The sequence below is a fragment of the Euwallacea fornicatus genome, chromosome 2 (genome assembly GCF_040115645.1).
Source record: "Euwallacea fornicatus isolate EFF26 chromosome 2, ASM4011564v1, whole genome shotgun sequence".
NCBI classification, from domain to species: Eukaryota; Metazoa; Arthropoda; class Insecta; order Coleoptera; family Curculionidae; genus Euwallacea; species Euwallacea fornicatus.
In genome coordinates this window covers 16,017-259,809 of record NC_089542.1, presented here as the reverse complement: position 1 = coordinate 259,809, position 243,793 = coordinate 16,017, and the positions used below count along the sequence as shown (strand labels likewise).

Genomic DNA, 243,793 nt, shown 5'->3' with positions numbered 1-243,793 from the left:
CAGTACCCACTAAGCCATCGCATACACCGTCGACATCGTGAAGTGAAACCGTTAAAACTTAATAAATTATTGACAGGTAAGTTTGGATATTTTGAATTTAAATTCACAGGAACATAATTCCTGTCGGGCATTTTCGTGGTCACAAGGATTGATAAACGGCTGATCGGATGAGGCAGGACGGTGCAGCTATCAAAACATTTTTGGGAGAACTCGAGGACATTTAATCGATTTTGCATATCCTTGTTACTAATAGTACTGCACGTGATCCCTCATGGGGTCTGCGTAGGTTTCAAACAAACCAACGTGGAACAATCGATCCAATAGATCTCTTTCTTCCATGGCTCCAGTAAAGGGAGTAAAATCTCTCCATAGTAGGGAGAAATTACATTGAAACGATCGCAACACATTTATTAGCTTTCAGCACAATGGTACTACCTCGTTTATTATCGATCGGTACTACCTAAATTGTAATTTCTTATGATAAACTGGACTTATACTCTTGCCGATACGCCAATACTCAGTGATCATATGCTGGCAGTTTCACTTCATTGCTTAGGCACTGCACATTTACCGTGCACATTCCCAGCCTGATGGGTATGTCAAATAAGGAATCGCTTAGACCTCAGGTCCTTTAAACTTACTTCTTGTTTCGTGTCTAGTTGATTGAACCTCTTGACAGCCACATCCTCAAGCTAAGCAGAAGGCTTATTGAGGTCACTTCAAAGTAGTACACCGGCATCCGTTTTGAACGAGGTGTTCGCAGAATCTTTATGGGTTTTCAGGACTCAACGACAAACGCGTGTCTATCGAACTTTCTCTGCATGTATTTGTCCCTCTGGGTGGCTTCAGTGCTCTGCTTCGCTCTTTCCACCTAGAGCCGCGGCGTCTTCGTTGCAGAAAAGAAGGATTCGAAAACAACTTGTCCAAGGTTTTTAGGTTCCTGAGAGTTTTCAGGTTCTCTCTAGAATATTTTTTCATTTTCCCGATGCACGTCGGGATCTGGAGGAGCTGTAGGCCTTTTTTAATATAGTTCTTTGATCGTGAACTGATAAAAGGCTTAACGATCGCTTTTTAGCGATCCTGCCTACAATAAGGCTGTTTGCTTTCGACGAGGATCTAGATGCAATGGATATAGCATTACCACCTACAGTTTTCTCCGCCCTTTTTTGACAAAATAGGCACCAATTCATAGCGGTGAAATTGACGGAGGTCACCTCATCATGATATAGTACGTCTCACATATGCGCCGGTTGTGCTAGTATATGAGTCACCGTTAGGGCCAAAACGTACTTATAAAAAATAACACAATTTAACAATAATTTTCAAATATATTAAACGCAATGTTCTAGGTGACTACAGACTCTTTTTAAATGACGCATGTGCGTGCCACTAAGGACTTTTCGGTAAATATTCCATGTTCAACGCTATTTTCTAAAAGTTATAATTGCAATTTTAGCGAAACTCCCATTGCCGTAATTATATATGGTTTAATGGAGAGATTTTCAATCTCCTATTGTGCTCAGAAAACATTAAAAAATGAGCTGCGTCACTGATGCCTTCCAGCGAAATTCAACACCAAATTTTCTCTAACGTACCAAGTGGACTAAGCATTTTTGATCTTGAATTCGAAAATATCGAGCTGATTGATATCGTTGCCATATTCCATCGAAGTATCCACAGAAAAATAATTTCTTAACTGCTTCCTGTGCTACAAACGGAATTTTTAACTGAAACTTTCAATCTTATTAAAGAAGATCTTAAACGAATAAAGCCAGTCATTGAGGTACTTCAATAAGGTTTAAATTCATTGAAGTTATTTTATTTCCATTAACCATAAATATTTAACGTAATTTCCATTAGTGGAGTTGCTTTCGGTTTCGAACAAGAATTTTCAATTTCTCAAAATTTCATTAAAAAAAAAACTTCAAAATCTTGGTCACGCCGCTGGTCTCCCTAAATAAAATTTAATATTTATTTCTAATTATTGATAAGACCGGTGTAGTGTCTCACCCAATATCTAAGGGTATAACTATCCAAGCGTTAAATTAGATTGTCCCTATTAGTGGAACATTTCCAAATTGGTCACATGAGATTTCAATATATCGCCACCACCTCTGATGCCCGTCAATACACGAGATTCAATATTTACTCCCCAGTGTGTACATTGCCCTGATGCTTTCATTTTTGGCGACATCGCGCACTCTAAGACAACTCTCGTTGACCTCTCGCTCTCCCGTTTAAAATTAGAAATTTTAAAGCGAAACTTGAAAATCTTCCTGGAGAATTGGAAGTAGGCAACTTCAAAGAATTTGCTTCGCCACTGATGCTCTAAAGCTCTAATGGATGCCATTGGCACCCTCGCTCTAAATAAGTTTCGTGTTTATCGGTATTTTTCACAATTTCCAAAGGTACAACTTCCTTTAATTTTAGAAATAAAAAATATTTAAGTAAACTTTAAAAATCTCTTCAGACAGTTCACATAAATCTCTTACCGTAAAAATGCGAATAACGGAGAAAATCTCCTTATTTTTTCCCGAAAACTTTTAAAATTTGGCTGCGCCACTGACTTATTATATAAATTGAGACACCAATATATCAAACAATGTACCTAATTTTTAACCCAAATCCACTAGCGTACGTGCCTTTGCTTTTAAATTGTGAATTTTCGCATAAAAAATGAAAACCATGCAAAAATGGCTTTCGCCACCAGTTTGTTAATGGGTGCATTCAGTGAAAGGCAACACTGTGCCGTTCGATTGCTGCATCTGCATTTTACCGTGTGCAGTTAGAGCGGTAAAAGATATTATGTTGGAAAACTGAAATTTCGAATCTGCCATTTTCACAAAACCGAATTTTGAGCTTCTTATCGTATTAAATCTGTCAGATTAAAATCGTCGTTAAAAAAGGAAAATTAGTCGGAGAGTTCAAACGTGAGTGCTGCAGCGCTGGAGCTGACTGAATATGCCAAATTTAGGGGAGAAAATTTTTTAAACGTTCGAAACTTTGCTTTCAATATCTCGAGATCGACTAGAGAAACAATTCAAAAAATCAAAAAGTAATAAGTCTTTTTCTTCCTAATGTTTTAGAAAAAATTATTTTATCATGTTATGAGATCTCATGCAATATTCGAGATATGGGGGAATTTGGTCTCGATTTTTGATGGGAGAATGAACGAAACTGTGACCAAATGGGCTGAGCACAGGAAATGCTACATCCTGGATCGAAGATATTCCATAATCATGGGGGACTGCAGCCTTCGATCATTTAGCTTCAATTCATAGGAAAAAATTCTCAACACAAAAGAATATAAAATAAGAAATCAAGTGGAATCAAACGTGTGAAATAATTCAGTAGAGGCCATTAAGGGATGAATTTTTAATTGGGAGTTTGTTGAAACTGGCGGCTTGCGTGACTATATATACATCGTTAATCCGCAAGAGCTGGACAAATAAGATATTGTAAAAGCAAATAAGGATAAGTGAAGTTTATTCCATACATGGATCAGACCACGTGCAATAACCCACGAATTGCATTTTCCTGGAAATGCAATTTCCGAAAAATGAAAGACAATCTAAGGGTTAATTCGGGGATGGTTATGTGTTTTCTGATGAGGAATATCAAAGATCGTTAAAATACTTCAAGTCATGAAAACCAAAGAACTCAATAGAAGACAAAGGGAGCGGCGTTTGAAGGGCTTGGCCCAAATATGAATCGCTCCGTTAACTTTAGGATTGTTCTTTGCCTAACAGGAAGCACAATTCCTTTACCCCTCATTAGCAGCAATACTAAGACGTAGTTTAAAATGCTTTCTCCGCATTAAGAACAAAGATTTTCCTCTATTTGGTTTCTAGTAAATATGTCTCGGTATTTATATAGGCAATTACAGTCAATTATATCGTCAGGAAAAATACAAATTGAAAAGGAAACGTTTCCTCGAGTGCTGCAGTAATGGTCGCCCTTAAAATCCAAATCACGAAATGCCCTTTAAACGGGATAAAAAAATACAGGTTTTTAACACACAAAATCAGCATTTTTACCCGCTGCCGCCATCTTTCGACCAGTAGACACAATTCCTCCCGTTGTCAGGCCACAGGTTTCTTGTCCCGTCCTGCTTTGTCCACGATTAAGGACTGGACTAGCGCCGGCACGAGCTAAGCCGGATTTAAATACATAATTCGGAGTAATTGATTCAAATTACAGGAATTTTCATTAATTATACAGTAATGCAATCGGTATGTATTAAATCATATTTAAGTGAAGAGGAAATCAACCAAGCTAATCATCAAAGAATTGCCCTTTTTGTTTGAGTTATTATAAAGCAATTATCTTGAATTGTTAAACAATTTAACGGAAGTCTGATTTTACTGATTTTAACCGGTTGATTGTGTGATTAATTAAAGGATTGTCGTTGAAATGCATGTGGTTTAATCCTGATTATCTATGTACGGCCTCTCCTGTTGATGTACTACATAGAAAAGCAAATGAAGATCCGAGAATGCGTAATGAATTAAATGTTTTATTCAGTTCTAGTTTTATTTTTGAAGAATCGTTCTAAATACTCAGCGTCGTCCGTTCCTGATCTTAACAGCACGCAGGCGCTGGTTTGCTTCGTCGAGTTTACAAAATTCTAGTAACAGACCATTTCCATGATTTAGCGGTCTTCTGCCTTTTGGAAACGCCATTATTTTTCGAGAATTTCAAAAACTAAACAGTTTTCTGCAAATTTGTGACATTCAACAAAGGAATTGACGACAATCTTGCTGGCGCACAAGCCCCGGTTTGGTCATTTTTCAAAATTTTCCTCTACAACCTCCTTTAAATGTCCTATATTTTATCACACCATTTTCCAGCGTCGTTTAAAACAAAATTTTTGTTGAAATTTTGCATTTTCAGTAGATTACTGCAAAACTAATTTCAGTGGCGGGCGGGTTTTCTGAAAATGGTACAAAGTTTTAAAGAAAATCTCAACAGATAATTTTCTCTGAATATCTTGTTGCGTTTGATCGTTTGATCTGGTTTGCACAAGGCAGCGTTGAATAAGTTAAAACACAAAATTTTCTGCGAATTTCTAACACCCAGTAGAATATTCCTTGGCGTGCAAGCTCCAGTTCGGTATATACAAATTTCAAAATTATTTTCCACATGAACATCTCTTTAAGTCACGGTAATATCAACCAAAAATTGAAAATGGAATCGCCTGATGGACGATATTCCGAATATCCTTAGAGATGCAAGTCTTCTGCAGAATCCTCGTTTGACGGAAAAGAGGTGGGAGTATCAAAAATCGCAAAAATATTCGAGTTATCAGCCCTGATACGAGAGTGAGCTGGTTTTTTCATGTCGCACTATGGTGCAGTTGGCGTCAGGTATTAACTGGCTCGAAACAAATATTTTCAATGAATTTTCCACACCCAAAAACTTCGGTGGATGCAATTGCAGATCCAAAATTGCCAGATTTATTCCTAATTTAGAAGAAAAAATATAATTTAACATCCTGGAGAATGAAAACAGGCAATTTTCGTATAAGGTAAGTTCAGGTAAATCGCTCTATTTTTTTATCCGTTAGCACTCAGCACTTGTGTGCATCAAAGCGTCTGGGACGCATTGCTAAAAACCTACTAGGTTTTGTATACAATTCTGATTCTAACTCAGCTAACCAGTTCCACATGCGAAGATTTCGCCATGAAGTGTAAATATTTGAGTGATTGAAAACGTGTCTGTTCCAAGGCAGTAATGGAAAGCACCCTCGGAAATCTTGGAATTACACAAATCGTAGTAATTTCTGGATAAAAAGTTAAGTTTTCTTCCATACATTTATTTGATATTTTACCCATATCACTCGACTTCATGTAGTATAATCATCTGTGTAGGTGACTAATGAGTCAGCTACTGCCAGACACGAAGGACATATCGTCACCAGACGAGGTGCTCCATGAGTACCGAAATCAAACCGGTGCTTTCCAAGATATTTCATTTTTAACGTGATGCAAAACTTTACTCTTCTTACACGGGTATCTTACCGGGAAATCAATAAGTTCACTTGCAATTACCCAATCAAACGTTCTAACACAAAACATCTCCATTTTCATAGAAACACAACCGCATAGGGTTCTTTTACCCAGAGTTGGCATTCTCTAAATAACTAATGACCCTTATAAAAGAGTTGTTGGCATCAATTCCCCCTCTTTAGCCGCCGGACTTGGGGGCACAAAAACAAGAAATTCACACAAATCCCACGATTCTCGGTATACCTAAAAATACAGCTGAGAAAATGGTCAAAGTTGCCTTTCAGACACGCGATGTCCGAGCTAGATTGTTTCAAAATGTATGAACCAGCCACGATAGTCACGAAACGCTCATGCGGACAAAAAAAATCTCAATGCAACAGGATTTTATTTAAAAAGGTCCATTGAGGTTCATTTACAAGCTCAGAAATTTATGTCTTTTTAATGTAATTGGCAAGTCGTAAACATCCTCTCCCCGTTTCCTCCCGAAGGAGTCGATGGGCCGGCTCCGGTCAAAAAAGAAGCAAATGAGAGCTTCTTTTTTGAAAAAAGGAACAGTGCGGAAGATAAAGTCTTAGAAGAAGAAAGAAAAACGATTTTCAATTTAATCGAAAGGCAAAAAACATCCTTCCTCCCTTTCTCCCGTCCAAGGCGACGGGGCCGGTCCGGTCGTGAAAGGTGAAATGGAAAATATCTTCCTTGGAAGAAGAAATAGTTTTAAAGTTGAAGATTTTAAAGAATAAATAGGAAAAAAAAACAGTTTCCAGTATCACCCTGATTATTTTATCTTCGACGTAGCTGCTGAAACATCAATTTCCTCAATGATGTTCTTAACTCCTATAAGTCATGGTTTCTGAATTTAAATCCGTTATAAAGCCCAGAGAGAGAAAGGACGTTTCTTCAGTTACACCCAGTACGTCTACTGGGACTGCATCTTGCACCAGAGTACCATGTGGGTGTATTGGGGCGTGGGCAAGTCGGACCAATGGGAATAAGAATAAGCCGTCGATATATGAATAAATGGCCTAAAAGAATAGGGTAGAAAGCCTTTTTGTTGCAGCCCACGTGTACACTCGTAGATCTTTCAGTAACTGCAAATTATGTTTTTTTTTTGCTGTTTGTGTTTAAAATACGTATTTTAATGTACGTGAAAAATGGTAGATTGTGATACGTGGGCTCGAGGGTGCTTGGGGCGACGGTAGTTCAGTTGAGAACTGTTTAGAATAGTTAATATATCGATTTAATGCGTAGTGCTGAAGTTAAAAATATATACTTACTTCTACCTAATTTTAATGAAAATGAGTAAAGAGGTAGAAATGAAGCAAAATCATTTTCGATTCAACATCGTTTATTTCCCGTTATTCATTAAGCACTAAATCTATAACAATAGTTCAGGTTAGAATGTCACATAATGGTCAATCTCTTGATTACATCTCAACACAGTATACTTATTATACGTAAATATATACTTGGAATTTTCGAAATTTCTTCTTAGACGATTCACTGGCGATTTCTGTGATGGAATTATTAACGCCTTATGCGTCAGAGCTGCATTTCACTAACCTACGCCAATTTGTCAAGAATGCCCAGTATTAGGAAGTTTCAGTCGGCCAGTTAAATCTGGATTTCGAGTTTTTTTCTAATTTTAAATATTCCCATTTTGAGGCGCAATTGAACTAATTTTATGAAAGATCGCTGAACGTGCACCTGCAAGTGTCGAAAAACTTCAATTTAGTAAAACCTTTTTGGCCTAGGAGAAACACGAGAAGATAGATAATTTGAAATCACATGACCCTAACATAATATTCCATGTGAGGATACTTGCGAATAAAAAACGAGAAATTTTGGTATGCCAGTGAAGACTTGCTAACTATAGCTATGAAAACGGAAGTGTCGGAAGCTCAATTTGACTAGCCAGTGGTTTAGCCAACATGGTTGAAGGCAAGACTTTAGCCTGGTGCTTGGATTTTTCTAAATGAGGAAAAAATCGTGACCTTTTTGGAATTCCACTCAACTTTTTGGTCGCCCTTTTTTAGCGGAAACATTACTGAACACAATTCTTCCATTTAACGTTCCAATTCACTGATTCATTGTTCCGTTTACTTGAGCGAGTTAAGGAAAAAATTATGGCATGATACTTGTCACAAAGAACGAGCTACTTGAAGCTTCTTACATATTCCTGAACAGGTCAACTTAATGAAGAATTTGGATATTGAAAATGCCAATAATCCCGAAATTTCTATATTGATCAGTAATTTTTAGCGTACTTACATGCGTCGTATTCGGATAATGTTTTAGAGAATGGCCCCTTTCTGATATATTTTCACATTAAATTCAAGATATTGTGTATTCAGAGACGAAACTGGAACTCTTAGACTCTAAAATTTCTGAAGCGTTTCTATTATTCAACATTCTATCATCTGTGTAAGTTCGGCAAATTAATAACATGAATTCCTTAAAGCTCCTAATATATATTCTCTGTGTTCTCCTTGAGACTCCTAACACGTTCTCATTCATATTGACGTTCATATTCAAAACATAACGGATTTAAAGAAGAACCTAGAAACTTCGAGTGCCAAAATTCATAAAGAAAAATCTATTAGGTCCATTTGAGCGAATTAGCTCGGTGGATTAGGTCATAAAGAATTGTCTCCTTAAAGCTCTTCATACCATGGTATCCGTGGTGAACCTCCGTAAAGTCATGGTCGCATTCAAGGAAAACTCCGGACATTTAAAATTGCAGCTTTTCGTTGTTCTGCCGTTGTGAATGAGTTTTACTTTGATTACGCATTAGAGGCTGCTAGTAGCCTGATAGACTTGACATACTACCTAATGATATCCCGATATACGGGGTGTTTCCTAAGTACAAGTAGTTATTGCAGGCAGTTATTTTAAGGCAAGATTTTTTCCCATACATGTAAGGTCTAAATACACCCCTCACTCCTTCTCCAAGTCACCGGAATTAAACCCAAGAGATTTCTTCGTTTAGGAATACTCAAGGTCCTTGGGATATTGTACACCCATAAGGGCTGAGGATGAATTTAAAAATCGGATTGTGTACGAATGTGAAACAATTAAGGGCAAAGCGGGTATTTTTGCAAAAATTCGCAGGTCGTTACTCAGGCAAAGTCGAGCCTGTATCAGTGCCGTTCGTGCGTATTCTCGACATTTGCTCTAGACGCGACCATTTATTTTTTTCCGAAAATTATTAGATTTAGTGTAAAAAACTAAAGGTGAGGAATTTTTAAAAGTGAACGTGCTTTCCATTGAACGTTTTTTTTTAATGAAAAAATTAAAAACTGTAAATATTTGGACGAAAAATATCTTTGTGGTCATTTATTTAATTGTTTCTAGACAAAATGGAAATCTAATAAAATGTGGAAGAGAGTCCGTCCCTGGACAACACATCGTTGCAGATTTGGCTTTCGTGGTTCTTTTGCATTTTGAGAAAAAAAAAACATACATTTTTCCACTTATGTTTAAGTGAACATTGCAAGGTGAGGGATGGGTTCAGACCATACATCTATAGAAAAAAATCTTGTTTTTTGCTTTAAAATGACCCCCTGGAATAAATACGTGTACTTAGAAAACACCCTGTATGTGTATCTTTAGTCGGATGTAAGAGATTGGGAGTTTAGAGGGCAACCTGGAGCTGAGAACAGTTCAACTATTCTTAAAGTTCTAATCTTGAAAATTTTCTACTGTTTTAAAAATCGACGTGAGTTTGCAGAAGTCCTACTATATCTTGCAGAAAGATTATCGAAATTCCTAACATATTTTCAGTGGATTTAGAGTTTTATTTAACATGAAAATTCAACGCTCATTCTTGATGGACTTCACAATTTCGTATAATTAGAAAATAACCCAGAAACTTTAAACTCCTGAAAATTCTCTATTCGTTGTGATTTCCCATTCCTCTGTCCTCTTGAATGATTTTGTGGTACTACATTACGCATTATGATTATTTCTTAAATAATTGTCCTCTTAAAGCTGCTGATATACTTTTGACTGAGATGAAGAATCGCGAGGAATGCAGAACTCTCAAAGGAAATATTCATAGAAGTTTTCAATTATTCTGTCCGACAAGCAAATCAGCTAGTACCGCTTGATGATTTAAGCGAAAGCGAATTCCATGACGTAAGAAACCAAAGCTTATCACATCCCAGTGTGGTGATGCTGGCAAGGTTCATATTCTGGATTCAAAACAGACATTCAAGTAATATGCCACAGGCAAACATCAGGTTGGAACAAAACGTTAATGGTCCAGGTCCAGTCACGAGTTGATAGTTCCGCTCTCCTCCGAGGTGTTCGGCGTCCACGGATCAGGTCCATCGATCAGTCTCCATGTCGCACCTGCATGACCCTGAAACAACAATGATAATTTTTTTAACTGAAAACATCTTTCTACGCACTCATACGGCCCCGTTGCATGGAAATTTCCCCTGCAAAGTTTCAGTTTTTAGGTCTTTCCAGGTTTCAGCCATAGGCTTCGAACATTACTCAATTTGACCAGGAATGCATTCCCATTTCAATTAAAAAAAAAACTTACTATGGAGATGGTTTATGGATTTATGTATGGGCGCATCAAAGCACGCCATTAGTCTGACAAACGATAACCTATAGGTGATTTGTAATGGCTGCTCATCCCTATACAATGGAAATAAATCATTGAGCGGTTAGTATCAAATTATACACCGAAAGTTGACGTTTCATAACAGATATATCGCGTACAATGCTCAACTTGATATAATAAATCATTGACCAGACCGATTTTCCTTCAACCTGTAGTTAGACCATCACACATGATGTAGTGTTGTATCAAACAGGAATTATTGGCATAGTTTCACAGAAATCAGGATCATAACATTCATAAAAGTTTCAAGCTCGAGACGTAAGGGATACATAAAGGAAATTTATGAGGTTAATAAGAAAAAGAAATCCATCAGAGGATTAATGGACGGCTCGGATTTGATGTTTTATAAAGGAGGCAACGTGGATTAGATGAAGGACTTAGTTTTAATTGGAAAAACCAAAAAGCTCTTAAGGGCTAATCGATACTCGATTAATTTCGAACGATGAAAAGTACGAAAGAAACCTCCCTAAAATGAGAATCTTTAAACAATTTTAAAAACGTCTGATTGAGCAAGAGAGGATTCGGCGTGGAAAACGCGCGTTCAGGACATGAAGTCTCACTTCACCCCCTTTATGGACAGCTTCAATTGGAAGAGCCGACGCTTTGTAAAAACTGCGCAATTTTCAAAAAATAGCCAAATCGAATTCTCCAATTCTCTTAATAAAACTTACAATCGACGGATGAACTCTAGTTTGAGTCAGTTCAGTTCAATTCTTCACTTAAAAAACGTCAAAAATCTCCTCAATTAAATCTGGAGTTTTCTTGAAAAAAAGAACTCAAACATCGGTATTGGGGTGTGATTAGAGGAATGATTAGAGAAAGATGAACGAAGAGCTCGCACACCCGAATGATTGTGAAATTTCCGTTTTGTCTTGTCCCTAGAGATCAGATAAAGATGCAGTTTGCACCTGACATGCTTCGAACAAAAAAATAAAATAGCCGATAGGGATTTGCAAAAATTCCTCTTCTTTTGGTTTCCATCAAAGAGTCTCCCTCATCGTTCACAAAGTGCACAGTTCGCGGTTTCTTCTTCATTTTTCGAGAATTATACTCTAAATCGCCCTCGAAATTGACAATAATCGTTGGGTTTAACCATGAAATTTGTTACTCTCTAAAGAATACTTTATTGCCGACAGGAATCGGATGTTTTAAGCTAAAATTCTGGTAATTTTGCTAGTTTTCTTTACGGGAGGTCTGAATTTGAAATTTTCAGAAAAACAAAATTATGATTATTACGTATCTCAACTTTACTGATTTTTAACGCGTAAACAACCAAACTAAACGAATTCTGGCTATTTGTTGATCCAAAGAGTGGACGTAAAAGTTTCCTGGAAATTGCAAAAAACAAGAATATTCTATCTTCGCGCATAAAGGCTCCTCTACCTCCGATTTCCCCTGTGAGCGGAAATTCTATGGATTTTTCGTTTAATTCGAACTGGGCGTAAATTTGAAAATTTTTAAGACACAAAAAACCATTCGTTTCTTATTTTTAAAAATCGTTTGAAGCCCAACAATGTGAGTATTCTCAGTTCCGGAAAAGCGAGCTTAAAAAGTCCTTTGCAATTCGCAATCCTTATTAACGTCCTTTGTCGGACTCACTCAAATTTGCACCTATTGAAAAAGAAAAGCCCAGAATTGTGTATTAAATTTAACGATTTTTTTAATATATTTGATAATTAACTATTACTTGAAGAAGAAGAAGATTAATAATTCTTTGAAAACATAATAGGAAGCTATGGTCAACTACAGGTCCAAAAACGTGGCGTTCGGTATCCCCCGTAAGCTGCAGTTCTGTTGGAAGTCAAATGTCCTCACATCGAACATGAAATCCAGGTCTGATCTGAAGTCTCAATTAGTTGCAATCTAGCTAGTCACATTGAATTCAACTCGTCGAAGTAAACTCATTAAAATCTATATTTGTTCAAATGATCGCATCATGACGCGAACCCAACGCCTCATCAAGGCAATCATACCACGAGCTATAGTTTTCAAATAAAAAAATCAAGTTGGGGCCAACCGTAAAGGAGCAAAGCGCTACAAACTGCTACCATGGACCTCTCGTTCATTTGCAATTTCCCTACTCCCATTGGAGTCTTTTTCAGATCATATTACGGTATCGAGAGGTGAATTAAAGCTGACGCCTCATCAACATGATCATGCGACGAGGTTTGTTTTTTTTACACATTAAAATAAGTCATTATTGTACCATTAGGCTCGTTAGGAAGGTAGTCTTAATGCTGCGAAGAACTGCACACATACCGCGGTATGCTAATATTGAATTTATTCACGTCTTTGGGGATTTTTTCGTTTTTTTTTTTTTTTTTTTTTTTTTTAAAGCAAAATCCCCTAACAGACAGCACATAATGCCGAATGTGATTTGACGGCGCCAAAGAGGTTTTAAGGCAAGCCGGATCCCGACCAACACGAATTTGGGGCCCAAATGATAGAGCGCAAAAGGGACCTACCTAGCCAGAGGCCGAAAGGAGGCGAATCGACTTCAGACAGCTAATTATTACTTACGTTTTTGGCCTCTACAGACGTAGGTAAGGCTTATTATATATTTTTTATGCCGGAAACAGTGGGCAACGTATTTTTTAATGCGACTGACTCTTATTGTTTTTAGAACTGCCCCACGCCCCCGACTTTGACCGACACGCAAGGACAAAAGTTTGTTATATACGAACGATGGGATCTGGGAGATGGGCAGATAATGGGGGTTATTAGCTTATTTTCTTGACCTTTTCGAAGTGAAAATACCAGTATGCAACGTGGCTGGTTCACAGTTATCGAACTAATAAGGGATGAGTTTCTCCACAACATAAGTATCCGAAGAGTGTCGTGCCTCCCCAAAGGAAAATATACCAACTCGGTGTCGTCCTATTCTTCATGTTCCTTTTACATCTCCTTTGGAATTTTATGTAGATTTTACGGCCCGATTCTTCGAAAGCCGGGAGGAACCACACCGGTGATTCCCCCTTAAAATTACGGATTTCCATGCACCCGGAGAATGTCGTATGCCAATTCCATTTTTCCATCCTACTGCATTTCTTCAATAATTTTGTCAATTTTTTACTTTTGTTCTTTATGGTGGCTATGGAAGAAATTTGACCGAAATAATAGAAGTCCAATACCTATAATAAGCTCGTTGCGTGAAAACTCTTTTGTGTGGGGAATTCCAAGTGTTCAATGCAATTCCTTGAAAATCAGAGGGGAATCGCTTCCGTTCTTGCACCGAGGTTCGTAGAAAACAGGGAGAGTTTCCACGAACGTGGATAATAGTAACTTTGAGAATCATCAAATTCCGAAGACCTTTTTAAATCTTTTCTAAGGAAATTTTCACTTCTCGCTGAAACCTAGAACAAAATTGGGTGAAAATGGCCGACGAAGAACCCATTTTTTTTATTTCGGGAAAATACGCTGCACGCCCATGTTCTTTGGCACAGTTTCATTTAGATTTCCTTAGCATGTATAGAGATAAATTTAATGTGATTGTCTGAAAATCAAAAGTATGCTCGTGCCTGGTCCAAATCAGCATAAACCGCCTTTTGAGCTTGGATGAAGACTATAAGGTGTGTCATACGCCTCTTATTTCCGATCCAAATCTATAGAAAACACGAAAGATTTCGACGAAAAAGAATCCTTTTTATAGATACTTATTTAATTACAAGTAAAGTCTTTCTACGCCACTGTTCTCGCGCGTGATTTTTCAAAGATACATTCGACGTGGTTCTTGCAAAGCCAGTGTCATCTGTGTTCTTAGTGCAAGCCTAAAGAAGAACATGAGGACTTTCGAAGAAGGACATTTTCGGAAATGTTGAATTACAAGAGAAGAAGTTCTATACCTACACCAATGTCCGTTGGGACATATTTATTTGAAAACCAGAGGCGTCCTTATCCGTGGTCCAGACTTCAAATAAGAAACTTGAAAACTTAGGATGAACAATTTTAGGATATTTTATGTGCAGTTTTCCAAAATTTCACCTTCATTGATACCATTAATTTTTGTTATTATTTGGATGAGGGATAGGGCTCCCCAAGCCGGTGTCCCCAAGCCCAATTCACGGTGTAAACTGTTAATAATGAACTATTGTAGAAAATATTAAATCCACCCACGAATACGAGGGTTTTTGCCGGAATTTGTAAACCAAAGACGTCCAAATTCTTGGTCGAAACATGGTAGAGAAAATGGGAATCTCAGAGGAAGACCAACAATTTTCGTATCCTATTACTTCTGATCTCTCTATGTCAATATCCTCGTGTAGAATTTCACGTCTATCTTATGAGTGGAGGTAGAGATAGAATTATTATTTGGAAACCTGAGAGGTCCTTATTCCTGGTCCAAATTTAACGGGAAAATGATAACCTTAGACAAATAAGGACCATAATTTTCGAATCATTTCAAGTCAAATGAAACGAGCTGTTTTCCAATATCTTTTTGCACAATTTCAAATTTTCCTGCGTCTCATGTGAATTTACAGATACATTCAATATGATGTTATGAAATCAGAAACGTTCTTATTCCTGGTCCAATCTTCGTAATCAAAAATTTACGAAAAGACGAAGAACAACAACTTGTTGGTTCACTAAGGAAGCACTTTCTACGTCTACGTCTTTTGCGCATTTTCGTGAAGAAAACAAGAGAAATCTTCACAGAAGAATGTGAGTTTTGAGAAATTTCTAGTGCCATAAAAGAACCCACGCCAATGCTTTTTTGTCCAACATCACCGCAATATTTTATGTGTGATCAGAGAACATTTCCAAGCGATTTTATGTTAGACACAGGCGTGCCCGTTACTAATACGAAAGGAACTTGTCAATGACAGTATTTGCAAGACAGCGACGTCGCTAGTGCCGCAGGGAACTAGATAGAAAACCAAAGTTTGAAAAAAAAGACAATAATTTTGACAAATTTATAATTTTTTCAAAATATGCTCCTCGGCGAGGCTCTTTATGTCCATACTGTATCAATCTTTCATATTTCACAAAATTTCCGAATTTTTCTAAGCGATTCAATATACGACAGAGGCGGTTTTTTACCGATATATACTCGGTGGAAAACAAGAAAGACCTGCAAAAAAGAATTTTGAGAAATTTCTTATGTTGAAAAGAGTAACCTACGCCAATGCTCTTGTGACCGAACGCACGTTAATAATTCATATGTAATTACAGAATACTTGCGTGAATTCATGCGATTTTAAGTAATTTTATGCGGCAGAGAAATGTCCTTATCACTGCTACAAACTTGGCAAAGACTGAGAAACTTTTACTGAGGAACAGGAACTTCGAGAAATTTCTATTAAAAGACGCTCCACGCATGTGCTCTTCGGGTCAATATTGCGCGTTTTTTTTGTAATTACTGAATTACCAATACCCAAAAACACGTGATACTATGTAAAACGGATTAAAAATATCTTTAATAAAGCTCAATAATACGGAACAAAATTATCTGTATCTAAAATAATGCTCCTATGTCTCTGCCTTTTGGTTATTACTCGAAGCATGATTTTATGAAAGACAGGGGCGTCCTTATTACTGACCAGGTATAAGCTTGACAGAAAAACACAAGCATTTTCACACATCTTAAATTTTCAAAACTCACTCTACGCATATTCTCATTCACTCAATGTTCCGTAATCCCTGTGCGTGTAACTATCGCAGACAGAAGCGGAACATCGCTCAGTATCTTCTGTGCGTAACTACGAACATACCTTATGCAGGACCGTTAAAGATCAGTAAAATTTGCTCGAAATCCAATTGTTTAATTATCTACATATATTCAGGAATTTATTTTTGAAAATATTCAAGTAAATTTTGAGGCAGAGTGGCCCTGCGCAATAAAGTGTTGGTAGGTGGGTACCTACCTGCTACCTACACAGCCAAATCTATACCAAAAAGACAACTTCACGTTGGTTGATTATTTCCATAATAAACATATTAAACTTCAAGTACCAGGAATCGGCAGATATTCCTGACTGATACAAGTGGAGACTAAAGCCATAAATATTCATTATCACCACCGACAGATCTGATCTACGTAGGAGAAGGCCGGAATTATAAAATCTAAAAGATGGCCATTATAAATTAACCTAAATATAAATTACTTATGGCTCGCAGCGACCGATCCTAAGGCTCGGCAGTAGCATTTTAGATAACTGGTTATTAACACTGTGGATAATTTTAGGTTGCTCTTTCCCCTATTGCTGTTCACTGTCTCCTGGTGAAGATCATGTTTAGAATTTTTTCACGTGCGGAAAAAGAAAAGCTGCTTCCATCATGAGATGCCTTAAGTTAAGTAATTTTAACAGACAGTTGCTGCAACACCTCTTCTCCGCGCACTCATTTTTGTCACTTTGAAGCTCGGCGAACCCACCTTTGGTTAACTTAGAAGACACTTAACTGGTATTTCAATGATCACTTTTGGCATTAATTTTCTTCTTAGAAAATGAAAGCGGAGGATTTTATTCCGGTTCCTCGTAAGGTCGCGAACACACTAACGCAGACAGCATAGCATGCTTCCCAGCGTAATTTGCGACGAAATAAGGGGAAAATTATTAAAATTACAAAATTACATTGCCCAGTTAAATAACAGTGGTTATTTATGGCTGTGGTATGCCAATTCTCCACTAATGATCGTATGATCAAAAAAGATCACCTGAATTACAGGGCAAGGCATGGTAGTTTGCTTTCAGTTCGAACTTTAAGGGTTTTTAGGTCGGTTATTATAGTTCGAAAAGGTGATTTTTTGGTATCCATACTATTAAAATGTGTAGATGCTTTTAAAGCCAGAATTCTCAATGGCCTGCTAATTTGACAGGGAATTGTCGTGCAATCACAAACGCGACCTCACATTTTCGACTGCAGTAAAGTATCTTCCTGACATCTACCCACTCACAAGTTGGCTCTAAACATGTTACCGTAAAATTTTAAATTGAAAAAAACTTTCGTAGGTACCCTGACCGGTGTTTTGGCGACCGGATTATTTGGAATTCATGCCTGAGGGGGACCCCTACCCACTAAAAACCTCCCCTCTTCACCCTAGATGCCCTCGAAACCGTGTTGTCACCATTACTTCGGGACACTCGCCAACGCACACATTCATTTCCGTTCTGTCCAACCTACCTTCCCCTTCTCTCTTCTATCGCTCTTCTTCCCCATGATCCCCTCCACCATCACTCTAAACAACCTGAACTAACCATTTTTTTGTATAGAAAAAAGGAGAAAATGCATTTACGCATTCCAGACAGTGGTTGGTCTGACGTAGTGTGACTTAGATATGTGAGCCTGAACTGAGGCAATTTTGCCCGATACCCGCTAAAACACCTTACCTTCTATTTATTACGCCCTCCCTCCACCGGAACCGAAGACAACCCTTATTTGCGGGAGGAGGAATGGTTTCCCATTTCGTCATTTCTTGGGAATACCCTCAGTCCAAACATTTTTCACGTGTTTTCATTCCCGATCTTCTTTCTTCTTTCCTCCATTTCCTTCAGTCCCATGATGTCCCCGAGTATTCTCATCACAGCCATCTAGAGATCCTTACTCCTCGGCAGTAAATAATTTGCCCCTTTGAGTCTTCGTTGAAAAAATAAAATCTTATGCACCCAATCATTGTGTGCTCTGGATCACCCCTGCCATCACAGAACCAACATCTCTCGTCGTCGCATGGTCTGTCCTACGCAGACATCTGCTGCAGACTCCATGTCCAGTTAGTGCCTTAGTCAAATAATAATCTCCATACTAATAGCCATTGTGACACATCACTGTAGTGTTTTTCGGCTTTGCTGTATGGATCAAATTCTATGGGCCCAGGGACGCCATCGATTTTTTCGATATTTACATATAAAAGAATTCTGTGGGATTCCAAAAACTAGGCGCAATCACCTGTCTTTTGTCCATTATTGGTAAATATAAGTATCGTTTATTGTATGTTGTATAGAAAATTGTTAACATGACTCTTTGAAAGCGGATGCTTCCTAATTCCTCGTCTTATTGTAGCAAAAAATATGAGAAACCCTCGGCAAAGAACGGGGAAGTTTTTACTGTTTTCAGAGATCCGAAATTAATGTCTACCTTGAGGGTAAAATTATAAAATATTTATATGTGATTTTTCTGGCAGTTTAAAGATAAATGACGAATTTTTAGGCGATATATTTAGGTTGTTCCAATGGGAAAATTGGTTCAATACCAGATGATATTGCCATCATATCTTGACTATTTTTACATTTGCTGGGTATGTGTTTTTACGGGTGCTAGCAAATACCAAGACCATCGTTCGTTGATCGTTCGCGCGATTTTTCTTATTGTTTCTAAATCCTTAAGTTACTCAGAAAGTAATAATATGCATTCTGTACACAATGCCTTTTTCCAAATCTAACATTAATCTTTTGTGGATATTATAGAAACATTACGGCTACATACAGCTCCTTTATCTGGTCTAATGACAAAAGGGTTAATCGAACGGCAGCTAACCTACATTTAACAAGCTATAAAGAAGTTACCGAATTTTGCACAACGGTTGATTCATTTGTCCACTACAAGGAAATGGAAAAGCGTTCACGTAAATAAGATCTTACATCTGTGGAGATCGAAAACCGCTCGGTTCGAAGACAAAGTTATCTGGTTTGTAATGGAAAAATAATATTATTGCTATAATGTTATGCGTTGGTGGTTATTTAAATCTGCCTGCCGATATTCGAATAGCGAGCAGTTTTTCAATTCTGCCTTAACTTTCTTTCTTAGGTCAGTAATGTTAAATAGAGGCAAATAATCGTCCACCATATTTTCCAGAAACATGTAACTTTAATTTCCATTATAAGGTAAATGCATAAAGTTCTTTACTCGTACGAAATGGACAAATACTTTTAATAAAACATCTAACTTTACCTCTATTAGAACCATTTGTTTACGAAAAGGAAATTTAAAAAAGATCTTCCTCCTGAAGATAAATCTAATGTAACTCTATTTAGAGCTACACTAAGAGAGCGAGAGTAATCTGCGCTTTAATGGGATAGCAATGTTACGCTTATAATTTAACATGTTTGTCACCATTTAATTTTGGCTGCCGATATTCAATCGACAAACAGTTGTTTATAAAAGACCAATCGTGGAACAGTTGCGCTCATTATCAGAAAATAAATTCTGCCTTAACCTCTCCTCGATCGAATCTTCCCCTTTATGTGGACCAATAAGTCCAACTGGCACTACTCGAGTTCAAAGAACAAATCCCGCGTTATTCTCTTACAAAATTTTTTAGAGAATCGTCAAGTTTAGCTGTTGCACAGAGAAATATACCGTCCACCTCAACATCCAGAAACATGTAAGTTTCATATACATAATAATATAAATGTACAAGTATCTCTACTTATACTTTTATGAACAAATTCTTTAACCTTCATACATATTTAATATGAAACAGCGAGCCTTTTGGTTTCTCTTTACGTGGTTTTGTGGTTATACTTACACCGTAATTCCTTCCCTGTAATTGAACATATTAGCATTTGTCTCTTCCCTTAAGCCATTTAATTCATCTTCGCTTTCAAACAACCAGTATTTACGTTGCGAACTTCAAGACTAACGTCAAAGGATAGACCTCGGAATTAAAAAAAAAAAAAAAACGAAGGGACATCTATACCAATCTCCTCGCTCGAATAGTTGTGAAGAGTCCTTTTTGGTGCATGCACCAATGTAAAATTTTAGAATAAAATATATCGTAGAATTATCTACGACCACGCTCATTAAAGCAAATTTGTACGGAGTGTTTCCCGAGTCTGGCGATTCAAACGATATGTAATTCTTAATAATGTCAATGTCGTTTCTTTCATTGAGCAATTACGTGTCTTACTGACGATGGTGCGCCACACGTATTTATTTAAACAACTCACAGGATTGCATAATACTTTATTGCAAAATTATAAACCTACGCCACTTCGGGAGAGACTGGAATGCTCATATTCAAAGCTGAGTCGTTTCTTTGCTGGTTCTGGGTTGATATTGTGTAATATAAATCATCATCCTCATCTAACATTGCTTGCATCTTCTTCTTATATCTAAAATAAATTTATGATGTAGAAAATGCTTTTACAAATGAGGTGAAATAGCCAACATATCGCTATCAGGATTGTTCTCAGGGTTCCTGCACTTATCCAGCTTCTTATCCAAAATCTTAATGTAACTTTTATCGGGAGCACTATCAGCTGTTTTCTCCATAGATCTAATTGCTAAAAATTCTTGACATTTTTCCACAAATTGACACAAAAAACTCAATCATTGTCACCTCTAACAGCATCTATCAACACCTCCAACTTATCCCTTCCACCATTCCCAAATAATACTTCTGTCACATAAGAATCTAAGTTCTCTTGCAACTTGGAAGCCGCGTGAAGAATGGCGGCTAGTGCTACTTGACTAGGGGAATACAGAAGAATTGAATCTGTTAATAATGCTCTTTCAAGAAACTGTTCAGTGCCTTGACGCAAACGCTCAGGATCATGCAGGGACCCTCTAGACTGGAATAACAGTGATTATCCAAAAAACTATATATTTGAAGCCATAACAAAATACCTTAATATCAATAAGCAATCCTTCCACAGGTCTGAAAGGATTATGGACTGCTAGATGAAAGTTTAATTGCTCCATTAACAAAAGTTCATTATTTAGAATAATATCCGTAGCTTTTTCCCTATCTCCTTTAATATTAGCAACAAATTGTTGAATTGATACATTAAATTCTTCGACTTTACAAGACAAATAAACACATGTTACCCTTGAAAAAAAATTTAATATTTCAGTTTCTATTCTTCCCAATGAAAGCAAAGATTTACATAATTTCCTTAGGATGAAAATTCATAACGGAGTTTGTTATGTAAAATCTTTTGAAATAATGGAATGCTGTTCCCATGACGCATCTAGGCATGGTGGGTTGAAATCTTTTACAAAAATCTCTTAAATTCAGTTGGAATTTTTTCACCATTACTCGCTCTTCCTCTGGGGTAAGGAAGAAATTCGTTTTAGAAGCCTCCTGAAATTTGGGTTTTGTGGAATAAAAGTATTTAAAAATTCAATATAAAGTAGGCCATTGATAATCACAATCCGTCATTCACATTTACATAAGTACTAGAATTAAACAATTAATATACATACTTAGAATAATTCTATTCTAGGAAAAATTGCATATCTTAGAGCCAACTTATTGAAATGCTGGTAAGTTTAGCAGAAGGATAATGTCTTGAATACGCGGTAGCAATAACAGAATCTATTTCTATTAAGTACAACTTTATTCTCCTGCAAAATTTGCCGACACTTCAACCCTATAGGTTTTAGACTTAGTAATGCTAAACAGAATAAAAAATCATTCACCATATAGTCCAGAAACATATAAATTTGAGGCACATCACAACGTTAATGTATCAATGTCGTTATTTATACGTAATAGAAAAATACTTTGAACTTGGCATATAATTAATATGTAATAATGAGCCCTTAGGGCTTTTCTTTACACGATTTGGTCGCCATACTTACACCATAACTCCTTCCCTGCAATTGAATGTATTTAGCATTTGCTGTTTCTCTTAAGCTATTTAATTCATCTTCACTCTCAAACATCCAGTGTTTACGTTGTGAACTTGAAGGAAACATGTTAAAACTATAACAAAGTTATCTGAAACGATGAATCGTTACAAAGGAACACTTTTTAAATTGATTGTTTCCGTTAACGATTTAATGAATCTGCGGTTGAAATATATTAATACCAACTTTAACTAATTAACTAACGAATTTTTGGTGAATAATTGACATTAATTTAAGTTAGTTTAAACTGCTTTTAAATTTGAACAAATATAAATACATTTCCTAACCTCAATCTTAAACACAAACGTCAAAGGCGGATTAAGAGTTTTGTGCTCAACACCTAGGTTTGCAGTTTTTTTTTCAGATCGATAGAATATCCTTTAGGCGCTTTACCATCGCTACCAGTACCTAATCTTTTATTTTTAGTAGTAGTAATGATGTATGAAACGCAAGAAATAAACCTCCTAATACAGTTCTCAAATTATTATTACGTGGAGTTCATATTTTGAAATAGGTAGAAAGGGGCAGTGTGATCAAAACTTTTCGTGTGATACAGGAGAATAATTCCACCGGAAAAAAAAATTCCTTGTAGTTTTTTACATCGGCGACAAAGAATTAATCTTTTTTCGCACATCCTGTATAGCCGTTTGCTTTCCGTAGTCTTGTCACTCACTCACAAAACCCATCATTTTGTTCAACACACTCTGCTGACACTGAAGTGCAGAACAAACACTCTTCTATCTGTAAATGTGACACATTTATGATTATTTATTTTTCTGTATTTCATTTAATTTAAAACATATGGAAGCGAAAAGCTAAATAAATTTTTAATGTCTGAAGTTAAACAATAAATTCAGGAGTTATTTTTCGACTCTAGCCATCAATACCTCCACATATAATTTCGATTTAGATAGATATTAACACAAAGCACCATGCTGAACGCTTCAGGTGCCCCTTCCGGATGGCAGCACCCTAAAGAGCTCTTAAAATTACAAAAATTGAAGTTCAAGAAGCGAGCTTTACAAGATCGGATAAACGGTAGTAAAAGGACAAACCCTTCCCACCAACTGCCCGCTCAGGATTCTATGACATTTGAAAATGTCTTGAATTTGAGGAAACGAAAAAACCCTTTTGCTGTGGACGAGGCTCAAGTGAAGAAAGGGAAAATTAGTGAGGAAATACTAAGTGAAAGTACTGATCCAACCTTATTTAAATTGCTTAATAGCAGCACTTCTTCTCATCAAGAAGAACCTGTTACTACAAGCTTCAGTAATATTTTATCCACCTTAAGCAATCAGAGCATCTCTAAAGGCGAAGAAACTGCAACTGAAGAGAAATTTAAAGAATCGACATATTGCCCTGTTGATTGGACGTTGAAGCGTAAAGTCAGGCTAATATCACTGAAACCATTTCCATGGAGTCAAAAGCTGAAAATCAGTGAAGAGTCCTCGGGTATTACTAGCTTCACTCGCTGCCTTGACATGGAGAAATGTGACATCTCCCTAGATGTCTCCCCAAATGCACAATTCCATCAATGTTCCCTTTATTGGCAGCATCCATACTTGCCATGGCTTACTCTGTTCCCAAGAAGCATATCAAAGAGTGATTTTAACGGAATGAATATAGGAGGCAACTCTGTAATAAAAAATAAACTCTATGAGTCATGGACTGACAGTTTTACATCTCTTTATCACTTAATAAAAACAAGACAATGCCCATACTTTTATGTTTGTGCAAACAGCTTTACAGCCTTGTTTCGTGCAGCTGGCATCTCTGGTTATGCTGATATTAATGTGATGGTGAGCCCTACTACAAGAGGGTTTCGGAGTTTGCTTGCAGAAGAGGGTATTGATTTTTCCATGCCTTTGAAGTCTGGAGGGCAATTTAAGGCTGTAGTGACTAGAAATGGTGCAGAAGAAGATGGCCCTGAACAGAGTCATTTGGTTAGTTTTTCGCCTGTTATTAGTATTCATGTGGTATACTTAGTTGTAAGTAGCTCAATTGTGAAAAATACTCTATATTGGTATTCCCTCAGGCCCAATTTATTTAACTCTTTCCTTCTACACAATGAAATTTTATATATGATTAAAGTCAATGAAAATTGCCTTATATCCCTAGAATCACCATCATGACGACCCAGAACTTGAGGAGGACTTGTTCAGCGATTTAGGAATTAATGCTGAAGACATAAAGCATATTATGTATACCCAGGTATGGTTGTAAAATTATCCTCTTGATTGATTTTCTATTCATCATTTTTTGGGCAACAAAACTTTATCATGCAGAATAGAATTGAGCATATCACAGAATGCCAAGTAGACCGAACTGACCAAAGTTTGATTTTAATCAAAGGAATGGAAGTTAATGCATTTTTTAACTTCCTATTAAACTGCAAAAGCACTATACCGTCAACTGGCCCTTTAGCAGGGGTTCCTCCAACCCTACTCTCTCCAGTGGCATTTTGCGGAGCGACCCTCAACGCCCTTAAAGTGAGGGAAAATAAAATGCATTCCGAGGGAAACGATTACTTTTCGATAGAATTAACCGGCCCAGTTTTGCCTAATACCGTCCATAATATCTTCAATATCAACAGCCATGAGCATAGCGTCACAATGACCTTTAGTGATGTTGAGAGTACCAGGAGCTTCAGCGAAGGTGATAAGGTCTATCCAAAAAAAGAAAATGTCCAAGAGAGAGGATCTGCGATTTTCGGGAAAGAGAATCTTAAAGATTGCGGTCTTAGTCTTAAAGTTTTGAATAGCTTTTGTTCTAGAGATGCAGTGAGTAATTTAGAGTGTTTAAAATATTCCGGTGAAACGGGAAAATTCACGTGGAGTTGAAGTCTATGATAGAAAGGATTTGATTGGAATGAATGTGGATATTTATTAAAAAGTATGAGAGGGATCAATAAAATAATTAATTGTCGTCTTTGTGGTGTTTATTGTTGTCTGTCTGTTTTATCACCTCGTAAAATTACCATGGCGGTCTATTTGAACAATTTGGTATTCAGTCATGACTATAACTTTTCTATTATTCTGGTAGAACTTATTATTGCCCCGCCCACTATGCCCAATTACTCCCTGAAACGGGCGTATCACAATCGCTCAAGTCAGGACCAGATTAAGTTTGTGTAATTGAAAAGGTTTATAACAGTGCGGAACCTGTCTGAGTTACTGTGTACCTTTACCTACTACTTTCACGTTACTGTAGTATTTTAAAAAATTAAGAATAGAACATTGATACGTCGCTTGAAAAAGGAATAATCGCTTAACTATGAAATCTTGAGAAAAAGTATGAAATTTTGGATTAGGTGACGACAGAACAAAATGTCCAGATTTAATATGACGTTTGCAAATGTAAAACATCTGTGAAAATCGGTTATTAGGAAGGAGCATTTTTCCTTTCATATAGAAGTTGAACATGCAAAGAAAAATGGAAAGTTCTTTAAAAGGGTTCATATCTAATCCCATGCTATGGAAAGCAGAGCTCCAAAATTTAAAAAGTCAGACTTGCGTTTGATTGGTTATGGCGGCAATAGGAGGAACAGAAAATATCTTTTGAGTGGCTGGAAGAGCGCGTTCTATTTTAAAAAAATGGAGAGTTGATAATGGAATTTAATATTTCAGAAGACTTCTCTTTACAGAAATAACGGTTAGCCAGCTAGTAAAGGACAATATACTTATTGCAACGATATTTTACGATTACCTACTAAATTTTAGCTATTTTCAAATTGTCTCTCAAAATTTTGTAAATGCACAATAGGAGAGCAGTCCGATCTCATTTCTGTCGCACTTTGACACGCCAGGTAGTTCTGCACGCATGCTCTTTGAGGAGTAAACCTTAGTTGCGCCGTCGTACTCGAATAGTGATGCGCAGGAACAGCTGAGGATGGTCCTGCCTGGTTTGGATAGTTAAAGAACCTGAAAGAAACAAAAACATGTTTGTTGGTATCAAAACATTAAAAGGTTCTCACCACAGTCTGTCTCCGACAAATATTGGTCTTGGAGTGAGGATGCCTAAGGAACTGTAGTATTGCTGCGCTAGGAATTCGAGGTCGTTGGTGTATTTTCTTTTCCATTTGGTTCTTCTGTTTTGGAACCATATTTTAATCTGAAGTATGCGGAAAAAATATATTTTTTTTGATTTGATCGATGAAATAGTGCCTACCTGGGTTTCAGTTAATTTAAGGGTTTTCGAGAGCTGGCACCTTTTAGCAACCGAAAGATACTTGTTTTTCTCGAACTCGGCTTCCAAAGATTTGATCTGCGAGGCGGTAAACGCCGTTCTGGGCCTCTTTTTCCGGTCGTCCTCAGCTTTGTAACTTGCAATTGCATCTAGAATTTAAAGCAGCATATACAGAAGACTCTGAGAATTTTTCACCGCCGTTTTCTGCCGCTTTTGCGTAATCAAGTAATTAATTTCACGTTTCACCCGAAAATGCGCAAGGTTATAAGCTCATTAGAGTAGAAGAAACTGAATAGTCTTCGGATGGGAAAATAGCGGTATTAAGTAAAACTGGCTCTATCGATTTCAGATAGCGCCACACGAGCAACGTAACGAACAAGTATTGGAGCAGAGGAGTTTTGTGATAACGGTTATTGGCTAGAAAATCGTGGGCAGTGCTCGGGATAAGTAATCTCTCGAGTACTTAAGCGGTTTTACTGATTTTTTTCGGGCACCGTGAGATGGCACCTCACGAACAAATGCTTTACTTGAAAGGTCTATCTGTGGATGGTTTTTGATTGTAAAATCGGTCGGAGACTTCTGCTATCGGGTACAAATTTAAACTAAATGCCGTTGCCGTGAGCGTAAAGGCAGGGGTGTCGGGCAATTTTTCTCCACTAATTGGTTCCCGGATATTGTTTATTAAGCGAAGATATATGGCGTCTTGTAAAGTCTTTATCGCGACGACGATGTGTCTCAAATATTACACCAAACAGTTGTTTTTAATTTACCGTGGCAAAATTTATGTTGGAAATGTCGGGTGGGAAGTGCAGACACGTTTAGAAGACGGTAATTTGCGCCGCGGACGAAATTAGATTTTAAACTGTCTAATGATCCAGAAAGCGATGAAAATGATTAAAAAAGAGACCTCTCGCGTCTCCTTTCGAAATAAATTAGAATGTCACTGGATCTTAATTATTAATGAGACGCAAAGTGTGATGGTTGTGCAATTAAAAGTTCCGGAATGCTTTTAATGTGCGTTTATGGTCGGGAAACGTAAGTGGGCGAGTTAGGATCCAATATCGTTAATAATAATTAAGGAAATTTGCAGATAAATCCCATAAATTCTTACAACGTCTGACTGTTCCAGTTAATTTGGGCACACGTGTTCCCACGAGAACAACTTTAATTTTGGCCGTGGCTAAGAGCTAGAAGAGCCGGTCAAAAGTGTCTGAGACAAACCGACTCGTGACAGAAACCCAGAATGCGGCGACGTCAATAAATCAAAATCGACTGTCCGCTGTTCACAGATCTTAGATCGTCAGTCGCCTACATTTTCACAGATTACTCGAATCCATATGCAGGGTGATGCCTTATTTCAATACCATATTTACTTAATATAATTGCAGGCAAAACTACTTAATATGACGCACGTATGGATTCAATCATATACTTTTTACGGCGTGCTGTCACTAAATCTGCACAGGTCGCGCCTGTGCAGAAAAAGTTAACACTTGTTTTGAATACCTAAATGGGCAACAGATTTCCTTGGTTAACGGCAACTAAATGCATTTAAATTGAGAATATTATAATCCAGAGAAGGGTCACGATTAATTGGGAATATTTAACGGGTGGTTGCGATAATGACGTATCTGGAAATCGGTACGAAAAATGAGGAATAAATCGTGGATAACGATTCAAAGCGATTGTAATGGTTATTTGCGTGTGGGGGGTTGAAAGAAGACCACGCTCACCGGCGAAATTTTCATGCGGCCAAGAGCGTAATGCTCCTTTCGGCCTGCGATACGTGCAACATTAGGCATTAACGATATTTTTTTAATCTTCTACATATAAGCAAAATGTTATTTCACCAGGGGCTTTATGTTTTCTTTGCGTTGCGTTGCAAAGGGCGAAGCGCGTCGCTGCAACTTTACCGCCCGTTGCCCTGAGCGACGGGGCGTCAAAATGTAACAATGCCGGCTCGGCACAACTACTTTTTTCTGCCGTGCAAACTAGCACGTAAACGAAGAAATTTCGCTGCCCTTCTAATAAAGAAAGTTCCAAATTTCAAATTTGATGATATTGTGCAGGTCGATGCACCGCATGTCTGGGAAACTTGAGAAAATTGATAGCATTTTTACGATTCTGGCAATAACCGGGAATTCTCGTGAAAAGTAGCAATCGGTACGTTTTTCGGCCTCGGTTCGGATTTACTATGGTGTGGCGCTTAACATCCGCTTAAAATTTGGCATTCATCTTAAACATGGTAAACTGTTCACACATTTGTCGACTACCGTATTAAAGCTTTAAGACATCAATCAACCTCATAACGCTTTATTTACCACTGAGGAATTTGGCAACTTGGCGCCGTTCTGTGCCTAAATTCCAACGCTTTGACACCACATCAGAGCGGTTCCTTTGAGAACCTAAATTGTCGCGCCTCATTAGGTGCAACGTCAACTCATCGTTAAGCGCTAAATACGAAATTTTATCTGAAGCATAATGTTCTTCACTGATCATCGACGTTTCTTCTAATGCTTTTTAGTCTAAGGGTGAGAACGTGGTGAGGCACCGAAACTCGCCGGGCGCCTCGGCTTTCGTCTCTCCGAGAATCGAACGTCGCCGCCGATTAACATGACGAAGAAGTCCGCACCGCCGCTTGTTGTAGTTCATCTGTTGGATTTCTTACGGACAGAGAGCTACCGAAAATGTTGTCTGATTCAGACAGCGATAGCTCATAGTCAAATATCTTGGTTTAGTGGCTGTCGTGAATTGTGCTGCGTTTACATTAGACTAGGTCTAGTCCCCCAAGTGACACCACACGTTCCGTTCCTCTACCCTCAATGTGCATTTGGTCCTTCCGACAGACCGAGAATACGGGGTATAAGTAACGTGGGCTGTTGCACAGAGAGGGGGAGCGCGAGAACCAACTGCAGAACAAGTTTCAAACATCGCTCGAAAACGAAATGTTTGTTTCCTTTGAGGAACCAGACCAAATTTGACCTCTGGTTCCGCAACAAAACGTAATAGCCATCATACCAACGCATTTGGCGAGACAGTATCGCCACCCGAATCGGCCAACATTTTTACGACCTCTAAGAAACTAGACGAATCAGCTACGATAAACCGCGATGGTCAGGTCTTGGCGATGTAAATCCTGAAATGAACGTCGGGCTGCGGTGCTTCACCACGTTTTTATCATAGGAATTGCATCGATAGGTCGGATGCAACTTTGACATCCAAATTTACTCGAATAGAAGAAGCAACGAGCACAAATTTGGATATCTCAAGAACGCGTTTTGAGTTTAAGTGCTGCAAAAAAAAATGTTTCTCACGGTTCGTCGTTAGTCCCTTCCAATGGTGTTTCGACTGAAGGATTGTATCGGTCAGTTCGGTGCAACTTTGAAGTCTAAATTCGCTCGAATAGAAGCAACAAACATAAATTTGAAAATCTCAAGAACGCGTTTTGAGAGTGTGCTGTCTACGGATTTATTCCTGGCTCTTATGCATGTTTCTCCGGCCATACATCAACGCCTAATTGACAGGAAGTATTTTAGAAGACAAAGTGACACTAAATGCTGCCTAATTACCGGGAGTCAGGATTGCTGGCTTTTCTTTACATTTGTTTTGATGTTATTTAAAATCTATTTGCAATTATTCGTTTTTGTCGACACCTTAGGTCTCATTACTGGAAATAGCTACACATAGTTTGCTCGAATGCGAGCGTGTCGATGTAAATTTTCTAATATGCAAACAAGCGATTTTCGAGAGCACCGAGTTAAGTATAGAGCCTCCGAAGCCGAGGAACAGAAGGACATGTTAACGTTGCACTGAAGTAAAGATTACAACATACGTATATTGTGACATGCTTAATGCCCATGTTTTAGAAACATGTCAACGAAGGCCCAATTTCCTGTCTCCTCGTTAAATATGCTGAAAATATTTATAAATTATCCCAGCTCTTCACCTTTCGGGTAGGCCTACTAAATTTCCTGACGGCCATTATGCATGTGAACATTTTATCGGGCCTATCCCGACAGTGTGTGCCTCAAGGTAGAAATACTATCAAACGTGAATGATGAAGTCATCAGTCACGATCGAACTTACAATCGAAACGTTCACTGTAATTACACGCCAGTTGTGAAGTTTTGAGATTTCTTGTTATTAGATTTCAAAGGACTTTTGCAATATGCTCATAAAAATCTCCGGTCGCTGCCGCAGCTCTAAAATTAGCCTCAATGCCCAACAATCTTTCCCTTTGCCCTCTTTCGTGCGATTCGTTTTGAAGAACATAGATTTCCTAACGTTCCCTCAAACTTTTCATCTGTTTCATCTATCAACATTATCAGATCCGGTGTCCTTTTCAATTTTTCGATGCGAACGCAAACTTTTATCAAGTTTCCTCCAGTCCACAGTTTTTTTCTTTCTTTTTAGGATTTTTATGCTCACTAAAATTCCTAGCGGACGTCATGTGTATGTAAATTTTATTAGGTCTATTCCGGAAAATACACATATCGCCAAAAGTCATGAACCCCGTGTATAAACAAGGTTTATACAGGGGGTTTATTTATTTAGTTGTGTTCTATAATGGACAAAGGCTTGCTATTTTGAAAACAAGAAATAATAACAAACACGAAGATGGAGACGTCGGGCAAATGGATTTCTATTTGCAAATGTGGTCGGTTCTTTTGTATGTTTGGCGAAGGAACCTTAAAACTTTTTGTATTATAATGCCAGGACATGAAATTGGCGAGTTTAATAGGGCAAGGACAGTTGGACATTCGAATCATCAAATTTCTGAAATGTTGGGCATTCCGCGGTATTCGGTTGCGCGAATTGTCCATAGGTACCAACAAGCACCAACCGTTGAATGAAGACCACATAGCGGGTGCCCGCGAAGTCCGAACGAAAAAGACCGATATTTGGTGCAATATACGCGGGGGCACCGAAACGCTACGGCTCCACCCCTTCGGGAGCATTTTCAAAGTATATTCCGCAATGCCGTATCAACCTCTATGGTTCGCAGAAGACTCCATAGACTAAATCTACGTGCAAGACAACCATTAAGCGTGCTCAGGCTTCTTCCACGACACAGTGCGGTGGGCGAAGGAACAACTGGGTTGGCATAGGCGATGGGCATTATTCTCCGAAGAAACCAGAGTTGGATTGGTAAGCGATGACGACCGGCAAAGGGTATGGAGAGCATCAGATCGTCAAGAACGATTAAATGATCCACTGGAACTTGCTCCGTACAATGGCGGGACAATGACGTTCTGCGGTGGAACAACATTCGATCGTCGCACATCATTAATTCCTTTAAATCAAAACGTGACGGGACAAGTTTATATGGAAAGTGTCATCGGGCCAATTGTGAATCCTATGCGCGACGAACTGGGGACGAAGTTCATTTTAATGGAAGGCGGTATCGTGCAAGGAGAGTCCAAAAGAAAATTGAGCAGAAACAAGACACTCGAGTGAACTGACCAGCGGACATCCCAAACGTGAATCCCATTGAAAACATGTGGGATTTTGTGGCTCGCAGTCGAATTCATCCACCACGAAGTGTTGACGAGTTAGCTGCAGCGGCACAAAAAGAATGGACCAACATCCTTCGGGTGGTTGTGAATACGTTGACTGTTTCAACGTATAGACGCCTCAATACGTCACTCAATAAATGAGGTGGATATGCCGATTATTAAATTGTTTTCTAGTTTCATCAGAAGTGTTTTATGAAATTTTATTGTTAATAAAGTATCTTTAGAAAATGAGTAATTTGAGAAAATTATTTTTCCATAGGTTTATATTTTTCTAAAAAATTTTATAAAAAGGAAAAAATTAAAAAATATATAATATATTTACATTTAAAAACAAAATAAACAATATTAACCAGCGTAGTTGTATAATAATTGGGCGGTCCAAAACTTTTGCCGGGTTGTGTAACATATGTATGAGGTATTGGAAAATGTTGTTTTTAATACTAATGGATTATGTTTGATGAGTCCATTATTCACGCTTGAACTCGTCATTAACTCTTTAATTTATCATTAACTCTGGAACTGCACATTCGCGCTCAACATTTGCTCGCATATGACCATTAATACGCTTTATCATCTGCTTACGAACAAACGTTCGAATTACCATACTCTGTTAAAGGATTTAACAAAGAATTTTTACCGGATTTTCACAAACTTGAGGTTTTGCGCACAGTTCTCGTATTATAGCTTTCCAGCAATATTTAAGGCTTTCTAGCGACGTTCAAGCTACTTGACGTTTTTCCTGAATTTAGATGTTTTACGTTGTTTTTCAAGTACTTTTCGTAAGTTCTTCCTAATTGATTGTCTAATCTTGAACCGATTTTTTACTTTCCTGACACCATCGACCGATTTTATTGTTTAAACTCGATTATTACTTGAGTTTCAAGAGGCTCTAAAGAGGGAATCGTAATCTTGTGATATTAAAAACATTTTTACAAGTAATTAGAGAAATTACTTGGCATTTTGAAGATTTTCTGCGCAATTTTACGGCACATTGGCGGAATTATTCTTATTTTCAAGATTGGAGATTTTTCGAATTTTGCACGAATTGTTTATCAGCAACATGACTTTGTGAATGCAAGCAATTTTAATTTTTTTTCGCCTCAAATAAACGGAATTTTTACGGATCGTCAGTTAATTTTCAATTTTTAACCCGAATTTAAAAGATAGTCTCGAGTATTTCTTTGGATCTTTACGCGGGCGGTAGCTCTACAGAGATTTGCCGGATCACTTTTCTTACTCTCGCAAACTTTTTTTCCAATTTTTTATGATCGAAAAAGGTAATTCTTTATCACTTCATTGAAGCGTTTTTATGCTGAGCCTCAAAGATCCTTCACGCATAGATGAAAGGATCGCTCACATTCCAATATGACAATTTCCAAATACGTTCATTCTAAAATACAAAAAGGGGTTGGAATATCCAGTGTCAGGAACCTCAGTTTGTCTACCCTAATTGAAGGATTTTCTTTTTGTTTTTGGTACATTCGGCGACACTGGCCACAATTTGACAACTTCCTTCACATAACAAGCCGCTGCGCTAGCTTTCATACAATAGCAAATCGCCCTGTTGCCACATTAATTAGAAGGTCCTAAATTTCACGAATGAGCACATTTTTACAAATTTCCCCTCAGTTATACAAAAACTTCTTACCGTGTAAGTAGTCTTTCCCATAAGTTCTTTCCAAGAATGCCTCCTCATTCTGAACGTGACTCAAGCTGTCTGATCTGGGCAAACCGTGATGATCAGTACCACTAGTACCCTGTGAACCCTCCTCTTCTAGTTGATTTAAAGCACTACAAGTTCTATTATTGCCCTGCTCTTCGTTCTTGCTATCACCAGTGGAAAGCAACGAGTCAATCAAAAAATTCTTTGACTTCTTAGAACAACTCTTCAATTTCCCCGCACATTCCGGCGAAAAACGCGCACATTCACCCTCTCCCTGACTGCTCATAATCCAGGGATAAAATCTTTCCCAATTGAACAACCCCCGGCCAATTAATACGACCCGAAATGCATCTCAAGAACACTAAACATCTTAATATAAACAAGTTAACACGCTAAATGCCCACATGTGGTGCTCAGGCCAATGGAATTAGAGAGGCGTGGTTTCGTTAATGGTTAACAGGAGATGATTAATTTGAGGACTAATATCCGTGGTTACTATTTATAACTCGTTTAACAGCTATAAATTAGAGTTTCGGTTAAAATAGCCAATGGGAGAATTAACCAGCAGCCAATTATCTTGAAATTGTAGATGCAATTTATTAAGTATTTAAAAGAGACGGATAAATATGGATTTTTAAAAACGAACCCATGCAGATCAAAATTAACGGCAACGTTTTAAATTCATGTCGATTACATACGAGAAGTAACGAATAGTAACGAATGGTAATCCGAAGCTGCTCGTAAGTTACAGTCACGTCGATGGGTAACGGAGTCGTCTGGAAGCTACCGGATCTACATATTAAATTTTTATTCAGAATTATTCGATTGTGATCGGAACGTCGATGATTCGCGAACCGACCCGAAAACAGAGGAACCACGTTTTTGTTTACATTCATTAAGATAACAAAAACTCTAACAATAAAAGTTTTAAATGTATTTTCTGGTCTTATTAAATAAGTTTCCGTCACTGGTTTATGATTGTCCCAGTTGCAACATTTACCGTTTATGCATGTTCAATGTTCAGAATATATGATTCATAGTGAAATTCATTGCCATATGTACATGATCTATTTTTGAGTACCCAAAATTAAATTTTTTTCAGTCTTTCGTGCATGGTTTCCCCAGCTTTTCAATACCTTCACTGCACCTTACACGGCACTATTTTTTGAGCTACCAATATAACTTTTTATCCGAAGTTACCCAAATAAAATGTTATCTTTTTTTCATCGGTCTTTTATTCGGGATTTTACTCCCTCGAAGCGTTCTTTTAAGCACGTTGCGACAAATCCTCACGAGAGGTAATAATTTCTTCGTTTTTTCACTCTTTTTTTTTATGTTTTATTCAGTGATTTTTTTAAATCTAAATAAATAAATAAAGTATTCGTGTCGAAAATCGATAAATTGTGGACATTTCTAGCAAGTCTTCCTTGAATTTTCATTCGTGAACAAATCCTCAAAAAAGTTGCAAATTTTTCCTATTTTTCAATTTTTCTTCAATGTTTCGTCCATTTTCCAACGATTTCGTTCATTCAGACCTATCTTATCTCTGTTAAGATGCTCTTCTAAGGAGTTCAAAAACAAAGATTACTGGGTGTTTCGTTGGTCTCGCATATTAAGATTAAATCAAAAAATGGGCACTTTCCAGGTCAGTTCCAATTAATACCAACCAATGGGAAAGGTGAGCTCGGTTCAACTGAAAGTACTAAACGTGTGAAGCGACTCTTTTATTAAATATTTTTCTGCTCCAATGATGATTTTGATCATTTTTAAGTAATGCGCAATTTTCAACGTGCTCATCATTCTTCAAGCTTCTTTAGGATTCAAAAACGCTTTCTCTACTCTACTGGTTTTTAGCCCTATAACTAAATACTTACATATTTTATTTATAACAGCTGGGAAATTATTCATAATGAGATTCATTGGGACACAAAGTTTATTTAGTTTAAAAAAAAAATCAATTTTTTTTCTTTTTTTAACTCCTTCAGACGTACCCTTTTTTGTCCCAAAATGAGACGACTATACGTCATTGATTCTACGCAACTGTTAGCTCTGTCAAAGGTGGTCAATATCTAGATTCGTTAAGAATTTTTTTTTTTTTTTGAGAACTACTTAGCACCTTTAATCACTACATCATAACGAATATTTCTATTCGTTAAAAGTGCATTTCACGTTGGTGTCAAACAAATAAATAATAATGAAATAAACTATTTTGAATATCTCTCGAAAAATATAGATAGTTAACTAAATTTCGAGAATGGGATGTAGTATTTCTCGAAGGAGACTCTTGAGGGCGGCCAAATAATTCTATACTATTCTGTGGAGCATAAACCAGAGATTCTTCGGCAAATGTTGATTGGTAATTGCGTTCCCTACGGCCCTGAAGGTTCAATCAACGGACGGGAGTAGTAGTGCGGAAAACGGCACTCTGAGTTTACTGCTATAGAATAACAATGAGGATGAAACATGTAATGCTAAAAGCGGTTTTGGAAACTATATTTCCAATATCTCTTTACTATTTATTAGGGAATAGTTGAAAAAAACAAGATTGGTATAAGTTTAATTTAGACGTACATATACACTAGCGATAGTCTATTTCGATAAAAATGATTTATGGATTTCTTGAGAACGGGAAATATTAGCCGTTCGCATTTTTGGTCTTTTGAACCAGGCAGTGTGAAAGAAAAAAGATCAACGGTACACGTAAAAGTGGCGTTTAAAGGAAAATAGGGACAATTCGTTAAAAACGAATTTGGAAATATTTTTGGTACTCTGAGGGAGACGAATTTTTGCGAAACCCTAACAAATTTAGACACTTTAAACGTTTTTCTTATTTTAAAAATTGACTGCAGCGTTTAAAAAATCGCGATTATGATCCGAAAATCTTCGAAATTCTAACAGGATGTTGAAAGTTCGTAGCATTAGCAACTAGTTCTACAGACACCCAAAAAAGACAAGTACCTAATTCAAGAACCCCTTGCATTTTATCGTCATAAAACTTGTCCATTCTACTTCTCCAAACATATTAGATTTCTCATTCGAATATTACAGCCGTTTCTGCATCGCCAAATTCTAAACTGTTTCAAATAAGTAGATAATTGTCATTCACCATTATGTCCATAAAGCGACTAGAGCCACTAATTCTCTCGAGTAGTTTATACTACTTTTGCATGTTGCCAAAAGTTGAATATCTAGCTCAGGGACACCTTAAATTTGTTTTGACAATGAACTTGTTTATTCTACTTTTCCGAATCTATCAACTTTCTGTTTTGAGCACTAAATTAATTTTTACATCTCTAAATTGTAAATTGTTCGAAAAAAGCAGATTTATTACATTCACCATTACGTTCACAAAGCGGCCAGAAACTTCTAATCCGGAAAAAGATATTTTTAAATCTTCATTGTTCAAAAACACAAATAAGAGACGAAATGTTTAAAAATTCTTAATTTAATTTATCAGATCACATACAATAATAATAATGACCATAAGTAGCAATTAGGAACTGGACACATTTACATTTATCTTCAACAACTCTAGTCATGATGAGGTAGCAATAAAGAACTACATTTTACTTCGTGTGTAATATTAGTCATAACTTCACTATATACGTATGTTTGAGATCATTATATTATTCCCTACTGTCTAAATTTATTTACAATGTACAGTATTTACACGTTAGGTATGCACTTTATTGTTATGTAATGTGGAAGATGTACATTATTTACAATAAGAGATAAATAATTAAAAACACATGGTAAAATTAACAACACTTGTTGGATTCTATAAATTAGGTAATAAATAAAGTTGTCCAAAAATGCCAATATTAAATTTCAATCACTCTTGAAGGACTCGTCAATACTAAAACAACTCAATCAATTAATTTGCCTTGTGTAAGAAACTCTATAGAAAACTTTACCAAATAAATAATTTCGTATATTTCAATCTCATTTGAACTTATTGTAGAAAGTAGTTACCCAACATAAGGCCGATACAAAAGTTCATCTTCAGGTGTGATACTACTAGTTTCACTACTCTGTTGCCTAACTACTGCATTGTTTGGACTATCACTAGGTTCGGTATTGACTATTGAAGAACTAGGTTTTTGGCTATTTTGCGAGGAGCTATTCACAGGCTTGTTGAGGTCGTGTTCCTTAGCCGATTTCGCATCCAGTTGCGCCTTTTTGCTCCTCTTCCATTTCATTCTTCTGTTTTGAAACCATATTTTAACCTGGAAAAAACCGAACGTGTTGTAATTTGTTGTTGCACGGGTAGCATTAAAATACCCACAAAAGGAAAAAAAACAGTGCTATACTGTTTTCCTTTAGCACGGTGCTATAAAGTCAAGAGTAAGTAGCGACATGTAGGGATCTCGGAAACGGTATGAGATTTATGGTCGGTTAAATTGTTTGGAAAAAATCGAAGTATCCACAGGAAGTCATGTAAAAGTTTGTAGTAATAGATCTAGATGTAGGAATATGCATCTAGAGGGGAAATTCGTGTTTTTTAAATTGAGTGTTTCAAAATTTGATTTAATACCGTTCGTCGCATACCAAATCTCCACAAAGAGCGGAGATTTAGCATTCCAAGCAACATCCCTCTAAAACCCTTGGAATTGTTCTAATTCGTCATTATCAACCCGAAGGACTGATTTCAATTCATTATTTTATAACTAGAAAACTGGCAGACCAAATTATTTTCGGTTACGGGGCACTATTTTGGAACTTTATTCCCTAATAGAATTGTCCGATGATATAGCGAGCTGTTCATACCTGAGTTTCTGTCAGCATTAGGTTGGTGGCCACCTCAAACCTCTTGGGCCTGGATAGGTATTTGTTCTGCCTAAACTGTTTCTCCAGTTCGAGGAGCTGTTGGGACGTAAACGCTGTTCTTGGTCGTCTGGTTTTACCTAACAAAGCATGGCTACCCGGTGCACAACCTAAAACAAGTAATTTCTTTTTATCGTAAAAAGTTATTTTTTATAATATGGAATGTTTGCTAAACATGCGACGGGACGACAAACATGTATTTATATATAGGAATTTATTGTCTTAAAACTTATATTAATACAACATTCCCTTGTGAAATTGCACTCATTTCAGCCGGGAGGCTGAAAGTGTTCTTCTACCTTACATGAACTTATCTATGAATTTTTGCAAGTTCTTTTGTAAGGAAGCCATCGCTCGTATTTGTGACATTATCTGTTGCATTTTTTTCTGATATCTGAAATTTCCATCTAAGCAACTTTTGAGACAATTGTATTCTTTCCTGTAAAATCCCCAGTAAGTTTGTCTATCGATGATAAATTCTCATTTCAATTTCCATTTCGAGAGGATGTAAGAGAAAGAATTTTCCTAAAAAATCTCGTTCCTTAGATCTACTGAGTATTCTCTAAGCCTCTTTGCGAGAAAGTATCCCATCCTGGAGAGTTATTTTCATTGCTATTTCGTCAGATCTTCTAACGAAATTTTCGTCAGAGACTTTATATACCGAATTATGTTGTGAAATAAAACCCTTAGTTAGATTTAAAATTTGAAATGTCTTTATCAATTTCGAAAAAATTCAATTATCGGGAATATTCTTAAAGTTTTTTCATGAAAAAAAATGTCCTGAAACAAAATTTGTTTGGTATTAGTCAGATTTCAGAATGGAACGTTTTATGGAAAAATAGGTTTTCCAAAAATGTTCCCGAAATTCCTTTTTCCAATTTCGAGAATTGAAAATTAATCATTTAAATCGAGAATCGAAAACGATTATGGAGCTACAATATTTTGTCTTGCAGGAGCAGTGTGCGGTCGTGCAATTAAGCTGAGGTTCACATACTTAAATGACCATTTTGCTGCCTATACGAACGTGGCATGATATCATATGGTGGTTGTCGCGTGATTACTATTAATCTCGACCAACTCTTTAATTGGACGCCATCGAGAAATTTAGGCTGTTTCTCGGATTAATCAACAATTAATGGCCCGACAGAGGCTTATTTTATTATTATTAGGGCCGTCTAATCTTTTCCTGATTGCGAGCCCGTTCGTGGGTAATCAATAGTCCTGATTTATTGCTTTGAAATTCGCTGCTCCAGTGTGGAAATCGGAAAGTCCGAAGTTTCAACTGCTTCCAGTACAAATTGCCTAATGATTGCAATGATTCTTAGAAACACTCTTCTAAATTAAACTAATTCGCTTGGATGCGATCTAGCCGTGACAACTCATCGACGAGGAGGATTAAGCGTAGGGGAAATTAAGAGAAAACCTCTTTTCTACTCATGTGAAAAATCTCCCTCTACAATTTATATAATAAACAATTTATCGGTAATAGCAATAATCGTCATTATGAGTAATGTAATTAGCGAAAGAAAAATCGAAGTATCAATAAAGCAATTACGCTTATTGGCTCAGAGTTTAGCGAAATTGCCCAATTTAACAGATGATTAAATACAAGTGCAATTTGTTATCAAAACATGGTCCAAATGCATCAGACGCGAAACATTTTAAGGGTAAAGTGAAATCCTCTTTTGCCACCCCTCTTATTTCATTCTTTATGGGCCTTACTTCTTCTGTGAGGGTTAAATTAGGGTGTCGTTAAATGTATTACGATATTAAATTATCATGACAATGGCACAATCAGGGGTGCTGGTGATAAATACAGTGCAAACATACGGACCTTTTGGCCACAGGTTTTATACGCGCAATATGCTGACAAATTAGAAAAGACGACGAGGACGATGGGTATTTACGTAAACAATCGAGTAATGTTTTTGTCCTGAATATTCAGCAGAACGGTGGTTTTGTTTATGGAAAATTTTTAGTGAATTTTCACATCTGCGAAAATGCAACGATGCAAGGCAATGCTACCCCTTCACGGGTGTGAGCGTGAAACTACAGACATATCGCGATTATTAGCACAAAAGGCATGATTGCCCTGTAGTGCTACCTTGTCACCTATGCTCGCTTGCTGTCACGTGCAAGCTAAGGAGAAATCGAACGAACAATCGTCGAAAGTCTCGGAATCAAATTCCGTCACTAATTACGTCATTAGGCACATTATGCGCGTTAGATTAGACTACGTCTAGTGATCACACGGCAGTCGAGATGTTGACCTGAGATGATGACCCGAGAATAAGATAGCTCGTGGCTTCTTCCACGAAATTCCCGATCCATAAGCATTCCTCCAAAGTAAACAAAGCTCTCACTCGAAACTTATATAATATTCCAGGACAGTAAAATCCCAGTAAGCAGGAGGGCACAAGGGGGAAAACTTTGCTGTAAATCAGATCAAAAGTGATGCGGATGTTTTAAATCCCTCCAGTGAATCGGGCGATTACTTTTTGATATATAGCGATATGCGAGGAGCTCACTGCGTATAAATCGGCAATATTAGGGTCTGCTCAATAGGGCTCAAGGAACGATTCTCGGCTAATCGGGATCACTTTTATTAAATTTTATTGGAACCCTATGATTGTTAGGTATATTTATTTCTTTGTTTTTTCATTTTATCGCCTATTCCAGTCGGTTATTGGAACGATATCCATTTCGATTTCCATGGCGTTGCCCACCAGAGGCGATTCATCATACGACGTTATCTCGGTGCCGGGTTAGGGAGAAACTCCGTCGAGCAACCATCGGTCGAACGTTTTCGAACGAATGTCAAAACCGCCAGTTTTTCTTTGGTTTTCAATTATAGAAAAATGCTCTAAATTTCGCCGTTACACGAATCCTACAGAGACTTCGGCAATGTAAAAGTTCGAGCTCTAAACTTAGAGGCAATTATATGATTCAGAAAACAGACACTTCCGTTCTAATCGACTAATCGAAATGTGATTTGGAACATCGATTGTCTCGAGATGACGAGTAAAAATAATAAATGCGATGTAGAGCACCAAGTCGAAGGAGGATGATCTAATGGTCATGATGTGTATGCAAATGAAGCGATTTCAGTGACGCTAGATCGAAATTTCGAGTTGGAACCGATGAACGAGAATTCGATTTAGAGCATGAATTGTTTTCGATGGCTCTAACTTTATCGTTTCAAATACAACGCACGCAATGCGTTATTATACACAGCTCGTCGTAAAAATTGCGCCTGTTTTAATGATTTTTTAAAAATACAATGACAGCACTATACAAAATAAATCGTGAAGCTTGCGAGTAGACCGAAGTCCAGAAAGTCTCTAAAATTCTAATAATATGTGTAACCACCTTGAAAGTTTACGTCCTCAGAAACTCATCTGAGGATGCTTCTAAGAAAATGGTCAATTTCCTCTTGAGGTAACGCATTCCAGACAACTTGGATTGAACTTCGTAACTCTGCTAAAGTAAATCATGGGTTCTCCACCATAGTGACTCTTTGTGCATTGTCCTGCTGAAAAAGCACGTTTCCAATGCGTTGAACGTGTGACGTAGTTATTGGTTCTAACACTTCCTACATACAGGATGTTTCTTAACTACGTGTAAAAAATTTAAAGGCGTAATCCTCGACTGATTTTGAGTCAAAAATGTCTAATGAACATATGTCCGCAAATGCCTTGTTTCCAAGATACAGGGTGTTGACTGAAAGACGTTGGAAAAGGTTTGGTGGTATTTACTAACTTGTTTATTGTTAGTTTTTTTTTGCTACTTCCACTACCATATATAGTCAGTGTTATTTTGGTGTTTTACTCTCTAAAGTGAAAGAATTTAGTAAATTTTTTACACGTAGTTAGGAAACACCCTGTATAACGCACGGCATTATATGTAAAATCTAATCAATTGCACTACTAATACAACCAAATGCACAATCCAATTTTAGTTGAGTTTGATGCATTAATCAATTAAAAATGCATTAAATATGCATTAAATTAATTAATCCAGGTGTTGCAACATTTATTATAGGTAGAATACTTGTTTTAATCCCTAGAGGAATAATCTAACTTGGACCTATTTCACGTTCGATGTAAAAATCCAAAGCATTCAAGGAAATGGCGATTTAGAACGGCGCTTGCTCTGGGGGTCTTGAATTTGTGTCGTATCATTTTAGATAGAACATGTAATTCGTACATTTACATACATACATTTGGACTGCTGATTAATACTCTAAATTGCGCTTGTTTCATGCTCTATTTAAAAATTTAAATCTTTTTAACGATATCGAGATTGGAAATACAAAACAGAAAGGTGATTTAGAACAACAATCACACGGGCATCTGTAAATACCTAATTTTAATCCAACATGCGATGCATTTTTGCATATTTTGAACTCGTGAGAATTTGTTTGTGGGGATATATAGTATCTATTCCGTTTACATTTGGCTCCGATGCGCCACTAGGATTTAGACATAATAGCGTTATTATTAGTCAAAAGTCCCCGTGTGTGTTAATACATTTTGGGTCCTAGAGAAATGTTCTAAACCATTGAGCTTGATGTTCTATGTGTGACAAAATCTAATAGTTGTTGAGTCCGATGATTGACAACGCGAGTTCTCACTACGCATCTAAAACTGACTTGAACATTTTTTAAATATAGAACAGTGCTCTAAATTCTGTTAGCTTTATATGCAATTTAAAAATGGGCCTACCGGCAGACATTCCGCCGTAATGATCTGGTTCAAATTGAATGCGCCGTGCGTGTCCGGATTTAGAACCTTAGAGAAATGCTCTAAATTTTATTTTCTATATTAAAAAGTGCCAAGAGAGATGAGAAAACAGCTGTGTCGCTTTGAGAGGAATACTTTGCGCTTTTTAACATATTCCGAACTCCCGAGGAAAGTTCTAAATTTTGTGAGCTCCATACGGGCCCTCATCAATCAACAGGACCAAACACGTAAACGTGTTGTAAAAAACCACCCCGTATATTTTAACATATATCGAACCCTAAGCAAACGGTCCAAATTTTGTTAGTTTCACAGTTTCGTGTGATATATCAAAATGTAAATCTATCTGGCACTGAAGTTGAAATGGCCTGGATATTTTAACATATTTGGATTCGATAAATTTAAAGTTCCTCAGTTTCCATGCTCTAAGTTTATCAAAATATAATACTTCCTGAGACCGAGGGCTGGAATTGGGAGTTTTCGTTGCTCAAACATAGATGTGCACGTAACTGTTGTTTTCGATAGAGATGTTAACTTTAATATGTTTTAAACCTAAAGAAATGTTCTAAATCATTCAGCTATGTGTTCTATGTTAGAACGTATTGATTCGGGAAAGCAACAGACCGAAGGTTGGAAATGCGAGTTCTCGTAGAGCACGCCCAGATGTGGACGTAACAGTGTTGATCTAATTCTGATACTCCGCATATTTGAACACATTTCAAACTCTGCACAAACGTTTCCATTTTTTCAGTTCAGGTTCTGTTCCACAATATGAAACGTTCCGAACCACGGAGGTGGGAAGTAACAATTGTCGTAAAGTGAAATGAGAATTCTCAATTTAGAGCGTGAATCGGTTTGGGCTGCCAGAGATGGCGCTTTAGATTTGACACGCATCGTCCAACGACAGATGGCACCAGCACCTTCCCGTCGGACATCTTCTCGTCGCATTGTCTTTTTGAGGAAAAAGAACCCTGAACACGAGCTAATTAATTAGTTGCCCTGCCGTAGCAGGACAAAAAGAGAAAGAGTGGAATAATCGCGGCTTTATGAAGGGTGTTCGCCTTCGACCTACGCAAATTGGAGGGGAGGATTCGGAATCCATCCCCCTTCAGAGAGGGCCGACCTATGCGGTTTCGGGGATTTTTCACGGCTAATTTGTATCCCGTTGAATGCCACATGTGTTATTTGCTTCGGCGATACGTTACATGTTAGTTAAGTTTTATTGCAGGGCTGCGATGTTGATTCTATAAATTTGCAATCTGTCGCTTTTCCATTCAACCATTCAACGCCTAAACGGCTCCTTATTGTGCCGGCGATGATGAATATGCAGCTTATTTTGATTGCTCGCAATTAACCACCCTTTGAGCTGCACGACCCTTCGGAAAGGGATATTTTGTAACTGTGCGAAAAGTTAATTTCTCGGTCATCAAGTGGTAATTAATTATTATTAGACAGACGCGGTTGATTCTTTGCAATGTGGACTCTTCTGTAATATTCATCCGAAATCAAACAAATATGATTAGAAAGCACATTTGTAATCTTATACAAATAATAATATAAATCAAAATTAATAAATATCTACAATTGATATTACTTATCTGAAGGTAATCTGTGCTTCGTTATATTAAATTAAATCCGAGTATAAATCCCTATTTAATGAATTGGGTTACAGAATTAAATGTTGTGTTCCTGAGCATAATCGCTATTTCTAAATTATTATCTGAATCTGATACAGATGGTCAATTAATCCGAATATTATTAGCCAAATCAAAACTGACGTTTTCCCATTGTTTGTAAATGGGAATTAAGCTGAAATAATGAAAATCGATTTGAGCGATAAATTATTTCGATTGAAGATGGAGAACGGCATTCAAATATGGGGTGTCGGACGGACGAACGTGCATATGATAAATGAAAAAATGAAATTTTGAATTGAAATGGGAAGAAAGTAGTTAGATGGTGTCCGAGAAATGGACGTTCGAGACCGCTCTTTCGCCATAAATCCTCTGCCAATTAAAAAAAAAACTGCAGCAGCGTCTACGATATAAAATCAAGGGGCGTTCGGGTCAACTCGAAGTGGGCGTTTAAAAATGTTGGAAACAGGTTATAGAAATAAAGCTCCCTTTTAGCTTTATGTCATATACAGGGTGTCCGGAAATTAGAGGCGCATATTTCGGGGGGTAACTGTACGACAAAAAATATGCAAGAAGCCTCATATCGGCGAATGGGCCCTAAGGAAGTTGACCCTTTTACAAAGTGAACTCCAAAGATGGTTTTTCGTTGATGTAGTCGAAACGTTTGAAGTAATGAAATTTTGACTATCAACTCAGACTTTTATGGTAAATCAGAGAATTCAAACGAAATAAAAAAAAAAAATTCTGACGCATGTTACACAGGGCCGGCTCGGGGCATTTTGGGCCCTAACTTTTTGCTTGTACCCTCAAAAATCATGATTTGGAATATTTACCTTCCGGACACCCCGTATATTCTAATTCAAGACCACTCGGAAAGCAACCCTAGGCAACACTAACATACCATGTTCACTTTGCCTAAAAGTAACCCATTTAACTTGACAAAAAGGGACCCTAAAGCCGTCAATACCACGCTCAGGTTTCGCACGTGGTACGTGTTCTCCTTGTAAAACGCAAATATGATAAATCTGAAGATTGGTCTAAATTGTGCCATTAATTAGGTCAGTGTCGCCTTGTGGGGTTTACGTGTCCATAACTCAACAAAAAAAAAAAAAATGTGCAATGCTAAACATGAAATTCATTGGCGTGACATGTCGCGAAAGAATTTAAGATTATTTCGAATATTTCGCAGTTTCTCCCATGAATTTATTTTCCAAGATTTCTGTCTGTTGCAGTGTTGCGTCTATCCTGATTTACCTTTGAATATCAAATATTTAAAGAGGACATTATCCATCTTAGAACTACGCAACACTCATTGGGGTAGTATGGTCCAAAGGTATTTGGGATTTTTCGAACGTCCTTTCGGACACAGATTGTTCTTGTTCATACTTCTTGTCTTGCACGTATTGCATGCAATCCCAACTTAATTTGAAAGTATAAATAGTTACAAGGAGTGTTGCCCGCTACAAACCTACGTCAAAGTCAATGGTGTAGCGCGGTTTTATCAATAATTAGTATTTTTTGAAAAATTGTTTAATTTCTCCTGTGCATTTCGATTCGCGAGATTCTCCTCTTGCAGGTGTTGCATTTTCCCATCCACTTTGAAAACGTCGATATTGGAAAAAACGATGCGTTTACGAGTTACATCAAAGGCAACGACAGTAAGATTCACAGCGTCGTCTCTTGAGGAGTCCACCCAAATAAACATTAAAAAAATATGATATTTCGGAGTTTTTGATGTGATATTCAATCCCGAAAATTACCAAAAAAAAAAAAAAAAAAATCTCATTCTTTTTGCGGATTGCTTGACCCTGGCCATCATACAAAAAGTGCTTCGCTACTGGCTCCTTTTAGCTGATATCTAGAATGTGATAATTTTTGTGATAAACCCGGCTTCAAAACTCCCACATATCCCATGATAACTTTTGATAACGAAAAAGCCGGAGCAGAGAGAGCATAACTGGCGGGCATACAGCGAAATTTAAATGGGATCCGAGGTCCAATTTCACGGTTGCATGGATTAGTGTTTGGACTGACTGTTCCCTGCGCATTATATGTGATAATTAAATGCAAATTGTAGCTCATCTAAGCGGCCTTGCTGAAAACAGCCAACTCTTGATGAACTGTAATTGGATTATGCCTAACAATGAACATCAGCGAATTGCGAATGAGCTTTCTCCTGCTCTTTTAGCGTCGTTCTCGGCCCGCTCACGAAACGATTTTGTTAATCGTGTCTTAGCTCCAGTTTTCGTATACATTCGGGTCCGAGCAACGCTTTTCTTTCGCTCAGTTTTAGTTTACCAAATCAACTTTTTCTTCTATACAGGGCGACCAGCGAAACTCTGAATAAAATGGCGAAGGCGCCGCCCAATTACCCTTTTAAGATGGCATTTTATAGGGTTTTTTTACAATTCCACAAAAGTTTACATCCCAATAAAACAGCTCTCAAGCTATTGAGTTTATTGCTGCCGGCCTATTTCTTATAATCAAATTATCAAAATTTATTGTCTGCTGTTTGCCTTTTGAATCGGCTGTTTAAGAGGATGGAGGGCAATCAGTCGAAATGGTTTATTTCACGCAGTTTTTGCCCCGTGTGTAAATTGGGTTCCATTCTATTTCATTAGTGGATTAACAGTAGCCCCGAATGGGCCGAAAGCCCTGCAGGCCGAGGGAAGGGAAAACGAGGCGAAATGCGTCATCTTATTGACAAAACAAACAATCTGACTGACGAGCTGCTGTGAAACGTCACGAGAACGGTAAATTCGGCATGTAAACACATTCTAACATGATCAACGCTACATTAGATCAGACAAGTTTGTACTGGAAGCACTATCTGGAATAGAATTTTGCTCTATTAGGTTAAAGTGGGGAAACTGGAATTATCTTGGTTCTGCTAGAATTTCCGTTCATATCTGGGGTTAATTGTGGCAGGCGCAGGCAAAGAAATAATTTAAGGCGTTACCTAAGAGCCAATAGATCGAAGTACTGGCAACTTAATCTGAAAGATATTTCACGCGGATAACGGGAACTACTCTGTGCATTTACCTCAAGCAAGTTATCCTCTAGATAAAATAAATGTTTCGGGGCGATACACAAAACAGCATTTATTGGTGAAATATCACGGTTTAAACTAAGGCACATAATACATCGTTATAAATGACATACAGGGTGTCCCCGTTAATGTATCGCAGTTGTTACTACTTTTTCATTCGGACTGTCCCCGAAACTATGGTACAAACGAGTAGAGAGTACCAAAGAGTAAAAATATAGCAATTGGGAAAACTTGCCTTATGCAACAGTTTCTAATTAACTTCCCATTGCTCGTGGGGAGTTTTAGCTGCTGTCAAATAGGGATTTGTATACTAAAGACTTTAAAAAACCCAAAAGAAATTACTCTGATAGATTCGTGGTGGCCGCAGATATTCACTACCCCGAACAATCGATGAAAACGATGAAAACAGCGAAGTGGGAAATTCACATTTAAGAACTCCCTTATATGTATGGGACAATCAGTGGGAGCACCGTCTTCTATGTATCGCACACATTGATTTTAGGCTAGAAGAATGTCCTCCAAAATTTGACGTGATTTCTCAAGGATCTGAAAACCGTTCCCCATTCAGATTTGCTGTTGACTTGATGTTTTTCCCATTAAATAAAGATTTTTTCATGTCTTTAAAGGAGCTACTTGTCCAATTAAATATACCTTTCTTTGTAAATGTTTTTTCGTGCGTGAGCAATACGTTGCAAAGAGCAAAGGATCACGATGTCATTTCTGGAGTAACAAGTAGACGAAATCAATTTTCAGTTGAAACTCCCTTGGTGATGAGTTTTGAACGGGCGTGAAGTGATATGGAAACAGCTTCTCTTTCCGTAGATGTATAGAAATTGACAATTTTCTAATCACCTTTAGAGGTAAGTCTGGTGACAGTCTCCGAATCCTCCGGTATTCGCCCGAAGATTTCCTCTTCTTAATTCACAGTGGGAAAGTTCGTTCTTCCATTATCGACTTACTGCTGCTCTATCCATATCGACGATTGCACGAACGAACCAGTGGCACCCAGCTTATCGCAAAGTCGCTTGGAAGTTGGATGATCTGAGCGCCCATTATTTAGATACGTTTCCGGGCAACTTTCAGCAGTGCGAGTTCTAAAATTTTATGAAAAATTAAACGAAGACGATCATCGCGAACCTCAGAACCAGGTCGAATCCGTCATCATTTCCTTCTACATTTTTTGAGGTGGACCTTTCTTAGGTCTTGACACGTTGCGATTCCCCGGAGAAACCGCAAAGATGAAATGCCTAACCTTTTAATCCCAAACGGCCGTACAGGGAACTGACGAAATTCAAAATGCGTATACGCAAATGAGCACACTTAAAACAATGCTTCCTCGTCATTAGCCGACGACAATAAGACACAAAAACAAATTCATATATATTCCGGCAACGCTCCAATTCCAAACTTTCCCTGGAAATGGCAGTATTACTTTCCGCCATTAAAACCATCCCAGAGCTCCCTCGCAGAATTAAAGGTATCCTGGCAACATTGGCTAATTCCGTCCGCCCCTTGCTCGTTCCCGACTTTGCAATTAACTAACTTGATTTGGGAGATCCCTTTTCGAGGATCTGTTCACAATGTGTTGTCAATGTTTTGTTTCTCCGCATCCCGGTGCTTTAGACTGGAATACGAATGCCTTTGTTGTTTAAAGAACCATTTTCCTCTTTTCTTCTTAGAATATCCCGTATTTATGGTATACTTCACAACCCTCTCCTGATAATCACCCTTTTAATTAGCGGTGAAGCAGCCCTTTTACGCTCCATTAACGATTTCCCAGGATAATTAACTCACATCGAGGTAATGCGGCAATTTAGGAAAGCCGTCCGTCTCTAGGCGCAGAGTAAATTACAACGACGAGATGATAGATGGCGGCACCGTATTTTTTCTTAATAACCAAGATCCGGCAACCTTCCTATAACCCGTAAACAAAATTCATGTATTCTTGCGAGTAATGAAGGTTAAGAGTTTCGCAAGTTTTGTTCTTTAACATACCCTTAAAGCCAGACGGACGAGGGATGTTGCCCCCTTCCCGTTTTAGTTTAACTGGTGGTACATGCTTCATTTTTGAAGACCTTTTAGCTGTCGCTGAGACACGGAGGAAGGGGGGAGTGAGTCTAAGACGCGCCCTCAGTTCGATTTATCTACAGCAAAATCACATCTGACACCGAGATCACATCCCTTGAATAATACCGAGACACTTTATCTGTGGACCCAAGTTCCGCTAGCTGTGTAGCCGGAGTTGTTGTAATTTAAGAGGCCATTATTGTTCTTCGTGGTAGGGCCTGTTATTGACAGAGAAATTTCAACAGAAGAGAAATATAGTCACAGAAAGTACCCACGAACCTTCACGCGTAATATACACTGGTGAGCATATAATTCGGGTCACTTCGAAATTTTTAAATATAAATGTATCGAAAGAGAAGTAATATTTTTCGCTGGCATACCGGCATTGCTTCATGAAATTTCGGATCATTGGAAAAATGTTTACGGTTCTGCATGGTTCTACCATGAAAAAAAAAAGATTGATAAAATACCTTCAATAACTATGCATCCTCTTTATCAGTTCCATTCAATTGTTGTTCACTTTAGGCGAATTGGTTAAAGGTGTTCTCTTTAACTTCAAGTTGCGCTAACAGCAGAAAGGCAAAGAGAGGGGGAAATACGCGATATTAACGTCATTATGAGTTTTTTTTCGGTAGCACAACATTGTGTTCAAAAATGTTACAGTGCTTGGGTAATGGACACCCTGTACAATACATCGGTTATTTGGGTACGGGATCGTGTTTTTTTTACCATTTACCCTTAACAAGGTTAAAGAACCTCAGAATCGATAAAGGCTATCCTTTTTTATTTTTTTGGAAGTTAGGAAGGCAAAAATTTCGAAAATACTGAAGTGACCCGAATTTTATGCTCGCCAGTATATAAAAGCATCGCCATGCGATTTGATGTTAAATATACAAACGATTCGTAAAAACTTGCAGGGCCCTAGATGTTTCTTCAGCAAGAACAGTGGAGTCTTGCATTGCAGTCGAGTCCAAGATCGGTTCGAATTAGTCAGAAATCCGGTTATATGTAGAGCCAGGGTTAATTCAGGTTAGTTCAGATTAAGCAGCGACTCTCCAAAGTTTCAAAGGATCTGAAGTTTCTCCTCGGAGGGCCACAGGGAGCAATACACAAGACTAAATTCCAACACACAGAGTCACCAAATATATTTATGAACCCCCACCAGGATATTACGGAGAAATATTGTAACACGATTTTATTCAAAGTTTACATCTTATGGAAAAACTTGCAGGGTGAAGTGCACCGAAATAAATTTATATGGATTGCCTTCAGGTGCATTTCCACATCGGAAACAGTTAAATAAGGTGATATTTTTGGGGAAAAAATTTCCATATCGATTTCCCCATATTAAGAATCGTGCGAAAATTTGCGCAACGAGAGAGATGAAGAATATACTTGAAGTTGAAAACACTGAAATTGTTGTCTTTGAACGCGTGTTACTTGCGTTTGAACTGTAATAATGTAATGCTCGAAAAAGCTAAAAAAAAATCGCAAGGGGTTAGCACCAGAAGTCGTGCAGGCCACGGAACCGGTCCGTAGTACTTACGACACTTTTGGTTTTAATGGTACTATTAAGAGTCGATAATCCATTCAAACAAATGTCTCAACTTCCATAACACCGCGTTCTTGCATATGAATAGGTAAACTCAAGGTAGCATGACCAATAAGAAATTTACCTATTATTCCTTCCAAGTATTAAATAAATCTCAAGAGGGGGCAATGAAAACAATATTTGTCGCCGACAATTAAATTGCTATTTGATTGTGAACCTTTAAGGACAGTTTTTGCCGTCGAAGGCAATACACATAATAAATTAATACATAGGTCCAGAAAGCGTGAAGGCCAAGAAACCACACGGTACATTACACCTACACCATTTTTTCAAATTTTATATCGACTATTTGAGATGAAAGCAACCTATATACATATATATATATATATATATATATATATATAGGTATATATAAATTATATTTTTTACAAACAAATTCCCGGTTAGAACAATAGAACATCGCGTATGGTCAGCAGTTCAATTATTATTTCGTTGTAAGTTTTTGAAGACAGTTCGAACGACCTCGACTAATCCGGTTACATTTCTGTTTATCTTCTATAATACATTTATACAATTTTTGCCACTTCTGTTCAACCATAGCTACAAAATCATAGATAAAAATTAAAAAAAATAGATAAGAATTGCTCACATTTTCATTATAATAGACCTAAGAGTAAACCCATATTTTGGATGACTCCATAGAAAAATATCACAAAAGATCAAGTCCGGCGAGCGGTCAGGACAGGGAACCATCCATTAAAATGTCTGTGCCATTTTGCAACTTTTACAAGTATGGTTAAATGCTTAAAGAAAAAATTGAATTGGGCGTAAGGAACAGAATTGGAAAAGTAACTTACGATTCTTTCCTGAATGCGGTATCCCATCTCCAAAGCCATATATAATATAATACAGTTTTTAACGTTTCTGTTTCATATCTATTAAAATATTTCTGTGTATTCCAATATCTTTGTTCTTACTACTGCAACAAAAGGACAATGTTCCATTGTGTTGCGTGATTTCATTTAAAACGGCAAACATCAAAGAATAAACTGGAAGTTGCTGACACAAACAAGAATTGCGACTTGTTGCCACAATGGAAACACCTTAGTCACCGTTCCAGTTGCTAAAATCTCGATGTATTTCTGTACACAAATTAACGAAAAAACAATCCGTAAAAAAGTGTTCTTATTATTCCTTTGATAAAAAGCGGTTTGGGTGAACACCCAGTGGGGACATGGAAACACTTGCCGCCGGCAATTAAACTATTCCTCCCCAAGTAAAAATCCTTTTACAAGTGAACCGACAGAGAATTCACTATAGTAACAATTGGTTTCTACCACTCCAAGAGAAATATTAACCCCCAAGTTGGAAGATATGCCATTTTTCTTCGCAAACGTCCCCTTCAGTTGTAGCCGAAATTCTATATTTTGCTTTGATCTTCCGAGAAATGGAAAATTAAAATTCCACGAACTGCCACCGAATTCTACTAATATCCGATTTAAATTTCAATAAAATGAAAAATACCACCAAATTAACTTAATAAAGATCCGAATTTAGTATCTATTCTCAAACCAAATTGGCCATAATAATAGATAACAAAGAGTGTGAAATAAATGGAAATATGAAGAGATCATCTATCGGAGAACAACTTGGACACCCTTTGTCTTCGAAACGGTCCGTTGTCTGGGACCCTTGTATTAATCAGAATATCTCCTGTCGAAATACTTCTACATCGTCCCTGTATTTCTACTTTGGCGCTATGTGTTTCAATTCAAAAATACGTTCAGTACGTCTCTCTATTTACTAGTATACCGGTACAGAGTAAGGGTAAAAACATAATGAAGCATCGTCCCTCGCCGGACACCCCAACGTTCTCGACGAATTTTCATGTTATAACGAACCTCTGCAGCATTCAGTATGCACTAAATAATTGACCTATCACAGCCATTAAAATCCAGCAATTCCCGAATTTCCATAATATCTTCCATTTGATTTTTTATTACTGGTTCTTCCGTGAATTAGCGTCAAAATTTTTCTGAAAACCCGCAGCATTTTTTTTTAATCTCGAACTTCATATGAATTTGGTTAATTTAAAGTCATATAAAGGACAACTTTGTCTTTGTTTTTTTCATAATTTTAAATTCGGTATAGGTACGCCCCTGATTTATTCAAATTGATTTTCAGAACTAGAAATATATATATATTTTTTAATATTTACTTCGAATATTCAAAATTTAGTAAAAGAAAATCAAGTTTCATGTCAAGCAAAACTCGATTTTTTTAAATGTTTATTTCCTTCCTCAGTACAACCCTTATTTTTTCATGGAAGTAATACAAAGTTTGTAGGATATAGGAAAGTTAGTGACGTTTTTCGTTTTTACACATATAAGTCTCTGGGAATTTTCACAATTTTGTATGATATACAATTTTTCCTTGGCGTTTTAACTTTCTTAATCCCTTTTGATACTACTCTAATTCTTTTGATATTGCTGTTCCTTACTTGAAAATTATGTCTTGCACGCACCCATTTTTGTTAGTTTAAAATGGACGTTTTTAAAATTATACAGAACCCTTATAATGCTCAATATGCATTAACTCATTAACGGGTTTTCAGACCCAGTAATTTTCCAAAATTGTTTTTTATTTAAATTTGTTTTGGTTCTTGGCTTTAAAACGCATCTAGCCCGCTGCTATTGGCCAGGTAAATAAAAACGCAAAATGTTCATATTATAGATCATAACTTCCTCGTTACTCAAACAAGCATTGCGCTATAAATCATTGGCGCATCATCGCCTTTTAAAATTCCGCAATATTTCGAACTTTTTTACATACATTTCGTTGGTTGATTGCTTCTTAACTGAAAAAAATTGTGATGTTTACGCCCTGATTGCTAGAAATCGCTAAAAATTTCGTCTTACAGTCGGTGGCAAATCTAGGGGGAGGGGGGGCAAATGGGACCGTAGCCAAAGTACCGAATACTGCTCGAAAACATTTGCCGCCGGCCGTTAAGTTATTATTTCGCTGTAATATTATCGTTTTAAGAAATCAATTATAGGTTTTGTGGTTAAAAATCGAATAAATCGAAAAGAGCAAAGGATATTTATGACGTTTCATGTTGCACGATCTGAAATTAGGTGTTCGCCAGACTTTAACTTTAATCGACTCTCTCATAAATCACACGATGCGATCACTTTCCGGCAATTCAGAAGCAACATAAAGACTTACCGGCTAAATCCTGCAGCCTTGGATAAAACATCCCCGTCCTCGCCAACCACTCCATTTGAATCTGATGAAACTGATTATGGGGATTCACCGGAATGTGCACTTTCTGCATCAAACTACCTTCTAAGCTCTGGAAAGCGGAGCTTTGAGGGGTTGTCTGATACGTGTACAGAGCGTTCGAATTCAAATAACTATTGTGGTTTAACAGTCCGGGTCGGGGGACGAAGGCCGTGGTGGTAACTTCTTCGCAGCCAGGCGAAATCGGGGGACTTTGACTTCTTGTGGAGTTGGAGGAGTTGCTCCTCGCCTCTGATGGACTCGTGGCCCTTTCCTCGTTCCGAGACAACAAAGCGTCAATGCAAAAGGATCCTTTTGGTTCGTGATGGATTTTTGTGGTGTCCAGTCTTTTCGTGTCTTGATGGAACTCTGCGGAGGGATGGTGCATGGCTGTTGGCACTGAAACTACTTTAAACGACCGCTTCAATCTCCCGTGATTGTCAGTAAAGATCAATTTATCAGTTATACGAGACTTAACGGCAGCTCAGTGGCAGATAGACTAAACGATTTGAAATGTATTATCCTAATAATATGAGACATTACATGAACATTAGACGATACATTACACACTCTCCAGCACTGCGCGCTGACACTTAGACCCCATTGGGTGGCGGCGCTCTGGCCCCGCCCTCAACCCCTATGTTAGGAGGTCGTCGCCTAGCAACCGGTGACTTGTAGCAAACGATTCTCGACCTTCCGACCTAGGCATTTTGTGATTAAAGTTTCATAAGGTGATTCGGAATCTCCGTCGAAAGCTAAACCTCGTTAATTCTTAGTGGTTTCTCACTTTGTTCCAATTCAGTAGATTTTAGGACTTCTAATGGATTACTAATTGGATTCGATTGTTTCATTTGTAAAGAGCATTTGGCAAACAACAGAGGAGTCTAATTAATTTTGTTTATTGCTGTTGGGAGTGGTTGCTAATGCCTGAGGTCGTAAGTGTGAAATATTGCGTTTGCATAAGGATCACGGCCAAGTATTCACTTGTTATGAACCTATGCTTACCGTTAATAACAGCTATGTGTTTGTCAGTTGTTTTAACAAACGCTGCAGGTTACGTTCGGATCAACGGTGCTCATATGGCGGAACGAGATCAAATATTTTAGAAATAAGATTCCTTTTTCTCGAACTATCTCCTGTTTACAGTCGTAGATTCTTTATTGAAAATTGCAAATGTGATGCGAGTTAACTAAAGTATGCCTAAGAAACTATTTAAGTTTTTAAAAATCTTGCAGGTAAAAACGTTTTTAGTTCCTAAAATTTATGTTCACAATTTATTTTTCTATTATATCTCCGGCAAATATATTAAATATTTTAGATAACTGCAGAGAAATAAATCGGACGGAATTAGATCTGAAGAACGTACAGGCCGAGGAACCAATCTGTTAAGCTCCGCCCAGTTTATCAAACATAAACACTTCAAACTGTCATGAAGAAAAATGCATAGAGATTATTAACTTTATTTTTAAGTAAATCGAAGTTTGGTGAGGTTAAGATTGCGTTTTTGAATAGAAGCTATATCGGTTTGGCAGTCAACGTTTGGATCTCCAAATAATATTAACAAAAAACTGATGTATTTTGATAGAATTAAAAAAAGATTAAAGCTATAAGTGCAAAGCACATCAAAATGAAATGTTTGTTTACATAATATCAAACACAGAATATCATAACTTATTTACTTATGATGTAGTATGTTTGATATGATGTAGGCAAACTAAATTTTGTCGGTTTTACACTTGGATTTTTTTCTTTAAGTTATGTGATAATGGATTAGAAACTGAAAAACCAATGTAGTTTTTGCCGAAAAATCTGATCCCAACTCCATAAAGCGATTTACCCATTGATCTTGAAGGATTAATGCTACAAGTTGCTATTGTCTTATGTTTGTTTATTCTGAATGGTTATACATTTTTCCTTCGCAATTGTCGCTAATAATTTTTCATTGAAAACTCAAATGTAATCTCACGATTTGACAGAATATCGTCGATATACAGTGTGGTCATCATCTATATTGTCGTACGAGTAACTATTTTTATTAAAAAACGTATAGCTCCGATGAAAAAGATGACGGATGTAAGCCCTCTTTTTAACCATCGCAATCTATTCGTGAAGACCTGTTAAGTGACGCATCACGTGGCCTCTATCCCATTTTAATTTATTTATCAAAATGACACCGATCTGTCATTGATATATAGAATATTATCAATGGATTTAGGCAGAATCAAACAAAAAAAAATGCGATTTTTTTCTGTAAATACTGTAAACTTTGGCATTCGTAATACGTCCTCCGCGCTCACCCAACTTATGTCTGTCGGACTTCTCTATATCAGTTTTAGGAGTGAAAGGTGCTTGTAATTAAATCAGAAATATTTCTTACGTATCCGATAATATGTACTATTAAAGGACTTCTCCGGACGCAATATTAAGGATGTTCTCGCTATACTTAGAAACTCTCAACATCGTGATTTCCTCAGGAATTTGAAACCAGCAAGTGGGGAAAAATGTAAAATTCCTTGAACATATACTAATTAAAGGTCGATAATGCATTGGCGCATTTTAATGAATTCACTCACATTACCGCAGGCAGCAGCAGCAGCAGCAGCAGCAGCAGCGGTGAAGAAGACTTTGGCTAAATTTGTTTAGTTTACATTAGGCCTTGCCATTTCTTCGCCGACAAAGAGCTAACTAACCATTCTTCGGCTTAATGAGAACGATTGTTAATTTGGAATCAATTACTTAATTGCGCATTAATTATACATATTCTTTGTAAACATCGGGAGAGAATTTAAAGCGGACAGTGTTTGCACAAAACGTAAAACTCACTCGGCTAATTATATGTCAATATGACTTTATAGCTGAAGCACCAGCGTATTTTGTTATTTAAATACGTTTAAAATCCAATCAATTAACTGACGTATTGACTTTTAAAGAAGCTAAATGCTGTCTTAGCGCATTCCCCGTATTTACGTACGTGTCCAAGAGCCTAGATTTATTAATTGTTTGCTCTATTGGTTCTGAATCCTGATGTTTGGATACCGTCAAAGTTCATAGATAAAAGGTAGTCGCATTGTTGTTACAGTGTTTCGTTTAGATAGCCGAAGCTGGTGTTTACTCGCGCATATCATTACCCAGCAGACGACAGGTTCTATATGGTTCTCTTAAGTACAAACAAAATTTCCATGTATTTATTTTTTTCTTGTTCTTCGCTTGTATGTGCCAGAACTCCTTGTCGATACTCTTGAGACATCTACAAATGCAAAATATTTGAACACTAATTATATCGAGCACCCTGTAGCGGTTTACCAACGCAAATTGAAACATTTCGTGAGTCTTTCGAAGTTGCTCAAAAACCACATATATATATATATATATGATATCACTTAACGATTACTATACAAATAAGAGCAGAATAACTGAAGAACTGCTGCAATTTCGGGTAAAATGGAAACACAGCTGTCACAACCCATGACCGTTCTGAATCCTCTTTGCCTCAGAAGACAATCCCGGTTCTTTTTCCCTTCAACCACTCCACATTTCCGAATGAAAACTTTTTTCCTCGCGTGCTATTAATAATTATTTACGTATCAGACGTAAGTGCTTTTGCCACAAAGGCAGAAAGATTAAATGCTTCATTGCCTATTTCATCAGAAATAAAGATTATTTTTAAATAGACGCAATGAGGTCCGTCACAGTATTTAGATCTTGGAAAATGTGAGATATCTAGAGGTCGTTAAGTGGGCAAACTTTTAAGCAATCTTGTAACAAATGTATTGTACAGGGTGTCTCCAAAAAGGTGCGGAAAAAATGCTTCCACAAATTCCTAAAGCTAAAATATGATGATCTAACCCAACTTACCTCAGTCCAGAAGTGGATGATTTCTGAGATACAGAGTGGCGAAAGTTCAATTTAATTTTTTACGACGTATTGATCTTTGCACACACGAAAATGGAGGTCGTTTTGAACATTCGTTAAAAGCGTTTATTATTAATTAACTTTTCCTTGATAAAACTTTTATCAACTGTTTTTACTAGAAAATAATATTAACAACACGTTTACTTTTTTTCGTAATTTTTTGTGTTACTCTTGTGGCAACGCAATACAATGACGAGTTTGAGTAAGAAATCAAGTTAATTTTCGCTTCAAATCGTGTTCAATTATTACAATTAATTTAGACCTGTTCATACACGAAATGAACTTTTTACATCCAGATATGCCGCAAACGGTTGCTCAAATAACTCTTGCCAGGTGTACCCTTTTTAGGTAAAAGACCTTGGAGAACAATATATTTTACTTAAAAATTTTAGAATTTATTAAATTAAAAACTGACTTCAAATTGAACTTTTGACACTTTGTATCTCCGAAATCATCCACTTTTGGACTGAGGTAAGTTGAGTTAGATCATCATATTTTAGCCCCAGGAACTTGTGGTAGTATTTTTTCCGCACCTTTCATAGACACCCTGTATATTCGGTTAAGAAATTACTTTAATATTTACCGTTTTTCGGACAAGTTGTAGTATTCTTTAAAAAAAAATGAAAAAACTGAGTTAAAAAAATGAAAAATAAAACGAGTTAAGATATTGATGTCTCGACAATTTCGCGGAGAAGACAACTACCAGGGAGCTGCAGAAATTAATCAAAGTCCTCTGAATTCGTCCCTTATATGGTAATGATCTATCGGTAGTTGCTAAAAGACCTTTACGTTTTCATGAAGTCACATATCCAGTCAATGTCATGTTATCGTTCTTACAGAATTTATATCTCCAGTAAAGCATCTGGACGCTGATACACATTAACAAGATTTAAAATGATTGAAAAAAATATAACATAAACATATCCACTGAAACGGGGCAAAAAACCTAGGGCAAAGGTCTGTTTCTAAGTTTTTTATCTTTGCTTTTTCCATGTTTATTTCTTAACTTTATATTCTGTTTCGACCGAGCAGAACTTCATTCTTAAAGCCGGTTCTACAATGCCCTGCCAAAACTGAATATGAGATACCTCGAAATCGACGACAGCCATCAGTCAAAGTGGCGTCTTTAGAACCGAATTATCAAAGTGCTATTAACTTTAGCTACACGCTAATCTCCATAGAAATGCTCAAATTATATTATTATTCCAAAATAATATTATAAGTTCCAGAGAATTTCTGCCCAGTTGAGAATGACGGAGTCAGGCGTTGAAAACTCCTCGTGACGTCAGAGGCTTTTAAATGGAGAAGATTTTGTGTCTCCTGTCGGTGTCGTTTCTGGAGGTTTCTTACTAGAAGAGTGGGTATCTCCAGTTCAATTACCTTGAAAAATTCTATCTTCGTTCCATGCTCAACGAAAGCAAACTTTGATAGATCTGTCAAAATAATCACGTAGATGACGCAGATGACATGAACATAATAATTTTGTGTGCAATTTTGTTGTCACCTGTCACACCTCACGTCAGCTTGCACCCACAAATTCCGTTTTTTCGACACATTCAAATACAGATTTCGATTCGATTTTCCTCCTGCCGCCGCTCTTCTCTACGCTATATTTCTGCACAATCAGTAATGTTATCAATAAACAATAAATTAGAGGAAACCCGTACTCTATACACAGAGTTAATTAGTCCATCAAAATTATTTTAATGTGACAGATGGAGGGGTGCAATTGTCAACAGAACATCATATGCCACTGCAAACAAGGAGGGCTCCAAACAAAATATTAGACAAGGACACATTGCAAAGTGATTGAGTACTTGTTTAGACTACTTAATAATTTATCAATCAGTGATAAAATACTGTTGCGAGTGGTGTTTATCTTCTAATCATCGTGTAAAGTTATGAAACACGTAGTTTCCTATTCCAAAAGTTCTGGTACAGAGGAAAACTTGAACACAACGGGATTTCTAGATACAAATATCGAGTGACATATTTCTATAAACTCATGAATTCGTGGTCGTCATGGAAATTACCTCCTGGGGTTTCGATCTATTGGATCCCAAGCCGCTGGCAAATCTTCGATCTCGCTTGAACTGATATGTTTGGGCCGAAGTGTAGAAATGAACCTGAATCGAATTAATTCTGATTTGATAACGGTACGAAGATATTTTATTCGTTTGTGACAGATTTACCAGAATTGGAAAATAAATAAAGCGCGTTTAATCCTCGACAAATTGACAGTTATTGTTAAAAGATTACCGTTAATGTCTAAATATTTTCTTCGGTGTAATTACAATCAATTACAAGATATTTACCGAGATAAAATTATGTTTTTCCCTTATCAGTATTAAGTTATTAATAATGTTTTAAGGATTACCGGTATTTGATTGATGGTTTATTTTAAAATTCAATCTAATCGCGTAAATAGAAATTAATAATTTTTTAAGTAAATATACGCTTACGCAATCAGAAATCTAAAAGGACGTGAGGATTTCGTTGACATAATTATATCTCTCTGTACACATAGTTAATCGGTGTATAGATTTGAAAATCTGGTCGAAATTTTGCTTGTACAGATTTCATATCCAACGTGGGCAAAGCTGGCTCAACGTTATAAACAACATTTTTTCCGTCAATTCGTCGCAAAGATACCTAGATAACGTGCATATCACACGATCACTTCACAGTAAGCCCCTAAACGAATTTGGATTCCAAAATTACTGCCACATATCTGTGCTCTATGGACTTGCTGCACTCGACACAGAGGAGAAATCACTCGAAGTCCTCTTCGGACTACTTATTTCAGTGCGTATCTATTCATTTAAATGACGGCAATTTTCACCCCGACATGATAGGGCGATGTCTGGTAGCAATAAATCGGGGGGTCGCGGAGGTCATACTACGAAACGAGTGGTATAGGAATAAAATTTTCAATTTGGACTTTCCTGAGATAATATCCTTTGTTGGCTTATCCACATCAAAACTAAAATGTATATCAATATGACGTAAGCAGTACTACTGACGATAAATTTATTTTTCTAAGTTGTCAAAAAAAATCTTGAGTCGAAATGGAAAGGAGCCGTTTGTTTTTCCAAAGGATGGACAGCGAGAGCGGTCGAATTTCATATATCAATGATAACGAGTGCTGGTACGTGTTCATCTTGCTCTTCTCTAAGCAGCTTCGGATCTTCCTTTTGCTCTTGGCGATGTGTTAGCTTCTAGTTACTAGCATGAAATATTCATGGTCCCGTACATAAGAAGAACTCACTTACAATTCAACACGAGAAATTTCTCAGCACTTCTGGCCCGAATTATTGTGAACTCGGGGTTTGAATGATTCTAACATGTCCGTCTTCAATGTAAACTCTATTTATTAACTCGACAAATGAACATAACTACAATTCTCTCTATACACGATAAACTAATTGATGGATTAACTAACAGTCCACTAATATATTAAACACTTTGATATCGCTTATTAAAACGGCCTCGTTCTCATAGCTGTACTAGTGTTAAACTAACTCACTACTTAACAACGGTCTCTCTATGTAGTTAAAGATTCATGACTAGAAGATTTCCTAATTTTCTTTGAAACATGCAATCATTAACATAAACAAACATGCCGAATTGTACGACGTACGTACAAAAGAGCAAGAAAGAAAGAATTTTCTTCGTTTTTGCTATCTTCGTTGGCCGCTCGTCGTAACAATACGTAGAAAGTTAAATTGGTCAGAGAAGTCCATTTTTCTACCGTTGGTTGTCGCTGATCGTTCGTTTTGAAGCATTTTAATTTCGTGAAAGAGGAAATTATATTTTTTTTACAAAAATTCCAAAAACTATTACGTATTTGAAGAGCTTTGAAACTGGAACTCTGGAAAAAATTTTTATTTTGAAATTCGATAGAACCTAGGAAATCGCGACACTGGGCATAAATGCACACAGCTCTAAGGAATTTTTCCCAGTTTTCATCTGTGTTTAAAGGTTATTAGGTAATATTGAAATTAACGAAGCAATTTTGGGAACCTTAAAATGCGCGGTTCGATATTTTTCTAAAAATCTTGAGTGTTTCAAAATTCTCTACGCTCTGACATTATTCAACATTTCTCAAACCTTTGAAAGTCTCGAAAAGTTTCAGAATGACATGATATTTTTCTCGAGAACTTTCTCATGTAATAACAAAATGGCTGCTAAAGTTACACAAATTCAGAACTCGATTCATCAACCATACACAAAATGCAATTTTCTTGTGATGTCTTCATCGGATCGTAGGAAAGATCACGTTTGAAGCTCTTTAGAAAATTTCCTTTTATGTAACTCATGCCACATTGTAGACCTCCCCCGTTCCGCAACAACCCACTCGTTGCGTAAAACTATGCATATCCGAACTAGATACGTAAACAGCTATCATTACTTTAAATTAAATCACACTTTGAAAAGAGTTAAAACTTCAAAAATATACGATTTTGATGCTGTTAAAGTGATATGATTTTTTTTACGCTTGATGACTTTATGCCTCACTGCAGCTCTGGGTTAGATTACCGGAATGAGGTGTAATGGGCCCTAATTCCCTCTGATGCAAATTTTCTGTAAGGAATTGCTTCATGTAGAATTGAATCTTTATTATCAATTTGTGACTCGAAATGAGGCAGTAAAGAAATTGTCCTTTAATTCACACTTTCGCGAATACAAAATTATGGAGTCCTTTAATCACTTTCGAGGTGTTTAAGCTAAGAAACTTGTGTCATGCGTGATCATTTTGGTATTTCTTATGAATAATTATGCTTTATATTTGCAACTTTCTTTATTTGCTCATATACATTTTTGGTAGTTCTGCAGTTCGCACAACCTTACTTTAGCTTTCGATTTAATATGAAGAACTGCACATAAAACAAAACTCCCACAAATACAGAAATCAAGATCACCAGGGTGACTTTCAACGCGATCAAAGTTGAGGAACTTTTGCCATACCTGCTGAACTCCTTCTCAAGATCCCCATCAACGTGTTTAAGTTCGCTCTGCGAAAGTGCAGGACATTTGATGTGGAAATCTAATCTGTAGAGGATATTTTCCTGTTTAAAATACTGTTCAATCCTCCTGCTCTCCTTACAGTCTAAATTGTTGCCACTGAGCCATACTTTGCTTATGCTAGGCAACCGCCTCAGGAATCCAACGAAGTCGAACTCTTGCAACGCATTATAAGAAAAATCGATGGTGTGCACTTGGGGTAAGATTTGTCTTCCACTTATAATTGCGCTTTCTATACGATTATTAGACACATTGATGAGCTTCAATGAAGGCAGGCCTGAGAATACCCCTAAAGGGAACTTAGTTATATTATTTTCAGCCAATTGCAATTCTCGCAGATTGAAAAGGCCTATGAAAAGCTTTGGGAAGACTGACGTCAACGAGTTTCGAGACAAGTCCAGATTTTCGAGATTCTTCAAGTCGTTGAATTGACCTTCTTTTAAAATGGAGTAGCCCAGCATGTTCCTCGAGAGATTTAGCATTCTCAAGGAGTTGGGTGGCCCGATGTTGATATTAAAAAAATAAAGGCTGTTCATGGACAAGTCCAATGTCACCAGACTTTTCAGACCAGTTAATTCTGTGCGTGTGATCATGGTTAATAAATTATTAGATAAAGTTAAGAACTTCAGTTGTCCTAAATTGGCCACAGACCCGTTTAATTCGCTGAGCTTGTTATTGCTCAAATCCAGGTTCTCTAAGTTAGCCAACCCATAAAAAGTGTCCTTATTCAACATTTTTAAATCATTGTTATTCAAATACAACTCTCTAAGCAGTACCAAGTCTTGGAACACCATATCTGGCAAAGGTCCCGTTAAAGCTCTATCGAGAAATATTTGCTTAACCTTCCTGGTTCCGTGGAATGCTCCGGGGTCTACGTGGAAAATTGAGTTGTTGGTGAGATGTAACTCCTCCATAAACACCAATCCAGTAAATGCACTCACAGCTATGGTCTTGATGTTGCTATTTTCCAGAACAAGGGCCTTTATCCTGTTCCCATTTATGTCGAAAGTGCCTCTAGTGATGTTGGAAAGATTGCAGGTGACGCAGACCAATGTTTCATCCAAATGATCGAAGCGGTATGGGGTTTCTCTGAATAGATTCGCAGTGGCATTGATGCAGACTGCAGTGAGGGAACCTCGATACCCGTACTTGCACACTGGGGTTAAAACAGCTTCGTCCTGAGAAGATATTTGGAGGAGGAAGAAGAATTGTACGCTCCGAATGAGAATCTTTCTCTGAAAGGGAAAAAAGTTGTTTAAGTAATTGAGAACTTGGAGAAATGCAGCTATGAGATAAGTTTGTCTTAGCTCTCAATAAAAGTTGATTGAGAAATTTGGAAAGAAGAATGGATTTTTTTCAAAAAATTCTTGATATTGCTCAGAGAATTTGGATAATTGTTTTTAAAAATTTTCGAAATTAGGGATTTCGAATATATGTACATATATTGAATTGAAAAAAATTAATGCAAATCTGAGAAATTTGTGAAACTCTCCTGATTTTCGAAAGTTCCTATATACTCTCCAATACAATTTGACACAAATAGAAATTCTTCGGCCTGAATGTTCTTTCCTAATTTCCTAAAGATAATCTCGATTATTCTTAGGAAATTTTGAGAGTCCTGGAACATCCCCACCCTTGCCGTCGCAGTACCCGTCGCCCCTACTGTGCCCACGGAACTACTTTTAGTCTGAAGAGACAATCTAGAGCTTGTGGTGCTGCAAGATAGGCAAGAGAGGCAGCTTTAAAAATCCGAACATCCCCCGTCCTCTCTTTGCCATTTAATTGACTTGAAGTCTTCGTTGACTTCCAGAAAAAGGAGTATTGGTTCCTAACTTTGAAGACGGATTCGTTATCCCAACAAGGGGGGAACCTCATCGATTGCTCAAGTTAATTTCCGTTGAAATTGATGATGATCTTTTTGGATTCATGAGATATAGGATCAAGTTAGTGCCTATATGTGAGATTTTGAAAATGCTGTGTGGAGATACCTAAAACTGTAGGGTTCGTTGCACTCCGTTCCAAAAATAGTTGGTACCTATTTTTTGTCAATTTTCAAATTTCAAACTTCGATACATCAGGAAGGCCTGGAGCAGTTACCTTAAGAAGTAAACAAACAGACGTTCCAGATTTCTTTTATGTTTCTTGTGATATGGAGATCACATTAGTGTCAATTTTCGCGATTTTCAAACTGCTGTAAAAGGGCCTCTAAAATGGTTATTCAAGGCTCCGGAACCTTCAATAGAGGTATCCAACATTACTGTAGGATCTATATCACTCCATTGAACCCGGTACTTCTGAAAATTACGGGGGGATCTCGATTCTTCTACACTTTTTCCAATTCAATTTAGGCTTTTGAAGGATCTGCGACGGGTGTTTGTCGTCGATATCTCAATTTTTCTAGATCGCCCGTCCAAAACCTGGTCGTGTAGGGACTCACATTAAAGGAATTTTTCTATACTGAATCTACACAGTGGGGCAGTATATTTTAAAATTAAACAACACGTTTTATGAAAAGTTTAATTTCGCTTTTTGATCGAACGAAACAAGTTAAAAAAAATTTTAATCATCTTAAATCGAAATTTCACTCTAAAAAGGGTTAAATATTACAAATTATTTTCCTTCTTACAAATCAAAGATTGGCAATGATAAAAACGCATATGTATTTACACAATTTCTAAACTTCAAAATAAATTATTTCTCCATCATGGTAAACTTCAATGGTAGAACCTAAACTCTACTCCTAACTTCATGGCTCTATGATACGCTCAAGCCCATCATCTTCTTGCTCATTATCGGCCTCAATGAGGTTCATAGTGGACTCTACGCGCGTCGGAAAGCTGATTTGCAACCCCTTGTAAAATAGGAATTGCACATAGAATAAAACCCCTATTGCCATTAACACTAAGGACATTATAACGAACATTATAATATCTGAGACTGTCAATGAGTCATCCTGTATATACGAATCAGTCAAGAACCGTTGATGTGACTTGACGACAGAAGTGTTCATACATACGAACGATCCAACCACGTTGTCCACGAGAACGTACTTGAAGTTGTCCTCGGCAAAGTCTCTGTTCATCTCCTTCTCAAGGGAACACGGCAACACATTGTCCTCCAATTTGAGGTAGGAGAGACTAGGCAATCGTGCAGTTAGTGCCATGTAGTCTAGGTTATTCAAGAAGTTGTGGGACAAATCCAGAGTGTTCAAATTTTGCACAGAGAAAACTCCAGTTATGGCTACCTGCTCAATTAAATTATAAGAGCAGTTGAGAAACTGCAGTTGCGAGAAACCGCTCAACTGTCCAGTTGCCACTATCTTCAACTTGTTGTTCTGCAAATGAAGAAACCTCAAAGAGTACAACGCCTGAAAGGAGGATTTATTTATTTTAGATATGTTGTTATGGCTCAAGTCGAGTAATTCTAAGCGGTTGAGGTAGCCGTAGGTGAACCAGAGGGTGTTGATCTTATTGTAGGACAAATCAAGTTGTCTAAGCACGTTTTCCGGATTGAGGTGGATTGAAAAGTTATCATCCAGTAAGTTTTCTGATAAATCTAACTCCTCAAGATTGGAAAGATTGTGAAACTCGAAGCCGGTAACTTTCTGGATCTTATTATGCTTCAAGCTCAGAGTGTTTAATTTGGTCAAGTTGTACAAGCTGATATTGATAACGTCGATGAAATTGTAGCTCAAGTCCAGATATTTCAAGTTCTGAAGTCCACTAAATGCTTTTTCATCTATAATTTTAATCTGATTTCTGTTCAAATTCAGCTGTGATAGATTTTCTAGTTCTTTGAATTCAGAATCCAATAAGGTGATTATTTCATTGTATGATAAATCAATCGTGCAGATCTTCTTGGTGCCGGTGAAGGTACCTGAGAAATTTAAATCAGTAAACAAAAACAACTCAAAAAACTCATACCTGGATGAATAGCTTTGATCTTATTGCTAGACAAATTCAATTCCAACAGAAAAATAAGGCCCATGAAAGCCTTAGGTCTGAGACTCTCAATTTGACTGTTCTTTAGGTCCAGATAAATGATATGATTTCCGGATAAATCGAATGTGTTGCTATCGATAATAGTCAAGATGCAGTTGACGCACTTCAGAGTTTCATCCAGATGATCAAACTTATACAGGGTGGTCTTAAAGTATTTGGGCGTGGCATTGTAACAGGTGGCGGTTAACGAGCCTCTTTCTCCATAGGTGCATTTCATTAAGTCATGAGATGCCAGTACGGACGAACTATCTGCTCGGGAGTGGTGAGAAAGTATTAACAGCCATATTGGGACCTAAAAAGTGACCATAGTGAGTTAGAGGGATTAACGGAGGCCTCCGTCCATGGAGCGTATCATCACAGACTCATTCAACTTACCGTCTCTGGACTTCCACTTAACAAAAGAGGAAAAATGTTTCCGTTAGATTTAACAGTTCTACTGAATCAGAAATTCACCCACAGTTTCTCCTTTATCACATTGGACTTAACTTGAACTTGAAGTGGCACAAAGAAAAGTCTTTTCGTATTGTCACATCAACAATAATTGCTTTTAGTTTAACATCTATGGTTATATGCTCCGTGGACAAGGCCCTGCATTATACATGGGAGTAAATTAACACATTTAGATCTTTTGTTTCCTGAGCGGTATGAAGTACGGTGTAGAAGCTAAAAGCTAAAACTCACTCTATAGTGAGTGTCCGAAGGAAAACTAAATCATTTTTAGATAGTCGAAAATTTCCACAAAAATAGCCTCAGAGGCCCGTGAAAATTATTCTTTACTTATTTGACCCAATTAACTGTTTTAGCAAATTTAGTAGAATTAAGATATTAGGAATATTGTTCAGGTCATTTTGATTTCGATTTTTCAATGGTTCTTCTAGAAACAGGAGATTTCAACATAATCATACTAAATTCAGTAGAATTTTGAATCGAGTCAGTAGATTTGCAACTTCTAATCTCTGATTAGTGGTAGAATTCCAACCTGTATAAGTAGGTTCTTATCTCTGATATTTAGTGAGTCTCAGGAAGATTTCAGCCGCTAATTTTGTCAACGATACTCTTTTTCTATTTCACTTAAACTTTCTCGAAAACAAATCAAATAAATAGATTTTAAAAATTTATTTTCTCTTTGGTCCTGAGATATTTTTAGCAAATTTTAATTCCTATCTAACACAGTGAAAATTTATGCAAAATCTAAACCGATTCAGTAGTTTTCTCCAGATTTCTCTAGATTTTCAGGTTTTTGTCTCCAAAAATTCCGGTAGAATCAACAAGGTATTTTAGGGGAACTTTAAGTTTTGACATTAACATCCTGAGCAACAGTTTCAATAGCAACCTTCACTAAATGAATACATTTTTTCAAGTGCATCTCTGTTAGTACATGCACAGAGACTCACAAACGAACTTTCAAACGATATATCAATTTCAGTAGAATTCACAACCGAATAAGAAAATTGATTGCACCAAACGCGGATACGTGCCAGTAGAATTCCGAATTTAGACTTTTAAGTAGATTTGTCAGATTCTCTTTTCATATTATTCAGTAATTTTTTAGAGAAAATTTTATAGGATTTCTAACCAAATGAACAGTTTTCTGATTCCATTCCTTCTTTTCTAAGAAAGGATTTTAATCAAATTTAACTAGATAGAAACGTTAAATAATCTCAATTTCATCTTGATTCCACATATTTTCTACTTTAGTAGATCACAGTGTGATGAAGATAAATTATAAAGACTAACAGAATCAGGTCAGTAGGCTTCGTGGGTGGAACGATAGTGATTACATTTATATTAAAGCGGAATTAAAAAGTAGAGTACAGGGATTTTTAATACGTGAGAGGTTTTATCTCTGTCTAAAGCTAGTTCAACCCCCCAACGGTCATGTTTTAACCAATAGTCAAGATGGTCAGAACACTTCTCTCCGGATGCTTCTTTAAACTTTCTACCAGTGAAACTGTCGATTCTCACGGGTTTAAAGAGAACATTTCCACTAAATGATATTTGGCATAAATAAACTGCAGGTCAGTGGTCAAGCCACCACAAATAACAATTTTTATTATTTATACTGTAAGCTGGAATTAATAATCTACTTATCTTATACCATTCTATTTTACGCAATAGAAAGTATATACGTATTAACAAAATGAGATCCAATGTAACATACTTAGTCATTATTTAGATAATTTTAATGGATTCTTTATGTAGAATTGAATTTTAGGTTGTTATAACTCAAAGACCTGAAAATGGGCATTACACGGTTTTGTAGACTCAAAATTGTCTTTTTTTTTTTTTTATTCTGAAATGAAATTTTTGCTTCAAGTTCTAAATAGGAAATCAAATTTTTGGCAAATTTTGTTCTCTCTTTTCGAAATATTGTATTTTGAGTTCGACAAGTTTCAATGAAGTTTTGGCTCATTCCTGCTCACGGGTGTGCGCTGCGAGTGCTTTACCGAGAAGCGAATTTTCTAGATGTGGAAAAACTGAAAATTATCTAATTTAATCGCATCGTCATCGGAAAAGTTTGCCCTAACACCAGAAAATGGTCTAAAATTGTGGCTGAACATTTTACCGGTCAACTAAACCCAAGTTATTTTAGTCAACAAAGAATTGATTTGCTTATTTAGGCCGGGGCTTTTAAGCTCATGCTAACTTTGCCTGCAATATAACATCCGTAGAAAGGACGAAATCGGAACACGGCATTGGTCAATTTCTCCATTCCTATTGGAAGCATCTTACTGTCAAAGATTCCAGGAGCTTGAAAGACCGGGTCTATAATTTAACGCTAAGGTGAAGGTCAGTTTATAAATGAGCGGTGTAGACCAACAGACACGTGTTAAATAAGCCTTAGCACTAGTTGTTTAAATTTTAATGTCTATCTCTTTCACCATCCCTAATTCTAGTTGTTGCATTTTATAATTAAATAAATTTACAAGAAAACTGTAATCCAAAACAAACAAACCCTCATGTTTAAACAATAGTGATAACGATAGAAAATGACTAGAACTGAAGGAAAATATTTAATCAAATTTCTCGCCTTTGTTGTTAACTCACGGAACTATTTTCTCTTCGGACTAATTTTCAGACGTCCTAAAGGCAGAATTCTCAAGTATTTGTTAAACTCTACATGTAAGATAGATTCAACTTAATGCAACATTAAAGATAGAGTGTTCAACAGCTCCTCAGCTTATGCCACTGACAATGACCTTCGACAAATTAGATTCATACACAGTTTCAACACATGAAATCTAGAGATTAAATTTTAAACTCGGTTTAACCAACAATCACGTAATCGCCTCTTAAGGATTTTTCCTCGCCATTGATCCAAGGGCGAGGAAAAGTTGTGTTCCAGTTCTGGTATATGTGTTTTCAATTATGTCATCTTTATATTAGAACTAATGCTGAAATTGTCCAAATTCCATTCTTTTCTTCACTAACTGCAGGATAAACGCGATAAGGAAAATTTGTCGGAACTCACCCAAAAGCAGTTAAAAGTCATTTTCCCAGTCAATCTTCGAAGAAGCAAACCTAACACTATTCTTATAAAATGCACTACAGTCCTTCCACACACACTCTCCAAGTGATTGAGCAAACTGATTACGAAGAAATAAATTAAAATAAACTAATTAACGCTATCGCATTATATTATTTACAGTTTTAGCTGAAAGAGAGCGGCCGCTGTCCGATGTCATCATATGGAATAAACCAGCCTTATCAGTAAGTACCAGTTAGTTCGGTTCTCCATGAGGTACACGAACATTACAAAATATACAGGGTGGATTATCCAATAGCCACAAGTTTTAATTTCTCAATAGATCTTCTTGCAATCACCGTGATCGAAATTTGAATTTTGACTTCTTATTCTTTATATAAAATGGTAGACGAACATAATGTTCGGATAAGCATATAATGACAGCCATTATTCCCGACAGAGAACTCTCCTGCAGCGCATCGTATGTAAATTCAATACTATATTCTGTCTATGATTCTGTCACCAATTCCTTAAACAAATTCATGAGAAATATATGTATATGCAGGGTAGTTCTAGCTTGACAAGAGGTGCGAGAAGCGTTGTTTCCTTTGGCAACCGCGTATATGTTACTGTTCATTTTTGGCCAGGAAAGTAAAACTACTTTTTTTCAAATTAAAAAAAAATGTATTTCCTTTTTGAGTCACACGCACTGATCTAGGATATTACATTTTCAAATACTTCGTCGCTCTGCTCATGCTCATCATCCGGATGGATAAGATTCATATTAGATTCTAAACGAGTAGGAAAACTGATGCGAACTCCCTTGTAAAACAGAAATTGCACGTAAAACAAAACTCCAATTGCCGCTATCATCAGAGACAGTATAACAAACAAGACAACATCGGAGGCCTTCGTGGAATCATCGAATATATGCGGGTCATTCAAGAACCTATGGGGCGACTTTAGCACCGAAATATTTGTGCATTTAAACTCAACAGTGCTATTGTCGGTCAAAACAAATTTAAAGTTATCCTCAATAAAGTCTCTTTTCATCTCTTCTTCCAAAGAGCAAGGTAACATGTTGCCCTCAAGGTTCAACTGGGACAAGCTTGGCAATCTGGAAATGAGCAACGTGTAATCCAAGTTAGTTAAGTTGTTGTGTGACAAAATTAAAATTTGCAGGTTTTGCAGGGAATAAACCCCGGTTATGGATACCTGCTCTATGCTGTTTCTTGATAAAGTTAGGAGTGTAAGTTGCGAGAAACCGACCCATTGGCCAGTGTTAAACTCCTTTAACTTATTATGATCCAGCAATAGCGCCCTTAAGTTGTGCATAGTGCCGAGCGACATTCTTCTGATAAAAGATATATTATTGTAGCTTAGATCCAGTATTTCCAAACTATCGAGGTTTTCATGGGAGAACCACAAAGTGCTGATGTTGGTGTAGGATAAATCCAACAAGCGCAGCATGTTTCCTGGTTTCAAATTAATAGAGAATTCGTTGTTTAGATTATTGTCCGAAAGCACCAACTTCGTGAGCTTGGTCAAGGATTGAAACTCCTGCCCCATAAATTTGTGGATATTGTTATGTCTCAAGTTCAAATTCTCCAGACTAGTCAAGTTGTCTAGGCTGTTGTTTATAGAGATGATGTAGTTGTAACTTAAGTCCAAGTTCTTTAGGTTTTCAAGACCATCAAAGGCCTTTTCTTCAATTGTCCCAATCGAGTTTCTCGACAAAATTAGTTCATTTAAATTTGAAAGTTCGGCTAATCCGGAATTGAGCAACACACTTATTTGATTTTTTGCGAGGTCCAGCTTGTGGATCTTCTTGGTGCCGTTGAATGTACCTGCAAGGAAACGAAACCGTTACAACTAAATAGTTTCGTGTTGTATGTGAGATTAACTTGAAAATAACTAAGGATCTCGAAGAACTGTAAGGATTTTTAATTATTTTAAATTAAGAAATAATTTTTTACTCCTGGAATTGCCACTAGCAAGACTCGCCACGCTATCGGTCGGAACCTGTAAGCGAATGTAAAAAATTTGCTTTTGCACTGAGTGCTGGAATTAGGCAGTCTGACACCCAGAGGAAATTTTTTTGTACCCCCCCCCCCCTCCTCATAGAAAAGCAAAGAGAGTCGGTCGCGCTTCCTATTCTGCCGCCTCGAGCCGTCGCACAACGTGGAAGGGCGGATCCACATTCTCAGTTTACACTTGAGAATTAACGCGATCTCAAATCTATGGCAAATTCGAGAACCAGAAACTTTAAGAATTATTGACCTAAACTGCACGATTGAATTTGCCATCTTTAAGCATACATACGCGCAGGTTCATTAGAAATCTTAATAAACTGGCCAAATTAAGATAGTTAGACGATTTTCAAGAATTCTAATGAAAAATGTCTTGAATACTTCGATGTCACTCCAGAGTCCCGCTTCCGCCACCATGGTTTTAATCCCGGTTTAAAAGGTCGAATTAGAGGAATTTCACGGTTCACGTTGTTTCCGAAGAAAGTTAAATGATTCTCTAACATTGCCATGACAAAACTTCTTAAGCACTTTATTTAATTATTTAAACATTTCTTCATTTATCATTCAAAGTACGAATGGCGACGAGAGCTCCACATTAGTTTCAAGTATGTATAATCATTTTGAATACCCACCATTCAGAATTGCCTTTATTTTATTTTCTGCCAGATCTAGCTCTTCCATGAAAATGAGACCCATAAATGCCTTCCTATTTAACTCCTCAATATGACTGTTTCTTAAGTCCAAACGTCTTATCTGATTCCCGGCCAAGTCAAATGTGTTGGATTCTATAACATTCAAGGTGCAGTTGACGCACTTCAGCGTTTCGTCCAAGTGGTCAAATTTATACATGGTGTTCTTGAAGTATTTAGGCGTAGCGTTGTAACAAATGGCGGTCAACGAGCCTCTTTCTCCATAGGAACATTTCATGAAGTCTGAAAGTGATGAGGAGGAGTACTGCCCAAGTGAAGACAACTTTATGTTCGTATCAAATCCGATTCTAGAATGGTAAATGGATCTCTTTGGAGGGTAAGATTGAATTCTCCTTAACTCTACAAAGGCAGTCAGCAATAGGGGAACCTGAAAAGTTTTGTTGTTGAGTTGGGGGGATCTTCTTAAATTCCACAGTTTAGTGATAAAAAGTGGGTTGGAACACGATGAAACTGGACAAAATCTCCCAATTTTTTAAACGAAATTCATTGAAATTGTGTTAGGCAGATGCGAATTGAAATTTCACAAAACTCAACAAAATCAACGTAAAATTCTTGCAAATATCAGTAAAATTTAAAAGAGCAACACGTCGATTCAACATCACAACTAGGCCTTTTACTGGCGTCTCTTTGATTATAAGTGAATTACTACAATTAAAATTACTCAAGTTTTAAATTCATAGTGAAATCTCATCAACTACCTGATTGATCTGAACTCTAATTGAAACTAATAATATTTAAATTTGATCTCATATTCAGCTTTAAAGTCTGGGCAATAATGATGGCGATGGCGGCACACATATTACAACGATTCGCTAAAGAAGCTTTTCAATACTCACCCAAAAAGACAGTTTTAAGAGACTTTTCATGGTCAAAAATCAACAACCACCACTCGATTTCCCACAGCACTGTCCAACTATTCCAACAATTATTGAGAAATAATTTAAATACATTCATATACTTATCGCTAATTATAAGTATTGTTATGTACAACATTATCGGAACTGGCTGCTATTGGATGATATCACGGAATTGAGAAGTCTTATCTGAAATTGCGGACTAAATATTGAGAAGTGTTTGGATCTTGGAAGGGTCTCTAGAGAGCGAAGGGACGCCCTGGAAGGTGAAAAGAAGACTTTTTCGGTCTGCAAATCTGGAGAATTTTCGTGAAGGGATTTTCCCACCCTGGTGTAATTATTGCGAAAAATTTTAATCTGACGTAGGACGAGATAAGTATATAAAATAACAACTTTATTGGTTTGTGTTTTGACTTAAAAGCGTTGATGGGCGGTAAATAGATTTCAAAAGATTGCGATTTCAAAGAATGCATTAACATTGAGTGTATTTGGGGAAATTTATTGAAGTTGAATTTGCGAAACTTCTCTCCCCCTTATTGTTAAAACTCCTCCTTTTTCATTTATAAACGAGCCGCCTATTTCGCAACGTCCGTTCAATTATCGCCATCAAATCTAATTAAGTGGAAAAGTTGAGAACAGCGGGAAATTCGCCATTTCTGGTTGGAGAGAAATAACGCTCGTCCCCAGCGGCCATTTATCTATTTCTCCCACTCCGTACTACACTTTTAATTAACAGAGCTAAATCGTTTAATGCATCCCCAGACATTACTTTAATCTGGTGCTAATTATAACATTCCCTCCTATGTGTATACCCTTGATATACCGCCCGCTCCCCATCCCCTTTAACTGCAGTCATTATATCCCTGCGAATGTTGCAAATTACCTACCTTAATTTGTATATTTCGGAGGGGATGGCTATAAAGGGTACTGGGTAACTAATTCCACAACTTAACACTAAGTTTTAATTAGGTTTTTTGAACCTTACCTAAAGTTTCCGTACCTGCTTTACAGAGGTACAGAACTTACAGCTCTGGTGAAGCCAGTGAAGTTCCTAATTTTCTTCACCATTTTCAGTAAATAATTTTTTTTCGTTGCTCATATAAATTACGAGTTTAGGCGAGGATCGTTCAATATTGTTTTTGTCCTTAATCGTATCTTCATAGAAGCTGATGCCTATCAACTTTTAATTCGAGTTTTTGACCCTTTAAAGTTGTGGGCCTCATTATTATGGATTAATGTGGTTTGCTAACCGTATCAGTATTTTTAATGCCGATTTCAAAGTTAAGTATTTAAATATATATAAAACAATAATAAAAAAATACATTTTTCAATTCACTCGGAAATGATCCATTTAATCAGTATGGCCCAAGAGCATCTTTTTTTACCCACTAATACTTAGAGACTGCAAAACAATATTGCTGGTCCTTCACGAAATGTAAAAAATAGGCGTCATTCCAGTCGATCCTTGGCGAATTAAACCAGACAAATTCACTTGAAAGGCACCTTTCGAAGAAGTCTCAAATAAAATCGGTCGAATTCAAAAGAATCTATATTTGTTCAGATTTTCTGGAACGCCCTAATTAGAAAAGCAAAAATCTAGAATGGGTCTTACGAGCTGCGCGTTTCTGTCGACGATTTCTGGACAATATGGCGAACGAACAAATCATATCGAACGTTAATTATCACAAAAAGGTCAGTCACCTTCGGGGTTTGATCTCATCAGCTCAAAGGGCAACGACGTTTGATCTGATCAGATCAAAGGGCAACGACGATAGAACCCGTATGAGACCTATATTCGCATTTCTGTGGCTTATAAACAAATCCAGTTGCTGGTTTCTTAGACCTTAAGCTATGGAACAAAAACAATTTAATTTACTGCTAACGTTTTTTGCCTGGAGGTCGGTCCCCAGAGGGAAATGGAAATATGTCACATTATTAAATACAATTAAAATTAAAAATGTAAAATAAAAAACTCTAATTAATTGTCATTGAAATTGCATTCTCTTTACTGAAGTATCGAAAAGATGTAAATTCTACAGAAGAATTGAAGCCTAGATAAATGTACTTGTTTGTTTTTATTGGGTCTCCTTCGCACCGACTCACTCACGAATTTCAGTGACCTTCTTTTTGTATGTTAAATGGAAAACATGGATTTATTAAGTTATACAATGATGTAATCGAAGTTTTCTTTTATAATATTCCTATTTCAATTGAAGTGCCGATAGCTGAACATCACTTTTTATATGTTCTTTATCTATTGCAGGTATTTAATCACGGATTTTGACAAATTCTCTAAATTAAGGCGCTATTCTGCGAATTATGTTTTATAATCAGCCTATAAAACCATAAATTTATAATTATTATTTAAAATAGTAACTCAAGAACGTGAAGAATGGCAATACCTATGGAGTAGTAAGAACAAGAAAGGGTACGGACGCTGCAAAAAACACACGCCGTGCAAAATACGGAAAATATCGTTTTTTGATTTCGGCACCAACCGTCAAGGGCGGCATCCTCGATTTTGCTTCGTGAAGATGAACTAAACGCAAATCGTCCCTGGTATAATTTGCCGTTTCAGCGATCAACCTCTGCTGCTAGACAAGTCCTACTTCAGGGTTAAAGTTATAGAAAATTGAAGGTATTGAATGCAAAATCACGAATAATTTGTCGCTTACCGTTGTGCACTCTACATATGTTTGATAGTCTGATCGCGCCCCATGCTTCGGGTCTTAGCGCTAGTTTTGACGATACCGTCAAATTTCGAGAACTTAAAATTAGCTGTGAAATTGTTTTAATGGCGCCGATAAGGAGTTGAGTAAATTTAAAAAATATAAAATTCAATGTTCTTTTACCCAATTGTAGTTACTTATTAACATGTTTTTTTTTTTCATAAAGAATCGAATTCGCTTCATACGACGTTATATTCTCACTTAACGAAATGAAAGATTTAAGATGAATACTGCGACTTTAAGCTCGGGAAGCGAAGCCTCTCAGAGCGTTGTGGACTTGCCAGCTGCTAGTGCTGAGTGCTATATCTGTGTGTAGTAGTGGTGTGCTTAATCCATGTTTCGTAAATTTATTCGTGTAAAGTGTAAATATGTTTTTCATTGTAAAAAAAAAGTCGTTCGTGATGTACATCACGGCCCACCTCATGGTAATGGCTACAGAAAATAGAAGCAGGTGCTAAGGCAGATACTTATGTCAAGCAAGAGAAACGCAACCGAAGCTATTTAAACTGATACTTGCTGAGACCATACTTTAAAGAAAGTGATTCTTGAGAAGGTGACCTATATCTCATGACAGAAAATCATTTTCATATTTAGCTAATTTTAATTAATAAGATTCTAAGAATAATTCCTATAAATTTTCTACTTTCATCACATATCTCTACTTCAAATTATAGAATTTAAAAGAAAAAATTTATGTATCATAAAACGAGCAAGAACGATGGCAAAAAGACAAAATTCGATATTTAAATTATTCCACATAACTTTCCAAATTCTTCCTATACGTTTAATTTCCCGTTTTTCGTACCCCCATTATGCTCCATTCTCCGTAGTGGCACGAAATGTTTCGGTCTGATTTTTCTTAGCAAGTTGACTGCAAATAAAGTACTGACAATGCTTGATAGATGGCGCCACATTTTATAATCACTAAACGAAGAGTAATCCCTGTATTAAAATTGACAGAGAAGATGAGCGAAGTCATACTTACCTGGCGTAGGGGTTACCGTGATCATCAAGGCGGTTCCCCCAGGGTGAGGCTCTCCCATTGCACCACGGCTGAGCTGACCCTTGCGATTATCCCTAATGCGGATAACTCGGGCGCGTAATTTTTTGGTAATCGGGACTGCGTACGCGCTGCTCCCGGATTAATAAAATTTGAAGGAATTTATATCCGCACCGTGAAACTTTTGAGCAATTGTCAGCTTTCACATGGGTGACTGTTGTTTTCTCCACTATAGAAGTCGGTTAAACATACGTCCACTAATATTTCGATAATTTTTTTAAAATTACTTCGCCACTACACCTTATGGTTTGTAACGAGTAATTTGGAAATTTTAATTTTGTTTTCGCTGAAAACTTGTTCGTAAAATTTTCGTCTCTTGGATTTTTCTCTTTACTGCGTGTGATGACCTCAAACGTTTTATCATTTATTGATCAATTATCATTTAAGATTTAATTTTTAACAATTAACAAACTAAAGTAAATCCTGTCACTGAATGGAGTGTTCTCTTTTGATATCAATGAGTGCTTTTAAATCCCTGAATTTGTTGAATTGACGAGCGTAATTCGCCTAAAAGGTTTCTCCTAAAAAAGCGTTTTCTCTTAGCTTAACAGTTGATTAGATATCATGTTTATATGTATGAGATTTGTAGAGGGGTGCCGGAATAAGTTTATTGTGATGCTTCCAACTAAATGAGAATTTTATAGAAAAGTTTTTCTATCTAACCTCGTGATTCGGTAAAAAAAAGATTAAATTATTTTTTTAAATTTTATATTAGTTATCTAGTTGCTTTAACTTTCACTTTCATATCCATATATAAAGGACACTTTTCTCCAGCAATATAATTTATCATAAATGTACCTAAATAACAACTTTCGTCTTTTAACCGAAAGATATGTATTCCTTTAAATGAAGTATTCATAAAAGGTGTTACACCATAGTATATGTTATTATTTAAGGTGGTGATTCTAAGCAAAAAATTGTCCGTAAATATTCCATTACCTAACTACAAGATGTAAAATTTTCAAAAATTTGTCGCATTGCTTCAAAATGTTTTCAATTTTGTCTACGTTTAGGGTAACAAAAGATTATATGGTGCTGAAAATTTAAGCGGTGTTATTTTTTCCTAGGTATTCCCTTAGAAACCCTTAAATCTAAACGCCCTGTGTTTGTAACGAATCATTTGTGAACTTATTTTACAATCATTAAACATCTCAAGACAATCATTTTGTCTACATAATTTACACGACATTGGCGAATTTTCTTATTCACATAATGATGTAGTAAAAGACAAGGATAGTATCTGATAACCGATGAGTGATGCATTGGTGAAAAAGGAAACGAATCGTTCTAAAAAAGTGAGGTTATATGCTTCCCGCATGTTTTTTTTGTTGATAAAGCAAGTTAATTTAAAACGTTTAAGGCCCTTTTTATTTAACAATGAGCACTAAACCACTATTTCGTGACTTAACTGGAGAAGACCCAGATCCTGAAGTCACCGTTGTGGAATCTTTATGCATGAATTGCCAACAAAACGTTAGTAAACTATTCTACGGTCTCAACTTTCCTCCAAAAAATTACCTTTTTTTTGCCTTTCAGGGCTTAACCAGGCTCTTACTTACTAGGATTCCATATTTTAAAGATGTGGTAGTAATGTCATTCTCTTGTGATCATTGTGGCTATCAGAATAATGAAATTCAACCAAGCAATGTTATTCCTGACCGAGGAATAAGGATAAAATTACTTATTAAAGATAAGCAAACCTTGAACCGACAACTTGTAAAAAGTGATCACACTAGGATAGAAATTCCTGAAGTTAATTTTGAAATTCCCTCTCAAAGTCAAAAAGGAGGTGAGTGTTTACTTATTGAAAATAATGGAACAGAAACTAAAGTAAAAACTTTTTTTTATTTTTTCATGTCCATTTTCAGAAATAACATTTTACATATATATTACGTTTGTATTTATTTTATTTATACTTAGTTAAATAATAAATTACACAAATGATATTCCTTGGAAACATTTTTATTTTAATCATATTTTTATTTTTAATTCCTTCACACATGATTGTTATCAACTGAAACTAGTAAATTTACAACAAAACAGATTTAGTTGCACATTTCTAGTTTGTAATTTTTTAAATTGAAACTTTTTTTAACAGAAAATAAATATTTTAATGAGTTAAATGGAAATTAATGTTTCAGAAGTTACCACAGTGGAGGGTATCATTAATAGAGCTATTTCTGGATTGGAACAAGATCAGCCTGCGAGAAGAGAGCAGCACTTGGAAGTTGCCAAACAAATTGATACATTTATAAGCTCTTTAGAAGAGCTTAAAAACGTGGAAAAGCCCTTTAACATAGTGAGTATTCAAGACTTGCTGCATGTGTTTTTCTACTAAATTTACACTCAGAATTTAACTGTAAATTCTGAACTATACCATCAATTTGCATTAGATATTAGAAGATATATCCGGCAATAGTTTCATTGAAAACCCCAATGCTCCAAAAACAGATCCGGATTGCTCTTATGAGTATTTCAAACGCACTACAGAACAGGATCATGAACTAGGTTTGTTTACACATGAAGAAGTCACAGATGAGAAGAAGGAAGAAAAAACTTTGCTTCATTTGATCAAAGAAGGTGAGTTTACGCTTGAGGATATTGAAGGAGAAGTTCTTCAATTTGACACGAATTGTCCAAGCTGTGGTACGCCCTGTCAGACAAACATGAAAATGACCAGTATCCTTTCATAATTTTTCTTACTGCTAACTGAAATTTTTATTTGGCAAATACATTATTTCCTTATTAACACCTAGATATTCCACATTTTAAAGAAGTGATAATAATGGCGACAACATGCGATACCTGTGGGAATAGAACCAATGAAGTGAAGTCTGGGGCTGGTATTGAGCCCCAAGGGGTTCACATTGAGGTCGATGTTCGAAACAAAACGGACCTTACTAGAGATGTTTTGAAGGTGTATTAATGAATACTTATTTAAAGATTGATTGTTTAAAGTAATATGGCGTTTAGTCTGAAACTTGCGATTTGGAAATACCTCAACTAGAGCTAACAGTAGGCCCTCATGCTTTGGGCGGGCGATTTACCACAGTGGAGGGCCTTATTTTGGCAATAAAGGATCAGCTAAACGATCCAACTACTTCACATATTTTCGGAGATTCCAAAGACCAAATGGCTTTAGTACAATTCGAACATTTTCTAACTAAACTAGATGAAGTTCTTGAAAATAAAATCAACATCACGATTGTTCTAGATGATCCTTGTGGGAATAGCTATATTCAGGTGAGCTTCTTGGAATGGTAGGCATTTGTTGTAGTATCCAAATCATTAATTGCATGTAGTTTTGCGTAAACGCCAAATATTTTAAATTCGATTTATAACTTATTAATCTATTGATAGGATTGGGAGTGAGAAAATAATTAATTTTCAGAGTATGAAAGATGAAGATGAGCCAGACGAACAACTAAGAATAACTCATTATGAAAGGACTTTTGAACAAAATGAAGATCTAGGGCTCAATGATATGAAAACTGAAAATTATGGAGAGGAAAAAACTGCAAATTCCACTTAGAACTATGGATATTGTTTGCCATTTTATATTTTCCAAATCCTGGGGTTTTAAAGTAATAACCTTATTTTCGAATAAACGATTGTTATTAAATGTTTTTTTCATTTTCTATTGCCGCCATTTCTCAATGTTAAACGGTCCGTTGTTAACACCACATATTTATTTTGGTTTTATGCGATAAGCTATTAAATATTTCGGTGAATAATTTAGTTACCTAGTGGTTTCACAAAGGCTTCATTTTCGACATAACTAAACATTGATAAATTCATATCATCTGTTGACATCTAAAAATGTTAATAAGTTGTAATATTGAGCAGTAGTATTTGTAATTATAAAAAACTACTTGAATGCTCGATTTCACCATTTTAGTTTCCAAAATTTCATTTTCTGTCGACGTCAGTTTGCATAACATATTTAGATGCATTCTATTTACTCATTATTTGAGATATGTATGAATGAAAGCAACCATTTTTAGCAAATTCTCTTTAATTACTTCACATTATTAAAGAAATAAAAACCCTTTTTTTCAACTACAAATAAAGCTAGTATTAAGTAACATTATTATTTTTTAATACACTGGATCTGGAGTCTGCGTCATTAGAATTCCATATCGAGTTTTAATTATAATTCTTTGTTTAGAATACTGGTCTTCAGGGGAAAATCTTGCTAGAAATTGAAATAAAACGCAATGTTTATGGTAAGCAAATAAGCAAAATTATATGCTATTTCAAATAATTAAAAATCAAGGGGTGCCCTAAGATTTTTTGGCCCCTGGATAAGAAACGGATATTTACAGTAAATAAATTAGTTATACCAGTGAACAAAAGCAAAACAATTTTTTAATAAGCAGAAACTGAGGTTAAAGTAACATATATATTTTGGACACCTTACCAGGATGTGCTGATTGAGTAGGATTTCCATATGGATCCATTTTCTGGAAAATAAAAGATGATATTTTAGATTATTGCTGTATCCTTTCAAAGAATATAACAATGTAGTTTGATATACATCCTAAACATAACTAAAAGGGTTACCATGAATTCACAAATTTGAAGTGAATATCTTAAAAATTGTAGGAATCATATAAATAAATTTGAAAAAGTGCAATGTTCTCAAACTGGAATTAAAAAACTAAGAATTTTCAGAGCCATATTCTTATGACTTTTTTTCATCATATCAGTGATTTCGTCACTTAAATTTTGATTCATCCTCCAGCTTAAAAGTCCAGAATTCCCTTATTATATTGAGAATTAATTACAAATTTGAAGTATGACGCAGAGTGTTTTGTTTAAAATAAGAAAATTGCCAATTGCCTCAATTTTTTGGAAGATGCTGTATATTCAAATATATACAACTGAATATATGTTCTTATTCGGTATTGTAAAAACTAGAAGATTAAAGAATTTTATCACATGTTTCATCACCGATGGGCTGTAAGATTGTTTGATGTAAACAGAAATTAGAAATTGATAAAGTATAGACACGCTGTGAAAACTGATTTGTTGTGTGTTTGTAAACTCCTGGACTAAGCCACTTTACTCACTTACCTTTAGAGTGTATATTCTTTTGCCGCTTTCATCTAAGTAATACATTAAATACATTTTGGTTTAATTTTTATTTAATTTTACGGTGAAAGAGAGTTTTTTGTGTTCCGTAAACCATCAAACACACAGGTTCAGAGACAAGTTAGGTTAAGAACATTAGTTAAGAAGGGTATCTGGGCTTGAACACTTGTCTACATTATTTGCTAATGTTTACCTACCCAATCATAAACACTAATATTGCACGTTGCACAACGCGATTAAACTTGGCTATTATGTATTTGCGACAGCATATCTAAGATAAATTTCGCATGCAAATATGATCAAAATCATGTAAAATTTGAAGAGAAAATTAAAAGGGCAAAAAAAGAACATCAATTTCCAGTTTTGAGTGAGAGCGTCGAGTGTAATTGGAGTCAAACGAACACTAGCAGCACACGTACATTTCCAATTATGACTTTCAAAAGTGTCAACTGAATATCCCAATGTCAACCGTCATCCAATTGAGTTTACATTTTCCGAAATATTTTTGCCTTGCTGGAAACCAAAAGATGAGATTTCGTCGGTTTTTGTAATCTGTTTCGTAGTTTGCGGTGAACTTGAACTTTTTATCACTCGGTTGTTGTTATTTATGAAACGGCTGATGTAAATCTTTCCGATTCCGTGCGTATTTCACCGTATAGCTGCTTCTTTACCAAGGAAGACTACGAGACGCTTTGACGCGAACTAGACAGTGTTTGCTCAACAGGACCGGATAGTTTGGGTTCTAGCGAAATTCCATGTTTCACATCCTATTCAGTTCTAGAAGTTAATTACCGCCGGGAGTTTTTATTGTTTGTTTATTATTGTTGCGAATTTTCCACTGGGGCTTCATAAAGAACATCCTGAGCAATGGTGAGCACTGTTGAATGCAAATTCCTCTTTGATCTAGTTTCTAAGTGCATAAAAAAAGCTCTTTCCACATTTTATGTCTTTACTTATAGGATAACAAAACTAATGCTGACAAAGGACATAAGGGAGAAGCTGATTCTGAGGTGAGTTCTAGATCTTTTATGTGAAGAAAGCTCAATCTAAGAACCCTGTTAATTAACAGATTTAAGAGTACCAATCAGTTGCCTCAAAATTTTCCAGGCTGCACTAATCTTCGACCTTGATATATTTGTGGCATGTAAATAATAGTGTACTCAATTAATGCTGTCAATTGAGGTTGTAGTGCCACAATTTGTTAGTTTGCATATGCAATTAAGTGAGAAAATTGATAGGCTCAAAAAATTGGAATAAAAACAATTTTTAGTTTTACTTATGTCTAACTAATGTGTTATTTGGACAAGGAGATTGATAATTTACTCTCATATATTGGTTACTTTCATGTTATGAAGTTTGTTCTTTGACTTTGACAGTTGCAGATAAATATCTGGGTGGATAGCTCTGCTGGGATTTTATATGATTTGCCATTATGGTAGTGTGAAGTTATGTAGATACAGCTTAAATTTTAAAGTAAAACATTGTAAATGAACCATAGAAAGATGTCGCTAGATATTGCTGTCAAATGTCATTAGCCATATCAGTTACAGGGCCTGCATTACCTATGTATAAATTCTCTTCCAAATTTCTCATCCAAAATGTGTATTTATAAGAATTAACACCACATCAGAACCTATAATTAAAATAGGGTTAACTTGAAACTAAAACTCATAACTAAGCACCTACTTAAAGCAATGATATCAGATTTTAGCACTTACTTTTATTCTAATTATTGCTGACAATCACCCATTTTTTGGGACATGTACCTAATTGTCTTCCTCAATATTTTTGGGTTATGTGAAAATACTGTACTTATGGTCACATTTTTGTTGAAACTGCTAGAATAGACTGTTAGAAATGTTTTGGGTCTTATTCAAGTTGAAACTCCCATTGAAAAAGGTTTATAGTTGTATTGTTAAAATTTTCATTTCTTTATTTGTTTCTGGTTTAGATACGATTTTCTTCTCTCAATAAAAGTATCTCAGTGTTCTACGTATTCATCACAAGAACAGTAAAATTCATTTAGTGTCACTTTTATATCAATACAGATGGGTAGGTATTTCTGGAGATACCTCGCGACTGAAAATGTTTTAAAACACCACCGGACAGATGCAAGATAAAAGTGGAATTTATGGAGGTGTTATGATAATTTTCTCAATAATATTCCAAAATTAAGACGACCAACTATCTACATTAAAATAATGGATAATAGTTTATTCGAAAAATATACTTATTTTAAAACAATTCCAACACATCAATCATATCAAATTGACGATACAAAGCACATGCATATATCTCTTGTCGCACGCTTCAATTTTGAAAGGGGAAATCTCTTAAAATCTCGTTTAATTTGCTGCCAAAAAAGCGCCAAATAGCTGCTTTGAAAATGGTGTAATTTTGGTTTTCAGTGAAAGTATTGGTGACTGCGCCATATTTACTCAAATCTGGGTAGGCGAATTCACTGAAGTTTACATTATAAAGCATATTAGCCTAGGACCTATTTTTATGCGCATTATTTTCAATCGATTTATTATAGAACAAACGTGCGGCTACGGAAGAAGATTGATTTAATTGTTAAAAGAAGCTATAAGCGCAATTATATATAATTTTTCACACTTCTCTCTCTCTCAAATTCTCAATTTTCTTGACCTTTAAAGTCCAAATTTTAGCCTTGATTATAAATATAGCAAGTTGACACTAATTTTAGCCCAACATTGTTTTTTTACAGTTATATAAATTTCCGAACAACAGGTCTTACGAGGCGACTCTGTTTACGTTTTTGTACCACTTTTCTTTTTTCTTTCTTTCTTTTTTTTTTTTTTTTTTTTTTTTTTTTTTGAGTGGGCGATAATACATTTTTGGCAGCCTGAGGTGTTTTTGTTGTGGATTGTGCCATTTCCAGTGCAGTTTATAGCTACCGCTGTTATTAACACGTATTTTGTCCACTTCACATCGCACCAGTCACCATCAAAGATTGTGAATTAAATCTAAGTATTTTTTAGTGGTTGTGGTGCTGAAGCGAGAAAAAAATTACTATATTGTGTCGGTTTTGTGGGTGGAAAGTTTGTGGAAATGGAATAAAACGCATTAGTGATATTTAAATGGAGAATTTTGGCACTGCCTACACAATTTTAGCCACTGTGGTCTGAAACAATTTTTCAAAGTTCTACAGTGAATTTTGCAAAATCACATGAACGTGGCACTATTAGAATCTGTCTTCAAATATACCTCAAAATGGATATAAGCAGCATTTTTAGAAGAAGAAAGAAAAGCGTATTTGAACACGTAGGTCTGCTAGAAAGCAACTTTCAGGGGCTTTAGTCCATATCACATTTTCCCTATCTCTCCATCCCTATTTTGTTTATGTATACATTTGCTAAATATTCAAATTTGATTTATGTTGAGTTCAACTAATCTCACTTAATATAACTTGATGAAGAAAAATTTTAAAGGCAGCTCAGACTCATTCATTGGATGTTTGAATTCTTGATTTGTTTGTTCTGGGCTAATTGATAGGTAGTGTCCTCAGTATTTGAAAAGAATTTATAAGGTGAACACCACTTTTATCATCAATTAGGATCTCAAACTTTTATAAGGTTTGTAAGTATGTCAAAAATTGCACGTTCCTGCATTTACTTTATAAAATTTATACTCTTGAAGGTTTCTGAAATTTTCACAAATTAAGTTTAATTTTTTCAGTAGTGTTCAAATAGAAACAATTTATGAAACATCTTGTTGAGTGAAAACAAGCTTTTTTTATTTAAGACGTATTTGGCATTTTCACTTTATTTTTTTATCCTGAACATTCAATACACAGTAACATTTTATTTTGCTTAACTATATAAAAGTTTTCCACTTTTTTAGACCTTTAAAAATTTTAACACTCTACCGGGCACACCATTATAACAGCACATGAGTAAATTAATTCACTCTATTTGTGCTTAAAGTAGATCATTTTAACTTTTCTCTGAGCTGCAGTTGGTCGATTTCAAATCGAAGTGTCAGATCTCACAGATAGAATCGTTCGATCACATCCGTATCCGTTCACTTAACCGGAATGGTTTATATTGCCGTTCAGCAAGGTACTTCCGTCTATATCAATTGAAGTTTATGCTATTTCTTTTCGGCTTGTGTTAAATGCATTCACCGTACTCACTCCTTCGTCGAACTTCAAGAGGAGTTAAGGTCAAACGCGGCTTGAATTAACACTTTTGCATAAGGAACTATCAATTTGAGTGGCGCTTGTGAGTTGTGGTGAGGGAGAATTCGAGGGATAGTAATTTCCTAGAGGAAATAAGAGTAAACGTCATTATCTGACACACTAAGCGTATTCAAATTGCAATTATTTTCTAACTAACAAATCTTATCATATCATTAATTTAAATCGACGTCGTCCTCTCTCTCGAATCATACTGTATATGTATTGAATAACAAAGGTGGACACCTAGGATAACCAAACCGGACTAAGATAAAGTTTTACGATGCGGAGATTGAACTCATTTGACACTCCAAAATTGATTTTTTACTGATCCGTTTACAATTAATAAAACTGTCAAAGAGAATATGAGATTGCCCCTTGGTCGTCAGACAATAAAAATGGATGATGTCAGGATTGACATCCACGCGCAAACGACATTGTTCCTTCGACTCATGAAACCGATCGCAATAGAGATAGAAGTGGCGGATTGACAATGGATAAATTGAGCCCTAATCCATGGCGGCGAAATCGGACGAAGTGACATCTACTTCATATCTATGCGATAATTGCAGCGACGCATAACGAATCTCTGGCGAGAAGCTGACGTCAGAAATGCACTATACCATATCCGGGAATTGTTAGCTGCGTTCAGCCCCTTGTAGATCGCTTAATTTGTCATTTAAATTGTATACATGAACTGTCGCCAACACACCAGAGAAAAAACAACCACGGTAAAACGGTAATATATAAGTCATAAGCGAATTGCTATGCGAATGCGAATATGTAGTTATAACCGTTCTGTATTAATAAAAACATTTTTCCTTGTAAACAGTGTAGTTTTCGGTAATCGTTACGTCAGCACCCGCAATTTTTTAAGAAATGAAATGTACTTGTTCCAGTCCAAAAACAATTTGCACCAAGGACCCCCACCACCGACCCCGCTGAACAAGACCAAATTGACAGCTGGTGCCATCCAAGGGCCTCTTATCAAGAAAGATAAACGGCACTCTAGCTCCAGATTCAACATTACCAAGAATAGGGAACTGGAACCACTTCCTCCTTTAAAAGGTATGTTTCCTCATGTATTCATTCAAGAAGTGTATACGTAGTAATAAAATGCCACAACACCATAAGAAATATAAAAAATGAGTATTTTTGAAGTCCCAATTAATCTCTTTAAAGCAGAATAATCACGAATTAATCCAAATTATTTATAATTCATTGGGCTCAGTAGTCGTCGTCGATGTCCATGAAATTTATCGCACAAATTCGTTTTATGGACGAGTTTTAGTGTTTTCTAAATTTTAATAATCTATTTAATAAACTAGAATAAACGTATATATGATTTAAAAAAACGTAAGAACAAATAAATAATTAATACAGTAAAATCCGTTTATAACGAAAATCAGGGTATAACAATCAAATGTTGATCAATTGTTTGAAATTACATGCAAATGAACATCAAAATACTCGGATAACACTTCGCTTGTAACGACAAAATCGGTTATAACGATTGAAATTCTTCAAACTGTGTGGCTACTTTTCTTCGGTTATAACGACTGTCCAATAACAAGATCGACAAAGTTTGACCAATACTGTAACGGAAAATTCGGTGAATACCTGAGTGCTGCTAAGGGATTTCCCCAATTTCATATTGTATGCATGTACTCCTGAAGCTGCAGACGAAAGCAATTTAATTCATTTGCCTCGATTTGTTTTCGAACAATTTCAGGTACATTCTGAGCTCAAGGCATCATAAGATGGCATCATCTTCAGCGCTCAAATTAAAAAGAAAGTTTTTCAATTGAAGAAAAGGGAGCTTTGGTAAGTCCATTAGAAAATGGAGAAGGCAATGCTCCATTAGCATCGAGGTTCAGAGAGTCACAATCCATAATTTCGACAATGTGAAAAAATAAAGATAAAGTTAAGAAAGCACATAATAGGGACGCTCTGAAAACAAAGAAAATTAGCAGCTTTCGTCATGGTGATTTGGATAAGTGCCTATTGGAATAGTTTAAAAATCAGCGCAGTGAAAACGTGCCTATAACCGGTCCTATTCTAAAGCCAAAAGCAAATGAGTTTGGAAGTTGGAACTTTATTGAACAAAGAAGACTATTAATGTTCCCAAGGATGGACAAAAAGATTGCAAGCCTGCAATAACATCGTATTTCGAAAAATATCCGGAGAAACAGGAAGCGTCAATGAAGTTGTTCCGGAATCATGGCTTTTAAATGTTTTTCAAGAAATTAGAAACTAGTACGATAATGAAGTCTTTATTGCTGATGAAACGGCCTTTTTTTTTATAAAATGACTAACGACAAACCGTTAAGATTCAAAGAAGAAACTTGTTCTCAAAGGAAAATGTTCAGAGAAAGGATCACCATAATAGTTATGGCAAATAATGACTGGAAATGAGAAATGAAAATTGGTTATTATAAAAATTTAAGAATTTTTATTTTGGAAAATGTAAATGCTCGAAATAAAGTAAAACAACTCATTTTTTTAAGGTTTTATGATTTTATATATAATACACATGTAAGTTGTGTGTTAAATAAAGTAGGTAGGTTAGTATTGTATGAAAAACGTATTAAAGGCAGCACTTTTATCCATACGACTTTAATAAAATTTATTTTCGGATATAATCACCAATGGCTATAACGACCTTATAGCCAAGGTCCTTCCAATGTCGTTATAACTGGATTTCACTGTATTTAGTAATAATAAGACAGAATTTATACCTTGCGTGACGTACGTGACAATCTTTTATAACTGTCACTTGTTACAAAATGTCCAAGTTACAGTTATTTGTGACTGTCATGATGTGGTAGGTATTTAGTTTCAGTTTATTCCATAGAAACTCGACCATGGAAATATATAGTTATTAAAATCATCACGCAAGACGATAGAGAGCGTGTAACTGAAATAGGACATACGAAAACGAAATTTAAATATTAATTTCATATCCGGTTACATCCCCGAATTCGACGGAAAAAATGTTAAATATTGTAATGAAGAAAATAAGAAAATGGAAAATTAATTTGGGACGGCCGGTTTGCAGAGAGAATGATGAAAAGCCTAATTCGTCTCTTTTAAGGTCAGTTTTCTGAAGACAAATCGAGATTTAAAAAAAAAACTAATTATAGGGATTTAATATTTTGTCCAGCTGTGCCAAAGAAAATCAGATAATTTAAAGTGATTACAAGGGTTGTCCTTTACAGCAATATTGGGTACCTATAAATAAAACTTTCAGGACATATTTACATCCACCCCTGGTAATCATGAATCCATCAAACGTCTATTTATAGACCTTTAAAGCGCCGGGGAAATGCGGCCTTGTCCAAAGGCAAACAGGTGACGCATGCCCCTTTGTAGTCGTTGGGGAATTGCGAGGAGTTGCCATATGGGGCCGAAACCAAGGGATAAAGCTAGAACCACTCATTTGAGTACCTTTTGAGCGCTTTTGGAAGTAGAATTCAAGAAGTAACTTCCGATTGAACTGAGGCTTTAATCTCAAAGTTTTCTGTAAACCTTTTTGGGTTTCGTAAGTTGTAGGAATTCGAGAAAGTTGCAGGATTATTTCGGGATATTTGGAAAGAATTTGGCTTGGCAACATTGCCTACAATAATCCATATATCCTCCCTTTAGTTTTTCACGATTGCTTCAACTTTTCCCTTATATTTTTGTATTAAAGTCATCGAAGTGTTGCCTAAGTTTGGGTAGTGTGTGGTAGGAACTTCAGTATTGGCAATATGGATTTATGGATGTAACGTCGTTTTTCTCTCTCGTGCAGACTTCCAGTGGTCGATGCAAAAACTTGGTAACTATCCCCTTATTGGGGGTATCTTTTCTGCTACTTTACCGCCCGGACAAATTGATTCTAAAACATTTCTAATGCATGTTTACATTCACTGTGGTTTTCTTTTCTGCTGCGCCAAATACAAACTAGTCCGCGATTAATATTTGACGGACAAATAGATAAAAATCATGCAATGGTAATTCTAATTATTGCTAACATTGCTAATAACACGGCCATTTGTCCAGCCGACGTATTTATAGGTTCCGTTAATTGAGCTTACTTGTTTAGCAATTGGAATTCGTTGATTCGAGACAGCGACAGGCACGATACTCGTTTTTTGTTAAGACATAATGAAGTTTTTAATAGATTTAAATGGTTTCTTATGTCAGACTAGAGGTCAGTTTGGGGATATTTCCAATTCAAGGGATCAAAAATGGATCAATTGGAAGAAATTAGTGTTAGCCCTGATAATTCACTGCAAAATTTTCAAAAATAAGATGTGATTTTTTTTTTATTTAGCGTCGTTGATCTTATTTCAATATTTCAAGCAATTTTATTACCGACCCGTTTTTTACTTTTTTCCCATACCTTTTTCTACCCTCATTTGCTTGATTTTCAAATAAGTTCTGTAGATTCAACATCAAGTACTTAATAGGAAATTAATCCAAATCGACGACTTTTGCCGTCGGCAACAGTCGGTGGCGCAACAAAGCCCTTGCCGATCTACTAATAGTGGACAAACTTCAGCTCCCTTAATGGCTTTGAATACCTCCCTAGTACATATCTGACATTTAATGAATGAATGTCCCATTAACGATCATATTTCTTGACCAGCCGCAAGGACGAAATGAGAAATATATATCAATAATTTCTGAGCGTTTCGAGAATTCGCGTGGTACGTTCTAGAATTGTAAATTTATTTGAAAATTTCACATTTACCTGTATTGGTCAATAAGATCCTTCATTTTTGTGGCATTACCGCGGCAAAAATTAAACATTTTTATTAACAAAAGTTTTAACACTTTATTGTCGCTCGATGAGTAATTCGAGCTCTTGTGCTCAATAAATGAAAATACTTAAACACCATATTAATTTAAATAAATCAAGGATGCATTAGCGTAATGATTATATTGTATTGCATTGGTTTCACCATTAAGTGGAAATCGCAAGAAAGTTCCTTATTTCTCAAGCTAATTTTCTTTCAATTTTTTGTATGCACGTACTTCTTCTAGGTTATGTCACAGAGATGTATCCACTTATTCTCTTTAAACAATGATATATTAAATGTTTCTCTTCAATTATCCTAAAATAATAGTCACAAAAATATAATTCATTACAACATCTACTATCCCATACGACAAATAATACGTAAGTATAATAGTATTACGCCATGAAAGTCAAAATAGCAATAAGAGACAAGCTACTATAATGAGAAAATAATAATAATAACCTTGTACGGCAGTACAAGATTGCAGATAAGGATTTTATATTCAAATTTAAAAAAATATAGATAAGTTATGTACTCCTCTGCTTTATATGCTTACCTCACGTACTATCTTTCCAACAAATTTTTGTTCTTTTTAAATTGTTTATAAATCAACTAAATATTGTTTCTACTACAGGAAAACAATTAGAACATTTCTAATAGAATTCCACAATTACACTCACAAAACATACAAATGAAACTATAATCTAGAAGTAAAGCCCTGTTTCTCCTGAGACAATGAAAAACTTATCTTGCTGTAAAGACACAATTTTGTAATAACCCAAACTTTTACATATCTATAGCTACATATATTTACTAATACCAGTAGGTATCCTGTGTTTTTCTATTATTTCTATGCATATATAAACAATTTTTTGTTTTGAAAGAAAGCAAATAAAGCAATCCATCTATATTATTACAATATACCACCTTTTTGCTATTACTTTAGGTTCTTTAGAGTCACAAGTCAAGCTAAATTATCTACCAAAAACGAGACTTTCGTAAAAGTTAGATGTGTAGATCAATGAATAATGAGCAATAATCATAAAATTTTCAATAGAAGTTTCTGTTGAAGTTTAGATATGACATTTTCGTGATCCCTCACTCATCACAGATCTATTGAGGGCCTTAAGTACAACCTAAGTAGTGTAACCTTCTTTGTTCATTCATAATTGAATTTACTTTATAACAAATGTGTGTTACCTATTTAAGAAAGAAACTAGTGTGTAACATAAAAAAATGCAATCAAATCTTTTATGCTTTCCATCGATGACTCGCTACTAGATTCGCTACCCATAAATTGAGTTGCACAAATTTGCTCCAACCTTCTTGTGTCCCGTTCATTTAATACTTCCTATTAATGTTTGCTTTCAAGCCCTCGTCTTACCTCTTTATAATATTTCGGTCATCTTCCAACCTATTTCAAAGTCAATCATTAGAATAAATATTATTATAAAAAATAGGGGTTTATTTATTTTGTTCTTGCTCCTCTACAAATCTATAATCTGAATCATTTATTGTAGATAACCAATCTGACCCTCAGTAGTTATTTATTTAAAAAAATTAATAGTCGGCTGTGGAGAACGAGTGACGTACTTAACTGTCAAACAAATGCCACAAACATCAACATCGATATTAGAACTTATTTGTACGTAATACAAATTAAATTATTAATCATGATAATTATGGAAAATTTAAGAGTAAGAGAAAAAACAGAAATTGTTCGTCTTGTCGGCGACAACGTGCGCTCGGCAGCAGAAGCTGCGACAGAATGCAGAATTCAACATCAGACATCCAGATAGACCAGTAAGTCGAAGTAACGAGGCAAAATGGACGTCGTGGACTTTTTCTAAATAACAACCAAATTTTGCAATATTTTAACGACAATCCCCGAAATAGTATTAGAATGGCTAGTTTGGACCTTAATATAGCCAGAGAAAATAAAAGAATATGTAAGTAAGTACCTAGTGTGCATTTTTAATTCTTCTACAAACTCGTTATTACTCAAAATTTTTCATTAAAATTTTGTACAAACCCGTTTCGAGGGGTGGTCAATCCAGTGGCGTGCACAGATTTTTTTCTAAAAAAATCACTAATATGATTTATTAAAATTTTGTTCCTAGAAATTGTCATAGTAGGCCTTGAAATTCATGTCAACTAGACCATTTTTGATGAAAATCTACAATTCAAGTTCTATAATTAAAAAAAAATCCGGGCTAAATCGCACAATTAATAAACGTTTTACAGACCGATCCCAAAACAGATGGGTCACACGGTATATGCTGAAAATTAAACTTGGTAAACCTCCCCAGTGGAAAATTAGAACTTTCGATAAATGTCAGAAGCATACTGGAGATTCTCGAAATCGTTGTCATGTGTACATATAAGTATCTCATTGTTTCTGTCTTTAATTCGTCGATATCACCGTTAGAAGTCAAATAACACAGTGATTTTTTCAATTTTATTTAATTTAATAGAAACATAATCTTTTTTATGGCATTGATAAGCAATTTTTAGTTAGGCTTTGATTCGTGTGCATCCCCAAGGCAAATTATAAACTCACCACCAGCGTTACCAGAACCAAGTTTCAATATTAATAACTTTCGTAAAAATTAATTTGCAATTTTCCCCCTTCAATAGAAATGAATGAAATTTCTTTATGTTTAGTAAGCCTACAGCCGGATTAAAGCGCCGCTGCTATGCGCCGCTGTTGCTGAATGAAAAATGGTGCATTCTTCTGCATACCAGCAGGTACAAATATTGTTTATACTCTAACCGTCTATAATAACACGTTATGTAGTCGCTGTGGAGGTGTTCAAATAAATGAGCTCATCATAAACGGCGGCTATTTTTAGAAATAACGTAAAACACTTGCAAAAATTGTCGAATTTTTTATGATCAGTTTCACTATCAAAATCAGTTTATTATAAAATAAGCGTTAATATAAAATGGAAATGATCTTCTTTTGCGTACGAAACGACAGTGGTAGAACTACCGCACACCCCTAAATTTTTGATTGCCTATGACATTTCCATCTCGGTTCAAAAATAGCTCGAAAGCAAAACATTTTTAATCCGATGATAACTGTTTATTCTCCACATAATAGCCTGGTTTCCAAAATTTTTAATATTGGTTAACATTGTTTTCCTGCAAATTTTCGCACTTCTCTCTCGACATAACGTGTTTATGTTTGAATATATTGAAGACGATAAATCAATCGTCTTTCTGCGGTGTCAAGCATCAGCCTAATATTATCTTCAATAAAAGATAACAATTATTTATTATCGAGAAGTCGTCAGAAAAATGCAAAAGTTATATAAACTTTAATTTTGTAAGAGCTGGCAAACTTTTCAAACCGTCACTCAATCTCCCGGAGGTATCCCCAAGTCGCCTTCATTCCACAGCGGTCTCGACCTCCTAGTGGCCTCAGCCAGTGTGGATTCGTTGAAGGCCTACGCCCTGGAAAGCCAGGACATGGCTGATTCGCCTGGATTCGGTCAGAAAGGCAAAAGTTACTACGGTTGGTGCTTTTTGCTGCTTTTAATTAGTTCGAAACTAATTTTTTTTCCTTAAAAAATCTTGTCTGCAAATTCTGGAAGGTGTCACTGGGAATGTCGATAGTAGCGCCAAGGAGGGAGTGCAAAATGGTATTGACAGGAGTATTACATTTGGAATAAGTGGGTTCAAGGGAGTAATTCTGGAGCGCCCTTCGCCAATTTGTCAATTAGCACTTCTAAAAGGTAATTTATTAGTAGTCAATTCAATTTGTCAGCTAAAGTCCTCAAAATTTTAAAGGAAAACCGATAAAACGGATCCTGAAAGAAGTTTTTTGTTTATTGAAGTATTTAAATGTTGTGGCATTTTATTACACATTTATGAATTTCGTACTGATTTAATTATTATTTGTTTCTTGATTTGCGCAGAGGCTGCACCTGCTGATCGTGAAGGGGTATTTATACAAAAATTAAGACAGTGCTGCGTCTTGTTCGACTTTGCCTCGGATCCGCTCTCCGATTTGAAGTGGAAGGAGGTGAAGAGAACTGCATTGATCGAGATGGTAGAGTTCGTCACTCAAAATAAGGGCGTTATCACTGAGAACGTTTATCCGGAGGCTGTTAATATGGTAAGTTGCTCAAAAGGATTATGAAAATAGCAGCCATTTTTCTGTGGCACTCCCCGCCGTACCGTTATTAACGTCACCAGGCCGAGGAGACGACGACACATAAGCCCCTTCAAAGAACCTGAGACCATATCTTCTGTATTTGATGAAGAAAAATTCTATGGCCGAGGCGAAGGCTCCTTGTATTCAACGCTCAAACGTCTTTGAGAGATAAAAAAAAAACAACTAGGTTTGCCGCCCTATCCTTGCTATTGCTACATTATTTATTATGTATTAGGTTAGCATTAAATACTGATAGTTACATAAATTTATTTGACATAAGGCCATATTGGTGTTCAGTCTCTTCGACGCCACTGAGGAGGGGAACGAACTAAACCCTTAATTATTCATATATTCATGACTTTCTTATCAACTTTTTTATAAATCAAAATTTTTCTCTTCCAGTTCGCTGTCAATCTCTTTAGAACACTTCCACCTTCCTCGAATCCGAATGGAGCGGAATTCGACCCTGAAGAAGATGAACCCACACTGGAGGCAGCCTGGCCTCATCTCCAGCTTGTATATGAATTGTTCTTAAGAATCCTTGAGGCTCCAGACTTTCAACCTAACGTGGCTAAACGGTACATTGATCAGAAATTCGTTTTGCTGCTATTAGACCTGTTCGACTCGGAGGATCCTCGAGAAAGAGACTTATTGAAAACGACGTTACATAGAATATACGGCAAATTTTTAGGCTTAAGAGCATTTATTAGGAAACAAATTAATAACGTATTTTATAGGTAAGTTTCAATTTTAATCTAGCAATATTCTCAATATTCTGAATTTTTCATAAACTATTGTGCTCCTCGGAAAGTTTTAATTGCGTTTTTTTTCCTTGGTTTAGATTTATATACGAAACCGAACACCATAATGGAATAGCCGAACTACTGGAGATCTTAGGATCGATCATAAACGGCTTTGCCCTGCCCCTGAAGGAAGAACATAAAGTTTTCCTTTTACGAGTGCTGATGCCCTTGCATAAAGTGAAGTCTTTATCAGTGTACCATCCTCAGTTGGCCTACTGCGTGGTCCAGTTCCTGGAGAAAGACCCGTCGCTGACGCAACCCGTGATTCGTAGCTTGCTGAAGTACTGGCCGAAAACACACAGCCCCAAAGAAGTTATGTTTCTCAACGAGTTAGAAGAGATTCTGGACGTTATTGAGCCTGCAGAATTCCAAAAAGTAAGTGTCGTCACTCAGTTGTAATTTGGGTTTTCGTGATAATACAAGCGGTATTGGAAGCCCAGAGTTTTTCGCGAAGGCTTACAGCTTTCATTTGTATTGATAGTAGTTGATTGGTTAACTGGCATAGACATACGTATGTATGCATGCGCTCAACTAAATGTTAAATTTTTGAAGAACGCTAAGATGGGATTTTATAAAACGACAGTAACGGAAGAAAATTTACATAGTTTATTGAAATTTATGCAATTTATAATATTTAATACCGAGGCCCCACAATGAACAATGAGTTTATTGATTCGTAGATTATGGTGCCCCTTTTTCGTCAACTCGCAAAGTGCGTCAGTTCCCCGCATTTTCAAGTAGCCGAACGGGCACTGTACTATTGGAACAACGAGTACGTCATGTCTCTGGTAGCGGAAAATGCGACCGAGCTACTGCCCCTAATGTTCCCCAGTCTATACAAGAACTCTAAGAGCCACTGGAACAAAACCATTCACGGACTCATTTATAACGCCTTGAAACTCTTCATGGAGATGAATCAAAAGTTGTTTGACGAGTGCACACAGCAATATCGGCAAGAACGGCAAAGGTGAGTCTGAGTTAATTTGTCTGCGATGATTTTCAATTGAATGTTTTTTCCTATATTTCTTTTGCGTATGTCAACAAGATATACAGATATTATCGAAATAAAATTTTCACGGCCCATGGCGCCGTGAAAATAATAAAACACGATGTTTCTCATAAAGGGGATTGTTGCAGAGAGAAGGAGCGAGAGAGCCAACGTCTGGAACTGTGGGAACGTGTCCGCATCTTAGCCAGAAGCAGTTCTGAATACGACAACATAATCAAGCAAATGAGCGCGTCCGATTTCAACAATGTGATAGCCAGCCCAGAAGGTGACGACGACGTTAATTTAGACAATTTAGAGCAGGAAGCGTTAGAGGTAATTTGCGTATGTAACTGCATGTCACGTCCAAACGGCTTGCCATTAACTCTCATATCTTTACTTAGGCCTTCTAATGCTAGCTGGAATTCCGTCCATGTAGCCTTCGGTAGTTTTCCCGTGAGCCCTTCTTTTTAGTATTTTGCCATCTACTCGTTTCAGGCCAAAAAATCGACTCGCAACGTCAACAAACCACTGGTGCGTCGCAAATCCGAATTGCCGCAGGACCAGTACACGGTGAAGGCGTTGAGTGACCACAAGAGAGCCGACGAGTACCTCCCCACACCCCCGGACGTCAACAAGTGCTAGTCGAACGCGTACTTTCGTAAGTTTAGTGCCAATTATATACGGTCTTGTAGTATTGGCGTCATGCTTGCGCCTGCAAATTTTCGGCCGATCGAACGTGCCTAAAAAGTATCCAAATCAGTACGGCCAAGTCAGTGTTTAATGTGACTATGAGAATATCAACGGACTTTATTTAGTGAAGTTCCTGGATGGCTCACATTCCGGGGTTTTTCGTTGTAAAAAAATCTGTGCACACGTTTTCGAGGTTATAAGGACTTGATACAGGATGGTGGCTTAGCTGGTTTGACAGATGTGAAAGTAAAATCAGCTATCGGCCATGTATAAAAAAATTACTTTAAAAAATTTTTAGATTAGGACTATCAATCGTCATTTGAATTGACATTTGTCAATAAAAAAACTTATATAAATAAAAGTTTTCCCAGTTTTGAAGGTGGGGAAATCTGTTTTTTAATTGTGGTCAATTTTGGAATTATAAGGTTTGAAACTTTTGATTTTCTGTTATCAGAAAATAGTTCTATCACCTGCCATCATTGGTCAAAGTAACCCCATTCATTGGACATCCACAATCAGGCAAATGTCCCTTCGGTGTGTGATAAAACGAGTAATTTATGCTTATTCAAAGACTATGGCGGCATAGTTCGTTTGAAGGTGTTGTCGTCAGTCCTCATTTTAAATAACGTTTGATAACTGCCAACTGGCACCCATTTACCCTATTAAATTTAAAATGTGGGCCAATTTTATGATAATCATAAATCGTAAAGAATTGCTCCACTTGTTCAGTTTACTTGAAATCTTCAAACCCCAATCAACACAACACTTGCTGAGTGATGAACGCAAACTATAATAAAAAAGCAACCAAAAAACCGCATATCAATAGGTAAACAATTATACCTATTGTATTTTTTTTTTTTTGTAGAAACAGTCACTTCGGGCTATCACAACATACCGCAATTCAATTGAAAAGAGATAAATTTCTTTTCCCAGCAAAACCTAAATCAAATAAGACTTGTACAACATTATATCTAATATAATAAACTGACCAAATTATACAAATTTTCTCAATCCAAGCCAAAAAAAGTGTCCTATAATGCAGCAATATAATTTACAGCATGGTGGATCTTTAATAAGCTTGAAATGTGTGTTTTGTTAATTAAATACTTTGTATCTTTTCTTTTCTAATCTAAGAAACTACAATAAGTCATTTACCAATTACCGTCGTTTTTCCTTCATCAGCCTATTAGGCGCCGCCCACTGGTGAGATATTATATTTCCATATTTTTAGATCTAAAGCTGTGCGGAGTATAGAAAAAGGAAAATATAAGAAACTTGAAAAAACCTGCTTTGCAAGTATCAAGAGTTTGCTTGTTCAAGTGTGAATTCGAAAACTTAACTAATACAATTTTGGTTGCGTTCCTCAGTATTGAGGTATTTTAAGACTGTCACTTACTTTATTATTAATTTAAACGTCATATCTTCATTGCTCGGCTAACCGGCACGCTTTCTGATACATTACCAATAATGACATTAATTCAGACGAACGCATGACTGATAATTTGGGATCGCAATAACAAGTTATTTAATGTAAACATTCGCTACTGAATCAAACAGTTGCAAACCACCGAAATGTATTTAACGCGTGCTATTTTTTGTATTTATGTTAAAAACAGATCAAGCTGGAGCAAAATGTGTGTAATACCAAAGTAAGCACATTTTGAACATTTTTATTTTGTTGCAGTAATGTGCTTGTTCACAATTAAAAAATCTGAAGAATCATGGTAAATAAACATTTTGATTTGACACGTCATAACTATCAAATTCAGCTACTGTCACTATCTATATTTGGTTTCAATAAAACCACAAAACTTTTTCCTAACATAGAATCACATAAAAGGGGATAAAAAAATGTATATTAATCTTCTTCAAGTGAACTTTCATTTAAAAATTAGAAGATATAAAAATACAAGCAGTAGATTTGCTTTCAATGTGACAAACTGAACTTTTTAGCATTGGAAACATTCAATAATTAGTTCTTAGGGAATATACAATTATGTTATTACTCTGTAAGTGGAGGAGAGAGTGAGAGACGGGGGTTTGTATAAAGTATTGTTAAGCAGTTGATTTTGTATTACACAGTATTTTTTTAATGTACAGCTTTGCTTTTATGATCTATTGAATATACTGTTTCAGAAGTACATGAGGGCATGTAATCATTTCAGGCCTTGCGTTCAAAACAAAGTTTAAAGTTTACTTCTAGAAAAAAAATAATGATGTTTATAAAACATTTAATAATAAATTTTTAAACATAATTAATAATATATGTAGAGTATAAACACAATATTGCTAAGAAATTATACAGTTACATAATCAATATGAAAATACATAAAAAAAGAAGATAACATAAGGATGACCGTATTAATTTTCTATCTTAATTATTACCAGTTGCAATATATTTTATTTAAAAATCTTTGGTTCGTAAGAATAAAGATATTGAATAATTTATTGCAAAACAGGTGTTGCAACATCATGTGAATCATGTAACCCTTCTTTATTAAGATATTAAGAACTTATAAGAAATATTTTTAAATCTGGTATTGAAAACATTGATTCAAGATAAATTCACAAAATATCTCACCGAAGCAGCTGATTTAATTTACGCATTAGTGTGAATCACCCTGGAGCAGGCTCAGTAACACTCTGGAAGGGGGATTTTCAGCACTAACTGAGAAATTTTAATGATTCATTATATTTATTTCGGTAATATTCGCGTTTATCGTGCATAAATAATTTGTTTAGTTCAAAGTTCTTCGAACAATAGACACAATTCAAAATCGTATTTTATGGGGTTTGTTTCGTAAAAAATAGTACATTTGGTCTATCTTGCAAATGAACACTCCAAAACCTACCACCAAACAACCCCCCCTTCCACAGGACGGTATATATATTTTAGGTTTATCACATTAATTAAATTTGTTTACCAACCTAGTGGGAAATGTAAAAAATAAGCTAAATTACGCGGCGATTGATACTTGGCAGAAAACTGGGGAGTTTGCTTAAAACTTTGCGCTCCTAGCCTAGGATTTAAACGCACGTCATAGATAATGTAATGTATACCTTGGGGTTGAAACCATATCAGATATAATCGTTAAATTTCACCCATAATACCCTCGTCCGGGAACCTTACCACCATCTTGTCAAAATTTTATTTTTTCCTCCATTTTAAATCTTTTTGATTCCCAACTTCATGGGACCCCCCGCGCTCCGGTTAGCTCTTCGAGCCTCCATCTCCTTATGGCGTATTATTTTCTTTTCTTCACGTTTTCTTCGAGCTTCGTCTAATTTTTGGTTGCCTTAAACAAGTTAGAAGACCAAATGAAAAAAAGTTAAAATCAATTTAATAATGTTTGTCTTTATGAGTAATACATTCATTACCAATTAAGTGCGCACATATCGTATACACAAGATATTATATCTCTTTAACTGTATATACAATTGTTATGTATCAAGCTGAACGTGTATCGATGGAAAAAAACAACATATGCTTTGGATACAATAGTTTCTCATGTTGTTCGTCAGCTGACAAATAAACTATTTGCAATATTTGCTTTTACCTATGCTGGAATTTTCATCTATTGGCTCAAATTCGGTATCATCCCAGCCATCAAGCGGTTTCCGGTTAACTATACTTTTACTGCTATCCGATTTCGGCGGAATCATAGGAGTAGTGTCCGGGCTCCATGTGTCTGAAGGGGACATGAGTTCTGCTTCTACTTCCTAAGAGAATAATTACTAATAATATATATAATCATATTTCAAAGAATAACAGAATAATGTAAAGACAGTTTTTTAAATAGAAACTTCGTCAAAAAGTTAATGCGGTACCTTATTCTATAAATATTTTTACCATTTAATTATGTACCAACATTCTCCACAACAGTGGCGGTAAGGCAAAATCATTAGAAAATATCTTGACCTCATTAAAAAATTATATTAAAAGAAACCCTGTTTATAATGATATTTCTCACCGCTTCCTCCTCTAAACTGCCCCATTCTTCATTATCCCACCCATCAGTAACTTTGGCTCCCCCTGATCCCGAAGGCGGACTCGTAGGATCACTCTGAGTCCCAGTAATTCCTCCACTCCCACTGCTACTTGCCATTTGACCTCCAGTCTATATTTATGTAAAAAACACAAATTCATATGAAGATAAATGACGAATTTGAGCATCATAAAAAAGTACGTATCAAGCTGCAACCTGCGGCAAACTAATAAAAACTTACACTTACCTACGTTAAAATCGTAGACACTTCACGTATGTTAACTGAGCGTTGCAAATTTAAAACGAAAAGATGACTTACTTCCATATCACCCCAATTGTCATTGTCGCCCCATTGGTCGTAATCGTAATCGGAGACTGACTCGTTTCCCTTGCTACCTTCTTCATGTTCCAAGGAAGTCATGGATGTTACACTGGAAGTGGTAGTTGAAATGCTGCTGCTTGAAGGTTGTTCTGGAAATGAGAGAAGTATCACCGTAACTTTTAAGACGACTATCATGCATTACGAAATATCTCGTAACGAAAAAAACATAATTTCGTATTTCCATTAGTCCCAAGTAGCCAACACACATTCGACAATTTTTTTATACATATATATAAATTCATAGTACACACCTAAAGACCCTGGCTTATTCAATATTTTATTAGCAAAGGTGTTCATGGATTTCACTGTATCCGATTGACTTCGATAGAACTTGGCTGTAACCGCGGTTACTGCCCAACCCGCCCACGTTGCAGCTGCGTTGCTCAGGCTGGGGGTAGCTGTATTTACATCTGCCTCTAGAAATACACTTAAAGTTGCAAAACATAATGATTCCAATAATAAAATCAATAACACAACTCCTAATTTGAGAATTGTGATAATTTTAAACCAATGAAATTTATATTACATGAGGACAATAGACGACACATGACACTTATCGACAAGCTGTATCTTAGCAATACTTGCCTTAACATTAGCCCATGATCTGTGAAAAACTCTGACAACTACTCACAACCCTAACGACTCACCCATGCTTTCCCTTAAACTGGGATCCTCTGATACTTTCTCGAGCTTTCCCAGAAAACCTTTAATGGTTCTAAATGCTGAGTCCCGCACCGACTTTTCAGGATCCAGTGTTAATTGACACAACGCTGGTAAAATCCTCTGCGATACTTCAGCTAATAAATAATATTGTTGTGTCGCGGCCAACGCCAAAACACCAGCGTTCCGTGCAGGAGGAAAAGGGTCCCTCATCGCTCTAATAAAAGCGGATATCAACACCTTTTGCCTAATCTGCGGGTGAAGATGATGCGCAATTTTTCCTAAACACACAGTGGTATTGGTCCTGATGCCGCCTTGGTCGTCCTTGGCTTGGAGACGCGCAAAATGTCGTAAAACCTCCACATTTAAATTATTGTAACTTAGTTTAGGGGCAAGATGTATCACAGACTGGAAAGGTAAATTTGCGAATGAAGATATAGTGAGAAGTAGTACATTCATGAAAACTTACTTTAACAGTCTGTTCACGAATAGTTGGATTTGTGTCCATGAAACCATGAGCAATTTGCGGAAATATCTGCTCGTTAACTGTACTGGCCTGCAAGTGGTTAATAAAGTGCTCTAATTGTTGAAGAAGACGGGACCGCGTGGCCCTGTCATTGCTCCCAAAAAGCTTTACTACACATGGTACTATTTTCTTTTGGTACTCAAGTTCATCTAATAATCTACCTAGCTGAAAACAGACGTATCGAATTAAAACAAAAATGATGATAATAAAACAAATAAATAATAGGTCCATTGACTGAGATACCGTTTTAAAGTCTTAAATTGTCATTTATTAAATAAACAGTGCCTTTCATGGCACTGTAAAATATAACTTTCTTACAATTCTAAAGGAAAAAAAGTAATTCTAACGAAAAACTTACCTTAAACATTGGCGCTAATACTGCAGACCCTGCATCTCCATACTCAAATGCTGTTATAAGCTGCGGCAATATTTTGTGTTTACAAATATTATCAGGAAAATTATCTAAATGTGGAGTTAAATTCGAAAAGAATCGATTTTTCTCATTCTTGTCCTTAATCTGAATTTCCTCTAAAAAGAGTAAGGTGTCTACTAAGTCGTTCTTAAAATAACCTCCCAATTTTCTACATCTTGTTATAATATCAGCTGGATTAGGCCTCGATTGTGGATTTGACCCTATAAGCTCCAAATAGAGATTGGAGAGTTGTCTTGGAATCTAAAGACAGATTTTATATTAAAAAAAAAAAACGTTTTTAAACAGATGGATTTAAACAAACTTTCTCAGATATCCTTAAAGAATTCTGCTGGTATAAAGCACCATGAAATACCTCCCACATTAAGCATCCCAAACCCCACATATCCTGGGAACTAAAACAATCAGAGTTAGTTATAAACTTTTCAAAAGCCAAATATTAACAACTCACCACTTCGTTAAAGTACGTTGTTTGTTTGAATCGTTTTTTTCAGGAGGATCATAAACTTCTAAAGAAGGAGTTACTTTGTAAATTGACACATTTGAGTCCAGTGTGTTGGACACATATTCAACACCTCCAAGCTTCCATTCACCAGAATTATTTACAAATACTGACCAAATATTGACATTGTTGTGTCTGAGGCTCCCATCGTTGTTCAGGAAAGATAAAGCTCTCTACAATATGTCATGAAAATTTGTAATTATAGTTATTCCCTTATTTTAACAAATCATGTATTAAATTTTGTATATTTTACCATGAAGAGCAGAATACTTACAGTAATTTGGAAGATGCCCCATGCCACATATAATTCCTTCTGTGCTTCCTCAAGTGGAAGTTTTTCCAAATGAATCCCCAATGGTTCGACATATTCTGTAACTAGGTACAGTATCTTCTCAGACTCTAAACTGTCTAAAAATGTGAGTACACTGGGATGTCTTAATGTCTTGAGCCTTTTGACTGCCCCCTTGGCTACTTCCAACTGCGAGTCAGAACCACTTTTCAGTTCATAAACAAATATCGACACTTCCTCCCCACTGCCCTGTGTTTAAATCATAGGCTCAAAATGGTTGTCGGCGATTAAAACAGGGCGAAATCGGAATATCATACCTTCTTCTTTCCCTTGTGTAAGGACCAGACACTTCTGTTTTCAAAGCCTGAAACCACTTCACCAATTTCATAATTGAAGTCTTTGGCGGGGTCTCGGGAGAAAAATGACCACATTTTATTAAAAATCACTTAGTTGATGTGGTTTTCCATGGGTGGTTTTTAAATAATTTAAAATTCCTTGGCGGATAATGAGAAATATATTTCTTTATTTTTACAAGTCAGTTTTTCTAACCCTACTTTTCGTTATTGTTACATGTCATGTCACTTAATTTCAACAGGCGGAAACAATGCTAATGTGACAACGTCATCAACAATAAAACTTCTTTTCATTACATATTGTGTCAATTTAAGTTTGAAACTGAATATTTTTCCCTGATTCCTCATTACTATTATTGATCATGTCATTTTTGGTTATTGTTGCTAACCTTTTTTTGTCGCATGATAATTATGTACTAAGCCAAATTTCGTGGATATGAGTTTTCAGGATTTTTTTATTAGAAAGGGAAAAATATACCGAAAAAAAAACTAAACGCGCACGAGGTTTTTGCTCTTTTCATCTCGGATTGTGTTCATGCGTATTGTCCTAAAATAATCATTCACTTGCGATGCACCTATTAGATAATTATATTACATATGAAGAGCTCCACTTCTGAGCAGGTGATTCTATCGTCAACTCTCACAATTGTTTTTCAAAAAATCCAATGGTTATTGTCAATTATGAATTCCTAACCTATAAAATTGCCGTAAGAAACATCAATTTTCCTTTAGATTTATACTTGAATAATTATTTATTTTTGAAATTATACGTATTTTTTAGTAACACGAAAATAATGTGCCAACGGTAACATTAATCTCACATAAAAATTTTCTAAAATCCAACTTTTATTGGGTGTTGCCACCAATGTAAAAAGGAGCAAAATATTTTTAAAGCAAAATGAATTCTCTAGTAGTGCGATGTTTACTAGTAAAATCCCCTGTGGTACAACTAGGAAAAAGGACATTGAATACCTCTAATAAATTATTTACATTTTGGGAGAAAGATGATAGAGGAGGTTACAAGACTAAGGGACCATATCCAAATTTTACTGAAAGGATGAGAAGTGGTCTTGCTGAACTAAAAAATGAAGTGAAACTGTGGTGTGGAGAAGTGAAAGACAAGTTTGAATGCAAGTATTTACATATGATCTACTGCCTAATTTATAAACAACATAAAGTTTATGACTTCCCCCCTGGTAAGTTATTATTGAAGTCAGGGGGACACACTTGGCACAGTCCTGTGCCCATTGATAGTGTTAGAGTTCTCATAGATACAAGGTCTTTTGCACACTGTTTACTTTTGTCTGATAAAACTCAAGCATAGAATTGCAACTGTATTACTCTAATTTCAATATTACCTTAGCTTCCCTTTAAACCAACAAATTAAATATATATTATACATAATAGAATACATCTTTGGCAAGTTATAATACTCATCACAATGTCAAAAAATACTACTTCATACTCTTCAGTTTACCTTCACAAAATTTTATTTTTAAATATTCCTCTATCTAGCTGATCCAATAATGCTATATCGTCCATATGAAACGGACGTAGCTTGGAGATTTAAGAATCTAAGTTCACTAGATAATTGGATAGTCACCTGTGATGCTGATAACAATGAAGGTTACAGTTACTGTAGCCTAATTAAAAATAATCAAGGTAACGTTGTTTTTAGCGGAAATATAAATTTGAGGGTTCCTAAAGATGGTCGAGTGAAAAGAGCTGGATATTGTAACATGCAAACTAAGCGCTTTAGGGTAAGTTCAGTTAAATAAAGTGAATCGATTATTGTAAACATTCATCAGGGTTTACTATGCCAAATTAACATCCATGTATTACTTTTTTTTTTTTTATAATAGAATACCTCCAAATTCCCACAGCTTTTCTGTTATAGAGATCGTTTAAAAGAGATGACTATTTAAACTGGACTGGATACAACACTTTAGTAATGAAAGTTAGAGGGGATGGCAGGACTTATCTTTTGAACTTGGGCACTAGAGGCTATTTTGATGTTGCCTGGAATGACATGTACCACTATCAACTCTATACAAGGGGCGGACCTTATTGGCAAATTGCCAAAGTAAGTTCTCTTAAAGTTACTTTCCTCAGCATTGGAAAAAAACAATGTATTCCGATTCTATTCTTCTGAATCATAAATGATCATAAAATTCTGAATGTCAAAACTTGTAGTAAATTTACCTAAATACTATTCTTTGCCTCTTTTAAAAAAAACTATAAATTTCAGATACCCTTTTCAAAATTCTTTATGGCGTCCAAAGGTAGAATACAAGATGATCAGCACCCCATACCATTAAATAAAGTTTCCAGTTTCGGGATATCTGCCCAAGACAGGCATGGAGGAGATTTTTACTTGGAGATAGATTATATTGCTTTAGAATATGATCCTAGGCATGTGGAAGAGTTTGCCTACGAGATGTATGCGGTTGACAAAGGTATTGCCAATGTTTAGACACCGTTTGATGAATGTAAATAAGTTATTTCTGTTCAAAAATATAAATGATTAAAGTTGTTAAATGTCAAATACTAAATGTTGGAATATTTTGTAACACTAACACATTACATTCAACCTATGGATTGAAAATAAATGCTCTTAATACACGCATGCGTTGGTTACTTTCGACAAGATAATGGAGAAAGTTGTTATACACAAACACTTACGAGCTGCAGCAGCATATGGCAGCTCATGTGATGTGATCAGACTATCCAAATGGAAGTATTAATAAACATTATCATTGCAAAAAATTAGTTTCTTATAGAATTATGAGAAACTAATAATTTATTGCAATTACTGCAGGTAAAATATTGTTTCCTATCCAAATATATTTGCAAAAGGTCCTTTCTTTGAGTAATCGATGATAACACAACAAATTCCATAATTTACATCCTTTTTATCTATTAATAAATATACTGACAACTATCAAACTTTCACGTTGATAAATTTTTTAATCTCCCTGTGCTGGATGGCGTTGCAGCAAATCTTGTTACTGATAGATTCTACTGAAATATAAAAAAGCGTCTAATCCTTATTGGCCACACTACTAAACACTTCTATGTGCGTGGGCTTTTGACTGTTGACGAGGAGGAGAATATGGGGTTAAAATTACATCACTGGGTATCATTGTCTTTATTATAATAAATCACAGAGAAGGCATTAAAAAAAAAAGAAAAAAAAAAAAAGATTTTTTGCTCGGTGTTGTTCATCGTTGAGAAACCAACAAATTGCAGTAAAACAAATTAGTTTCCTGTAACGTTTGAAAATATTGGAATAATTAGTAGTTCACACGAAAGTAACTACTAGTAAACCGAAATTCTATAAATTCTATCTCTTCTTTATTTTCATCAAACTCATTTTGTACAACAAGGTTAATTCAAAAATTAGAAAAGCAATGGGAAAAATGCCAAGACTTCCTAAGAATTATCAGAAGTCGCAACTTAAACCAAACCAACTGGAACTAAATGTCCAAAAACCTTTTTTACCTGAAAATTAGTGTATCCTAGTGAGGTCCTCTACTGTTTTAATCAAATGCTCTACGGTCACCTAAAAAGTATGTATTACAAAATATTAAAACAATATTGACGGCTCATAGAAATCAAATCAAATCTTCCTGGGTATGTGAAGTAGACAAGTCATAATAACTCATAATGATAAATTTCTAACCTGAATTATTTGTCACCATCACTGTCTACTTCAAACACAGGAAAAACATACAAGTTCAATAGCACCTATAAACCTTGGTTTTATCTAATCGGGAAGTAAAAATAAACTAATTTGCTTGACATAGGTCAAACACTTCGACTTACCCCCAAGCCATCAGCCACTTCTTTCATGGTATTAGGAGACAAATCCAAGAAACTCTCAATCAAATCCCCATCAATGAAGCCCTCGCTATTTTCAGTCTTTATGTCTGTATTGAAAGCCCTCCAAAATTGATGACTAATCCTTCCAACCGACTTAATGGTGGTGGCTAGTTTGTTCTGCAGTTCCCTCAGTTGTTCGTAAAACTCTTGTGATATTTGCGTTACCAATCCTGTAAACACGAATTAAACGGATATTCCAAAAGACCGGTTTATAGTCAATTTTATTGACGAGACGACTAGGATCTCGTTCGTAACCTAATCGATGGTCTAGTCTGTGCGACTTTGAAATTATACATTTTGAGGAATCCATAATAACAATGATATACCTTATCGACATTGTCAAGTTACCTGAACTTGCCGTCCATGCAGCGATAACAAATTCTTGTGATTTTTAATCAATATAGAAAACTTGGCGACTTCACTTTACCATAAACTCAGCGGCAAAATTTGATTTAAAATGTATCGTGTTTCTGCTTAAAATTCGTAAAATTTTCGGAAATGTAAAGAAAATGTGACAACCATAAATAGAGCTTAAACATTTGGACATCATGCTTTACCTATTGCGCCGGCAACGGTACCGAATAACACGCAACCTTTTGTGGGAGTGGACGTTTCTGCTAAGTTCTGCATCACCAGTGATCCATGTCGGAAAACGTTAATCATATCGCCCACGTGGAAGAGTCCCACTTGAAGCATTTGAGATCGTCCTTCATCCGTATTGGCCGTCTCATCTTTCTGGCACACAAAAATATTGTAACAGTTTTCCGCCCCTAGGAATATTTCGTCGTCCAGGAACTCAAGTGCGGTCATCCAGTTCGGGTTGTAATCTCTCGCTAAAAATGAAAAAATGTTGTAAAACTTCCTGAAATGTCGGAAGTTATTGAGAAAAAAATAATTTCTTAAGATTGAAGTATGCGATTCGAAACGACTTTTTTTTTTAATTGAGCAATATACAATATATCTACTATATATACATCGCCAAAATTATTACCTATTTCTTCAAAGCTGCCCTCCATCGTTTTGTACTGCAGCAACGTAATGCTCCGCATAAGATCTCCGACCAATATAAAATCTCCTTTGGTTTTGAGGCACAGTGACACAATATTATTGAAATGTGAACATTCCAGCCTTAGTTCCTTTTCCGTTGTCCACTCGAAGAGCCTCACTGTACTGTTAATACTGGCCAGCAGTTTTCCATTAAAAGATGCGAGTGAATAACATGCGCCTTTGATCTCTTTTTCGGAGACCTGGACTAGTTTGTTGTCGGTCCAGTGGAAAATGACAATGCGGCCTTGCTTCGGTTCGGATTCTTCGGGGTTCACCGTGGCAGTTCCTTAAAGGCAATAGTTACTTATAATCCGAAAGAGAGGAAAATATTTTTAGACTACCCTGTTCTAAGTCTTATGCACAATTTCGAGACACCTAGCATTCTATTCATAAAAATACGGAAAATTACTTTTCAAAAATGTCTGCTTACCAACGATAAAATAGGTATGAGGGTCGTTACTCAACTGGCAAGATATCAACGATAAAACGTATTCCTGATTTAAAAATTGGTGAGCGGCTAATACTTCAAAAGTGTTCTGATCGATGATAAGGAGATTGTGGATTTCCACTTCTTGGCAGTATTCTGCGGTATTTCCTGCAACAATGTAGTTCATTTGTGAGGAACAATTTAATTATTAATGGCCCTGTAAAAACAATAACTAACCTGTTACAATGGTCACCGCCTGGGTCATTGTGGATGCACTTTGTCTCACTGAATTCAAGCCGTTTGAATCTAGAATATCGGTTCTAGATGTGGAAACCCCAAATACCTACAGCAAATTCTCACGTAAGTCGAGACTATAGTATTTTAGCATTGTGTATTACTTTAGTTTTTTTCAAAAGAACAAATGTAGAATGGTAAAGATTTTAGTTTATTTTTCTATGACTATGTCTGCTGAAAATCTGTTCGGACGCAGCCTGTACAAATTCCCAACTAAAGGTCTTTAATAAATCTTCGCAATTATGTTTACCTGACTACATTCCTGATAGGCTATTCTCCTGGGTGACTCTTGCAAAGGAATGGTCCTTATATGTAATTTCTGTATTTCGTCTATAGTTCCTATCGTCACAGACGTAGCTGTTGCCAAAGCTAGGCTGTAAGGGAACGAAATGGACATGTTTAAGCCCAGTTAGAGATTTTCTTTACCTGATGTAAAACCTTCAGACAGTGACACTAACTTTCACACATACATTTCACTCACCTGTCAGGATACGCCTCCGCGTTCAACGAACACATCTGACTCACTTCTTTCAAATTGACGTTTGAAAATACCAGTTTATGATTCGAGGAATAAATAACAGTGGGTCTATCGGAGCACGCAAATACATTGGTTGAATTCAGTGATCTGAACGCCTTTAATATGGTCGGCTGAGTACCTAAGGTGACTTTCTTTTTATCGTTCAACGCGCCCAACTCAACGTGCAATGTGAAATAGTACATAGTACCATCGCCCAGCGCGCATAACAGATAATTGCAGCCTTCGAACGTAGCCATGAGGATTGAACGCGGCATTATGTCTGTAAATGCAAAAGTGTTGATATAAAATAAGATAGGTGGAGTATAAACAAAGTACCTCCTCCTAAAAGTTCTTTATGTGCCTCTGTTAGGTTAGGTAATCGCAGAATGCGGGCTGAAATATCAGTCCACAGTCCTACAGCAACGATGTCTGTGGTGAGACTGTCTCCCAAAGGGCTGATATCGAGGCAAGAAACTTCAACATCCAATGTGGTTTCTCTGAAAAAAATTATTAATATGCGTGTATAAAATTTAGCAACAGTGAATTATATTGAAAAATACAAGATTTATTTAAAAATAAATTTCAAAAATAACAATTGACAGAATCAATTTGATTAGTTTATGTTGTTAGATAGGAACCTGGTATGTTATAAGAAAAAAATAACGTAAAACCAATAATAGTACAGCTAATGAAGTCTCGTAAGATTTAGGATAACTTTTAGAATATTTTGAGGAGTTATTCTTAACTATGAAGTAAATCATGGCAAAATAATTTATTAAGTATCAATGAGCTAATTACCCTTTTAATATTAACTCGTTAGGGAATATTTCCAAATAATAAAGCTGGTTGCCAGTAGCAACCGCTAACTGTGACTTATTGCTGGCTACTACTATAATATGTTTTTCTGTGGGAGGTTTCCATTCACACACTAAAGTTTTAGACTGTACAGATACTAGACGTGCCGAATCCGGTGTAACCTGAAAAGAATATTTTATTACACGATTTATAATTTTAAAAAATAAAAATGTATTCACAATCAGAGACATTGCTCCATTAACTATATTCAACTTTTATTATCCTAACAGCGACTTGGAACACGTTCATTAATAAAGTATATCATATTGTTGTTTCAGATAAACACAATCTAAAGATTTGTTTTTGTTAAAATTCAAATTCACACTGGGTGTAAACAAACCTGAAGTAACTGCTCGTGAGCGACATTCCCGCAAAAAAAAGTCTGTTGCTCAGATGTGAAACCTGGAATATCAGTTTCCTCTACCTCCTCGCCGTTCAGAGTTAATATACGAGTTTGGCCAACAAATGCTAATACTAGGGTATCGTCCATTTTTTCACCTTAAATAATAAATTGGTATTATGTCAACGAATAAAGCATAGTCTTGAGTACTGCTTTAATCAATTACACAATAATATCGTTCTAGCAAGCATATGTTTTCCCCATTACATACATACAGGGTAGCCTATTTAAAACAGTCCACCTGAAATACCTTGAATGAAATTTAAGATATTTGAAGCGGTTGCCACCTCGTTTAGGGGGCTCACTGTTCACCTACGAATTTGATCTAAAAATGTTTCCCTTAAAAGTACAATTGACGCACCTAGGCGTTTTCCAAAAAAAATATTCCATTCAAGATATTTCAGATGGACCGTTTTAAATGGACCACCCTGTATGTAGATGAGCATTATTTTGACATAGACTATGCAAATCAACACCCAATAACCTACCATTCGCCTGCAACGACCACATTCCCTTGATGCCCATCAAATCGATAGATGCATGTTCCTGGATACCAATTCCATTTCTAATAATCCGCAATGAGCCTTCTTTGAAAGCACCCGAGCAGGTAACCAATTGCCCTTGACTTTGTCTCTCAAGATCCACCACGCACATGTCCAAAATTGGCGCCAAGTTGGTGAAAGTTTCCATTACAGTAACATACGAACCATTGGTATCAGGTTTTGTGTTCAATTTCACCAGCTGAGAGTCGCCTAGACGTGAACCAATAAAGAGAACGCCGTTGTCTAGGTAAGTGATACATTCGGGGATCGCAATTTCACCTGAAAGTTTGAAATAGTTTGCCTTCATTCCCATTTGGAACCATATTTTGAGATTTAAGTTCAAGATGAATAACTAATCCATCAATCCTCACCTAACATATCCACTTTAAGATCTTTTACTACTTCTTGGGATTCTCCTCGATTTTCCGTTTCCAAAAAGAGCATAAACAAGTGTCCCGCCATATCTCCGAGGAGATAACGCAGTCCACTTGGATCCACTCTGGCGTAGCATGTAATGGTGCTTTGCTAAATAAGGAAAAACTGCATATATTTTGGAAAATCATTACAGCTTGAAAAATTAAGAGAATGTTAAAAAATTAATAAATCGGTAACTCTGGAACCCAAAATGACATTTTTAAAAATTATAATCAATTATTTTACTTCCAGTCATTATATGCTTTTCTTACCTTAATAACTGCAGGTGCCACCACAAGGGACGAGATCCCATCATGATACAAAATACTCTCTTGACCAATTATAAGAGCGCCTGCTAAAGGAGAAGGTACAGGGATAATAATTGAAGCCTCCTGTTCTACATTATCCTGTCTCCAGGGCACTTTCACAAATTCCTTTTCCCTTAATGAGATTTCGTGAGTTTTCACATGACGACCGTTAATGTCCTGATGGATTAAGATTAAAGTAGGATTTGCGCACCCATGGAGGAACTCCACGTCTGTCACATGCAATTCATCCATCCTAAATACATAAGTAACTCATGGAGAAGACTTTCTGATAGTCAGAAAGTTAACATACCTAAAATTGGTGGCTTTAAGCTCAGAATTGTCTTTTTCTAAAGGGATGACTTTAAACAGGCCATCATAAAGCCTTAAGCCTATTACTCGAGCCTTAGGATCAATTACAGCTAATATTCCTGTTTCTGATGGTTTTCCAATTCTGTCAGCAACATTGCCATGTGCTTTTGTAATGATTTCTAAATTTTCATCTCCATTCTGACATTCTAATATCATAGCGTTGTATCTGTATGTTATGATAAATAGCAAATCTTTTTTCTCATGCTAAAATGGAAAATATTATATACAATCTTTCATTAATGGTACAACAGTAAAATTAAACAAAAGTTTGTGCCAGTGATGACTATACATCTCCCAAAAGAAACTCCCTTGATATATTATTTACCTGTGGTCTAAATAATTTCATTACAGCAACTTTGCCATATAACCCAATTTCTTTAATAGGTCGTAAACCTTCAGGAGTAACTAGATATATGTCCAGTCTGTTACTCTTTGCAACTATTAAGTTTAAATCTGTTGGAGAAGTGAAATTTCCTGAAAATTGTAAATTATGAAGAATGGATAATAACATTGAAAGCAATTGCTTTTTTCCTATGTAAATGATTTATGATGGCAGCAACAACCATATTTGACATATAACTTAGATTAAAAAGCTGATAATCAACTTCCAATTTGGTTGAAAGCTGGAAATATTTCAACTCCTTTCTGAAAGGATAAACAGTACTGATGCTAATGTTTATATAAATGACATTTTGAATAGTAGGAATGGCTACATTTAACAGAGGATGATAACAATGAAATTCACTCTCTGTATAATGGCCATGGGGGAATTACTAGACAAATTAGAGCTGTTATCCTAGATACAATCATGCAATGCATATGATAACTAATCATTAATACATTGAAAGAAAAAAGTAAATGTTACTTTCAGCTTAGTAATAACTTGGTCTATAAATTTTCAAATCACTGTGTCATAGTATTTTTTAATTATACTTCTACGAATATAAAAAATGGCTATTTCAGTTTCTTCATTAAGTACCAGAGAAATACAAAAATATGTGCTGTTTAGTCCCCTACTAAATGGTCCTATATTTACTAGATCAGATTTTAATCATTTTTATAGGAAACTCCCATTTTCTGAGTGGATAGAGACAAACTAGTATAGGTGTTATGGACTTAAATTTTTAAGACAAATGTAAAAAATATTTCTATAATTATGAGAACACAAAATAACACAATAATTTGCCAATATTATGTGGTATTAATAAAATTATTGAGTACAATTATACAAAGAACACTCAAACTTTTTTTATGTTTCTTAAGTAGTATCTATTCAGTATGTTAGCTTGAGATTTACTAAGTAAAAATATTTAAGTTGTCGTGGAAAAAAAGGATAACAGTAGAATAGGAGAAAATGGTAATATATGAAATCAACTATAATCGAGAAAAAGATTGTCCTCCTTGTTGACAATAGTCAAAAGGAGAAGAAATTTTAAGTTTAATCTTCGGTTAGGGATGAAGTAAGTTTCAAACCTCAGATATACCTGTTTTTTATCCAAAATATATTCATTGATCCTTTTTGCGTCTTAATATGATAAATACTTAAATAGGAGAAGAAGCCAAAAATTAACTGATAATAGAGATAAACAACTCTAGAGATTGAGGTGCACATACCTGTAATGCAGGCCGTTACCGCTGTGGGTTTATGAGCTGTAACAATATAGTGATGCGACATGTTGATTTCAAATTATCTAATATGATCTCAACACGTTCTATTCAAGGCATAAATCGAGCACTATTTAACATGAAAAAAACATTAATGGAAGTTTTTTTATGGTTTCTTAGTTTTTCAGCCAGACCTTCTCTTTAATTTAAATAAATGGTCAGACATAACTTCAAAGCCATGCTCGAAAATCATCAAAGTCAAAGACAACGTGTGTCAGTAGAGAAGGGTTATGTTCAATAAGTTATTAAGGTAAACAACGTAGAAAATAGATTCTCTCAGTTGATTTGTTCTTATATATAAGGTGGTTCTCACTCACACATATGAGCTTATTCTTTTCCTTTACCTATCCTTACTTAAAAATGTTATTATTTAATTAAATTTCTCTAATAAAGAAAGTTTAATTTTAATTAGACTGCTTCTCAAACAACTTTATGAGACTCAATAAACTATATTTATTCAGACAATACAGCAACAACAATATTCGAATTACCTACGGGCACTGTTGAATCTCAACTTGTTTCTTATAAATCTATGAATGACATGTAAATTTTCCTCAAAGTCGAACATCGGTTGATCTATAGATAGCTTTATATGTTGCACTTAACAGTATCGATGGTGTATAATCTAAAATCTTAAATTATGAGGTATAGTAAGCTGAGAGAGATAGAAATATTAATTTATCCATTTTTTTCAGGTTACCAATAATAGACTTGAAGAGGTACGAATTTATGGTCTTATTAGTCCTCTTTTTCATTTCACCATATTGTCAAGATGAACATTTTGTTATTTGTAAAAGAATACAATTTCCCAAATTGACAGAATTTAAACCACTGGATTCTTTATTTGATCTAAATACATTCTAATCTCTTTATCAAATGTTTTAAAAACCTTGATTAAGTCATCAATTAGTTTGTTAAGCACGTGTCTACATATATTAGTTGGAACCGGTTGGAAGGAAGTTCTCAATGGACATAACAGAGCTTTTAAATTGGCCTTTCATGTATGTAATATAACTTGTTACCTATCTCTTAAATACACGTCGAAATTTATTACTTCCCGAAAATATACAAAACGAAATGTGGTTGACCTCTATTTACACGTATCTATGACGACCGAAATAAAAGCGATTGCAAAACAAAAGCTTTTTCCCGATATGGGGTGGCTTAGTGCAGCGATTCACGTGTGTGCGATTCATACCCCTACATGGCCCAACTATCCGGAAAATATATACATGCCATTAACAAAATTTACATTGATATTGACTGGTAAGTGCGTTGTTCTCCCTCCGTAATTATTAAAAATCATCATTTGATTCATAACTTTAAGTCACGAGAGTTCTTTTGGTGGACACACGTTGCAGTCAAATTTGTTTACCATATGGGCCACATATTTATAACTATGAATTGAACTGGGTCATATTTATTTTCTGGTTGATTAATGTGGTTCGATTTTTAGTTGTGTTCGAAATGTGCATGGTTTTGCAGTTGAACCGATATCGATAGTTCCAATTGATGCGATATAGTAAAATATGATGATCCGGTGAGCTCGCTTTTATGTGCAAAAATTACCAAAAAATAATGAAAATTTTATTGCCATCTAGTTTGAAGATAATATAAGTAAAACGAGTGAATACAACAGGTTTGGCAACGAGACCTTTTGAATAGAAAATCACGAGGCGAATTATTTTTTAGATGGGATTTGGATTTTCAGAAAGATTTAAGGGGATGAAAATCCAAAAAACTATTCACGACAAATTAGGTAAAATAATTAAATCCACAACACGATAATAGAAAAAATTAAAATTTTTGTAACCGCAATTTAGAACAAAAATGCGCAAAGGCGTGATAATTTGAGTGAAAACAGCGGGACCATTAGCAAAAACTCCAAATTGGCAAATGCTGTCTCCTATCCTTCATATTTTGTCAGAGTTTATGTCTCTTTTAAAATGAAGAGAAAATGATAAACAGTCACAAAATTGGACCTCCCCAACAAAAAAAAAAGAGGAGACGCAGTTTCACACTTGTCAAAATGCCACTACCCACACGACTGCCTGCTCACGCAAGAAGGGATATCATAGTAAAATTCTGCAGACCTATGATTCAAATCACATTCAAATGCATCAAAACATTTGTGATATTATTCGTAGTAGTAATGCCGTTCACGATCATTTTGTCAATTAATTTGCTTCATAAGGCCATAGAAATTCGAATTAATTTGGGCACATTCATAAACATGATTTCAAGCGAGGACAAAGAGTTATAACCATATCTTTTGGCTTTATTGGTGTTTCTGTTGGTGTGTCACAATACGGTCATTATCTTTTATGCGTACAAAATATTCTCTGCAAAGAGGAGCCTGGAATCGAATAGGATTTTGTTTATCTTTCTACTAGTAGCTTCAAGTATGGTAAGTGTCATCAATACTATTAACTTCTTGATACGGGGGAGTTTGAAACTTAATATCGAGTTGGTTATAAAATTGATGATCGTCTTGGCCACTTCGAAGCAACTTGACAACCTAAATAAATGCAATGAAGACGGTATAATCAAGGAAGTGGAAAAATATGCAATTAACTCTTTCCATAAGAAACAGATACACATATTGCAAATACGTTTTCAGTGCTATGGCAGTAAGAAATATGAAGATTGGCACAATATTTCGTGTTTTGATAAAGCAGCGTAGATTAAGTAATACTAATTAAAAAAAATCATTTTCTTGAAATTTAACCATAAATGATCCCGGCTCTAATACCCCCTAAACAGGTAAAATTTCCTTTAGTTGCTGCTTCATTTAAGCTAGGTTTCCCTGTATACATTTCAATATAAAGAACATTGGGGTGAATGATATCTACTCTTCTGAAATTGATTTGAGCATATTGGAAACAGAGTGTTTTGCCACGACTGTAGAGAAAAAGATGCAAGTTGAAATAGCGATTGTGAGAAGCTTTTGCGTCTATATATTTCTAGAGGCCGTATAGTACATAGCAGGATTCCAATGAAATTCTTTAATTTATAATTTTCAGTGTTTGATGTTGGTGTCTGTGAGGTTTTTGCAAACAGGGCATTTGGTGGAATCAAACTTTGATAATAAAGAAAGAAAATATGTAGTCTAGTTACTGGGGTCTTATACCGGGAAGAGTCAGTCTACTGAGTCGCCTGAGTCACATCCTGTTCCACCTAAGATGATGAACTAAATTGATGCAAATTTATGTCATGAACGGCAACAAGATAAATTTATTATTTTGATGAGCTATAAGAGAAAAATATACGGGATGATTCAATTGCCATGGCTTTTTGACATTCCCCCATTTTTGACAAACTCTTATTAGAGTATTAGTTAAATTAAAAAAAAAAATCCTTACCACATTTGTGAGAATATTTTCACTCGTTTCATTAAATCTCTATCACTTACCATTTCCGACTTCTTCATATGTATATGCAAACCCTTCATGTATTCAACATACATACATTATACATATATTAGTAATCCATCATTATGTTAAAACAAAAAGTTGCAATTTCCCATATAAAAATTAAGCTGTACTTGATTAGACAGAAGCAGATATCTATTTATGGAACGGAATTAAACTATTACCTAAGATATCTGTACATCAATATGTCACAAAAACTGAGTTTATAAGAAAAATGTGCTACCTGCATACTAATCTTAAATTAAGTGTCTATTTTTCTAAGGTTATTGAAACGTTTCTTTTCGTTTGATTAGTTGTTATTGCACCTTAAACACCTAATAAAATTTGAGATATTCAGTTGTCAGCAGACACTCTAGAAACACGAAAATACCGATTTAATATTAAAGTGTCTCTCGTGACAAGAAACGTAAAGAATATCAAGAAGTTGGTACAACATGCCATGGTTTTTAATAGGCGCTGATATCTGAAAATGAAAAGACAGCTCACGCGAACCTAAGTTTCGCGGATTTTAAACCGATTGCATGCAAATATGACTAATTCTAGATGGGTATGGGGCGCCAATTATAACTGGGAATTTCACTGAAGACGACACCGGAATGTACTTATCGTATTTTTTTCACTGCTTCCATTAATTTATCAAGATGAGATTGTAATTTTTTGTAGCAAAGTTCTTATTTCGCATTTCCGTGACATCTTTTATATCAAGAAAAAATTGTCTCAATTTTTCAAAGTTCGTGCACTCTTTAGTAGATGGCGCCAGATCTATTTAGCTTCTGTATTCTTTTCCTAGTAAAAGTGTTCGTTTACCATAGTTTCAAGAAAAACTGGTTTGTTTATTTTAATAATGACAAATTACAATTTTTCTGTATATCAATTCATTCCTTAAAATGTAACGTATGTCGAATATAACTTATGTAAATTACAATTCGTTATATTAATATATTTTTTTAATTTCTCATTGCTAAGGTGAAGGCCAAATTCTTGAATTTGAAATAGGTTTAAAACACGCAACAGCAGCTTTTTACTTATTTCCCAGACTTCCTTTAGATTACCTCATTTGCCTAATAAAATGATTTCTATGGAGAGAATAATTACTTAATATATTTGTAAAATGCCGAAACACCTTAAAGTATTTTACTGCAAAAACCGCCTGTACTACTTTTAAATGAAATATTTGGAGCACTAATGCCAAAATTTATTATGACAAGTAACACAACTGTATTGGGTTTTTTTTAATGACAAATTAGGCAAATATCGTGAATTTGCACTCTAACGCTCAGCAGACTTATTTTTAGATATTTCAGCATGAAAACCTAATAACCTTCCAAGTATATTGTCCAGGTTTATAGGTAAAAGGAACAAGACTGAACGATAACTTCGCGTGTAATGTCCACCAGTCAGAATGTAGGTCAGACTTGCTGGTCAGGGGCGCAAACTGCTCTACTCTTCGGATTTATTATACTGGAACAGTTAGTTGGTAGTTTTGTTCAACTCACGTGTAAACGAAAACGGGAATTATAGGGGTAGTTTCGCTCTTAAAACTAGTCATTATTGCTTAACTGTGTCATGTGTTAGTAGAGAACCAAGGAGATTGTGCCTATAAAAAGAGATGGCTTATATTTCACACGTTTTCTTACTCGTAATAATCTCATTGTAATAGTACAATATTAAGAGAATAATAATGGTTACCCATTAAATGTTTATAATATTTAATATGACTAAGATATATATCAGTTCGGTTCGAATATGGGAAATGTCGAAAAATCATTATATTGTTGAATCATGTTCTTTTTCATTTCCAACACATTTATAAATAAACCTAATTTACATCAACTCACACACATTTTTCTCATAGTTGCCAGCTCTTTTTATTCCTAATGTCTTTTCATATTACATTAGCTACATTTTTCGTCTCAATAAATATTTTAATTTGTATTATAATTGAAAAAACTTTAATTATGCTGATCTTAAAAATCTCTAGCAGTAATTGTGTTTTCATAAAACTCATTAACGGTGCCGTTAGTGAGTTTTAAGAATTTTCATTCGCCCGATATTTTTAAACAGTGCACTCAGCTTTAGCAGTATTAGTTCGGGAAATTTTTAAAAAATCAAATAGTTCATAGCTCTGCACGTTGTAAAGCTTTTAGTGATACCTGTATTATCTTTCCAGATACCATGATGAAGTCAAGCAAAGGATATGCTTTCAGAAGCTACCACGAGAGGGCGGCGTGACGAAAACGCCAGTGGGGCCCTTCGGCATGTGCACCGCCGCGGCGTCTCATGGAGCGGTCCCCAGCCTACAGGGACGACAGCGTCGGCGACGTCTTTCCCACGGCGTCACTTCTTTGATGTACGCCGCTCAGCAGGGCGACGTGGAACGCGTCCGGCATCTCTTAAGATCGCAGGTTAGTTCATGAACACGTGGTTGGTGTTAGAGCGTGATTGGACATGAAAAACTTGAACTGTAGGAGTGAATGACGGATAGTTCGAGAGAGTTGGAAAGTAAATAATTATGAGTGGGGTGAGTTTGATTGTATTAAGTAAGAATATGTAAATTAGTAAACGAGGGAATTATTGAAAAAACTTTGTTTGAGTGAATGGGAAAATGATTTATAATACCCAATGTTGATTTTTAAAAATAATTTGGTGTAAGGGGTCTTGACAGAATAGTGAACTTATGAAGACGTAAAGAAACATTTCGAGTTAAATCACTGTATTCATTTTTAATATTAAGTTAAGTGTTGCCTTAATTTACGAAACATTGAGGGTCGAGAGTTTAGTAATCACTTACAAGTACTCAAATAGTCAATTAATACAAAGCTACTGTAAAAAATGGTACTGTTAGTCTTTAACGTCCCTATAAAATGAAAGGTACTCTAAACAATACTCACAATCTCAAATTAACCCTTATTATTGACACTAAAAATTCATTAATTTTCCTCTACTAATTACCAGACGAAGATTAATAAATTAGTCAGGAACAGTGCATGACATGTCTGGAGAATTGGTTAACGTTGTTCCGATAAGGTGAATGGTCTCGGTTTCCCCTTATTAGTTATTTGGATTGTCATAGCAACTTTCCCCATTCATTAGTATGATTCACAGCAAATTTTTCTATAGTTTCGTGGTAGATTTAGTAGAAGAAGCAGTACGGTGCACCGGGAGATTTTGATATTTTGTGCGAGGGCATAGCTAGGTTTATAGAAGTAAGTGTTAATTTTTTATATGGTAAATTGCTTTGAAGACGCCATTTAGAAGCAAATAAGGCATATTCACGTTCAAGCTAGCAGCATTTTAGAAGCCTGAATGGTAACTGTACTGGATTGACCGGCGATATTGGCGTAGAATTTATTCTCTTGCGATGAGAGAAGGTTTGTAGATTGAAATTTGTCCTTCATCATTCCACTTATACAACAAAATATTTGAAAAATTGCCTGCTGATAAAACCCTTTATCCTTTCTTCTCTGTAACCCGAACTGACTAACTTGAGTTGGCAAATACGCGCTAAGAACTAGAATTAACGTGAATAATGTGAGAAGTAAAATTTCAAAATGTATTTTCACTGAAAGAAGATTTACTTGCAGACACAGAATCTACTTTACGGCTTTCAACCAAACTTTTCAAATATATTCATCTGTCAAAAGCCTGTATGGGCATTTTAAGTAAAACCATATTTTAATTTCACATTCAGCCATACGCCCTCTTCGATCAGGACCGTACTGGAAAAACAGGGCTGCACTATTGCTGCACTAGTGATAGTAAGAGAGCGGCCCAAGTAGCCGATTTGCTTACAATGGCCGCTCCCGATCTCGTAGAGACCCGAGATGAAGATGGCTTCACCCCGCTACACTTGGCTGTTATTGCTGGTAACACTCAATTGGTCACTTTTCTACTGGCAAATGGGGCTGATGTATCCGCAGTGGACAATGAGAAGCACACTGTGGTTCATTGGGCTACTGGTGAGTTCACTGTGGTCGTTGAGTGGTAGACTACCGGGTTGCCCCAGCAGACGTGTTTTATGCCAAATATTGATTTTTATTGTTTAAACGAATCTTCTCGGTTTCTTTATTCTTCATCCACCGCTGAACATATTCATATGATAAGTATTCATCAATGAATCTCATTACGTGCTGATTCTAATTCTTTACTACTTAGTCATTTGTAATATATATTTAGGTGAGTAATTTCGTTGAGTGACCCAATTACGTGCTAAGCTGTAGTGCAAAGAATGTGCCAGCCAACAGTTGAGGAATGGCCCAAAAAGATCATATCTTCAACTCGAAAAAAAAAAAACAATTTTGCTTGGACAGACATCGTGTAATAGCCAAAAATTGTAAGGGATATAAATTCAAGTCCATGGACTTGTCCCTTAATAACTGAAAGTTTAAAAATTCGGATTCGTGCTTCGGGACGACGCCATTAGTAAATTTGTAATTGCATGTTCTGATTTCGGGTTTGATTTGAATCAATGGGGAGCAATTTTCTAACTGCTTTAATATGATAATCGTTAAGTATTTAATGTGTAATCGATTCTTGAAGGAATCATGTGGACATATATACAATAAATAATTTATTAACCATGATGAACATGGCTATACCAGATACATAAATCTATCTTTACCTACATCTAACAGATTTTATTTATCAAGATTAGTAAAGGAATTTCTACAAAAAAGTTTAAATCAAAACTGAGTCTAAACTGAATAAGTCCATTCAAGAAATATCCTTCGGAACAGACATTATATGGCCCAAGCCCAGTTTTTCAACTGGACCTTAAACAAAGAGTGGACTCTAGGAAACACCAATCTCTAGAATATTTCATTTCTTCGGCAATAAACCTTTGTCCATACTAAAACTAAAAATGCTAGAAAAATTAAAAAAGATATTTCTGGAGCTGCGCATGCCTGCCCATTTGCCCTATTATTCTTTATACAGTAATGTCGTGATTAGAACAGTTACAATTAGAATTTTTCTTACTCGACCTCCGAGATCATCTGATTGCACATACGTGAGAATTCAATATAAAAAGGAAAAAAAAAGATGAAGTAGCATTATAAGTGTCAAGAGTAACATCATAACTTTGCAAACTTTTGGTAGCATACCGACAAATGGAAATAAAACATTTTTCAGTATGTGGGGAAACTACTGCTCTTCGGTCAGTACTAGCCGCAGGGGCTCCTGTGTCCACCCCGGACGTTCACGGTGGATACCCACTCCACTATGCCGTTCAGATGTGTGGAGGGGTAAGCCGATACTGAGCATATTATTTCAAAAGTAACCGAACTCTTTTAAAAATAGGACAAGGACGCCGATCTTGGCCTACAAGTCCTGCATAGCCTGCTTGGACACAAAGACGTAGACGTTTCTGTGGAGGACGGGGATAAAAGACAACCCTTATTGTGGGCGGCCAGTGCCGGGTCTGCTAAGGCCATTGTGGCCCTGGTAAGAGCAGGCGCGATAGTCGAATCTTCTGACAGGTAGAAAATAATGTACTTTATACTTTGAAATAGAGAGTGTATTAAATTTCTAATTACCTAAACCCCTATTTTGATATGCCATTTGTATTATAATTTTGTGATAGCTGTTGCAGTACTGACTTTTGACAGCTATCGTTTCTTTTGTTGTCAGATATTTTTCTAATATTTCTCATTATTACATTTGAGCTTTTCATTATATTTATAAATGGTAACTGTACGTGATTGTGTGATTTCAGGGACGGCTTAACAGGACTGCATTGCGCAGCTTCGAGAGGTCACACCGACTGTATGGATACGCTACTGACTTTATGCGGAGCTTCCCCAGATGTCATCGATAGTAATGGTTGTACTGCTTTGCATTACGCTGTTACCTTAGGTAAAAATTACGTTATCAAACAATAATATTGTAAGAAGCTCTATGTCAAGCGTTGTTGCTGCCAAATGATTTGACTGCACCATGCACGTTTTTTGAATTCCACCAGGTCACGCCGACGCAACGGCACTTTTATTGGCACATGGCGCAGACCCAAATAGACAGGACCGTAAAGGACGGAGTCCCGCGCATTGTGGCTGCGCAAAGGGCCAGTTTGAAACTGTGAAGCTTATTGGTGGCCGCGGGGCAAATTTGTGGATGAGAAATGCCCGGTTAGATGGTGTTTTTTTTATGATTTCTGAAATTGAAAAGAGATTTATAGGGGCGATTTGCCTTTGCATGAGGCTGCAGCTTCAGGAAGGAGAGAATTGGTCTCTTGGCTCCTTGCCATGCGGCCAAGTCAAGTAAATTCCCGAAACAACGACGGTAGAACTCCCCTGCATATGGCTGCATTGAATGATAACGTGGACATGTGCAAGGTAGCTGATATTGAATTTGCGTTTCAGGCGCAATATTATCTTTTAACAAATGTACTTTTCATGCAAATTTGCTCACTGCCGCCTGTTTAACATAAATTACATTAATCTTCAGCTATTTTCGCTGAATGACTGACCAAATTGCTCCGCCTTGACCTTCATTAATTCAAACCTCAATATTAATAAGATGTCTATCGCCAGCCCTCAAGGCCGGAATTGCCGTGATTTGTATAATTAAACTCATACAAAGTTTAAAAGTCGTAATCAAATCATAAGGAATTACTTCACAGGTTGCTCGATTTAGGGGAGGAGGGGTAGTAGAGTAAACTGTCCAGAAATATCAATTTTCTGACTGTGGCGGATTGACCTATTTAACCTTTCACGCAAACGTAGATGGTTAAGATAAAGAAATTTTCTGTGAAATGCGTACTCATGGCCTCTTAAGTTTAGTAATAAAATAACAGCGGGGGCGAAAGAGTGTTAGCACGGGGTGTAATGGGGTCTCCTTCCGCATCCAACCATAAAGTCCAAATGGGGTTCAGTGTAAGTAAAGTGTTATTTTCTCAAATTAAAATCTCACTGTTTTATTGAAATAAGATGTAATTTGTACAAGTCTCAACAGATGATTTCGTGGTAATTTTGGATTATTATCGTAGCCGAATAACAAAAAATCTATTAAACCCGAGAAGAAATTTAGTGACAAATGAGATAATTATCAAAGTCTAGCAACGTAGCCCACAATTAGTTTTCTCATGAAGTGAACCATCCAAAAGGCACTCGGCCTGATCTTCTACCTTCTGTTTTTGATTAATATATCGAGCGATTTTGTCATTGTGTCTATGGAACATTTGGATTTATACGCTTTCTGTAAATCTGTTTCTTTTTCCAAACCGTCCAGATTTCTCGGAAAACTCTTTTCAGTAATAGAAGATTCAATTAAGGGCATCCCGAGCTTTTTTGCTCATATTTTCACATTTTAAGGTGCAATACCTAAAGTATCTATATTTGGTGATTTTTTGGTTACTTAATATCTAAAGCTGTAGCTATTTTCAGTTGGTTTGGCGGTATAATATTGTTAATACGTACTGAAAACAAATAACAAATCAGTAAGCAATACCGTTGCAAAAAACTCAAAATTCATCAACAAAAATCTATTATTATACATCTTTCTAGATTTTACTGGACTCCGGTGCTTCCGTCAACCCAATCCTTCGAACCTCCAAAAATGTTTTCATGACCCCATTGGACTGCGCCCTCCAGCGTGGATTCCGCTCCACTGCTAAATACCTTCAAATGCATGGTGGAGTCCCAGCAAGCCGCCTCGGAGCCCCCGTCCCCGATACCCAAATGAACAACTCTTTGAGTCTCCAGATAAGGGATGATGTTACTTTTTGGGGGGATAGCAGCTCCGAGAGTGAAGAGGCGAAGCTGCGGGTGGGGGGGAGAAGTGCTAAAAAAGTACAGAAAAGGAAAATGAGTATGAGAAATAGGAAAAAAAAGATCTTAGTACCGGGAAGTAGTGGAAGGTCCAAGGAGAAATCAGTTAGTGAGGTGGTGGGAGGAGGGTCTCCGAGGAACGTGTCCTCGAGTAGAATTGATTATAGCAATGAGATTATCATTAATGGGAGAACGGAGATTAACATTCACCATACCAAGGAGATTACTTTGGACGCTGAAGGAGAAAGTTCTCCTAGAAAGGTAGAGATAGGGTCCAACGAGAAGATCACAGTACCTTCAAGCGGCAAAAGACCGAAAAGTGCCAAGTTTACAAAGCTTGGCAAAGAAAAGTCCGGTAGCGACAAAGAAACAACTACAGAACCTCATGGAACTACTCACAGTACTGGAACCTCGGACGACACTACCATGGAGACGGTAATAGACACATACGTGCAAAAGACTGAATTGAAGCAGAGCTCGCATGATTTACCGGATATTTCCAACACAACCAGCGAGGAAGTGGAGGGTCCTCACGAAGTTTTAGTTGAAGCTAGTGTTCATGCGGAACCCAAAAAGACAGAAGGAGAAGAAGAAGGGCAGATAAAGGGAATATTGAAAACCTCCCTGGGGACTGATACTGCTAAGTTTTTGGCCAAGGAGCAGCAGCAAAGTGTGGAGAAAGCTGAAGCGTCCAGAAGCGCAATTATCAAAGAAGAGATTAAAGTTGAAGCTACAGAGATGGCTATGATAGTCAAAGAGGAGAGACTTGTTGAGATTGCTAGTAAAGCAACTGAAACTGTTGTTGAAGATGTTAAAGAAGCTGATGTTGTTGAAGAAAGTAATGAAGAGGCTGTTGCGGATGGTGAAGATAAAGTTGAAGCTGTGATTTCAGAACTAGTTGATGAGGTTGTTGTTGAAAAGGAAACAAAAGTTCAAGAGATAAAGGAACTCGCAGCTGATTTTAAAGAAACAAAAGAGTTATCAAAGGAATTGGAAGAGTCTTCTAAAGGAAAAGCCAAGAAATTCACTCAGAAACCCAAACGTAAAACTCGTTCTAAGAAAACGGATCAACCAGCTATAATGAAAGTTTTTAAGCCTGGAGAGAAAGTAAGCGACAGTCAAAGGGAAAAATCTGAAGAAGATACTGAAACCAGCGTATCAGAGATGGTGAGCGACTCCATAGATCAGGCCCGAAAGACCCATAAAAGTTTTAAGGTATTGAGTGAGAAACAGGCCAAAGATCTGGAGAAGGAACAGAAAAAACGTCTTGAGAAACCTCGCTCCAAGTCTGACGATACGAAATTTAAGGATCAAAAAAGGACGAAAAAGTGCAAAATTCCTGCACCAACATTTCAAACTCCCCTCTCAAAGAGCGATCGCCAATTAGATCGTCTATTGGAAAAAGAGAAAAAGAGGCTGCCTGATATTGAAACCAGAATTCCTTCTCTTCCAAACATACATGAAACTACCAAAGACAGGTGAGACTGCTTCGATAACTTAATTATAAACTTTAACTCTTTTTTAAAGGTTCTTCAGGGAGGATTCCAACTTATCAGCTCCAGTCTTACCATCAATGTACACTGACAATGAACGAGGCAGTGCTTCTGATTTTGAAGATGACACAAGATTAAGCTCCACCAAAAAGAAGAAGGTGAAGAAGAGACCCAAGACCAGGCGCAGAGAGTCGAGGAGTGCTGGGAGTGACTACGAAAGCAGTAATTTGATTGATTCGGGATTCGAACCGAGTCCCCGGAGCAGTAGAATTCCGAAATGGAAGAATATGTCTGATCGGGGAGTCAATATGACCTCGGTTACTAGGAGTATTCAAACTAATATTCGGAGGTAAGTGCAAGAAAAAAATCAAATGATATGTTGAAAACAGTTCAACAGATTTAAAGAAAAATGATTTACTCATGAAATTCCGGACATTTTTCATTTTTGGTCTATATAGCAACGTTGTATCTTGAAATACCCAAACATTCCTTAAAATCAAAATGGAACGGTTATTATCTATAGCAAATTAAGTCACCATGGTCAACGCTACATATTTATTCTGTTAATCTAAATATAATTCATCGAATATTTTTATTACATTGAGAGATTTTTAAAAAAGAATTTATCTTAAAAAAAAGCTAAGAGCGATGTTGCCATTTTCTTTTAGTTCCCAAACTTCAATGTAGTTTTGAAAGATATATTTCTGCGTTCTACTTTATTATTTCGTGCTGAAGTCGCCACTGTCATTATAATTGACAGATTTCTCGTATTTCTTACTTCGTAAGCAATAATTTTCTTTTCCAGATATCACCTGGAAAGAAAAATATTCCAACATCTCCTAGAGTTGAAGCGTAGTCAAATTCGCGCCGGTCAGCACAACGAGGCGATCTTGGTCAAACGGGCAATTGACCACTACAACCAATCGTGTTCATCGACAGTGGGTGCGGGTCGATATATTGCAGAAGACTTCACATTCAAAAGTTTCGAGAAGTTCCTCTATGATTCGCTAAGAAAATTGCAGAAAATCGATGTCGCCTATCTGAAGGGGTTGCCCGACGCCTCTGAACATCTCAACCCTCTTTTATGCACTCAAAGTACGCACAGGTGTATGCATGCCACGCATGCCTACACTGGGATTCCATGCGCTGCATATTGTAAGTAAGGTAATTTTGTAGCTCCAGTTGTTAACGTACGCCCACACCTGAGCAGTGGTCCGAAGACCTAAAATCACCGTTCAAAACCAATTTTTTTTTCTCCTTAATAATGGTAAATTTTCTATTGTTTTAGTGCCAAAAATGGACCATCACACTATTCCCAAAATAGGTTTTGAGGGTTCTGCACAATGCAAACCTGCAACCGCGGGATTTTTGCCCAGGATCAATCCCAAGAAAGCGGTTACTTTAGAATTAAGTCATGGAACTGATAAACAAGTCATTTCACTGCCAACGGACAAGCTGGACCAAAACAAGCGGTACTACGTCACATTTACAGTTAAGGGTCAAGAAGGTGGGTCGAGTGAGGACAATGGAGTAGCTGGAAGTGGGAATAATGGACACATACATTCAAAAAGCGACTGAATCAGCAATAGCCCCTGTTAAAAGTAACGTTAAATTGAGGTCAAGTGAAGTACCAGTGACGAACATGTGACGTTTGAATATCACAACTGACGTTGGATATGACTGTATTTGGAAATCACATCTCGCATGTAAGTAAGTTACAGATTGATATTTTGAGTAATGAAATTTTTTCTAAAGCTAAAATTATAAGATTTTGAATTTGCACGAAACGGCGTCGTAGTGCCTCTCCATTTTTTACGTTGACGTACAGCTGACATTAAATGATCAATGGTACTCCTTTGGTTATAAATGATGCAAAATCATTGCCGGAAAAACTTATTTTTAAGAACAGTAATTCTTTCAACGTTCTGTGTTTAAATAAAACGTAAAAATAAAAATGAATTTCAGTCTGAAATAGTGCGCTATTCCATCCTAGTAAGCCATGAATTTTACGAAAAACAAATTGCTTTAAATCAAAAAAACCTATTTTCAATTTTAAATAATCAGCTAACCCTAGCTGCCACGTCTCTGGTTTTGACGTAAACAATCTGTCAGATTTCGCGAATTTCGCACATCAATGGTTTCACACGATAATCAGTGTTAAGACACACTGTTTTTAAAATTAATCATTATCAAATATTCCGCGATAAAAATAGTGCAAATCACTTTTCTACATGCATCTGTTTTTTATGCTGTTTTCAAAAAATATTAATTTCTTTAAGAACTTTTAACTACTCAAATCTAAGTTAGTGGTTACTTTGTTTTACTTTGCTCTAGAAAGTAGTTTTTAGTGACATACCACAGAGCTAAGGTGTATACATGTAAACGACCTCGAAATAGACGTGTAGAGACGTCATTTTAACGTGGAATAACACTCAGATACGAAAACGACCTATGACTGACGTGGATTTTACGTTAGTTTGCTGTTGAGATTTCAGGGCCTCTTATCGAAGTGAGATATAGTTTCAACCTTAGCGACGTTTCTAAAATGTTAAAAAAAGAAATACGTCGTCTCACAGGAAGGATTTCAGAGTATACTGGATGTTCTAAAAATTGCATGAATAAAAAATAAAAAAAGAAAATAATTAAGAAAACCAATACATGAGATAGATGCTCAAATGACGCCCCCCCACCTGGTTTTGATATCTTTTCTTTTTGATTATACAGGCTGTGTCTTAAGTAAGGATTTTCCCTTTAACACGACATGGACATAAAAAACTAAGCAAAATCTTCACATAATATTATGCGCGTATAAGTTTTAATACATTTATGTACAAAATCTTAATTCATCCTTGCATAAAATAATAAATTAATCGTAAAAAGAAATAAGAAATCCCCACCAAAAACGATCAGGTATTGTATAAACACATACAATATTTAATGTTTATTGTTTATCCAGATTTAAGAATTAGTCATGAAACTTAGTTCTTGATGTTATTGTGATGAATATAAATACTATTAAATTGAAAATGACCCATAATTATTCTAATAACGAATTGGTTGATATGCTATTGGATATACGGGGAACGTCACCAGAATGCTGTCGCACATTTGTGGTTGTATGCCGAGCGTTTTTCATTACATCATCCTGCATTCCGTAGATCTGTTTTTCTTCTTGGAAGAGTTCGTGAGACTGAAAATCTAAAAATAAAGCATGGTGGATATGATAGAACACCTAAGATGGCCCAGATTGACGAGCGTGTTTTAGATATCGTTGAAGACAATTCAGTAACCAGCACCGGTAGAATCGCAGAAGAAATTCATGCTACAAGACCGTCTATAAAAAGTGCACTTTTGCGAGTGACTTTCATAGGAAAACGCTCACAATAAAAATGTTTCTAACTTTGTTCTGGTAACGAATGAATCAATTTTTAACCGTAACCGAATGAAGAATTTAGGAATATCCCGCGGTATTCGCGAAACTAATTTTCAGCAGAGATATTCTCTAAATAGGTGAGCTGGCATGGTTAATCGGCACATTTATCATACCTCTTTTCCTTTCAAACCAAATGATGGGCTTAGACTCTCTCCATTTTTTTGAACATAATTTTCCTAAACTTCTTAAGAATGTGCCTTTAAGTGTTAGACAATCCATGTGGATTTTATATGAAGGTACTTCACCTAATTTAGACGCGAAATACGGGACTTTTCAAACAATTCTCTAGCAGGTAGGTAAGTCCCAATGAACCAATAAGATGGCCCACAAAATCACCCGACATCAGTCCATGTGATTTTTATCAGTGGAGTTTTGTGAAAAGTTTGGTGTTTACCACTGATATTAATACAACGGAAGAGTTGCCTGAGCAGATAGAAAACGTCGTAAAAATAATTCGAGAAAAAAGATCTCTTCTAATAGCATGTTCAGAGTGGTAGATAAACTGGGCGACAATTTCGAACATTTTTATAGCCACACTCAGAATGAGTAATAATTAACCGTTTGGTATTGATGAAATCTTTTAAATGCGCATATTTAGGTTGTTTTTGAGATTTCAGAAAAATGTTGCATAAAGATTTTCAGGTCCATGTCGTGTTAAAAAGAAAACTCCTACTTAAGATGCACTCTGTATATTTGTTGTTTTAAAGACTTAATTTGTCTATTTTTTGACATGAAAATTTTGGATGCCCTGTGCAGCAAATAATATTGTATTCGGTGCCTTCAGAGTACTGAAAACAGACAATTATTTGCCAATTTTTTACATTTTTAAGTCTGTCAGAGTTGCATTAATGACTGGTTTTATATGCCTACAAGCAAAAGGGCCATCTTCAATTAGATAGTAAAACATCTAATTCACGCTTCCAATACACTTTCAGATTCTATTGCATTCACTATTTCAAAAGGTTTATGCAGGGCAATGTAACATAATAAGATAATATTGTTGGCATAATTTCTATTTTCGTATAATGATTCTGTGTCTTTATATTGCAAGGTCGGGTGTATTTTAACCGAAACAGGACGAAATTTCGTTAATAAAACCTAATTTTGCCATTAGAATATTCGTTATGTTTTTACGAAAATTTTATTACAATTTATACTATAAATACTTCATGCAGTAAATACACAAATTAAAAGAAAACGTACTTGTTAACGCAAATGACGTGTTATATTTATGGAATATTTGTTAGAATGCGTATAAATTTTAATAAATGTTTTAGACGTAATTGTGTTTTAATATCTCGTTCCTAACGGTAGTATCTCAAGCAATAAATAAAACATATAGGGTGATTTATTGACAATATCCGACCGAAATCTACAGGAAAGGATGTTATAGAAAAATATGAAACAGGCGCCACCTTATTTATTCACGTTCTGCATTTCGCTGAATGAACCTCCTTAAAAAAATTCAAATTATAATGACTATAGAAGATCGATACTCGGCCTTTTGGTTTTAATCATTTTGAGAATCGTGGTTTTGGTTCTCGACTCGAGCAAAATTCAAAAATCTACATTTTCCTAAAATATTGCTATCTCTACCGGAACAAGTAATCGTAGTAAAGCACAAGCTCGACAGCCATTAGATGTCGGTGGAGCTATTTATGAGCTGAGGTAAAATACACTGCCAAGAGGAACATCGGACTTGTGTAACAAAAGGATTTTATGGTTTTTGTTGCTACTGCACCTAACCAATAATTAAAATATATACAGGGTGTTGAGGTAATAACTTTTGTAAATTTAACCAACTATAGAGAACATCATTTTAAACAAAAAAGTTCCGTACAACAGGTGTCCTAAATATAACCATTTCCCCTGAAAACAGATCGGAAATTATGTTAATCTTCTAGAAATTGGCAACGTCGCGTCGTACATCTAAAATCATGTGTTTGTTTATTTTGATACCAAACAGTGACAAAAACAATGTATTTACTACGTAGGTATTTCGTTAAAGTATTAAGGGACTAATTTTTTAAAAATTCAAATTATTCGTCATTAGTTAGATAAAACCACTTCCCTTAAGTTATTATTGTTAACTGTTAATAGTGCCTACCTATGTATGTATGGTACATGCATGTGTAGTAGCATCACACAATTATTTTTTCACCGTATTCGCTTCGCAACTGCATGGTTATTAGGGGAAAGTGTTCTAAATATCCATTTTCATCTTCTATTCCCTTTTCATTTCTTCTTCTTTTGTTTCTTTTCTTTTTTTTATTGTTTTGTTTCTTTAATTTTTTTTTCTTTCAATTTTTTTTCACTTTTTTTATTATTTTGTTTCCTTCTTTTTTGTTTCTTTTCTTTTTTTTCTTGTTTTGCTTCTTTATTTTTTTCTTTCTATTTTTTTTCTTCACTTTTTTTATTATTTTGTTTCCTTCTTTTTTGTTTCTTTTCTTTTTTTTATTGTTTTGCTTCTTTATCATTTTTTTCTTTCTATTTTTTTTCTTCACTTTTTTTATTATTTTGTTTCTTTTCTTTTTTTTATTGTTTTGCTTCTTTATTATTTTTTTCTTTCTATTTTTTTTCTTCACTTTTTTTTTATTATTTTGTTTCCTTCTTTTTTGTTTCTTTTCTTTTTTTTCTTGTTTTGCTTCTTTATCATTTTTTTCTTTCTATTTTTTTTCTTCACTTTTTTTTTATTATTTTGTTTCCTTCTTTTTTGTTTCTTTTCTTTTTTTTCTTGTTTTGCTTCTTTATCATTTTTTTCTTTCTATTTTTTTTCTTCACTTTTTTTTATTATTTTGTTTCCTTCTTTTTTGTTTCTTTTCTTTTTTTTCTTGTTTTGCTTCTTTATCATTTTTTTCTTTCTATTTTTTTTCTTCACTTTTTTTTATTATTTTGTTTCCTTCTTTTTTGTTTCTTTTCTTTTTTTTCTTGTTTTGCTTCTTTATCATTTTTTTCTTTCTATTTTTTTTCTTCACTTTTTTTTTTATTATTTTGTTTCCTTCTTTTTTGTTTCTTTTCTTTTTTTTCTTGTTTTGCTTCTTTATCATTTTTTTCTTTCTATTTTTTTTCTTCACTTTTTTTTATTATTTTGTTTCCTTCTTTTTTGTTTCTTTTCTTTTTTTTCTTGTTTTGCTTCTTTATCATTTTTTTCTTTCTATTTTTTTTCTTCACTTTTTTTTTATTATTTTGTTTCCTTCTTTTTTGTTTCTTTTCTTTTTTTTCTTGTTTTGCTTCTTTATCATTTTTTTCTTTCTATTTTTTTTCTTCACTTTTTTTTTATTATTTTGTTTCCTTCTTTTTTGTTTCTTTTCTTTTTTTTCTTATTTTGCTTCTTTATTATTTTTTTCTTTCTATTTTTTTTCTTCACTTTTTTTTATTATTTTGTTTCCTTCTTTTTTGTTTCTTTTCTTTTTTTTCTTGTTTTGCTTCTTTATTATTTTTTTCTTTCTATTTTTTTTCTTCACTTTTTTTTTATTATTTTGTTTCCTTCTTTTTTGTTTCTTTTCTTTTTTTTCTTGTTTTGCTTCTTTATTATTTTTTCTTTCTATTTTTTTTCTTCACTTTTTTTTTTATTTTGTTTCCTTCTTTTTTGTTTCTTTTCTTTTTTTTCTTGTTTTGCTTCTTTATTATTTTTTTCTTTCTATTTTTTTTCTTCACTTTTTTTTCTTGTTTTGCTTCTTTATTATTTTTTTCTTTCTTTTTTTTTATTATTTTGTTTCCTTTTTTGTTTCTTTCCTTTTTTTTATTGTTTTGTTTCTTTCTATTTTTTTCTTAATTTTTTTTTATTATTTTGTTTCCTTTTTTGTTTTTTTCTTGTTTTGTTTCTTTTTTCTTTTCTTTTCTAAATGTCGGGTAAGAAATGCATACCCGATACAATTGGTTGTAGCTCCCTTGAGTGTTCATGTTTATATTAAAAATGATTTTACACGCACAAACACATTTCACCATCCTTCGCGCACGTTCACATATATACGTATAAATCGCAATATATATTTTAATTATTGTTTAGGTATTATAATATCAGAAACTATAAAAAAAATGAGCATATATGATACTATAGTAACACTATGATAGTATAATATACATACTGCAGCTTAATACTACATTATAGCACGCACATTAGAATATGTTACTATAGCATGTATACTATATCATCGTTAGATAGTATGCATTCTACACTATAATGCTATAGTAACAATTAAAGATCGATAGGTGTCATAGAATATAAGAACTGTTTGAAATGTTGATCAGCAATACCAAATAATATGAAAATAAACAGTTTTTATTTGAAAAAAGAATATTGTGTCCATAATTTTTTCTCCCACGCTATATGATTCCAAAAAATGTCAGAATATGGGCCCATTAGACTCAAATATGTCTATAAACTGCAAAAGTTGATCAATCCACCATACACCGGCTTGGAATTGTAAAAATTACCTTATAACAGTTTAAAAATATCACCCTGTAGAACAGAATGTATAAAATGATATCAGCTATCTAATAACAAGCTCAATGTCCCGGCATACATAGTAATTCACATCAAAATAAGATGTTAAACCATATTTTTAGTTTTCCATCAATAAAAAATAAACATGGTTGGGACCTTATCTGAAATAAGAATAAATTTAAACAGGCGTCTCAAATATCGATGACTAGAGCAATCCACACATCGTTTTCAAGTTAAATGGAATTAACAGTGGTTAAAAGCAAAAATTGAGAAAAGAAATATTTTCTGCGGCATTTAACGTCGGTTAAATTTTAAGTGGTTTAGAAAATCTGACAACAGATATTGATTCTTTCGAAAAAATGTCGTTTTACATTTTTAGGCGATGAGTAATTTTTGAATTAACGCAAAATATTCCCATTTATGAGATATCTACGAAAGGAGTCAAAGCTATACAAATTTGTATGTGTATAACCAATCCGGCATCTCCTACAGATTATGAGATCCCCATGCTCATTTTCTTAGGCGCACGTACTGTTATGCAGTAATTATTTTTCTGCTTTATAGAGAATCACCCATTTGAATCCATTATTGAACATGGCGTTTCCATGACTCCGGTATTAAATACAAACTTAAAACTCGTCGTGGATATGTTAGTATAGTGAAGAGAGTCTAATGGAGAAATGGCTAACTGGAAGTAAATTGTGGTTATTTGGCAATCAAGTGCATTTAGTGTCAAAAAGGTACTTGCTGATTACATTATTAATTATGTGTAAATAAACAAATATTAATTACGTAATTCTTGATTTCGAGGTACTAATAACGTCTAAAACGCAGTAAATGCCGGTTGGAAAATTTCCCATTCTCTCTTTAATTTTTTATTTTTTAACTGCTCTTCAGGCACTTGTTAAATAAAATCAATTATCATGTAGATAATGATGAAATTATTGTCTATTTGTGTCTTGTTGAAGGTAAATATTCCTTCAACAAGGCATAAATTATCAGTTCTGTAGACTTTACTGTGTAAATTTTATTTATGCAGTTATCTTAATATCGTTGATGTTCAAATTCACGTTAAATCAGATGGAAACCCCTTGTTAAGTAAACAAAGTACTGCATTTTGGTTATTTTAGTTAAGTAATGTAAATAGCGCAAACAAAAAAAGTCTTTTAAGAGATATTTAATGCCAAAATTCTCTAAGACCTAATTTGGATATCATTATTATTATTAACATTGAAAAAGCATACCAATACTCATTTCCAGCTAACTTTTTGCAGAAAATAGAATGCTATAATCAGTTTTGACGTGCCTATAATACTATTTTTAACGCTTCACATTTCTTACTATTGAAGAATGTGACATTCCTACCAACCAAAATATCGAAAGCTCCTTCTCAGGCCTTTTTATTAGATTTAAGGCTACCACTAATACAAAAAAAAATGAATTATGAAAATCTATAAAAACACCTTTCCAATGTCGTCACAATAAACCCGGTAACAAACAAACCGATAATTTAAAATTCAATAATTCCCCACTCAATGCAAGTTCAAGGCTGTTTTACGCTAAAGCCGCCTGGTAAATACCAGAATCCATTTAATATTTGATTTTCTAAAACACGTACGTTTTTGACCTTACACCAACAACAATTATATCGATTTATTCTTATTGGAGAGCCATTTTTGTAGAAATACCTAACACATACCCAGTAACCCTACATACACATATATTGCATGTCCCAAAATCGTTTGAATCTAACATGATTCCTTAGTAATATGGTTAATTTTCTCTTGCTTTCTGGAAGAGAATGTGGTTGTTCAGGTTGGTTTTAAATGGAAAAAGTTACATTTGTATATTAAATTAAGGCATTTTTATATTGATTTATCTCAGGAATAGAACATCTTCCAAAGTAATGGAGAGATATGAGAAAATCAGCAAAATTGGAGAGGGCAGCTATGGGGTGGTGTACAAGTGCAAGAACAGAGATACTGGGGAGATAGTGGCTATCAAAAAGTTCACCGAAAGCGAGGACGATCCCTTAATAAGAAAAATCGCTCTTAGGGAAATTAGACTATTAAAGGTCTCTTTCTTGCAAAAAAAAACATTCCTTCATATTATTAACACATTCCCTCATATTCTAGAACCTGAAACATCCAAACTTGGTGAATTTGTTAGAAGTCTTTAGAAGAAAAAGACGCTTACATTTGGTGCTGGAGTACTGCGAACGCACCGTGCTTAATGAGCTGGAAAAGTACCCCAGAGGAGTACCAGAATTGCAGACGAAACAAATAATTTGGCAAACCATTCAAGGTGTGTCCTATTGCCACCAGCATGGGTGCATTCACAGGGACATTAAGCCCGAAAATATTTTACTGACCTCAGCCGGTGTGGTCAAACTCTGCGATTTTGGCTTTGCAAGAATGCTGAGTAAGTACCAAAGTTATTATTGATTTCAGAAGACATAGTCTAGCGATTAAAATTGTTTTCTTATATGATAGACTGCATGCATTTAGGAGCTAAAAATAGCACTTTACTGCACGTCAAAAATAAATTATAATCACCCGTGTGGTAAAGTGCCACTTTCAGCTCGTCATATTTTGTATTGCTGTGCGTCCTTCGATTAACTGAAATTGTCATGCTATAAATAAACTCTTTTGGCACTCTTGTTATGTAAATAACTATTACAGATCCAGGAGAAAACTACACAGATTACGTAGCGACCAGGTGGTACCGTTCGCCAGAGCTGCTGGTTGGGGACACGCAATATGGGACACCAGTGGATATATGGGCTATAGGTGAGGAATTTAATGTATACAGGGTGTAACATAAGTAGTCCTTTTAACACGACATAGGCCTCAAAAAACTAAGCAATATTTTTATACAACATTTTTTCGAAATCTCAAAAACAACCGAAATATGCGCCTATGAAAGTTCTAACAAGTACTACATCTTTAGCCACTACTCTCCGCGGGCCTGGCTAAAAAAGGTGCCCGAAATTTCTCCATTGGTTTGATTTGCACAAACTGCTGTTAGAAGAGACGGTTTTCCTCTAATTATTTCTGCAGCGGTTTCTATCCGTTCACACAATTCTTTGACTGTGTTAATTTCACTCGTAAACATTAAACTTTTCATGTAACCCCATAAATAAAACATACTCCTCAATGGGTGCCATTCTAGGTGACTTAGGTCTTCCAGCATGTCCACCACGCATTGCTGTTAAATTTCCGGTCGCGCGAACTCTTCCAACAAAATAAATAAATCTACGGATTGCAGATTGATGTCTTCCCGGAAAGTACTCAGCATACAACCGCGAAACTGCGACGGCATCCTGGTAACACTCCCTGTATATCAACAATATATCCACCAATTCGCGATTCGAGTAATTATGGGTCTTTGTCAATTTAATAGTACCAAGAGTGATTGTTTATCAAAATAACATCTGGAGCTAAACTTTACGACTGATTTTTGAAGCGGCGTGGGTAAATCGCATAAAAAACTAAACATTAAATGCTGCGTTTTTGCAATAGGTGATAATTTTTTGTGGGGAGTTTTATTTCTTTTACGTTGAATTACTCTTTTGTGCAGGAACGGATATAGATTTTACACAAAAAATGTATTAAAACCCACTGCGCATATTGTGTTTTTTTTTTAGATTTCGTAAAAAGGTTATATAAAAATATGACTTAGTTTTTTGAGGTCTATGTCGTGTGAAAAAGGAAACCCTTACTTATGTTACACCCTGTATAATATATGTCAAAAGAATACGTGGTATCGATCTCTTCACGTATATAAGATATGTCTTCCAAACGGAGATACAGGTACGCAACTGATTTTTGAAGTTTTACTTAAAAAGCGTTGTAAAATCAGTGACGTACGGGCTGGGATTCAAAATTTACCTTAGTTTGGATAAAGTCGTAGCACACAGGACACACCTTCGTAAACTTCTCACAGCTCTTACGTAGTCCCTATAGATATAGCTTATTTTCAGGTTGTGTAATGGCGGAATTAATCAAAGGCGAAGCGCTATGGCCAGGCAAATCTGACGTGGATCAGCTTTACCTTATAAGATGCACCGTAGGTGACCTTTTAGCCAGGCACATGCAGGCATTTAAAAGCAACGACTTCTTCCAAGGAGTCATTCTTCCGCAGCCCCAGCAATTAATCCCGTTGGAGGTCAAACTGCCCATGTGCGGAACTATTGTGATTGATTTCCTTAAGGTACCATTACTGAGGTTTAATTTTTATTTACACATCAAGGGACGTTACTGAATTATCTATTACAGAAATGTCTAGACAAAGATCCTGCAAAGAGATGGACCTGCACTGAACTTATGAATCATGCTTATTTTGAAGATTTTATATTTAAAGTCGACGATAGTGACGACTTCAAGGAAGATAAATCTTCACGGAATAGGTCAAGGGTAAGTATTTTCGTTGAAGAAGAGAATGGAGAATGAATATTTATCTCAAATAATTTAGAATTCTAATAACGGATCGACATCGCTGCCTCAGCTAACGCTCAGCAACAAATCGGTCAGTCCGGGAACTCAGCAACAAAACCAATCAAACTCTAAGTCAAAGGTGGATCATTTACCAACTATTTGACAAAAATTCAGTTTTTTTAAATAATTCAGTAGCATTTGAGGCAGCCAACATATAATTATCATAGAAAGTTCAGTCAGCCGCGACACCGTGACCTAATCATCAAGGGGTGTTAGTAACAACCTTTCAAAGGCGTAGTCGAGAGTTGAGGTAAATGATTTTTCTGTGATAATATATATAATAAAATTTCAGTTGTATTCAATGATTTAACGTATGAGTCATTTATAATATATATGTAAGTACCTCATTAAATTTAAGTAGTATTTTCACGCAATTAAGTACCACCACTTTATGCATCTGTGCCTATTTATTAAACAGGTCATTTTCAATATATTAATTTGCCTTAACTTAGGATCAGTGAATCAAACCTTTAACTCTTCGTGGAAAGAAATTAGATAATGGTTTTATATCCTGTTATTTCTTCGTTCCAATGGGAATTGTCCCTTGCTTAAAGTTGTCTGAAGTTTTATTTTTACGCCCGATGTGATAAACAATGTAATTACTGTTGCAAGAAATGTATTGAATAATAAACAATCATATTTTTTGTAAAATACACTATAGTTGTAATGGATAAATATGACCAAAACTGTATAAAAAATAATAATTAATATTGTACTATAGCACTGGAATTTCCATGCAATAAACGTTTTTTTATATACAATCGGTCATTTTTCGACAGAATTTGTAGATTTCAACCTAAAACTCCGCTTGGCCTAGTCAGTTTTGCAACTAAGAAATATATGCAAATTTATTTTCATTCACTTTTCCCCGCATCAAAAACTGCCAATGAAATTCATTCATGATTTATAACAAAAACATATAAAATTCTATTCACACAATGATTAACCAAAAACTAGTAACAAAGTCTATGAAAATTATACATTTTTAGCCTTTGGGACTGGGAAATTTTGTGGGATGACTATCTGTAAATTGACTTTTCCAGGCATCGAAAATCTGAAATTAAATAAAAATATCTACATAATGATTACATTCATACAAAATTCCCATATTGTAATAAATTATGTTTATGTTTTTATATTAAACTTATTCTTAAACACACAAACAAATAAAAATACTTTTTGACCACAATTTCAGTAAAATATTTGAAAAGCTAATATAAATCGTCAAGATTTTTGTATTTAATATTTCTCAGTTATTCTAAAAATAACAGAGATCTTTAAGACTATAAAAAAGACTAGCATGACCCTATGAATTTCATTATTATGTCTGTAGGATCCTTTAATAAAAACATAAATAAGAGCATGTTGGTTGATATAAAGAAATTAACAACTGGTGGTTAATAGAATCAAAAAAATAGTTCAATATAATATTTTTTAAGTATAAAGAGGGCAGTATTGGCAATGGTTAAAGGCAGTCATTAAAAAATGGGGATGCTTCATAACACCCCAATTGGCAGTAGTTAAATCACAATAGGTGAACAAATTTTACCTTGTAAAACAAGGACTCCGTTCAAATATGAAAGCAGTTCGGGGATTAAGTCACAGATATGAAATTGCTTAAATTTCTTATTTAGCATGAAATAAATTTATGAAAAGTATTGAAATGGTTTTAAAATGTTTTGTGAAAGCAGAAAGCCAATTTACCTTCTTAAAATCTTTACGGTCTTTGGGGTCCACAAGTTTTGGATTTTGCTGCAATTTCCACCATTCCCAGTGAATCCCTATTATTAGTGGTATTCCGAAAAGAAACACTATATTATTCTTAATGAATTTTCTTAAACTAGAGTTGGCTGACATCATTAGAAATCTTTAAAGGATTATGAAATATTTAAACTAAAATTATTTTAAAATAAATAAAAAGAATTTGAAATTAGGTTAACAGTGAAATAGGTTAAGCAGTGTTACTCATGTTTTGGATATAGGAATATTTTCAACTATCATTAGTAGCAAAACAGTTTTGTCTTCCTTTCTCGCTTGCAAATGACACAGGTAGAAACATTCCCAAAACTTATAATATTATTATTTTGTTTATTCACAAGAGTACATGGCAACACTGTAGTGTGTCAATTTTCATTTGTTTATAAACAAGACTTCTTAAGTTTTCGAATATTGAAGGAAAAATATTAAAGAAAATCACTAATAAATCCAACAATAAATGCAACAAAACTCAATAATTATTAAAATTGTAGTGCTTTGTTTATTCTCATTCTCATGGACGTTCCTACCCTTCCCACCTATATCTACAGACAAAAATAAGTCAATTTCACACATCTCTTCTTACTATTGATTAAAATATTTCTGGATACATTTCCTTATTGATTTAAAACCAAAATACACGCTTCGGTTTCAGTGTTTCAGCGCCGGAAACCCATGTTACGCTCATAAAATAGTTACTTTAAAATGGATAACAGAAATAATAAAGATAATAAAGATGGTCAGCAAATAATCATCCAATCAAATAATTACAATGTAACTGTGATCCCTGTGGAATTTCCAGTAAGAAACAGGCTATATAATTGCCAAGATAATGAGTACATTAACGATCAATACAGGTAAAAGTGTATTTTATTTTGATTCTAAATATAGTATTGTTTCTTTGCTTGTAAAAGATGCATATTTAATGTAGTACCTACCTGTGTAAATCATTGAATTTTAATATGGATAGATTGTATTGTATTGGATTCAGTTGACTAGTAACAGTCCTTCACTGCAATCTAAAGTTTATTATGAACCACTCAATGTAAGAAGTTCATTGTGTCTTACTGGACATCTCTTAGTATATTCAGATTATTTATCTCACCACCTATCTAAGTAAAATCTTGTTTAAATCTCCTTGTAAAACTTCTTTATAATCTGTTAGTTTCCATACAATTTTGTGGAAGTCAGGATCATACTGAAGATGCTATATTTTGCAAGGGAGTCAAAATATTTGCATAAAGAGGAAAATCCAACCAACTTCATGGCAAAATTTTTGAAAATTACTTATACACTTATTTTCTAAAAATTATTGTATTAGGCCTCAATTCAAAATATTTTCTTAGATATAACAATCAAAAAACTTATTAAAATTTGTTTTTTTTTACAGTTACTGTCAAGATCCAGTTAAAAAATATGCTACTCTGCAAACCCAATGGAATACTGAGAAACCTTTAAGTGGACAAGAAAATAACAAGGAAAGATTCGGGGATGATTTTAATGACAATAAACAGAGTAGGTGACAGTTTTTTGTTCAGTCTTGGTGTTATTAGTCTTAATGAATTCAGAATTCTTCACAATGGCTTACAATTGCTTTAAAAATTGAAGAAGTTGTAGACCATTCTGCATTTTAAGCTCAAGTTCTATTAGTGAAAATATAAGGGTTAAATTTTATTACTATCAAATTAGTGTCAACAAGAGGTCCTTCAGTGACCACATCCTACTCCAATGATGTATCTTATTGTCATGACATTAAAAACTACAATGCAATGCAGTCTCAATGGAACAATGACAACTTATTCATAGGGCCTGATGGAAAAAAGGAGCTTATTTACGAGGAGATAAATGACAATCATAGTAGTAAGTCATTTTTTTATTATGCATATCTTTTCATTGCCCAATAATCACAATTCCTATTGAATTTCACTTGATGTATTCTGAAAAACGCACTTTACCTGCAACACATTTTAAGCCTTTTTCTAATGTAGCTCCTGAAACCATTATGCCACCAGGCATAAATCAGTGGATTGATGAGACTATTGCTAAAGCCCAATATGCTTAAAGGGCTTGCAATGAGCAATCTCAATTGTTTGCACGTTTCAGTAAGTTCACCATAGTTGCAATTATCTGCCACGTAAATAACGCAAGCGATAAAATATGGCGACCATGTGAGCAAAAAGCTCATTGTGGTAAAAAGTACAATTTTCACAGCTTTCCATTTATTTGGGAATTGATTCTGCTGTTCTTTTCTTCGACCAGAAGTCTTCTTTATTATTATCGAAAGTTCTGTGTTGCCTCTGAAGACCCTCATACACTCTTTGCACTCCACTTGTTCAGAGATGTTATTTACGGTGGAGACTGAGTATTTAATTTTTTTGATGTTGGCTATTGCGTGATAGAGGATTATAGAGTAGAGGATCATTACTAAGATTATGGGTATTAAGCCTATTGAGACTGTCAGGATTATTAATGGATCAGGAGCTACCACTATGAACCAGCATACCTGACCATCTTTGGTGTCACCAGCCCAACCCATGAGGGGCAAAAATCCAATGATCAGGGCTGTAAGAAAGTATTATACTATATTATAACATTTATCATTCTAGTGAAGTGTTTTTGTAGTTGCAGTATTTGTTTTAAGAATTACATATTATACAGTATATGGTATATGCATACTGGGTAGCTTCTTGGCCTGCGCGCTTTCCAAAGTTAACTTGTGATGAACTATGAAATTTTCTTATATGTAGTTCTGTCACATAATTGATTTATTATAATTAAGTAGCTAGACAATTTAAATGCGACGACATTGAAAACGTCTAGTATATCGAGAAATATTTATGGCTAATGTCTTACCCATGAACCAAGTCATGCCGATGACACCTCGTACTCGGAACGTGTTTATCAGTTTGCAGTATTTAATGCCATAGACTATGTAGAGGAATCTATCTACTCCAAGTAGACCCACAGAGTATATTGAGGAGATGGTGCTTGATACTATCATGCCTAGAATTCATGTTTATAAATTTAATTTTCAAGATTTTGTTATAATCTGTGAAATTGCATGAAGTGATAGAGCAACCAATGCCATACAACTTTATAGATACACTTTTTAGCATCAACTACCAATATTTCTTTTTGAAAATTATTTTACATAGATATGTTACTAACCCATTTGAATAGCACAAATGCTATGATTTCTGTGGTTCCTGGGGTAATACTGTCCAAATAGAACAGATAATCCAGTTATCATGTCTGTCATTGCCACATTTCCCAGGAAAAGATATGTGAATCTTGGTTCCACTTCTGAAAACAATTTAAAAAAAATTTTACTAACATTTAGTTAGATAAACTTCACTAATTATGACTTATAGATTAACGTCATAAGCACTAGTTTTAAAAATAAATTATTTTTTGGTAAACTGCAGTATTCATTCTCATTTATTATTTATTAGTCATTCGTTCTGGAAAAAAACGAGGGTAAATATAAAAGTAATCCTGATTTTAATAAAGTTGATACCTTCACATATCTGGAAGATCAAATACTTAATCGTTTTGGTCTAAAAATTTGAATTCACATGTATTAAATCTAACAAAACAAAATTTCCATATACAAAATGCCATTATTTCTAATTAAAAAAATATGAGGAACGTTTTTGGAAATACAAGCGTCCCTGAAATATTTTTAAAGAAATGAAAATCTCCTTAGAAATTTTCAATTCAAACTAGCTTAAACGTATTCAGGGGTGTGAAAATCCCAGATTTGATGCATTTTTAATTGCTTTAAATCAACTAGATTTTTCAAAAATAGAGCACCTATGCCACTGATCTTTTTCCTGCGTAAGAGTTTGGAGTCATAACAATGAGAATTAAAAAAATATTTCAATGTGTCGTCAATTATGAGTATATTTAGTGAAAATTGGGATTAACAAAACAAAAATGCACTAACCAATCGACTTTACTTGTAAACGGCAAAGGTGCTACTGCAGTACGAGCATCGTGAAAGATTACAAGAAATATTTCCCTTTATATACACTTGAACCATCTTGGTGCGTATACAATATGAGTCAATCATGCCGAAATTATTAATCTATTATTATTTAGATTCCAGTTTTTTACATAGATTTGTAATTTAACAAATCCAACAGAATGTTCTTTCAGATACTTTAATAGATTAGATTAAACCTAACATAAGATGTTACTGATTTCTGATCCATTGCTGTTGCAAATTTTTTTGCACTTCGTAAAATTGATTTTTATTCCAAATTGAGAAAAAGCGTTTCTAATTTGAAAAAACCAGATGCACGTTTTAATTAATAATTTTTCTTTTGATCAAAAAACGAAAAACTCCTGAAATTGTTGTGGTTTACCTTTAATGAGCGAAGTGTGGTTAGAAATCGATGTAAGGAGCTAAAGACTAAAAAATCTTATTAAAAACGTAAATATATATAGGGTGTCTTAAAAAAACTTGAGAAATAAATTCAACTAATTCTCATGATAGCTGTTGATTGTAGTGACATATATCAGGAACAATTTTGTACTTCCTGGTTGTTGTAAAAACCTTAAAGTATACTGGGTGCCCTATTCAAAAAGGCGATCATTTTTCAAATTGTGAATAAAAATGTGGGAAAAATTCAGTAAAGCATGTATGAAGATAAAGCTTTATTCATTAAAAACCTAATAGGTGTAAAAATTGTGCCCAGTTGAAGACGGGTAAAAATCGTACTTTTAAATTTGGTGTAAACCTGGATAAAGTTCAAATTGAGTTTAAGTAAACGTTTTGTGCAGTGCAGTGGTGTATTGACCGGTACCAAATATAAATTATAAATTTTTAATTAAACTTTATTTTTATGTTCATATTAAAATTAACAATTACAATTTTTAGTAAACTTGTTAAAATCTTAAATTACAACTAAACCGTTTGAACAAATTCATCGAAATTTCGTAATTTTCTGCCATGGCAACGCAAGAAATTCAAATCGGCTACCTCTCTATTGATTTTTATGACTTTTGCATGGCTTAAACGTATAAAGTACGTTTTTCAATCCAAAACATAGGGATTTCCATGTTAAATTTTTGACCCCATGTTGGACTGTGTTCGATTAGAAGTGCAGCCATGAAACCGGGCGCAAATAAAATTGAAGGTCCTCAATTTAGTCTTGTTTGTCAATTAGGTCAAAGAAATTTGTTAAAGGAGAGGAAATTTCGCACATGAAACTGTGGGAGATGACCAATGTAGAAAAGTACTCATATTAAATCTCGGGAATCGATCAGGTAGGTACTGCAACATCTGTAGGAAAAATGTTTCTACATATCCATAAATGTCAAAATTAGGTTAGGTCGCCAACTATAACAGTTTTATGTAGAAATATTGAACTAATTCCTATTTGGCCCCTAACAACTCACAAACTAAGCTTGAATAGATCAAAAACGGAAAAATTGTATAGTGTCTCAATAAAATATTTTAGGATTTATATACAAAACAAAATTTTGATGGTTTCTAGTCATTGGAACAATTGAGAATTTTGTATAAATGTTAGTGAGGTGGATAAAAATAAATAAATAGGTAAAATGGTTTGGAAATTTTAAGGCGCCTTTGGAGATTGAACAGATCTACTCTGAGAGACAACTTTGAAAATTCTTAAGACAAATTCTTTAAAAAAAGCGAACTTTTACTCACTTTTTTGAATTAACAACCCACTGGAAACCACCACACTTAAATTAATGAGAATAATGAATGTGGCCACCACCGGAATCACATAATCGTATACGCTCAAATACGTATTGACTTCTGGGTCTTCGAGTTCCGTTGCGGTGAGAAAGCTGTTGCCCATATTCGACACATGATTCGCAGTGTTATCTGACTCAACGAACATTATAATACCATATTCTATCAATTTCTTTTTGCGTCCAAAAATGGATAATACTTCACTTAATAAAGGTGGTGATAACGGCCATCACTCAAATCGAAATAACTGTGTGTCAAGAGATAAAGCGCTGGGTGATAGTAAATAGCCTAAAAGGGCTAATATGGCACCCGTTGATAACGTGCAGCCTTCTGTCTGTTTTGTTTGCCGATCAATTTAGTATCGTATTTTTTTACGCCCCGATTGTCTTTAGGTTATTACCATCCTGTCCTGGATATCGATGAGGTATTTTTTAATTACATGTGCCCCCATATTGGGTGGCTGATAAGGAGTTACATTGCCCCTTTGGAAGTTGTTTATTAATAGTATTAATGCGAATTATTATTATTAAAATTGGAGTCTCATAGAAGTTAACGGTATCAAAGCAGGAGCGAAGAAGATTGTAGCAAAAGGGACATCGGCATAACTGAACCCTACACATAAATTAAAATTTAAAAAATACTATATTTCGCACAATAGGTGTAAAAAATATTACACGAAAGAACAAACCTCCAAATTTTATACTTGCATCATAACTGCTCTCTAAAAATGATAAGGAAGGATGATGTTCACACGCTTAGGGGCGGTTTTGATATAGTCTTTCCTCGCCGGATCCATATGGGCTTCACTTTTTCATCGCGCCATGCATCTTTGCACAGAATAATACAGTGTATCAAAAAAGTATTGGTACACCCTTGATTTTTCAAATATAACAAAAATTCTAACGTATTTTTTCAAAAAACTAGTTTAGATATTTTCAATTATTTATTTTACAATAAAAATCAATAGGTCAATTAAATCGATTAAAAAATATACATTAACAATAGTTATTAGGTCAAAGAAGTATTGCCACATTTGCGTAGGATGATTGTAAAGTTTATTTACTGTAATTAACATCTTTAAATATAGGTACAATGGATCTAGATGGCCATGATGTATTCTCCCATGACGTTTCGTTTATTTTTTGTTTTATGTTATGATTAGTTGGTCAATATTCCGAAAATTCGTTACAACTTAAACGAAATAAAACGCCGGATCTCTACTTCACGTCTTTATTTCACTTCGCGTGCAAATAGAATAATTTACCAAAAGTGCCAGATCGTAGAGATTACACATCGCCAGTCGCATAGTTGGCCGTGTCATCGTCACAACATGGCTGAATCACCCCAGGAAGAATACACAACAAATGAACAACCACCACCAATAATTAATTAGTAACAATTTACAAAATTTAAGTTATAGAAAAATCGCATCTCAGTTATCACTCATTCATATTAAGAAAAGGGTATGGTTCTAAACAAGCCACGTTTAGGTAGACCAAAGATACTCAACGGTTGGAAATTATAAGTATATTTAGTGGGTATTGGGATTAACAAAACAAAAATGCACTAACCGATCGACTTTACTTGTAAACGGCAAAGGTGCTACTGCAGTACGAGCATCGTGGAGAATTACAAGAAATATTTCCCTTTTTATATACACGTGAATCATTTTAGTACGAGTTATATGACAAATTTTGCATATTTTAAAAAATAGGGTAATTGTTAAACTAAAGAAACTGTTTTTAGTAAGTTATAGGACCCAATTACGCATTAGAAATTGTTCATGCTTATAGTGCATTTTATAGGAATATAAATAGGTGAAATAGATTTCGACGATTATTTCTAAACTGACGTCGTTCTGCATTAAAGTAGTTTATTAAAAATTTTTGATTATTTTCTTTTTAAAAAGCTACTTGTTCATTAAAACTTCGTAATTTGCGTACGCAATATGAGTCAACCATGGCGAAATTATTATTTATCTAGATTCAATTTTGTTTAGAACTGAAGAACTTTTATTTTTACAAAGAACTTTATTCTTTTTTAAACGGTTACAAAATCCTTATAGGTTCGGGAACTAACACCGTCAATGTCAAGAAAGCCATGGTGAAGCAAGGTGGAAGGAGTGTTCTTGTTTGAAGCTGTATATCTTGGAATGCTGTTGAAAATTTGGTTTTAATTAATGGTATTATGGATGCCCTCAAATATATTGATATATTGGTGCATGATTTGCTAATCAGTGCCAAAACAATGAGACTGTAGGAATCATTTGTATTCCACCAAGACAACGACTCCGAACATACAGCTTCCAAAATTAGAAGAATTTGAAGAATCCTATCAAAAAACAATTACTTTTAATTTTTTTTCCAGATAAAAACTCAAACTTACGCTTCTCATAAACTCCTCTTTTGCCAACTTTCTTTCCTTTTCCACTTTCCAATGAACATCAAATTATCCTAATTTTCTCTTTTAGTGTTTCATACCTTTTTTATTCGCAGATGAAGTGTGTTTACAACACTTTCATGACCTTCCATTCAGTTGCGAAATAACTCAGTTACCGCTCAATTCTGGATATATTTATATCGCTTCATTAAACCTCTGTGATCACTAATTGTTTTAATATCACGTTATGCTTAGCTGATCGTTGCTTTCCATTCTGTTTTCACGATCAATGTTTTTATGCAAAAGCTGATCTACGTGTACGAACGTCGTTATCTTTACAAGACCTAGTTGTTTCTCTTACTCTATCATAAAACTATTGCTATATTGCTCACGGTAATTTTTCTTTTAAGGTCAAATAATAAAAGGCACGATCAATGGCAACCCAATAAGTGAACCTTCCACGCGCCAAAGCCCTCCAACAATCAACGAGCCCTTTGAGGGCGTTGTTATTCCAATGTGTGTGTATTTGCACAATAAAACGGTTATTATGATGGAAATCGAAGATACCCCTGCAGCCTCCTGTGAGCTTATCTGCCAGGCTTTGGTCAACTGTGAAGAATTAGGGTTAAACAAGAGTACAGCCTTACAGGTGTTCACTCTATGGATGATTAGTCCTATTTTAGGTAAAGTTGCTACTGTTTTTGAGAGCCGAAAAACTGATATTTTCATAGAGATCCAACTGAAAGCGTACTCGAAACCCTACGAAATCCGGGAAAACTGGAGAAATCTCATCGAGAAATACGGGCATGCTTCTGCAAACCGAAAAGAAAGAGATGAGCCAAAATTGGTCTTTCAAAGGAACATGTTCTTCCCCAAGCAACTGGAAGAGAAAATTAAGTAAGTTTCCACTCTTCTATTAAATTTCTGGTACATGAACTGGGTATAAAACATATTTTTTCATCTTGGTTAAAGAGATCAAAAGATCTTAGAGCTTCTGTACGAGGAATGTAAATATAACATTTTGAATGGAAGATATCCTTCCGAGATCCCCCATCTGATTATGTTGGGGGGAATCCAGGCTAGAGAAGAGCTAGGTCCTTATAATTCACAGGTAAACTCGCATGCCAGACAGTCATGTGAATGTTATAGAATTCTAGAGGCTATCAATGTTTTCTTTTGATTTTCCTTTGATTTTTCTGCTTACAATTTTAGTAGTGCATTTAACTGTCTGTCCTTTGCGTAATTTACCTGTTAGTTTGTCATTATAATGGTAAAAGGGCATAGAGCTGATGCTTTTGATAATGGGCAACTTATCTATAGATATATTTATAGATTATTGAGTTGTTCAATAAATGGGAAATCAAAATTATTTTCATGCATCTAGAGTAAATATCTATTTTGAACGCCTAAAATATTATGTCGTTATCTGATGTTTAATTTTATTATAATCCTATTAAGATAAGAAGATAAATACTTCTCTTCAGAATGCCCAAATCCAAGCCCGAAATAACTTCTATTTTACCGGAAAATGTAAGCTTGATTAGCAGTTTAATTACTTTATTATTTATCCATTTGATACGATTTTTTTACCCAATACTACAGTCGAAATGACATGCTTTCCATTGACGAAATTAACGTTATTTTAATTCCTCCTGCTTCGAAATTAACAAATTGTGGAACGATTCTTGAGAAAATGCCTATAAAGTTCCTTGAGAAGTCCCAGTGACGCATCATTGAAAATTTTAAATATATTCAATTGAAAAAGTGTTATTAGACTTTTAGAATTCCCATGGAAATGTCTCTGATTTGAATTAAAATTTGAAAGTTTTGGATTTCCCGGAAAACCCTGTAAGTTTTTTTCTTTTAATTTTTATTTAAGTGTCTCGACTACTACTGGCCATTGGCACTAAGGATCACATCATCAAATTAAATATCAAACACCTATTTGTTATATATCATTATAGGGTCCAATTGCTTTTATATACTGTATGAGTTTTCCCTGTTGTGCTATGGAGTCTATCCTAAGGATATCCTGGATATCACCGTCTATCCTATATATTACTCTATTATTCGAATACTGTGGGCAATCCATTAAAAAATGCTGTACAGTAATGCGGCTGTTACAATGGATACATTGCGGTGACGCTTCTCTATTCATTAAGTCATCATGAGTTATTTTTGTGTGCCCAATATGCAATCTTCGTATCACTATATTACTTCTTCTGGATAGACCTAGGGCTTTTGCCGTACATGTCAGTGGCTCTATGCGTGACAGTTTGGTATTTGAAAGGGTTCATATATTCTACCACCTCTCATCCAAGGTTCTAGCAAAATAGGTTCTGCTTTCTACTGCCTCTACTCCCCCATCGAACCTCCGTGTCTCCGGCGTTACCGGCTGTTCCTCCATCCATGGGGATGTTTCAACCATGTTTATTCCTTGGATATATAGATAATTAGTATTCTTTAACAGCTTGTGCAATATTTGAGGCACGGAGTAGGGCCGTTTTCATGTTTCCTCCGGTCTGAGCTGATTTTTAAATATTGCTGCTGCAAGATTTCCTGGATAGGACATAGTGCGCACAAAGTAATATACGAGCAGTTTTTCCCTTCTCAGATTTAATGGTAGTTCACGCGCTTCATAGGCAAGCGTGTCCAGTGGACTGGATCGGCATGCTCCCAAAGAAATTCTAAGTGCTGTGTTTTGTATTGGGTTCAGCAATTTCAAGTATGTCTCACACGCCCTTGAGTATACAAAAGAATCATAATCTAGTCTGCTTCTTATAAGCGTCCTATATAACCTCAGGAGCATTTGCTCATTAGAGCCCCAATGTTGATGTGCTAAAGCTTTCTACAGTAGCTTCTTCAGTTCTCTCAATTTTACGTATTAAAACCTGCTAATAACTTAGCTGTTTGCATGTTTAATATTAGTTTCCCTCTTTATTGATGCGTCCTTTTCTAGTCAAGAATAATTAATAAGTTAGAAACAAACGTCAAACTCTAAGAACTATTTATGGTCTCCAGGCACATACCACACATTACTTCAGAGAGGAACAATCCAAGTTCCTACCAGCCCATGTGAGAAAAAGTCCCACGTGGACTTGGCTACCAATAAGCAGCAAAAATTCAGCAGAAGTACGACTTTTGGAACAATTTAAACGCATTCCGAGCACTGCTACCAATAGAAAACTGATTAAAAAGTACCTGGAGTATTGTTGGTCTCTGCCATTTTATGGGTAACTACATGAAACAAAAAAATTGGTACAAAAGTTTAACTTAACATTTCCAGAGCTGCTTTTTTTGAGGGGCAAATAGAGGAGCCAGTGAGGGGATTGATTTCACTTCTAACCCATCAAGACATTCCTGTTTTGGTCGCTATAAATGCTAGAGGATTATACATTATCGATGACTTAAATTGCGTAAGAATCTTTTATAATATTATTTCTCTCTTAGTCGACGTTTTCTATGAGACACCTTGTTTTCTCTGAGGAGGGTTGCATTAAGCAAAACGTCGTACAATAGGGCATCATGTCTTTGATTATAATTTTTTAGCAAGTAGTATTAGGATTGCGCTACGAAGAATTCAACTGGGATTGCAGTAAACCCTCAAGGGAAAACAATCCTGACTGTCTCCCTTGCCTTTTCGTTCAGTTCGGGGTAGTGGAAAACGGAGCGAGAGTCTCCAAGATGTTGCAGGTGTTCTCGAAACAAGCCACTTTAATGGATACTTTAATCAACTCTTACGTGTCCCAGTTGACATTGAAATCGAGCGATGAAGTCGATAATAAGGCTTATGACAGTCAGAATAATAGTGATAATGGTAACATTTTCTATTTCGTATAAACTATGAAACTTTGAATGAAAAATTATTTATTCAGATAATCACAATTCTTCTGTCCCCAACAACAACTTTTCCTCAAATTATGGAGCCTTAGCCAATAAATTGAATAGACTGACTTTGGCCACCTTCGACGATGAGGGCCACTGTATTGGCCAGATGGGCTCATGGTCGTTCAGCTATTGAACTTGGCATTCTATAGATTTCTTTTGCAGTTAACATTCAATTTCTCGAAACTTTTGGCTGTGTATTTCACTTTAATTATGAGTTTCACTCTATGGATTGTTTTAAAAGACGTAGAGACTGTTTTCTAGAAGAAATTTGTCTTTAGACGTTTAAATATTCAAATGTCACACCGTGAGAGGAAATATCTATTGTAAGGAACAGCATCAATTGTATATGTGGTTACATCTTGAAAATTAATCTAATAGTTTCTAAGAAAACCAGTGACGACAGTGAAAGGAAATATTGATTTTGTTCAGATAATATCATCTAATTATTTAAATATTGTCAGTTTTCTTTTAGTTTCTATATTCATTTTAAATTAAATTATAATTTGAAAAACCTTTAGCCAAACATTGCACTAAGAGGTTTTTCGTTTTCGGTCATGAAATCTGAACTGAAGATCTGGATTTTTGTCCCACTGCTTTGACAATCTGAAAGTTTCTGGAAGTTTTGGTGTATATTTGTTTGCATATAATTCTACAAATTTCGTCTTTTGGATGTTTTAAGATAGTTAGCTACATATCTATTTTCCAATGCCATTCTCTAATATTATATGTAATAATTATCAATTACTCCTGAGATTCAGAAATTATGTAATTCCTGCATCCTTACATTCCACAACCTGATTGAATATGAATAAATATGTCAATGAAATTTACTCAATAAATTATAAATTAAGAGTTGTTTGATTTAGTATTATAACTACGTAGGACATCCAGCATGGAGTGATTGTTGACATAATGTAGCATCGCTTCATACCTGAAATATAATTATAATCGATCAATATCATTGATAATAGAATCGGAGAAAAGGGACAAGAAGCAACATAAAAGGAAAAATATTATCAAATTTCAGGTCATCAAGAGTATATTGATGACTGGTGTAAGACCTAAAGAATTAATGGAACAACCAAATATTAGCAGTAACAAAGATTATTTCAAAATGTTACCTACTTGGAATAAGATAATTCCTTGTATCTAAGAAGCCGAATTTCCAACGTTCGAAGACAAAAAATCATCTCATTGAGTTCTTCAAAATATCTGACCTCTTCGTCCGTAGTAAGATTTGCATGACGTTGCATATACCAAGCTTGCAAATCCTCAATTTTACTTGACATCTGTCAAAATACAAAAAAATGTGTCAAATTAGAATATTCAACGCTGCCCTTCACTAAGAGGTTTGAGTGATTGTCGATGTAATTTTCGGCACATATTTGTGTAGTCATATTCCAGTCTCTTACTAACCCTTTCAAACTGCTGCTGAGTGTTAAGGGCCCTATTCATTAACATAACTTTAAATTCTTCTAGACATGCCTGTTTCATATCCAACGCCTCCTGGAATGTCAAACTGCTAGGGTTACCTGTGCGAGCTAGATAAGGAGACAAATAGTCTATTTCTTTTTCCATCTCTTTCTCTTTGCATATCCTCTGCATTTCCTCTTGAACTAGCATTCCATTTCGGAATTCTTTATTGTGTTCTCGGTCGTAAACGTCCACACTCAGCTTAGAAAATGCCATTTCGTGTGCTCGAAGAAGAAGGAAGTCTGATATCTGGAAAGTAAAAATCGTCCTTTTATGAATTGTCAATAGGGGCAATCTTACCTGGTTTTCGAAGTCTCTTACGGATACTATAACTTCCTCATCATCTTTCAGCTGTTGTTGTAGCAGGAGATAGAGTTGAAGTTGCCTTAGTGGTTTAGCGTCTATTTCCGCTTGGTAACTATGTGTTAACTTGGGACTAGGGTTTTACGATAAGATTGGGTATTAAAAAGTGATTAAATTAAACGAGAACTCAACTAAAAAACATGCATGCAGGTATTAAAAATATGTCCAGACAGTTCAAACTTCTGCAAGAAAATTCAAATCACATGGGCTTAAGTCCAGAAAATTAATAGAGTGGTTTGAGAAGCGTCAAATCAGGGAAAGAGAGACATCTAAATGGAAGTAATTTAAACTCGATGGGTATTAAATCAAGAAAGAAATTCGAACAGCTCCAAAGAGGAGATAGAATAGATAGACAGCGGAGCTGAAGGCATGCGAAAAAGGAAAGAAAAGAAACGATCTTAGGCTAACCTGGACTGAGTACACATTTTTTTCTTTCTCACATATTACCTGATGCAATTTACTTAAAAAGGAATTGAACCATGTATTTGTAATTTCTGAGCATATTCACCCTCTGATCTTAAACCCATACTGAAAGATTGACAAATAAAATCTAACCTGAAAACCACACCTTCGTTCATTTCCGTCAAAGAAGGCTTAATAAATGTCCTCGTTGAAGCTGTTACATTGTCCTTCCCATATTGATACTGTAGAGCAATTTTCCGTCCTCGAATATTAAACTCTCTAATGCTGATATCTTTATGGGGCGATATTTTCTCGTTTCTCTGGAATTTTTGGACAATTTTCTTCAAAGAAATTATTTTAAATCTTTAATGAGAAATCAAAAGCAACATACAAAAATTGGTCGACGGCTAGTAGAGGTCGCCTTGGTGCCTTCAGTTGAGGGTTTGGTTTGATCGTAGATTATTTGTCGGAAAGAGAGCCTTAAAAGTACCTTGTTAAAAAAAAGAAAGGCTCTTAAAATTATTAATAACTTATCGTCTCTGTCGCTATAATATTCACTGCAAATATGGTCCAATATTTCGATTTTCGAGAGACCGTCAAAACGAGTCTTGCTGTCCAGGAAAATGGTTCTTTTCGCGTCAAGACTATTTTTATTTTTGTAATAAACGTGTTCTAAAACGGGCTGAGTTGTAGTGTAGTAATTGAGTGATTTTGATTATATTTCTCTACTTAATACGCTGTCTTCTCTGCCTGCTCTAAAATACTCAGTTTGCAGGTTGGTCTTAGCGTTAAAAACGCTCCTGTATAACTTGTCATGCCGGTTTTTGAATTTTTCTTCCACGGATTCAACCGCAGTGCAAGCAAAGTCCGAATAGCGTACGATTTTTTCAATCAAACCGTCGTGACAAACGTAAGGGGCATATTCCTCCACCAGGGTTTTTTTGTATTGGGTTACCATGAAACCATCCGAAAAACAGCGTTCGAAAACTAAGGAAAAAGATGTAAAAATCGTAAAAAGAAGGGAGAGAGGGTTAAGAAAGAGGTCAAAAGTGTGAAAAATATTAAAAGATGACATGAAAACAAGAAGTCCCTGTTCAGTGCCATCTAACGAAAAAATGTTGCTAAAATATTTATAAAATGCAATGAAGTTCAAATATTGATGTAAAGCAAAAATGAAGGCTTCTGTCGTTAGATAGCGCCACGTTGACTGGATTAACTTGTAAATACGATTGAACAATTATACAGAGTGATTGTTAAATATACGACACAACATTAAGGGAATCATCTTTGGGTCAAATTAAAAAAGGAAAATCTCTCTAAATGTATGTTCAAATTGGCTTCATTTTGCACATATGAATTTATTTACCTCATAACACATTACTAGTTACATCAAAATGACAGCCGAATTTCTCTGCATTTGTAATCAACTCATTTGTGAGTGACACAGTAATTTTTCTTCAGGGTGATAAAATAACCGATGACCTATATCTAACATTAGCTTACCATCGTGTGGTATACTAATTCTCAAAGACCATGGATAAGGCATATCCAAGTGCTTTTCATCCCAAAAAGCATCGTTTTCTTCCTCCTCCTCCCCAATTTCTACAACTTTCAATTTGTGCCTGAAGCCTAGAGGCTTTTTAATTAGTAAATGCTCCCACTTCTCCGTGTCAGTCAAATCGTAGCTCAGGGCTCCAAGATCATGGGAACACTCTTGTAAATTTACCTTTAGTTTTCAAACCTCTTTAGGCTTGAAAATACAGAGAGGCTGGATGCATACCCAGTAATTTTCATTATTCCATATACTCTCAATCCCACAGTAAAGATCACTGGTCACCTTATGAGGCATGCCCGTTCCAGGTTCTATGAAAAAGCTTTTAGTGATCTCCTTGACACCTGCTGCCAGAAATATCCAGGCGTGTACTCTTTGCCCTTTCAGGTCATCTGGAGGCCTCTTCTCCTCTTCCTAGAGAACAACATTTCAGTCTGGGAAATATTTAAAGTCTGCAGATCATACTAAAACTTTCTGCCTTTCAATTTCGGCAAACTTCTCTTTTCCCGCCTGAATCTTATCCAATTCCCGCTGCTTCATCATGGTCAGAAATTTACTTTGCATATCCTTAGTAGGAGTTATTTTGTATTTTTGGTCTTCCTCCACTACTTCTTCCTCCTCTTTTTTGTCTTTAATCATTGGAATGGGGCAATCGATACGACACATGATCTTTTCTGTTACGTCTTTAATGGCGTACCTAAACTTCAAAAAAAGATTTCAGAAAAATCCGGAAAGTATTCAAGATTGGTATGGACAAAACTGCTTATAGCGCTATCTATGAAGAACCTCGTAAAATAGTCTTAAAGTGAAGCTGAAGTTGGTTTGTCTGATCGAAAAATTTTAGATTCACAGCGGGAATTTATTAAATTTTTTAGTTAAAACTTCCTAGACTTACTTACCCGGAAACAACGTATGCATCGTATCCAGCACCGATAAGAATCGAACATAGAACAGTGGCAATTTCGAATGAATGTCCTGATTGACGTAGAATAGTGGTGTGGGGCGAATGAAGATGTCGTGGCTGAAAGAAAACACGACAGAATAATGACAAACAATTATTAATAACAAAACTTAAAATGGAGATATTTCTTGACATTATGGCGAAGTCATGTAAAGAAAAATGATTTATTTTGTTTTTTGGTTTAAATTTACGCATGCGCATTAACATGTTTCAGCTTGCAGCTACTTGAACCGCAAAGTATCACATTTCTATTCGCTATTAAGCGAAGTGGTTATCAGTCTTGGTAAAACCAGATTACGTTGCTCGAGTCATAATCGAAATTTGCCGATATTAGAGGCCAATTAAGCCAAACAATGATAATCAACAAGCTGGGAATCCGAGTTTAAATTAATACACCCCATTCGGGGGTGTAATTGTCTTTAAAACGAAAGCGAGATAATCCGTTTACAGCGGCTTTCTGTGTGGAATTTGTAACTAATTTTCCGGTTTTATGGAAAGATAATCTTTGCTTATTGCATAAAAAAAAATCGAGTTTGGTTACAAATAACTTAATTATGTTAATTTGAGTTAGTGAGTACAGAGATGCACAGTTAGTCTGCTATAGCTTTAAAACCTTCATTAAGCATGAAGTTGGTTACCCATTATGTTATCCTATAAAGTTGGGTTTATCTTATGTAGCACTATTTGGCAAAGCCAAATCGACTGATGTATCACGTTTAATATTTAGGGAGAAAAAGATATGATAAATAAGAACAATTAAACAAAGCAACTGGTACTGAAATTATTATTTGGAGGGTAGGTTAGATATTTCAGTTTCACATTCAGTGAGTCTTTTGTGGCGCCACTTAGCCGCAGCACGATTATTTAACAATTTCTTTCAAGAGAGGGCGCTATATTTTGCATATGCGCCCTTTATTCTCGGTAGCGAGTTATTCATATATGTATATTCAGTCATATAAAATAATAAAAGTGAAGTCGGGGCGGACAATGCTGTGGTGAAACAAGATTAAATTAAATGCTCAGGCAAACTAAATTATCCGCAGCACAGTGGCGTGCCTTGGGTCTTGCAACATTTTCTAAATGATTTAACATGCTCATTATTACCATTAATCAGCTTATTTTTAAAACACTGTCTCTACGCCTCTGAATTTCCGCTAAATTGACGATCACGCAGTGGTGCTTCGGCTTGTGTTTGTACAAGTCCAGGTACGTCTGTGCAATTTTGACGGAAAAGTCTGAAATTATAATCGAACTTCTACAGAAATTTTAAAACTGCCAAATCACCCATCGCATAGTGGTATATTTTGGAATTTTCACCAATGACTACATGCTGAAAATTAGAAGAAAATACGATGGTTTCTCTAATTGATCTCCATATATTTCTAATCTATTTCGTACGCATCTGCACTTTTAAAGGTTCGCTTAAAAAGTTCAATTCGGAAAAGTTGCATAACAACAGAATCCCTTAAACTACGATTGTTCGTCACATTATTAACGGGTATACATTTAAATATCGCGCTTTTCGCCTATAGGCAATATCATCCAGAAATACACCACTGTATACCAATGACCCATGACGTATTTTCGGTCTTTTGAAAATTAAAACATTTTGGATAATAGGAGAAAATGCTTGGTTCATCTGTCCACATGCGAAACACACTGACTCCGCGCTTTTAAACTTAAAATCGGAAACCAAATTCTTACATTGAAATCTCCGATTTGTCAAGTTACTTACAACACAGTATCGTATTTTGTGATCTTCTGATAGTGAAAAAATTATTAAGAGTAGCAAAAAATTCCTGCTTATATCGTGGATAAATGCATGTTTTTAAATCTCTCTACGTCTCTGAACTAATTTTTAAATCTAAAAACGTTATTGTGAAAATACGTTATTGCAAAAATTTTTGCATAAAAATCATTACACTATTATATTTTATCCAGTTATACACAGTAGCGTAGGTCAAGTCATTTGTTACCTCCGCCACTGTTAAATAGTTAACGACCTATCTTTATGAAATACCGTTTATCCTACACGATCCCTGTATTATTCGATTTTTATTGACACTTGTTGCACGTTCATTTTACGGGGGTGAGTGAATACAATTTTAAAGTGTATAATTCTTTAAATGGGGGACGGAGTCTCACAACACGAAGGGTGTTTTTGCCTAAATTGTTTCCAACTAAGCGTTTTCCGCTTTGTGTCATAATTCACGAGCGACATTTTAATGTGTCGTCGGGATTGGTTGAGGAAGGATGCGATAGAACGGCTTGAAAGAAACATAAGGAAAAACGATATTGCATTAGAGGTTTTATGTACAACGTAAAACTTTAATTCACACCTCAGTGCCGTACTTAAATAAATGGCAATAAATTTTAATAAAGTTAGTTAATACTACTACCTCTTGACGAAAACTCATAGGTGGCGTGCGAATAGCGTCAGGATATGCGCATGCGAAATGAAGTACTTGAATTGTGTAGAAAACCGTGGTTCCATAAATTATTTTAATAAGGAAAATATATTTGTTTTCACTCTAAACGTACGAAAAATTTATTTTCTGAGCGATCAGTTAATCAAAAACTTAAATGTTTTGACTTTTGAGCACTCAAAGCATTTTTAGTGTAAAAGTTTCACAAATAGAAAAAATGCCTTAAACAGTGCTTTTTTTACTAGTTTAGTAAGCTTCGATTAACGATCAATAATTGTAATTTCTAAGATATTTATTGTAAAATTATCGACACTTTAAGAAGAATTTCAGGCAATCTACAAAATAGTCTTTAAGTCAAATTTATTCTCAGTTGTTTCAAAGTTTTAAGTATTCTAGATAGGGGACATACGAACTTTAAGAATAAATTTATAGATATAAATTATATTTGGATGTTATATGCATAGACTAACCTAAACTATCTTATGGAAGCTTTTCAGGTTGTTTTTGGTTAATGTCGTATTTCATCGTTCTCCGTATCTTTGTTTTTTTTTTTATAATAGCACATTTGTTCATTTTCAGTTTCATTTAAAATTATTTAGTCTCGAAGCATTTTCTCTGTAAAAAAACGCGTTCTTTGTCTAAGGGTTCGCTCTCCCTGGCAAAAAAAGGACTTTTTTGCGGGGTTAGAATCTAGAAAGATCCTTTTAGGACCGTCGGCGCCGGCAACGCGGTTCGACCGTCAATAATTACGTCGCCGTGTAGCGCGGAGGCCGTAAATCGTGGGGTTGAGGGTTGGGGATATGGGCGGCCGGGGATAGTGGACACTCGCGGGCCTCGCGGGGGACGTCGGGGGATGAAGCGGACGGTGTCCCTTGTCGGCAACCCGCGGGGCGCGATTTTAGGACGGTCGGGTCGGCTCCAAGCTCCCGATCCGAACGAACCGAAATAGTTTGGGGAATTTCGGGGAGCTTACTTTGCAGAAAATTACCTAAACCCGTTTTCCAGGGTTAAAGTAAAATCCCGTTTAAAATACATAATGTAGCACCTCCGAGGTAAATTGGCAGACAATCCCTTTTAGCCGAGGGCATATTTTATTCTGAATCAATAAGTAAATTTAACACTTATATGTTGTAGGAAGAGGAGCTTGGGCCCACACTTTAACGCTTCAGCTCCCAATTGGTCAATAATCAAATAAGTGGAGCGACGGAACATGCACGGTGGTCTGAGGACCGTTCCAGAGGGGGTAGTGGGTGGTGGGGCCTCGCAGGGGGCGCGGGGCCTCGTCCTGTTCTTGGAAACGGGATGGCAGCTTGACAGAGGATGGCCATTGGGCAGTGACGGCGAATATTGCGAATTTACGGGTCGAGACTGTTCACGGTATTTATCTTTAGTAAATTTACCAAGTTTGATCACATAATGAAATATTAACAATGATGAATAATTAATTACACGCATAGACAAAGGAATGATCGTCCAGTATAAGTCGTCACAACCTGGCAAGACGATCGTCGTCATTGGCGACGACGGGGCAAGGGGGCGGGGGTCAGAGGGGATGGGGGCCACCCTCACGCGGTGTGCAGATGTCGCGGTCCGTCGAACCCCGCGAAGTTTCCCCCTTCTACCCCCTTGGAGCGGAGGTGGCCGTCACGCACGCACGAGGCGCGAGGTCAGCCCGCGGCTACTGCAGGGGTGTCGAGGGACGGGGGAGAAATCGGACGGTAAATAGAATTCGTGGGCCTACTATATTACGTAATGTTCAAGGCACAAGTTTCTTTTGTCTTCAAGAGTTAGAAAAACATCGAGAAACTCAACGAAGTTCACTGTCATCAAGCTTAAAAACGGTTTTCAACACCGTTGTTTATGTGTTAGCACATTGTAACGTGCACGTCATCTATAAACGTCATGATGAATTAAAACTTCAACTAAAACTACACAAGAGCATCAATTTGCAAGCTACTTCCAAAATTGAACGCGTGGGTGTGTCCAAACATCTTTGTCATTAAGCTTAGTCAGTTACACAGGATATTTTGTCAGATAATCAATATATGTCAAATCTGAGATTTAAATTCCAGATCAAATCTAAAACTAAATTATACAGTTAGACTAAGCAGTAAGAAACATTGTTTATAAATAAATAATACAATGCCGAAAACGCCATCTGCTCTCACTCATGAGGAACTAAAATCTCTATAAAGCGTGTCGAAGTACTGAAAAAGTAAAATTTTTTAATGAAACACCTTGAGATGCCACCATGGCATATCGAAATGTATACGCTATAAAACCGGATTTTCCTGATGCAGAACGTTAATGAGTACCTTACCCTATTGATATCGATTTAATTTCGATCTAAATTACCGCACTGCTACTGCTATTTGTTATTTTGTGATCTTGACTACAATTTCTGAGTGTTATGAAATTTTTTCAAAGTGGATGGTCGTTACCGTAGGTTTTTCTGGATTTCTGAGTTAAGTGAATTGATCATAAATAGAACATTTGCTTTTTAAACTGGATCGTGGAAATTATTGGGCAGATCCTTAAGAGTTGAAACTGACTGCAGAGACAACTTTTAGATTCCTGAGCAACCAAAATGACCTTGAGAAAATGTGTAAAACGTGGTTGTCCTTGCTCAAGAATTTTCTGGACCGCCATTACAGAAATTGACCTTGTAAAGAACAGAAAATGTTTCTTTTATTTAATTCAAGAATCTCGATGTACTGTTGTGGACACGTTTGACAACCTCGCCATATATAGAAAATTCAGGTTTCAATGAAGAACCAGAAAATGCCATTAAGAATTTAAAATCTTGAAAGTATTTTTTGTTTAATTCGAATAATGTCATTAAAGTGGTTCTCCATTTTTAAGTAACATTTGACGTTAAAAAAACAATAATTTGTTTAATTAGACTAGATTATGAACATTTTTGACGATTCTTAAACAAAATTAATTAGAATTTGAGAGATTTCCTGACAACTACAGGAATTAAGCTAGCGCAAACCAGAACTTGCGTTTCCTATAATGGTAAGATTTAATATTTATAAACCTCATGTAATGCTGGAATCTGTACTCTTTATGAGGAATTAAAATCTCGACCTAGCATCATGAGATGGTTCCACAGTGGACTTTTGAGGCTCTCACTTTTACATATTATGGAAGTTAAAATGAACAAAAATAACGACTCAGTAAAGAATAATTGCGAGAAAAATGAAATTTATACTTTAACCCAAAAAGAAATGGATGACACCTTGACACAATTTCCGGCCTTTTGTGCCATCACAGGTCCCTGGGATCCTACCGATCCCATTTTCATCTCCGCGGGCAGTATAGCCCGAGGGACAGCGTCCGTTAACCCCCCCGCTGCCCCCTCTTCTCCGATGGCCTTCGGGGGTGGCACCCGCCCCCTCTGCCACCCCACGATCGAGATGTCGCGCTCGTGTTAGGCGTCCGGGACGGATCCTGGCAACGTTAGAATTTGGAATGCATTTACTAAATTGGAATGTTTGGTCCTTTGTCTTCGGATGAAGGCTCTATTTCGGCGTCCCTTGTTTTTGCCCAAATTCGAGATCAAACTTCGGGCGGCGTGACCAAAATGCGGCCCAAGATTGGCGGATCTTTGGGAGCACCCATTAAAATTTTAAGGATTTTGGAAGTAGGTTCTACCTGCTTCGGCAATGAGTTTTTTACCATTCTACACCCAGATTTGACTTTTTATATGAATTAATATTTATTTCCACAGATTCATCAAGTTTCTGTAAGCTTGGAATAACATTAATTTTCCTCAAAGACAATTCATAAAGGAAGTCGCACTAATGAGGTCGAAACAGCGCTTAATACCCTAAATAGCCAGGCTCAAGGTTTATCTGGAATTCTGAGTAACCAAGTAAACCAAAATAAGGTTATTTACCGAACATTAATAACAACATTATCTGACTTATTATACTGAGAAATGATGGTACTTAGATGATGCTTATCTAAAAAAAACTATAGGCAAATAAATATTTTGGATAATTGAGTTACAGACACTGAGCTTAAGAATAATTATATATTGGAGGTAATAGTGCTGAAGGTTTTTCTGGATTTCTGAGTAACTGGACCTGACCCTATGTAAAACATAATTTGAAAAAAAATCAGTATTGAGAAGAAATATATTGTGGATTTTTTATTAGATAACTAGAGCTGGCATGAGCAAAAAAATTCTACCTGGAACCTGGAACTAACCTGGACTGACCTTACTGAAGAACTAGCAAAATATCTTATCAATGAGAACTCACCTGAAAATTTCTTTTTCTGGAATCTTTAGTAACCTACTACAGATTGACGTTATTGAGGATTTTATTAAATTAAAATATTTCTTGGATCTTTTAATAATTTGAACTAAGTTTGCTCGATCTAAGATGTATATAAATCACCCGAAATTGCATAAAGAGCAAAAACATCACTGGGTAAGAAACAGGAACGTGCTGCGAGTGTCCCAAACATGCAACATTTTTTGTTCCAACAAATATTTTAAATTTCCAATTTTATGAATATCTTTTACTACACATGCTACACTACGGATTTTCCATTATAAATGGTAGATGATTAATAAGGAAAATGGAAAAAAATCTAATGAGTACCGAAAGGATTCGCAAAATTCACATATCTCAGGTAAAAAATTCTAAAAATTTGCAATTTTTTGAAAACATTTTGTTATTAAATTAAGGATGTTACACCAATGATTTTTTTACAAAAGGCATATGATTATTTAGTGTAACGGAAAAAATCCAAATAAAAATCGATACAGAGCAGACGAGTATTGGGGGGATTTCAAACATCCAGAATTTTTTACTTAAAAAATTCATAAAATTTCATATTTTATTAGCATTTTTTACTATTTAACTATATATGTTACACCACTGAGTTTATGTTATAAATGTTAGGCGGTTTAAATCTTCAACTGAGAAATATAATAATAAATCAATAATATAATATTAAATTATATTATTCATAATATAAATCAAATTGAATATAAGTCAGAGGCGTACGAAGAAGGTCTCAAACATCCATATTTTCTGATTAAAATCAGTCTTAAAATGTCCATTTTTGTGAAAATCATTTTCTACTGCAATGTGATTAAGATACAAGGTGGTAAATACAACCCTGCACATCTTCCTTCAAGTCTTTGTTATTTGTTTGAAAAGTTCCGGCAATTTACTTTTGAAAAGAACTTTCACATTTTTCGCTCCAGCCCGTTTTCAGCGAAATAAACCCATTTCAGACCCAGTGGCATGAGTCTACGTGACCATTAAGTGCTTGACCGTCTCTCTTCACAGGTACCTCAATTCTAAAGCACAGGGTTGTAAACACAACCGTGCTTATCTTGATTTATGCATTTATTCAGAAAAGTCGAACAAACGAGCTTTGACGAAGACTCTCGCATTGTGCCTCTGTTTAAAGAAATAACGGAATATCGAACCCAATGGTGGTATTTTGCCTTTTCGACCTGTGGCTAACAAAATACATAAATCCATTTCAGACTCGGTGAGTTACGCCTGTGTGACTCATGCTGATTATAAACTGCTATACCTTTTTTCTGCAGATGGACCCAAAATAAATTCTAAAGTACAGGGGCGGTGAACACAACCCCACACGTCTTTTTTGTATATTTATTCGGAAAATTTAAACAAATTTGCTTTGAAAAGGCTTTCGCATTTTGCCTATTCGGTTCTCACCGAAATTCGGTCCGTGTTGATTCAAGCAAACTTATTTTCGATGAGCACAACGTGACTAATACTGGTCACAGGTTCCTTTATCTCTTCTCTTCAAAGGGTTGTTTTGCAGTCAAGGCAAAATTCTACCTTACCATTAAGCACGTCCATTCTTGTGCTCATGGTCACCGTTAAGGTGGGGCAAGGAGGCAAAGGCAAGGACAAAGAATAAAAGAAGAAGCGATATTTTTTTCTTTTCACAAAACTGGTGAAAAAGCTCCAGCAATTATGGTCGTGTTTGCCAAGTTTATCTGAAATTTGAGTGCTACTTCGATAAGAAGGTTATTATCTGCAACAACTCTTGATAAAGTCTATAATACGGTCGTATGACTAATTTAAAATTTGAATATTTGCTGCGATTTCGAATGCAGTTACTCTCAATGGATATCGGCATCATATAGTTTGCGCTTTTGCATAAGATATTTTTAAAATCACACACATCACATACATATATACACGGTTTAAAAGTATACTAAATAGGACAACATTGATGATATCCTAAAAAAGACAGTTGAGATATTCAATACGTGAGCTACCATTGAGTTATACCGAGAAATGAAGTGTTAGAGATTTTCCTATCCTTTCCGATTTAAAAAAAAAACATTTAGTAATGAAAACTTATTTTTTCTTATAGGAAATTTAATGTAAATTTAAAAAAAGTCGGGTTTTCGATTAAATTTACTAAAATACCTTGAAACTCTCGAAAAAGGGTCAGCCTGAAACCTCCGTTCTGGATGTATTTACTTCTATTTCAGATGGTTTATTTAGCCACAAACTATGGCCCTATCGAAACAGCCCGTATGATAGAAAATTAAGATTTTTGATGTGCACAGCCTTAACTAAGGGTTGAGCAAACTCGATCGGATCTGTTTACTTCATTGCGGTCTTTGATGCCGCAGGCTCCATCCACATTCCGCGCCCAAGGTTTTCGTCAGCTCCATCTCTCTGGTTACAATGCATTGTTCGACCTAAGTGCCAGCAAAACGCATTAATTTTTACAACCCTCAATAAATTATGAGATTTTCTATTTTACTTAGAATTAAGGTAATATCAAAACATTCACTCGTCTTATACCGATACCTGGACTGACGGACCGGTAATAGGGACAATGAAATTTTGTATGACAATGTCTCAAGTCGGTTAATACCTAGAAATCAGACACACAGAATATACCTAAAATACACCTTACGTTATCTTTCAGTAGAGTATCGAATCTGTAAATCTAACTTTATGTAGGCAGGAAAAACGGAAAACCAATCTCAGAAACAGTTAATTAAGTAATTGATCAATTAGTTAACCATAATGAGGAACTTGGCGTAAGTACGTCAATGGATTTCAGCATCGTATGCTGGAACTTTATCATTCATCGCAACGAAATGTGAAAATTATAGCAGATAAATGTCTTCAAATGTATCCAGAAAGGCAACAAACAGCACAAAACTATTATCTAAGTTTTAAGAAACTATTATTTAAGGTATATCAGGTTTCTCTTCATTAGAAAGATATTTTCGTTCCATTTAAACAAAACACCAATAAAGTGTTGACATCTAGTTTTGATGTTGACAGTTCTTTTCAAAATCATATTTCCGCCATATTGATTCTATAGCACATTATGCAAATTCGGTTTTTCTGATTTGTCTCTTTAATTTTGATCCGAATTCTATCGTATCGCGTATCATTTAAATCAGAAAAAAAGAACTTAATTAAAAAATATATAAATTCAATATGGTAGCTATAAGAAATAACAAAGTTGAGTCTCTTAACTATTGAACATTTTCAAAGACCTCTTGAAAAAGTATCCAAATAATCTATTGGTTCAAAATGTTCAATTTTATCTATTTTCGCTAAAAAAAAACGAATGAAAAATAGAAATTTCTGTTTTTTCCAAAAATCTCGACAATCTTTGGAAAACTTCAGTTTTTCAGTAGAATATTTTTACCCTCCATAAGACGCAACTTTGCCCCTTTTAATCGACATCCTATGTCTTATAATAATCAAAATATCCAAGGTTAACCTGCAGAAACGGTCACCCTGTATAAGTTTAACTGTCCACAGGCGTAGAAAGACCTGTTGTGCAAGAAGAGCTTAAATAAGTAAGTGAGAATCTGCGATATACATTAAGGGATTTGTATGTGACGACTGCCTTACAATGTTTCCAAAAATGCCGAAAATGTTTGTGAAATTCATGACGTAAAATGCGTGTATATAGTGGGAATGGAAATCATCTCTTGAGGAACTATCAATTAATAATCATATTGGAAGTTTGAAAACTATATCTGTCAATGGATTTCTCCATGACAATTGTCTTCAATTTGTCAAAAAGTCTGAAAACCTTCACTGTGTTTAAGTTGTCATTCCTCATAGGCAGGAAAAATAGTACTTATCTTATACAGGTATGAATAGTGCTTCTCAAGGAACATTAAATAAATAATGATGTTGGAGAAATGCGTCAAACAGGTTTCTACATTAAGCTTCTCAAAAAAAAACCTGAAAGCCTTAAGCATCGGGTTCACCTCTTATCGTCCAATAAAAGTCAGAGACGTAGGAGGACTTGTTATTTTTTTGTAGGAAAAATGTTTCTCATGGAACATCGTTACCTGATGAGGAATTGACTAAGTTTCTTAATGGATTTTAGCTTGATGAATGCATCGAAACTTCTCAAATAAAGAATGTGGAAATCTTAAGGGTCCTCATTTTTCATTGACTACTAACAATCAGAGGCGTCGGAGAAGTTATTAAATCGGTAGAAATAGTATTTCTCCATAACTGGTAAAAAATTCATATGGGAGTTATGAATATGTGTCAAAGGATTTTTATATAATGTTGAAAAAAAATTCAAAGTCTTAAGAATATAAAAAAGGTAGAATGGAAAGCAGAGTCATAGAAGAAGCTATTCTTTGTAAGGCAAATAGTTCCTTTCAAACAATGTTGCTTAATTTTACTGGAAAATCAGAATATAAGTTAATTAATTTCTGCACGATCAAAGCATGGAAACTTCTCAAGGAATTATTGGAAACCTCTTACCATAAATCTTGTGTATATCTTATAGTGTGGTAAAAGTCAGAGTCATTAAAAAAGTTATTAAACTGGCGTGAAAAGGGTTTCTGGAGAATCACCAAACGAATAATTATATTGGAAGATGGGCAAGTACACCAATGGATTTCTTAAAGAATTTTCTCAAAATACCTTTAAAGTCTTAAGTAAAAATTCACATCTCAAGATATAATAAAAAGCAAAAATGTAGGAAGAGCTGTTACGCCTTTGTAAGGGGAATGTTTCTTGTAGAACGACGTTACTTAATTTTGCTGAAAAATAGTGAAGTACATTAATGAAGTTCTGCATGTGCAAGATTGCTTTACAAAGACTTAGAAGGTGCGTTAATACTGATATGAAAAGTATCCCTCAAGGAACAATCAATAAATCATTTTCTTAGGAATTGCGGTTAAGCACCCTAACGTAGAATTTCTCTAAAAACTGAAATAAAAACTTAAGAAATATTAATAATCTTCGTCTAAATTCCTGTTATACTGAAATTTCTGATTACTTATGGCCAAAATTTAAAACTCTCAATGGAGCATTATTTTGACCAGTTTGTTTCATGATGTACCCCGCACACTGACCATCGCAGCCTCTATCCTCGGGCCTAATTGAAACACAATCTGCACGGTACACCTCTGTTCGATATCTTCCTGATGTTGACGCTGTCTGACCGATTTTGTATCGTAAACCGTCCCTGGGGCATGGTCCGACAACGTCCGATTCGAATGGAGAAGTTAAGTAGAATGGAGAAGTTCTTGTGCTAAAGAGAAGGCCCAAAGTACCAAAAAAGCGGAAACTTTCCTATAACATATCAAGTAAAAATGACGTAAAAGTAATGACAATAACATGTCATTTACGACATTGTTACTTCAGTACGTTTAAGTTATACATAATCTCAAACCCGTTTTAGAGAGGAAACCGCTATCTAATATTTACATTTTTTATGCCGCACGCTCCTGGCGTTGACTACCTGTTAGATAACCCCCAATTATAGTTTTATCAATAAATCTGAGCAGCATTATTATCACAGATTCATAACCCTATCCACGTCTTTATCATAATATTTACTATTTAAAATTTGGAAAGGAAGACAAGTTTCGGGGTCTTTACAGTTAAAGACAACTTTCAAATTGATTTTTGGCATAATTGCATTTCGGTGCTGTGGTACCCAAGTACCGCGAATTGGCGTTACTTTATTGCCTCGAAGAACCCTCGAGACACCACTTGGGTACCTGATGGCGGCCTGTCATTGACACATTGGCACCGCACTCCTCATTTACCGCGGTCCGCAATTGGGGCCTGCGGGGCGCCCTAAAGCCGGGTGCAAATCGGCTTTGTCTTGTACCAGCCATACTTTAGATGGCCTACAGTTATCGATATCTTATCGACAACTGACATTAAGGACCATGGAATGTAAAATTCCCAGAAAATCCTGTGAAATATACTCCGTTAATAACATGCTATTGACAATTTTGACATGTGTCTAGTAATTTCATAAATATGACGGAAAATTTTCAAAAAACAGTTGATATAGATCAACATAGCTGCTTACCGCATCTCAATTAATTTATCGATCCATAGACGACTCGGAAATTATCGATATATTATCGACTATTGACATCAATGGATCGCTTGCTCAGAATTTATCCATATATAGAGTGCTCCAAATAAAAGAAGGTAACTGGTGATAGTTGCTCGGGATCTAAAAAGTCAATAACTGAGGACGTCAACATGGATAGTTGCAAGATGACAAAATAGAGAATGGCATATCTACTTTTATATTTTAGTTAATACGTATGTTTTAGCTTTTATATATTTTATGTATCTGTATGTATATTTTGAACTATTTTATTGAATTTTTGGTGTGTAGCTTTAAATAAGCGTGTGACTTATTTGTAATTAAATGCTATAATTCAATTCGCGCAATCGCAAATCAGAGCATATAAACGAGTGCGAAGCGAGCACGAAGTGAATCTGAAAGATGAACGCCAAGCAGTTTGTAGTCGAAATGCAAAATTACGAACACATATTTTAAGAATTAGGTGACATTTATGTAAAATAACAGAGTGGCCTCAAACCAAAATTTCTTTTTTATTGATTTTTGTCGCAATAACATCGTATTCCACAACAAGATTAATACGCAACCTACAAGAAATAATTTAAAGGTTTCGTATCAGTAGATCTGGGAGGACATGTATGCGGTCCTGCTCTTTTTAGCCATAATTTCCTCAAAGCTTTATCTCGTAAAGTTTGTCGATTAACTTAACTAACAATCTGTATAGAACTTTTTGGCTGCGAGTTCTGTTTTAACTCCCATTTTAGACGTACCGAAGTACTTTTACCAGAAAATTATTTGTAGAGTAGTAAAATGTATGCCAACTTCTTCTTTATAGCACATTATATAAGTATAATACGTTTTTTTGAATACCTCGTCATATAGTACTTTATAAAAAAATATTCTTTGAAGTGTGAGCGCAAACACGTTATCGTGTAGCTGAATGCTGCATTCGGATTCAGATGAGCTGTCGAAATGACAATAATGTGTTCGGAAATTTTACCCCGAGGTGTTGGTGTTTCATTATACGATATTGAGTGACATTTTTTGAATATTTTCAGATATACATTTTACGACTGTTTCTCATTTGGCTTCTCTATTGGAAAAAGTGTTCAGAAATGTTAACACCAGTGGTGGTGACGCACTGTTATTTTTCGGTTGAAATCTTTTCATGTTGGACTTATTAGTAGCAACAGAAGAAAATCCCTTTAATTTGTGACTTTTGAAAAAAAGTTCTCGTAGGTGTCAGTGCTGCCATTTTACGGTGTAACTAACAGAACTATATATCCAGATTTTGACGAACTGTCAAAGTGACAGTAATGAGTTCGGGAATTCTACCTCGAGTAATGAATGACGACGCCGATTTGTAAATATGTTTATAAATATATTTTCTGACCCTTTCCAATTGAAAGCATTGCTTCTTTAAGCGAAACCATTTCCTTCAGGGCTCCTCTATTGGGAAAGAAACGATCTCCTCCTTCAGCCATCAGTTAGTCCCAAATAATGTACCGGCGAGTCTTAATCCGAAATCCATCTTGTTCACCGGATGGAGATCGATAGCGCCGCGATCCGTAAGGGTAATTCTTCAGGCGAAGGGCCGTTGCGTCCGCCCATCCCTAGCAGAAGCAACCCTCGTCGCCGGTCCGTCGCTGGGGATTTTACGGGTTTGCGTGTCTCTTTTATTGCCTTTTCGTCGGAATGAGTGACGTGCCGGCGGCGACCTACGCGGATTTGCCGCGGGGGGTCGAGGGGTGGCTGAGGGGGTGCGGGCAAGCGGAAGCGCTTCTTTGTCGACCCACCGACCGGGGTATTTTCTAGCGCTGCGAATTTTTCGAAGAATCGAGGCTATTTTGCCACCGTGAAGGGTCGATCTTTTCAATTCGTTTCGGGTCCGGCGAGGTAACGAGGGACGGCGGTTGTTCGCCGAAACGAGAAGCGCTTTGCTGAGAGCACCGTTTCATCTTCGGATGGTGCGGTATTTCTCTTTTACTCGATTTTTCCACCGTAATGGTACAAATCGTCCTCAAATTCAGTTAAAATATTCGATTCATCCACACTGCTCTACTCTGACTGCTCCTCGGCAACCAAAAGTTTTTTAATTATCTGAACAAACTTACATAACAGTAATATTCAGTTATCCACCTATGTGAGTACGCATTTCCCCCAGTCTTCTCCACGTTTCTTCTATGAACCTAGATCCCATTAAACGTCCTTTGTAAAGACTTTAACTTTGATACCACTTTTCTGTCGGTAATTGCGAATAATCAAAATCGTAGATTCATTATGATTTAGTAAGAAGAGTTATCTTAAACACCAGCCGGACAAAACAAAAGAACTTAATCAGACGTCTAACTTTGAAGGAGAGTTTCCGAACTCCCCGGAAGTTGCCCGTGTGTGCACTTCCTCTTTAGGCCAAATATGAGATTTGTATGGGCACAGGAATGGACTTCCACATAATTCAAATTGTGTTTTGTTAAAGAAAAATAATTATTTTCCCTAAATAGCAAAATTGACCGGATCTTTGGCTTACGCGTATTCTGGATTTAATTCCAAACAACTTTTTTTTCCATTGTTTCAACTAATTGAACTTCGGAAATATTGTCTATCATAATACCTATATTTTCTAATAGGTACCATGATCACGAGAATTGTAAGTTTCTGTTCTACAGTCCGGTCCTGTGAGATGATGACTGAATCTCATGTCAATCGATAAATCTGCGACGTAGGAAGACATATAGCTGTATTATATTCCATCGACCCACAAACGAACTTTATTGGGGTAGGTCAATATCAGGGAAAATGCTCTTTCCGAGTTGAATTGGTTTTGTTGCTTTAATGTTGTAGGTGTGGGTCCATGTTGGTTTATGTTAACTGCTTGTATAATGTGTTAGGGTTGCTTAACATCCTCATCTGTCATATGTTTTTTGCAACTTTGAGCACCTTGCAACACGAATTTTATGATGAGACCTATATATAAAAAGTTTTACTAATAACAATATTAGAAAGTATGCGAACGAACATTTTATTCCTCAACTCATTGTTTGATGGGATTGAAAATACGCGCAACAAAATTGTAACAACCAAATCAAATGAAATGTGAAACTGAGAGAATATGAAAAGCTGAAATCAACATATACAGTTGATATTTTACTGTGTACAGTAGAAATCTCTGAAGAATTGGACAGTCAGAAATCCTCAGTTTTAAAGCTGATTCGGAAAGCCAAAAGAGTTAAAAAGGACATGAGAAGAAACCTTAAAACCGATAACCAACCTTTTTAATGCTCTATGAGTTTAAGAACCCAAGAAAGTGGTTGGTGATTAAGGAAACTTTTGAAATTTTTTATTAGAGAATTCTTAGGGGGTCTCACCCTTTTATTATTTCTTCGGGAATTCTGAGATTTGATTGATGATTGATTTGCAAAAATTGAATACAAAAACTCCAAGAAAACGCGAACCAAATTTGCCTGTATAAAGAATTAAAAACAGAATATGTAGTTGAGTGAAGTGAAAAGATAACAGTAAGAACTTTAGAATAACATTGATTGAACAGAAACATGATCAAGAAAGGGGATATTTGAACAAATGAAAACATTAAAACATGGACCATTAGAAAGTAGCTTCAAAATTGACATAATTCGGACGCTAGATGGGATTCTTTCCTTTCAGCGTTCCGTTGTTGTTTTAAAGGGGTTTAATAGAAGCCAAAAATCTTTTAAAAAATCATGTTGACATTAAAAGAAAATAACGCTAATGATGATGGTGTAAAGCTAAATTGTCGAGTCAAAATTCCAATTATTGCCATCCTATAGACGCGAAAAAGTGTTAATCTCTAAATGACGAAAAATTCTAAAAGTATTGTAAATTTTTGGTTTTTGCCGGATATCTCCCAAATTCTCCAATTTTTTTACTCTCAAAAAAGAACTTTGTTTAGAGACAAAATGCACAGTTTTTTCACAATTTAACCTATATTATTTTACTCTTTCGGCAATCGGAAGTATAAATCTCGAATTTAGACCATCTGGTACTTCGAATTGTATTTACGAAAGGTGAAAATATATTAAATTATCTACCTCCGACTCACATATGCATTGATTTTAACGATAAGAAACTTCTAACTCCCAATAATGTTTTAATTCATTTTTCCTTCGATGGACCATATTAATCAATAATCCGAACTTAATCATCTTTACCGATGCTCAGAAGTCGATTACATGGCTACTTGTTACCAAACTGGTATCATGATTGAAAGAACTTGATACCATTTTTATTATCTTCCTGGCAAAGATGAAGAAGCACTAGTGACAGAGGTCAGACTGATCAACAAGAGTATTTATAGGAGACATACGACCAAATGTAGTTCAGGTTAGTTTAGCGCAGTTCGTATTCAGATAAGAACTTTATTTACATCTAATCTTGGACCCTTTGAGATGGATCTGTTTAGATAAGGAATAGTAGTAACATTCGGTTTTATGACTTTCTCAGTGATGGTATTTTAATTCCCACATTAAGAATAAATGTGTTAATGATTGCGATTAATAATTGAAATATTTTAACATTTTTGTAATATTTTTTTTTTATTAGTTTGTCTTATTTGTTCATTAATAGAAATATTGGCTACAATTTTTTCCCATCGATTATTTTGCGAAAACATCGAAAAGCAATCAAATTATATACGACTCCAACTTTCAGAAGAAAAAGGTCGATCTACCTACTCTACCTTAATGCTTCAGACTGAGCTTAAAAGCTTCATCTTAATACTGAAAATAAAAATTTTACTGAGCACGTGGCAAGAGCAAAAGAGGCTAATTTACCAAATATGCAAAATCACGCACTAATGATAGTTATTAATGAATGATTTTCTATACATTAATGACCTACTATAATCAAAATATTTAAAAAATTAAGAAATTTATAATTTTCTTTCGATCTTATCTACAATCAACAACCGCGATCTATACATGAAAGACAATCATACCTCGGTGGGTCTTTCCTTTTTAACCCATTTCAGGTTCCCACTGCAACTAGGATGAAAAAAAAATGTAGACCATCAGGGTTAACGGTTGTAGACGAATAAAAGACGCGAGATGCAGCTCTTTATTAAGCCTTTCGTATGGGAAACCTGGTGCTGATCCGCGTTCAGAGATCGAATTCGCGCCCTTCTAGGACCCTTTTGCCGCGACAAAAGGACAGTTGGTATTGTGTTGGCATATATTTAATGTTGATGCCTGAGGGGAACTATGAGTAACTATAAAATTCCATTGACAAATTAGTCCCTATTCTCGCAAAAACCGATCTTAATTTGCATCATGCATATTCCCGATAAAACCGAAATCTTTCCCCAAGTATCCTGTCTTACAATTTTACCATAATTAACTTATCAAGTAGATCTGTTCTCGGTCGTAAAACGAGGAGCTCATAATGTTAAAGGCTGATACGAACGACGCGACGACCGGCCCAACGACCAGATTTATGTCCGTTGGGGTTTCAGCGAGGCAAGTCACTTCCGTTGTAGGAGATATTCGAAGTTAGCATTGCCGTCAACTATAAAGATCATCAGCGGCATTTCTGAAATGCCTTTAACTTGAATTTCGAATGGTTCTTGGGTTTCCAAGTGAAAATGTAAATTTTTGCCTTTTGAAACTGATATAAAAAGAAGAGGTACCTTAAGTTATACTTTAGTTGGTTGGTGGCCAAATGACTACCATATAGCTAAAGCCCTTTCTCTTAGATAATTAAGGAATTTTACTCACGATCAAAAACTCTATAGAATTACTTCTGACAAATTTCTCACAGAAAAACCGCAAAAGTTCCATTGCACGCATTGCGTGGATATACTATAAATGTAATTTGGAAATTGTCGATTATATATCCGGACTGTACTGGAGTGGATCACAACTATTTTGAAATATGGACTAAAGTTTCATTTTTATCGTAGTTTAAATAGTTATTTGTGGAAGCAAAAAACTCTTTAATGTTTTAAAAACATCTTACATCAATGAACAATCAATTAAATATGAATTGATTTTGGTACTTAGGAATTCTTAAACACCGCGAAAATAGAGACAAATTTAATAAAACATCAGTGCTGTACTGGTAGGAGCAAAGACAGTGTCCCAAAAAGCATAATTTTTTAATGCTTCTTTAACAAGCGGTGTCGTGAAGGGTCTAATATATATATATATATTTATTATACTTTTCTGTTTCCGTAATGTTGAAGATATATTTTTGAACCTAATGCCACTAATTTGCCTATTTCATTTATTTATAATTAGAAACGCCAATTTATAAATATCGAAGGGTGAAAATCTAGCCACTAGTAACAACCTACAACTTTTCCTTATTTAACAGAATATTTCAGTGCTTTTAAATTCCAAAACCCACAACACTAATTCTTCTTCTAGCTCATCAGATTTTATTTTATATTTCGGTATCCAGAAAGAGAACATAGAACAATAACTAAATAGCGTTACTCATTGGGGTATATCGATCCGAAATAAAAATTGATCAATGCATAAGGGAAAAATCACAAATGTTCTTTGTGGGCCAAATCAGGTGAAACCTAGCAAGACCTCTTAAATCTCCTGGTTAATGCTCCAATCAATACATCCTCCTCTTATGTCCATCGGAGGTCCGCAAACTGGACGCTACCAACATAATCACGATTAGCACGGAAACCGTTAAAGGCCGGCGTCCGGTGGAAGCGGGGGCCGACATTAGAAACGGTCGGCAGGGGGGGTGGGTAAACCCATATTCCGTGAAACGCATCTTGCGTTTCCAATTTCCGTCATTAGCGCCTTTTATGCGGGGCACAGCACCATGCACGGTTATGGGGATGGGGACAAATGTCAAAGCGATCTTTTTGCGTGCCTCCGCACGAAACGCGCCCTCACAACCGAGTACGAACCGCTAATGTGAACCGGAAAATATCTACAAAGGCTTACGAGCTATTGCCGAGGGTCAAAGAGGTCATCGAATTTTAAATTTATAAACACCACATTATATTGGGAGCGACACTAATGGGGTTAGTCAAGCAAGAGGAGCTCGATTAGGGGTCACACACCTTGGGTGGGAAAAGGCTTTTTGGGATGCTACTAGTGTTAAGGTTGCCACATTTATGCCAGGAACATATGCAACAACGCAATACCGGGCAGGATTTTTCTAATTGTTCGTGAGGGTTTAAATTCAAAATTTATTTGTCGTATACTACTGATGATTGATATGATATTCGACAGTCCGCACATCAAAGATGCGCGTTGCTTAAGAGATTCAACATGAGATATGCAGTAAATATTGCTTAGAGGCATAATGGGCATAAATAGTAATTGTTCTTTCTGTGTCTTGTTCAATTTCATTCTTACCCTCTTTGTTTAGTTAGGTTATACTTTCTTTGCTCCCACTCTCCTTGTTTTTCTATTATTCCCATTCCCTCTGAATCTTTTTTCATTATCTTTCTCGAATTACTTCGAATTGTTCTGTTTTTTTTTTCTAGCGTTTCTTTTTCATTAATTCAGATTTGAATTTTTTTTCTCTTTATACCCTCTTTTTTTGTTTCTTATATATTATTCTCTATCGCTTCCCTTTACTCAGGAGTATCTCATATACTCCATTTCCACCAAGACCTTTGATATCGAGTAATTACTGTCAATTAGTTTTTCTTGAATTTGTTTTCCTATCAGTGTTTTAATTTTTTTTTTAATTCTAAGATGTTTTGCACATTTCTCCTTCTCTCTCTGGCATTATTTTTCGATTTAGTGTACCTAAGTTTATTTTCTGCACATCCTCTACATAATACCTGAACATTCTCAAATCCTACTACGTTTGCGTCATAGTTTTCTCATAAAGGTCAAACGGTGTCACATGACCATCAAAAGGAGCAATCCGAGACGTATGACCCATGAGTCCTAAGGGTCAATGATGGGCTATTGAACCCGCGATATCTCCGAATACGTTGTTATCCGTAAATTATCCCGTTGTTCCCTCCATCCCCCGGGAATCTATTAGTTGAAATTAGGCTGCTGTTCTGGCTCAAATGCCCTTTGTCTAAACACATACCTAATGATTCGAATTACCCACCTTGCCGGTTGAGTTTCATTGCGGTTCCGGTTCGTGTATTGTGGAGATTAAGGTCTCTAAAGCTCTAAAATGACTTTTTCTGTTATTTTAAGAGGACATGAACATATTCAGAGAAGGATATTGACAATGCTGTATAAACTTGCTGTTCCTCTCTTTCGCGAACGCTGAAAACGAAACGCCATCAACAGAGGTCCAGTATCAAGCGAAGAAATGAATAATATATTCATCTAGCATTTCCCTGAATTTATGGGAATTTTACGAATTATTCAACCGCCTTTTAGAGCTACGAAACTCAATATTAGGGCTCAAATAGCTTTCAGAATTGACTAAAAATTTAGGAATTTCTTCTTAATGTCGTCAAGATACATTTTTTAATCTCCATATATTTCCCACAACTCAAAAGGTAATCATTATTGGAGCTCTTATATTTTGTCGAATATATGAGAATCTAATTAAAACATTACAGAGAAAAAATAATTTAAAAAAAATATATGAAAATTATTTAAAAGAAATTTACGGACTTCTCAAACGATGTTGAGCAACCAAATTTAATCGTGGAACTCAACTATTTATTAGCCCTGTACTGAAGCTTAATGCAAAATATGCAAATTTATGCAAAATTTGATCAATTCAAAAACTTAGGGAATTTAAAAAGGTTTTTGAGAACCCTGTAGCACAATACTTGGAAGTGAATTATTTCGTCATATGTTACGATAAATTTAAACAATAACTTTCAAGGAGTATTCGAAGAACGGTAATTTCGCTTTTTAACTTGGTATTTCCTAGATTTTGCCAGATCTTAATGGATGATTAAAACGATCTTTACAACTTGAAAAAAATAATTTCAACAGAATTAAAAATCGTAGAACGCAGTCCTGAAACTCAAAGAAATTTTTACAGGAGTTTTGATGAATTCGAAACACAGTATTTCCTCTTAAATTTACGAAAAATTTTCAATTCTATTCTGAAAAATCCAAACGTAGTTTCAGAAAGGAGCCAGTCCCTATTTTGGATGTGGAGCAGCTGAGGACGCTACTTCGGCTTTTTAATTAAATCGATAAAAACTGTGCTTCTTGCTACTTCATTATTGGACCAAATTGCACCGCTTCCTTGCTCGAATGAATAAATCAAAAGCGTCCCGCATCTTATTAAATTCCCCACATACGTGACAGCGTTTCCTGAAAATAACGATCTTTTTTGGTACTAAATTCTTCGGTGTTCACAACCAATTTAGCGACCAGGCCGCGGCTGCGTAATCAACGGGGATGAGCGCGACCGCCGACCGGCGAGCGGAAGAAAAAGCGAACCCGTATGGTGTGTGGCTACCTGATGTTCGCGTATTTGTTCCCTTAGTTCCAGAGGCGTACGAGTAATAATTCACACATGATTAAGTTTGTTTAATGGTTGTTAAAAAGTTCTTTAACTGAGACGTTGTCGAAGTTTTAAAGATGGCTACTTGCTGAACCTAGCAACTGACAGCCCTATGAGGCAAGCAACGGTATTGATGACAATTTTGGCGCAATCAAGGAGGTTATTCTCGGGATCCAACACGAGTCGCCTCAGTGCTCGCGGTTGCATTCGCGACTGCCATCGAAGACCCACACTTATTGGAAGTCGGGACGGCCATCTGCACCCTCGAGGATGCATGTAATAATTGCGAAACATGCCGCCGTCGCCGTCGATCGCGGCCAAGCCCCCTGCCCGCTCCCCCTTTGCCCTGAACTTTATTCGGTCCCGGGGCCCCGTCACTTTTATAATTAACGAGAAAACGGCCCCACCGACCTCCCTCCTCCTCCTCCTCCTCCCCTCGCGCGGGGTCCGTAATTGCCCGCGTACCGGGTAGCGTGGCGTGACTGCCCGACCGTCATCGCAGCAGCCGCGGGAACAAAAGCCGTTTTCGGGAAACTTGATACAGAACGTAACAAAAAGCCGAGCCCCGGTTGCGAAACGATGGTATTTTGTTTAAGAGCCACCCATGGGACAAAGGATGCGGCTTTTTGTTGGTCGCTCCGGGTGCCCTTCCCAGGGGCCCTGTTGTTTTAAATACACTGCAAATTAATTGTGGCTCATTTTAACCTTCGGCATCCACAATATTCGTGATTTCGTCTCGATTCACCCCACTCCTCCCACTTAACAGTGTTTAGATATTAAGGAGTTTAAATCCACTTTTAACTTTCATGTTACAGACACACATTTTGAATGCAACCCAGAAAATGTGAAACAAATTAATATTTAACGAACAGATGCATTAATGACTTTTTTGAACTGTGGCAGAAAGCCATTCTACTTTCTGCGCTTATACGCTTGCGTTTGAGATTGAAAAGTCTTAATGTCAAAAATTACAACCTTTACGAATGACAGATACTAATAAGAGCGTGCTGCAATTGGTTGAACACCAACAAGAACTTATTAATGCTTATTTAACGGGAAAAAAAAATTCAACGAAATCAAAATCAAGATTTAATTCAATTTTAATGACTTAAGCCATCTAAACATATTATAATATATCGGAATTATGTTCTTAAAATTTAATTTAATTGAGCTATTGTTGCGCTATCGAGGATCGACAAATTCCAGTGTAAGTGCTTGACTTAAACAAAAATACTATATTGAAGTGCAGAAATAACATATAACTAGAAATGGCTGACAATCCATTATAACATTTCACTATTCACTGCACAACTGCTCTTGCCTTATGACCCAAGATGTATTGTTGGATCAACGTATTGCACAACGGTTTCTAGTATTTTTAAAGTTTTATTAAATTTTAACAATCCATTTTATTACATTTATGTAGTTGTGAGGTTAACGAAATTTCGATATGTAGATAAATGGGTATTTATAATTCAATTTTAATTTAATTAAAACTGATTTCATAGTCGACTCAATTAAATTTTGTTCCCAAGATATAAATGTAGTACTTACATGAATTAATTAATAATTTAATAAGTCTCTGAACTAACATATGTACTAGGCTTACTTCGTGACAACTCGATACTCTTGCCCATACCTTTTAGAAAATTGGGAAACAGCGTTCATATTTTTAATATTTAATGAATAGATATAAAGGCATATCTAGGGAAAAAGAATCCTTCTAGACAGAGTTGTTCGAAGGTACATACTAGCATCGAACAATGTCTTAAACTCTTGCCTTGCTCAAACCTATTATTCTTTCTTATGTTTTTGATGCGAATCGGAAAGTAGCTCGCATCTTCAGTGAAAAAAAGTGTTCTAGATCTAGAGCCTTCTTCGTGAAGGTACAAATTCATAATTTGAGTTAAAGCTTTGAGAAAACTTTTTTTTCAACAGAAGCATCTTTGCTAAAAATACCTAATCAGAATAAACCTGACTATTCTTTTTATAAAGGTTAATGAAATGCTCTCTTAGGCACTTCAAACCATTGGCGGCAAGATCTTAGTCTATCGAGAAGTGTAGGACTCACGAACAGAATAGCATTGCTGGCTACCCATTGACACCTCTTTGCTCTCTTCACCCGTGTTTCCCTCGGTACTGCCAGAGTAGCATTTTTTCAGGTGAACCTGAACTGTCCTCCCAGAAGCTTTTTATATTAAACTTCCACAATTCAAAGTTATGTTCAAGTCTCGAGTTAGCTTATTACCAATTTGATTAAAACATTATTTTAAGAGATCACAAAAATGGCTATATAGGCAAAATGCGAACTTTTTGTAACACATTTACCAAAGAAATTAGCGATATCGGCTAATATTGCCAATAATGTGTCATAGGTAAAGCCAATAGGCATATATGAGGGTCTTATCCCTCTTTTCATTTTAAGTTTCTTATTAAAATGGCTAATATTCTACCTGTACAGCTCTGAACTTCCTCTCTCATTAAAATATTTGAAGCTACACCTGTGGATTTTATTACTATAAAGCGGCTTATTAATATACAAAAGATATTTTTTAGATTTCCTTTATTCATACTTGTAATTTCCAAAGCAATGAGAATTAGGGATATCAGTCATTAATTTTAGTGTTTTGTCTAGGCGAGTATATGAGAAATCGGAGAAACCCATTCCACAATTGTAAACAAAGTAAATTTTTTATTATTTTGAATATTGTATTCACATGAAAATTAAAATTTTTTTATTGACGTCTGTTCTTTTTATCGAATGGGATGAAAGGAAAACATTTTGGACACTTACTTAACCATGTCGTAAAAAAATCAGTATTATATTATTTTCAAACACCTCTAATGAACTAAATAGTTTGGATGGCATTCAGGAGTATTTCGATTCCGTTATCCCAGTAAACCGCATATATTTGGATTTTTTTTAAGTTGGGCCACTATCGATAGCTGGAAGGACCACATTCTCAAATTATCGATTTGCTACAACTACGCTGCTGCTGTTCACAAACAAAAGGATACAAATACGAACGTTCATTTAACAAGTTCGTATTAAAGTGCGAGCTCGGCAAAACAAACAAAAACACGGTGCTCGTGCCCATGAATGAGAAAATGTAAAATATGAATGAATGGCCATAGTAAAACGTAGTAGTAAAACTACAAAACAAATAAAAAGCTTTACCGCATTCAAACTTTCTATGCCCTTCGTTCCGAAGCCAACTTTTATATAATGGGAAATAAAATTGCTGAGTTTAATTCTGGTTAGCCCGAGCTCCTAGGTAGTTCAATAAGTCTCAGAAGTTGCTGATGCATCATGAGAGAAGAGACGTGTAACTTAAAAAGGTTTTTAGTGCAATTTTTGATATGTTTATGAAAAATAAAAAAAAAACTTTTAAAAATTCGTTAATTTCTTAAAAACTCATTCTCAACTACAGATAATTTTTAGCTAAACGGGGACAACAAACGACCAAAGACGAATCACACATTTTTATCAACCAAAAACGTTAATACATCCAAGGCTACATTCCATTCAGCGCGAATGCGATAAACAACCGTCTGTTCCGAAATTTGAACCTGCTTTGAGTACCAGAAAACCGTGTGTTTTTTCACCTCAAACCATTTTTTGCTTCCTCAAAAAAAAGTTTAGATACTTTAAAATTTGACTAACATAGGCACGAAGTGTACTAGATTGTTTGATACGGATTCTTAATTACGCCATTAATGTAATGAGCTCGTTAGTAGTGACTGCTTATCCAAATGACTTCGTTCATAATCGGGAATGGTTCGAGTGAAACGAACGAACTCGAAACTGATTTCGTCCGTCATCGGCTAATCTCGCTATGAGTTGCACAACTGAACTATTATCATCAATCATTATCAATTTGCCCTCGGACTAAGATAACTTAACTGCGTTATTCATGTCTCTCTCTCCCCCGTTCTTCGCTGGGACCGATTTATTATTTTTAAGTGGATCCCTTAATTACCTCGCCAACCTGTTGAATCGGAAATACCATTAATTTTTATTAACTCGAGTGGCTGAAAACTTTTGAAAACTTCTCTCGAGATTTACGTTATAAAATGGAAAAGCGAAAGTTTCCCCGCCTCCGGGGAAAACTCTCCTTTATCGCGACCTTTAACTTTGAATTTTGAGTGTTTCGTTTACGAGTCATTTTGTCTCATTTAGAGTGGTGGTTGAAATTCACAACGAAAATGGTTTTATCCTTTTTAATCTTATTTATAAAGAGAAAATCTCTGCTCGAAATAGCTGGAAATCAATCAATTGTATTGTGATAGACATGACAACGTCGCGGTTAGAGTTATTTATAGGTACGGTATATACGGTCTTTTCTAGATATGTTTGTCACTTAGACTTTGACAGACATTCGCATCCATATAAATAAACCATGTTGCCAGATGGAAAATGAAACTCGGAATCGTAAGAATTGCCTTTTACTTCTTTTTAGGTCTTGTAAACAGAACAAAAACGTTTTTAAAAAAATGCAAATCTTCAAATCGGATTGTAGCTATTTTAACTCAAAACTGAAATTTTTATCGCCGTGCTAATGACTTTTGTTTTTTAAGCATTGAAAGACTGCTAAAATATGTATCAATCAAAATACTTGGGGATGCCACTGGAACATATTAAATTTTTATTCATAGAATCAGGTGTATATATGATATTTTCTCCAATCAACGACAAGATCTTCAGTGGCGTAGCAATTTACGTTAAAAGGATTTACGAATTTTGAAATCATCCTGAAAATCGTCATTTCATTTTGTAAAATTTTTCTTCAGATACATCCTGAAATTTTCCGTTCCAAATCAAGTCTTCACTGATGTACTAGGATTTTTTATTTTTTAATTAAAATCTTTTGGAGACTTCCTTGATATTAAATGCTTTCGTTGCCTTCTAACTTGTGCGTTATCAAGTTTTCAATGCTTCATATATTTAATCATTTTGAGTTTAAATTCAAGAGTCTCAGTGAAGTTCTAATGGGTTACGAAAGAAGAATACCGAAAGAATACTATAGCAGTTTGTTAGTTCAATTAATCAACCTCTTGGGGGACACATTGTTCCACATTTTGGTTAAGCATTCGCATTCGCAGCAATAGTCTCAGCACTCCAAGTCGATATCGTTAATGGCTTACTACAAAGCAAGAATTTTTTTAATTTAAAACCGTGAAAGAGTAATATAAATGGTTGAGTTCATCATCCCTTTGGGAGCCGCCACTGATATTAGACTTAAACTGAATATTTGGCTTTTTGAATTATTCAGTAGTGCTTCCGCTGAAAATCGAGAATCCCAGTGGCGCACCAACAAATATTATAGGTCAATCTATAAACTCCTTTGGAGACGCTCTCTGATGTTAAGTAATTAAACGTAATTGGACACTCGATATTTTGAAGCGCCTGGTAATTCATCGGGTAACATCCTTACTAGTAGCAAAGAATTTTTAGTGGCGTACCAACGAAAGATAGTTTTAAACCGAAAAATAATGCTAAGTTTAAATTTAGTATTTATTTACCAGCATTTCTGGATACGCCTTTGGCTTTCGAAAAGGAAATCATAACGAGTTCTTGACTTATTACTTCCAGTTATTTGTCATAAAAAGTAGGAATTTTTTTAATATTTCACCGCAAAATTAAAAAAAAAATCACAGTGAAATACCATGATTTATCGAGCTCTTTGGAAACGCCTCTACTGTTGAGTATTTTAAATTTTGAGATATTTATCAGTTTCATAATTCGATTAAGACTCTCAGTGAAGTATCAGTATATTTGAAAATATTTAAGTCCGGAAACAATTAGAGATAAAATTAATTTTATTCATTCCTTTTATTATCCCTTCCATATATGCCTCTGTTTTTTCATCCTATTTCAGAGAGGACAATGATTTTTGGTATTTAAATGCATTTGAGAAGTCTAGATACTTTATAGCATTCGGTAATGAAGGTATTCACTGGTTTATCAAGAAGACATTTTCTTTAAAAGAAATTATCCCTAAAAAGATTCAAATGCTATATTGAGCTTTTTTACTCGTTCAGGGGACGTTCCCATTTTTTTATATTTATTTGAATTTGACGTTGATTCCTTGAAATTTCTTTACAGTATTTTAATTCCAAAATCCCGTTTTCAATGGCGTAACAAAGAGCCAAACATTTTTTCAAAAATTCACCAGCATGACAAAAGGATAAATACAGTATTTAAAGGTTCCACCCCTTTTTAGAGCCGTGTTTGGCTTTTGTTATTTTAATTAATTATTACATTTATATTTACTTTTATTTCTCTAACTCATATTCCATGTTTTAAGAATTTTTTTCAAAATTTCCTGCATTATATGAATTCACCTTCCATTCTTAGTGACTCTCACAAATTTTGATGTTTAATTTCAACTCGGTTATATGCATTTTCACTAGTTTAATAATTTTTCATTTTAAATTAGATCTTTTCAGTAGCTTATCAAAACGATGAGAACTTAGTATTACTTTTCCCGAAATAAACTACAAAAGGACTTGCTTGAATTTATTATCCTATAATGCAGCCCTCATGTTTTTTGACTTTAAGTAATTTGAATTCAGTTACAGAAATTTTACCATGAATTTATAAGTTTGAAGCCGAAAAAGAAGGCTTCGAGTGGCGTATCATTGAAATATCAATTTGTGAAGAATGCTTGAAAAAGATTAAACCCCAAAATTCCTATTTTTTATGCCTCTTTGGCGTCATTCCTGGTTTTTGCTATTTAAATTAACTCTCGTTTTATATGTTTTAAGTGGTGAGTCACTTTTAGTGTCAAATTGGAAGTTTTCTGTGACGTGTTCTCTAAGTTTTTTGCCTAAAATGGAGGTGTCCAGTAGCGTGCTAATAAAGAAAGAATTTGGATAAAATAATTATTTCTTCGTTCAGAATAATTCGCTATACTATTCTTGCATATACTTACCTATATTTTCTCTACAAGGATTCCATGGCCATCTTCCCTAAGTAGTATTTCAGCTCTTGTTTGAGCTTTTTGTAAACACTAGTGGGTGAAACTAGATTTATTTTAATTGACTAATTTTAATTTTCCTTTGTTTTATTTATTAATTCATTTTATAATTAATTAAATAAAATGCAGTAAATTTGAAACATATGTTTATTTTGTACAAAAATACTATAGTTGCTCACACAACCAGAACCAAACTAAATTATTAATATGTTTGAAAAAAAAATACAAAAAAAGTACCCACATGTAAATTACACTAATTAATGTCTAAAGCAATAAAAAGTATATTTTTTGACGATTTTAATTTTTTTTATTTTATTTATTGGTAACCCTGTATTTGTGGAGATCATATTTCGAATTACGATCATCTGGTACTTACATATTACAACATGTACTGCTGTACCGTTAACTTTAGCAAGCTGTTGCTTAACAATGAAAATAAAATGGAAATTTCCCAAAAAGTTCTGAAAAATGCCTCTTTTAAGTCTTATCTAAGAGTAGAGTTCAAACTAATAAGTTTAGTTGATCGTTTTTTAGTTCCTAGTATAGGTACCAAAATTTGAGCAAAATATACAAATATAACTTTTTACACTAGATATCCTACGAATTTGGCATATTAAGGTACATATCATAATACTTTTTCCGAGCTCTTCATTCGCAATAACAAGATATAGACTCATCTCACATTTGTATATACAAAAATACAGAAAGAAGGCGCTTTTATGGGATAAATTATGTTCTCTGAAGTATAAGACACCTGCCGCATGCGCCCAATAACGAAAAATTTTCCCTTTTGTGGGAAGACCCCCAAATGAACAAAAAACGTGCTAAACACCCTTTGATCATTACATATTTAGAACTTATGCATTTAAAAAATAAATGCGTACCAAATAGCAGGAGTCTGAAAAGGCTGTACCCAAAATGAAATAGGTCCTTTATGTAGCAACAGCCATTATCGCTTTGGTGTGATTAAAAAGTAATTTTTGGGAAACTAGCCTTTTTTAAACAAAATGCTAATGACTGGATATAATATTAAGAACAAAGAAAATTTGTTCTAGACCGTAACAACTCAAAAAATCAGGAATTATTGCAAAGTAATTTCGTGTACTCGTTTAAGTATATAGAGGATGGCTCATTTCCAACGAGGGAAACATGTTTTGCAGACTAATCGCGGTGTTAAGACGCAATTGTAAATATAATTTTGTTCTATCCCCAATCGTTTAAAAGTCCACCAAAAAAGTAAAAATGACAATTTTTAATTAAAATATACGATTTCAAAAAACCATTTTAGACTCGTTGAAAGTGGGCCAACCCGTATGAGCCTTCCACCGAAACAAAGTCTTACTTCCTTCTGAGTTTGCTTCGGTTCTGGCAATCGTTGCGTCTATCAGATCCTCGTTTCAGATTTTTGATGAGGCTCTGCACGGTATGCAACTGCATGGTGGTTACTGAGGGATCACTGCAATGCTCCAACCACTGCAAGAATTTCTCTCCGTGAGTCAAAGCCTGATGTGCATCCAAATCGGCATCATCCTTCTTAGCAGGGATGGCGGTGGCGACAGTGGTGTTGTTGTTCAGTAAAAGATTATCCAGAACCGAACGGGTCTTTGCGCTATTTTTTGGTTTTTCTTCTTTGGTATTTGCATTTTCACTATTGGTCTTGTCCTCATCCTTGGTAAGTTGCTGGTAGAGGATTTGCTGCTGTTGCTGCTGAGATCCCATCTGTGCCTGCAGCTGTGCCTGCAAACTCGAGTTATGGTACCAGTTCCAGATGCGCAACTGCTGATTATTTGCTGCATCAGCCAGCATAGCATTAGTAGGAGCCGATGTGGCGGTGTTAGTGGCTGAGGTCATGGATGAAGTACTCGGCAAACTCATGTTAGCAACATATGGTGAGTGCAGCTTCGAGTTTGCGTTTATCATACATTGCTGTTTCAACCAATACCTCACGCTGTCATAAGGTGAGGGAACTTGATCAATGGTATTATGCGTGGAAGTTTCTCTTTTATCCGCAGTAGTTAACAATCCGTTTGAGTTAAGGCGATTGGTGCCATTCTCCATGGGAAGTTTACCGTTGGCATTTGCGGATCTTTGCTGCGCATATACCAAATTTTGGCAAATGAGCCTGTACTGATCAAAAGCGGCTCCGAATAGATCGGGAACTTCAGGGCGGTTCAACCCTAACTCAACTCTGAGTTTAGCCAATTCAACTCGGTTTTTGTCCAAATTTTCCGATGTTGGGACATGATTAGTGGCTTTGATGCTTGTAGCGGGAGAGACAGTTTCGCATTTGGGACGCAAATTTGAGGGCTCAACTGGCTCAGCTTTTACCGCAGCATATCCATTGTAGCTTCCGTCAGAATTAGGAGATACTGAGCTACTCCCTGGCCCTGAGCTGCTCCCTGGACCAGAGTTACTGTTAATCTCACCTTTCAAACTTAGATTGAACGGTTCTTCTAGGGGTTCTTCCAATTTAATGCGCTTATTGACAGGAATAATATTGCTAGCAGCCTCTGGAGATTCATCAAGAGCTGATTGGGGACTGGTACGTACTTGGTAGCTGATTTTTTCTTGGTTTTTACACCAACCACGAAGCGTGGACTCGGGCACCCCGATATCTCGGGCCACTGAAGCCTTGCTCTCACCCCCGACGCTCACGCGCTTGATGGCGCTCAATTTCTCTTGCGGAGTCAGCGACCGCAACGGCCGCTTTCCTGCTTTCGCAGCGGACATTTTTATGAATGAAGTTGTTAACAACAGTTTACACAACACTGGGAAGACACGTGGGCCACGGCCAATGAAATGTCCGCGTCCCGGCGCACTGTTCACAACTTCTCGTACACAGAAAACTTCGCGGTATCTTGTTCGGTGAAGTCGCGACTTCTCATCGACACAGTCGGCGAATGACTGAACCGATATTCCGCGTGTCGACCGGTAAGGGCGAATAGTTTCTTGAGAGTAAACTCGCTGGTCACTTCCTTTGTCCGGCAGATCAATACTCGCGAGACCGGACACGACTGGAGCTATACTGAGCGCAGGACACACAAGGCCAGGGTATAGGTTTGCGTGTCGCGGCTTGACGTGACAACCGCCCTACCACCCGGATACCACCCTCCCCACCCAAGGGAGAAAAAGGCCCTTTGCGCGGAAGACGCGTTTACGCAGCCGAAAACACCGCCGTGGGTCCACCGTCCACGTGCTGCAACAGCTGATGGAGCGCCCCCTCGCACCTCCCACCGGCACCGCAAATTTCACGTCACTCAGTCCGGTACCAGTGGCGGCGTCTTTTAAAGGCCACAAATCTCAATACATAATGAAAATAAATACGTATTTTTTCCGGTTTCATAAATGAGCAACAAGTTGTCTCTTTTTTGACGAATTTACCTTCTTTCCTGGGGTGAATTGGGGAAGTTTGTTGCTGATGATGATACGTTTCTCTCGAATTGAATTGTAAATAGTGGGGATTACGAACAGGGTTTTCCTCAAAATTATTGCTTTAAACAATGGAGCAATTTTGGAGTAGATATCTGGTAATTACTTAGTTTTGCTGAGTTGCGATTTTTGCAAAAATTTTGCGTGTCCCAAAAACGATAGTACAAAATAACATTGAGCGCTAAAGATTAGAAAATAAAACGATTTAACCAAATTTGCACTATACAAAAGTTGATTATTTTTACTCTACATGAGGTCAAAGAATTTTTTTTAATTCCTTATTTTAGGGTTTTCTTTAATTCGGTATTTTAAATTGTTATCTGCGCCACTGATCTGAATTCGCGCCACTTTTCATATTTAATAGACAAAAGCTGTAGCTCAATCATCATTTTTAGCTTAGCCCAGTAGTAATTTGCGAAATATGATGGTTTAGGTATAGGAATATTATGCATAACTTCAACGAAAATTTAAATATTTCAATGAATTGCTAATATACAGGATGATCCAAGAAAAAGCCTACTTCAAGCATGTTTAATATCTAACTGTAAACTCCATAAAGTAGTTCCATTTTTTCTACATAGGGCAAATTCGTGGACATCTCAGAAACAACCTCCAAAATTTTCGCTTACCCTGAGTTCATATCACATCGAAACAGGTTTTCTTAAAACCGAATTTTGAACAAAAAAAAGATCTCTAATTAATATTTGGAAACCGTCTAAAAATAGATATAGGAATTATTAAGAAGAAATTATAAAAAAGATATCGTCAACCTAAACACGAAATAATGTGTAGTGTTCCAATTAAAACATATATGGGAGTTACTATTACTTCATTATACAGGATGTTTTCGAAACAAAGGTACAAAGAGAATACTAGATACTCTTGATACGTCCTTGATTTTTGGATAATCAAATAATCCATTTTTTAAACGTTTGCAATACCCTAAAACTGAAATACTTCTTCAAACTAATTCGTGCAAAACCTAAGAACTTAAAATAGTATTTGTTAAGAAAACCATTTTTTCAGTTGTTTAACAAAAAATTGAGTAAATACTTAAAAACTGTCTCTAGTACGCCCCTGGTTGTCCCACATTGCAACACGCGTGCTATATCCCCGTTCCTAGTTGTTAGCAGAGACGGCTTAGCTTGCAGTCAAAATGGGCGATCGCCTGGGGCGAGAAGTTAAAGACAACCAAATAAAAATACTAAATGTTACTAAAAATAGGAAAAAAGCCATATATTTTCTTTTTAGTAAAAATAAACAAAAATAATTATGAACGTGTGTGAGGCTCATATCGTTTTTGGAATCCTCCATATAGAAATGAAAATTTAAATTGTTGGCAGAAACCAATAAGTTGGTTTTGAATGATCCGAAGTAAAAAAGTCGTAATCCGTCTCTGGTTGCTGGTTGTGGCTGAAAAATCCTTATCAGATCATCTACCATAGGCAACAAAAAATTATAGATGGTTTACGTATTATGGAGAACTAGCGTATTTTGATTGAATTTTCTGTCACTGTTTAACAAAAACTTATGAAAACCACTGGTATGGTCGACGTGGTCGTTACTTATGGCTTGCCTATGGTTTTTGACAGCGTTCACCAATTATTTAGGTGGGGATTGGTTTCATAGATGAATCCCAGCTGGTGGTAGCTATTTTAAAGAATTTTGTAGATTTAAATAAACCTTAATTCAACTATTCGAATATAGTTATTTATTGTTTTAAGTTGTTTCGGAAAATAATGAGATTAATAAAAAATTAAGTTAAAATAAGTTTTTCAGATTATTTCCAGCCCGTTATTAGACCTGTGTTCCATCTAGCGATAACCGATCCGAACTCCCAATTAGTTTGCCTTTATGACGGAAGAAGAACGCAGTGTGCTACGGCCAGGCCCGGCTTTGCATGTTGCTCGTGTCATTTTCATAGCCTTCTAGAGGACTTGCCGAAGTTAACTAGACATTTTTTACATCACCGATAAGACAGCGAAAACTAGAGAAGAATTAAAGGAGGCAAAGAGAGGTTTCTCCAATGAGCATTTAAGCAAAAGATTTGTAAATTAAAACTGATAAGATATACTGAAATTACTTCAATTTTGATTAAGAACTTAAAGAGCACAAAGGAGAAGTAAACAAAAAATAACCTACATGGATCCTAATCGCTTAATGGCAGATAATATGAAGATATTCCGATGTTCCAATTACGTCACCTGAGAGCAATAATCCCCACAGTCTCCCCTATGTTTTCCCTTTTCTCCTGCACCAACACAATGCTGCAGTGTGAACCGGGTCTTCGAAACGGCCATCCAGGGGTGGCAAATCGGGGGATTTAGTGGGAGGCCCCTTCGCGGTCCGCGGTCCCTCTAGCAGTTTGGGGATCGGGGGATGAATGTTGGAGACGGTCGCGAACTACCTACGCCACCCCTCGCCACTGCCCGGACCCCTCAAGGGTAAACCGTCCGGCATTTGGAGCCTCTGGGTGTTTGTAGTTTACACCAAAAGCCATTGTTTTGTGGCTTTTTAGTATCATAATTAATCGTCAGTGAGGTGGAAATTAGAATGCAATGTAGTCTGGAAATACTATGGAAAGAATAAAAAGATCAAAGTCCCTTGTTACTTTGAAATAATAAAATGTTGTTTGAGGCTTTGTTGCAAAATTGTACTTTCTTTTAGAATTATTATGATTTTCTCTTGGTGCAGAACATCTACGCCTCGAAATGGACATAAGCTAATACATGAGAAGGAAACCCTTTGCAATGGTCAGCCTGAACTGAATACAAAATCACCTCAATACACACTTAGTTCTTTTAAACATTTAAATTTAACTTCCAACAGCTTATGAAACTTTTTATTTTATGTTGCTTTATTTTACTTTTTACTTATGTTACTTTTTCTTTTATTATATTTGAGAAAAATTAATTACACACAAGCAATAGTGGAATCACACGTTAGTCTCAATCAAAACAGAGACTATTGCTATAAAAAAAAAACAGCAAACAACTATTTCTATTTTAGAAATATAACGAAAATAAATATCAAAAAAGGTGCCTTAGTGAGATGATTCATATCTCTCAATTTTTAAATCAATGGTTAGTCAATGTTTAACATTTTAATAAATAGACATAGTTAGAACTTAATTATAGAAGCTGAATTGATACGAGTTTTAATAGTTTTGTTTTTTTTATTTTTGCATTTGTAATTTTTTTTTATTTTATTTTATTTGCGAATGACTCTATACATATCACAAATATGAAAGAGTAAGGAAGGGTTGTCACATCATTCTAAGTTATAACGTAGTAAGAAATCATCCTTTAGTAAAAGCTAAGATGAATCGAAAACCTAAGAAAAATGAGTAGAGTAGCGAAATTTTACAGATAAATAGAATGCATGGAAGTTGAAAATTAAAAATGTATGAAACAATTTGAAATTCTTCATCTCAATCCCTGAGGGATGATTGAGATGAAAGGCATGTTTCCTTGGAAACGATATGACTGAATTAAGTTCTGTGATCATTATCAACAGCATGCTATTAACCCATAACATTCTTAATTTTTAATATAGGTTTTTCTTTATTTTATTCTGTCTTTAAGACTTCTAGAGATCTCGTCAATACAAAATTTTTCATCTTTGCGGATATCGTTGTGTATTTTCGTTTTTTGATTTTATCTCTGTAGATAAATTGACTTCAATATAAATGAATTATGTACAGAATTTCGCTTATATCTTTCACTTTTTTAATTTTACCACTTACATTCCCATTTAGACGCAACTATGTTGAATGGAAATGACTTCAATATAATGTGTCACTTGCTCCCTCTTGCCATGTAAAGTTTTTGAAAAAGTAGGTCAGAACGTTAAAGAAAGACAGAAATTACCGCGAAACTTAGATAAAATTTGGTTCGCCCCTGAAGCCAAAATTAACATAATTTGGCGTTTTCCCATATTTGGACGAAATCGGAGATTTCAAGGGGTACAAATTTTATTTGGGACACTATGTATATATGCCACATATTTACCAAAAATTCGCGTTATAATGGCAACAATTTATTATGGAACAATAAATTCTAGCGTAAATAAATTAATTAATTGCAGATTACTTATATCGAATTGCATCGTTATTAGTATCGCCAAATTCGTCTTTCTCGAGATACCACAAATCACCCAATAATCATTGAAAAATTCGAATAGATGCGTTTCTTAGTCTTTTCTACTAATGCAAATTTCAAACCTGAGATCAGTAATAAGCGTAATAAAAGGTTACAGACATGATAAACTCACCCACAACCTGTTGAAATACTTTATTTACACGGAATAAAGTTGCCGAGGTTTATCGTAATAGAGTAACTTTACATACATTAGGGAGTTTTCACATATCCGCGCTTAATGAGGACTTCGGCACATAGCATGTTAACTCAATCAGATCTCTCTAACGTTGTGCTTAGTTCATTTTAGAAGTTGGAAGTTTTAGTTAGGACTAAGAATGAAGGGGATAAGTAAAGTATTTGTTGGTGTAATATTAAAGTTTTAAAATTTTACGTATAAGAATCACAGTTGCTCTCTATTAAATGGTGAAGGAACATATATCTTTTTCTCTTTCATTCATTCATAAATACTACTCTCATGAATTTATGCTACCATTCATATATACTGCCGGCTTTTAATAAAGGGCTTATAAAAGGGTCGAGCTTTATCAGACACTCGCGTTCCCTATGCAACTTTTGATTAGGTCTAGGGCGGAAAATTTGGCAAAATCATTTATTCATGCCCTACTGACAATTACTAAAAATCGGAAAATATTAAATTGGTCCTATCTCTCACAAGGATAACTCGTGGTTTTGAAGGCTGTGAGAACTACGGTCTACTTTGACCACCGAAATTAAGCTAAACACTCAGTAGCGCATAGTACGTATTTTTTCGTTTTTTCAGACACTCATAGGATTTTATGGACCACCACGCTTTTAAAGTATTTATCAAAATTTTAAATGTTTTTTCTGTTATTAGACTATTACATACATATCTCCGTTCGCACGCCATTGTATTATTTCCACAAATAAATGTGTAAGCTTCAGATTTTATACAAATTTTACCCACAGCGCTAACTTTTTAACAGTACGATGACGTACTTAGTGCATTTTCTTCCATAATATCAGGTTATTACAGGTCCCCTTTCTCACATCTCTAGATCATTTCTCTAAATAAGTAATAGTAAGTTTTAGACTTTTTAGGAAAATATTCATGACATGACTATTTCAATAGCACCGTAGCGCATCATCTTATGTTAATTCAAATTTTGTAGAAAGATGTTTTCAATTTTGAATAATGTACTTCAAAGCGACCTATTATGAGTAATTTAACCGCTAAACTTGTCAATCATTTAATATGTTTTTCGATTTGAGACGAATTTCGAGACGTTGTTTTGTCTATTCTGCCAGTTGTAACATTCCTTGCCTCTAAATATTTTAACTTAAAATTTAGAAACACCTCTTATGTTTCCGGGTGTTTATTAGTAAACACGTAAACTTGAAGTTTCGTAGATAAATGCCTACATGCATTGTAGCGTAATCCAAAAAATAGTGGCGTATCTTGGTCACTTTAACCCAGTCAAACATTTCAAAAATGGGAAATTTGATATCTTAAGGCTATAACTACCTAAGAATCCATTATAAGTTCCGCTATTTTAAAATCTCCATCCATATAACTTAAAATTTTTATTATTAAATGTCCAGCAGTGTACTCTCAGTCAGATCTACTTCAAATAGTTGGCCAATGTTGTACTTTATATTTTTTATAACGGAGACATTTTTTTGCGATTTGGATTTAGATCTTCCTTATTTGGTATTGCGCAAACCAAATATATTGAAAACACTAATTTAAATCAATAACATTTATACTTACAATTAGAACCGACTCCTGTAAAGGTTCAAACTTCACGTGATTAGCCACAAACTTAGAACTCTTTGCCCAGGTGGAAATTTGGGAATACGGCAGAGTTGTAGGGCGAATTGTTGTACACACCATTTTCTAAGCGAAAAAGTACTCAAAATAGTTGAACGAAACTCTTAAACCGAAAATCCTAAATCAGTCTTACCTGTATTCCACACTCATTATCGCAAGCTAAAAATAACGGTTTTCTATCTGGAAACTTGAAACAAATCTGTCTACGAAAGTTTTCAGTGTAGAGTAGCAGCAACTTCTCTTTATCCGAGTTTCTTAAGTATGTTTCAGGGAAATTTGAGCGATCTTCAAAGGTGACATCGGCCAAATCAGGCCAACACAACTTGATAAGCCCCAATTCCTCTGCAATTATCTTCAAATGGCCCAGAGTTATCTCCGCGGGCTCTCGAAGCTCTTTAAGGGAAGTATCCAATATTTCAATGTAAGAAAATGGTATGTCTTGCTTTAAGGTAGTCTCGCCTTCTGTATTACCTTCACTTTCAGCACGGTTTTCCCCTTCTTCAGTATTTGAGACCTCTTGGTGTTTTACAACTTCACCGGTGTTTTTTTCTAGTCCAGGAGAAGGAGCAGCTGTATCGCTGCAGTGAAAAACTTCAGTCATTTTTTTAGTAATTTTTCTTCTGTCTGATATCGACCAATCTTTGGCTTTAACGTTTAGGTTGCCATGAACATCGTTACTAACCCTGCATATTATTTGCACTTATTTATTGTTTAATCAATACTTTTCGTGGAAGTTAAAAAAGCGCTTTCTCATTATTTTTGTTATCAATTTGATTTTTTATTTTTACTTGACGCATTAAAAAAATTTAGAAAATTATTCTTAATATGTAGCATAATGGAGAGTTCCATTCTTAGAGAAAATTTCAACTCAAAACTGGATGTTGTAACGTTCCTCGTTAACATCAATTCCAGTTTACTGCTGATATTCAAGGAAGTCATAGCCTTAACATTCGCTAAAAGCCACGTGATGTGTTACAAGAATTTTTCCTGGATTTGTGTGAGATTCCTGTAACAACCAACTCTAGATATCTAGATAATCACAACCAGAAATTTACCCAGTTATAGCAAAATTGGTTCAAAGACGCATAGTCTCCTTCGGTTTAAAGTTTTTTTTATTAGAATCGTTGTTAATATTGCTCTCCTTTTTCGAGAGATAATTAATTTCATTCCTATGTGCTACCTCTGAAATTTCAATATCTGTTTTAATGAATTTATTTAACTTTTAGTCGAAACTAATCGGAACTTAAACGATGCTTACATTCAACATTTATCAGTCGGCATATCTAATATAAAAATTGCATGGTTTTTTATATTAATTTCACATTTTATCTGTCATTACTCCCTTAAAAATAACGCTGTTAAAATAAATGAACTAATTTCTGAGAATAATCCAGTAATGTTGTAAGAGTGCTTTCAGCGCCCTCTATTGGCGGTGATTCATGTTAAATGTCGTATCCTGTGAATTAAGTATTTCTTATATTCGGACTACTTAACATAGAGGTTGCTTATTTGTCAGACGTCAACGTTTCAGTTTCGCACCTTTACCATTAATGTTTTAAAATCCTTTCTTCTCCAAAATTAATAACGTTGATTTGTGTACATAAATAACCACGTCATTCAAATAAACAACATTCTGATTATTCTACTCTCTTTCCTTCTCATTTGGTGTTTCCGCGAACACGTTTTCGAATGGATTTGTAATAGTCACTTTATGGTTAGCGGATACATGTTCCAGTTATGTTGCGTATTACAAAATTGTTATGTTAGAAGAAGACAGAGAAATAATAGCGCCATGTAAACCGGTGGAGGAACGATTCACTGATGACGTTGATGACGTTGATGATGATTATCTTGTGACGTTATCGTATGACATTTTTCAGAACAGCCAAACCTGGAATTGTTTTGGTTTTATGTTAATTGTAATTTAGCAAATTCTAATGATTATTTAGTTTAATGTACTAACGAATTCATTTATCAGAGGTACTACCCACGTTAGTCAACAACATAAGATGTTCTCAAGTCGACTTTTTCTATAAAATAAAACCCAGTTTCTACGAGGTAAGCAGGAATTTCTAACTTTGTAGCCATAAAAACAGAAGAATTTAAAGGGCACTCTAGTTTTTAAATTTGTAGAATGGCTGACGATCACAGTAGCGAGGATTCAGACGTTGAAAACCAAACGGAATTTGCTGGGGTTCTGAACAAATGGACCAACTACATTCATGGGTGGCAGGACCGATATATTGTTCTTAAGAATGGGACCCTGTCCTACTATAAAAGTGAACACGAAAGGGGCTATGGCTGCAGAGGAGCCCTGTCGCTTGCCAAAGCCGTCATTAAGGTAATGAACATTTGCAAATATTTACTTTGCACACACATTTTTTGAAAATTTCTATTTTCTTATCTCGATGTTGGCTAATTAGGAATTTTCCATTGATTTTGTTTAGAGAAATTTAGATTTTTGCCAAAGTTTCTGTTCCTAATGTAAGTAGGTAAATAGGTGTTCAGTTTCTTTCTTTCATAGTTTTGTCTCAGAGGTACCCTTAGTATTGCTCTTTAAACCAGCTTTGTAACATACCTGCACATGACTTTTTTGTGCTTCAAAGACTAAAATGGCAGCTTTATAATTGTAAAATACATGAATAACATTCAGCACTTATTTAATCAGCTTAATGATGTCTGTTTCACATTCATTATTGATGTTTCTTTAAATACCTATTGTTTCAAGGCAATCTACAACATGCCTGGCAGCTACCTCAGAATGGTAATATACAGGATAGCACCATTTACTCAATATTATTTTATATGATAATAATAAGAATATCTACATTTTGAATCGCAAAACATAGTATATATATCTCAATATCAGAGTGAGCTTTAATCTTCTAGTGATTTCCTTTCTCAAATTTGTCCACAAAATTAAGAGACTTGCTTTAGTCTATATACAGCATAATATATTATTTTGATTTCTCTAAATGTCCTCTTAGCTAGATTAAGCAGTAGCCCAGTTAATTCTATTTTATAATGTTCTCCAAGGTCATATTTAAAGGCTATATGGCAGATGGCACAGATCTACGTTTCATGAGATTTTTCAGTTGGGAGATTTACATGAATTTTCCATAGATAAGAATGATTGTTGGAGAATGTATTGAAGTGTCTATTGACTGACTGAGAATTTATAGCAGGGAAATTTACAGACTCAAATAGGATTGTTACTATTATTGAGTAATCGTCGCATAATGTTTGTTTGTATTTGGGTAAATCTGTATCAAAATTACTTGCTTACACTTATTTCAAAAATTTAGATTTTCACTTCTTAATCTTAATTTATTATAATGCTTGGATAAATTGTCTGATTCAATATTACTTCTTAGTAAACAATGAAAGCACCAAAACATTTAAAAAACACATAACACAATAAATGTGAATGCTTAGTGAATGTTCTCCAATCACATTTGATAATAACTGCGATCTCAATGCAAGCCCCAATAAAAGGGGTTCTATTGATGTGCATAGTGATTTGCTTCCACTCTTCAGAATAGATTTGTTTTCAGCCCCACGACTTTGATGAATGCCGATTTGATGTAGCTGTGAATGACTGTGTTTGGTACCTGCGAGCAGATACAGTGGAAATCAAGCAAAGTTGGGCCGAAGCATTGGAATCATGCAAGGTAAGTTAAACTTTCATGTATTGGCTCTAAAGCTTCTTTCTGTATACGTCAAATATTGAAATTAGGTTGAATCTGGCTACGCAACTGGATCAGAAACAAGCTTGAAAAGGCACGATTCATCTGTCAGTTTACAATCAAACAACTATAGCACAGCATCTGGCAGCAGCTTCAAACGCGGTTCCCGCGCTTTGCATGAGAAACTTGCAGAAATTGGCACTTACAAGGACATTCTTAGCCAGCAAATTGACACTTTGCAGAAGTATTTCGATTCTTGCGTCGATGGTGATTCAAAGAAAGAATCTCCAAATAAAGGCAAGTGAAGGTTTTCCTGCAAAATCCTAAAGATTTTTGGCATAACATTTCCTTCATTTATGGGTAGAAAACTTGCCTGTAGTGGACTTCAAAGGCGAAGCCATCACCTTCAAAACGACCACAGCCGCAGTCATAGATACTTTGGGGCATTGCGCGGAATTGGTGGTGCAGCGGGAGGAATCGTGGAGGAAAAGACTGGAACGAGAGAAGGAGAGGAGGAAGCATATTGAAATTTTGGCACAGAAGTACTTCGAGCAGTTGCAGAAGTCCAGAAATGTGCATCCGGGCCCTGATTTGGAGGTAAGTTTTGTCTTCTTGTTTTGTGATTTGAGTTTAGTGTCAATTTCACTTTTTTTTGTCATATTTTATGTCTTTGTCATTTAATTTTTGGCCAAAAACTCAAAATTTGCCAATAAATAAAAAATTAATAGAAAAAACATTTTTATTTTTGTGTTAAATATTTGTACTACGTAAAATAGAACGCGTGAAATAGGAATTGGGTGGGATGTTTCACATCCTCAATTTAAAATTATTAAAGGTAAGTGAGTAAGTTTAGTATTTGATTTGCATTTAGTAATTATTCAATTTTTAAAGCAAGTCGTAAGTAAATAGAAATAGTGGAAACAGGATCATAAAGTTGAAATTAAAAATTAAATTCTTCATTGCCTGTGACTCTCGTGACTGCATACGGCATTGATTGATGGTATCTTCACAAAATCAGGGATAGTTATTATGGAAAAACAAAATTCATTTCTACGTATAAAAATTAACACAATTTTTGTTCCATATTTATTTTAATCATGGTTTTTGTCTCCTTCAGTGATATCACTAGACATATGTACATAAATTAATCATGAGATTTTTCTATGAAAGAATATAATTCGTATTTTATAATTCTTAAAACCAGCGTCGTTCGCCCTTTTAAGGAAGAAATTCTGATAAAACTTTAACCTGATTTTGATTGGAGCGGGGATTTTTGGTGATTTTTAATTGTGTCTTTCAAAGAGAAGGTCCTAGCGATTTTTGTTCGTCTTTAAAGAATAGTTCATGGATGATTTTTTTTTACTTTCCTTAGTAGAGTAAAAAATATCGTTCCTTATTTAAGACGAAAAATATTTATAATTAGCTCTTAAATTCATGTTTGGGAGCAATTACTAGGTTTTTCGACTTTTTGGGTAGATGATTGTAGAGGTTGAAATAGAACGGAATGTCTGGAGAATTTTAGAGAACTAGAATAGAATTATATATATTGCAACTAGGAATGTTTAGGATCCTTTTGTAGTAACCCTGCGTACGCCACTGAAAAAGAGCAGTTTTTATGCAGATCCTTCGTAGACAGAAGGTTATGTGAATTGTTGTGATTGGCTCGCCTAGATAGGATTTTCAGGGGCATTGGCCTGTTTATGTAGGGGTTGTGGAACATTTTTGACTCCCCTTAAGAGAGCCAAAGAATCTTGATTTTTTTACGATTTTTGGCAGGCCATTTTAAAACTGATATTTTTAGAGATCTCAAAGATTTCTATTGCTTTCCTTAAAGAGAATTTTATTTTATATTTATTTTAAGTAAATTCATAATTTCTGTAATACAAATTTCAATTAAAACATGCAATGCCATTTAATTAATCATTATTATATTAATTTTTTAATTTTTACTACTTATGAACTGCACATGTGTCTTGAGTTAAAACGTACACAAACGCATTAAAAGCATAGTGTGCAGAAAACACCGATACAACTAAAATTTTTTAACAATCAAGGGTTTTCTATCTTAATTTAACTGACAGCTTACACAATTTCTAATTAAACCTCCTTAACGAGCCAATTGCATCAAACTACGAACAATGTCACTAACTACTCCTATCTTCCATTTGGGCCACACGTACCCGGATTCTTTATAATAGTCCGGGTCCATGTGAAACCCTGCATTTTAATTGATTGTCACCCACTATGAGTTAATAACCTTCAACAACTGAAACACATATTTCTTTTTATCTAATCTTTAATTAATTCCCCGGTCGTTATCCTTAATGCTTTGTCCTGGAAAGTAGGGCTTTGCTGCTTTGTGCCGGACTAAGCCCTATGGCAATAATTTTGCCAAATTTGTCCGTTGAAATGAGCATCAGTTTAGTAGTTAGATGGGCGTATAATAGATTGATGTCTGGCATGAATAAAAAATTAACGCCGACAATGTACTTGAATAAGTAATTCGATTCAGTTAGTACTTTGTGGGTCGTGGTATAGAACAGATCTCGGTTGTGGCGGTTTACGGTGTGCTGCCTCGGTATTTGCTGTGATATTTTAATTGTTGTTAATGTGGTCGAGGTGGGAATTGATTATGAAGTTTCAGCGAACTATAGGGGTGTGTTTTTAGGGTTTGGTTTGCCCTGTGGAGGTCGTGGAAATACTCCGAAATCTCTTTAAAAATTCACAAATAATTATTTCTTATAATTCTAATCTGCTTTAAGATATGTTTTTGACGTAATGGTTTGTAATTTTTCTCTTTAACTTTACTGACATATTAGCATACTGATATTTTACCAAAGACGCGGGGTTATTTTTGACAACTAATAATGTGTTTCTATGACTATTCGAATAGTGTTTTTCATATATTTTTTTGGATTCATTTTAGTACTTTATCTGTATCTCTAGCTAATTAACATTTATCATTCAATTATAATTTAGGGGAATGTTATTAATAACATTCTTTTTTGTGTAGGAAAGCAAGTTACCCTCATTTTACGATGAATTTACGATAATAATTGCTAATAGAATGTTTGATGGAATTCTTTGTTGTCAAGATTAATAAATCATTTCTATTTTTAAATGGACGCGTTATTTTATTTTTCTAAATCAGGTGTGTATTTCCGAATCTACTGGTGGATCGTCGGTACTGGCCGCTGTTTTTAGTCGTTTTCTAGTATTGGGGCCAGTATAAATTTTGAATCTTGTAAAAATGGACCAATATGTGACAGAATATATTGAAAATGTGGCTGTAAAATTAAGGAGGTTTGGCTATAAAACTGAAAGGAAAAACAAAGAATTAATATTAAATTCTACACTTCGACTTCTCTCAAAATTTCGCCCTAAACAAAGATGATTAATTGTTGTTAAATTTTTTCCCCATTATTGGAAAAACGGTATAAAAAAAACCTAAAGTACAGGACGTAGAAAGGGATTAAAAGTAGAAAATCAACTTAAGTAGGAGATATTTTTAAATTGTTTTTAATACGTTGTGCAGGTTTTCTAAAAATGATATAACCACAATGTAAATTATTACGTCACTGAGTTTAGTCCAATTTTAAAAATTGAAATATTATTGACAATTCACTAGTTTGTAAAAATAAAAAACATAAGGAACACACCGTAGGTACCTTGCTGTGCCACTAAATTTTATTTTGATTTTAATTACCTAATATATGTATATACATATGTAATTAATTTTCTATCCAGTCTCTTGGCTAATCTCTTCAAATTCAGTGTTGGGTAGGTTTTAAAAGTTCACGCCACATACATATCTGTATTTAAAAAATGATAAAATTCACACTTATCAGACATACCGAATTTATCAGCAAAATATTTTGAAAGTCAGGGCTGCAGAGGATTTTTTAGAACGAATTAAATGGTGTCATTGAGTAGAAAAAAACTTCACCGTATCGTGTGTTACTGAGCCACTCATATACCATTGATCTTAATACAATTTTATTCTCCAAAATGTGATCGGCTAGAAAAACTGTAATTTTTAGAACAATTCTTTGGAACTCAGAGTTGTGGATGCTTTATTAAGAGAATTATTAGGATCTTTAACAAGTATTTAGTAAAATTTTAAAACCTTGTAGAATATTACTACGTCACTAAGTTAAATTTAGACCTGAACTCTGAAATATAATTAAAAAACCTAACTTTTGAAGTGAATTCCACAAAGATTAGTGTCATAGGGGCTTTTTCAGAGGTTGCATTGTTACATTGAGTATTGAGAAAAATCCTAATATACCGTATCTTATTGCATCACTGGCTTTAAACCAATTCTCATTCAAAAACTCCGATATTTCCATATAAATTCCGTGAAAGTCGGGAGAGTAGATGAAATTTCACAATATTTGATTACACTACTGACTTTTATCCTATTTTAAATTTTAAAAAACAAAATTTGTATACGTCAAAAATCTGTGTCAGGTAAAAAACAAGTCTGTATAAAAAAAATTATTGCGAAAACCGCACGTCTCTAACTTCAATAATAACTGAGGTACCCGATAAAAAGTCACCCTGTGCATTTAATCTGGGTCGCCTAGTATTCTGAGAACTCCACCGACACTGACATCTGATCATTGGTGCTGTTTTTATTTTATTTTATTACTGATATTAGCATCAAGTTACTTGTTGAGGTTATGTTTATTCGTCTCAAGTTATAAATATTAAAATTTTTTAACTTTCTAGCTGTTCGAAATAAGTGTTGTACAGTATACGAACTGAAAATATTCAAAAGTAAAATAATTGTTACTGGTAATTGATAATTTGAAATTCTTACTAATTTCAAATTGCTCATATCATAAATCAGGATCATACTAATCACATTTTGAATGCTTAAAACGCCAAAAATGTGCTGGCGCCAGTCCACATTAACTATAAAAACGATTTAATATTACTTAATATTAGGTATAACGCTCAAAACTTGACAACGCTGTACGTTTTTCCAGTCACGTCACACCATTTAATCCCGTGCTTGTTGAAACAAATAAACAGTGTGCTGTTACTATTTATGAAAAGACCCAAGAAAAAGGTTTTTATTTAATTTACCGTCTTGTGCTAATATTTCTCTTTCTGACCAGGTTTTGTTAAGGTCCAATTTTATAAACACGCGTTAACCTTGCCCCGTATGTGTTAACTTGAGATACGCGAGTGTTGAAATAGTTTTATATCTCCGAATAACGGGTATCCCTGAATCAGCTTTTGTTGCGAGAAAGCGCAAATCTCACCAAATGTTTTAATAAATCAATTAATTTTTTTAAAGGAAATTTTCAATTTAAATGTTTAATTGATTTTCCAAATTAATCTCAAATGTTAATATGGTAATATTTCTTTATAAAACCAGGTCGAGGCAAATTTCGGCAATGAAATTTCCACCGGTATTTTCCACTGCAAAATTGCATAAATATTTGGGCTTTGTGTTTGTTGTATTAAATGGTTAACCATAAATCTACATATACATAATTTTGCCATAAAAGTGAATTGCCCTTAGAGGTAATTACGATATTTTCAATTCTTTTCTACGAGTCCGATGCTGCCAGCTCGAAAGTTTACACACAGTCTTAAAAAGTCCTTTTGTCAAGAAACATAATTAAACTTTAACAGGTAGAAATAAGGAAATTTCGTATTTATCAATTTAACTACAAATTAGTTAAAAATTCGATAAAGTTGACGCCTCTCATTATCAGTATTTCATTAATTTAACCAGTGTTTATATTTACTACATTTACCGCGCAATCCTAGCGTGCGAATTGTAGGCAAAGTTTGTAGGTGTTTACAGGGCGAATGTTTGGATAAGATTAACGTTACGGGTTACGCCACTGGCGTAGTAAACCGGTATCTTAAACGTAAGGATCGATAACAGCGCTCGGTTAGAATAAACGGAGTTTGCCCGAGCCTCGGTCAAAAATAATCCGGCTTTACTGCTTTCAGTGCTTCGGTGACTAAACAACAGACTAGAACGTTTTTAGGTAAGAGAAATATTTGCCTGAAGGGCCAATTTATCAACGTTTAGCGTTTATTAGGAAGATCACGATAGATATTGAAGTTTGGCCAGTTATCTTCCAGGTAAACCAGACCAGAATGTTTCCACACAAAGCTGCTTAACGAGCAAACACGTTGCCATGGAAACTTACAACAATCAAATTTGACTTTCTTAGGTAGTGATAGTTTGAACGGAAATGTCTAATGACAAAAGCTTCGAGAGTACTCGCAAAAGATCTCCGAATTTTACGAAAAAAGAGAACAAGACGTTGGTGGACCTGATCCAGAAATACGAGCTACAGATCGAGATTAAAAAGACCGACCACGCGTCCAACGTGAAGAAAAGCCGGGCCTGGCAAGAGCTAGCCAAGGACTTTAATGCGCGGTTAGGAGGAAGTCCTCACAGGTACGTTAAAGTTGTAGTAAAACTTAAGTTGGGTTTGCTCAAGTAACGGTGGAAAGTGAAAGTAAACCGTTTTTATTTTTTTAATCCGTTGTTGAGATTTAATTTGGCAAATAATGCCAGTCATCAAAGCCAAGGACGGTGTTGCTTGTGACAGTGGCGGCGTTTGACTGGTTAATTTGTTCAATTTCTGAAGCGAAACATGCGACATCGTTGCCATTAAAATAAAGTCTATCTGAGATAAAGATCTGGTATGAAGGATCTCGCAAATTACGAAAAGAATTGCACGATTTAGCGTGTGATGAATTTGTGAAATCACAATTCTGTTACTCGCTAAGGAATTCTTTCTCTACAGTATTTTGCTTGGTATTTTGGAAGCTTCAAAATATTTGAAGAACACTATGATGCATTGCATGGCAAATTTACTACAAATATTTTTTCATATAATTATTTTTTACACTTCTTGTTTCCTATTTTTTCTGTCCCGCGCTCCTGTGTTCTTGATTTACTATGACATGTCTCTTCTAACGCCCCCGTTATTCCGTATTATCGATGCTTCTTATTTCGCTATTCTCTACCACTTCATCCTAGTTCTATTTTGTGTACTGATACCTCCCTCTTCCCTGTAATCCTTTTATTCCTTCACTAGTCTTTCTCGTCAAATTCAATTATATTTAAGTTAATATTATATATCGGGTGATATCGCAAGAACTAGTAAACCTCTAGTTCTTGACTCTCTAAAAGCCATCCCTTCCTTTTTAGAAGTGCAGCAGTCCTTAAGCACCGTTATGAAAATATAAAAAAAGAAGCCCGTCGAACTTTGAAGCTCAAAAGAAATAATTCTGTGAATGGTAGCCGTAACGTGGATGACTTGAACTTGGGAGAGATTACCACAAATACTAACGACGAGGAAAATGAAGGGCATAACAGTTATGATGAAAACGAGGAAAATAGTGAAAGGGGTAATGGAACAGATCTGAAAGAATATATTCGTATCAAAATGATGACTGAGGATGAAGCAGATATCGATGATGGGAGCGGAATGGAGGAAGAGAGACTTAGTAATTTTTTCTACTTTTATTCTTTCTCTCTTGCATTAGTATTTTTTTATTTCAGTGGAATTACCAACTCAGCCTAAAGTCGAAATTGAACAAAGTGATTCTACAATCTGGCAAAGTAGTCCTTATAACCCTTTGGAGGATTTGCAAAAGAAATGTTTTTTGGAGGAACATAAACTAAAAGTGCAGCAAATGAAGGATAAACACGCTTTGGAAATGGATTTAATAAAGCAAAAACACAAAGAGATTGTGAGGATGATGAGACAGGAACACGAAAGCAAAATGGAATTTTTAGAGTTGGAAAAGACTGTTGGAATTATTAACAAAATCTAGAATGTTTATGTGTTTTTTAATGTATTATTTTTGTTTAGGTCCTGATGATTTGCTTCATTGTAATATAAGATTGTTCACATAAATGTATTTTTTCGTCTCTCTTTCTAAAACCTAAATTATTATTGAAGTGTTAATAACTAACAGGAGTGTAGTTTTTATAACACATGAGCAATGGACTGATAGTAAATCTTAGTTTCGAACCAAAAAAGACAAGAAGCGATGGAAAATTCAACATTTTGCTTAAAAAAATTGTGCATTTAAAGAAAACATTTATATTTACTTTGGCAACTACAGACAGTGATTTGGTTTCTTCTTTTTTAAAGGAAGGACCACACAGTGTCCTCGCCGACGATGAGTTTTACGACGCCGTGGAATCTGGCCTGGACAAAATGGAAGAAGAACAAGAACTGAGAGAAAAATTGAAGACCGGACAGATACCGGTCACGCCCCCTCCAACGTCACCTGCGCTACAACACCGATTATGGCCAGAAGTAAGTTGCTGGCATAGCGAAAATTTCTTTATTGTTTCAACACCCTCTCTCACTCCCTTAATACCATATTGACCAGAAATATTCGTAAAACAACAAACTTCCTCAGTCGATCAGCTGTTAAACTCTTAGGTTTAACCCGGAAAACTGTAGTTTTGTGGCGCAAATAATTACTACACACCAATGCTATTTCAAGAATTTGTAATTTCTTAATCAGCTGTTAGGCTTCATTTCTACTAGTTTCAATATGTTCATATTACTCATAATTATATGACTTCTAGATTGATCGAGTTGTGATGCAGCAAGTGACAATGGCAAAAATGGGCATTGGGGAGTGCGGAACTGGATGGCAACTTTTTGCCGAAGACGGAGAAATGAAAATGTATAGAAGAGAAGAAGAAGTGGACGGAATGGTGGTAGATCCCCTTAAGGCGGTCCATGTGGTGAGGGGAATTACTGGACGTGAAGTCTGCCATTATTTCTTCAATCCCAAATATCGGTACGATTGGGAAAGTAAGTGGCGTATTTCTCATATTTATAGTGATGGCACCTTGTTCAAAAATCACAAACCTCTTTCTAATACAGAGCCTGATTAAATGCAATTTTAATTTTATTTTTTGTTTCAGCTACACTTGAACACATGAAAGTCCTGGAAACGATATCGGACGACACACTAATATTTTTTCAAACCCACAAAAGAATATGGCCAGCCAGTCAAAGAGACGTGGTGTTTTGGTCGCATCTGCGTAATTTGCCTAATGACCAGGATAGAGACGGACCGGACGTTTGGACTGTGGTGAACTATTCGACTGAAAGCCCAGATCATCCGGTAAATCCGACAATTTTTGTGTAGATTTAAAAAATACACATAAGAATGTGGGAAAAGCACGCAAAATTCTCTAAAACTTTCTCTTTACTGAAACACTGAAAAATCCTTTGGTTGCTAAGTCAGATAAAAGCTTTAGAAATTCTCTCTTACTTCTTAGACATCCTCAGAAGAACTTTTTGCGAGATTTTTGAGCAACAAAGTAATTAGAATATGCAGTTTTATCTTTTAAATGTATCTCATTGTTATTTTTAACCTTATAAGTTTCTTTTTAATTTCCAGGCCAACGTAGGAAAGACCGTTAGGATATATTTACAAGTTTGTCTCTTATGCCAAACGAGGGTAAATCCGCCAAAAGATGGCACACCTATTACCAGAGATAATGTATCTTGTAAGATAACTTATTGTTCAGTAGGTAAGTAACTGGGGGAATAAATAATTTGATCGAAACGTAGCAAAGTGTCAATGCCATTTGTGCGAAACAATTGATAAGATAAAAAATTTATAAACACGTAATATTACTGTCAGGTAAGACACATACAATGACAATTATTTCATTTTCAGTGAATCCAGGTGGTTGGGCGCCTGCGTCTGTCTTGAGGGCGGTTTACAAAAGAGAATACCCGAAATTTCTAAAAAGGTTTACTGCGTACGTCACAAATCAAACAAAAAACAAGCCTCTTATGTTTTAACTGTTAAGGTCTGGAAATATTTTTGTTTTATCTTTATAATTTATAAAATGATGATTATTAAATGTTATTTTATGTTATTTAGAGTATTTTTTCATCGTTTTAAGAGAGTGTTTAAGGTGAGTTTGTTAATTTGAGTGGAAGTGGCAATGCTGAGATGTTCTTTTGTTGGATCAACAAACTTGTCAAAAAAATAGCCGTGTGATATCAAGGTCATTGAAAAAGCACTCTGCTTTTTCTTAATGAAAACCACCAACCTACATCAAAATGATTATAGTCTTTGTTTAAAAAACATAAAGAAGTATGACATCACAAGAAATTTTGCGTACACAGCAATGAAAGTTTTCTAGTAAGGGATCTATATAGGAAATTGCGATTAAAATATGAAACTAGAGAATATGGCAACACTTCGTAATGGTTCTCTTACGTTTAGAGAGTTGTCAACAAGTTCAAGGTTGTCAAATAAATGACGGCTTCATTCTTTATTTAACGCAAGAAGTTAAAGAGGTGACAACTATAATGACTGTTGATAGGATTGTTCTTTCTTTTTAGCGCTCAAAGTTCGGAAGTGGTAAAATTGATTATTTTTTTCTTACTGTTATGATACTGTTAAACAGCTTATCAGCAACAAAAAAACATTCGCCATGTTGCCACAGTGACAAAATGGACAATAAATAGTTTTTTATTGTCAGTTCTTATGCCTTATAAGGCAAGAAAGAAAACAAACATAGAGAATGACCATTGTCAAAGTTTTATTAACAAAATTAACTTTAGTATTGTTACTTAATATCAGATTTCTCTCCTATGTAGAGTACAAAAAATTGACTAGTAAAAAAATGGTTTATAAAACGCTGGTAAAACTAGCTGGACAATCACCGCTTAATGGATCCCTTCCAGAGGGGTAAAAACTTTGTACTGATATAATTTATCGTCTCCATATCCATAGAGAAGTCGACCCACCCCATTCTCATCATAGTAAGGGTAGCGATATTTCGGTCTAAAACAATGAATATACGTTCCAGAACCTTTCAGAAAACATTTCTGGTAAAAAGAAATCAATGTTTAGGCATATTTGAAGTAATGGCATTTATCCTAAAGTAAAAAAATCTCGTGATATTTTTAATAAATAAAAATTTCTTAGCATAAACGGCCACAATAAAAGGTTTTGTATAATAATAAATCTCCATAATTACATAAGATATAGTCACATATACATACCTTTCAAAATACTGAAAGTTGGGTGCTTTTGGCTGAAGACCAGTAGTTAGGGCCAAACAAAATAATATTAAAATGCACACCTGAAATAATAAATATACAAAATTTTTTTACAGTAAAAGATATATCTATGATTTTGAAACAGCATTGTTCCCCTTTACTAAAACATATTTTTACATGGTGTAATAGAGAACCTTGCAGTTTTACACGCATCTTCAAAAAAAGGAAAGTTCCACACTTTCTTAATGATGTAATAACCATTATTTTACAGTATTTTATTGCGAATCAAACTATGCATGTTCTGCAGATATTTCCAGTACGTATAATGAATTAAATGTAAGTACTCACCAAAAGACGGGCCTTCATATTTCAAACTGTATACAGTCAAACTCTGCAAGAGCTCGAACCTTGAAACGAGAACTGTTCTATGGTTGTTAAGTAAATAATTAAATGCGCAGTTTCATGCTTCAAAAGAAAAGTGAAAGTAACCTTTCGATACAGGTGTATTTCGATTGGTTTCTTTGAGCATTTAACCGCTTTAAGAAATAATGTTTAAGTAGGTGCCGAATAAACAAAGTACGTAAATGGGCGTTAGTGCATATAAATTTTTTTTTATATGTTTAATTGAAAAATTAATCCACCACCACCTAATATTCCTGGTACAATCTCGCAACATTACTTTCGTCAATGCATATATACAGGGTGTCCGGAAATTAGAGGTAAATATTTCAGGGGGTGATTGTACGATAAAAAATAGGCAGAAAACCTCATATAAACATAGGTCGGCAAATGGACCCAAAGGGAGCTAGACCCTTTTAAAAGGTGAACCCTGAAGGTGGTTTTTTATCGATATACTCGAAACGGTTTGAGATAAAGTCATGAAATCTTGATTGTTAACTCAGATTTTTATGGTAAATTAGAAAATTTAAACGAAATTTAAACATCTTGTTTTGATGTGTGTTAAACAGGGCCGGCTTAGGTTATTTTAGGCCCTAACTTTTTTACTCGTAACTTTTCCTACATTTTGACTACACGAATTGAAAAAGCATGGTTTTCTAGATTAAAAAGGTGTTTTTTGTCGACTTCGAAATAAGGCTCCGTTTTCGAGTAATATGGATTTTAAATAGTTCATGCAAAGTGCCATGTTTATTTATTATTACTTATTTATTTATTTTAACGGGAATTGGATTTTATAAAAACATCTCAAATTTTAAACAGTTCATGTAAAGTAACATGTAACGTGAAAAAAATACCAGAAACTTTAACGAAGCTTGCCATGAAAACAAGTGCGTCGTAAAAATGTCTATGGAAACAAGCAGACCTACACATGTCGGTAGTTGTTAATTTTGACAGATCAGTAAGACAATTTCCTGTAAAATCGAGATTAACAGTAAGATAAAATGAATAATAATGATATCAACCTTTTCTAAAAGTTCGAAAATGTTGCAGTGCATTTATCCTACACCACAACTTATTTTAAAAATGGTTAACGTGTTGACGTCAATGAATATATGGGTAATGATTCTCTTAAAACGCTGAAAATTTCAATTTTCCGAATCCAGATTTGAATAAATATCAAAGGCGTAGAAAACAAACTCTCAAACCACAACATTCACAAAGGAAACTTTTTGCCATTTAGCAAAACAAATACCAAGCACGATGTTGCGAGTTCTTTCGATTTAAAAAAAACCATCTAAAAGAACTGAAAGCAGCATATATTTTTACATTTTTTATTTTTTTTGCGAAGTGGGTTCTTATCTACGGAAGTGAAAACGGAAGAAGTCACGTCTCAAGATATACAGGGTGTCCTCGAATTACGTGGCCAAAATAATACCTTTACCTTTACCTTAGATTGTTTGAGCGAAAATAAGTCGATTTAACTAAACTTCCCTCAGTCCTAAAGTTGATAATTATGGAGCTACAGGGTGTTAAAGTTGAAAAAAAAATCACATTTTCTTTAATATCTTTCGATTTCTTTGAGTTAATTTCACGAAATTTCATATTTGAGGGTGTTTTAGGATACGAAATTCAAATTTATTAACGATTTAGTTGTTTCTTCTAGGGGGCGCCACAAGCGACCATTAGGACACATTTAAATCTCTGTAACTTTTTCGTGCCACGGTGTATATTATTTTGGTATTTAAAAACCTTTTTCCCTACCTTTTATACTTAGAAAAGGTATACTTTATTGACGTCGCTAGAAGCAACGGTTTTGGAGAAAAACGCATAATTCTAATGCGCTGCATATTTGCGTTGGCGCTTTTAAGTAAATAACTCAGTTGGCTATGTTTTTAATTGACATTTTAACACTTGAATTTGTTTCTCAAATGTCAGTTTTTCTTGTCAGTTTCGCTTCTTGTTCCTGTAAATATCCATAAGTATGGCCAATAAATTCACTTATTCTGAAATGGTGGATATGCTGTTAGTTTATGGACTTTGCCGTTGTAATAGTCAAAATAATATCTGATTTTGAAAACTTATTGTTATACCTTTACTAATAATTATTTTTGAAAAACTTAATTTTTTTTAACGGAAAATAATTTTAAGGTAATTTGCATGCATCATCAGGCTTAGATGCATTTTTCTCCAAAACCGTTGCTTCTAGCGACGTCAATAAAGTATACCTTTTCTAAGTATAAAAGGTAGGGAAAAAGGTTTTTAAATACCAAAATAATATACACCGTGGCACGAAAAAGTTACAGAGATTTAAATGTGTCCTAATGGTCGCTTGTGGCGCCCCCTAGAAGAAACAACTAAATCGTTAATAAATTTGAATTTCGTATCCTAAAACACCCTCAAATATGAAATTTCGTGAAATTAACTCAAAGAAATCGAAAGATATTAAAGAAAATGTGATTTTTTTTTTCAACTTTAACACCCTGTAGCTCCATAATTACCACCTTTTGGACTGAGGGAAGTTTAGTTAAATCGACTTATTTTCACTCAAACAATCTGCGGTATTATTTTGGCCACGTAATTCGAGGACACCCTGTATATAATATAATTAGTTGCTAGCTATCTATTGTTACAACTATATATTGTAATTGGCAATAGTTTACTGCGCCAAGTTCTTATAAATTATTCAATATAAAAAACTATAAATCCTGCAAGGTTTCTAAAAAATTTTAATCGAAATCGGTAGTTATTTCACGAAACTCTTTATCACTCTGAAGTCTGTCAAACTTTGTGGGATGCTGATATCTGAAGTTGTTGTCAACCGATATTGACCAACAACTTTTGTAACGACTAACCAGAACTAGCTTGATTGAAATGTTTGCTTAAATGAAAGGGTCGTCGCTAGATGGTGCTTTTAATTTGCATATTAGTCTATGCAATTGCCACTACAATTTTTTTAACGATTTGTTAATTGAAAAAACCATAACCTTATGAAACAACGATCGTACTCATTAAGCCTGAACATTTAAATATTAATGCAATCATTAGCTAGTTTTAAGTGTGCTCACACATTTCGCATGTATGTATCCATATTTATTCATCATATCGACAATCCGTTACGTAATAAATTTTGCGATTCATAAAAATTGTTACTCGCTAAAATAATTTCAAATGGACATACGAATTTTGTCACGTCTCGTCATCATTTAAAACCGATTATCCTTTATGAAACATCATTTTCCATATATTTCCCAATTGGTCAAGCTACCCATTTGAGAACGGTAAAATTCATGGTCGCTCACGTTTTATATACGCTTTACAACTACTTTCGCTTTCTGTAAAGACACCGGTGCGGTACTATTAATAGTAGATTAAGTTTTTGCTATAAATTCAACTTCTTTGTTCTATAACCCATTTATCGGAACCATGAAGACTTTGGTATCGTCTATGGTAAGTTTGATGTGCATAAATTTTTAAGTTCATTTGGAATTACGAGAAATAGTAATTTGAATGGATCTACATCATGCGACGGTAATGACAGCGAAAATAATGAATAATCGATTTTCAATATTTTGAATGGTGTTTGCTTAAATATTTATTAGGCGCCAGATTGCGCATCTCATTCTTAAAATGGCCTTGATATTAACCTTTTCTTAATCTGTTAATATAATTGATCTTGAATTTGGGAAATTGGAGAAATCAACTTTAGTTGCTTAACCAGACATTTTACTTGCAAATGATTATAATTTTACTAAATAACTGATGCCTAATTAAATTGATCTTAATCAGGCTTAGGTAAACAGATCTGAAAAATTAAAATACATATTCAATATCAATGGAAAGTTGTAGACAAACGCTTGTAAAGTTGGCCATAGAAAAGGTTACAAAAATTTCTTTGAAGTTTCAAGCTTTTTGTAAATTAAAATAAACGCGTCAATAAAAACCGTTAACAAAAATTTTAGGTGTTAGGAAATTCAAAACCAATCGTTATTCTTTTAAGTTTATTAACTGTTTCAGCAAAAGGATATTTTGGTTTAGACCTGGATACGTTTTCTTGTCTCTTCTTTCTAATCATCTAGAAGTTGCGCCTTGATAAGGCATAGTGTAACACGTTCCTATGAATATACCCCAAATTATCACTTCCTGCCTCTGCGAGGTTTTCAAAGAGCGTAAATGCTACATTTACGGGCACACTGAACGGATTGCTACTGTTTACCAATTATCTCAATGCATTTACTGAAGTTCTCATTGAAATTTTTTTCTGAAGCTTTTACTACCAATTAAAATAATCCCTTTGTGGTCCAGAATGGTTTCTCTACACTCCTATAATTTCCTGGCATAGAACTTCACTGCTATTAAAGGGCTGCAGAGTAGAACGTCCATTAAAACATTACCATGAGTCAAGTAATTGCACAGCTCTCTTTTGCATGGAGAATTGGACGGTTTTTCACTAACAAGATGCTGTTGTTGCCCAAGAAATCAATATCTTCCAATAATTCCAGTAAATCAAGCATAATCCTATGTTCAGATTTCGTTTCAAAATTAAATCTGTCCAGGACCACTTTTAAGATCGACAACCTTTTTTAATACATCATGCAATCATTAACGAATTATTATCTTAAAAACAGTTTGTTTTCCGTGAAATTAATTCCCGTGGTAAAGATATTCAAAGATTATATATATATATATTATCTACTAGTTTCTCTGGGCACGCTCTAAGTAATATATAACAATAACAAGGGTGGGACTGAGAAATGTAATTATTGAATAACCAAATATGAACGACAAACTTCACTCTAATGAAATATCACACTATACTAAATGATAATACACCATTCATTTTGGGGCGAGGCTATTCGTCCAATTACAATTCCATCTTCCTTCAGATAAATGACTTGAATATTTGATAAAGGGCGTTATTGCTTGCTTACCATTCCATGTAAAATACACTGAACAACACACAAAATTAGTAAGACAATGTCACAAATGAGTGTTTAATATTGTGAGGCTGCTTGTAGGAGATAAAGGAAAGTTATATCTAATCTGTATTCAGTCATATATTATTCTACTCGTAGTTTTTCTTAATTAGATCAAATTTATTTCACGAGATATTAGATTTTTATTGATAAACCAATAATAGTAAAAATTGTAGACAGATAATAAAATTAAGAGTAGAACATGTATTATTCAATTTTAGTTTTTTTTTTTGAAAATGTGCGTAATTGATTAATAACTAGTGCTCCATTCATTTTTCTCTGATATTTACCAAGTATTTGCTGAATGAAAACAAGAAACTTTTGCACAAGGCAAATTTAGCTTAATTGCTCTATTTTTTACCCTTTATTACGGAAAACTCTTTTTTACCATTGTTTTTGGAACATACAAATCTATACAAATATCGAAATTAGAACACCACATACATACCTACTAGTTCGCTCCCTAAATCACCATATATTTTAGATGAAACATATTTATTCCATAATACATACTTAAGTACTCACTAAAATACAAAAATAATTTTTATTCAATAGATCATAGGGTATCCTTAAAAGAATATATATATTTTCAGTTAAGGACATCCTATGGATATCCCTCTGTAGGAAATTCTATATGGCTATGCGATTTGTCGCCCCCAGCCACGTTGTGAAAGATATAGGAAAACGAATATTCCATTGGGTTTTTCTGCGAATGCAACATCCCATCGAGTAGCAAAACGACCTAAGCGTATATGGTTTAGATGGCTGTCGCATATCATTAGAATATGCACATTAATCAATGTTACTCGTGAGGAAAGTGCCATGTCTAGTACTACCCGCATAATATATTATTCCAGTAATGGAAATAATTCCTTCTGTAGTTTTCAACCGCCTTAATGACAGAGATGTACATACCACATTGCTATAATATTTCATTATTTTCTTAGTTATGTCTTCTAGTCCTCACTACAACGCTTAACACCTTGAAAGCCGACCCTTTAGGACTAATAAAGGAATTGGTCCAATTCAACTTAGTCGGACATCCTGTTCTGCACAAATCGGTGGAATGGCCCTTCGATCCTGAAGTTGGAGTTAAGAGATCCAAACAATACCAGGAAGTGAACGGGCGATTGGGGGAAAAAGCCATAGAGAGACTAGGATTAGGGATTGACGGGTACGAACAGGAGAGACTGGCCAATCAGATAGCTCGAGATCAAGGGCATTTAAACGGACTTGATTATTTAACCCCTTAGACTAGATCCAATAAAACAATTATTTATAAATACGTTTTAATAAGTCAACGAGATAGAAAAAATACATATCAACAATTTAGTGAAGGACGTTTCATTAATAGGAAAACCTACTCTTCTTGCATTTTTTTGTTCCTTCACTCTTTCTCTTTCGCCAACCACCAGACTTCTCTACATTCGGCTTCAGGCCCTCCTTCTCCAGCTTTTCCAGTGAGGGTACACTGAATCCTGCCACTGACGGTTTCACCAGCTGTACTGTAAATTTTTCATGCTGAATATTGTTAGAGTCCAACTTCAACCGAATCGTAACCGGGTCGAAAGTGTGGAACACCACATCAGCAGCTCTTTGAGTTTGATGTTCTTCGTCATACTCAAACATCGTGCTTTCTCCTTTATTCGATAAGTATAAAGTGCATTCTAAGCCGTATCTGGGGATGAGGATTTGCAGAGCATTTTTGCGCACATACAAAATATAGCCCTCCTCATCGTTGAGCTTGCCTTTGAAGAAGAGGTGGGTGTTGAAGGCCACTGAAGCTCGTCCTGCGTACTGCGCCATGCGGTTTCTATAATTTAAGTTTTGGCACAACTCGCTTGATTTCTGCTTGTCGAGAAGTTCCGGATAAATTCTGTCAGCTCCGCAAGATACCGCCAGTAAGCGATGGACAATAACGTCTGCGTATCTTCTTATTGGAGAGGTAAAGTGAGTATAGAGGGGTACAGCCAGGCCGTAATGGTAGAAATCGTCTTTTTGCAATGTCCCACTAGGGAAATACACGGCTTGAAGCATACAGCGAGTAGCCAGCATTCTAAGCATGGTATTAAGATAGGGATTATCAGTCTTCGTTGCTTTGTCTAAAGAATCTGCCAAATTCTTGCCTGAGTCAATTTTAATATCAAAGCCAAGGTGCCTACCCGCCTTAACCAGAGGGTCAAAGTTGATTGCTGGAGGCGTTGGATGCCTTCTCAGCATGGCACAATCGGGAAAGTCTTTCAATATTTTCTGTGCCACACTAATATTAGCCAGAAGCATAAATTCTTCAACCATAGAGTTTGTTTCATACAATTTCTTCACTTCAACATCTAAAGGCTCCATCGTCTCGGAATCCATCATAATTTTCACTTCCGTTGAGGCCAAAACTAAAGCCCCCTTCTCCAGTCTTCTCAGTTTCAAAATTTTGGCCAATTTGTTAAGATTCCTCAGAGATAGCGCTATAGAATCAGTTTTCGTCTGGTCATCGATGGTCAGCTGGGCTTCTTCATACGTCATTGATCTTTTAGATTTTATTATGCTTTTGTGGAACTTGGTGCTCAGAATATTGGCCTCGAAATCCATTTCCCATACGCAAGAAAATGCAAACCGCTCTTCACCTTCTCGAAGAGAGCACAAGTTTGAGCTTAACAACTGCGGTACCATATCAATGCGCTTGCCCACTAAATAAACGGTGGTAGCCCTGGATGCTGCTTCCAGATCAATTGCTGTTCCAGGTCGAACAAAATGAGACACATCGGCAATATGGACTCCAACCTCAAATTTCCCTTCTTCGATAAGGCGACAGTGAAGAGCATCATCAATATCAGTACATCCTGGAGGATCCACTGAGCATATATCTATATCTCGGAGGTCCTCCCTCCTCTTTTCGTCCTCTTCGGTGATAATCCAGGGCAGCTTTGGCAGACAGCTAAGGACTTCTTCTGAGAACTGACTGTGAGGTACATCATGCTCAAGTAAAACTACTTCGTTTTCAGTATCCTGGCTGCCAATTCGGCCTAAAGCTCTTACGAAATGACCGTGAGGGTATCGCGAATATCTGGGCCACGAGTCTATTGTTACTATAAGCTTCTGAGTTCTTAAAAACTCCCCCTGGCGAGTTTCAATTCTCACTTTAGGGACAAACTTGTTAGCAGGCACGAAGATCTGGTATAAACCCTCGGAATTGCCTTGAAGAATGCCGCAGTACTGCTTCCATTTTCTTCGCACTATTCCCACAACTCTCCCCGTGGGTTTTATTTCTGATTCGTGCACTTTAGCGCTCTTTAAAACCCGCTCCTTTTCCTCCACATCTTCAATAGTTTCATCTGAAGCTCCTTCATCTTCCAGTATAATTTCACTGGGACTAACCCAGTTTTCTTTTTTAAAAATTTCAACTGCCACAATATCACCGTCTACAGCTCTATTAAGACCACTCCTTCCTTGAACTAAAATCGGATCCTTGAAACTTTCCACATTGACAAATCCCTCCAGAAAATTGTCTTTTGAGGCTCTAAAGGTGCCTTGATGCAAAATTCCCTCTTTGATGCCTTTTAGCAGCTCTGCAGTGGAGAGATGAGGTGGGAAAATATCCTTTTCTTCCGCCTTTGCAAAGCTGTCATTCATCGATAACTTATCCGTTAACAAAGCATTGTTTTCGAGATTTTTCACGTATTGAGTAATAGTGCAGGCAGGAATGTTTTCTGCGACAGCTAACTCTCTGTTTTTGGAATCGTCCGTGATAAGCACGAAATGCTTCTTTGGTAGGTGAGTTATGTACCACGCTGCGGTCTTCCTAATACATCTGTCATTGTGATCATTAATTAATTCGCCTTGCTCCTCAGGGAGATAAGTATCTTTGTGGTGGTCATTAACAAACACATAGAAATGTCTATTGGGGTTATCAATTATGGTATTTAACCGCTTGTATATAGGCAAACTTCTATGCTTCACCTCTTTGTATACAGTGTGCAAAATAATTACGTTGCAAAGAACTGGTTCTTCCAATACATCAATCTGATGAAGGATTATGTTTGTATCCAAAATGATGAAATGATTGAAGTCATAGAGGGAGCATTTGTTGAATTGATACTTTGATAAATGGCTGGATGATTCGGTTTGGCATTTGGTGCAGCTAGAAATTCCACATGAAATGTCATCTCTGATATAGTGTTCCTTGACGTTTTTGAGGAAGTTGCCAATCTTGTTTTTTTTTATAAAAGATTTGGTGGTGAACATGATTGAAATTTAAATAATCTTGGTATTTAGTGGAAGTTTGATTGGTAGATAATGTGACGACTGAGAGCTGAAAATAGAAATAAACTAATGTAAAACTATGTTTAAAGATTTTATAGAGGAAAAGGATGTTTTTGTTTGACAAAGATTATTTAATTTTTATATAGCTCTTTACACTACACTACAGTGATACTGAACCAACCAACTTTAATTATATCACACTAGAATTATATGTCTCTAAAGAAATGGCCTTTTTTTCAACATGTAACACAAAAAACTTCCTTTCGCTATCAAAATAAAGTCCCAAGTTTCCCCAGAATCACTTTCCAAACTCCTTATATGCAGGGTGTTCCTTAGAAATGTGCGGATATTTTAAGGTGGTATTCTAAATGAAATAATAATGATAGTTTGTTATATAAACTATGTTCCAAACATCCTTTATTACCAAAATACAGGACTGCAAAATTTTCGGAAGAAAATGAAACTTAATGAATATTTCCGAAACAGCTTGAAATGTTTCTATGAAATTTGGTACATAAAGACATTTTATAAAGAGGCATTAATTGATGTAAAAATATGCATTTCAATGCAAATTTAATCAAAACTATTTTAATGCGACAAACAAACACAATAGAAAATTTAACACATTATAAGTTGATACCGTAATGAAATATGAGTTACACCTTACTTAAATATTTTAAAATAAAAAGAAGATGCGCCACTAATTTTTGTCAAAAAAAAAAAGAAAAAAGAAAGTTTATTCTTATTATCGAAATCTGTTCCTTCTATTTTATCTTTTGCTAATGCAATCTAGTGACTTATTACAATATTTTTTTTTTTTTTTTTTGTTAGTTGAAATTCTTATTCCATTACTGTCAATCCATAATATGTTAACTTTTCGATTGCTTCATTTGTCGTATTCAAATAGTTTCGAAGAAATTTGCATCGAAAAGCATATTTTTATTGCAATTAATGCCCCTTTATAAACAATCCTTACATATTAAATTTCATTGATATATCTCAAGCGGTTTCAGAAATATTCATTAAGTTTTATTTTTTTATAAAACTTTGCAGCTCTGTGTTTTGGTAACGAAACATTTTTAGATCATAGTTTATATAACTATCATTATTCTTTCATATAGAATCCCACCTTAAAATATCGGCACATCATTAAGGAACATTCTCTATGCTCTTTTTACCTGTATGAAAATTAGTGAAGACTTGGTTCGCTATTTCAGGAGAAATATATAAGACAATGCCTGTGCCTATAACCTACTAAGAGCCAATTTAAGCAGGTTAAAATTGCAGCTTATTTTCCACTTACAAATATATTCGAAAGAAAAAAAACAAAAATAGAAAATTTTGTTTTTATTTTTTTATGGTTAGTATATACAGTTGTTTAGAAACGAATATATACCTGTAACTAGATTGAAACTCACCATAAACACAACTGTACGTTAGGAGGTTAGGAGATTCGGTTAAATGCAACGAAAAACATTAAATATAAGTATATTAATTAACGTTCTTTAAAAATAACCATTACTTTTATGTTTAATTCAGTAAATAACAATAAAAAAATGGTTTTATAGATCTCCTGCTCTCCGAATTTCTTGGGTTAAAATAGTGAGGTTAAGTTTCACTATAAGTGGCTTTCGCCTTCTCACTCCTAGTCGAGCACAGATAGTGTACAAAGAATGCGTTAATGTGTCATTTAACGAACGGAAAATGAAGAAAAACAGACGGAAAAAGATTTAGCTATTTTAAATAATTTAATCCTAAAATTAGTGACGCCATTTAACATATGGGGTCTGTCAAATCTAGTGTCAAAAATAAATTTAATTATACATTAATGCATTTTTTAGGAAATAATTAAAATCCAAAACAAATGCATGATAACTGCTTTTTCTTTGAAAGAATACCATAAACAATTACCATTACTAGTTTAGGAACATTAAAGATCCGGTAATGAAGTGCTGAAGCGTTGCAGAAGATGTATTTTCCCACTGGATGGCCCAAAGTAGTACAAGTACCCGATTTAGGTCAGGGTTCCCACAAACAAATAAAATGCAACAGGGATAGGATACTAGTCGCTATTTTAACCGATGATTCTTTGGCAATATGGTTCTGCAAGGTACCTATTATTATTTAAATGGAGTGCAAGTCTCTTTGAAAGATCACCAATTAGAAAAGATTAAAAAAAAAAATTTGTCTTGTACCTATCACTTGAAAGCTTTTTATACCATTACCTTGATTTAGGACCCTTATTAATAACACAATTGTGTTTTTTGTAATATTAGTTTAATATTGATGCTGAAAAGTGTAGGATTTGCTTACAAACTTTTGGTATAAACAGATAGCAAAACAAAATGATAGGGAGAGATTTAATTACACACATTTATTTAAGAACACCTTGTATACTATCAACATGTAAGTTTCCATAACCATTAGAGTTTTAAAGTCATACTTTTTCAATATTTAAAGATTATTGCCCTTTTTTGCTTAATTTCAGGAGGAATTATCTTATATATTCCAATTGCTCAACATTCATTTTCTATACATGATCTTAAATCTCCTGTAATGTAATAAAAAATCTTATCGAAAACCTGAATTTGAAATATTTATGAAATTGTTAAATATTTTTCATAATCATCCATTTTTTGCAGCCATGTGTACCTATTGTATTTCACCGCAGAGATATGAAATCTCTGGAGAAATTTGGAACAAATGTTACAGCAGAATGGAAACCTGATTCCAGCAAAATTGTCATAGCTGTAAGCTCAACACCATCAAATTGGACAAAATAATCAAATCAGTTGATTTATTTCAGACCTCAGAAGGACATTTGCTTTACTACAAGCTCAATGTAATATCAAATCAAAAAGGACTTTATGTCCAGACTGACTCCCCTCATGCTAATTTAAGGAGGGACAGTGCTGAGTTATTTATTAAGGAAACAATTCCGCCCTTATCTTTAGAAATTGTAAGGGACTCAAAATCTTTTTAATTTTTACTAAATCTAATTTCCTTTTAAGAGTGATGAAGCCTTAGTGTGGGATGGTAAAATAACTGGCATAGTATGTATCACTATGACAGAAATCATGCTTTCCACAACAGAGAACCATGTGTTACGGTATAAGTGGGATGGAAGTCAAAATAGAGATTACACTTTAGATCTACGAAGAATCCCTTTTTGTATTAATCAGCAAGTTTCTAAAGGTTGGATAGTTTCATTTAACATTTCTTCTTAATTTATCTCGGTAATTACAGCAATCCCTATAGTGGAAGACAATATTTATATAACTGATATTGAGTATTCCCCTTTAGTGGGGGGATTTTCTATTGTTTTGAACGACGGAAGAGCAGCATTCTTAACTGCCACATCACTAAAATTTGATCCTAATGTAAGTGAAAATTAGCACTTTTAGATTTTATACTTGAGGTTGTTTTTTGTAGCAAGTACAAGGGATTTGGGCTCAAAGCATTGAGGACGTCACATGCACTACCATTAATCATAAGTACAGACTGATAACTTTTGGACGTGTCAAGTGAAAATTAAAGCTCCAAGATCTCATTAATTATACTAATTAAGCTTATATTTTAGTTCTGAGTGTGTAGTTTATTACGTAGACGACTCAACAGGGGGGTTGGAGGTGTCTCACACTTGTCTTTTAAGTAGCAAAGATTACCCTGGTTGTCCAGGGGCTGTGAGTAACGTTTTGTGGACACCTGATGGGTCAGCTTTGATAGCCTCATGGTCTCAAGGTAGTTAGCTGTCTTTAGTTTAAAAATATTCTTAAGTTTTATTTTCCTTCAGGGGGTATAGGCATGTGGTCTACTTTTGGAGCTCTCCTTATGTGCTCACTGGGCTGGGATTATGGATTGAATGTTGACATTCAAAGGTGTAATCCGTTAAGGATTTTATCTATGGTATACTTTATCAATTCAACTTATAATTGCTTGATTCCCAATTTAGTTACTTTTTTAGGACTTTTCTACTGAAGGGTATCAGTTATGGATGATAAGGGAAGGCAGTGGCTCCAAATCATTGAAGAAGTTAGATAATGACGTTTGTCAAAATGGCAACGTTGCCCTCAACTCATTGGGTGCTACCAACTTGATTCAGCTTGATTTTGTTAAAAGTGCTTTGACTATAAATCCCAGCATGGTAAGTCCGTATTTGTTTTTTACTAAGGAGGTTTCAAAAGTACAAAATTCTCAAAGTTAAAACTAGAATAATGATGCCTTTAAACAGCAACCTATTTGATTATTTAACTTGTAACAACTGGGTACAGTTGCTAAATGACTCAAGTTTAGTACTTCAATTTGAAGCCCTGTCATTTATTTATTTGAACCCTCCTTTGGTGTCAGTTCCAGTGGTCGCGATTGAGATTTCATGTGTTAAATAAAACTGTAATTTTTAGAGCCATCAGAGTCATTTATATCTTCAGGGCGAAGACCGTTTGTACGTAAATTCAGCCGAAAATCTTATTAAAACCTTTTCGGAAAGATCAAACAGAGAGGAAATGGTTTTTGGCGAAAACGCCAACACCACCACAACCCTGGCGGAGGGCCGGCAATGGCTAGTTATACCAGTGCCGTCCACTTATTCGGCCACAAACTGGCCTATCAGGGTGAGTAGTTGTGTCTTAATTTGATGCTCGTAGCATTGTAATAATAACCCTTACTATTCAGGATCCTCGGCAAGATCAAGTTAATTTTCGAACAACAACAATATGACAATAAAATTAAGAAAGACAATGACTTTATTCGCTGCGGCTATTAAGTTAAATTAAATCTTTATTATTTTTCTCAGGAAAGTTAATCTTGTAATATTTGTCGGTGTGTATTTTCAGTATTCGGCAATAGACGCTGACGGTCAAAACGTGGCAGTAGCGGGTCGCACTGGCATCGCCCACTATTCCTTAAACACCCGGAGGTGGAAGTTATTTGGCAACGAAAGTCAGGAAAAGGATTTCCTTGTGGCAGGAGGTCTTTTGTGGTGGCGTGACTACCTCGTTCTAGGTTGTTACAGCATCGTCGACAATTCCGACCAAATAAGATTCTACTCCCGCGAATCTAGACTTGACAATAAATTTTGCAAAATAGTCGCAGTGGGGGCGCCCATTTCACTCATGAACATCCTAGAAGATCAGCTGATTGTATTCTGTACGGATGCGCAAATCAGCATTTGGCATTTGCACCAAAAAGATTCTGGTACGTCTCTATATATAAACTGTCAATCTGCAAAATTTGTTTGCTGTAACATTTGAAAGTATCCATTATTAATTGCAAACGTTACACAATTTGACGTGGTAAAATTTTTTAGTCGGTGATGTTGACGTCATCAAAGTTCAAACCATTGATGTATCGGCCCTCGCGGTGCATCCCGCTTGCATCGTATCTGTCACATTGACAGCGTTGAGGACCGAAATGGCATCGAAGAACACAGTTCAGAAGGCGGCCGAAAGTATCGTGTTAAACGTGAGCGGTAGGTTATTATTGATCCAGAGGGAGACCAAGAATGGACACAAGTTCACTTGTTTGATGCCTACCGTATTAGCCAGCTGCGTGGAGAATGTGTGGGTGCCGGCCAGGAGAGCTCAGGATAAGGTGAGTTTTTGATAACATTCGAAAATTTTAAATGGCATTGATTCTAGCGTCCGCAATGCGTCGTTATCATTGATATCAACAATATTTATCATTCCAGGCCCATTTAACTGAGGCTTTGTGGCTATTTTGTGGTTCCCACGGAATGCGAGTTTGGCTGCCCCTGTATCCTAGAGACGGGGATAAACAACATAGTTTTATGTCCAAAAGGATCATGTTACCTTTCCAGTTAAAAATATATCCTTTAGGTAAGAATAATTTTTTTTTCTACGAAATTGTATTTATTCTTTCTACTACATTATTTTTTGGTTTTAGCAATACTATTTGAAGACGCCATTATATTAGGAGCAGAAAATGACACCGTTCTATATTCGTCCGATCAAAACTCGCCTTTTTCGTTACCTTTTAGCGTCCTACAAAGAACCGTGAGTGTTTAAAAGTTCGTGAAACGAAAGTTAGGGTATTGTGACTTGTGGCCATTTAAGCTTTCATCACATAATGGCCGCCAAGTTTTCTTTTGCACTTCTGAGTTTATGTTAAATAAACAATTGTTTACAGCTATTTTCTGAATTCGGTTCGATATACAAATGTCAGTTACTCTCAGTGAAATAAGCGATTATGGCCTTGATTCTATACGACCACGTCAGGGTGAGAAATAAACTCTTTTCCAATGAAATGAACGTTGCCCAAAAATGCATTCTCTTTTACTTGTTTCTATAGAATCGGAAGCTATATAGGCATTAAAAAGTTGTTTGTTATAGCTACTTGTATTTTCTCCATTTTAGAGCCAAGTGTACCTGCACCAAATATTAAGGCAGCTAATCAGGAGAAACTTGGGCTATCACGCTTGGGAAATTGCTAAGAGTTGCATGAGTTTACCATATTTTCCGCACTCTTTGGAACTGTTACTCCACGAGGTATTAATTTAGTAGTTGTTTCTGATTTTTTTTCTAATCCTGTTTCTTGGCCGTAGGTATTGGAAGAGGAAGCGACTAGCAAAGAACCAATTCCAGACGCTCAATTGCCCAGCGTAATCGAGTTTATAATGGAGTTTCCGGTGTATCTACAAACGGTGGTTCAGTGCGCGCGCAAAACTGAAATTGCCCTTTGGCCCTATTTGTTTTCAGCGGCTGGGAAACCCAAGGATTTATTCCAGGAATGCATGGCCAAGAGTCATTTGGATACGGCTGCCTCGTATCTCATTATCTTGCAGGCAAGAAAAGACCTATTTGAAATAAAAGATGTGTTACTTTCTTTTTTTAATTTTATTTTCCCAGAATCTAGAAACCTCTTCGGTTAGTCGCCAATACGCCACTCTGCTTTTAAATACGGCCTTGGATCAGTCTAAGTGGGAATTGTCCAAAGACCTCGTTCGCTTTCTGAGGGCAATTGGTAAGGATTTTAATAATATTGAAAAGCAAAACTTCTAAAGAGAGAAGAAATTTAAATCAAGTCGTGAAAAGCTCGATATAGGTATAAATGCCATTTGCTAGAAACTAAATGATTAATGATTTAAATAATCATTTTTATTTTCCCCGATTCTCCTCAGATCCGAATGATGTCGAATCTCCTCGTAATTCCATCATCTTGCCCAGTAAATTGAACAGTAAACAAACTCCCCCGGTTAGCCCGAACGCAGAAGAAATATCTCTAATCTTGGGTAATGTGCAGGGTAGCAGGGTGAGGTCATACAGTACCACTGTGTCCCCGAAAGTAGTGGAGAAAACCAGTCCTGTCGAAAAAATGAACATTCTCCCGGAATCTCCCAATCCGAGTCGGAAGAAGTCTGTGCCGAATAATTCATTACCGAAAAGTGATTCTAGGTAAGTTTGTTTATCAAGAGTTCATGTATTTTTGTCAAGTCGTTTGAATTTCGAAACTTACAGATAAAATAATAGAGAGAATCAATTGTAGTAAAAACAAAATCTAATTGTCACATATTCAACGGCTAATTATCAGTATTAACTCATTTTAAATTTTTGTTCGGACAAAAGCATACCGAACTCACAGTCCAACCATTTATTATTCGTAAATTTAACAAGTATTCAGTAATTCGAATAAATAAATAAAATTTCAGTTATTTAAATTTTTGAATTGAGGTAAATAAAGTTGCTTGTAGGAATTCACCAAGCAACACTGCCGAAGAGTTCTTTATCGACGTAATTCTGCAAAAGCATGCGAGGCGGCTCCTCTCCAATCAGCGTCTCACTGATTTGGGCTACTTTGCCGCTCATCTAGACTTTCATTTGGTTGCATGGTTGGGTAAGGAGAGGGACAGAGCTGCTAGAATTGATGATTTTGTCACCGCCTTAAAACAGCTGCATGAAGAATTCCATTGGCCCTATCCCACACCCTCCACTTTGTCGCCTAGACAAAGTTTTTCCAGTATGATTTTTTTATCTTTTTATGATCTTTTAAAGTTTGACTGAGTTTCTTATAGAAACTCAATCTCTTGGTGATTCTCCTCCCACTAATGTGCTAGAAGACCAACTACGCTCCCTTAAGATCGAGGTCCTCCAACCAACTACTTCCAGTAGGGTAGGGGATAGTGGGTATATGAGCTTCCAAGGATTGGCTTATCGCGGACTCGTCACTCCTATCGACACTCTAGAGCAGTCCAGCCAAATCGCCGACGAAATAGACTTGGAAGTAGAGGTCAAGACTGACCAATCAGTCAGAGACCCGGTCAGTCCTAGAGAGAAGAAATTGTCTTTTTTTGCAGGGGAAGGTGGAGACGTTTTTAGTACAAATTTAAGTTTGGGTATGTTCAGTTTCTCATATTGATAGGAAAGAAAATGAAGTTCGTTTTACAGGTCTGCCAACAACAACATTACAAAGTAACAACAACGCCATAGATGAGTCGATGATGAGCACAGTGAGTTCGGTATGGGGAGACGATCGTGATATATTGGGCAGTCCCAGCACAGAGAATTGGGAGGTTCCGTCCACGCAGATTCTGGAGCAGTTGTCCAATACGGACAGTAGAGGCTCGCATAAGTCCGAAATTCAGTTGAGGTATGAGCCGAAGTTCATTTGACAGAAGAATAACTTCACCAAATTGTCGAGGAGAAACATTTTTAGGGTTTTAATTTATTTCTGTAGGTACTTGTTGCAATTGTTCATGGAAGCAAGCTGTTTAGAGTGGTCTCTACTTATTTCGGTGCTTCTTCGTGACGCAATGGCGGTGCTACGCACGGTTAACGCTGCCAAATCTCAGGATCAGTCCATCGAGTCTGTGTCTAGGCTGCGCCAAAGCCTGATTATTTTCAACTATTGGACCAACGCTGAATGGCAAGTTGTCTATTATAAAAGATCAATTTCTTGTAAGTCCAGTAACATTGTCTTCAGTTTAACACTGAACTTACTGCTAATGTACAGAATTAAAAAAAAACACGGCGTTGTCACTTCTGAGTTATACAATCACGGTATATTAATAGATACAAACATTGTTTTGTTCCATCTTTGTTTCGTTTTCATTTGTTTCCGTCCGGGGATTGCGTCAATTGATAGTACGTGTACTATTGAAGTTTTTTAATTGCTATATATTTTTACGAAAATTATCTACTTATAAACGCGCATTATGCACAGCTCTTTCTAGTATCTCGGTATAGTATTTAAGTTCGTTCTCATTTCGTTTGGAGGATGCAGGTAAGTTTCATAACATCGCCTTTAATTTGTCACTTGGCTGGCAAAGCGTATATGGAAAGAAAAAAAACTTACAACACTAATTGTTACTTTGTCCCACACTATTTTATCTTAATTTTCATGTTTATTTAATTTCCTTGAGGAAACTTGGAAAGTCCAGCAACTTCATCTTCATTTGAAAATTAGACATGACAAATTGTTGTGAAAATAAAAGACAAGCTCTGCGTTGCCACGTGTAAATAAGTTATTGGACAATTAATATAATTCAATAACGAAAAAACCTGGATCAATTTGCAAGCGTTCACGATATAAGAATGCTCCAACGTCGATTGCTATTTGAGCGAAGTCTCTCAATTCTTCACAATAATTCCCGAATGAATCCTAATGATTGAATAAAATCGAACTGGTCCAGTTTTTCATATTTTACCAATGTTTCTTCAGCCATTCTGAGTTTTAAATATTTCTTCTAGCTTGGGTTACAAAGCCTTCATGTTGGCTGTCCAGAACCAAATGTCTGTTCTTGCGAGGATCCTGGAAACCAAAATTCAGCATCAGCAAATTGTTGAATACCAGCAAGCGGTCTCTGCCACTCTCCACAAGGTGTCAACCTCACAAAAACCGCGTTCGCGCAAATCTAGTCAAAGCCAGGACAACAATCCATCCGTGACTAATGTTAAAAGCAAAAAAAGTGTTAATAACAGGAGTGTAAGTGTAACGGATCTTGGGGGAGTCAAAGAGGGAACTTTAAATGTGACCGATGGTCAATTGTGTAGTCAAAGTATCGAGAGTTCAATAACACCGGAAAGTAATGGGTGTGTGGTCTCGTAATTGGTGCATAAAGAGTTGGTTTTAGCTGTACACTGACGTTGTTCGATGTTAAAAGTTAAATTTTACCGGTCTACGAAATGGTTTTTTCATAGCATAGGTGGAAGCTAACCCTCTTTCTGGAAATAAAATCCGAAAACTCATCATTTTTATCATAATTCCTCAATTTCTAAAATCAGAACAAAAACAACTTTTAGTCCTTACCTTCATGTCAGTTTTGATTAAAATTTGAGGTGTTGTCTGTAGGCTTTAACGCTCACTGACGATGCTATAGTGTGGGTGATACTAGATACCATAAGTTACTAACCCTTTGTGGTAAATATGTTAGTGCAACAGAAACTGTTACGTTTGAGACGGATCGTCATTTATTCTTTTATTTTTAGGAGGAAGTAACACCTCACGCACAAGTAAGGGCGGAATTGTACATAAGTTTCAGTTAAAATTAACCCTTCACTAAAGGCTAACGTTTTAATAACTGTTCTGATAAGGCTCGAAGGGAAAACCCTTCTTGACATTTTGGTAGGGCCGTCGTACTACTGCCTTTAGATTGGTCCGAAACGTTGAAAGTAAAATAAGAAGTGAATGTTATTTTTAACTAAGAATAATGTGCAATTCTTCCGCTTCAACAATCCTTATTGATATATAAAAAGTTGTTCCTGAACAAAATAGAGGAAAAACAAACTTTTGTTATTTCTTGTGTACGTAAATCAATTTTATACTATATCGAACTGGAAGTATGTGGACATACCGACGAGAATACGTTAATATTTCTATTCCATAATACTCTTTGTAGAAGTGCAATAGTTTTGTTATTTTGTATAGAAATTATTTAAATAAAATTATGTTTAAGTCTATTGAAAATAAAAAATAGTAGAAAAGTAAAAAGCAGTCTTTTATTGATTTTCTATAAAACAAATAAACTGTGGAGTATAATCAAATCTCTTCGTAGAGTTATTTGGTACTCTGCGAGTTAGACCAACCTTGGTGGGGAATAATATCGGTCAGTAAATTTTAACAATATCTAAAGTAGTTTAAGTGCGTTTAATTTATTCGAAATTGATTTAAAGTGATTAAATAATATAATTAAATCTAAAAACCTTCGAGCCATTTCAATCAGCGATTTCGAGAGCCTTTTATTTTGAGTAGATTTAGGTGTGGGAGGAGGCTCCCTCGATTTGTTAGAAATTTTCATAATTGCGAATTGGCTCACGCATATGTTTTATCATTAAACGAAAATTTAAATCGAATCTTTATTTTTTTTTCTATGGCGCTCTCTATGAACCTTTCTCATAAACACTGCCAGAGATGTTTTTACGGTAATTATCCGAACATTTCGAATGACAATTATGACATGCGCGCGTCAGTGTAATCGGACCGCGAAAGTTCTTCATTTGTTTTCAATAAACGAAAAGTGGAAATTAATTGAAAGTTTTAGACTTGAAATAAAAATATAATCTCATTTAAAACCGAAAAGCAAAAAATAAGAACGGGTATCTTCCCTGTAGATTAAAAGACTATCTACGGTACCACGAAAGAGGTAAGAAAAAAAAAGGAAACCCGTTCCTAGAGGATCTTCCAAGAAGTCCTGTTTTGCAAAATATAGGCTCCTCTATTCCCGAAATATGGGAACTAATAATAAAATTTCCCCTCCTTCAAACGCAATCAAAACTTATCGTCGACATTGTTCCAAAGTAGCATTCCTTTCGTAGAGGACCACATTATGTTCATCGACCGTGCTCCTGCAATTGGAAATTACCCAAAACTATTCCTCTGGTTTTAGTACAGAAACCGAAGCGTTCCACCCCGACGAAGCGAAAAGAATTCCACTACCCACCACAGCAAGCAACTATCATCATCCTTCAGAGTCTTCGAGATATAGCATCTGTTGGGTCTTCAATTTCTGGGATGGTCGAGAAAGTAGGGCTTTTCCACGGCTCCACGGCTTTCACCAAGGTAGGTACAGTCAGCTTTGGTCTATCATTTTCAATTGCAATTTAGAAAAAGTAAAATTGGACTTTCCTGCGTTTCAAGTGTGAATGGGGCGCGCCTGCCTTTTCGGTGATTCAAGCCCTAATCATTTGTCAATTTTGGCTCTTTCGAAAGCAACCACTTCTATACTTTCAAGGGTTTTCTTATATTTGGGATTTATTTGGTCTTAGAATATTGTTTTATTAACAGTGCAAAAAATGTTTATCGGAAGGGAATATTTATTTTAGCAAAATTACAATAATTTTTGTTTAAATTTCCCTTATAGTAAATTAGTTGATACATCTTTATCACGGTTCTCATTTATGTGGCTACCACAATGTATCAACAACGTGTCTTTGAAATAATGCACCAACCATTTTTTGGTAGATTAATAATTGAAAATTGTAACATAACAACACATTTTAAATAGTGGCATAAAAAATAACAGTCATAGATAAAGAAACAGTGTTAATTAATATACATATAATTATTTTCAGAATTTCATCCAATGGTTTTCTTTAAAAATTGCCATTTAAAGAAATCCATCATGGTGAATACTAAACACTTAAACATTCGGGGAATTCTTCCTATGAATCGTCGTTACCTCGCTTTGTATCCGCGGTGGCGGCGACGTTGCCATTTTTGTCTCTCTCCGAAAATTGCAATAATTTTATAATTTTCACCTTCTTTCGTTATAACAAACGTTTATTTTTATTTATACGAGATGGTTTTGGTATTAGAAAGCTATAATTTGCCATTGGGGAAAGATAGATTCCTCAATTCTTTTCGTTTCCAATTTTTAAAGCGATAAGTGCTTTAAACTCATTACACAGGGATACATACGAATGAATATGATTTTGAAGTTGTTAAACTAAAATTACTTTGTTAATAACTGGAGCATTTATCCAGTACTGGTTTAATGGAATTTGTTAATGTAAATTAATCGATTACAGGTAAAATTATAACGAAAGAAGGTGAATGAGAGAGATGGTACAAAGGGGGTAATGAGGGGATGTTGAAGGGTTAATTTGCATTATTCGTTAATGCAAATTGACCCTCCAACATCCACAATGATGAAAATTATTGAGGAAACCCAGTAATTTTCAGAAAAGCATCCATTGGAAGAATTCCCTTATTTTTTTGATTTCTTGCACAATCCGGCAACACTGTACGACACCGGGCCCAAAGAGGGCCCGGCAAAGAAACGGACGCAACGCAAAGATACGTGGAGAATAAACCCTCCAGGTACCTTGACGAGGAGTCGGCCTCTCGACCGACCCCTCTTTGGGGGTCTTAACCCAATTGTTAGATCCGGCAGAACAACAACGACCACAAGCCGGAGTCGCCCCCCGGTGAACGGGCAAACGGAGGAATCATCAATGGGGCCAGCACCGATGAGGCCTTCGTTCACGACGCCCCCCGAAGAGGTGCAGCAACAAGTGCCGCTGTCGTTAACTGGTCCAGATCCCGAGGGAAAAGACGGCGACAGCCACCGAAAACTTTACTAGTCTAAGTTCTAGGATTTTGCGAGGAGACGGTTTTTTACCGGTGGTTCCATCTGCGGCCACGATAGGAATCGAACGATACCGAAGGGCCATCTCAGAGGGAGCTGGTGCTGATCGTCACAAGTCGGAAAGTCAGCGAAAGGGAAGGTCCCAGACGGCAATTCGTTGCAATTCAATTCGACGCAATCGTCGGGAACCACCCGTTCTATCCTCACAACGTAACGAACAAAGGATTAATTCCTTGTTCTTGAATCAAAAACGGATCAATCCACTTATTTCAAGAGGAACGATCCAGATTCAAACGTTTAGAGGGAATAAAGATGACAAAAACGTCGTCGACAGAACGGGGGGTTCAAAATGGGATGGGGGGCAAAATGGGGGCCGAGACGGAGGATCGGAAAAAGGGCGTTAAGGTACATCAGGTAAGAACCCAAAATAAAACTAACAGAGCAGAGAAGAGGAAAATTTGGTTCAGGTTAGCAGCAGCAGCAGAGGGGCACCAGCAGCAAGGGGGCACACCATTGGGAAGTGGCTCGATATGGTTATCGAGGCTGCAGATAGGGGGGGTGTCACCTACACACGGTAGGGGGCGACTCGCTAAAATAGGTAAAACGAAGGGTTCACAGGGCGTAGCAGCAAGCAGAGGGGCACCAGCAGCAAGGGGGCACACCATTGGGAAGTGGCTCGATATGGTTATCGAGGCTGCAGATAGGGGGGGCGTCACCTACACACGGTAGGGGGCGACTCGCTAAAATAGGTAAAACGTAGGGTTCACAGGGCGTAGCACCTGAAATCGTGGGGACCTAGAAAGAAGATTGGCACCACCAACTTCAAGTTTAAGGTTCTCGAAGAACCTTAACGAGCAAGCAAGCAAGTGGCACAGGGAAATTTTGGACAAAAATTTCTACATTTGCCTAAATTCGCTCCTCATTAATCGGTTCACACATCTAGCTTTTACAAAAGACACACTTTGATACATTTTCAGTAGGTAGGTAGGTTTAGCTCGACCAGAACTTTGACTCGAAAGAGTCTGAGTGACCAACAAAGAGGCAGGATGTCATCGTTTGCCCCCTTTAGCAAACACTGAACACGTTTTATACACGGGTTCACTTTGACCAAATCAAGGGGGGCCAGGGATACATCGAAGTTTCATGGACATCGACTCTCTCAGGAGGAACAGGGAGTTGGTATTTGTTAATAATTTTTTAGTAACTTTTTTTAGCAGCAGAAATGGCATTCGGTAAATTCGTAAGGTGCATTTGGCCTAAGCAAGGTAAAAAGGAGCAGAGAGCAGAACTTGTCGGAGAAGAAAATATCCTAGGTAAGCACAGAAATTTGATTTTAATTTGAATATCGAGTGCTTATTTCCAACACGGTACGAGTAAAAAGGGTTACTATCATACAGCAGTAGTGTCTCTATACAGGGAACTAATTTAAAATTCAAAATACAACAGTTATACAAAGTGTGTATTACATTAATAACTGAATTTTTTAATTGAAAAAGTAGGCATTCATCCATTTTAACAATAAAATATCTTCAAATTTAGTTATTTAGTTTTTTTTTAAATTTTATAGGGAAAGTAAGAAGCTGTAAAATATAGACAAATAAAAGGAATTATTTTTTTTAACTTCAAGTTTTTATAGATATTATTGTTTCTTTAAACAAATTATAACTTGTAGGATATTTCCTTTCATTTCTTACACAGCTATTTTAACAAAAACTATTATTTACAACAAGTAGATAGTTTACTATATTTCAGTAGAAAGTTCAATGCAGAGAGAATTTTGACTTGTATATTATTATTGTTTTGGTAAACATATACACATTCATACACTGACTCATTTGTTTCAGAGTTAGTCCGTAAAAAGTTTATCAAAGGTACGATTCAGCATGGATTTTAAAAAAATTTTTGATGAAAATGTGTAGTTTGTAAAGCTCTATAATTTAAAAAAAATTGGGGCTAAACCGCACAATTAATAAAACTAATGCAAATTAGGGGACAGGTTGAAATGAAGATTTTTTCATAAAATATGAGAAGGAACCTTCTCCTAAAATTAATGACATCACTTAACTTGCACCCAACATGTATATATTTTTAAATACTCGAATACAGTGTATTTCCTAAAGGTAAGGAAAATGTTTTATACGAAATTTATCAAAACCTACAGCTACAGTTTCTCACTGGATTATTTTAAATGAATTAATTTTAAAATTACCTAAAACTGTTGAAGAACAAAATACTTAAAATTACTCAAAGAACAATCCAACCCCTAAACTTTCACCTATCATTATTATGTAGGACACACACTGTAAATACACACATTTGATTCTGGAGGTGAGATCACCTAAATTATTACCAAAACGTCCATCCAAAAAATAATTTTAATTCTCTTCTTCATTCCTTTAAATATTTGCATCGTTTGCATCGAAGTAACAAACACCAAACACCCTGTAGATTTACAGTACATTTACAATTTGCATTAAGAAATAATTCCAATACTTCACTTTTTTTCTTTTTGTTTTGTAAATGCACAAATGTTAATACAAGCCTTTTTAGGTTAACCAAAGGATGTAAAAAAATGAAGAGGAGGAGAAGGAGAATACGACGGTAGCAGCAGCACAAAGACAAAAAACAACAGCAACGTAGCAACATAGCAACATAGTTACATAGCTTCGAGACTCTGCAGTGGATAAGGAGGATTTAAACAAGAACAGAAAGAAGATTTTCTCACAGTCGATTCACGTCACGTACAGAGAAGAAATATCCTAGGTACAAGATCGTTCACGCCATTTGACAATAATTTTCCAGTAATTTCAAAACTCATCATAGTATTTTGTAAAAACGTAACTTCAATACTTTAATCTCTCTAACGTTCAAGTCGATTACAATACGTTCCACAGAGTATCTGATATGGCGTGAACGACCCTGTATTTTATTTAGTATTTAAGTTTAGATTAAGCGTTTTCCGGGGTAGTCATCATTCGAGTTAGCAACGAACTTTTAAAGAACGGATCGGGTGAATAATCCTCCCTCACACCCTCACACAAGGGGCGAGTCTCAAGTAGGAGTTTTCTTTTTCTTTTCTTAATACGAATCTTCAGGTTAAATTTATCAGAAATCCGAAATATCAAAAACAACTCAAAACGACTTCTTTACGACTTCAAAACAATCATTCCGTTCCATACTTTTTAGACAAGATATTTTAACTAATACAAGTTTAGAGTATTTTTATACACACACACGTCGTGTTTTTGTCTTTTCTTTTTGTTACATTCACGTTATAAGAACTGACAAGCAGGAACCCTGTATCATTTTCTTTAAAAAAACTCAAACTTGACGGATTATCGAAACAGTTCCTGCACTTTTTAATCGGTTTTTCAAATTTGAACGAAACGAAACATTTCACAAATTCACTTAAAAAATATGTATTTTTTTAAATTAAAAATTGGGTTTTGGAACCATACGAAACAGCAAGACAAATAAGACAACTTTTACACTTACTAAATATAACTAGAAGAGAATAAAAAACAGGAATGAATATGTCCCATGTAGAACTTAAGATTTATATAATAATAACAGCAACAACAATAACAATTAAAAATCACAGTCAGTATTTTAGAACGAGCAGGATATTCGGGTGGTTTTTGAGATTTCTCTTAACTTTTCGAAGTCGACATCGCGACACAAATCGAAAACTCCCACTCAAGACGTATTTCGCATATACACGGTGTAGCGTCTGGTATTAGTTGGCGAACTGGTATTAGTTGGCGAACCTCGGCTAACCGGAGATAGTCGAAAAGTGACTTTTGCAACAATAACTCTGGCGTTTCTTAGCATATTTTAACGAAATTTTGCAGTGACGTATAGCTCGATTAGGCTAACATCTAACATTCGCCAAGGTTCGGGAAACGTAAAAAATGGGAGCCAAAGCACACGTTTTCCTCGTAACTTTTTCTTTTCTAATTTTTTCGATCGTTTGGCTCTCTAACAATTCATTCGGTCCTCGATTTATTTGAATTTCTTCATCGTCATAATAATTTAGATTCACAAGTTACTTTACAAGTTACCTCAGAAAATATGTCAGTTTAAGACGGCTCGTCTAACAGAACGGATTTTTTTAAAAATTTTATTATAATTTTTTATTTTTTACAAGAGAAAAAGACTAATATAAAACTAATACAGCAAGTCAAAGATGAACTTTTAACAGTAAATATCTCAGAACTTGAAGCAAAATTTATGGAAAAAGTTTATTTGAGCTGAAGTAATAAAAAAACCAACGTCGTTCACATTGCAGATAGTCCCTAAAAGACACAATTAAATTATTGAAATGATAATTTTACCGTTATAGTTTCTGGAGAATGAACGATATAGAGTAACATTCATAGAGTAAATAAAATATATTTATGATTTTTTGTCACACGAGGAACGTACATAGGTACCTACTTGAATAACTCGTCGCGTACGTGGCATCGTTTACAAAGGCAACGTACGAATATTCCTAGGTTCAGGTTATTATTTATTTTTCAATTTTTGTCTCATCATTTTTTATTTTTTGCTTCTTATTTTTTCTTTATTTTTCATACACTGGTGAGCATATAATTCGGGTCACTTCGAAATTTCCAAATATAAACGTATCGAAAGAGAAGTGATATTTTTCGTTGGCATACCGGCATCGCTTCACGAAATTTCGGATCATTGGGAAAATGTTTACAGTTCTGCATGGTTCTACCACGAAAAAAAAGAGATTGATAAAATACCTTCAATATCAAAATGTTACAGTGCTCGGGTAATGGACACCTGTACAATACATCGGTTATTTGGGTACAGGATCGTGTTTTTGTCACCATTTTTACCATTTACCCTTAACAAGGTTGAGGAACCTCAGAATCGATAAAGGCTATTCTTTTTTAATTTTTTGGAAGTTAGGAAGGCAAAAATTTCGAAAATACTAAAGTGACCCGAATTTTATGCTCGCCAGTATATTATTCATTAATTTTTTATTATTCATTTTCTTTACTTTCTTTTTTATCTTTTTCAATTTTTAATTTTTTCTCTTTCGTTTTTATCATTTTCTTCTTTAATATTTTTATTCAATTTTTTTTCCTTTTTCTTTTATTGTTCCTTTTCTTTATTTTATTTTCTTTAAATTTATTTCTCTTTCGTTTTTATTATCATTTTTTTCTTTAATTTTTTATTATTCATAACGATAGCAATCGTATCCTCGCAAACAGCACCATCCACAATAATCACCTCAAAACCACCAGTACCAATCACACCCCTAGTAAAACAAACAATACTCAAAATTCACAGCACAGCACAAAAGTGCAAGCACACAAGGCACACCAAACATCCAACATCTAGTCTTGTCTTTCCACTTTTTTTTTTTTTGTATTCGTACTAGTAGTCGTTTTGATATTTTCGTCACGTTAATTTATTCGTATAGCGCTTCGTCGGAAGGGTGGTACAGTGGATTATCCGGGTGACGAATTTTTGTAATTAACATTAACATTAACGTTATTCGTTCTGTAGTTTTGTAAGTATTTTTTGTTTTTGTTTCGTCAGTTGCGTCAGCCATAATTACGTTACCGCAGTCCAGTAGCGGTCTACAAAGGGATTTATATATCTCGGATGCCGCGTTAGTGCCGAATCCTTTGTCTTTGTACGTCAGCATTCTAAAGTGTTTTGTACGTCAATTGTTACAATTCTTTTCTTTATTTTTTTTACGTTTAAAATGTTTTAAATTTGATATTTATTTTTTCTCTTTCTTATCATTTTTTATTTTTTAATTTGATTTGTATAATTTGTATTGTATATAGGATGAGTCAGGAGGATCGTGCCAAACTTCGGGAGCGTGTTAGACATGGAAAATAAATGTAAAAGAAAATTCAAACGTTATCCGATTTTCGTTTGTTTACAAGTTACGTCGTAAAAAAATTATAAATTAACGTTTGGATATCGTAGTAAATGTTGGGTAGTGGTGTGAGGTCTGAAGACCTCGAAAGCCAATTAATATAATACATCAATATCACCAATACCAAAAGTACGTTTATGGTAAATAGAATCCTAGTTAAAGAATTCGATTTACGCCATAACTCGCGAACAAACGAAAATCGGATAACATTAGAATTTTTTTTTTACATTTATTTTTCACGTCTAACGCGCTCCCGAAGTTTGGCACGATCCTCCCGACTCACCCTGGATATATATTTTTTTGTCATAAGGACATCTTTCCGATTTCAAGATATCTGTTTTTGTCCCCCTTAACTAGAATCACGGCGTACCATTCAATTTATTTTTTTTCATTTCATTTGTAAGTGTATTACACACAGGATCATTCAGATTCGACGCTCATCGTTGAGATCTCGGTAACCGTAAGAGATACGAGGTGGGTCAAATCGGGACGAAGTCGTACAATTCGGAGCTTAGGAAAATTCCCATTACTTCCGGAGATATCCGAAAAGACCGAAATTTTGAAAACGCATTTATTTTCTGAAGTTATTTGGTTATTGGAAAAGATAATTAACAACGAATGGCACGTTATAATCGCCACCTTTTTTGAATTTTAACGAAATGACGTATCAAACATAAACGTTTTCTTAAACACATAAATAAAACGTCACAACAAAGTATCCTCGTTCTTGTTTTTCAAAGCACTCTTAGCAAAATCATTTTGTTTAATATTTTCATCAAATTGCAGGTTGCAGGAAATCTAAACGTGAAATTTC

The 243,793-nt window shown here is 35.4% G+C and overlaps 24 protein-coding genes, 5 long non-coding RNA genes, 1 other non-coding gene and 1 pseudogene across 52 annotated transcripts; 16 read left to right on the top strand and 15 right to left on the bottom strand.

Moving 5' to 3' along the window:
* Window positions 1–7,966: 7,966 nt before the first annotated feature.
* LOC136346756 (uncharacterized) lies at window positions 7,967–17,114 on the bottom strand. 2 transcript variants are annotated; one of them, XR_010733355.1, is made up of 2 exons: window positions 16,500–17,114; window positions 7,967–10,368 (listed from the first exon to the last, which is right to left on the bottom strand). It is a non-coding gene; the product is annotated as an uncharacterized lncRNA (long non-coding RNA). The 2 variants fall into 2 exon arrangements; XR_010733354.1 differs by having other exon boundaries at window positions 16,740–17,114.
* Window positions 17,115–20,518: 3,404 nt separating this feature from the next.
* On the bottom strand, window positions 20,519–22,517 carry CycH (cyclin H). Of its 2 annotated transcripts, none has more exons than XM_066293206.1 (6): window positions 22,156–22,517; window positions 21,459–21,655; window positions 21,199–21,400; window positions 20,912–21,143; window positions 20,741–20,855; window positions 20,519–20,684 (listed from the first exon to the last, which is right to left on the bottom strand). In XM_066293206.1, the coding sequence occupies exons 1-6, from the start codon at window positions 22,270–22,272 to the stop codon at window positions 20,555–20,557; spliced, it is 993 nt and encodes a 330-aa protein (XP_066149303.1). In that variant the 5' UTR covers window positions 22,273–22,517; the 3' UTR covers window positions 20,519–20,554. The 2 variants fall into 2 exon arrangements, with proteins under 2 accessions (XP_066149303.1, XP_066149312.1); XM_066293215.1 differs by lacking the exon at window positions 22,156–22,517 and adding an exon at window positions 21,778–21,964.
* Window positions 22,518–22,766: 249 nt separating this feature from the next.
* hd (humpty dumpty) lies at window positions 22,767–25,128 on the top strand. Its single transcript, XM_066293193.1, has 3 exons — window positions 22,767–24,146; window positions 24,322–24,414; window positions 24,489–25,128. The coding sequence occupies exons 1-3, from the start codon at window positions 23,136–23,138 to the stop codon at window positions 25,041–25,043; spliced, it is 1,659 nt and encodes a 552-aa protein (XP_066149290.1). The 5' UTR covers window positions 22,767–23,135; the 3' UTR covers window positions 25,044–25,128.
* A 673-nt stretch (window positions 25,129–25,801) lies between these two features.
* LOC136345168 (homeobox protein MSH-D-like) lies at window positions 25,802–33,969 on the bottom strand. 2 transcript variants are annotated; one of them, XM_066293236.1, is made up of 4 exons: window positions 33,553–33,969; window positions 26,371–26,537; window positions 26,180–26,313; window positions 25,802–26,123 (listed from the first exon to the last, which is right to left on the bottom strand). In XM_066293236.1, exons 1-4 carry the CDS (start codon window positions 33,851–33,853, stop codon window positions 25,919–25,921), a joined length of 807 nt encoding a protein of 268 aa, XP_066149333.1. In that variant the 5' UTR covers window positions 33,854–33,969; the 3' UTR covers window positions 25,802–25,918. The 2 variants fall into 2 exon arrangements, with proteins under 2 accessions (XP_066149333.1, XP_066149324.1); XM_066293227.1 differs by having other exon boundaries at window positions 26,177–26,313; window positions 33,553–33,965.
* A 3,084-nt stretch (window positions 33,970–37,053) lies between these two features.
* LOC136344133 (motor neuron and pancreas homeobox protein 1-like) lies at window positions 37,054–55,447 on the bottom strand. Its single transcript, XM_066291288.1, has 3 exons — window positions 54,658–55,447; window positions 38,335–38,501; window positions 37,054–37,793 (listed from the first exon to the last, which is right to left on the bottom strand). Exons 1-3 carry the CDS (start codon window positions 55,097–55,099, stop codon window positions 37,536–37,538), a joined length of 867 nt encoding a protein of 288 aa, XP_066147385.1. The 5' UTR covers window positions 55,100–55,447; the 3' UTR covers window positions 37,054–37,535.
* Window positions 55,448–63,470: 8,023 nt separating this feature from the next.
* On the bottom strand, window positions 63,471–65,523 carry LOC136348069 (insulin-like growth factor-binding protein complex acid labile subunit). Its single transcript, XM_066298625.1, has 2 exons — window positions 65,329–65,523; window positions 63,471–64,883 (listed from the first exon to the last, which is right to left on the bottom strand). Exons 1-2 carry the CDS (start codon window positions 65,521–65,523, stop codon window positions 63,471–63,473), a joined length of 1,608 nt encoding a protein of 535 aa, XP_066154722.1.
* A 628-nt stretch (window positions 65,524–66,151) lies between these two features.
* Window positions 66,152–74,844, bottom strand: LOC136348064 (chaoptin-like). Its single transcript, XM_066298611.1, has 6 exons — window positions 74,692–74,844; window positions 73,778–74,222; window positions 71,833–72,962; window positions 71,122–71,265; window positions 67,572–67,941; window positions 66,152–67,524 (listed from the first exon to the last, which is right to left on the bottom strand). The coding sequence occupies exons 1-6, from the start codon at window positions 74,719–74,721 to the stop codon at window positions 66,395–66,397; spliced, it is 3,249 nt and encodes a 1,082-aa protein (XP_066154708.1). The 5' UTR covers window positions 74,722–74,844; the 3' UTR covers window positions 66,152–66,394.
* Window positions 74,845–78,415: 3,571 nt separating this feature from the next.
* Window positions 78,416–78,579, top strand: LOC136350273 (U1 spliceosomal RNA). Its single transcript, XR_010734129.1, has one exon. It is a non-coding gene; the product is annotated as a U1 spliceosomal RNA (small nuclear RNA).
* Window positions 78,580–79,785: 1,206 nt separating this feature from the next.
* Zpr1 (zinc finger protein Zpr1) lies at window positions 79,786–82,120 on the top strand. Its single transcript, XM_066301553.1, has 7 exons — window positions 79,786–79,971; window positions 80,035–80,287; window positions 80,640–80,797; window positions 80,892–81,177; window positions 81,255–81,415; window positions 81,472–81,741; window positions 81,890–82,120. The coding sequence occupies exons 1-7, from the start codon at window positions 79,876–79,878 to the stop codon at window positions 82,028–82,030; spliced, it is 1,365 nt and encodes a 454-aa protein (XP_066157650.1). The 5' UTR covers window positions 79,786–79,875; the 3' UTR covers window positions 82,031–82,120.
* A 375-nt stretch (window positions 82,121–82,495) lies between these two features.
* Nop10 (Nop10 ribonucleoprotein) lies at window positions 82,496–83,734 on the bottom strand. Its single transcript, XM_066301634.1, has 3 exons — window positions 83,575–83,734; window positions 82,919–82,961; window positions 82,496–82,693 (listed from the first exon to the last, which is right to left on the bottom strand). Exons 1-3 carry the CDS (start codon window positions 83,626–83,628, stop codon window positions 82,596–82,598), a joined length of 195 nt encoding a protein of 64 aa, XP_066157731.1. The 5' UTR covers window positions 83,629–83,734; the 3' UTR covers window positions 82,496–82,595.
* A 332-nt stretch (window positions 83,735–84,066) lies between these two features.
* Window positions 84,067–101,355, top strand: wrd (well-rounded). Of its 7 annotated transcripts, none has more exons than XM_066301536.1 (11): window positions 91,412–91,607; window positions 95,239–95,322; window positions 95,908–96,091; window positions 96,171–96,311; window positions 96,495–96,694; window positions 97,136–97,470; window positions 97,575–97,911; window positions 98,217–98,503; window positions 98,674–98,857; window positions 98,926–98,966; window positions 99,020–99,157. In XM_066301536.1, the coding sequence occupies exons 2-10, from the start codon at window positions 95,296–95,298 to the stop codon at window positions 98,932–98,934; spliced, it is 1,704 nt and encodes a 567-aa protein (XP_066157633.1). In that variant the 5' UTR covers window positions 91,412–91,607; window positions 95,239–95,295; the 3' UTR covers window positions 98,935–98,966; window positions 99,020–99,157. The 7 variants fall into 7 exon arrangements, with proteins under 7 accessions (XP_066157626.1, XP_066157631.1, XP_066157633.1 ...); XM_066301532.1 differs by having other exon boundaries at window positions 98,674–98,866; XM_066301525.1 differs by lacking the exon at window positions 98,926–98,966 and adding an exon at window positions 100,080–101,355 and having other exon boundaries at window positions 91,413–91,607; window positions 99,020–99,182.
* Window positions 101,356–102,379: 1,024 nt separating this feature from the next.
* yata (N-terminal kinase-like protein yata) lies at window positions 102,380–106,420 on the bottom strand. The gene is made up of 12 exons (XM_066298597.1): window positions 106,307–106,420; window positions 105,954–106,238; window positions 105,650–105,873; window positions 105,503–105,593; window positions 105,127–105,441; window positions 104,712–104,933; window positions 104,230–104,650; window positions 103,834–103,998; window positions 103,520–103,671; window positions 103,186–103,332; window positions 102,772–102,934; window positions 102,380–102,510 (listed from the first exon to the last, which is right to left on the bottom strand). Exons 1-12 carry the CDS (start codon window positions 106,418–106,420, stop codon window positions 102,380–102,382), a joined length of 2,430 nt encoding a protein of 809 aa, XP_066154694.1.
* Window positions 106,421–106,655: 235 nt separating this feature from the next.
* Window positions 106,656–108,964, top strand: CIA30 (complex I intermediate-associated protein 30). Of its 2 annotated transcripts, none has more exons than XM_066301598.1 (5): window positions 106,656–106,963; window positions 107,124–107,472; window positions 107,858–108,102; window positions 108,240–108,425; window positions 108,591–108,964. In XM_066301598.1, the coding sequence occupies exons 2-5, from the start codon at window positions 107,241–107,243 to the stop codon at window positions 108,813–108,815; spliced, it is 888 nt and encodes a 295-aa protein (XP_066157695.1). In that variant the 5' UTR covers window positions 106,656–106,963; window positions 107,124–107,240; the 3' UTR covers window positions 108,816–108,964. The 2 variants fall into 2 exon arrangements, with proteins under 2 accessions (XP_066157695.1, XP_066157690.1); XM_066301593.1 differs by having other exon boundaries at window positions 106,656–107,049.
* A 710-nt stretch (window positions 108,965–109,674) lies between these two features.
* pic (DNA damage-binding protein pic) lies at window positions 109,675–117,262 on the bottom strand. Its single transcript, XM_066301518.1, has 17 exons — window positions 117,012–117,262; window positions 115,723–115,871; window positions 115,339–115,601; window positions 114,993–115,281; window positions 114,678–114,831; window positions 114,253–114,585; window positions 113,705–113,862; window positions 113,308–113,486; window positions 112,846–113,006; window positions 112,474–112,789; window positions 112,243–112,366; window positions 111,936–112,041; window positions 111,702–111,866; window positions 111,216–111,557; window positions 110,782–111,057; window positions 110,168–110,394; window positions 109,675–109,904 (listed from the first exon to the last, which is right to left on the bottom strand). The coding sequence occupies exons 1-17, from the start codon at window positions 117,070–117,072 to the stop codon at window positions 109,851–109,853; spliced, it is 3,357 nt and encodes a 1,118-aa protein (XP_066157615.1). The 5' UTR covers window positions 117,073–117,262; the 3' UTR covers window positions 109,675–109,850.
* A 1,770-nt stretch (window positions 117,263–119,032) lies between these two features.
* LOC136348051 (uncharacterized) lies at window positions 119,033–120,175 on the top strand (annotated as a pseudogene).
* Window positions 120,176–122,751: 2,576 nt separating this feature from the next.
* LOC136349800 (inversin-B) lies at window positions 122,752–134,465 on the top strand. 3 transcript variants are annotated; one of them, XM_066301513.1, is made up of 12 exons: window positions 122,752–122,898; window positions 124,185–124,452; window positions 125,624–125,736; window positions 125,792–125,970; window positions 126,207–126,346; window positions 126,453–126,615; window positions 126,666–126,822; window positions 127,993–129,734; window positions 129,784–130,098; window positions 130,555–130,904; window positions 131,038–131,455; window positions 132,098–134,465. In XM_066301513.1, the coding sequence occupies exons 1-11, from the start codon at window positions 122,752–122,754 to the stop codon at window positions 131,325–131,327; spliced, it is 3,864 nt and encodes a 1,287-aa protein (XP_066157610.1). In that variant the 3' UTR covers window positions 131,328–131,455; window positions 132,098–134,465. The 3 variants fall into 3 exon arrangements, with proteins under 3 accessions (XP_066157610.1, XP_066157612.1, XP_066157611.1); XM_066301514.1 differs by having other exon boundaries at window positions 122,808–123,014; XM_066301515.1 differs by lacking the exon at window positions 132,098–134,465 and having other exon boundaries at window positions 130,555–130,913; window positions 131,038–131,128.
* LOC136350044 (cyclin-dependent kinase-like 1) lies at window positions 131,351–142,886 on the top strand. 2 transcript variants are annotated; one of them, XM_066301568.1, is made up of 8 exons: window positions 138,292–138,369; window positions 139,428–139,444; window positions 139,514–139,703; window positions 139,765–140,050; window positions 140,311–140,418; window positions 141,612–141,841; window positions 141,907–142,044; window positions 142,103–142,886. In XM_066301568.1, exons 2-8 carry the CDS (start codon window positions 139,431–139,433, stop codon window positions 142,226–142,228), a joined length of 1,092 nt encoding a protein of 363 aa, XP_066157665.1. In that variant the 5' UTR covers window positions 138,292–138,369; window positions 139,428–139,430; the 3' UTR covers window positions 142,229–142,886. The 2 variants fall into 2 exon arrangements, with proteins under 2 accessions (XP_066157669.1, XP_066157665.1); XM_066301572.1 differs by lacking the exons at window positions 138,292–138,369; window positions 139,428–139,444 and adding an exon at window positions 131,351–131,459.
* A 139-nt stretch (window positions 142,887–143,025) lies between these two features.
* LOC136350114 (uncharacterized) lies at window positions 143,026–144,041 on the bottom strand. Its single transcript, XR_010734078.1, has 2 exons — window positions 143,830–144,041; window positions 143,026–143,179 (listed from the first exon to the last, which is right to left on the bottom strand). It is a non-coding gene; the product is annotated as an uncharacterized lncRNA (long non-coding RNA).
* A 233-nt stretch (window positions 144,042–144,274) lies between these two features.
* Window positions 144,275–156,718, top strand: Bili (FERM domain-containing protein 8 Bili). 2 transcript variants are annotated; one of them, XM_066301542.1, is made up of 10 exons: window positions 144,275–144,737; window positions 145,271–145,395; window positions 145,570–145,740; window positions 152,395–152,667; window positions 152,716–152,881; window positions 152,957–153,095; window positions 155,006–155,217; window positions 155,271–155,400; window positions 155,534–155,801; window positions 155,860–156,718. In XM_066301542.1, the coding sequence occupies exons 1-10, from the start codon at window positions 144,586–144,588 to the stop codon at window positions 156,003–156,005; spliced, it is 1,782 nt and encodes a 593-aa protein (XP_066157639.1). In that variant the 5' UTR covers window positions 144,275–144,585; the 3' UTR covers window positions 156,006–156,718. The 2 variants fall into 2 exon arrangements, with proteins under 2 accessions (XP_066157639.1, XP_066157640.1); XM_066301543.1 differs by lacking the exon at window positions 144,275–144,737 and adding an exon at window positions 144,808–144,925.
* On the bottom strand, window positions 145,739–149,870 carry LOC136350054 (glucose-dependent insulinotropic receptor-like). Its single transcript, XM_066301577.1, has 4 exons — window positions 149,558–149,870; window positions 147,049–147,183; window positions 146,734–146,883; window positions 145,739–146,442 (listed from the first exon to the last, which is right to left on the bottom strand). Exons 1-4 carry the CDS (start codon window positions 149,751–149,753, stop codon window positions 145,832–145,834), a joined length of 1,092 nt encoding a protein of 363 aa, XP_066157674.1. The 5' UTR covers window positions 149,754–149,870; the 3' UTR covers window positions 145,739–145,831.
* On the top strand, window positions 146,365–147,299 carry LOC136350118 (uncharacterized). The gene is made up of 2 exons (XR_010734079.1): window positions 146,365–146,444; window positions 146,503–147,299. It is a non-coding gene; the product is annotated as an uncharacterized lncRNA (long non-coding RNA).
* Window positions 155,835–200,112, bottom strand: lobo (lost boys). The gene is made up of 14 exons (XM_066301521.1): window positions 199,323–200,112; window positions 199,130–199,255; window positions 160,562–160,683; window positions 160,128–160,359; window positions 159,891–160,076; window positions 159,614–159,836; window positions 158,840–159,097; window positions 158,641–158,782; window positions 158,502–158,589; window positions 158,264–158,451; window positions 157,646–157,781; window positions 157,289–157,594; window positions 156,998–157,161; window positions 155,835–156,803 (listed from the first exon to the last, which is right to left on the bottom strand). Exons 1-14 carry the CDS (start codon window positions 199,788–199,790, stop codon window positions 156,719–156,721), a joined length of 2,724 nt encoding a protein of 907 aa, XP_066157618.1. The 5' UTR covers window positions 199,791–200,112; the 3' UTR covers window positions 155,835–156,718.
* Window positions 189,967–192,683, bottom strand: LOC136349997 (protein distal antenna-like). Its single transcript, XM_066301550.1, has one exon. The coding sequence runs from the start codon at window positions 192,539–192,541 to the stop codon at window positions 191,150–191,152; it is 1,392 nt and encodes a 463-aa protein (XP_066157647.1). The 5' UTR covers window positions 192,542–192,683; the 3' UTR covers window positions 189,967–191,149.
* Window positions 200,113–200,888: 776 nt separating the features above from the next.
* cert (ceramide transfer protein) lies at window positions 200,889–212,776 on the top strand. 2 transcript variants are annotated; one of them, XM_066292257.1, is made up of 11 exons: window positions 200,889–201,108; window positions 201,168–201,247; window positions 201,308–201,530; window positions 202,744–202,860; window positions 202,926–203,172; window positions 203,240–203,472; window positions 211,017–211,184; window positions 211,463–211,694; window positions 211,808–212,010; window positions 212,290–212,422; window positions 212,572–212,776. In XM_066292257.1, exons 3-11 carry the CDS (start codon window positions 201,324–201,326, stop codon window positions 212,697–212,699), a joined length of 1,668 nt encoding a protein of 555 aa, XP_066148354.1. In that variant the 5' UTR covers window positions 200,889–201,108; window positions 201,168–201,247; window positions 201,308–201,323; the 3' UTR covers window positions 212,700–212,776. The 2 variants fall into 2 exon arrangements, with proteins under 2 accessions (XP_066148354.1, XP_066148344.1); XM_066292247.1 differs by having other exon boundaries at window positions 200,891–201,108; window positions 201,323–201,530.
* Window positions 204,867–210,776, top strand: LOC136344624 (myb/SANT-like DNA-binding domain-containing protein 3). Of its 6 annotated transcripts, XM_066292269.1 has the most exons (5): window positions 207,956–208,886; window positions 208,941–208,983; window positions 209,076–209,305; window positions 210,065–210,363; window positions 210,419–210,776. In XM_066292269.1, the coding sequence occupies exons 3-5, from the start codon at window positions 209,097–209,099 to the stop codon at window positions 210,691–210,693; spliced, it is 783 nt and encodes a 260-aa protein (XP_066148366.1). In that variant the 5' UTR covers window positions 207,956–208,886; window positions 208,941–208,983; window positions 209,076–209,096; the 3' UTR covers window positions 210,694–210,776. The 6 variants fall into 6 exon arrangements, with proteins under 6 accessions (XP_066148401.1, XP_066148366.1, XP_066148409.1 ...); XM_066292304.1 differs by lacking the exons at window positions 207,956–208,886; window positions 208,941–208,983 and adding an exon at window positions 204,867–205,531; XM_066292312.1 differs by lacking the exon at window positions 208,941–208,983.
* Window positions 212,777–213,426: 650 nt separating the features above from the next.
* On the bottom strand, window positions 213,427–214,495 carry LOC136350152 (uncharacterized). The gene is made up of 3 exons (XM_066301667.1): window positions 214,260–214,495; window positions 213,915–213,994; window positions 213,427–213,693 (listed from the first exon to the last, which is right to left on the bottom strand). The coding sequence occupies exons 1-3, from the start codon at window positions 214,275–214,277 to the stop codon at window positions 213,576–213,578; spliced, it is 216 nt and encodes a 71-aa protein (XP_066157764.1). The 5' UTR covers window positions 214,278–214,495; the 3' UTR covers window positions 213,427–213,575.
* Window positions 214,496–217,336: 2,841 nt separating this feature from the next.
* On the top strand, window positions 217,337–220,536 carry LOC136350148 (uncharacterized). Its single transcript, XM_066301664.1, has 2 exons — window positions 217,337–217,757; window positions 220,231–220,536. The coding sequence occupies exons 1-2, from the start codon at window positions 217,734–217,736 to the stop codon at window positions 220,534–220,536; spliced, it is 330 nt and encodes a 109-aa protein (XP_066157761.1). The 5' UTR covers window positions 217,337–217,733.
* LOC136350161 (uncharacterized) lies at window positions 218,198–218,951 on the top strand. The gene is made up of 2 exons (XR_010734098.1): window positions 218,198–218,808; window positions 218,864–218,951. It is a non-coding gene; the product is annotated as an uncharacterized lncRNA (long non-coding RNA).
* Window positions 219,417–220,198, top strand: LOC136350157 (uncharacterized). The gene is made up of 2 exons (XR_010734097.1): window positions 219,417–219,613; window positions 219,877–220,198. It is a non-coding gene; the product is annotated as an uncharacterized lncRNA (long non-coding RNA).
* Window positions 220,537–220,555: 19 nt separating the features above from the next.
* Window positions 220,556–225,292, bottom strand: Dis3 (exosome complex exonuclease RRP44-like protein Dis3). 3 transcript variants are annotated; one of them, XM_066301659.1, is made up of 2 exons: window positions 224,934–225,292; window positions 220,556–223,586 (listed from the first exon to the last, which is right to left on the bottom strand). In XM_066301659.1, the coding sequence occupies exon 2, from the start codon at window positions 223,517–223,519 to the stop codon at window positions 220,631–220,633; it is 2,889 nt and encodes a 962-aa protein (XP_066157756.1). In that variant the 5' UTR covers window positions 223,520–223,586; window positions 224,934–225,292; the 3' UTR covers window positions 220,556–220,630. The 3 variants fall into 3 exon arrangements, with proteins under 3 accessions (XP_066157756.1, XP_066157752.1, XP_066157758.1); XM_066301655.1 differs by having other exon boundaries at window positions 224,956–225,292; XM_066301661.1 differs by lacking the exon at window positions 224,934–225,292 and adding an exon at window positions 224,716–224,771.
* Window positions 225,293–225,339: 47 nt separating this feature from the next.
* Rich (Guanine nucleotide exchange factor subunit Rich) lies at window positions 225,340–234,478 on the top strand. Its single transcript, XM_066301651.1, has 23 exons — window positions 225,340–225,647; window positions 226,180–226,287; window positions 226,344–226,496; window positions 226,549–226,732; window positions 226,784–226,917; window positions 226,970–227,061; window positions 227,118–227,278; window positions 227,331–227,443; window positions 227,502–227,681; window positions 227,938–228,147; window positions 228,370–228,730; window positions 228,843–229,126; window positions 229,224–229,371; window positions 229,439–229,548; window positions 229,909–230,040; window positions 230,097–230,336; window positions 230,401–230,515; window positions 230,673–230,946; window positions 231,243–231,508; window positions 231,564–231,884; window positions 231,937–232,138; window positions 232,226–232,414; window positions 233,239–234,478. The coding sequence occupies exons 1-23, from the start codon at window positions 225,507–225,509 to the stop codon at window positions 233,594–233,596; spliced, it is 4,476 nt and encodes a 1,491-aa protein (XP_066157748.1). The 5' UTR covers window positions 225,340–225,506; the 3' UTR covers window positions 233,597–234,478.
* Window positions 234,479–243,793: the final 9,315 nt, after the last annotated feature.

Excerpts from the sequence above, each read along its gene's own strand:
- CycH (XM_066293206.1), bottom strand. The coding sequence starts at position 22,272 with ATGTTTCCTTCAAGTTCACAACGTAAACACTGGATGTTTGAGAGTGAA. Across the intron at positions 21,401-21,458 it reads TTTCATCCTAAGGAAATTAT|GGTAACATGTGTTTATTTGT; the intron begins GTAAATCTTTGC and ends TTTTTTTTCAAG. Across the intron at positions 21,144-21,198 it reads GATTGCTTATTGATATTAAG|TCTAGAGGGTCCCTGCATGA; the intron begins GTATTTTGTTAT and ends CTGTTATTCCAG.
- hd (XM_066293193.1), top strand. The coding sequence starts at position 23,136 with ATGCTGAACGCTTCAGGTGCCCCTTCCGGATGGCAGCACCCTAAAGAG. Across the intron at positions 24,147-24,321 it reads GCCCTGAACAGAGTCATTTG|AATCACCATCATGACGACCC; the intron begins GTTAGTTTTTCG and ends TTATATCCCTAG. Across the intron at positions 24,415-24,488 it reads AGCATATTATGTATACCCAG|AATAGAATTGAGCATATCAC; the intron begins GTATGGTTGTAA and ends TTTATCATGCAG.
- LOC136345168 (XM_066293227.1), bottom strand. The coding sequence starts at position 33,853 with ATGAGCAGTCAGGGAGAGGGTGAATGTGCGCGTTTTTCGCCGGAATGT. Across the intron at positions 26,538-33,552 it reads TGGGAAAGACTACTTACACG|ATGCAATTGCAAGTTACAAA; the intron begins GTAAGAAGTTTT and ends TTTAAATTCTAG. Across the intron at positions 26,124-26,176 it reads TTTGTCGGAGACAGACTGTG|GTTCTTTAACTATCCAAACC; the intron begins GTGAGAACCTTT and ends TGTTTCTTTCAG.
- LOC136344133 (XM_066291288.1), bottom strand. The coding sequence starts at position 55,099 with ATGCACCATCCCTCCGCAGAGTTCCATCAAGACACGAAAAGACTGGAC. Across the intron at positions 38,502-54,657 it reads AAGGCTGCAGGATTTAGCCG|GTTGTGCACCGGGTAGCCAT; the intron begins GTAAGTCTTTAT and ends TACTTGTTTTAG. Across the intron at positions 37,794-38,334 it reads TAATGCTGACAGAAACTCAG|GTTAAAATATGGTTTCAAAA; the intron begins GTATGAACAGCT and ends GGTTTTTTCCAG.
- LOC136348069 (XM_066298625.1), bottom strand. The coding sequence starts at position 65,523 with ATGAGGTTCCCCCCTTGTTGGGATAACGAATCCGTCTTCAAAGTTAGG. Across the intron at positions 64,884-65,328 it reads ATTGTCTCTTCAGACTAAAA|AGAAAGATTCTCATTCGGAG; the intron begins GTAGTTCCGTGG and ends TTTCCCTTTCAG.
- LOC136348064 (XM_066298611.1), bottom strand. The coding sequence starts at position 74,721 with ATGAAAAGTCTCTTAAAACTGTCTTTTTGG. Across the intron at positions 72,963-73,777 it reads AATAAAGGCAATTCTGAATG|GTACATTCAACGGCACCAAG; the intron begins GTGGGTATTCAA and ends GTTTCCTTGCAG. Across the intron at positions 67,525-67,571 it reads GATCAAAGCTATTCATCCAG|GTACCTTCACCGGCACCAAG; the intron begins GTATGAGTTTTT and ends TAAATTTCTCAG.
- Zpr1 (XM_066301553.1), top strand. The coding sequence starts at position 79,876 with ATGAGCACTAAACCACTATTTCGTGACTTAACTGGAGAAGACCCAGAT. Across the intron at positions 80,288-80,639 it reads CTCTCAAAGTCAAAAAGGAG|AAGTTACCACAGTGGAGGGT; the intron begins GTGAGTGTTTAC and ends TTAATGTTTCAG. Across the intron at positions 80,798-80,891 it reads TGGAAAAGCCCTTTAACATA|ATATTAGAAGATATATCCGG; the intron begins GTGAGTATTCAA and ends AATTTGCATTAG.
- Nop10 (XM_066301634.1), bottom strand. The coding sequence starts at position 83,628 with ATGTATTTAATGTATTACTTAGATGAAAGCGGCAAAAGAATATACACT. Across the intron at positions 82,962-83,574 it reads AAAGAATATACACTCTAAAG|AAAATGGATCCATATGGAAA; the intron begins GTAAGTGAGTAA and ends TTTATTTTCCAG. Across the intron at positions 82,694-82,918 it reads TACTCAATCAGCACATCCTG|CAAGATTTTCCCCTGAAGAC; the intron begins GTAAGGTGTCCA and ends TTCAATTTCTAG.
- wrd (XM_066301525.1), top strand. The coding sequence starts at position 95,296 with ATGGTGCATTCTTCTGCATACCAGCAG. Across the intron at positions 96,092-96,170 it reads GAAAGGCAAAAGTTACTACG|GTGTCACTGGGAATGTCGAT; the intron begins GTTGGTGCTTTT and ends AAATTCTGGAAG. Across the intron at positions 96,695-97,135 it reads ATCCGGAGGCTGTTAATATG|TTCGCTGTCAATCTCTTTAG; the intron begins GTAAGTTGCTCA and ends TTTCTCTTCCAG.
- yata (XM_066298597.1), bottom strand. The coding sequence starts at position 106,420 with ATGTGGTCATTTTTCTCCCGAGACCCCGCCAAAGACTTCAATTATGAA. Across the intron at positions 106,239-106,306 it reads TACACAAGGGAAAGAAGAAG|GGCAGTGGGGAGGAAGTGTC; the intron begins GTATGATATTCC and ends ATTTAAACACAG. Across the intron at positions 105,594-105,649 it reads CAACGTACTTTAACGAAGTG|TTCCCAGGATATGTGGGGTT; the intron begins GTGAGTTGTTAA and ends TGATTGTTTTAG.
- CIA30 (XM_066301598.1), top strand. The coding sequence starts at position 107,241 with ATGAATTCTCTAGTAGTGCGATGTTTACTAGTAAAATCCCCTGTGGTA. Across the intron at positions 107,473-107,857 it reads AGTGAAAGACAAGTTTGAAT|CTGATCCAATAATGCTATAT; the intron begins GCAAGTATTTAC and ends TCCTCTATCTAG. Across the intron at positions 108,426-108,590 it reads CTTATTGGCAAATTGCCAAA|ATACCCTTTTCAAAATTCTT; the intron begins GTAAGTTCTCTT and ends TATAAATTTCAG.
- pic (XM_066301518.1), bottom strand. The coding sequence starts at position 117,072 with ATGTCGCATCACTATATTGTTACAGCTCATAAACCCACAGCGGTAACG. Across the intron at positions 114,586-114,677 it reads TCTTAAAGTGGATATGTTAG|GTGAAATTGCGATCCCCGAA; the intron begins GTGAGGATTGAT and ends TCAAACTTTCAG. Across the intron at positions 112,367-112,473 it reads GCGGAGGCGTATCCTGACAG|CCTAGCTTTGGCAACAGCTA; the intron begins GTGAGTGAAATG and ends GTTCCCTTACAG.
- LOC136349800 (XM_066301513.1), top strand. The coding sequence starts at position 122,752 with ATGTGCACCGCCGCGGCGTCTCATGGAGCGGTCCCCAGCCTACAGGGA. Across the intron at positions 124,453-125,623 it reads TGTGGTTCATTGGGCTACTG|TATGTGGGGAAACTACTGCT; the intron begins GTGAGTTCACTG and ends AACATTTTTCAG. Across the intron at positions 126,347-126,452 it reads GCATTACGCTGTTACCTTAG|GTCACGCCGACGCAACGGCA; the intron begins GTAAAAATTACG and ends GAATTCCACCAG.
- LOC136350044 (XM_066301568.1), top strand. Across the intron at positions 139,704-139,764 it reads GGGAAATTAGACTATTAAAG|AACCTGAAACATCCAAACTT; the intron begins GTCTCTTTCTTG and ends CTCATATTCTAG. Across the intron at positions 142,045-142,102 it reads CTTCACGGAATAGGTCAAGG|AATTCTAATAACGGATCGAC; the intron begins GTAAGTATTTTC and ends CAAATAATTTAG.
- Bili (XM_066301542.1), top strand. The coding sequence starts at position 144,586 with ATGGATAACAGAAATAATAAAGATAATAAAGATGGTCAGCAAATAATC. Across the intron at positions 144,738-145,270 it reads TACATTAACGATCAATACAG|TTACTGTCAAGATCCAGTTA; the intron begins GTAAAAGTGTAT and ends TTTTTTTTACAG. Across the intron at positions 145,396-145,569 it reads TTTTAATGACAATAAACAGA|TGTCAACAAGAGGTCCTTCA; the intron begins GTAGGTGACAGT and ends CTATCAAATTAG.
- LOC136350054 (XM_066301577.1), bottom strand. The coding sequence starts at position 149,753 with ATGTTCGTTGAGTCAGATAACACTGCGAATCATGTGTCGAATATGGGC. Across the intron at positions 146,884-147,048 it reads CATTTGTGCTATTCAAATGG|GCATGATAGTATCAAGCACC; the intron begins GTTAGTAACATA and ends CATGAATTCTAG. Across the intron at positions 146,443-146,733 it reads CGGCATGACTTGGTTCATGG|CCCTGATCATTGGATTTTTG; the intron begins GTAAGACATTAG and ends ACTTTCTTACAG.
- LOC136349997 (XM_066301550.1), bottom strand. The coding sequence starts at position 192,541 with ATGTCCGCTGCGAAAGCAGGAAAGCGGCCGTTGCGGTCGCTGACTCCG.
- lobo (XM_066301521.1), bottom strand. The coding sequence starts at position 199,790 with ATGACTGAAGTTTTTCACTGCAGCGATACAGCTGCTCCTTCTCCTGGA. Across the intron at positions 158,590-158,640 it reads TATAGCGACAGAGACGATAA|GCTCTCTTTCCGACAAATAA; the intron begins GTTATTAATAAT and ends GGTACTTTTAAG. Across the intron at positions 157,162-157,288 it reads CTCAGCAGCAGTTTGAAAGG|ATGTCAAGTAAAATTGAGGA; the intron begins GTTAGTAAGAGA and ends GTATTTTGACAG.
- cert (XM_066292257.1), top strand. The coding sequence starts at position 201,324 with ATGGCTGACGATCACAGTAGCGAGGATTCAGACGTTGAAAACCAAACG. Across the intron at positions 203,173-203,239 it reads GAAAGAATCTCCAAATAAAG|AAAACTTGCCTGTAGTGGAC; the intron begins GCAAGTGAAGGT and ends ATTTATGGGTAG. Across the intron at positions 211,185-211,462 it reads AACACCGATTATGGCCAGAA|ATTGATCGAGTTGTGATGCA; the intron begins GTAAGTTGCTGG and ends TATGACTTCTAG.
- LOC136344624 (XM_066292304.1), top strand. The coding sequence starts at position 209,097 with ATGTCTAATGACAAAAGCTTCGAGAGTACTCGCAAAAGATCTCCGAAT. Across the intron at positions 209,306-210,064 it reads TTAGGAGGAAGTCCTCACAG|AAGTGCAGCAGTCCTTAAGC; the intron begins GTACGTTAAAGT and ends CTTCCTTTTTAG. Across the intron at positions 210,364-210,418 it reads AATGGAGGAAGAGAGACTTA|TGGAATTACCAACTCAGCCT; the intron begins GTAATTTTTTCT and ends TTTTTATTTCAG.
- LOC136350152 (XM_066301667.1), bottom strand. Across the intron at positions 213,694-213,914 it reads AACTTTCAGTATTTTGAAAG|ACCGAAATATCGCTACCCTT; the intron begins GTATGTATATGT and ends TCATTGTTTTAG.
- LOC136350148 (XM_066301664.1), top strand. The coding sequence starts at position 217,734 with ATGAAGACTTTGGTATCGTCTATG. Across the intron at positions 217,758-220,230 it reads AGACTTTGGTATCGTCTATG|TTATGTCTTCTAGTCCTCAC; the intron begins GTAAGTTTGATG and ends TTATTTTCTTAG.
- Dis3 (XM_066301659.1), bottom strand. The coding sequence starts at position 223,519 with ATGTTCACCACCAAATCTTTTATAAAAAAAAACAAGATTGGCAACTTC.
- Rich (XM_066301651.1), top strand. The coding sequence starts at position 225,507 with ATGTATTTTCCCACTGGATGGCCCAAAGTAGTACAAGTACCCGATTTA. Across the intron at positions 226,918-226,969 it reads CACTAAAATTTGATCCTAAT|CAAGTACAAGGGATTTGGGC; the intron begins GTAAGTGAAAAT and ends TGTTTTTTGTAG. Across the intron at positions 229,372-229,438 it reads GTTAAAAATATATCCTTTAG|CAATACTATTTGAAGACGCC; the intron begins GTAAGAATAATT and ends TTTTGGTTTTAG.